This window comes from Rhinolophus ferrumequinum, chromosome 3 (assembly GCF_004115265.2).
Source record: "Rhinolophus ferrumequinum isolate MPI-CBG mRhiFer1 chromosome 3, mRhiFer1_v1.p, whole genome shotgun sequence".
In the NCBI taxonomy this organism is placed as follows: Eukaryota; Metazoa; Chordata; class Mammalia; order Chiroptera; family Rhinolophidae; genus Rhinolophus; species Rhinolophus ferrumequinum.
The window spans coordinates 91,042,169-91,302,977 of NC_046286.1; the positions used below are offsets into that span (position 1 = coordinate 91,042,169).

General features: G+C 35.0%; 1 protein-coding gene across 4 annotated transcripts; it reads left to right on the forward strand.

Annotated features, from left to right (window-relative positions):
* Nucleotides 1-34,162: 34,162 nt before the first annotated feature.
* Nucleotides 34,163-197,840, forward strand: STXBP5 (syntaxin binding protein 5). Of its 4 annotated transcripts, XM_033098940.1 has the most exons (29): nt 34,163-34,665; nt 35,935-36,032; nt 63,241-63,322; nt 66,351-66,451; nt 84,653-84,787; nt 86,305-86,368; nt 91,405-91,488; nt 99,952-100,075; nt 114,542-114,620; nt 129,394-129,548; nt 130,748-130,820; nt 133,380-133,527; nt 133,742-133,809; nt 134,063-134,103; nt 134,961-135,181; nt 135,687-135,738; nt 135,775-135,865; nt 139,519-139,644; nt 141,758-141,909; nt 148,843-148,908; nt 153,622-153,681; nt 153,784-153,831; nt 166,583-166,633; nt 172,884-173,123; nt 176,381-176,750; nt 177,040-177,205; nt 185,763-185,874; nt 193,317-193,537; nt 195,253-197,840. In XM_033098940.1, exons 1-29 carry the CDS (start codon nt 34,513-34,515, stop codon nt 195,292-195,294), a joined length of 3,423 nt encoding a protein of 1,140 aa, XP_032954831.1. In that variant the 5' UTR covers nt 34,163-34,512; the 3' UTR covers nt 195,295-197,840. The 4 variants fall into 4 exon arrangements, with proteins under 4 accessions (XP_032954831.1, XP_032954822.1, XP_032954842.1 ...); XM_033098931.1 differs by having other exon boundaries at nt 34,164-34,665; nt 135,687-135,865; XM_033098951.1 differs by lacking the exons at nt 153,622-153,681; nt 153,784-153,831 and having other exon boundaries at nt 34,165-34,665; nt 135,687-135,865.
* Nucleotides 197,841-260,809: the final 62,969 nt, after the last annotated feature.

A 260,809-nucleotide genomic window follows, 5' to 3' on the forward strand; every position in this document is an offset into this window, starting at 1 on the left:
AGCTCAATTTTTGCATATTGTCTATGGCTGCTTTCATATTATAACTGTGTAATTGAGTATTTGTGACCAAAACCACATGGCTTACAAAGCCTAAAATATTTACAATCTGACTCTCTTTATAGAAAAAATTTACTGAAACAGATCCAAGATGGTGGAGTAGATAAACACTCTGCCTGCTTTGTTCCATGAACACATGAAAATTACTACTACATTACAGAACAATCAACCTGGAGAACCATATGAAGTCTGCCTGAACAGAAGTTTTATAACTAAGGATATAAATAAGCCACAGTGAGACTGGTAGGAGCGGCAGAGATGCGAAATGGCAGGCCCCAAATCTCCATGTGGTGCTAGAGAATCAGAAGGGATATCACAGCTGTGGAGGTTCCCCATGAAGGAGCGAGTGACCCCAGCCCCCCACACCAGGCTCCCCAGCCCAGAGTTCTGGTGCTGGGAAGCAGAGCTCCCACAACATCTGGCTGTGAAAAACAGTGGGGATTCCAACCGTCAGGGTGGGACGGAAGGCTGCGGGATAACCAAGTGTCCTCTTAAAGGGCCTGCACACAGACTCTCTCACTCCCAGGCACTCACCTTGGGGTCCAGTGGAGGGTCAGTAACTCGGATGTGTCAGAGACATATAGGGGGCAGACAGAGTTGTTTTGCCTCAGGTTGAAGGCTGGAAGATAGTTGCCATTTCCCTGTGAGGAGGTTCTCCTCCCATACAGCTGGCAGGCAGGCACCATCTTTCCAGTGTTGAGCCTGCCCCCACAGGCCAAATCTGAATCTGATTGGTCTGGTGAGCTCTGTAGCTTCACCCTGCTGACTCACTGGGACCCCACCCCACCTAACTACCCCAAGCTGAAGGCACTTATTCCAAGAGCATCCAGCCCTGCCCACATTGCATTCTTAATTGGAAAACTATCAGAGTTTAACAGATGCCAGGTGGGAGGTGACTGACCTCAATGTGCTCTGAGACTTTTGCTCAGTAGCCTCAGGCTCAGCACTGGCACCAAACCAGAATTTACATTAACCTGGTGACCACAACTCTTCCTACTCTAGTGACTCCCTGATACCCTGCCTCACAAAACTTGTGTACTACACAAGGCTTTACCAGTGGCTGAACCTTAAGGGAGCTGGAAGGTGGCAGCAGGCTTCGGGGCGTCCTGGCATTTTGTGGAGCTACCTTAGGCCTGATACTGGTGGCAGACATCCACAGTTCGCAGTGTAGCCTCTTCCAGATGCCTCCAGTGTTACCACAGGCAGTGTACAACCACAGATCACTTTGTAGCTCTTACCAAGCAATTGATGGCCAGTCACAGGCAGTGGTTGACCAGGGCCTGCACTCGAACCCCTCAAAAGAGGCCCCAGAACCAACATATTGGAGGAGACCACAGCAGAGCACCACCCAGTTAGTCTCACAAGTGGGACACACAAAGGGAGGTCTCAACAGGCACCAGAGCCCACTGAGATGAATCCCACTCAGTGGGTTAAGCCCCCACACAGCAGCCTATAAGCTGTGGATGTGGCCAAACCCCACAGCCAATCAGCCTGAGGGCCAATCTCATCAACTGATGTGACAATAGCAACCAAGGCTCAACTATACTAGGAGGGCACACACAACACACACAAGTGATGCTCCTGGAACACTCAAAGCAGCTGACCAGGGAGACTATGCCACTGGGCCCCACAGGGCTCCTATTATATAGGGCCACCTAGCCAAGATTGGGGGACACAGCAGATCTAGCTAATACATAAAAACAATGAGAGAGGGAGCCAAAATGAGGAAGCCATGAAATACATCCCAAACAAAAGAACAGGAGAAGACTCCAGAAAAAGAACTAAATGAAATGGAGGCAAGCAACCTACCGGAGAGAGTTCAAAACAATGGTCATAAGGATGCTCAAGGAACTTAGTGAAAACTTCAATAAAGAGATAGCAAGCATAAAAAAGGCCATAAAAACCATAAAACAGAACCAGTCAGAAGTGAAAAACCAATAACTGAAAGGAAGAATGCACTAGAAGGAATCACCAGCAGACTAGATGAAGCAGATTATCAAAACAGCCATTTGGAAAACAAGGAAACAGTAAACACCCAGTTCCATCAACAAAAAGAAAAAAGAATTAAAAAAAAAAAAAAAGAATAGTTTAAGAGACTTCTGGGACAACATCAAGTGTACCAACATTAATATTATACGGCTACCAGAAGGAGAAGAGAGAAAACAAGGGATTGAGAACTTATTTGAAGAAATAATGACAGCAAACTTTCCTAATCTGGCAAAGGAAATAAACATATAAGTCCAGAAGGCACAGAGAGTCCTAAACAAGAAGAACCCAAACAGGCCTACACCAAGACAAATTATAATTAAAATAACAAAGGTTAAAGACAAAGAAAGAATCTTAAAAGCAGCAAGAGAAAGGCAACTAGTAACTTATATGGAGCCCCCATAAGATTGTCAGCTGACTTCTCAACAGAAACTTTGTAGGCCAGAAGGGATTGGCACAAAATATTCAACACGATAAAAAGCAAGGACAGAAAACCAAGACTATCATTTAGATTTAAAATCGAAAGACAGATAAAAAGCTTCCCAAACAAGAAAAAGCTAAAGGTCATCATCACCAAACCAGTATTACAAGGAATGGTATAGGGACTTCTTTAAGACCAAAAAAAAAAAAAAGTCAAAATTATGAATAATAAAATGGTAATAACTACATATCTATCAACAATTACTTTAATGTAAATGGATTAAATGCCCCAATCAAAACACAGGAGGGCTGAATGGATAAGAAAACAAGACCCTTACATATGCTGTCTACCAAAGACTTCAGATCAAAAGAAATACACAGACTGAAAGCAAAGGGAAGGACAAATATATTTCATTAAAATGGAATTTTTTTTAAAAAAAGCTGAGATAGCAATACTCATACTAGACAAAAAAGACTTTAAAACAAAAGCTATAGCAAGCGGCAAAGCAGGACCCAGTAATCCTACTTCTGGGTTTTTATTTGAAGAAACCCAAAATGCTACACCCAGGGGACATGTGCATCCATATGTTCACTGCAGCATTGTTTACAATGGCCAAGATGTGGAGGCGTCCTGGGTGTCCGTCAATGGATGAATGGATAAAGAGGAGGTGGTACCTATATCTAATAGAATATTGCTCAGCCAAGGAAGAGAATGGGTTCTTGCCATCTGCAGAGACATGAATGGACCTGGAGGGTATTACGCCAAGTAGAGTGTCAGACAGAGACAGAAGCAACGTGATTTCACTCATATATGGAATCTAAAGAACAAAACAAACAAACAAATAAACAGAAAACAGAAACAAACTCATAGATACCAAACCATTTTGATAGTTGCCAGATGGAAGGAGGATGGGGATGTGGGTGAATAAAGGGGAAGGGATTAAGAAGTACAAATTGGTTGTTACACAGTAGTCATGGGGATGTAGGGTATTGAATAAAGAATATAGTCGATGATATTGTAATAATTATGTATGGTGTCAGATGGGTACTATATTTATCAGGATATAGATGGGAGAGGGGTTGGGGGCAGGCTGGAAAAGATGAAAGGATTAAGAAATACAAATTGGTAGTTACAAAATAGTCATGGGGATGTAAAGTAAAGCATAGGGAATATAGTAAATGATATGATAATAACTATGTATAATGCAACATGGGTACAAGATTTATCAGGGTGATCATTTCATACGTTATACAAATGTATAGTAACTATTCTTTATACCTGAAACTAATATAATATTGTATCTTAACTGTAACTGGAAAAGGGGGGGAAGGTGAAGGGAAATAAGAGGTCCAAATTTCCAGGTATAAAACAAATAAGTCATATAGATATATTATACAGCATAGGGAATAGGTATAGTCAATAATATTGTGATAGCTTCGTACAATGTCAGATGGTTGCTGGACTTATGGTGATCACTTCTTCAGGTATATAAATTTTGAATAATTATTGTGTACCCCTAAAACTAATATAATATTGTATGTTACCTATATTTTTAATAAAAATCTTTAAAAGAAAGAGACTATATAAAAAATAAAATAAAGTAGGTAAATAAAAGCCAAGGAACTCTAAGGACTGCCAGCAACAATCAGAAGCTAAGAAGAGGCAAGGAAGTTTCCTCCATCAGAGGCTTCAGAGGGAGCATGGCCCTGCCATCACCTTGATTTTGGACTTCTAGCCTCCGTAACTGTGAGAGAATAAATTTCTGTTTTATTTATTAAAAAAAAGGAAGAAAACGTGTACTGACCCCTGTTCTAAAGCAATTAGTTGAGGTAATGCAAAGAGCCTCAGGTAGAGGATTAATCCAGGTAGTCTGGCCAAAGGAAATAATCAGATGCTTAGTAGAGAAATCGGGAGGAAAGAAATTAAATGTGTTTTCTCCTCCTAGGACTTTCTTCCATTCTTTCTAATAGTCGTCATTCTTCTGGTTTAACATTAGGCCATAGAGTATTAAGCATCAGCACATTTAAATTGTTAATACTTCTCCATGGAACTTTCCATCTCAGCTTCCTATTCCACCTCTCCTATATCGTTAATGTCTATACCACTTACCATTATATCTTTAATTATCTGCATATGCACATGATCTATTCCTCAAATAAATTGTAAGCTCCTGATGGTTTGAGAGAGAGAGAGAGAGAGAGAGAGAGAGAGAGAGAGAGAGAGAGAGAGAATGCCTTCCACTCCCCTGTATTCTGGTATTTCCAAAACCTAGAACAATATCCTCATCCCAGGTGTTCACAAATGTTGAAGATGGTGTTAAACTGCTGCAGTGTTCTTTCTTAGGGAAAAGAAAACAAAATCCTTACAAAAAAATCCTTACAAAAATATATTTCTACATACTAAGACTTCCAACAAGATAGACTTTGTATCGTTAAACTTATTAAACGGATAGCACAGTCGGGAGTCTGGAAAGTACCCTATAAAACATGGCGTTCTTTGGTTGAACGGCTGACGAAAGAGACCTTTAGAGCTCTCTTGATTTTCTTCTTTCCAGGACTCCATAACTCCCCTTCCCTCCCCGCCCCCACACATCAATCATTTCTCTTTTATATTCAGAATCCTAGGAGAAATTCTTGACAGTGAAATAAAAGTAGAGAAGAAATTTCAAAGTTAGCATGTGCTAAGCCATAAAGTGCAAAGAACACACACAAAATCCCAAAATACTTCTAGCCAATGTAGATTGTATTTCTTAATTTCACCCAGGATTCTGAGGAAAGAGTGAAATGCAGTTTTCATTTAATTCGATAAGACACCTATTTGGCAGGGTTAACCTTTTCCCTCTTGTGTCTTCACAGTGACTTAGTTGATACAAATTGCATTCATTAGGGCAATAATGAGCTTCTGGCTGGTAGTGTCAACTGGAACCTGTTGCAATAGTTCAGTGTACAAATGGTCAAGATACTGTTAACTTTGGCTTAACGTTAGAAAGGAAAAGAAGCAGGCTTATAAATAATTACTTACAGGCTCTGTCTGAATGGAACTTTTGGAACCTTAAAAGATCTAAATAGAATCACAGATTACACACCTTTTTAATCTAAAATGAAAGAATTGAAGCTTTTCTTGAACCTTACTCACTGACATCATCTATATGTTGTATGAAGGAAGCTTTGGTATATTTGATTTTAAAATACTTCTCTAAACTGACCAAGGAAGGGTAACGGAAAAAAGAGAAAAGAAGCCTTCGACATGGGCTGAAGGCCTGGGCAAACGGAATGCAACAGAGTGCCAGAGGCTCTGAGACACACTTTGAGGAATGATACGAGGAGGAAAAACAAACTGGCAATTTTTCACAAAGAATACTAATGAGTACTTTAAAGTCTCATCATCCTTTCCCCTACAATGCCAGCTGACTGGTGGTACAGAGATACTAAACTTCTGTGCAGACACTTCTAGCTTAAGTCAGAAACAATTTCGAGAACAATGTACGCTTACGTATATCTAGGATGTTTACTACTTTGCTACTAATTTTGGAATTCAAATGTGAGGAAATGTCCCTTCAGTAACATCAGTAACCCCATCCAAACCACAAACTATAACAATGAGCACATTGATTATCCTTCATTTCCATAATAATTTTGAATATCCCTCATTGTTCCACGTCTCAGGTTGTGAATTAAAATAACAAAGTTGAGAACCTGGCATATAGTGGACACTTGGTAAATGACTTCCGAATGAATATATCGATGAAACAAGAGCTTAATAATTGAAGGTTTGAGTGTATGGCTGCAAAATCCTGACAGTGCAGGAAAAACAACAACAAAGTATAAAGGAGTTTGTATGTATCATGGTTAAAAGTAAACATTTTAAAGACTTAGTTCAAAGCAGAATTGGTTACAGAATTCTGTATGGGAGAGTTCTTGGTGAACACATTTCTAACCTTGAGAATAATATCAGCAGTACATTAGAGAAACACATTTGTTCATTTCTTATTCAGCAGACATGACCAAATTAGTGTCTGTTCTTGTGGTTACTCTGATAGATCTTGCTTATTAAAGAATCAATGATTTCATCCTCAGAGAGAGAGAGGGATTTGCGATATTGCCTTAGTACCTTCTTTCTATTTATTTTGCTAACATTTTGATCCTCTCTGGAATAGTACATATTGACCATGGTATGAAAATATTTCTTCTTGTTATTTTATACTGTGAATAGCACCCAGAATTTGTAGAATATGCTGTTCTACATGCAAGTTGAGGAACTTGCTTGAGGGCACATAGACAATTAGGGAATGGCCAGAATTATGTCGCCCGAGGTTTTAATCTGTCCCTTTGTTCTTTTGCTCAGAATAGTGCTCTGCATTCATCCTTTAACTCCTCATAGTTATGCACCAGGAATAAATTTCCTCCTGAGCTAAAAGCCATTGTTCTGAAATTCCCTTTTACAAGTTTCAATAATGATTTTTGTTTCCATTACTCTTTGAAAACAATGTTTTTTTTCAAGTGTCACAAAATCAAATGTGTACAGGTGGCAGGCAGGTAAAACACATAAAAGACGTAGAATGAGTGAGATGTGACAAAAGGTAAGTGACCCTCAGCTTCAGTTTCTAGGGGACATGGATGATGGGGCTGTGGGAAACTGGAGACACAAACCCAAAATAGAAGCTCCAATTCAGATTTGTATATAAGCCTTTTAAATTACATTGTGTTTGTTTTGGTAACTAATTAAAATGTAAAATACTGTCCAGGCCAAAACCACAGATCAAACCAAGCAGGTTCTGTGGGCCAGAGGGACAGCTTACTTCCTTTTTATACAGCCAGATTGAGCTGCTGGGGTGTATTTCACTCTGTTTGGATAGGCTTCTAATGGATCAGCAATCAATCGCATTAAGAAAAATCCAAGAATGTTTTCGGTAATGCCAACATAGATGGACTGTACAGCCCCTCAGGATGGCTACTCAGCAGAACAACTAATTTAAGTTGAGCTATATGTTGTACCCTAGTTAAAAACACAGGCTCTGGAGCCAGGTTGCCTGGGTTCAAATCCTGCTTTTTCACTTACCAGCTCTGTAACCTTGGTCAAGAAATGTAACTTCTTCATTGCTCAGTTTCACATCTGTAAAGTGGAGATCATGACAGTTATCATGACAGTTACATGAATATATTGTTCAAGTGTTAAATACATATATATAGCACTTAAAATAATATCTAAGCTAATGTTATCTAATTATTTGCTATTATTATTCACACAGCATCGTGTTGGTGAAAAGTAATAAACTTTTATACGTCTATCTCACATTAGACAGCTATAGATACCACAAATGGCCTCAGAAAAGTTTCTTCTTCAGACAGAGCAGGTGGGAGAATCAGGCTCTCTGTGGTAAATTCCCACTATTTTGTCCCTAGGACCAGATGCCATCACTTCTTGGAAATGTCATAATTGCATATTTTAATAAGTGGAGTATATACAGCAAAATTTTGAAATACTAAAAATACTAGCAGTTAATAGTATGCCAGTCTACCTTCTCATTTGCCCCTTTTTGGAGATCATCCATTATAAAAGTCAGGAACATTCTGTTCCAGAGTTGAAAGGCAGAAAAATCAAAGGGCTTTTACTTTCCTCTTTTATGTGTTAGTGAAGCATGAAACTTATTGACAGATGCTCAAGCTAGATATAAGTTGCCATGCTATTTCACTCATTTGTTTTCATACTAAATGATTCTGGAGGTTTTATTTTTTTAAATGTGCCCCCAAATTGTTTTTGAATGTCTAAAAATAAACAGAAGATCACATGACATGTATTTTACTGAAATAATCATGTGTTTTGTGAATAGTCAATGATGACATGAAATTTATTTTCTGTGACACAAGCATATTTGCTCACCAGTGAAATTCAAGACACACGCTGCCCTTTAAAGATTTCATGGCTTTCTTTTTTATTTCCTGTATGCTTACAAATAAGTAAAATTGTCAGACCCACCATGCTTTCATTCTACCAAATTCTCCCTTCCCAAAGCAGGAGAAGACAGACAATCATGAATTCTCAATAATCATGCTGGTTGGATTTATTAAGATTGAGAAGAACATCTACTTCCACTCCAATCTCAACAAGTGCTGCTGGGTAGTGGCCTTATGCTCATATGAAACCCAACCCAGGAGCCAAGAAAAGCGGAAGCACAGAAGCACATAAGATGAAAGAGGCACATTAGAAATAATGGAGTCCACACACCACCACCACCACCCTTTACTTAACAACAAAGGACCAAATCTCAGAGAGAGAAGTGATATACAAAATGTGCAACTGGGGACACAGGGGCCGGAAGCTAAGCCTATGTTGTCAGTTGTTTCAAATATTTTTTCTCTCCCAAACTGTGTGTCTAGAAGATTCTAGAAGTATGTTAAAATTAGAGATGCGTAACTTACAACATTAACTGCTTTTTCTCTCACAACTATTTCAAAACTCTCAGTTTTCCTCAAATATGATGGGTGGGCCACCTGCATCAAAATCACCTGAGGTCTATGAAAATTACAAATTCCCAAGTTCACCCCAGACCCACTGGATGGAGAGGGGATTTAGAATTTGGGTACATGCGGTTTTAATATGGAACTCAGGATTGTTATAAACAAGAAAGTTTGAGAATCACTGACATCTAGGATCTGTTATGTAGGTTAATACAAGTGGAATTATTGGAAAAAAGAAAAACATTCCCACTTAATTTATTTAAAAATTCATATATTTTAAAATCTCAAACTTGGGTGAGATGAATCTGCTTTAAGAAATAGTTGCTTTATAAATACTAAATGTGCTTTTGCATATGTTCACCCAGTGATTTTTCACAGTCCCTTTCTCATCTGGCTTTGAATCCTGGGGAGTGACCCAAGAATGAGTCTTACTCAAAAGTTAATGAAAGCACTTAGCTTATATTAGGTGTAAGGTGTTGCATTTTGCTGCACTTAAAACAGAAGTAGAGCTAGCATTTAATCTTGTGTCATTGCAAGGAGACTATACTTACAGGCCTAAGGCATTTCAAACCCAATAAATGGCGTATCCGAAGATAATGTTTTTGTTTCACACCATTTTTCCTTTTAAATTATTCTTTAACCTAAAAAGAAAGATCATAATTAAAATTAAACACTATTACAGGTTAGGGTTTAAATTGTATATTAAATTTAGAAACACGAAAATTTAAGAAATGGATTAAACCAGGAAATGGCATTTCAAATATGAGAGATCTACAGATAAACTTCTGGAATTCCAACTTAAGTTTGGCTCTGTTCCTTGTCCTGCAGCCACGATTTCCCATCAGCATCGTTCAGTACAAATCTGGCATTCTGTGTACTATGTGGGTGAATTGGGCTTTTTTGAGATTCTATTTTAAGATGAAGAGTTCTGTTTTAATTTAAAACAATAATGATTGGCAAATTCGCAAGGATGCATGCCCCATGTTTCATTACGAAGGAGCTATTTACCTTTGTTTTCTGAAAATAAATATAATATTACATTGTTGGTATATTGTTATTATGGTAAAACATCTCTGCTTGTTACATTTCTATATTCACTATAACTATTGCCACATTAAACTGAAGTTGTTCTTTCAGTGACAGCTGTTCCTTTCAGTCAACTAGATACCCTGCACTCATCTACTCATAGGTACATCTTATAATAGGAAATTATGAATGTATTATGAACAATAGTCAAAATTAATGTAACAATAATCTAGAAAGATGAAGTTAAAATTATCCTTTTGAACTATTGTCACCAGTCCAGTTAAGATAATGAATATCCAGAGTGTTCATTGGCATAAAACTTTCTTTACTTTTTTCATGCATTCATTGTACATTGTCATATAAAGCCATATCCAAATTTAATATTGTTATACATTTTATTCACCATTATATTAGGACATACGTTGGGTTTCAATGACAGCTTTCTGCAAATAGTCATGAAAAGACCTTAAATAAACTAGGTAGTGCTGGTTAAATGTTTCCTAAATTTGTACTACAATTGTTCTACAATGATTCATCAAGACATTGGTTAAAAATAATTATACCTAAAATTTTGTTGTGAAATTAGAGCAGAGAAATGCCATCTGATTGGCTGACATTTAGCAGGAATTAGTGACCAATAATAACTCATTTCTCAGGAGACAATTGCAAGGAACGAGATCCTTCTATATCTGGAGAGTTAGAGGAATGCAAAGAGATGACTTGCTGTGAAATTCTACACCTGGGACCACATTTTTACACCTGGTCAGCTTCACACTTCTTATCAGTAATCTCTTTCTCTAGAGTCCATTCTAGGTCAAGGATCAGAGTTAACATTTACTTCTACACTTAACATTCTGGACCCTTATTTTACAGTTGAAAAAAGTAAGAGCCTGTGCTCTTAATAACTGTAGCATGTTATTGGAAGCGTCTTTCTTTTTCTTTCTTTCTTTCTTTCTTTCTTTCTTTCTTTCTTTCTTTCTTTCTTTCTTTCTTTCTTTCTTTCTTTCTTTCTTTCTTTCTGGTAAATATTTTGATTTATTAAATTTTTGCATTAGGCTGCAATTTTTTTTTTGGCCAAAAATATTAGTTAGATGTATATACAAAGATATATGCTACCATATTGTAGGTAAATAATTTAGTATGTCTCTCTTAAGTTCCAAACGTAGACATTTGCATTTTTCTGGGAATAGGAAGCACCTTTTCTTATGTGGACAAAACTAGTGACTAGTGGTGTGATATCTTGGATTTAGAAATCACTCCAGTCAATCCTAGCCTATATGCTACTGTAGAATATTAATAAAGCTTTGTTATATATAAACCCTTAACATTTTCAAAGTGAACATTTGATTATTCCAACTCCAAGGTAAGCAAGAGATTATGATCCTTACTTTAGAGACAAGAAAACTAAAGGGAGGGGAATTTTAGTGAACTGAGTTACACAAGATTATACAAATAAAGGCAGAGCTTTGTCGAGAACCTTGGCCTTCTGATGATTCATTCAATGACTTTCTAGTAGAATGACCCTCAACACTTAACTTTCTGGCATTCAATCTTTATACATAGCAACTTTGATGAATTTTTTAATTTTTCCAGAAATAAACAACTTTATGGAATACAAAACTGAACAGAAAGAAAAAAAAATATGGAGGTACAAAGCAAAGATGTATTAAATTTGAAACCACATCATAAACAATCATAAATATTTTTCCCCTGGAATATTGAGCTTGAGTCCTCAGAAAAATGATAAGACTGACCTTCAGAAGGCTAATTCTTTCATGTATAATTTGCCTAAAAACTGCATTTAAAACACAGAACACCTTTACAGCTACTTTATTTTGTTATTCTAAGCTGGCTATAGAAAGAATTGATTTGTGTTAGACCAGCAGTTTTTGTCATTGCCATTCTGGAGGGAATAACTATAAGAAAACCTTAGTCTCAGTCAAAAATGACATCAGTTACAGCTATTTTTAATTTTTCAAGATGAACATATGTAAAAGAAAGACCAGCACCACAATTCCTATAGAGTTACTTTATTAATCAGTGCCATTTGTGTTTTTATTACTTGTTATAAATTCATATAGTCAAAAAGTAAGTCAAAGTACTATGGAAACATGGTTCTTTCCTCCGTCATTTACAAAGATTTTCTGTAAATGCAATTTACAGAGATTTTTGAGTAAATGAATCCAAGCTCAAATTCATGAGACAGCTCCTCTCTTCTTTGGTCAGGTAGAATGGTTTCTCTTCCATTTCTTTCCAAGCATCACTTCTATTCTCCTCTCTGAAGACTCATTTTCTCTGCTTATTCGTTTTCTTTGTTTTTCTATATTCTGCCTATAGTTTTGTATCTGTAGGCTTTTTTGCTCCATTTTTCCTTTCTAAGGCACAGACTCTGGTCCTAATTTTTCATGCTTTATAGTCTCGCATGTATATTAACCAGCCATAGTTTTATCTCTTAATTCAAATTTTCAGTAGATATAACAAATTGACTCAGTCGGTCTTTGGGCATGTCTCAATCAAATATGATAAACAGGGTAAAAAGTCATTCATAAATAATGCCACTAGAGTCCACCCAGTCAAGACGGGAAGTCCATCAAGAAACAAGAAAGGGACAGGCTAACACCCAAAGCATCTCTACCATTAATAAACATTTATAGAACATTATCCTACTTGCCACAATGAAGGAAAACACAGGGTGTTATGGATGCATATAGAACATGCACTTAAACTAGACTAGAAAGTATCAAGGAAAGGATATATATAAATATATATGTGTGTGTGTGTGTGTGTGTGTGTATATATATATATGTAGTGTCAAAATAATGTATACACATTTTAAGAAAGGTAAACTATATTAGAATTGTAATACTCAATATATACCAATAACAAAAGCTAAATACAAGTCACTTTTGACTTCTGCAATTACCAGAGGTGCTCAAACTTTTTACCATCAGTGTCCAGACATTTCTGATTATGACAAACTATTGCTTGAGCAACGTTGACCAAAGTGCCCACTTGTATACATTTTTTTGGCATCCCCAGTGTGTGTGTGCATGTGTGTGTGTGTGTGTGTGTGTGTGTGTGTGTGTGAAATTTGAAGAATAAATGAATAATAATGAGTGGATAATAGGAATTAGTGAAAAACAATGAGGTAGAGTGCTTAAAGCAATGGAATTAACATGTACAAAGATACATAAAACAGTTTGGCATCTTCAGGGAATTGTAGGCATTTCAATATAAATAAAGCACAGGGTTTGAAGAGGGGAACTAATGGCTCCCTAATGGATGTGCTTTTTATTCTAAAGGCAATTGCAATCTTAAAATTTAAGAAATTTTAAGAAAAGTTATGATATGATAATGCTAACAGTGGTATTAGCAATAGCTAACTTTTTTTTTAGTACTGCTATTAATAGCTAACTTTTTTTTTTTTTTTTTTTTTTTTTTTTAGTACAGGAACCACGCTGAATGTTTGGCATACATTATCTCAACTAATTCTCACAAAAACTTCGTAAGTTAGACACTGTTAGGATTCCTATTTTTTCATTGAGACCATTGAACTAGTAAGTAATGAATTTGAAGAATGAATTTGAGGGGAGCAAGATTGGAAACAGAAAAAACAGTTGTTGGGCTGTTACACTGATCCTTGCCTGAGATGAGGCAAGGAAAGGAAGAGCTGGATAGGTGAACAATAAAGCAGGCAGAACTAAGACGTTGTTGTTCAGATTGGATATGAGCAAAAGGGAAAGAAAGTAGTCAATAACAACTCCAAATGGTCTGTACAGGTCATCTAGGAAGATAAGAATTCCTAAAAGGTCAAGCAAAGTTTGAAGGGGTTTAAGGCATCTGTGAGATAGAGCCGTAGAAATATTTAGTGAGAGTTGAATATATGAGTAAGGTAGTCAGGAGAGACATAAAAAATGTAATTGTTCAGACCCTTGGAAGGTATTTCTCAATCACATGAAATTCCAGAACAGGTATCTAAGGTTAGTCGGTGACTCTCCCTCATACTGTTTTTCAGGAGCCCAGGTTGATAGTAGCTTTTCCATGTTCAACATGTGGTTTCTCTAGTCTTTCTGCTTAGAGAAAAGAGTGAAAGTGTGAGGCCAGATTTAAGCAAAGTAAGGAGGAAGTTGCATATATCACTTCTAATCATATTCCCTATGCTAGAACCAACATGTGTCCATATCTATTGCAATGGGGCTAGACAATGCAATCCTTGGCTGTGTTGGGAAAAAACAGCTAAAATTCCATTATTATGGTAGAAGGAACAGCTATAGCATAGTAGTTGGAGCGTTCAGAGCCATGGAAGTGAATTAGATTACCTAGGAAGAATGTTTAAAGTGAGAAGAAAAGAAAGCCAAGAATGGAACTGACATAGTAATAGTCTTTTTCAGGCTACATAAGAGCCATCAGGGAGATTTCCTTATTTTTTTGTAAACCTTGAGTCACATTTCTTATCTTGTGCCTTTCTACTGTTTTTTGTTTTGTTTTGTTTTTTGTTTTTTTAAGTATTTGGTACCCTAACTTTTGGCTGCCTACTTCATAACATAAAATACTATGGTAAGAAATGACCCCATTTCCAGTTACAATTCTAGGATTATCACCCCACTACCAACAGCATGCTGTTATCTTGACCTTCTGTTTTATCTGCGGAGGAGATCAGCCAAAGCACATCAAAAGCATATTATAAAACCTTTGTGTAACAGATAATTTGGAGGGACAATTAATATGTTAGCTAAACCAGGGTTAAAAACTTTTAAAGAGGATGAATGATGGTCCAATACTAACGAGATACAATTTCACAGGAATACACGCAGTATAATTTCAAAAATTAAATTCATAAGAAAAGAGGTAGGAAACCTAGGTGAACAACAGTTGATGTCACAAAACCTTAAGTTTTATTTGACTACAAAATCAATATGCAGGAACACCATGATATATCTGCTAAAAAAGAGATGCAAACTTAGCCTTTTTAGTAGGTTTGGCACACACAACAAAAAACATTTTACACTGAATGCTTGGGAATGCCATACTAGCATTTACACCTTAGAGTCACCTTGAATTCTTCCTCTCCCTTCCCTACCTCCAATTGATATCAAGTCCCATCTATTCTACCTTTTAAATAGTCTGTGACCCTTGTGCTATTTAATTGGAATTGGAAATATTAGTATGAAGTCATTATATTTATATATACACATATGTGTACATATTACATGATATTACATGATACATATATGTGTATATAATACACATAATACATGTCTAATTTCACAGATAGAGGTATACAACATGTATGTGTGTGTACATTTCTTAGGTGTGTCAAATAAATGGGCCTAGACATAAAGACACCGTAAGAGCACTGAGCCCAGCCCTCACTTTCTTTGTGGGAATGATCAGACGCCATAGGAGTTGAGACTAATAAGATAAAAAGAAGGAGGGCATGTTCCAAACATGAGGAAAAGCAGAATTGTGGAAGAGAAAATAGTATTCCATGTTTCTGGAAAGTAAAATGTAATGTGAGTAGTGACAAAAAATAAAGGGGGGAATTAGGCAGGGAACAGTTAGTGAGGATGTGGAGAGTCAAAATTTTATACTGGAGACAGGGAGTGAAGTGACACGAAGAGATTTGAATAAAGACATTATATGTTTATTTAAAAAAATAACTTGTGGATAGCAAGGAAAGATTCCATGTGAAAGACAGGAAGACAGCAAACTTCATACTGCAGTAATCTGAGTGAAAATTAAAAGGGTCCAAACTAGAGAGAGTGATGTGATAGAGAGGGGAGACCGAAGACACAGACCAAGAGCTATCGAGAAAGTGGAATCCTGGGAGCTGGTGTCTAATTGAATGTTGTAACGAGAGAGAAGAAAAACTCTCAAACGACTACTCGGACCACCTGGCTTGGTCTTTCCGAAAGAGAGAATGCAGCAGGTCATTTCCTTCAGTGTTGTCTTGTTATAATAGTGATGAAAAAAGAAACTGATTGGAAAAGAATAACCTTCCTTATTTTTTATTAATCTTTCTTAAATGTATGGTCACCTCACATTTATTTCACTGTTTAATATTAGAGGTGTTTTGTGTCTTTATTTAGAAGTTTGGTGATGTTTTTGTGACCAGGAATAGGCAGTAGAAACTTAACTCTTGTTTATTCCAATTGGTCTGTTGGCAAAATAGGTTTTGTTATAGATTATTTCACTTAGAGTTGCAGTTTTCAAGAATGATATTAAATGAAGACTTATATATAAGAGAAAGATCATGTTCCAAGAAAAAGAAGAGCAGCTTCGTTTTAGACACGTTGAATAAGGAGTGCCTGTGTTGGGCATCCACATGAAAACGTTCAGATGACAGCTGGAGATCTGAATTGTTTCCTTCTCACCGGCGTGTAATTAATGCCTTCAAGATTCCTAGCTCCCCTCTATTTGTTATGTGGACACACATCAGAGGACCATGCCACTTGCAGAGGGAAGAGGGCCTGTCAGCTCAGAATGGACTTTCTCCCCGAGAGAAGGAAAAGACTGACATTGGCCCTGAACCAAGGTGAGAAGTTCCCTCTCTCCCTCCCTTTGCTGTCACCCTGCTTTCCTGGAAAATGCTGGCAGGCTAGAGCATGTGTCTTCTCTCTGGTCAGGAGGGTGCTTAGCTAGTGTCTTCGTACATGCAAGAGACACAAATGAAGTTGAATATACTCATACACACATTCAATTAAAAACATTCAGTTAAAAAAAAACAAATAAACCACTAGCTATCTTGTGATAATGGCATCAGAAAAAAATATTAATAATATAACTGATGCAGCTATCTGGTAGGCATTCCATAAAAATCACTAAACTCTATCATCTAAGAGATTTTTAAAAAATAGCAGTTCAACTATCAAATGTCCAACAGACATAACAACCACTCTCAGGACTAAAGTGATTTAATATGAACAAATATATAAATATCAAAGTTAATATAGTTTGAGGAATGGTAAGATCAGAGAGTTTGCACATGGAGCCGAATGAAAATACAGAGAAACAGTCATCTCCCTTTCAAACCATCAAGAAAACTTCATTGTGGACAAAAAATGTTAGCTATGTGTAGAATAATGAGCTTGGATGTTTGGGAATACGAAAAATTTCCACATCAAAGAAACAGCTCAGAATGGTTTGTAGGATAATCTGATGAAAGGAGAACTGTGTCATTTTTCTTGGGGAGAGATATCATGTTGGATCTTAAAGGTAGAGAGTGGTAATAATAGCTAAAACTTTAAATGGAAAGCCATTTTGATTACTACTATTGACATAATGTCTGCACTCAATAATAGTAACTACTATATTGAACTATTTAAGTTATGACTACATGTAAAACTACCCTTTATGTATCATATTAGATAGAAGTAAATTTTGATTACATGATAATTGTATTATGTATTCTTCCCAGGCTTAATTTGAGTGTTTTTATTAATACTTATATTGTTGTAAATTTCAGTTTTCAACTACAATGCGAATGTGCTTAAACATACATATTTTATAATTAAAACTATATTTCTATTTCAAGTGAGAGAAATAAGCTACATGAGAAGAGGAACTCTTGAACAACAAAGAAATTATTTTCACCCAAATATCCTTAGTGATTAACAAATAGAATGGACTGAAAAGAATCCAGAACATTTTCAATACTACAGTATTTCTGCCACAAAATGTTGGTACATTAAGCACATTTATAACTGCAACCAAACAACCTTCACCACTGTAGGTTGTAACTATAGAGGCTGAACAGGTTTAGCCAATATGGCTTCTAAACAGAAATTTACCAGGCTAGAATTCTTTTATTACTTGTAAAAATTAATAATAATGTTTACTTTAAAAGAACATCCAAATAAAATCAGTGATTTAAATTTTTATGTGCAAGTTAGAAGGACAACATACAACTGCCATTTAGAATTGAGTACATTTTTAAATTTTCTTCAATCTGACATGAGATGGGGTCATTTCTCATACTCCATTATATGTCAAATAATAATAATAACAATAATGATAATAATGGCAACAACAAAACAATTTTACTGAGCAAATTCTATGTGTAAGGCATGGTTGTACGTGTTTTTCATAAGCTGAATAATCTAAACTCCACAATTCCCCATGACAAGGTACTTTACATGATTAAGGAAGTCAGCACTACCCACAGTTTTAGGCTCTGAAACTTTTCTGGTAAAGATTATTTAATCTGTTTTGAGTATTAACATAGACTAGGACACAGTATAAAAAATTCAATTCTTGAATGTAGATATTAAAAAAGAAATTTAAGAGTATACTAAAGGATAGTCTTATTAATTGGCCTTTAGCAATTTTTAATAAGAAAAGAAAATTTGGCAGATGGAGAGTAAGAAAATTTTAGAGCTGAGTTAGTTTTGGCCTAGAAGGAGTCACAGGAAAAGGGATTTTGAGGGGAATGGGCAAAATCTGGTAGAGGATAAGGAATAATTTTTAAAATAAAGCTAAAACAAAACATGCTCCCCTTACTCCAGTGGTTTGTTATTTTATAACTTGGGTTATTCACAAGTGTGATGTAAAAGAAAAGATTCTGGATAGGGGCTCCAATGAGCTGAGTTTTCACCTTTGCGGCGATTTATTGGCTGTGTGACTTTACAAGTCATTCTTCTTCCTTGAGCTTTATTTCCTCAATCCTAAAATAGGGCCAATAATATGCACTCATATGTTGGTGTGTGAATATTAAGTAGATAATATGTTTTTAAAAGTATAAAATGGTATACAAATGAAAGATTTTCAGGTTCAGTCACTGAACATTATTCCTTCTTTTCTTGATCCTTTTTCTTGTTGGCATAACCAAATCTTGGCATCAGCTTAGAATTCAGTTATGCTGAGCTTTTGAAATTCTTAAGTAGAAATGCAGTTAGATAACAGTAGGAGAAAGTATTTCTGAGCCTGAGGCAGAACTGAATTCCTGAACCTACACTTCATCAACCAGGTTACCAAGTCCTAAGTCAATAGAACCTTTCAGTTAACACAGACTATCTCTGCCAGTCCTAGAATCTCTCCTTGCTATGGGCCCAGGGAAGGGATATAAGCCTGAACTTGAAATCAGATACAGCCTAACAACAGATAGTGCCAATGACCAGCTTAATAAAGCTATATTGTGGTAAGAGATTATTTTCTGATCCAAGTATATAAATCTTGGAGGAGTTGAGTTATGCTGTAGTTAACTGAATGTTACTCTATATATCATAGAGTCTAATCCCCCTCCTCACCAACATACCCCAGTGAACTCAGCTATATCAGTGTCCCAGAGGTTTGGTATGGCACAATGACAAGTGGGGGAAGTAGAAGTGGCCAATCTGTGTCTCTTAGTTATAGTGGTAATGTCTGGAGTCAATTGAAAAATATTGTTTAAGTTGTACCCAAGACCAGAGCCAGTAGTAACTATAAAAAGGTGCCAGGGACATACAAAAAGAAACTTAATTGTATGGATTCAGAGCGAGAAGTAGAGGGGCAGCTTCTTCCAGACAGAAGTGTTGGCAGAAGTCATCATTCCTCTGTTGAGCCCTACCCTACCCAACCTGTGTGCACAGGTAAGAGCCATATCTGAATCTCCATTGGCCCCACCATGGTGATTTCTTCAGACCCTCTCCCACCCAAATTGTGGGCCCACCCAAGCCACTTCCAGCAGCTTTTCCCTACAAATGGCCTGTCTTGGGTCATGCTGCAGACTTTCTTAAAATCTCTCAGTTTCACAAACCCCAAGCAAACAGCATCTGGCCACAGCATACCCTGTACCACTTGCTAAGCAGCCCCAAGCCCAACACTAGTGGCAACAGGCCTCTGTTGGCAGCTTAGCCTCTCACAGCCACCTCCAAGTACAGTACAAAAAGAAATCATCTGCAGATCACTTTGTAGCTCATACCAAGGGACCCCAAGCAGGGCATAGGCAGCAGCTGGCCTTGGCCTGAAACAGAGCCCCTCCCAAAAGACCCCAGAACGAACACACCTGGTGGCCAGATTCAGACCACACCAGAGCACTACCTAACCATCTCCACAAACAACACACCCACAGGCCACACTGGGCAGGCACCACAGCCCTGCTAAAGTGAATCCTTCTCCATAGGGTTAGGCCCTACACAACAGGTCCTTGATTGTAGTCATGGCCAGTCTTCACTACCAATCAGCCTGAGAGTCAATATCTCCCACTGGCATGCCAATGGCAACCAATGCTCAACTACAACAAGAGGGCACACACAACCCACACAAGGGACTCACCTAGAGTATCCAGCTCTGGTGAACACGGAGACTTTGCCACTGGGTCCCACGGGACACCTACTACATAAGGCCACTTTACTAAGAAAAGGAGGCATAGCAGCCCTACCTAACACATAGAAACAAACATAGGGAGGCAGCCAAAATGGGGAGACAAAGAAATGTCCCAAATAAAAAAATTCAGAAAAAGAGCTAAATAAAATGGAGACAAGCAATCTTTCAGCCACAGAGTTCAAAACACTGGTTATAAGGATGCTCCATGATCTCAGGGAGAACTTCAACAAAAAGCAAACATAAAAATAGAGATAGAAAACATAAAAAAGAACCAGTCGGAAATAAAGAACATAATAACTGAAATGAAGAACATATTAGAGGGAATCAAGAGTAGATTACATTAAGCACAGGATCAAATCAGTAATTTAGAAGAGAAGGTACTAGGAAACACCCAAATAGAACAGCAAAGAGAAAAAAAAATTAAAAAAAAAAAGACGATAGTTTAAGGGGCTCCTGGGACAACATCAAGTGTACGAATATTTGCATCATGGGTAACAGAGGACATAGAGAGCAAGGAATTGAAAACTTATTTGAAGAAATAATGACTGAAAACTTCCCTAATCTGTTGATGGAAATAGACAGGAAGCACAGAGAGTCCCAAACAAGTTGAACCCAAGAGGCCCACACCAAGACACATCATAATTAAAACACCAAAGATTAAAGACAAAGAAAGAATCTTAAAAGCAGCAAGAGAAAAGCAGTTGTTTACCTACAAGCAAGCTCCCATAAGGCTTTCAGCTGTTTTCTCAACAGAAACTTTGCAGGCAAGAAGGGAGTGGCAAGAAATATTCAAAGTGATGAAAAGCAAGGAACTACAAGCAAGAATTACTCTACCCAGCAAGGCTATCATTTAGAATCGAAGGAGAAATAAAGAGCTTCCCAGACAGGAAGAACTAAAGGAGTTCGTCACCACCAAACTAGGAATCTTAGAAGGATGTCTTTAAGACAAAAAAAAAAAAAAAAAAAAAAAAAAAAAAAAAAAAAAATTATGAACAATAAAATAGCAATAACTACATATCTATCAACAATTGCTTCAGTGTAAATGGATTAAATGCTCCAATCAAAAGAGTGTGTGGCTGAATGGATAAGAAAACAAAACATTAACATATGCTGTCTACAAGAGACTCACTTCAGATCAAAAGACACACACAGACTGAAAGTAAAGGGATAGTAAAAGATATTTCATGAAAATGGAAATTGAAAAAAAAAAAAAGCTGAGGTAGTAATACTTATACCAGACAAAACAGACTTTGAAACAAAGGCTATAACAAGAAACAAAGCAGGACCAATAATCTCACTTCTGGGTATTTATTTGAAGAAACCCAAAATTCTACTTTGAGAGGATGTGTGCAGCCATATGGTCCTTGCAGCTTTATTTACAATGGACAAGATGTGGAGGCAGCTTGGCTGTCAATGGATGAATGGATAAAGAAGAAACGGTACATACATACAATGGAATATTATTCAGCCATAAAAAAGACTGAAATCTTGACATCTACAAGAACATGGATGCACCTAGAGGGTATTATGCTGAATGGAGTAAGTCAGACAGAGAAAGACAAATGCCATATGATTTTACTTGTATGTGGAACTTAAAGAAAACAATAAACAAACAAACAAAACAGAAATGGACTCAGAGAACATATAGAGAACAAACAGAAACATACAGGGAATATTTTGATGGTTGCCAGATGGAAGGTGGTTTGGGGTGATGGGTGAAGAGTAGAAGGGTTTTAAGAAGTACAATTGGTAGTTACAAAGTAGTCGTGGGATGTAAAGATTAGCATAGGAAATACAGTCAATAATATTGTAATAACTATATACGGTGTCACGTGGTACTAGATTTATCGGGGTAATCACTTCGTAAGTTATATAAATGTATAGTCACTAGGTTTTACATCTGAAACTAATATAACATTGTATGTCAACCGTAATTGAAAAATTATTTTTAAAAATGCAATGGGAGACAGAAATCGAATAGTCTATTAAAAATAATGCTCATTTTCATAAATTCTGAGATTTATTCCTATCTACCCCTTTCTAGGTAAAATGAGAAGGGAAGAATAAAGGCCTGGAGAGGTGGATAATTTAAACTCGAGTTGTTATGTGGAGAAGCTGGGCTCAGATACAAAAGTGACTGCACTGTCAATAAAGGGGGTGGTTTTGATTACTTATGTCAGAGAGGGTCTTGGTCTGTTATCACAAAGGAGTGGGATGTCATGCAGCTGACAGCAGCCCTTGCCTACCTTGAATCCATGACTTTAGATAATTCAGATATCAACATATTTTCCCCCAAAGGGATAAAAACAATGTGACACTTTTCAAAGTAGGGCAAAAAGAAGTACGGTGAAAGTGAGAGTTTTATGATAATATTTTGAAATATAATTAATGACTTTCTTCTTTCTAGAGTTTATAACAAATTATGCCATCATCATCATCATCATCATCATAAAGGAAGTGGAATGTAATATAATATGGCAGGATACGAGAACAGGCATTAACCAGTATGATTTTTCTCTCTCTAAGCATTCACCCCTCCAACCACCCTCCTGCCTTTAGGCTCAGAGAGGCTGTCCCTGTTTGGCTCATTTGGAGATTATGAAAACTTTGCTTGCTGGTGATCAAATGAGACATCTTAATCTTTAGGCTTAAATTTTAAATAGATGTAAGAAGCCGATAAAAATAGTCAGGAAAAAAATAATTCTCCCTGCTCTTTCTGCCCTCCCCATACAGATAGGAGAAGGTACGAAAGGAAAAGTTAAAGAATTAGGTATAAATGTGGGGAGTCTTCCAGCTTGCATTTACTTCCTCAGGTGAAGTGGACAGTTTGGGAAGAGCACCCCACGTCTTCAAGTATCTTCTTTATCTCTTCGCTCTGTTTAAGGTTGATAACCCACAAGGGCAGACCCTGTGCCTTCTGCTCCAGGAGAGGCCCAGGGAAACTGCAAGCTTCCCAGAAAAGACAGTGAAATTCCCCATTTGGTTGGTGCAATCAGTCAAGCATAAACCTAGCACCACAGTAGGTGTGAGAAGGCTGGAGAAAGGGCCCCTACCCTGGTTTGGGTCTTACATGTGGACGAAGGGATGTCATATTGGAAGGACAGGGCATGGCCATTCCCCATTAGAAACCTGTTGAGTCTATGGGTACATCTCAGCCGACTATGACCTGCAGGAAGTTGAGTCAGCTTCCCAGGATATCTCTTTGTCTTTTGAAGGACTGTATGATTTAGTACCTGTGCCGAGGACCTGGCAAGTCAAACCAAGGCTGAGAAGTCAAGACTTCTTCATTTCCCACTTTGGTAGTATTGTGAGAGGGGGTGCAGAAAACATCTTGAAATGAGTGAGTTTAAAACCTGAAATGAGTGAAAAGCCCTTAACCTACCCGATGTGACGAGACCAATTTTCTACATCGGGTTAAAAAATAAAAAATTAAAAAAAAAAAAAAAAAAAGGAGAGTGGGCTTCAATTCAGAAAATAATTTTAATATTTGAAGATGAAGAAAGTTTTATTTCTTGCTTACTGTGAATGTTGTGAGGCTGCTATAATAATATTGTTTCAAATAAGCTCTTTCGGGGATATCTGTCCCTCTCCTAAATAAGCTCTTGGATAATTATTTGGCTGCCACTAAAGCAGTAATCTGAGTTGTACAGCAGCCAAGAAAATCTCAGATCCTATGTTTGTTAATTGGACATAACAATTCATGCTCGGGGCAACAGGCAAAATAGGCTTTATGCTGCCAGAATTGTTTTGGCATTCATTTTGTGGTTAGCCCCACTCCCTCATTCCAGCCCTAAAGCTCCTCTTCTGGCAAATAGCACCCCAATTCTCTTATTCCATGTTGTCTGGAGAGACCACTGCTTTCTGTGGGAGAAGATGACACTTTGCAGTTGAACAGAGCTTCAACTGTGATTCTCTGAAACTTGATCATTTTAGAATTACTAGGAGCAAATATTAGATTTAATTCACAAGGAACTAGAAGTCATAAACATTAGATAGTAATATTCTGGCATCTACTCTTTCTATTGTACATGTTCTATAAATATAAATCATAGCTTGCAAATCAAATTACTGAAACAGGTGGGTGAGTGGTACAATAGGTTTAATTAATTAAAATTTAATAACTTTTAGTGTTTAAATTATAAAATAAAGGCCCAAATGATGGCCTCTGCCTGATATCTGCAGTGAATGCATAGGATATTAAGGAATGATTGGGACAAGGGGAAATCAATTAGATTGATTCTTCAAAAGATTCCTGAACATTTCAGGTTTTCCCCTCTGTATACAAAGTTTGAAACAGAGAAAAAGACCATGAAGGGGAAATCACTTACGTCATTTAAAACTTTGAATAAGTCAAAGTTCTTTGATTTATGAAGTACTTATATTTTTCCTAAAAGAGATCAGGGTGCAACAACTAAAACAAAATTTACATTTTTATTTTTACAAGCTTTCTTGGTTTTTGGGTTTTTTGCTTTTACAATTTGATTTGATCTCTACAACTTGTCTTATTTTTCTGCATTTCATAAAGGGACAGTTTACAGCCCGAGTGGTTAAGTGACATGCTAAAGGGTTATACTGGCTTTTACTAAGACCCAGGAGGAACTCTTACCTTCTGGTGCAGACCCCCTTGATTCATTCTCTCTCAATTAACTGTTCTATGCCCCAGGAACACACCAGAGAAGAAAACAAAGTTCCTTACAAATAAATATATAGTGTGCCAGGTAGTACTGTTATGGAGAAAAATAAGGCTGAGTAAGGGGACTGAGGTGGGGATGGGAAGTGCCTGATTGTCAGTGTGTGTGTGTGTGTGTGTGTGTGTGTGTGTGTGTGTGTGTGTGTGTTGAAAATGGTAGGGGAGTGGGTAGTACAAGTTAAATAATGCGGGCCTAGACATCTAGAGAATAGAATCACCATTAACAGAAAAAAAGGAAGATTACGGTAGATGTAAGGTATAGTTTACAGGGAAATGAGAATTTAGTTTGGGCCTTAAATATTAGATGCTTTTTGGATATCCAAGAGGAGATGTCAAAGAGGCATATACCAATCAAACCTGAAGTTCAGGGGAAAGGTCTGAAATAGACATACAAATATGGGATTCATCAATGTTTAGATAACTTTCAAGACACAAGAACAGAATAAAATCATCTAGAGAGCGGCTATAGATATCAGAGAGAATGGTCTGAATAGCTACCATTCAATTTCACTATATATTATAGGTTTTGAGCTAGAAACTTTATACTCTTTGTGCTCTTACAACACTCTACTTAAGGTATTTGTACACCTATTTTACACCTATTTCACACATAAGGAAATAAAAACTTAGGTGTTAAATGACTTGTCTGACGCTACTTAGCTAGTAACAGAATCCAGGTATGCTTGCCTCAGTGGTCTGCAGCCTCAGTGTTCCACCATGACATAAGAAATAGAAATACAAAGGAGTGAACGACAGCTCTACGTAAGTGAATAGTTAAAGAGGCAACAGAATTATCCAAGTAGATTGTACATGAACACTAACATGTTCACCAGATGGGTACCTCTGCTCTAAGTTTCTTCAGTGAGACGTCTCTTTAAGGAACTAGGCTGGTGAACCATGATAATGCTATCATGGAACTTCCTCCTCAATTTCCTGAATTTAACAAACTCTCTCATCGTGAATAAGCAGAACATTTCTAGTTTAAGAACAGATTAAGAAGCAGCCACTGCAGAGGAATTTATGCATCAATGTCATGCACTACATTTTAGGCAAACTAAGGTTAGATGCTCTTACAGGACACTGGACAAACCCTTCATTAAATCAGATGGAAAAACCTTGTGACTGAAAACTGCATATGAATCATTTGAAACAGCACAGAAACAGAGACTATTACTCAGCAATAGATGTGACCCGCAATGTCACTAAAATCCTCATAGTGTCGCATTTCCCTTCACAAATGTATTGGTTCTAAGTAAAAGACTTTTTACTTGGTTGACTGATAGTCTCAAATTACCTTGTTTCCAGTGGCTTCTCAAAAGTGCAGTCATTCCAACTGCTAAAAAATAGTGTAGAATAAAGAAAAGCTTAGTACCGTCCTTCACTTTCTTCCTACAGGCCTGGACTGATAGGAATCACCACTTATTTTTTCACTAGGAAATCAAAAGGGGGACATCACTCCATGCTGTAAGGTGAATAGGAACGAACCTGTATGCAAATGTGAGAACCTCCATTTACCCCAGTTTTGAAGCCACACCTTGACGTTCCATCCTCCTTACGGCTATGAGGAAACCAAGGAAGGGAAGTTGTATTTGGGGCCTGTTGAACAAGATTGTCTTGGTGGAAATAGTTGGGTCATGCTGGTCTGGATGAAACCAGCATGGGAGTAGGAGTGGTCAGAGGTTTTGGATGCATAACAGGGAATTGAGTGATTCCAAGGTCTTGCCTCCTCCTCCCTCCATATTTTCCAACCCCAGGTGTTCCCTACATGGAAGCCCATCCTCTGGGACGAGGTACCATGACGATGAGTACATACCCAATGGGAGAGCATTGCTATGGAGCATTGGAAATAAAATATGGTAATAATCCTCACGAGAGTAAAAAGATGCAGTTGGCATTGGTTGTTGTCATTCTTTTTAGGGACTTTGCTTCCTTATCACTATACTGCCATCTTATTAAGTGCCACAACCAAGTTGTATCAAGTTTGTATTCCCCACAGCATCCAGCAAAGTACCTGTCACACAGTGTGCCCGGAGCAAGTGTTTGTGAATAGCAAGTGTTTGTGAAATAGAAGTGTTTGTGCCTGGAGAAGTGTTTGTCATTACCTTGCTGGCAGATAAACGCAAGCACCAGGATACAGATTCTTGATCCTCTGTTTTGGATATGGCACTAGTCTTTCACTCTTCTTCTGTTTCTTCCTTGATAGACTTGAGTCATTTTGCGTCCCCTACATCCTGATTATTATCTTTCTGGATGTATTTATGGGCCAGGGACAAACTGGAACTAAACTACTAAAGTGCACATAGTCATATTCTTGGTCCATTCCTTATGAAGAATATCTTTTGTGCTTCTGGGTGATTCACTCCCTTTTTTTATCTTATTGACTGAGTGTCAGATAGAAGGAAGTACATGGTGTTATATAAGAAAGTATGTACGTAGATAAGAAAATGTCTGGGAGGCTTGAGGAGTGGGGATTTGGAGAGAGTGATGGGCTTTCTAAGGAGAAAGGGATGGGGATATTGGAATAATTGCTACGAAGAGTGGGATTTACAAATAGGGGAAAAGGGGATTTACAAATAGGGGAAAAGAATTCTGGGGAAGTGTTCCTATGCTAAGTGTTTTCTCTTTCTTCAAAGGTTACCTTATGAAATTATTCAGAAAAGATCTAAATTGTTCTACAAGGCTTTGGGATCTAGGTGCATGTGTGTTCGTGTGTGTGGTATGTGTGTGTGTGTTATCGTGCTGAGAATACAAAGGCGCAGTTTTATTTGGGACATAGTCAATCTTTTACACTGATTTTACTAACGTTTTGGTTTACTATTCTGTTAGTAGGTGACTTAATAGAGATTTTATCCTTAAAAATTACATACCCAAAGGAATTCAGTCTATGCCATTGGTCATAGAACCAGGAACAGGGCATTGGCCACTGTGGGTAGAATTAAGACTGTGGCTGTGTGAAAAATAGAATAAGAGAGCAACAGAAAAATGGCAGGGTTTACCTAAAAGTTGAACATGTTTGACCCAGAGCAGGGGGGATGTAGATACTATAATTATAACAGGGTTGCAGGCATATTGTTATTGGACTAAGTGATGTTTGCTAAAAACACAGTCAAAGTAATCCATTTTTATTTTAAAGCTAAATACCTGGTCCTATTTTGAGAAACTGCATCCCTTGTCTTGAGACTACACTTAGCACACGCTATCTAAAACCCAGGAGAGTTCATTAGTATCCCTGGCATGATTTCATTGTTAGTACTGTTATCTTGGCTCTGAAGGGTCCTCGGAGGGAGGATTGCTCCCACTCTCCTTACATTAAGGTTTTTATTTTGATCCTTTTCGATTTCTCAGGTGGTAGTCTTTAAGGTTGACCAGAAAAAAAGGAGAGTTGGCATCTAAAAGTTCTACAGCCAAATGACTAAGAGATGTGACACAGCTCAGTCTAACCTCAGAGCTTGAGACAGAAGGCCCTGTCACATTAGTCAGACACAGTTGACACTATCCCACTGGGCTCCCATGTCAAGTAAGTCTTTCTGAGGGGGAAAAAAAAACATTCAGTCTTCTATTAGCATGCTAACACTTAATGACTTGTGTGCTAGGTAGTGTTTAATTTAAAAAAAAAAGGGGGGGAGGGCTTTGCAATTCACTCAGAATTAAACTTGGAATGCTTGACCTGCCCTAATGGAATACTTTTTTGAAGTATTATGGTATACAATTTGTTCTTTTTCTTTTTTTTTTTGAGGGTTGGGGAGGGTAGTTGAAGGCCAGGGACAGCAGGGTGGCAGGGTAGAGTAGAAGTGGGAAGGGCCAGGCCAGGTAGAGTAGAAGGAAGCAGTGGGGGTGGGGGAGTGAAACAAAATAGTAACTTTAACTTCTTTTCAAAACTTATTCAGTTACCACAGTATATTAACTGCAATTGCATAAAGTACAATAAAGTACAAACTTTGTCACTAGCTCTTCAGTCCATAGATCAAATTATAAGCAGTTATTTGAAAAGAAAAGCTATACTTCTGGTAAAAGTTTAGCAAAATTCTCAAATTACTTACAATAATATTTAAATACTAAAATATGATACCGGCATTAAAAATACTGGGAACATAGTTCCTTACCTCAAATATTGTTCCCATTGTAGAAGTAGCACTTGAAATACTTGAGAATTTATTGAGGAACTTCCGATTGCCCAGTTTTTATGTTTTAAGAATTTGACAATTATTTTTCACCTATATTACATGACTGCCTCATATTTTACATTTAAGTGTTGCTTTGTTTCACTTAGTTTTGTTAAGCACTTCTGGAATTTTCTATTCACTTGAACGTACTGACCTTTGTCTGGACATTTTTGTATATAGTTTAATAATACTCTAACCAATCATATTAAATAGTGACAGAGTTAATCTATGGAATAATGAAGGCTCACTAATATCTGCCTAATCTGTTTTTCTAGAAAGGCCAGAGCTTGACAAATATCACAACCTAGTGGATCCTGCTTGTTCCCAGACAAGGCTTGTTTATTTAGCTGATGATATTTGTTAAGTCCACTCAGGTACAAATGGTAACTGGAAATTATCCAGGAGTTATAAACGTGAAAAGTAAATTGCAACACCACCCTTTGAAGTGCTCAGGCCAAAAACTGAGGCATCTTCCTTGCCTCTTCTCTTTCCCTGATAACCTCCATATAGTCAGCAAATCATCTTGGCTTCAAATTAAAATATAATCCAGAATTTGACCCTTTTTCACTACAACCACTACTTTTAACTATTCCAGATTAAACCACCAACTCCTTACTAGATTATTGCAGTAGTCTCTTAACCTTGGGGGAGAATTGTAAGTAGAAGATCAATATCGCAATGAAAGATAGCTACAAAATCTCTACATTCCTTTACATTTGGCGGAGGGTTGCATCTAAATTTGTCAGAATGTGTAATTATAAGAACATGAAACTCATTCGAACTTGTTTACAAAACTAAGGAAAGACAGTTTAGCCAGTTTTCACAAGGAATAAGGATTGGGAACTGGAAAGTCAGAAATGGAGACTTTACTGTTCACCTGAGTCACTTCTCTGTAATTTGTGTGTCTGTACCATTCTCCCATGTTCCATCTAAATATGGGTTCTCTCAGCTTCAGTCCCAGCTCTACATGATTTCCTAGTTCAGACATATTAGCATCTTTATGATTCAATTCCAAATTCCCAGAAGAAGATGATCTCTTACTTGGCTTACTTCAGGTGTCTGCCTCTAATCAGTTTAGACCAGGACCCATGGTCACCTCACCAAAACATGGTTGCCCAGGCCCAGCATTTCAGCAGGACCTAGGGGACCCATCTAGAAAAGGGGGGCAAACTAATTAATATCACTCCTGAAATTTATGAATAATTTAAATTCCATAGTCTGTTAAATGGTGTAGTGTATCAATTATTGTCATGCACATATCCTTTGGGACTCAATAAACAGCAATTAATTCTATATAAATGAATACTAGCAAGTGAGATAGATGTGGTCTACATTCCAGAAAGTTTTTGCCAATAACATAATTTCTCACTAAAATATTTATTTTCAGTTTCTACTTTATTCCCCTCAATCAGCATCTAGCTGTCCCTATGAGACCAATAACAGAGCCTTAGTTAGCTTGGTAGCCTTTAAACAAGATAATGAGGATTGGCAGATTCAGGAACATTACGAATTCTCTGACTTTGGTCTTTGGCCTTCCATGCTGAATAATTTAATGAGCTGCCTTTCTTTTTGTATGTTGATTCTTTTTTTTTCCCCTTTTAATTTTCAGTGTATTAACTGAATTAACTGAGTATTGCTTAGAGCTGTCCTGACTCAGCTAAATGTAATATAGCTATATAAATTGTCAGTGGTATATATTTTACACTTCATCTCTTGGTCCAGTCTTCAATAAGCGGGTAAGAAAGAATTCCATCCGGGAGATTATCACCTATCCAAAGGCAGAAAGCTATTGAATTGCTTGGAATCAACAGAGTGATTCATTCATTAAAAAGAACAAGCAGAAAAAAATAAAACTCTGTTGAGAGATTATTATGGGTAAAACTCTCTGCTATGTGTTAAATTTTAAAATGAATAATATGAATTATTAAATTTTAATTTTATTCTAAACTTAAAATTAAATTCTTAAATTTTGAATCTTAATTTAAAAATCAATTGAAACTGACTTACAAGAGAGATGAATTTGAAGATCCATTACTTTATCTTTGCTATCATAAAGGCAGATATTTTGGGGCATTGTTGTTGTTTTTTTTTTACCTAATAGAATTCTGGATATGTCCTGGTCTCCCTGAGCTTGGAGAGGATGGATTGCAAATTCACAAAGCTAATTTTCATTAGCAGATATGCTCCAAATTCATCTTAAATTCCATATGTCCTCTATGAACCAAAGTTTTGGGAATGTCAGGATGAGTTCATAATCTGATTAAAGAGATGAAATATGGAAATCCAAACAAAAATTCTAAAGTAAAAAATAAAAAAAAACTGGCTTAAATTAGAGATTTCTTGAGTATCAACAAAAAGATACTGATAGAATGGAAAAATTGACATTTTTGAGTATCTACTGCATGCTAACCAATGTAGTAACCAGTGCCAACCAATTTTACATTGTTTTTTCCAGTTTATCCTCACAAAATTCTAGGAAGAAGGTAGTATTAATCTCATTTTACACATGAGGAACCTGGCCCTTAGGAAAAATAAAGAATTTGCCCAAGGTTGTACATATAACCAAAGCCTGGATTGAAATTCATGTCTGGCAGACAACAGAGTCCAGGATTTTTCCACTACACCACAAGGCCTCTCAGCAAGATGTTGTCCCATCTCCAAAGAGTTTTATAATCCAATGACGACAAATTATCCAACAAATTTATTTTCAACCTAGATGAAAAAGTGGATCATAAAATTCCTTGAGGAAATGATCTGTTTTGCAATCCCCCCATAGGAGGGCATTAATATTAAAAAACAAACAAACAAACAAACAAACAAAGACCTCTCAGGTACTTCTGATTACGTCCCGCCTGCCTTCCAATGCTCTATCTCCCTCCTCTTCACCTGGTCAACTTCTACTCATCTGGACTCAACTATGGTGAATATCACCATTTCCAGGCCTTCTCTGGCTGGTTAAATTTCTCTCTCTTATCCAACTTGTGCATGATTCCATCAATGAACTCATTACATTGTTTTATAATTACTTATTTATGTGAGGTTCCCCCCCTGTGGTGAGCTTCTTGAAAGCAAGCATTTCATTTTTTGCATCTTCAGTACTAGCACAATATCTTATACTCAATAAAATGTTTCAGAGAACTAAATTAGTAAACAAAAAATTCAGAAGCACTTGGAAATAGCTTAAGAAAATCTTCAAATTTGTTTTACTTCTTGCACCTACTGAATTAACTGAGTAATTCAATAAATACTAAACCACAACACAGTTTTATAGGTTCAAAATGTGATACATCGTCCTTCGATGCGGAAGCTCCACAGAAAACTACATTTCCCGAAATCCCTGAACCCCAATCGTAGTTGGTTTGCTGACTGTTCTTGAAGGCCTTTCTCATCAACCAATAATGTGACGAGAATTTCCTTGAATGGGCAGAAAGCGACCAATCACAAAGAAGAGGGCGGGCACTTCTGATTTCGGTTCTGAAAACGCTTTACAGCTCTCTTCAGTGGCTCCTCGCCCGACCATCAGGGGCGGGAAGTCGTTAACCTGGGAGAGTGTCTTTCCTCTCCACCGCACCGGACCCCACCCTACCAATTCGAATTAGTCTTTGTGCGCTTCCATCCTCCCTTTCGTTTTTCTAGTTTCCACATTTTCCCACATTCTTCCAAATCTAATACCTCTCTGTTTCTAACCCACCTTTCCTTGTAGAACGCACTCTCAGGCAGGTACCTACAGCGTGAATCTCCGCCTTTTCAAACTTGAACCAGACGTTTGTATCTCTAAGCATCCAAACAAGGTTGTGTCAAGGAAGTAGCGGAAATGTCTGAGTAAAATCTTCATCCTTCCCTCCTTTCCCCTTGCAAGAGTGGAGAAGCTACTGGGGGATTACTTAATGGATAATCAGCATTAAAAGCAGATTGAAGGTTCTGAAATGAGTGACAACCGATGTGTTTACTTCCACTCGCGCTCCCGGCCTCGTCCCCACCTACCCTAGCGTGCAGACTGAATCCAGGAGTGGCGTGTCAGTAGTTGGGGCAGACACCCAGCCCTGAAGCGGTTCCCCTTTGGCTGCCTATTCAATTCTAGCACCGAACTGCCATGGCCACGCTTTAGTCCTACGTACCAACAGTTTAAGGAATGAATTCATTTTTCCCCCTCTAAGTTCATCTCCTTACCCAGTACCTTTCTAGGTCTGCTATCCTCTTGCCACAGGCATACTCGTTGTCTAGACGCTGTTTTCAAAAATCCAAATCCAAATCTATCAAAAACAAAGCACATCAATAAAGCAACAACAATAATATCGCAGCCAGCAGGCGGGAATGTGTTCCTCATTAAAGGGTAGGAAATAACCCCCCGCTATAAAGACCGAATTTGAAAGGTTTCCTGCTGCTTGTCAGTCGTCAACATTTTTTACTATCCCAGCTGCAAGAGAAGCAGCTGCACGCTCTAGTAGGGTGATTGGGGTGGGAGAGATTTAGCCATGGTCTGGGATTTTCGCAGGAGATAATTTAAAACCCAGCTCCACTTCGGCGAAGGAGGGGGTTGCGGTGCGCGTGCGCATGCCCAGCAGCCCCGCTCCGCGGAGGCCCAGATGCCGCCACCGCCGCGGCCGGCGCTGTAACCGCGGCTGCCGCTGGTGCTCCGGGCGGGCGTTGGTGCCGTGTGCCGAGGCGCCCTGTCAGGAGAGAGGGAGCGGCCGGGCGGGACCGCGGGCGGCGCCGGCGCCTAAGGAAGGCAGCGGGGCCTCTGAAGAAGCGAGGGCGGGCCGATCCACCGGCTGACGAGCGAGGCGGAGAGCGCCGGGACCCACCCCGGGCACCCTGCGTGCGATGCCGGCCGGGCAGCGGCGCTGAGCGGCGGAGAAGCCGAACGGCGGCCGCGGACGGAGAGCCCGCGACCCCCGAGAGGAGAAGAGAAGCAGGAGCAGGAGCGGAGGAAGCGCCGAGGGACTGCGGGGCCGGGGCGGGCGAGGAGCGGCGGGGCCGCGGGCCATGTACGCGGCGGCGGCGGCGGCGGGGGCGAGCCGGGGCGGCGGCGCGGCGCAGAGTCAGCCCGCGGCCAGGTGAGGCTGGGCAGAGCGGGCTCAGAGCGCCGCCGCCACTGCTGTGCCGCCGGGCCGCGGAGCGAGGCGGCGGCGGCGGCGGCTGAAGCGGCGCCACAGCAGCCGCGACGAGCAGCGGCGGCCTCGGAGGAAGAGGGGTCCCCGCCCGAGGTGCTGGTGGCCGCTGCTCTCTAGTCGTCGCAGTATTTCCTGTTTGGATTATCTTTTGCTTCTCCCCGGCTGCCTCCTTCCCCTCATACTCCCACTCTCTCCCACTCCTCGGTGGAAGCTGCCCTCGGCCCGGGCTCGTTGCCCCCGCCCGGGGACGCCGCTTGCCGCCCCTCCCGGGCTGCGGGGGAGCCCCGCCGAGACCATGAGGAAATTCAACATCAGGAAGGTGCTGGATGGCCTGACCGCGGGCTCGTCCTCGGCCTCGCAGCAGCAGCAGCCGCAGCAGCACCCGTCTGGGAACCGGGAGCCGGAGATCCAGGAAACGCTCCAGTCCGAGCACTTTCAGCTCTGCAAGGTGAGCGGAGCGCGCAGCCCGCGAAAACGGGGGTCATTTCAGGGGGTAGCTCGGGCTTTACGGGGGAGTACGAGGGAAGAGAGCGCCAATAATAAGCATCCCGTGAATAAAGGGCTCGCTCCTCCTCTAGCAAACATTTGCTTGGTGGGTTATTTTGGAGATTGACAGCAGCATCTTACTCCTTTTTGTTGATTTTTATTTTCCCTCCCCTTCACATGCAGCTATCCTTCAGGGTTGCTGCCAACGTATTATACTGCTCCTTAATTCGTATTCTTAATAATCTTACACTTTTATATTAAAGCGTTTTAATGTAATTCGCCAACTTCGAAGTTTCCCTTGGAAAGTGTCTAATGAATATTGTTTATCAAAAAAGCCAAACCTGTTCAACTAGATCTTGGCTCATCACCTTTTCCTTAGGATGTGGTAGGAGGCTTGAAATATGAAATCACAGGGTCCTCTTATTATGTTTGGTTAAAAAGTTAGTCCTGTGATTTTTGCCTATTAATGGCGTGACAATTGCCATAGCGGTCTGTAATTCAGAAAGAATGATGCAGCGAATTAATTCACCAGCTGCTCAATGAGAAATACAAACTTGTCTTGGTATTAAAAACTACCTGCCTCATAAATACCGTGCGTTCACATGTTAGAGTTACTTAAAAGTGTGTACGTACACTTTACTGTGCTAATGCCCTAAGATCATTAAGGATTTAAAAGCAAAATGCAAACATATATACTGTACTCATTCTGTTACAAATGAAAAATGTTGCGATAGATGTTTGAGAATTGCTTTACCGAATCCTTGACTAGTTTATATGACAGCATTTCCTTAGAAGTACTTGCATTAACATCCAAATAAATGGAAGTTATCACACTTGAAATAAAGCATGAATTGCGTTTTTAAGTGAATTTACAGAATTTTTGACCACTGTGAACATAGTAATTTATTCTTAGACATGATGGTCTAGCTAGAATATTGATAAGAAATTTTGTTTTATAGAATACCAGTACTATGGAAAAGCTGAAATTAAAGTGTAACACTGGGATAGATTTTGTTTCGTTTTGTTTTAGGTTCTATGTGACTAAGTTCTGTTAATGTAGATTTCATAGTTGTGTTGTTTGTTTGTTTGTTTGTTTTTAAGCAGTAAGTACATATATATGTGTTTTGCATCGGTTATAATTGGTTCCAGATTCTAATGCCTTTATTGACTTTTCTGTTTTTAAATTTCGCTTGCTGCCTTGGTTGGTGTGATGTCACTTGCCCATCCCTAGACTGTTCGCCATGGATTTCCTTACCAACCCTCAGCCCTGGCCTTTGATCCTGTGCAGAAGATCCTGGCAGTGGGAACTCAGACTGGTGCTTTAAGGCTGTATCCTTTCATTTAATTAATTAATTTTTTTAACCTTTGACTGTATTTCCTTAGTTCTGTGTTGCTGATTAGTTGCTCTTCTTGTTTAATTCCAAAAAAATGTATGATCAGATAGATATGTGAAATCATGTGGTGTTGGCTTTTGTCTTGATTATACATATGTTCATGTTATATATGGCTGTGATGTTTCTCAGATCTCAGTTTATAGTAGCTAAACATGTATCCACATAGAGTTCTAAAGTTTTGCTGTATGTAATAACTAACGTTTGCAAGGAGCTAGAAGTTTCTAAGGGAAATATATCTGCTTATACTAGTAGTTTATTGCGTGGAATAAGTCAAGGATGAGGTTTAAAGAAAGTTGCACAGGGCACATTTTAATTGCTTTTTAAAAATATTGTGCATGATTAATGTTGAACTTATTACTAAGTTATTTATTATTTATTATTACTAAGTTTATTATTCTAATGAATTAGAGGTTGAATTTGAATTTGGCTGTCTATGACTTGTCCAGCTAGAAAAATCATTGGAAGACAAGTGTCTTAATTTTATATAAGTAGTTATGAAAGGTTGCTCTTTGTAGAAGTTTTAGAGCATTCTCTTAGCATAATGTAAATGGATAAGTGTACTCTTCTTGATGTTTTCCCTTTTGTAGTCTGCGTTTGTTATGTACATTTAAAAACGGTTAGGTTAGCTGTACTCCGAAATATTAGTAGAGAATTATTCCTGGTTATGCATGAACTATAGAAGTTTTGTCATAGCATATTTTTCAGATACCTACTCAGTCTTCAAGATAATTTTTTTTAGTGCGAACAATGCAGAATACTTCTCATTTACTCTTTTAAACTATTTAACTTAAAATTGTGTTTGCTTTTACTATGATATTTAATCATCTTAACCTAAACCCTTAATTTTAAACTTAAACGTAAGGTTTTTAAAAGAAAATGCTTTGTTCAGTTATCTGTAGGATATCTGCTTCCTGTATTATTGAAGTAATGTGTTCATAATAAATAGAAAAAAAATGACTAGATGATCACAATAGACATAACTATTGTAAAAAATAAATAAATGAAAAACGGAGAAGGTGGGAATTTTAACCCTCACATTTTATATTTATCTGGCTTCTGATAAGGGCGAGGGGAGCCTGCATTTGAGTTAAACATGTGCCTTCCAAAATTTTTCCTTATATTTTAAAAATTCTTCATTCAAAGAAGGACTATATATATAGTATCAAGATATGCCTCATTTCAGTTGATATTAGTATGCAAGCTTCAAAATGATCATAAAAGTTTTTTCAGATGGGCCATTGAACTGTGTTACTATGTGAAGTCTATCATTCAATAGTAAATAACAGTAGTGCACTCATACCTGTTAAAGTGGTAGAAACTGACCAGCCTAGATCTGAGTCTGTGAATTGCTAACTTGTTTGTCTAAACGGCTATTGCCCAAATATCTGGATAGTTGAGAATAGAATATTTTTGGCTGCAATTGTTTAGATATTTTTATTCCTAAACCTAATGATCAATACCTTCTAGTTTAGGGTTCCTATTTTAGTCTTGTGAAGATAGGAATAAAGTTAATTTCTGTCAGTGTGGGTACTGAAGTGTTCAGTAAAACTCTGTAGTGACTGACGAGTGGTATGTATTATTAGGTCTAGATGGACTGTTTGGAACTGAAAGCAGATTTGTTGTTGTTCCCAACAAAAGAATTCATCACTAGACTAAAAGAAAAAAAGAATTTAATCAATCAGTTATTTTTAGATTATTTTGATTTTTTTAAAAATAGGTTGAATTTTTACTATTTTCCCAACGTAGTCTCAATTTTCTTATGATAAGTAACTTTTATTTTTATTTTAACAGTCAATCTGCCTCTTTTATAATTTAATGTAATTATAAGTAAGTACCACTAGCAAGCCTGACTTTATAAAAAAACCAAAATTTTTCTTAGACAAGACTTTTGCCCTTAATGTATTTGAGCAATTAGCAAGTTGACATAAAGGGAGAAGTAAAAATGTTAAGCCTGATGCTACTTGCCAAATAAAAGCAAGGATCAAGTGTCCAAAATTATCACATGTATATGATTTTTGCTTATACATATTTAATAGTTAAATACTATATGAATGTAAGTAAATCTGTAACTAGAGTTTACAATTATACTGTAATTTTTGTTTTATTTTTTAGGACCTGTCTTACTATGTTTAGAATGAAATCAGGAAAACTATTTACCAAAAATATTTCTACTATTCCTTTTTTTGAGATTTATATGAACATTCCAGAGTGATGAATTGGTTTACCTACCAGTAATACCACTTAGTCATTCCTACTGTTAGGTTTAAGGAGCAGATCAGTTTATGAGCTTTCATTATTATGTATTTGATTTATAGAAAGTGCCTAAGACCTTTTTATTTTTATCTAATTTCCACATATGTGATGTAAGATGAATGTTCTTCTGTTCTTTATTTTCAAAGCTAGACAACTAAAATTACAGTTTCTAATTTTACAGTTCCATATTGATATAACATGCAGACTGTATTCTAAGTCAGTTCTGTTGCCCTTGCTGTTTTAGATGTTTCATTATTGCAATCGTTTTGTTTTAGTACATTTTTAAAATTTTCTTCTCATGTTAGACTCTGGTAGCCTATAATACATTTGTCTTAAAAGGTGCCTTTAAAGCAGAAATGTACTTCTAGATAAAGTCTTTTCTTTCCTTTAATTGTGGAGCAGAAAGTAGGAGATGTATTCAGAAGTAGAATTGGGCTATTGAAATTTGAAATGCATATCTGACTTGAATAATAGAAGGTCTTCCTTCTATTATTCCAAATATTCTAAATGTTGGAAGACTAAATTATATTAATCTACTCTGAGGTTAAAAAAAAAGAAAACTAGATGAAGAGTTACATCTTATAGCTCTTATTTGTAGATACGGATTGGTGAAAATCTGAATCCTTAAGTAATATCTAATAATAAGACAAGATAAATTTAATGCATTTGCTGCATTAATATTAGATATAGCATATGACTGATGATATCATTATAAACATGTTTTATGTTCAACCTTCTTGGCTTCTGGAGAGAATATGAGGTTTGAATTTACTTATTGATAAGTAGGAAAGTATATTTTATATAACAGTCGTATAGTAGTGATGTGATTTAATTATTCTCTTTTTGCCATGTAGAAGTAGGTTCAGTTTGATTCTCATGACTAATCTAGGGATCAAAACTATTGGGGTAATAGGTAATATTGTCAATAATATTCTAATAACTATGTGTGGGGTCAGGTGGGTACTAGATTTATCGGGAGATCACTTTGTAAGTAATATAAATGTCTAATCACTATGCTGTACACCTCAAACTAATATAATAGTGTATGTCAACTATAATTTAAATCTTTTGTTTTTAATTTAAAGAAAACTATTGGGATAAATATTCTAGTTATTCCCATATAGATAAGTAAGGGGGGGAGAGTTTTAACTGAAGAATGAAGGCATTTCTAGTAATGCTGCTGTTGTCCTTATCTAGATTCCTGGTTCACTAGTACAATTCGAATTGCTTCATACTCTTGTAACCAGGGGCTTACCTTGATCATCTTTTTAAGGTATTTATGTCTAAACACACTGAGGTCATTTTATGTGTGAATATTTCAAGGACTAAGCAAAAAAATAGAATTTCAAATTTACTGAATTTCTGTAAAAAATTATTAATTTTTATTATAATTATCAAAATTATTATCAAAGAACCTGATTTATTGTCTTGACCTGTAGAAAATACATTGTAATAGTCAATCTCTATTTTGATAAGGCACAGACTGTCTTTTAAAGTGTGGTGTAATGTTGCTGAATGCAGGTTTACAAAGCAATTTTGTACCTTGGAGTTCATTTAACAAGCATTTAGTAAGTGTTAATATTAGATTATAAATTGTGGCCTGAATTCTGGTTCTTTTCTTGCCACTAAAGAATTATGTGTCCTCGAGTTAGTTTTTTTCTTACTTTTAAAATGAAAGTGCTGTATTAGATGATTTCTCTCAAGAAACAATTCTGTGATTCCGAGTAGCTATACTATATTGTTCTATGTGAGTATTCAAAAGCAATGAAAATATGATTTTTACCTTCAAAAAATTTCCATTCCTACCTAAAGAACTAGAACTAGATAAACATAATTGAAATTAAAGAAGTATTTAGGGGTGTACTGACATTGCACAATGTCAGATTACAGGTAAATTCATTGCATTTGATGACATTTCTACACATTAGTAGATAAGGATTCTGAACGGCAGAGAAGAGGTGGGAAAATTATTCTAGGCCAACAATGTGGGCAAAAGTAGAGAAAAGGGAATCATCATGGTAATTCAGAGTAATACTAAAGAGACTCCTAGCAATAGTGATTCTAATAGAGTTGGGTGGAGAAATAAGGACAAGGACCCAGTTGGTAGAGAACCATGAATGTTAGTTTGCATTATTTGGGTATTGTTCAGTGAGGAATCATTATAGTTATATAAGGAGATGCTGATAGGAAGAGAGTATGATTTTAGGATGATTAACGGGGCATTGGTATCATGGATGAAAAGAACAGACCAAGTAAAACTTCAAATGTAAGTATTAATCCATGTAGGTAGTAAAATGTATCTAAAACGGGTATAGGAGAAGAATGGAGGGGTATAGAAGTAGAATGGGAATAGGAGAAGAACTTGATGACTCTTGTATAACATCTTAGAGGGAGTAACTAAAGACGATAGTTTTGCAAATATTGCACGGAGGCAATTACAAGACAGGAATGGAAAACTTGGTGAAAAAGTGGCAGGGTAATTTTGTGTTTGGAATTATGTCATCTTTTACTTTTGTCGTATTGCCATTTGAGAAGGTAGGTAGTCTAGAATACTTAGACTAGCATAAGAGTTTGATCCGCTTTTACACTTGATTTCCTTTTGAGTGGTCGTTGGTTATTTCCAGGATTTTGTTACTGAATTGAACTACTTTAAAGTCACTGTTAGCTGCTTGGCTGTGTCCGTTTATCCTCAGTCAGCATCTCTCAATAATGATAGCATTTTGGGCTGGATAATTCTGTGGGTTTGTCCAGCACATCGCAGGCTATTTAATGTCGCTGGCTCCCACCTACTAAATGCCATGGTTGCCTTTGCTGTCAATGTAGTGACCCCAACTCCCCCATGCCCTTCCAGGAGCTCCTGGTTGACAACCACTGCACTTAGGCCAAGTTCTTCATCACTATTCCTTAAGAAGGCATAATAAGCCTACCTAGCTCATGAAGTTAGCGTCAGGATTAAATGCAATAATGTGTATGTGTAGCTTTTAAGACCATGTAGGGACTGTTTTGGTGAATATTCAATATATAGTATTACTAATATGAACTTTTTCTGTGGTTTTAATTTTTAGGTCCTTCATTCATTTGTTTCAGCAAATAATTAGTATTTAGACTAATTTTGGATAAGCCAACTAAAATCTCTGGGCATTAGTTGTAAAACAAGGAAATTGGGATGAGTGATTTCCAAGAGTTCTTCCAGCTCTAGGATCTTAGGATTTCTTTCTTTGTGAAGGACTTGGGAATACTTGGACCATCTCTGTCTACAGTGGTCTTCTGATTGGTTGTTCTGAGTACTTATTAAAGAGGATGAAGTACCGTGTTTCCCCAAAAATAAGACCTAGCTGGCCAATCAGCTCTAATGCGTCTTTTGGAGCAAAAATTAATATAAGACCCGGTCTTATTTTACTATATAGTAAAATAAGACCGGGTCTTATATAATATAATATAATATAATATAATATATAATATAATATAGGCTGGGTCTTATATTAATTTTTGCTCCAAAAGACTCATTAGAGCTGATGGTCTGGCTAGGTCTTATTTTCGGTGAAACAGGTATTGGTCTCCTTCCCACTGTGGGTCCCTTTACTTTGTGTTTCTTGACCGCATTCATAATCCAAATCAGTAGATGCACAAATGTAAACCTTTGTTTACAACAGGGAACAGGAGAAAGCATGTGAAAAATACATTTTCTGTTATTGAAACAGCTCACATTGAGTACTAAGGTGGTAGGTTGTTGTATTTTCTTAGTACAGTAGTCCACCCTTATCTATGGGAAATACGTTCCAAGACTCCCAGTGGATGCCTGAAACTGCAGACCCTGTATATACTATGTTTTTTCCTATCCATACATACCTTTGATAACGTTTAATTTATAAATTAGGTGCAGTAAGAGATTAACACTAATAATTAATAATCAAATAGAATAATTATAAAAATATGCTTTAATGTAAGATATGTGAATGTGGTCTGTCTCAAAATATCTGATTGTACCATATTCACCCTTCTTGTGATGATGTGTGATGCTACAGTGCCTACATGGTGGGATGAAGTGAGGTGAGTGATGTAGGCATTGTGACTTAGCATTAGGTGCCAGATTTTATCATGCACCTCAGAATGGTGCACTATTTAAAATTTATGAATTATTTCTAGAATTTTCCATTTAGTATTTTCAGACCACAATTGACCATGGGTAATTGAAACTGCGGAAAGTGAAGCCACGGATGAGGGGGTACTACTATCTATTAGATGAGGTCTCATTATGACAGGAAACTTGGGACATTTTAAAATACTATGAAGTTTACCTTCCTTTCTTGGGGATTAATGGTCAGGATGTCAAATTAAAATAAAATTACTTAAAAACAATATGGGGGTCCTAACCACATGATTTTACTAATTTTTATGTAAGAGATTTAGTATAGAGACTGTCTTCCTTGAATTGCTGGTATGTAATTTGATTGCTACATTTGGTAATTGTATAGTAACTTGGAATAGTAATAACTGGCAAGGTACATGTAAATAATTGGACTATAAGAGTAATCACTAAATAAAAGATAAATGCAACCAAAGCTTTACTTCAAGATTTGGAAGTGACACGTTATTTACAAGAAGAGAATTAGTAATCAGAGTGTCAGTATTGATTTGTTTTGTAATGTTTACATGAGAATTTCCTGTCCTGACTTGGCGTATCATGAGAAGGTGGTATGCTCAGTATTTTTAGTATACTGAGTATACCTTGGAGATTAATGAAATGTTTTTGGTTTGACCTAAACAGATGTGCATCTGTTTAAGAATATAGCACAATGATAAATAGAAAAGAGCATTTTCTATGTTCTACCTTTTATTAAAATAGGTTTTAAACATAATCTAGTACTACAAAACTTCTTGGGAAACAAAACAAAGTGATTGTTAACTGTATTTTTATGAAATAAAGAGTTTATAAAACTATAATCATAAAGACTCTTTATTAAAAGGTACTTGATACCTCTCTCTTCCCTTAATCACATATGAAGTAAATCATTCTAAGGAGAAGAAATGGTACCTTCCAATTTATTTACTCAGACTTCTTTCTATAAAGATGTTCAGGCCTCTATATAATTACTTGTATATTAATTTGACCCCATTTTAAATTTTTATTTGCAGCAATCTAGAAGAAAGTTAGTGACTTTCCATGTATCAATATTATTTTAACATTTTTGCAGAATTTTAATACCTAGCAGTCATCTATTTTCAGATTAGCAATCTCAATTGCTTTAACCTCTCATTTTCTTGTGTTTCATTTTAAAGATATTTTGGACACTAGCTCTTCACTTTGTAACTTTTTTTAAATTTCTTTTTGTTTTGGGGCTGTGGATGGGAGGTAGACAGAGGGAGGAGGTAGGGCAAAGACTTGTGGACACAGTTTACTCCTCACAACTTGGTGTTCCACAACCGGCCATGTGTTTAGTAATTCCTTACGTCTAGAATACTTTTTTCCCTGTTAAAATAATTCTTATCTTTAAAGCCCAGTGCCTTTGTCTTTGATGCATTTTTATTTTAATTCCATCCCCACTTCTACCCATGTAGCCATCTTTTCCTAGTTCAGCATTTAAAAATCTACATTTCTACATTACCATTCTTTATAAGTAATATCATGTAGACATTGAATGTGGAAAATTAAACCTTTTAGAAATTGTAGCTATAATATTGATTGGTATTTTAAGATAAACTATCAGCATACAACAAACATTACAGCATATGAGAAGATGCAGAGGGGTCCATGGCAATGCAAATCAGAATCAACCAGTACCCTCTACCTTACCAAGAGCCATAAATTGGACTATAGTCAGTATACAATGAGAAAATAAAAACAGAAGGAACATACAGATTCTTGAATGATCAACTCAGTATGTTCTCTACTAAAGATTACATAGAAGAAGGGTGGGTGTTAGCATACATTTAAAGTAAGGATCTAAATCTTTAGTAGCCAGCAACTTTTTTTGTAAAGGGCCAGATAGTAAGCATTTTGACTTTATATTCTGACACAACTATGCCAATGTACCACAAAGGCAGCCATTGACTGCTTTTGTGAAGAAAGACATGTAGATGTTTCAACAAAACTTTATAAAATCAGGCAGTGGGATGGATTTGGCCCACAAATAAAAGTTTGCCAATCCCTGCTGTAGTTTCTCAGGCTGCCTAGTTTTTCAATTCTGTGTGGGAAGGAATGCTCAGAAAGTAATTGCTACTGATATTTTTATAGTTATTTCATAAATTACACTTATATAACAATTAAAAACAGTTTAAATTTAACATTTAGTGATAAATATTTTAAGAAAGAATCAGTAATTCTTAATGATACACAGTACCACTGTATACTATGTTATTTTCATAGGAATTTTTTGATCCTGTGAAACAGGGATTTTTCTGGTAAATTGTAAAGATAATAAAGTTGCTTAACTAAGTATTCTTTGGGGACAGTTCAGTTATCAATTCTATTGTAATGTTCAGCTTGTTTGAGACCTTTACATCCTAATTTTAATTAAAAATATATTTACATTTGTAGCTTCCCCCAATATTTTATTACTATTACATAGAAATATGTTGATACAGTTAGAAGCATTCCCTTTTTAAAAGTAAGCATTTTACTAAAAATATTATGGTTTCTTAGATGTCTGCAAATGTTGATAAAAATCATTTTTACTTGTGGAATAAAACAACCTGAAATAAAAATAATAATAATAATAATAATATAATAATAATAATAATAATAATAATAATAATAATCCACTCATAAAGCTCTTACAAGCAAATTCGGGTGCATGGTTACCTTCTTTAGGGTCAGATATATTGCATGCCACCTTTTGGAAAGAATGTATATGGTACTTTAATTGCAAACTGAAATTACATCCACTATTTGAAAAAAATTTATAGTTGCTCATTGCATCATTTTCCAGTAGCAGTAAATATAGATATACTTTTATTCAGTAAATAAGGCTAATTTCTGCTTGATTCCATTTCTCCAACTGGTGTTAATCCTTTTGGAAGTTGTTATATAAGACAAATAAATGAAAGATGACATGCTGAGCATATCTCTTTATGTTTATTGTTATGATTTAAAAATAAGCATTGATTTACCAATAACTTAGATTCCCTTTAAATGGAAAGTAATGTAAAGATTTTTAACTAAAAATAGCTGATATTTTGTTTTCATAATCATCTTGAAAATTAAGGTTTGCTTAACACATGTTATTTGCAAAATATATAGTCTCTAATTATATTGTAGTTATTGTTAAATAAGGTTTTGTTTTTTAAACTTGAGATATTTTTATAATAGTTTTTGCTCGTGTTTTCCTTTCAGTAAGTGCTATCTAGAACTTTGATGCTTTTCCTGGTGAGGTTGCCTATTGAAGAGTGATTAATCCTACCCTTTCTTGAAAGTATATAATCTTTTCTTGTAATAGCAGTACCTCTGATTTTTTTACAGCAGTACTCTGTGAAACGTGACTATAAATCTAGTGGCATCAGCTATTGCAGTACTTTCTGCTAAATTGCTTTCCTTTTGTGTACTTTTCCTTTTTTGAAATGGAGAAAAAGTATTGAAACAGATTTTTCCAAATATTCTATCTTTGTACTGTATTTTTCATGAAATGTTGTATTTTTCTTTTAAAATTCACTTTTTCATACTTGAGCGAAGAGCTTAGCCTTTAAGCATCTGAGTAGGGATGCTAGGATAACAGATTATTTTTTTCGTGACATGTGAGAATGTATGTTCCTTCTTGTATCTTTAACCCAGACCACTGTTATTTATGACTATATTTCATAGTAGCTGAGCCACTGGTTCATTTGAAAGTATATTTATATATCAAAAGCCAATCTAAGGAAATGCCTGTGATAATAAATATGATTCATTTTGATCCCTTTAGAGACAGTCCTAACTCCAAAACAATAAATAAGAATGGATATTTTTCAGTCACTCTAATTTGTTTATAAATAATAAAAAATTCTTATTCAAAGTAATAGTGGAAGAAGTAACTACAAGCTTATTTCAACCCAGTTAATACTATATATTAGTCTAAATGCTGCAGTTTTTTGTTTTGATGTTCGTTTCATTCATATGAAAAGAAAGCAGTTGACTGTCATAATTTTTCAAATACCATTGAACATTTAGTGTACAATGTTACAGTTGTGTTGAGAAAGTATTAAATGTTGACCTATGCATTCTTCAGAGTTAATTTTAACATTTTGTTAAATTTTTTTTTATTGCAGAAAAAAATGCAAGTTGTAGTCTTGCTTAAATAGCAAATTAGCAGAATGTTAGAATTGTGAGTCAGCAGTAAAAATTAAATATGTCCACCCTTATAATCATGAGGATGTGGCTGGCTTTATTTCTTAATATATTAATTTTAATGGACTTAATTTTTAGAGCAGTTTTGAGTTCATAGGAAAATTGAGCAGAAGCTACAGAAATTTCCTTTGTACCTCTGTCCCCATTTGGCACAGCATAATCTAGTACTACAAAACTTCTTGGGAAGCAAAACAAAGTGATTGTTAACTGTATTTTTATGAAATAAAGAGTTTATAAAACTATAATCATAAAGACTCTTTATTAAAAGGTACTTGATACATCTCTCTTCCCTTAATCAAATATGAAGTAAATCATTCTAAGGAGAAGAAATGGTACCTTCCAATTTATTTACTCAGACTTCTTTCTATAAAGATGTTCAGGCCTCTATATAATTACTTCATCACCATCATCCCCACCTCATGGCCTCATCACCATCCCCACCAGAATGGTACATTTGTTATAATTGATGAACCTACAGTGCCCATCATAAGCATTCAAATCCCATAGTTTCCGTTAGGGCTCACTATTGGTGTACATTCTGTGGATTTTCACAAATGTATAATGACGTGTATCCACATTGTAGTATCATACAGAATACTTTCACTGCTATAAAAAAAAACCTCTGTGTTCCACCTGTTTATCTCTTTCTCCTCCCTAACTGGTAGTAACCAGTGATCTTTTTACTGTCTCTATAATTTTGTCTTTTCTACAATGTAATATAGTTGGAATGATAATAGGATATAGCCTTTCCAGATTGGTTTCTTTCACTTACATGTATTTAAGTTTCCTCTGTTTTTTCATGGCTGATAGCACATTTCTTTTTAGTGCTAAATAATATTCCATTGTTTGGATGTACTACGTACAGTTTTTTATCCACTCACCTGCTGAAGGACATCTGAGTTGCCTCCAAGTTTTGACAATTATGAAACATGTGGCTATAAACATCCACACGTATGTTCCTGTGTGGATACGAGTTTTCATCTTTGGGTAAATACAAGGAGTGTGATTACTAGTTCATATGGTGAGAGTATGTTTAGTTTTGTAAGAAACTGCTAAACTGTCTGCCAGAGGAGCCATATCATTTTGCATTCCCACTAGCAATGAATAGGAGATTCTGTTGCCCCACAGATTCATGAGCATTTGGTGTTGCCAGTGTTCTGGATTTTGGTTGTTATAATAGGTTTGTACCAGTATGTCCTTGTTTTAACTTACGTTTTCCGAGTGCCATATGATGTAGAGCATGTCTTCATATGCGTATTTGACATCTGTACAGCTTCTTTGGTGAGGTGTCTGTTAAAGTCTGTGACCCATTTCTTTAACTGGGTTGCTCGTTTTCTTACTCAGTATTAAGAGTTCTTTATATGAGTATATTTTGGATAGCAGTTGTTTATCAGGTGTGTCTTTTGCAAATATTTTCTCAAAGTCTGTGGCTTGTGTTGTTCTCTTGACATTGTGTTTTGCAGAGCAGAAGTTTTTAACTTGAATGAAGTCCAGCTTATAAATTATTTCTTTCATGGATGGAGTGCCTTTGGTGTTTTAAAAGTCATTGCCATACACAAGGTCATCTAGATCTTCTTCTGCTATCTTCTAGTAGTTCTGTAGATTTGTGTTTTACATTTACTTCTATGAACCAATTTTGATTGAATTTTTTCAAGGGTGTAAGGTCTGTGTCCAGATTCATTTTTGGTGGTAAGATGTGGGGGGAAGGGAAACATTCTGAAGTTTTGTGATTAGGTCTTATACTTTTCATGAGCCTGTGCTAGAGTGGGTTTGAAGTGAGTATTTCCTTTCCCCCAGGTCAGTTAGGCTCTGATAAACCACCAGCAGTTTAGGCCTTGGTTATTTCTCTAGAGGGCAGACCATGTTAAGCAGGGATTGCTCCAGTGTATTTAAAATTGTTCCTTTTCCCCTCCTGATGGAAGCAGGAGGGAAGTTTTCTCAGATACTCACTGAGAACCTGGAGCTAAAACTCACTAAAGTGTGGGGGACCTCTTCCCCCATTACTGGGTCTGCCTGGAATTTCTGACTCTCAGACTTGTCTATTTTAAGCCTATAGGGGCTCATCAATTTACAGTTTAGATTTTCCTACCCTGGCACTGATTCCTGTGGAGGTGTCAGCTGGTTGGTTTGTTTTGGTAAATTGTGGTTCTCTGTATTGGCCTGCCTCTGCAGTTTTGGTGGGCAACGATTTGTCCTGTGACCTCACTTGTCTTATGGATTTAAGATGAGTTGTTGGTTTTTAGTTCATTCAGCTTTTTACTTATTATTAGAACGGAATGACAACTTCCAAATTTCTTATGTGCTGGTCCAGAAAGTTGAAGTCTGTATTTTTATAGGTGAAAAAAAATCTTCAGAAAGATCTTCAAAAACAGAATTTCAAATTAAAAAAAAATAAAATATAATGACCAGTCCTCTGGAAAGAAAAAGATTTTAAAATTGATGATTGTCAAATAGGTGAAATGATAGAACAGGGGTACTCAGTGTAAATAAATAATTGTTATTTGACAGAGGCTTTGCATTGCAAATACATTCATGGGTCATAAAATAAAAATGAAATGTTCTTCTCTATATTAAACTTTGGTAAAGACTTATTAAGTTCTTGTTTTTAGCATATTTCTCTCAAGTTGATTAGAAACTAGTTCAGATAGAAGTAGCAGATTATTAGAAGTTTGAAAAATAAGATATGATGAGATATTAAGGAGATTAATGATTCCATTTGAAGAAAGGAAGTGTGAGAAATTATTTAATGAATCATTCATATATATATATGTATATATATATATAAATTTTATGGAAGATAATGCTTAATTATTCTTATACCACAAGGTTTTCCTGTTTTTAACATCTATGGCTATATGTTAGAATAATTCATGGAGCTGAAAAAAAACCAAACGAACAAACAGTGCCCAAACATATGCTTGGATTTCTTCTCTAGATATTCTGATTCAGTGAGTCTGGAATGGGGCTTGACATCTGTAGTTTTTGTGTGTGTGTTTTTTTTTTTTATCTTAAATCTCCATGGATACTTAATAATGTAAAACCAGAATTGAGAAATACTGGTTAAATGTTTGACAGGCAGGGTAGCAGTGTTCTTAGTGTGGCAGATGGTAGATAATAAACATGTTCAATACAACGTCTATAGAGAGGATACTGTTCTAAGGTAATCATAACATCTTGAGATTTGTGGTATAAGCATGAGGAAATAAGCTGACACTTGGCTCTACCATTACATTTGGAGACAGGGCCGTGACACTATGATGTACGAGATGTACATGAAGATGGAAAGGAACTGGAGTTCAGGTTTGAGTTATGGGGTTTCCCCTTCCTAGCAGTGTGTGTACCACTAGACACGAGAACCAGCAGTAGAAAATGCCCATGTTGTAGTTAGTCTAATTATGAGGCTGAAAAGTTTAGTCTAAAACTTGCAGGTGGTCTTCACAATGATCAGCTAGCTGAAGGAGGCAGGTGAAGCATTTCACAGGTGATAAAACTATAGCACACGTTACTATCTTAGTTATGACAGATATTTTACATATCTCCATTTTTTCCTGGTAATCTGCTACTTTACAATTTTTTTAAACAGGTTGTGTTATCTTGAGTAGGATAAATGAATTGGTCTGATGCTAAATCTCATCCTCTATTCATTGTAACAATGCTTTCAACAGTATTCTTCTTTTTCCCATTATCTTTTTTAAAAAATTTAAGTGTAGTTTGTATACAGTATTAGTTGTATTAGTTTCAGGTGTACAGTATAGTGATTTGATATTTTTATACCTTACGTGCCATCACCCCACTAATTTGAAAAGACATATGCACCCCTATGTTTATTACAGCATTATTTGCAGTAGCCAAGATGTGGAAGCAATGTAGATGTCCACTGATAGATGAATGGTAAGTTTGCATGGTGACACATCAGTATTCTTTGACCACATTATGATACCATTTAGATTTTAACTTTGTTATTGCAAAAAAATCATCTTATGGTTAAATCTCTTCAAGACTTACACCATTAAAAATAAAAATCATCTAGTGACCTTTTATTCACAAGGCCGTAAGTCAGTTCAGCGTTGAAACACCTTGAAAGCTAATTAGAATACTTAAAGAGATGTGAATTACCCTGTTTGCTGAAAGTATAAGACTGTACTAAAAGAAATAGTGACAACAGTCTCAGGGTTTCTGATGGATTAAAATTATGCTCTCTTGGGTTTGCTTTTTCTTTTTTTTAATGCAGCAGGAAGGAACACTTTACCCTTAAAAGTTTTTTCTTGGTTTGTCATCAGAGTATCTGTTCAATGAAAGTTACATTCACAGAATGTTATATAATTAAATGTATAATACTGTCAGATACTTTATTAGTCACTTAGCCCTATTCCCATCTTTAAACTTTGAAGGATATAAAAGTATTTTCAGAAACTGCACAGGATATCAACAAAGTTCTCTAGTTGTTTTCCATTATGTATTTACTCTATTTTTCCATTCCTAGGTTGGGAAATTAAATATGTAACTTCTGTAGAGATTGGAATAGTGTCAGTATTTTGCCTTTTTCCTCATTGACAGAAATTGATGAACAGTTTCTCTGAGAAGATATATAATCTTTAAAAATCTTAATTACTAAGTATCTACCAGTCTTGATATTATCACATTTTTCATGAAAGTGAGATTGTCAAAATATGTGTGTAATATACAGTGGTAGTGACAGCAGTAAAAACTTGCCTGGGAGCTATACTTTCAGAACTTATTCCTGGCTAGGGTCCCATTGCCTGCTTCTTTTACTATTTTTTTTTTTAATTCTACTTTGCTGACAATACAGTAGAAATCCCAGAAGGAAGAATAAACAATAAGAGGAAATATTGCTATGATTGTAATACCGACCTAACAAATGACTGGAAGGTAGAATGAACAGGCTGGAAATGTAGATTCATGGAATTTTAAGAGATGTAATGGATGCTAGAGACACTCTAGACCCGTCCCCGATCAAGATAGAACTAGGGCATCTTTCTACTACCAGATACTTTTTATTGGCTTTCTGAAAATCGCACTAATTTTACCTAAGAAGATATGACTGGACATAAACATGTTTCTTAGATTTTAAAGTTCATTTGTTCATTGTTTCTCATTCATGAGTATTTATCGAGTGCCTACTGTGTGCCAAACAATGTACGAAGCTCTGATGGTGAAGAGAGAAGATCCCCTTCATCCTATTACCTGAGACCCTTAAAAGTCTAGATAGCCTATATGGAAAGCTTTCAAAAGGAATCACGTAATTCAGTAGCACATGATCCCTGTTGAAGGAAACAAGTATCTACAGAATCCAATATGACCATATAATAAGGAATACAAAAGAACAGCATGACATAGAATAGGGTAAGACAGCCCAAAGCCCAAATGAACTGATGACTGTGAAAATAATTGGAAAGTTTTTTCTTTCCAAGCTAAGTTCTTATCTGCAAAATGAACACTGTTTGGGGGTATCTGTGTACCTACCTGCTATATTGCTTTTATATTTCTATTTTTAGACTTTAAGACTTTTGAGGATTCATACTGATTTACACCCCCAATGTCCATTAAAGTTCTCAACAATTAAATGAATGGGTTAAGCAAACATGGTTGAGAAATACTCTTTTGCTTGCAATTTTTACCTTTTAGGAGCTACACGATAGGAAAACACAGAGATAAAGTAGGATCTTTAGTACAAGAAGCTCTGCTTTTTTCCCCCCTTAATTTGCCCATTATTATTGCCACCCAAATCTGTAAAATAGTGAATGAACAAAGGTATAGTTGGAAAGAAACCCGTGGTTGTGGAAAAGGGAGATATATTCTGGGACAATAAACCACCTGCCTAATCTGAAAACAGGGTTCACCTACCTATGGTGTGGATCTAGCCAGAGGCTCTTGATTCAGTGTTTCTAGTAGTACTGAGGCATAAGTCAGTTAGATGAATATAGTAACATAAAGAAGTAAACCTGATGACAGTTTTCTAATGGTCTGTCTAATTCTGTGCTGATATTTTTCTCTGCTTTAAAAATTCATTAAAAGAAACTAAATTTGTAAAGATACTTCCATGGTTTAAAGGTTAAATAGTCCAGAGAGGGTTATGATGAAAGTAACAGTATGTGCCCTGCTGTGTCCTCCTTGCCTACCCTGCTCCCCAGAGGGAATCATTTAACTCTTTGCTGACTCTATAAATAAAATGTTTCTTAATTTATCAACTTTAGAAATTATCTGTTGATTTCCTGTCTTGATAAATGAGTATTTGATTCATAGCTCTCCTCCCAATATAGTCATGTCACTATTTTGACTTTCTCTCTTGGTTGCTTTTGTAACTTTCACTAATTATTACAGTTAATTCTTTATTTCTTGCTCCATAAATTAACTATACATACTAGCTCTTGGCTCTCCACTTTGTAAAATAAAAATACTAACCCATCACTCTTCTTTCCTCCTTTCCTTTCCAACCAGCTGTCATCTCCATTAATAGAAACTTTTTGTTTGATTCTAAAATTTGAAAATGTATTAGGACGTACTTCTTTTTTTCTATTATGACTCTTTCATTCCATAGCCAAGGAGTATCCTATATGAGTGCATTTCCTGTCTTGTACATCTGGCTTCCTCTGTCCACCTCTCCCCACCCGGACACATTGGCTGCTTTCATCCCCTGCTGAAATTCCTCAGGCTTCTCTAGGAGAGACGCACATCTCTGGAGCCCTCTTGCTCTCCTGTACCTGTCCTTCCTCACATCCCCCACTGTGCTTTTCCATTCTGGACCAGTGCTGTGTAGCGCCTTACATCAGCCACATCCCTATTCTGGACTTTTTCCTTCATCTCCTTCTGGGTTGAATTCATTATTTCCTAGATCCCATGTCGTTGCTTTTTTTTTGTTTGTTTCCTCCTTTCATTTATTGGAACACAGTCTTAAATGGCCTCCTAAGGAAGTGATAAGATATCTGAGGCCTTGCAAATCTAAAGGTCTTTCTTCTATTAAACTCTGTTAGTGGTTTGATTGAATGTAGAGTTCTAAGCTGAAAACTGCTGTGCTCCAGCTCTGAGGGCCTTGGTTGCTTCATTGTCTACTAGCAACTGGTGTTAGAAGTTTGTCAGTTTGATGGTCTTTACTTTGCAAGTGACTTCTTGTTTGTTTTTTTTCTCTGACAGTCAATAGCATCTTCTTTTGAAGTGTTCATGTGGTAAGATTTTAGAGTGGCATATTTAGGTGTGGGTCTTACTTCATTTTATCATTCTGGGTACTTCATCTGAAGACTGAGTCTTCAGAAACTAAGTAAAATACATGTTCTCTTATTTCTTTGATAACTTTGCTTATGTTTTCTCTTGTTAAATGTCAGCCTCTAAAACAATCCTTCATATGGTGTATTTTTTTTTTTTTTTAATCTTTCGGCTGTACTTTTTAAAATAGGTCCTTGGGACAGAGTGACAGCAAACATACTTGTTCAGCTTACTGTCTGGAATCAAAACCTCTTTTCCCTACTTTTCAATTGTTATAATTTAAAGTGGGAATTTCCTGAATTTTCATCAGTATACTTTAAGGATTAATGTGTATTTTAAATTAGTAGATGGAAATACAAATTTCTAAAAAAGCTATATTTTTCTTGAGATTTTTATGTATTTCTAAATTCTAAAAAAGCTATATTTTTCTTGAGATTTTTATGTATTTCTAAAACAATACTATTTTTTTATATTATTGAAGGTTTTATTTCTTTAAGAGAGTACTTCATTTTCTTTGTTGTTTCTCATCTGTTAAATATTTCTGTGTTTAAATCTTGAATAAAGTAAAAATCTCTAAATAGTGAATGCAGGGCAAAAGGAAATAAGGAGCTTAATTGTGAAACTGCTCTACTGTAGTCTTATTCTTTTATTATCTGTGGTTCATTTAGGATGCTAATTAAATTCATTCATTGCTTATGAAAAATACTTTAAAATCCCAGATAAAAGGGAGTACACTTAAGAATAGAGTATGTTTAACTTGTTTCATTAATAATTGCAATCATTTTTTGCCTTAAATTCTGTCTTTTTATTTTTGCCTATTTATATGTTATTATTTATCATTCATACAATCTGATTCTTTGTTTTTTACATGACAGCTTTACTGAAATGTTTATATACCATTAAATTCACTCTTTCAAAGTGTACAATACAGTGCTTTTCATTAAGTTCAGAGTTATGCAATCATCGCCACTTTTTAATTTCAGAACTTTTTCATTATCTCAGTAAGAAATCCCATAACCCGTAGCAGTCACCCTCTCCACCTATCACAACCACTTAACTACTTTCTATTTCTATGGATTTGTCTATTCTGGACATTTCATATAAATGCAGTCATGTAATATGTGGTCTTTTATGACGGTTTTTACTTAGCATGATTTTTGAAGGTTCATCCATATCTTAGCATGTATTAGTAGTTTATTTTTATGGCCGAATATTCCACTGTATAAATACACTGCATATTATTTATTCAGTCATCACTTGATTGATTTGGACTTTCCTCTTTTTTGGATATTATGCATAATGCTGCTGTGAACATTTGCTGTTTTGTGTATGTATGTTATCATTCCTCTTCTTAATTCCTAGGAGTGGAATTGCTAAGTCATATGGTAACTCTCTTTACTAAAGAGAAATTGCCAATCTATTTTCCAAAGTCGTTGCACCATTTTACAGTTCTACCAACAATAATTGAGGGTTCTAATTTCTCTACATTGTCACCAACTGTTGTTATTGTCTGTCTTTTTTGTTATAGCCATACTAGAGGGTGTGAAGTGGTATTTCATTATGGTTTTGATTTGCATTTCTCTGATGACTAACGATGTTGAGCATCTTTTCATTGATTTTTTTTGCTATTTGCATATCTTCTTTTGAGAAATGTCTATTCATATATACTTTCCCCATTTTTAAAGTGGATTGTCTTTTTGTTTAGTTGTAAAAGCCCTTTACATATACTAAATATATTCCTATCAGGTATATGATTCACAAGTATTTTCTCCCATTCCATGAATTGTCTTCACTTCTTTGATGATGGTATCCTTTGAAGCGCAAATGTTTTTAATTTTGATGAAGTCTAATTTATCTATTTTTTCTTTTGTTGCTTATGCTTGTGGCATTTTATCTAAGAAACCATGGCCTTATCTGAGGTCACGAAGACTTACTCTTATGTTTTCTTCTAAGAGTTTTATAGTTTTAGCTCTTAGGTCTCTGTTACATTTTGAGCTAATATTTGTATAGAATGTGAGAAAGGGGTCCACATTTATTCTTTTTCATGTGGATATCCAGTTGTCCCAGCACCATTTGTTGAAAAGACTATTCTTTCTCCATTGAATGGTCTTGGTAGCATTGTCAAAGTCAATTGATCATAAATGTTTACTTCTGGCCTCTCAGTTCATTCCATTGATCTATCTATCTATCTATCTATCTATCTATCTATCTATCTATCTATCTATCTATCTATCTATCTCCTAATGCTAATACCACACTGTCTTGATTAAATTTTGCAATTGAGGAAGTTTGGGTCCTCCAAATTTGTTCTTGTTTGTCAATATCATTTTAGTTGTTTTGGGTCACTTGCATTTCCATATGAATTTCAGGATCATCTTGTCAGTTTCTACAAACAACTGGGATTCTGATAGAGATTACATTAATTTTATAGCTCAGTTTGGTGAATATTGCCAATCTTCACAATATTAAGTCTTATGTTTCATGAACATGGGATGTCTTTCCATTTAGGTCTTCTTTCAATAGTGTTTTGTAGTTTTCAGTGTACAAGTCTTGCATTTCTTTGGATACATTTATCCCTAAGTATTTTATTTTTTGTGATGTTATTGTAAATTCAGTTGTTTTCTTAATTTCACTTTTCAGATTGTTTATTGCCAATGTAAAGAAGTACAATTGATTTTTATGTATTGATCTTGTGTTGTACAAACCTTGCTAAATTCATTTACTCATTCTAATAGTTTTTAAGTGGATTCCTTAGAATTTTCAATATATAAGATCATGTCATCTATGCATAGAGGTAGTTTTGCTTCTTCCTTCTCAATCTGGACTCTTTGTATTTCTTTTTCTTGCCTGGTTTCCCTGGCTAGAATATCCTGTATAATGTTGAATAGAAATGGAGATAGTGTGTATCCTTTGTTTTTCCTGAGCTTGGCAGGAAAGCATTCAGTCTTTCAGCATTAAGTACTGTGTTTCCCCGAAAAAAGTCCTAACAGGAAAATAAGCCCTAGCATGATTTTTCAGGATGACATCCCCTGAACATAAGCCCTAATGCGTCTTTTGGAGCAAAAATTAATATAAGACCCGGTCTTATTTTCAGGGAAACATGGTATGATGTTAGCTGTGGGTTTTTCATAGATGCCCTTTGTAAAGTTGAAGTTCCCTTCTTGTTGAGTATTTATCATGAAAAGGTGTTAGATTTTTGTCAAAGATTTTTTCTATGTCCATTGAGATGATCATATGGTTTTTATCCTTTATTCTAATAATATAGTATTTGATTCTGTGAGCTTTTAGAGGATAAGATTATTTACTCATTTTAATGTATTATTTAATGTTGTTAAGAACTGTTCCTCTCACATAGTTGTAGTCTCTAAAATGTTTATTGGCTGATCATTTTACATATGGAAAGAGTTGTAAGGATGCCATCTCAAAATTTCAACTAGAATTAGAATGCTTATGCTGCTAGGCCAAAGTGCTTCATTATTAAAATTAATAGGTATGTGTTATCATGAACTAACATGAAAAATGAGTCTGGAAGAAAATTTTTTCCTTGGCATATTGTTTATGCCTAATTGGTTTTATGGTGTGTACTTGCTACTAAAGGTTACATTTGTCTAGTTTTATAATGTTAGACTAGTCTGACTTTATTATGTACTCAGGTGCAAAATATTGATTATAAAGGTTTCCTCTATGTTCATTCTCCAGTTTTAAAATGACTTAAAATAAGTTAGGAAGTAACATTTACATGTGAAAATAGGCTTTTTCTCATTTTATGTGTGCAGTAAGGCTTAGTGATACATGTTTTGGAGTTGGGCTGCCTGGGTTCAAACCTCATCTTCCTTTCTAATTAGCTGTACAACCTTGGGCAAGTTATTGAACCTCATTGTACCTGAGTTTCCTCATTTGTAAAAACAGTTTATAATAGAGGTACTCTTGTGAGGTAATACATATATAGTGCTTGACACTATGTATTCAATAAATTTTAACTGCTATGATGATACACTTAAAGGCCGCCTCATTCCTTCTTTCTCCCTTCGCTTTCTAGCCTTTCTCCCCCCCCCCAAAAAAAAAATAGATAACCATAAGTGTAGCTGTGCAGGAAGTACCTGGTAGGTGCCATGGGTCAGATAAATTAATTTGTTTACTCTAGAGACAAAGATGACTAGTAGGATTAGGTAGATATCATAGCTTTTGATAGGTAAGCAGTAGAAGAAATCAGAGTCAAGGTATCTACAATAGGAAGATTGCACCATTTTTGAAAAAATGTACTGGAGTTCAGAATTGGAAGATAAGATATACGGACATCAAGAAATATTCAGTGTACCCTTACAATTTTAGCTTTGCCTTGTAATTGATTAATGCATATATAAAAGTGCAGACACCAGAATAATAAATGAATATTTTTGCATTTAACAAAATCTTGGCAGAATTGTTCAATATGTAATCTTTTCTTTTGGGTTTTCTTCACTTTATTTTCAGATGTTTTGTTTTCTCATTTAATTTTGAAATAGCCACAATAAATGGGAATAACTTACAAAGAAGATCTTTGTTATAGTGTTTGTTTATTGTCTAATAAAACTGTTGACTTAGTAATGACAATATTAGGAAGAACCATGTCTGCAAGAAGCAATAATCATTATAGGCATGAAAAGCTATTAATATTTGCATCTGTGACAATCTGTTTTGTGAACTAATACATTCAAAATTGATTTTTCTTACATTATGATATATCCATTGTAAGGTAATTTTAGTTTTTGTTAAAGTAATGAATACATTGTGTTAAATAATGATAATATTCATCGTTGTTTAACGATAAATTATTATCATTAAATAACGATAATGATTTATCGTTATTTAATGATAAATCCTTTGGTGAGTACACTATGTGATTTTAATTCTCACCACAGTTCTGCAAGCTAAACTAGATAGGTATCTGCATTTTATAAAGAAGAAAGTTGAGAGGTGTAATAATTCTCCCCAGGTCACAGCAAATAGGGCGGAGCTCACATATGAACTGACTGGAAAGTAGAGGTCTTAATTCTCGCTGCACCTCAGATGTGCCTGTGGCACTTACACAACAATAGCAAAACAAAAGATACCTATCCAGGCTTCTTCTCAGGTAATTTGGGCTTAGTAAATTTGCAGTAGAACTGGAATTCTCATATACTGCCAGGATTGAGAACCACTTGTTCTGCAATTAGTGTTCTTTCCACACTAACATCTCTTGATTATGTATAAACAATATTTGTTCTTTAAAATTTAATTTAAAATTTTTTTTTATTATGAAGATATGATTTATTATGAAATGACTTTCTTCCCTAATCCATAGAGCTTCTTTAGTATTAAGACCTTTCAGGGCTGGTTACAGCATGTAGTACCCTGTTCAAAGGAAAAGGGAAACAAACCAGTAGTAACCTTGAAAATAATCACTTCTTTGAGCATCAGAATTATTACCTGTAAAATATGGTGATAACTACTTTTCAGAATTACTCTGAGGATTAAGTACAATTATGTATTTAAGACACAGTGAATGAAACTTAGTAGATACTCAGTAAGTAGTTTTTATTATTTTATTAAGAAAACATCATCTTAGCTGGAAATAAACTGTATTAATATTAATGTCATAGAAAAGTACAGATTGGCCTGGAATAATGCCATACATAGAGTAAGAATAAAACCTTTCTTGACCTCCATGTAACTTACTTCCTGGATTTACAGACACTTTTCATTTTCTATGAATAAAATATTGATTGATGTCCACAGTGTACTGAAGTTTCAAGACCAGCAGGCTATTTCCCAAGAGACCCAAATTAGGAAACCTGTTTGCTGATTCTTTTTTTAGCAAGAATCAGTTTTGTGTATTCCCAAATCTGTTTGTGTCTGTTATATTTGATATTATAATCAAGGAATTCACTTTAATATTATATCAACTGATGAAATATAAATGCATAAAGAAAGGTTTTTTAATATGTAAAAATCTAAGATGAATACTTTGGAAAAACTTCATGAAGGTCCATCACCTAAAATTTCCTATCTGATGCTATCTGGATAAGAGTAGACAATTGAAAAAAAAAATAAGACTATATGGATACTGCACTTAGATTTCTTGCCAGTATCTTTGAAGTTCCATTTAAAAAATTAAATTAAAATCTTGTACCTGGATAGTTATGGTTATGTTTCATTCAAGAGAAACTACCCTGAACTCTAGTTAATAGAGACACATTTAAAGAAAATGTCTTTGGCTAATATCACAAGATTAGCAAAATTATGTTTTATGTAAAAATAATATGTAAGGTAGATAGAATTTTTATGATTCTTCACAATAGATCACACTTTTTATTAACTTAGTTATCAGTCCTGATCTGGTCATATAAGAGAAGTTTTACTCCGTTTATATAAAATGGGAACTACAGAATATGCTAATTGGTATCAGAAAGAATAATTTATCTGGGAAAATTTGAATTAGACTTACTTTTCCAGTTAACAGGGCAAGGTATTTGCTGTCATCTGAGAAAAGAAATGGATGAACAGAGATGTACACAGTTCTTTCCTTGGCTGACCCTGTGTGAGTTGGCACAACCAAGTGCCAGTAGTACCAGTTTGAAATCTAGTGTCCTAAAGTTGCATTTGGGCAATTGGTGTAGCAAAAATACTACTGCTGATAATAATGATAATAATAATAAGAATAACAATAATAAAAAATTCAAGGTGTTTGAAGAGGAGAGTACTATCGGCTAAACATGCTCAATTAGTCTTACTTTATAAAATAATAGAAGAGATAATTGTTAGTAATAAAATGAAAATATATCTTGAATATAAATATCACCTAGAAATATTTCTACAAATCAAAAGGATAAAGTGGATAGAAAATAGAAATTTAACCTTTGGTGCAATTATTTTTAATTAAGAAAAACCCTAGCACGTGTTAATAGAATGTAGAAATAGTTTTTATACCTGAATGTGAATTTGTATACAAAGTGCTATAGTTTTATTAAATCCTATGAAATTTTATTTTTAGATTTTGCTTTGTATTTATTATTATTCATTAAGTAGTGAAGCATGTAGCTTAGTATAGCAGCCTGTTAAAATGGCTAACTTCTCATTTCAAGTTTATGAAGGTAACAGGCATATAACAGTGCCTGACAGTAAGGTCTGTAAGTATTTGGGTTTTTTCGTTTTGTTTTGTTCTTTAGTAAACTCTGGAGCCAGAATATTTATACAGATTTCATTCCTGCTACTTTCTAATTGTGTGACTTGGGGCAAGTTACTTAATTTATCTATGCTACAGTTTCCTTATTCTTCATAGGTTATGAGGATTAAATGAGTAATATATAAAACATGTTTAATGCCCAGCACAGAAAAACGCCATGTGTTTGCTGTGTAATTATATGCAGAATCATAGAAAATTGCATTCTAATCTGTATTTAAGCTTATTGTAAAAGATGAATACATTCATTAGTGACATAACATCATTCCACAATTAGAACCATAGTTATGTGGCTCTTCAATATATATATTTTTTATTTCAGTATGTAAGTATAGTTGGTATACAGCCTTATACTGGTTATATTAGTTTAAGGTGTACAATCTAGCGATCTAGTGTTTCTATACCTTACAATGTGGTCGGTCACCTCACTAATTCTAGTAATTTCCTGTCACCATGCAAACTTATCACAATATTATTGACTATATTGCCCTTCTCCTTTTCACCCATCCCCCTACCCCCTACCCTTTGATCTGTATCTATGAGTCTGTTTTTGTTTTGTCTTTAGATTCCATATATAAGTGAAACTATATGGTATTTGTCTTTCTTTGCCTGATTTATTTCACTTAGCATGCATAATACTGTCTAAATCCATCCATGTTGTCACAAATGGCAAGCTTTTATTCTTTTTTCTTGCTGCATAATATTCCATTGTGTAGGTGTATCTATGTGTGTATATATATATATGTATATATATATATGACATGTATATACATATGAATACACACACACACAAATATATATCATCTTTATTCATTCATCTGTCAGTGAATACACGGGTTGCTTCCGTATCTTGCTTATGTTAATACTGCAGTGAACATAGGGATGCATATATCTTTTCGAATTAGTGTTTTTGTTTTCTTTGGATAAATAATAATGGAGTAATGACAGTATCTTCAAGTGGTGTTGGGAAAACTGCATACATACATGCAAAAAAAGTAAAACTGGAAAACTGTGTTATACCATATACCAAAGTAAACTCAAAATGGAATAAATGTAAGGCCTGGAACTGTAAAACTCCTAGAAGAAACCATAGGAAGTAAACTATCTGACATACCTTTTTGGACATACTCCCTTGAGCAGGAGAAACAAAAGGAAAGATGAACACTTGGAACTACATCAAACTAAAAAGCTTCTGTGCAGCAAAGGAAACCATTAACAAAACAAAAAGGCAACTCAATGAATGGAAGAATATATTTGTAAATGATGCATTCGATAAGGGGTTCACATCCAAAATATATAAGAAAAACATACAACTCAATAACAAAAAAAAATAAACAATCTGATTGAAAAATGTCATGAAAAGACATTTCTCCAAAGAACACATATCAGATATATGAAAAGATGCTCACCATCACTAACAATCAGGGAAATGCAAATCAAAACCACAGTGAGATACCACTTCACGAAACCTGTCAGAATGGCTGTTACCAAAAAGTCAACAACATGTTGACAGGGATATGGAAAAAAAGGGAATCCCTATGCACTATTGGTGGAATTGCAAATTGGTGCAGCTCCTATGGAAAATAATATGGAGGTTCCTCAAAAAACTAAAAATGGTTATACCATACAACTCAGCAGTTCTTCTTCATTATATATTTTTAGCCTAAACTAATTTAAAAATGAGACTACTGGAATAAAAAATGCCAGTAAAAAGATTATTGTTTCTAAAAGCAGTATTCAAAAATGGCATTTTTCTAGTTTTTCACATTTGTTTGCCGACTTGGGCAAAATTGGATGCTCTGCCTTTTTTCCGTTTTTTATTTTAAGTGAGAGAAAAACAACTTGGCCAGAGTAAAGTATATTAAATGCATATTATCTTGATTCTGAATATTGCTGTTTTTAATACTTTTTTTCCCATAAAAGGAGCAGTTTTCTTATTTCTTTTAGACCTCTAATCATTCAGTGTTCCAATTTTCAACAGAAACCAGCTGATTAGCTTGATGTCTAATAAACCTACCGAAATCTCGACCTCAAATAGCATGTACTGAATATCAGGTCATTGGAATATTTATTAGTCTATTATATAATTTACTAATTTCTATCAATAGCCTACACATACCGTAAACTCCTTAATGAACTTAATGACAGCTTTGGTCGTCCAGGAGTAGAATGTTATTGCCAGCACGACAGTGGAGCTGCGGTAATCCAGCTCCAGTTCCTGATTAACGAGGTTAGTGAATTGCTTTAATCTCTCATATTTACATACGAAATAGGGCCAAATCTTGTCTTTCAGATTTCTTTCATGCATTCACATTTAAATGTTTGAACAAAAACGAATTTCTTACAGATCAGCGATTATAGTAATTCACTTTAAGACATCATCATGGACAGCTGCGTAAATAATGTAAGATGTTTCTCAAAACGGTGTTGCAAATACAGGGGTATAAGGTAAATATTTTTGGTACAGGGTACTCTATTTAAATTTTATTTCAGGGATCTTCAAAGTTATTAACATATAAAAATCTATATTAAGATAGTTTTTAAAGAGGAAGCTTATAAATTATAAAATGTACTTCTCTGATGAGTTTTGAAATACAACCAGGAAACCAAAATCCATTAGAAACTGGTTATTGTCCAAAGTTCTTGTTGTATCACTTATTTGGTGAAGTAATTGATGACGCCTTTCTTTTTGGAAAGAGCTCGAGAAGCCCCATTTTATCAGCACAATACACCGTGTGTTTGCAGGTTTTAAAAAAGTACAAGCAGCTCTGAGAATAGGTGTTTACTGCAAGTAGTGACAGGCAGGAAAAGCTGGTCATAGAAGGAAGAAAGAAATCACTCTAGAAAAGTCTCTGCTGTCCTTAGATGTGAGGCTAGTTTGTGGACATTCTTTTTGCCCTTAAGCCCTTGGGTTCCATGGAGTAGATTCTTAAACGTGTGTGAGAGAAAAAAATGACTCAATACCTCTGGGTTTTGATAAATGTTTTGTTCATGTCAGATTTAAGAGAGGCATCGTGGGTGTAAAGAGCTAAAGATGATAATAGAAAACATTCAGCAAAAGTATGATGCCAATAATACATAATTGTGCAGGTTTTTCAGGGTCAAAGGGAGCATTTAAAAAAAAAAGCTTCAGTGTTCTCTGTAGAACTGTTTAATAGGCATGTTTAAAAAATCAAAATATAGAAAGTTGTTGAACCCATATATGAGAACTCGAGATTATTTTTACTGATTTAATTTTTTTAAAATTATGAAATAATTAGACTGGCAGTTAGTTTCAAAATAAAGAAGTCCTGTGTACCCTTCCCTCCTTTTCCCCCATAGTAACATTTTATGTAATAATAGTACAATGTCATACCAGGAGAATGACATAAGCACAGTACTATTAACTAGACTGCAGACCTTATTTAAATTTCACCACCTGTTTCTACATTCATTCACTGTGCGTGTGTGTGTGTGTGTGTGTATGTGTAGTTTCCTGCAATTCTATCACATATATAGATTCACGTAATGACCACCACTAACAAGATACAGCTTAGTTGCACCACTGGAAATGAATGTCCTCAGGCTACCCCTTTATAATCACACTCCCTGCTCTCAGTCCCTAATCCCTGGCAACCACTAATCTAGTCTCCGTCTTTATTCTTGTGTTAAGATTATTTTTTAAAGGAGTACATGAGCCAAGGTAAATAACATTGCAAATTGATTACCTATATACCTAAATTTAGAAATCTTGTAGTTTATGCTGCCGTTATTCATATTATAGGACTCTCTTCTCATCAATAGGATTTATTACAGAGTTCTTTGAAATGACTATTTTACATGCTTGAGTTACATTTAAGTACTTAAAAATAACATTACTGTTTGAAAAAATTCTTAGTAAAATATGAATATTAAATGGACAGCTATGGAAATCTGACAGGTGGAGGTAGCTGTTTGTGTTCAGTTTAGGAAATCTACGTATATACAGCTGAAGGCACCACCAGAGCAGGAGGTCAGCAGTTACTGCCATTTTGGATCTCCATCTTCTCTTCTTCCTTGAGATTTTAATATGGGGCAAACATCTTCAGAAAGAAGATGACGTGATTTGAAATTACAGTGGAAATAAGAATGAAGAGTACAAATCTTTGATAATCTAAATCCTCTGACTTTCTCTGCTTCAAAGTGATATAGATAAGAGTATGCTTTCTAGTGAAAGGGAGGATATGTGGACTTCATGTATATCTGCTTTCATTAGTCATTTTGTAGGAATAAGAGTTATACAGCAGAGTAGCCATCAGAATTTTGAAGGTAGAAAGGACTTGGAGAGATCATTTAGTGTAAATTTTGCCTTCAGAGTGGTTTTAATTTTCTTGGATAAATGAGAAGCTCTCTTATTTTAAGAGGGAGATTTTAAGATTTCTTATAATAATCTAAACTGAAATTAATATAAAGTCTCATATTGCATCTTTTGTCTTGTTCTCTCAGTGTAGAAGAATATCTTACTCTTTTGAGGAAAAACATTCATGTGTCTTAATAAATTAACCTTAGTCTAGAGATTTTTAATTCTGTTTGCATATCAGAATCGCTTCTGGAAATTTTTAAAATACACCTGCATAGGTTCTCGCCCTGAAAATTCTGATTTGTCAAGTTAGGGATGTAGCTGAGACCCTGCATGATTCTCACAAACTGCTAGAGATTATCTTCTCCATACTTAATTGTATTTAATATCAGATGTTTTAACTTTCTAAATTAATCATATTAATCAACCCTTTGGACATTGAAGTTATAGTGTGCTGAATGCTGTCTTTATTTTCCATGTATTTTAGTAGTAGAATTTTGATCTAGGCATAGTACACCCATAAGGATTTGTCTTAAGCCAAATAAAATGGGAAGGTTACTTCATATCATATTTTGCTCTTTTAGTGAAAGTGAAGGAAGTATGTACAATAGTGACCAAGTAACTTATAGTCTGACCTCTAATTTTACATTACTAGTAATCAACCATAATATCCAACTGACCCTAGTATACTTTTAGTTTATAAGATATTAAGTTATACTTTAAATTACTGAAGAATTTAAAACATTTTTTATACATGCATATGCACACAAACACTTTTATATCTACTGTTTAGAATTTGGGTTTGATAAATGTTTCTCAGTACTAAATCTATTGGCATAAAGTTTCAAAATTTAGGAAGGACATTTTTTGGCAGGTCCTTACCAGCTTTAATGTTTGTAAACTATGTTCTGTATAAAATATATGACACTTTATTTTTAAGGGAGCTCTTGTGAGTGCCTTGGCTGATGACACCTTACATTTATGGAATTTACGTCAGAAGAGACCTGCCATACTACATTCACTTAAATTTTGCAGAGAAAGGTAAGAATCTCTTATTTATCTTATATATATATGATGTTTGCTATTCTGTTTTGAAACATTTTCTTTGAATTTTATTCTTTGATTTTATTTTTTTTGTAATGGACTTTATGCACAATCTGAAAAATAATTAAAATGTTAAAGGATATCCAGTGAAAAACAAATTTCCTTCCTTTCCAGACATATCTTCCATTCCAGAGGCAACCACATTAATTTCTTTTGTGTCCTTTGAGTAATCCTTGCAGTCTGTGTACACAAGCAAAAATCTCCGTATAGTTCCTTTTTTGTATTAAAGGGAAGGCATTGTATATTCTTTGTGTTGTTTAAATGGCTTTAGTTGAATCACAATTCTAGGAGAGGGGCAAAGGGGAAGAGGCGTTCATGGAAGGAGGGAGAGGTGAAACAGGGGAGGAATAGGAAGCCAAAAGTCAAGGTTCAGTTATTTTCTACCTGCTGGGAATAGGGCCAGCCTCTCAACTTACTGGGAGAGTTCCTCAGTGTACTTGCCAGTAGGATCTCAGGGGGAGCCCTGCATCAGCCTCAAATGCAAGTAGAGCAGGTGGAGATGGTGTCTGGCATCTGAGGACCAGGGCACATCCTCTTGTTGTCAGTCTCACACCACCTGCTGGAAATGTAAGTATAGGTGTTGCCAGAGTAGTTTTCAACTTGGCTTGATTTTGCGTGCCCCACCCCAGAGGGCGTTTGACAATGTCTGGAGACAGTTTTTGTTGTCACAATTGGGGGTGAGGGGTAAGCAGTGCTCCTGGCATCTAGTGGATAAAGGCCAGGGATTCTGTGAACATGTTACAATGCAAAAGACAGTGCCCATAACGAAGAATTACGTGGTCTAAAATATCAAGTGTCAAAGTTATGAAACCCTGGGCTCTAGCACATCAAAATGATGTTATTTGGTCAGTGTAGTGGTATAGAAGTTCTCCTAAAACCACCACCCACTACAGGGATTCTGCCAGGAGGTAAAATTCTGGCAGAAGAATACCTCTGGTACTTTGTTTGCCTGTGGCATGTCCATATTCCTCACTGGGACACAGGAATGTGGCAGAATGTAGTCCAAGTGCACAAACATACACTGCAGGTTATCATGGCAGATCTTCACAGAGAGAGGATCCAACCTCAAAGAGTTCCAGATTCAGGAGCTGATGATGGTGGTCAGGTATAGAAGAAGTTGCATCTATGGTATCTGTAAGGATGGTCTCCAAGAAATCCTGGTATAACTGTAAATCAGAGTGTTAGAATAAAGAAAAACTGTTTATTTCTGTGATTCACAGCTCTTTCATTTGATGATAGATATGTCTAGGTTTAGAGAATAAAATAAGCATGCATGGATCCTATACTAATGATTAAGAAAATACAATTATCTCATGGGATACATTAATAATCAAAATTTCATATTAACAGTTATCAATGAAGCATTAATGTCCAAAGTCCTCTTAAGAAAAAAACTGTTTGACAAATAAAATAATTCATTCAGATATCAGCACAGCAGTGACAGAACAGTTTTGTTGCCTATAAGGTGCTTCAGGAACTAACTGCTTTCCTGGCATCATATTTTTTCAGTAGCATATATAAATTAATGTAGAAACAAATTTATTCCATTATATTCTTATTATAATATTACATAAATAGTGTGCTTTGCTTATAATTTGCTCAGTATGCACATGAATAGGGCATAGCTGTAAGAGAGTATTTGGCTAGATGCCAGCACTCAAACAATCTATACAGGTCCTCTTTTGAATTAATTCACTGTACATATTTAACAAGAAAAAAATTAATCATAATATTGAAATAACTCATAGACCTAGGATTACAGGGTTGTAGTAATTGCATCATATCAGCAAAAATTTTTCTTTGAAAGCAGCTTAATGAAAAGTGTATAAGCATTAGACATGAGAGCAATTTGGTGGGATGAATTTCAGGACTAGAACACAGAAATGGAATATCAGGCCTATTATGAAGACAGACAAAGGGATCTACTACTCTGCACTTAATTCTAAATTACAAAGAGAACTGGTTGGTGATATGGAAATGATGAGTCACCTTGGAAATTCTAAGTATAGAGAACCATGTACTGAGACAAAATTTAAAAAGAAAAAGGAAAAAAAAAGATTCTGTATTTGAGGAAAGACTGTTGCAATTTGTTGACCTTCAGATTAAAAGGAAAAATGGTCGAGAAATGTTGGATAACTTTCTTGAATAAAATTATCCATAATGACTGAGAAATTCTGGCAGGGAAATTGGGAGAGACATTCAAAGAAAGTGGTCTGGTTGCACAAAGACCTTAAAATGTACTCAGGTATAAAAGTTATGTGGAAGGAGGGATTACATCAACAAAGGTAACTGTAAGAGCAATTTAGCTGTACCAGTGAGCAACATGAGCTAAGACTTGTGAAAAATAATAAAGAAAAATAATGAAAACACTTTATTTTTTCATGCTTAGGGCTAGAAAGTTAAGTAGATTTATGGTAGGTAGAGTTAGGGCATATCTTATCCCTCTAACTGTATTAGTGCAATACTGTTTCAGACAAATTATGTCTTAGACTGCTGAAAGTACTGTACCATTAGTGGTTGGCCTAGGAGTGGGAGTAGTGCTTCAAATTTGGAAATGAAAAAAATACATTTTTAGAACGTAAATTAAGTTTAGTTCACCAAACATTGGGTGCCTTCTGTGTGTCAGGAATTATGTGAAATGTTGAGATAACAAAGATGAATAAATTGCTTGAATAGCTTATGTTAAAGCAGAGACCCAGACGTATAACCATAATACAGTATGGATGAATGACATTTTAGAAGTTTGTGTTAAAAATACATGATAGAATAATTAATACAATCTTTTAAAACTTTTTTTGTTTGTTTTGTTTTTAATATTCTGACTTCCTTTAAAAGAAGACAAAAACTAGTAATCAGGAAAATGCAAACTAAACCCACAACCAGATACCATTTTTCATCCATCAGCATGGCTAAAATATTGGCTTGAATGTAACACAGTTGTAACTTCTCATAATTTACTGGTGGGAGATTTAAATATTTAATCACTTAGGAAAAATTTTTGGTAGTAACCACATCCATCATGACTCAATACTTCTTCCACTCCTACCCATATACCTGTGGTAGGCAGAATTCTAAGATGGGTCCCAAAATTTCTCCCTGGTGTACACACGTCTACTCCTCGTTATTCAAACAAACACTCATCTAGGTGAAGACATTTTGTATGTGTAATTGAGGTCAGATTAGTTGACTTTAAGATTAGGTTATCTTCAGTGGGCCTGACTTAATTAATTAAACGGGCCTTTAAAAGGGACTGGACCCTTCCTGACAAAAGGTTCGGAGCGTGAGAGGGATTCAACAAAGGGAGATTCAGTCCTACAATAATGAGAAGCCTGGATGAGTTTGAGAGCTGATTCTTCCCCCAGAGCCTCCTAAAAGGAATGCAGCAATGCAGCCTTGCTGATACCTGGATTTCAGCCTTGTGAGACTGTGAGTAGAGAACCCAGTCTTGCAGTGCCTGGAATTCTGACCTGCAGAAACAGAGAGAATAAGGGATGTTGTCTTAAGCCATGACATTTGTAGTAATTTGTTACACAGCAATAAAAAACCAATACAGATTTTTGTACCTAGAAGTGGGATGCTGCTGTAATAAATACCTAAAAATGTGGAAATCTCTTTGCAACATGGCTGTGGGTAGAGGTTGGAAGAATTTTGAGGAACATGATAGAAAAGCCTGAATTGCCTTGAACTTGAACAGACTGTCACCAGAGGCTCATAGGGACCTCTAAGAGAGGACTCAACCCAGAGCAGTGGTGACTGGGTTTTTGTCTCCATGCAAGAAAGAATTCAAGACCACAAAACAAGACAGATGCAGGAAAGAGAAGGTTATTTATTGAAAATGAAAGCATACACTTGAGACAAAAGTATGGGCGAACTCGAAGAATTGCCCCAAGGAAGTCACAATGGGGAGTATTTATCCCCCCAAGGGCAAGAATTGTTAATGTCCTATTGACATGGTTCTTATCTCCTCCCCTGGATGGGAACCTCCCTTTCCTACTTTTTCTTCCTTATTTGGTTGCTTCAGAGCTGTCATGGTGTCAGATGCATGATGTAAGTCATAGTAACTGCAATGCAAATTATAATATAATGACATTAGAATTAGCTAAAGGTCAGGGCCAGGTCATAGGGATCAGCCTAGCTGCAAGAAACTGGTTCTTGGTTTTCTTCAGCTGCAGGTACTGGATACATTCACTTTGTCACTGGTGTAACCAGTGAAGCACCTCACCTTGTACCTTGGAGGGAGTTGTCAATTTCCCTAGGCCACATATCCTCTATCCGACACTTGACTTAGAGATTGAAGCCAGTGAGAACTTAGCAGGAGAGACGAACATGCTTTTCGAAACTGGAGGAAATGGTTCCTCATTATGTAGTGGCAGAAAGCTTACCAGAAATGTCGCCTACACCATATATAAGTAACTACCTTGGATCATTTGACAAGCTGAGGAGATTTCCAAGGAAAGTGTTGAAGGTGCAACCTGACTTCTTGTGGCTTCATAGTAAAATGCAAGAAGAAAAAATTGGGGGAAGAATTATTAAAGGAGCCAGGACTTGATGATTTGGGGAATTCTCACCTTGATCCAGCTGGCAAAAAGGAGATTGCTTCTGAAAATGTGACAGAAAAACATGAGAGTGTGACTGTATAGTGAGTGTTTTACTAAAAACCCAAAGACCAAAAGAGTATTTAAGTGGTACAAAGAGCTTTATTAAAAGGTCATGGGTGTTCCCCACAGATATTCTCAACCAAACCAGAGAGCTGAAGAGTGGCAGCTCTCAGGCCTCTCAGTAGGAGTCAAGATGAGAAAGGATTACCCCAAAAAGATTTGTGGGTGTAGCTTTTGTCTAATAGAGTAAAACCCAATGAAATTTATTTAAGACCCACAAGTTTCTTCAGAAAAGTGTATAGCAGGAACATTGCTAACTGGGATGAAAGAGCCAGAGAGAGTAGAAAATGAAAGGAGGCTGATAAAAGTATTCAGCTGCAAACACGCGCTGCCTTTCATGAAAAAGGAAGGGTCATTAAAAGGGTGGAGCTGAGAGCCACAGAGGATTCCTAAGTCTTGAAACCTAATTAAGATAAAGGCACATTTGCTCAACTTGATTTCAAAATTGTCATGGACCAGTGACTGCTTTTTACCTTTCACTTTTTCCCATTTCACTTTTTCCCATTTTACAGGAATTTCTATGACTGTTACCCTATGCCTAGCATACCACTGAATGCTGGGAGTGTTGGGGACAGATAATTTGTCTCTAGTTTTATAGATGGAGTTGAATTGTGCCCCAGAGCTATACTTAAGGGTTACACTCAGGACCCTCATTTGCAACAAATTTGGATGATGAGATTTGGGTTTTTTGAGCTGACGACATTTTGAAGAGATTTTGGACTTGAGTTGACTTAATTGGTTGAGTCTGGGGATGATGGGATGGGTGGATGTATTTCCCATTTAGAAGGAATGTGAATCTTTAGAGGCTGTCGGGCTAACCATTAGAGGCAGAATTGTAAGAATGGTCCTCAAGATGTCTGCCCCCCCATACACACACCTCCTAATTATGCAATCAGTTCTAATCAAGGTACTACTGTGAAGGGATTTTGCAGATGTAATTGAGATCCCAAATCATTTGACCTTCATTTAGGGAGTTTTTCTGATTAGTTTTATGCTTGGATTAACTGATTCAAAATGGCAACAAGTGAGTGAAATATCCATGGTTGGTTTGGCTCAATCTCTGGGATTCAGTTTGGTTTAAGCTTCTCCCGAAGTGTATGGGTAACTTGAGAGGAAGATATGGGCACTCTAATGAATATCTGAGTAATGTTTGGAATGAGTGGACTTAGGAATGGATGATATGATAAACAACTAGTGTCCACTACACTTTTCAGTGCCCTCAAAATGAAGGAGAAACTCTTCAATATTTAGCATTCCCTAAAAGGTCTTGCAAGATCTGTGACTCAGTTTCTTATCACCACAATATCATTTCACTATATTTCTCCCTCTCTTTGTGTATTATATTCCAGCCACCCTGTCTTTTCAGTTTTTGAATGAACTATGCTCTCTGCTGCCTGTTTGTATTAGCTGATCTCCCTGCTCAGAAACACTTATGATTCACTTTCCATGGCTAACTTCTGTTCATCTTTAAAGTCTCCTTGTCATTTCTTTTATAGGTTTTTCTATGAATTCCCGAGTCTGTGTTTTGTGCCTATTTTGTATAATCCCAAAGTAGGATGGTCTTTTCCTAAAATAACACATACTATGCTTACTGTAATTGCCTTTGTTACTGTGATTGTGTTCTCAATTAGAATGTAAACCGTATGTATTTTCTTTATTATTTTATTCTCAGCAGCAGTCTTAGTGTCTGACATCTAGTAAAAAAATGTTTGCTAGATTGGTACATAACTGTCTTTGAAGAAACAAGGGAATCTGTCGTCTCTAGAAGAATCCCTGTATGGACTGTGTTGATTATCTGGGAGATCTATTCTAAGAAGGAGAATCTTCAAACGGAAAAACATGAGAGTATTTGCTCCAGGCTGATTTTATATATAATCTTTATTCCTCCCAATAATATGGCCAAAACTAGCTTAGTTGTCTGATTATCCTTGGAGTGCTATTTGGTCTTTCGTCCATAGCGAAGCTTTTAATTTTTTTCAAAAAAGAGTGAGATAGGAGTAAAGAGCTTTGAGTGGTGGATTTTTTTTTTTTTTTTTTAATTAAACTAACATGCCTGGGAGGTATGGCTGACTTCTGTCTGTAATAACTTTACAGTGATTTTTAAGATGGAGGTTAAGGTTTTATTTTTCTTCTTGTCTTACTGTATTAGCAAAAATTTCCAGGACAGTGTTGAATGATACTGCTGATGGCAAGTATCTTTCCTTTAGTTCTGATTTTAATATTGCTTCTAGGGTTTAACTGTTAAGCATAATGTGGGATATTGGTTTTAGATAGAATTTTTTTTCCTGTAAGAGTTGGTTGTTAATTATGGAAGTTAATTTAAATTGAATGCCTTTTTAACATCTATTTAGATTATGTGATTTTTTTCACCTTTTTCCTATTTAATATATGACACTGATAGTTTTCCTAATTTTAAGCATTTTTATTTGCCTGTGAAATTTTTTTGAATAAAGTTGAAAATTGTTAAATGTAAATGTTAATATATTGAGTTCATAAGTGAGATTAGACTATAACTCTTTTATTCTGTTACTGTTAATTTTGGTAACACGGCATGCTTTCTTATAATGAATTGAGTAACCTTTCTGTCTTTCTCTTTCTCCCCGCCTTCCTTCTCTCCCTCCTTCCCTTCCCTTCTTCTTTCCTGTTCTAGGACAAATAGAGAAATTAGTAGAGGAATTATCTTTTTTCTGAATGTTTTCAGAGTATACTTAAACTTTTTAAGACTAGAAATTTTTTCGTACATAATTCTTAAATATGTTCACTTTTATTCATGTTTATTGATCTTTTAGGATTTCCCCTTGAGTAAATTTTATGCTTCAGAACATCATCAATTTCATTAGATTACAAGCTTGTATCCCTCTATATTCTTGTATGCTTACATTTATTTTTATACTATCCAAATTTCCTTTTTCACTTTATTTTATTTACCATATTTCTTACCATATTAATGGTAGATTTCTTACCATATTAATATGATTTGTTAGAAGTTGGTCTATAGAATTGTATTTTAAATGAAATAGTTTGTGAATTTTACTCTTATCTATTATTGACGTCTAATTTATTAATATTGATGTTTATCTCTACTTTTATCAGCTATTTTTGTTTTGACTTTTTGACTTATTAAAGTTAAATTTCATTTAATTTAATTTGCTTAAAAATAAAAACACTTTAGGGCAGTAGGATGAATATGATAAGAGAGACAGTGATAAGGTAAAGCCAGAGGGTGGAGATCTCAGCTTACTAATTATAGAGAGTTTTTTGATGGAGAAGACAGGGGAAAATAAAGCAAAAGAGAGAGAAATAATGATCAAAGGCATAACTGAAGAAAATTTTGTGGCGCTAAAATATCTTAGATTGAAAGGGCTAACTAATACTCAAAGAACTTCTGATATAATTAATACAATTAAATGTAAGTTATATTCTGACATTATCAGTTGTGAAAGGACTCAGAAAATACAACACTTATCTGACATTTGCTTGTCTCAAATACTCATTCTTTCAGACATTTTTAGAAAGCTATTAAATATATGTTTTAGAAGTGTAAAGATAACTATTAGAACGATAGGAAAATATGTACTATTAAAACCTTTAGAGGAGGAAAAGAAGAAATTAAGAAAATAAATGGAAGTCAAGAAAAGAGGTAAAATGATAGAAAAAGGGTGGCTAAATAAGATGGAAAAACCAAGTTTATATCAATAGTCAAAAGTATTATAAATATACTAAATTTACTAAAATTTTGACATATTTCAATTTGAATTAAAAACAAAATACAACCTTGAACTGTTTATAAACTGTTGAACTGTTTATAAAAGATACACTAAAGCATAAATACACAGAGTTTGAAAGGAAAAAGTGGAACAAAACATGGAATATAATTTATAATGTTCCTAGAATAATACTAACAAAATATTTAAGATCTGTGTCGAGAAAATATTAAAACTTTATTGAAGGAATAAAAGAAGACTTAAACAAACGGAGAAGCTCATCGGAAGGAATACTCTAGTTGTAAAATAATCTGTCTCCCTAAAATCTCTCTAAAATAATCTATAAATTCAATACTATTCCAATCAAAATTTTAACAGGATTGTTCATGGAACTGAATAAGCTGAACCTAAAATTTATATGGAAAAAAGAAAGGCCAAGACAGTTTTGAAAAAGAAATATGAAACGGTGGGACATATTTTATTAGTTATCAAAATTATTTGCAAAGCTGTGGAAATTAGAATGGTGTAGTAATTACAAGGGGATAACAAATGGATAAAAAAACAATAATTGGACTCCAGAAACATAAATATGAAGAGAAAGACATTTAATGTGACAAAGGTGACATTACAAACAAACAAATGCAGCAAGTAAAAGATGCTGTGACAACTCTTGTAAACACGGGGAAAAGTGGTCCCTACCTCACAACTAAAATAAATTGCAAACCGGTTAAAGACTTAAATGTGAAAAGCCATGGAAAAATTAAAACTTAGAAGAAAGTGATATAGGTAGTATCTGTAAGACCTGGGCAATGTGTGCTTAAAATAGCATACACACAAAAGCCCAAGCTACATAGGAAAGGAGTAAAAGTTTTGTACAACACACTTACCAAACAGTTAAAAGACAAACCCCATCCACCAGGTGCTGATGGGTAATAATACAAGATTCAGAATAATTTTTATAGTGTCTTTCTTTTTAAAAACAGTGACTCCCTTCGCACCCCAAATTCCTTATGTCTTACAGGTGTATTTTATGAACATAAAGAAAAAATATGGAAAAATACGTTGTTCCAGGCTTTTTGTATGACTTATGAAGAGAGTAAATTTTTGAAGAAAGACAAACATAATAAAAAACTAATAAAAACATTTGAGATAGCAAATGTGCATAAATGCATAAATTATGTCATTTGTGTATGTATATATGTATCTGTGTGTGGGTGTGTGTATACACACACCCATACACACAACACAGACACCTACACATATATGGGGAGAGAGATTAAAAGTTCTTAAATAATAAAAGAGACATAAGCCATAGACTGGAAGCTATTTAGAGTACACCTATTCAGTAAAGTACAATAAATGACAATCTATTATAAAAATGGAAAAATGTAGTTAATAGTTGCTAATAAGTATCAGGTTACTTTTTTCCCCCATAATATTTGTTATAGAAAAAACGCTGGCATCTTCATTACTCAAAGTAAGATCATTAAAAACAGAACTTTAAGAAATCTCCCATACAACAGGGAACAGTTTTTTCAGATGTTATTATTTCTGTAGTTGATATTCCTGTTTGATATTCACTATTTCACGTATTGATACTTAGTTGGTATTTAGTTTTTTTGATAGTCATTGATGTTATATTAAGGTCTCATTTCACAAGAAAGGTGAACATGATTTATTTGGACACATTTCCAAACGTTTTTAAATGTTTTATATTAATTGAGTAATAATTAATAAAAATATAATAAATCAATACAAATCTAAAATGACCTTCAAAGATCTGTGAAGCTTATTTTTTGAAACATTTATTACATTTTACTGCTGGGTTATATTAATAGATATGATGAAGATTTTTCTAAAGTAGCTGTGACAGTTTATTAGAAAGAGATGTGGGACTACAAACAGGAAATCTTTTGAACAGATTTATAAATTGCTTTTATCTGACTGCTGTTAGTACCAAATAATATCTACTTCATTTTCATTTTCTTGTGCATTAATTTGTTAGATAAATATTGATTGAGCTTCTGGTCCATGAAAATACTGTGATAAATTCTGGAGAGACAGAAATTATAATGGTCTAAGGGAAATGAAATGGCATCAGGGTTCTAAAGCATAAAAATAGAGGGTAAGCCCCAAGTGTGCAAGTGCTTTTCAAATCTATGCTTGTGGCACAATGCTAATGTTTCATTGGCCAATGCAAATCACATGATCAATCCTAGAGTCAGTGTGGGGGAACTATACAAGGGTGGTTGCAGGGAAGAGAGGAGAACTGTTGGGGTTCATGACTGTAGTAATTTTCCACATGTGATATTTAGTTCATAGTTGAAGCTTTCTATTTATTTTCAATGTATTTTCTTTCACAACTGTTGATTGAACTCTTAATTTTGAAATATCGTTGTTGCAAAGCTCCTCAGTGTCGTTTGTTTCATGACTCCTTTTACTGCAAAATATTAGGGTTCTGTCATGGATCGCTTTCTTAGAGTCATTAAACAAATTTATCTTCTCTCTCTCTACATATATACACACACATGTTTACATACACACATATATATGTATGTACACACATGCACACATATATATATCGTGTTTCCCCGAAAATAAGACTTAGCCAGACAATCAGCTCTAATGCGTCTTTTGGAGCAAAAATTAATATAAGACCCAGTATTACATTGTATTTATGTTATATTATATATATTATATTATATGGGTCTTATATTAATTTTTGCTCCAGAAGACGCATTAAAGTTGATTGTCCGGCTCGGTGTTATTTTTGGGGAAACACAGTATGTACACACATAATATGTATGTATAGTTTTAAGTGCTCTAATTGCATTACTTCTTTTAAGTAATTAATATTACTTTTTCATCATTTATATTAAAAGGTATCATAGTTATTCATTAATTATTTTATTCTTTAAACTTTCAGCAAAAAAGGCTAAGATTCTTGTTTTGTAAATGAGGAAATAAGGTCATGTTTATATAACAAATTGAAAGAACACTGTTAAATAGGAGGTCTGACAATTAAGTTCGCAAACTTGCCACTGTGTGCTTACATTGGCAGCACTGTACAACCAGCTCGGTAAGGTTTCATAACCTTAGTATATCAGTGTCTCACAGCTGCGTTTGTGTCAATGTGTGGTCGTGTCCTGAGTCATTATTGTTGTTGGGTGTTTTTGTGTGCTGTCGCAAGAATGTCTGAGCTTGAATTAGAGCAACAAACAAACATTAAATTTCTTATTAAACTTGGCAAGAGTGGAAGGGAAATCAGGGACATGTTAGTCCAAATTTATGGGGATAATGCCATAAAGAAAAGGGCAGTGTACAAATGGATTAAACGTTCTGAGGGGAGAGAACACGCGTTACTGATGAAGAGAGGTCAGGGTGGCCAGTAACAAGCAGAACTAATGAAAACATTGCAAACATTTGTCGAATTGTGCATCAAAATCATCGACTGACTGTGAGAAGCGTAGCAGACCAAGTAAACATCAATAGAAAAACAGGAAAATCTTAAAACTGAAAATCATGACGTGAGAAATGTGCGTGCCAAAATGGTCCCAAAGGAGCTCAAGGATGAACAAAAGCGAGGAGAGTCAAAGTTTGCCAAGACCGTTTGGAAAGGCAAAACAATGTTTTGGGCCCTGTTATCACTGGTGATGGTTTGGGCTGTGTTATATGAAACATGGATGTACAAATACAACCCTGAAACAAAGTGTCAAAGTGCACAATAGAAGTCAGCCAATTCTCCATGACCAAAACAGTTCTGTCAGTCCAAATCACGAGTTAAATCAATGTTGCTAACCTTTTTTGATATCAGAGGGATTATTCATTATGAACTTGTACCAACTGGACAAACAGTTAACCAAGTTTACTATTTGGAAGTGCTGAAAAGGCTGCATAGTTAGACAAAAACGTCCTGAACTTTTCGCCAATTCTTGGCTCTTGCATCACGACAATGCACTGGCTCACACGGCACTGTCTATAAGGGAGTTTATAGCCAGTAAACAAATAACTGTATTGGAACACCTTCCCTACTCACTGATCTGGCCCCCAATGTCTTCCTTCTTTACCCAAAGATAAAGAAAATATTGAAAGGAAGACATTTTGATGACATTCAGGACATCAAGGGTAATACAATGACAGCTCTGATGGCCATTCCAGCAAAAGAGTTCCAAAATTGCTTTGAAGGGTGGACTAGGTGCTGGCGGCGTTGCATAGCTTCCTAAGGGGGGTACTTTGAAGGTGACCATAGTGATATTCAGCAATAAGTTATGTAGCACTTTTTCTAGAATGAATTCGTGAACTTAAATGTCAGACCTCTGTGTAATAAGTCCTGTTTGTCTCAATTATCAGTTTTACACTCGTTTTAGTTAGTTTCCTAGTAGTATGTTTTGGGGAATTACAATTTCTTGTCCTTTCCTAAATCACTGGTATGGTGTTATTTTATTTGATTGCGACATGGAATTTGTTTCATCACTATTCCTATTGCCATATGTTCAGAGCCATTAAAATTTGCTAGTTAAGAAATTGTCAAGTTAATTGTGCTACATAATGATGTGTTAGGGATTTTTAAACTTGGTGGTACATTGCACCAATACAGTCCTATGATTTGTACTTTTTAAAGAAGTGTATAAGACTATTCTAGGGATAATATTAAAGTTATGGTATCAAAATAATTAAGTGAATATTTTAAGTTCTTAAAATATTGTTCTCACTTATGAAAAATATAAAGATGCTTAAAATTTCTGAGCATGCTAGTTGGTTTTATAGTTAGTTGACTGAGAAAAAATAATCATAGAATGGAGGCTAATGTTGAGAAAATGAGGCGGGGAAACATTTTATAAATTTTTCTGACAGTGAAAATTTTATTCTTGCTCTGTTTCTTTAAATATTTGAGAAATGGTTGCCATATGCTGTTCCTGTGCTGGAACAGAAAATGTATGGTATATATCTAAAATTTCTGCCTTTAAGTAGTTAAATAAAAAATTTTTAAGCGTATCATTAAAATAATTTTGTTAGTGTTGACATCCAAGAGGGATCCTGCAATTATATTAAGCACGTCAGTAGCTCCTGCTTTTATAGAGTGAAGAATAATGGAGAACTGCAAAATAGCAGAACAGAGTAGGAAGTTGGATATTTTTGGGTTTGGGGTTTTTTTTTTTTTTGGCTTATTTAGAAAATTTTTTTGAATTTTCCAAACTTTTAGAAATATTCAAGTTTTAGTTTAAGGCACATTTGAAATGAAATACTTGCTTTTATTATATTTATTGCATTGTTTATTATATATTTGGTATGCTATTTCTTTTATTTTTGTATTTTAGATTCCACATATAAGCAAGAGATCATACAATAATTGTTTTTCTCTGCCTGACTTATTAGCATAATTCCCTCTAGATATAGCCATGTTGTTGCAAGTAAGATTTCATTCTTTTTTATGGCTCAGTAATACACATACCATATCTTTTTTATTTGTCCATCTATGGACACAGGTTGTTTCCACGTCTTGGCTATTGTAAGTAATGCTGCAATGAACATGGGGGGTGCATATATCTTTTTGAGTCATTGTTTTCATTTCCTTCAGATAATTACCCAGAAGTGGAATTGCTAGACCATATAGTAGATCTTTTTAATTTTTTGAGGAACCTCCATACTGTTTTTCATTGTGGCTGCACCAATTTATTAGGTTGGTGCAATAGTAATTGCGGTTTTTGCAACCTTTTAAACTACAATTACTTTTGCACCAACCTAATACATTCCCACCAATGGGGCACAATTGTTCCCTTTTCTCTACTACTTTTATTTACTTCATGTAGTTTAAATTTGCTTATAACTTGTAATTAGTAGACTGTCACTTAGTTTTAATAATAATTAGCTAACATTTATTGAACACTTACCTATGTTGGCCCCATTTTTAAGCATCTACCGGGCTTTGTCGTATTTGATCCTTAGGTAAACACTGTGAGGTAGGTGTGCTTTACTTCTTAGAAACTCAGCCTCTGAAAGATTGAGTGATTTAAGTAAAGTCATATGCTAGTGAATGACAGAGCTGGAAATTAAATCCAGGCAGTCTAACTCCAGAGCTTGTTAGATTAATCTGTTTTCACAATTCCTAAATCTACAATTCTCTGAAGACAAAAAAATTTACAGCAGTTTTATTGAGGTATAATTGACAAATAATAAACTGCATAAATTTAAATGTACAATTTGGTAAGTTTTAACACATGTACATACACCTGTGAAACTGTCACCATAATCAAGATAAGGAACCCACCCGTCACGTCAAAATGTTTCCTTGTAATCCCTTCTGTCTCTGTTACTAGCTTCTGCACCCATAATTTCCAGGCAACCATTGATCTGCTTTCTGTTATAGTAGATTAGTTTGCCCTTTCTATTGTATATAAATTGTTTATAAATGGAATCATACTACCATAGTTTCTGGCTCTGGCTCTGTGACCTTTGGGAAGTCTGTTAACATTTCTGAACTTCAGCATACTCTTCTCTTTATAGAGATAATAACTAAAGTCCTGGAAATTGTGATGTGCTATATATACATATGTGATTATAGTAAATATAAATCTGGGAATGTTATTTAATTGGTATGGTAGAACAGAAAGAATTTTAGATTAGAGTAGTATTCCCCAACATATATTTCACAAATACTAATTTTTTAATGAGTTGTTTGGTGGAAAAGTATGTTATAGTCAAAGAAGTTTTAGAAATACTGAATTAAAGTTGAACATTTTCTTCACTGCAAGACTTCTTAACCTTTATCTTAACCTTTAGTGTATGTTATGGATCTCTAAGAGGAAGGAACACACACACACACACACACACACACACACACACACACACAAAACAGTGTCCTTTTTTTCTGGTTTCTTTCTCCTGTAAGGATTTTGAGATTCATCAGTGTTGTTGCATGTTTCAATAGTCTGTTTTTTGTTTTGTTTTGTCTTGTTTTTACTTCTGAATAGTATTCTAAGTGTGTAACAATTTGTTCATCCATTTACTTGTTGATGGACATGGTCATTTGGATTGTTTCTGGTTTTTGGCTATTACAAAGCTGCTATCGACATTTGTGTACAAGTCTTTTTATAGGCATGTGCTTTTCTTTCTTTGGGTAAATACAAAGCAATGGAGTGGGTTGATCATATGGTGCGTGTATGTTTAACTTTTTAAGAAATTATTAGTGACTGTAGTTAATAATACTGTGTTGTATATTTGAAAGTTGCTAAGAGAGTAAATCTTCAAAGTTCTCATCCCAAGAAAAAAATTTCTAACTACGTGTGCTGATGGATGTTAACTAGACTTATTGTGGTGATCATTTCACCATATATTCATATATGGAATCATTATGTTCACTTAAAACTAATACAGTGTTACATAGCAATTATATCTGAATTTAAAAAATAAACTGCCAAAATTTATACCTCAAAAATACTGTTTATGAGATGCTCCCCCTATATTAAGTAATATAAAAAACATGAATTACGTACCTTTCTAAAATCTAGAAAATTCTGAATTCTGAAACCTCTATGGCCCTGAAGTTTTTCAGAAAAGTACTATAAACTTACTGCCTTATGAAACAATAAGGTACTATAAAATTTTTTTTTGATTCAGTAGACATTTCTGTGCTTTGTTAAATTTACATAAATCCTTTTGAAAGGTGACATGTTATAAAACATTCAACAGAAAATACAGGCAGTGAATCTTAAGTAATTGTTTAAATGAACATTACCTCTAGGAAATAATGAGACTATGAGTTGCATGTACATTTATTTGATAAATGTTTTCATCTTGAAAATTCCCTTTAACGAAATTGTGTGTTGATGGGAATAACAAATGTTCTGTATGCTATATCTTGCCTAATACCCAGTGTTAGTACTGAGAGTTTAACAGTGATTATTATCAGTGTATTATTTGAAGTGGTATTCCATTGAAATTTAAATAGTCTATTTTGAGAAACACAATTGGAGTCTGTGAAAAAAATGAATATTATATTGTTTCATAACATACTATCGTTTTTTCTCCTAAGTCACTGCTACTAAAAAGACAGTTTCCATTTTTTATCTCGAAATCAAATGAGCTGATATAGAAAATGTTTGAAATTGTTGGAATGGTAATAAAATTTAATGCATGCATGTAAATTATTATAATTTCTCAATGAAGGCCTCTCATATCATCAGGACATAGGAGGAGATAGTTCAGTTATATTTCAGTAGGCCTGAAAGCAGAGAGTCTCTACCCTTCCGGAGGCTTACAAATTAGTGAGAAGGATAGATCCTAACCCCTTTAAAGGCCAAGCCTGATAGAGATACAGAAATATTGGGATATCAATTTGAATGAAGGTGGTATTTGAACTTAATCTTGAACAGAATATGAGTCGTAAGAGCATTTTGTCTGGAAGAAATAGTATGTACAGGTATTGAGAGGTATTAGTGTTTAATAACTCCTGAGAAATACATTAGTATGTGGAGGTGATGTGGGTATTGGATTCCTAGTTTGTGGCTGAAAGGTTAAATTTGTGATGTGCCCAAAGTAACACAGTTAGGGGATGACATGGTCAAATTTAAAACATTAGTTGGCCCTCTGGATCCATAGGTTTTGTGTCTGCGGGTTTCACATCTGCAGATTCACAATAGCAGATCGAACATACTCGGGGGAAAATAAAAGACCTACAATGGTTGTGTCAGTACTGAACACGTACAGACTTCTTTTTCCTTGTTATTATTCCCTAAACAATACAATGTAACAACTACCGTATTTTGCCTGGTATAATGCGCTTCCATGTATAATGCGCACCCACGTTTTCAAACTTTCAGGGAAAAATCTTTCGTTTTAACTTTTTAATTCAAATTTTTATTTGTTTGCATTTAGGTACTTGTTTTTTATATTATAAAGGAATTTAGTGTTTATTGAAAATATTATGGCACAAGAAATTTTATGTAACAATTGCAAAACACAAGAATAGACACAAGATACAAGAAATTTTATGTATTGGTAATAAATTTACGATATTTACGCATAATAGAAGAAGGCCAAGAACTCTTCATGGTTGCAAGTTTGTCATAAGTTCAACAAAACCGATTATTGTATTCCAGGGTATTTTGCATATGGATATTGTTATTGGTTTCTACAGTTACACTTGTAACTCATAAACATAAATAAAAGAATTAAAAACGTTTACATAAACATAGAATTAGTACTACCTGTGTATAATACACATTCTTATTTTTCCCTCACAAATTTGGGCAAAAAAGTGTGCATTATACATGGAAAAGTACGGTATTTAAATAACATTTACATTGCATTAGGTATCATAAGTAATCTAGATATAATTTGAAATATACAAGCAGATGTGCGTAGGTTATGTGCAAATACCACATGCCATATTATATAAGGGACTTGATGAACATCCATGGATTTTGGTATCCTTGGGGGATTAGTTCCAGGATCCCCCAAGGATACTGAGAGACAACTGCACTAACTTCAAAACTCAACTTCTTTCTATCATGCCATGTTATTTATTATACATCCTTATGTTTGAATAAGCATAAGTTGAATTAGCGTAATTAAATATTAATCACAATTAATAGATAAATATGGTGGTTGCATATCATAATTAGCAGAATTAAATATTAATCCCAATAAATAGGTAAATTTGATGGTTGTGTGTAATTTTTCCATTTCCTAAATAACATATATCATGATTAACCCTCTAAAACAATAAAATTTACCAGACATTTTTTCTAAGTTTTTAAATATATTTTCTCTTGCAGGGTTACATTTTGCCATCTGCCTTTCCAGAGTAAGTGGCTCTATGTGGGCACTGAACGAGGTAATATACATATTGTCAATGTGGAGTCCTTCTCACTCTCAGGCTACGTCATTATGTGGAATAAAGCCATTGAACTGTGAGTTTAAGCAAATATTCCATCTCTGAAAGTATCATTACCATATATGACAATATCATTATACAAGTATAATAACTAATCATTAAACCCATATTGAATTACCTGTGTCAGACATTCTTGATATTAAATACAGATTTATTAGTCTTTTGTGAGTATTATCCTATTGGCAGTTCATGAATTTAAATGCTTCATATATGTATATAGATAGATACACAGGTATGCATATATTCACATATATATATAAACTGTGGCACAAGTTTAATGAAACAATTACTCTTATTAGGTGAAGAACACCCTTTTCTTTATCTTCAAATTATTTTTCTTTCAAATGCTTGTTATACCTCACTAAATTTCATGACCTAGTGTTTGGAAAATGTGGATCTGCACCACTACTTATATGTTTTAATAATTAACAAATATAATGTAAATGTTTGCAGTGTAACATCACAAAATTAATTTGCCAATTACTTTTCCTTAATTTTGATCAAGTTTTCATTTTACAATAACAACAAAAACTTGGTTGAGCTATAGGGCCCTAAGTATCTTTAGCACTAACTTTTCATTCTGTCTGATCTTTGTATCTTACCTCTTTCTCTTTTTTCTTATATAGACATAAAAGTAAAAATTGAAGGATATTGGCAAGATTTATTTTCATCGTTTTCTTTTGTTTTTAAACAAATAGTTCTGTCTTGTTGCATTCAACAGATTTTAACATCACTTTGATGTAATGATAAATTTGTGACATATTTCTTAAGTAATTTGTTGGTGCAGCTATAATCGTGTATTAAGCCTTTTTTTCCTTCCTGTGGCAAGGATGTTATTATTATATTTTAGTCCCTTGGTACAAAGTCTGGGTTTTCGTGGTCTGTTGTTGAGTTGATCACAGCATCTAGTGGGTAGGTAGGTCTGCTGTAGGTGTGTGTGTGGTTTCACAAATGGCTCTCATGAAGTGGCTGGTCTCTCAAACCTTGGAGTTTATGAATAGGGAAGTGCTTATTTGTACTGTATGGCATCAGTTCAGCACATTCTTATCTGCATGACTTCTTTTTCTCTAAGCAGGTATAGGTAGCATTACTTTTGTTGTTTTTATTAAAAAAAAACAATGGAGTTTTCCTATTTTTGGTGTGAACTGTGAAACTGGAGGAGATGCCCCAATTAGAGGCCAGAATTGGTAAAATGAGATAGGAATATTTTAGATACTACTTTATTTAAAAATATTAACTCTTAGAATTCTACTGTGGGAATAAATTTTCTGTGCGAAAATAGTGAATTGAAGATTCCTATCAGAAAGTGTACTTCGTTGTAAATTTTGCTGACTTGTATCAGTGCAAGAATCACTATTTTTCCTCTGATTCCTATTTGGATCCATATTAAGAACTATACATCTGTTATTGATTACTTGCTGAAATGTTTGCATAAATGTTTATTTCCCATTCATTATTCTTACTGTAATGAATATGTAGTAGTATTGAAAATTTTACTTGAGAAAAAAATCTTACTAACTTTTTCTTTTCTAGGTCGTCTAAATCTCATCCAGGACCTATTGTCCATATAAGTGATAATCCAATGGATGAAGGAAAGGTAGAATTTTTTCTAAAAAATATATTTACTACCTGAATGTGGGAATTTTGATATTTTTTAAAATATGCAAACTATTGCAGAACCACACTTGAAAAGTTGAGATTACTAACAAAGGTTTTATGACTTGTTTATATATTATGAAAAACAAATGAAAGAATTAGAATTATTTGCAATTTTAAAGAAAAAAGACCCTAAAACAAGTAAAGTTTAATAGAAACAATTAAAGGTTATTAATTTGTTGGCTTATTCATAATATTTTCCTGGATTTTCTGATAATCGTAACAAAAACTTTTTGTTTTGAATTCTTTTTAGCACTTTAGTTATATGATTTTTGTAGCAGTTATTTTAAAATGCCATCTGTTAGTTTTTTCTCTGTATCTCATCTCCCCTAAATTTTTTCTTTGTAAATAGCTCAGATGAATAATGTAGAGATTTTTTTAAATTTTACTTAATTTTTTTATACTCTGAAACCAGTTTCATACAGTTCTAGCTATTGTTAATTTAGTTTTGTTAAATGCATTTAAAAATAATAAAATTTCCTTTTCCCTGAATTCTATTTCCTAATCCAAACTAATCTTTCAGGTAGTTCTATTTAATGGTATTTTTCTACATATGTAATTTTATATGTTAGCCTATGTAAATATCAGGAAGTTTATCACTATCAGAAATCAGTGAAGGGAAACTTGTGAATATTGTGAACAAGTTTACCAGGGTTTTCTTGTCCTCACTCAGTGGGAGTGGTCAAGCCTTTATGTTGCTTAACTGTTCTCTTATTTTCCACTGGGAAAACAAAAGGACAGCTGTACTGTTTGGAGTTAGCTTATAATTATACAATTGTGTATTTTGAGAGAAATTTTACATGAAGCAATTTACAGTCACCTATGTCTTCATTTTATTTTCTTTGGTATAGATATTTGTGTAAAAGTTATGTCTTTGGTATGGTAACAGCTATATACGATGTCAGAGGGATAATAGATTGGGAGGGGGCGTTATCCCTTTCTGAGGGGGGTAAATGTCTAACTATTATATTGCTTTGTACATCTGAAACTAAAAATAATAATATGATAATAATAATAATAAAAAGTTAAGCCTTTGGGTGGGAAGGATGGTGGGAGAATTGAAAACTCTTCTTCCTTCTACCTTGAATCAGTCACTAAAGCATTTCAGTCCTTCCTTTGCAATGTCTCTTTTCTGTTTAATCTCATTACGACCACTGTAGTTCAAGGCATTCTTTCATTTCCAGATCGATCTTCCTAGAGTGCCATTTTAATCTTATTGCTCTCCTGTTCAAAAGCTTTCAGTGATTCTGGGGTATCTAACAAATAAAATAACGTTTCCTTAAAGGTAGCCCTAGGTTTCATTATCTTTTAAAACAAAGTGTCTTTACCTGAATGCTATGCTGAAGCAAACAGTTGTTTACCAAATGTGAGCTGCTCTTTGCTGCCTCCATGCCTGTTTATGTGAGTTCCTCTTTTCCAACATTTTCTCTCTCTCCAGTGAATTCCTGCCCACATTTTAAGATTAAATATATATACGTATGTGTGTGTATGCATGTGCGTGTGTGTATATGTATATTCATAATATCTTTCCTGATAATTCAGATAGAAAATGCTTTTTCCCACTTCCAAATTCGTTAGCATCTTATTTGTGTAAGTTTTATGGTATTTACCAGATTGCATTGTATTAGAAATGTGTGCATATGTCAACTCCTTTGAACTTGAAAAACTCTTTGAACACAGAGATAATATTTATGCAGGTTTACATTTCCCTTAACACCTGACATTCAAAGTAGATAGTAACTGCTCAATATATACTTAATTTATTGAATAAATACATCATATATAATTGTTTATGTTTATATCATCCTCATTTTTTGAAACCTGTCATTATATTACTCTTCTTAGTTCCCAGAGTTAATCTCATGCAAACATTTTTGAAATAGGATGCTAGAATAGATTATGTTGTCTAACCTTTAATTTCTAATAGAAAAATCCACTTTAACTACATCAGTGATTCCTATTACCAAAGAGTTGTGTGACAAGAAAGATGTAAGGTGATAGGACAAATTCCTCCAAAGCTGACCTCACGGGTGATGCCACCAAATTAAGCAAAAGTGTTAGCTAAGGACGGTTAGGCATTACTGTAAAATTACTTATGATAGTAATAGTACTAGCAACTATTTATTGAATTCTACTTTGTCAGGTATTGTGCTGACCACTTTACATATACTATTTCATTTGATCCTCCCAAAAAATTTAAATTAGATGTTTTCCCTGTTTTACAGATGATGAGGCAGACATAATATACAACATAATATTGGTTGTATTATGTGGTCCAGAGGTACAAAGCTAGATATTGGTGGAGATGGGATTTTGAACACTGATTTCTCTGATTTGAACCCCAGAGTACTCTTAATTATGGTACATTTCCTCTGTAAGGTATATGAGATGTGATAAAAAAAATACAGTGAATGTTTAAATTTAAAAAATTTATTACAGGAAAAGACACATTGCCATTAATCCTCCTCATAATACTCACCCTTGCTTCAAAAACACTTATCCCATCATTCTTTCCACTTTCTGAAGCAGTTCTGGAAGTCCTCTTTCATGAGTGTCTTTAGTTGCGCTGTCATGGCTGCCTCGATGTCCTAAATCGATTCAAAACGTTTACTTTTTCTGATCATTTTAACTTTGGGGAAGAGCCAGAAGTCGCATGGTGCTAGATCCAGTGCATAAGGTGGATAAGGACACACCGTAATGTTTTTATTTGACAGAACTTGCTATACCAGAAGTGATGTGTGACACAGAGCATTGTCATGATGGAAGATGATTTACAGCACACTTTAAAACACACCTTCTCTCATCTGTAGCTCACACCTAACTTACTGCACCGAACAAGTTGAAACTTGTCACACACTGTTCACACTGTTACTAAGGTTCGATGTGCTTCTTCCCGTACTGACAATCCCTGCCTTTCAGATCGAAGGCATGTGCCAGCAGCTTCGCCATATTTTTTGATCACACCTCGTAGATCAGTTATTGATGTTTTAGAGAGCTGTATTCATATTCAGTGTACTCACTGATGCTTTTTATGACAGAAAATTAAAAGGAAACTAGTCAACACTACATAAATAACTAGAGTTACAAAAGATTGTAGTAAGACTAAGCATTGAAAGAATCTTCGGAATTTAAGTACTATATCTTTAAGTTATTATAACTTCCATTTTTTAATATTTAGGAGATTATGGGGGTTAAAGTCTAACCTGTTGGCACAGATTTCTAACAGTCTTAGGATGTTAGAGCTGGCCTGAAGTTTGCTATAACCCTTTTATGTTATTGAGAGCTGGACGGGTAAAATTATTTCCTTAAAATTACATAGCTACTAAGTGGCAGATCTAAGACCAGAGCTTAGGTTACCTGTGTCCTGAGCAATCCAGTGCTGTTTATACTGTACATCAGTTCTTAAATTTTATACTTTTTCATCTCTTTTTGTATTCCTGGAGTTCTTCTCTTACTTTCCCCATCAGAAAATAACATATCTAAGATATTTGGAAAGAGTAGGTAAAGATGAAGGAAACAAATACCAATTTTCCCCAGGATTATAGTTTATGTAAGAGTGCCTTGGAAAGAAGAGTTTGGGTGAGGGAAATTAACTATGCGTCATGCCAAGGTGGGAAAACCTATTTGTTAGCTTCAGTGACTGGCCCTCCAAATGCACAATAGTCTGAAATCTATTAAATTGCTATTACATTGGAATTACTGGGTCTGCCCCAAACTTTGCTCATATCACAGATTATATGAATGATTATTGACATTCAAATGAGTGACCCAGGTAGGAAGACAGCATGTGCAAAGGCTCAAAGGTAAGAGAGAGCATGAACTGAAATATATACTGGACTGTATTGGATACAAAGTGTGTGGTAAGGGATGAAGCTGGAGAGGGAAGCAGAAGTCAGACAATAATGAATCTTGTAAGTCGTATTACTGAGTTTGGACTTTATCATATAAATAATGGTAAGGTATCAAAAAATTTTAAATAAAAGCATACATTACATGATGAGGTTTGCATTATAGAACTGTTACTCTAGCTACAATATGGAGGAATGTGTTTAAAGGAGCAAGGCTTGGAATCACAGAGACTAGCAGACTAGAAAAGAGATCTTTGTCTTTTTTTTTCAATTATAGTTGACATAATATTACATTAGTTTAGTTTCAGGTGTATAACATAGTGGTTAGATGTGTATATACCTTATAAAGGTATATACACACAAAAAGAGAGCTTTTTGTCTTGAACCAAGAGCAAGGTATTGGTGGTGGAGGAAAGTAAATTAGAGAGATAATAGAATGTAATTTTAAAATTAGTTGATGATTTTACCCGATGGGGGAGAAACTAGAGTTAAGATGACCCCATGTTTTTGCCTGAGCAATTTAATGAATGTTGAGATAAGGAACAGCGAGAGAGACATTGCAATAGAGAATCCCAGAGAAGGAGGGTAGGGAAGAAAATAATGAATTCACTTTTATACGCATGTACTTTGAGGTCCTTGTAGAGTAGGTAATTGGAGATCTGGCCACTGGAATTATGAGCCTGAATCTAATGAGAGGGATCTAGGCTGAATGTAATTTGGCACTAATCAATATGTAGATGAATAAATGAGATTATGTGGTAATGTGTTGAGTTAGGCAGGTTTGTAAACTTTAAAACACATACAAATGTGAATTTGTATTGGTAATTTATTATGTTGTATTAATAAAAATGCACACTCAGGACTTCAAAATGGTACTGTTCCCTTTTTCAAAAAACAGTTGTTAGATGTTGAGTCCCGATCATCAAAGCATATACATATGTAATGCAGTATTTTCATTTGTCATCCATGTGATTAGTAATTAGCAGCACAAATATTTAAGGGTGTATTATAATTTTGTACTTGAACCATATTACTGATAATAGTTACCTTTATTTTTAGCAAATAAATGTTTCATATGATTAATAGTATTCCTAAGTAATGAAGCCTTTTTTTTCATTTTTAATTACAGCTTTTGGTTGGCTATGAATCTGGAACAGTAGTGTTATGGGACCTCAAATCAAAGAAAGCCGACTACCGATACACGTATGATGAGGTAATAACATTTATTTTTGCTAATCAAAAGATGTTATTATTTCTCTAGTTCAGAGCAGCTTCTCTAAGAATTGAATTAGCTTTAGTTTAGGCAACCTATGTAACTGCAATAAAACACACAACTTTTTTTCCCTATAATAGATAATATATAATACCTCAAAAGACACAAAAAATCTTTTTCCCACCCAGGCATTTGGCCATCCAGTTCCCTTACCCCAGGTACCATACCAGTGTTAGCAGTTTTTCATGTATTTGTCCAGAAATATTCTGTAGTTTTACAAGCAAATGAATAAATGTGTTCAATCTTTCATACAAATGTTTTTTAGTATACTGTAGACTTTTATAGTTTGCTTGCTTTAAAATCCAAAAATACATTGATTTTGATTGATTGGTAAGTCTTTTAAGTCTCTTTTAATATGAAGCCCTCTCCTTTCACTCTTTGGACTTTCTTACCTTACCTTATTTTTTGCCATTTATTTGTTGAAGATAGGAGAGTCTCCCAAAGAATCGATCTTTCTGGCTGCATCCCTATTGGGTTTAACATCTTTTTTTGCCCTTATATTTCGTATAATTTGGGTAGTTTACTGAGGCTCAATCAAATTCAGGTTCATTTGTCATGTTCAGCAAGATTGCTTCATAGGTGATGCTGATGCTCTTTTATCAGGTGGATGTTAGAGTCGGTGATATTAACAGTCAGTGACGTTTATAGCCTAGATCAGTTAGTGCAGAGTGGTTGCAAAATGGGGATGTTCTAATTCTATTAATTCCTTCTCTATTTTTATTAGCTAGGATATTTTAGTGAAAAGAAAGATTCCCAATTATCTACTATTTGATTAACAGTAGTACAGTTCATATAGGAAAGGTAGGATAAATGCTTTATTCTTTCCTTTTATTTTAGTATTTAAAGAGGTTGTTTTGTAGTAATCTCAAAGGAGACCAATTTGTTCTTGTTTTTAGTTTTACTGTGTACTCAAAAATTTAAACCTATTTGATGTGCTTCAATACATTGAAATTATCTTTATTGATTTTCAAATTGTTTCATCTTTGGTCAGTGAACCTCCTTTAGTCAGTTCCTGAGTCCTTTGGTTATAATAGTTTTGGATAGCTTCCTTACTACCTGTTATAACAAAGTATACCTATTAATCTTGTATATTTCTGTCCCAAACTTAGACTAAGATCTTTTCCTATGAAACTATGGCTTCTCTCGGTGTATAATGGTATATGGTAACATACTTTGGATACGAAGAGTATTCATGATTTCCAGTTCAATGAAAAGAGCCAAGACATCTTGTAGCTTATAAGGCGAGGTACCAGACAGTAGAGGACTGCCTAGGGAAAGAGTTTTCATAGTCTGTAGGGAGCTCCCCACCCCTGTCTTCAGTAGAATACTGATTAGTGCATGGGTGTGAGGCTTACAAAAAATCTTCTGAAAAGAAGTAGGTAGGTGAAACAATTCCCATAGTACACACAGGGCTAAGAATAGTTCACATTCCCAACAGAATGGAGAAAACTTATAATGCACAGTGTATCAGGAAAAGCATTCACAAAAGTATTGCCTCTGTAGTGGGCCCAAACTAGCCCTACAGTAAAGACTGGCCTATCAAGCCTAACAAAGCTAAAAAAGAGACCTTGAAAAGTACAAACTATTTCCAATTAATATAACTACATTCCAGAAAAAAGGTTCAAAAATATTTAACAGAATGTAGTAATCCACCATAAATTTCACAATGGCTGGCATCCAAATAAAAATTTGTGAGGCATGCACAGAAGCCAGAAAATATTCAAAATGAGGAGGAAATGTACTCAATAGAAACAGACTCGGAAATGATACACATGATAGAATTAGTAAAAAAGGATATTGAAACAAATACAGTCATGCGTCACATAATGATGTTTTGGTCAATGAACGATGGCATATGCAATTGCCATATACCGTATAGCCTAGGTATGTAGTAGGCTGTGCCATGTAGATTTGTATAAGGACACGGAAGAACACGTTTACAGTACTGAAAGAAAAAATTGTCAACCTAGAATTTTATATCTAGCAAAATATTTTCTTCAAAAACAAGGGCAAAATACTTTTACACACATAGGAAACTCAAAAAACTCATCACTTGCAGACCTTCACTACAAGACATGTTAAAAGAAGTCCTTTATACAGAAGGCAAAGGATATGAGGTGGAAATTTGGATTTACTCAATGGAATGAAGAATGCCAAAAATGGTAGATGAGTAGATACACACAAAAGTTTTTCTTTTTTTCTTACATATTTTAATTCTCTTTAAGTGATAATTAAATTGTGCAAACCAAACGTAATAAAATGCATTGTAGGATTCATGGCATGTAGAATTAAAATGTATACAATAATAGCACAACAGTCAGGGGAGAGAGATGTTGTAAGGTTATTATATTGTCCCTGAAGTGGCATAATAGTACTTGAAGGTAGAGTATAATAAGATAATGATGTATATTGCAAATCCTAAAGGAGACACCAGAATAATAATAGTATCCCAAATAGTTGAGACAATATGGAAATAAAATGAAATTTAAACAATATTCAATCCAAAAGGAGGCAGAAGAGGAAAAAAGGAACAAAGAATAGATGGGAGAAATAGGAAAAAAAAAAATCAAGATTGTAATTTAAACCCTACTCTGTCAATAATCATATTAAATGTAAATGGTTTAAACACCCCAATTAAAAGGCAAAGATTGAAAATATGGATTAAAAAGCAAGGTCCAACTATACGAGTATGCTATCTAAGAAATGCACTTTAAATAAAAGACACAGTTATGTTAGGAAAAAACAGGTGAGAAAAGAAAAAGTAATGTTAGCACTAATCAAACAAATAGCTGAAATGGCTTCGTTAATATCAGCAAAGTAAATATCAGAGCACTCCACTTAAGAACAGAATACACATCCTTTTCAAGTACCCATGGAGCATGCACCAAGACAGACCATATATTGTGCCATAAAATCAATCTCAATAAGTTTTAAGAAATTGAAATCATAAAAAAATTATTATAATAGAATTAAATTAGAAATCAATAAAATGATAGATGAAAAATCTATGAACATTTGAAAGTAAAAAAAACATACTTTTAAATGACCCATGGGTCGAAGAAGAAATATAAGAAACAAAGTATTTTGAATGGAAAAATAGTATTAAAATATGACATATTGAAGTATATGGAATGTTGTTGAAGCATCCATGATAGCATTTAATGCTTATATTAGAAAACAAGAGATGTCTCAAATCAATGGGCTCAGCTTCCAGCGTGAGAAACAAGAAGAGCAAATTAAATCCAGAGTAAGCTGAAGAATTGAAATAATAACAGAAATCAATGAAACAAATAACAGAAAAACATTTGAAAAAGTTGGAAAAATTAAAAGCTTAACTTTGTGAAGTTTAATAAAATTGATAATCACATAACCAGAGTGATGCGAAAGAAAGAAAGATATAAATTACCCATATCAGGCATGGGAAATGAGATACCACTTCAATTTCTGCAGAAATACAAAGGGACTGATAAGGAAATATGTACTACTTAATGCCGGTAAATTCAACAACTTCGATGAAATGGAAAATTCGTTCGAAGACATTAAATTCCTTGAAAGTACCAAAGCTCACTCTAGAAGAAATAGCTTACCTGAGTAGCTGTATATTTACTAAAGTAATCGAATTTTTAATGAAAAAATTTCCCACAAAGAAAATTCCCGGCGCAGAGGGCTCACTGGTGAATTTTACCAAATACAACCCATGTACCCAAACTCTTCCCAAAAATAGAAGCGGAGGGCATACTTCTCAACTCATCCTATGAGGCCAGTATTATCTTGATACTAAAACCAGACAAAGAAATTATAGGACAACTACAGACTAATGAATAAAATGCATCAGAGATGCAAAGTCATAAAATGTATTCTTAATAAATATTAATATGCATAATGACTAGATATTATGTTTAATGGTGCTGTAAATGTAAGATCTAACTTCTAAATTGACTTGTAAACTGAGTAAAAGTTTCTGGCTCTATTTCAATGAGTTCATGCTGTTTTATAATATCATGCTTTTGGTTCATATATAAATGTTTTATATTTGAATCTTAATGCATATTTTACCAAGTGTACAATTTTAGACATTCAAGAAATTATTATAGGAATAATTCTCACTCAATAGTAAGAGTTAAAAAATTTAAGGCCTGTTATAATATAAAAGATTATTCCTGTTTCTCCCACTTCAATATTTACATTCTGTTCAGTGGTTTATTACTCCAGCCAAATTCAGTTTTATTACACTTACACAAACATATTAAGTGGCATTATAATATCAATTCAGAACATTTCTAATATAGTAAAAGTTCTGCTTGCTACAGCTTTAATTGTTCACTTGGTCTCTAGAGGGTGATTCGGATGGATGGGAGTAATGGGAACAAAAGTTCATCTTAACCCTTAAGCTTTTGTTGCTTTGTAACCAGAGTTAGTACTTCTCTTATTGAAAAACTTTTTTTCTCATGCTGTCATGTCTAAATGATAGCTTTTGAGTGTTCTTGGGTAGGATTCCTAATTTTCTACAGATATTTTCTGCATATGCTATTTCAATCTACAAAAGTTATGTTTTTTCAATAGACAAAATTTCATTTAGGCTATAATCAGTATTAAAACATCAGTATTCTTTTAATAGTAACCAAAGTGTTGGAAGAAATGAAATACAGCATTGTTGATGTTTTAAGACAAAAATTTAATACTTATGAACCTCTTTATTTTAATGGTTACTCTTTGTCATATGTCTGGACTTATTTTCAGTGACTTTTGTATTTTGGTATCATGTTGGTTTTTCCTAGTAGACTGAGAAGCAACTGATAGAAATATATATAGTAAAATACAAAGAAATAATATTTGTGTATTGCTAGCTCAGTGAGAACATTTGTATCTCAAGACTCTCAGAAGTCTTTTTAAAAACTATTGAAATATTTGTAACTCAACATTCAAATCAGTAATAACTTGAAAGAAATTATATTTTTACAGATATTAATTGAAACGTTCCTTATAGGTCTTTTTCTTCATTGTTTAGACAGGTGCTTTTAAGATAGCTTATTTTCTGCTGCTCTCTCTCTCTCTTTCTCTCTTTCTTCTCTTACACACACACACACACACACACACACACACACACAAACTCACAAAGATAAAATACTATGTAAAAGAGTAAATGATTTAGTCACATTTTTAAACATATGTAAGAAAGTTTTACTTGGGTTTCATTTTTAATGGAAATGATGGTGTTTCCAATTTGTGCCTGTTTAAATCTTTTAGAGAAATTAACTGTAAATCATTTAATGTCCAATCTGTAATAATTTTATCAACTGTCTTACAAACTGTATTTTGCAATAATTGTTTAATTCTACAATATTACTCTGGTCTCCCTTCTCTGGTGGAACTAACATTGAAATGTTCACAAGTGAAGATACTAGGGCCAAAGCTACACAATTTAATCAATTCATATGTACAAGAAATAATTCATTCAGTGTGCTAAACATTCAATACCTTATTGTTTGATTACATGAGAATAATAAAACATAGTATTTTCAATATTTCTTTTCCATGTATTTGCAAGATTATTGTTTAAAATCAAAGCCCACATTATAATTTTTTTTGTTATCATTTTCACATTTTTAAAGGGTTTTAGCAACAGTATATAATTAACTAAGAATCAATGTTGCTTTTGAATAGAATATTAAGATAAATCTCATTTTCTGGGAGAACAGAAAGTTTTGGTGTAAGTTTTCTAAAAAATATTAATCAGTATATGTATAATGCAAGAGCACTTGACTAAGATATGTGTATGTATGTGTGTATGTATATATGTATGTATGTATACCATATTTTGCCATGTATAATGCACACTGCTTTGCCCAAATTCATGAGGGAAAACTAAAGGTGCACATTATACATGGGTAGTACTAAATCCATATCTATATAAATGTTTTTAATTCTTTTATTTATGCTTATGAATTAAAAGTGTAACTCTAGAAATCAGTGAAGATATCCATATGCAAAATAATACCTGGTAATACATTAACCGGTTTTGTGGTACTTACGAGGAACTTGCAGCAATGAAGAGTTCTTGGCCTTCTATGATGTGTTAATACCGTAAATTTGTTACTGGTACATAAAATTTCTTGTATCTTGTATATGTTCTGGTGTTTTGTAATTATTTGTTACATAAAATTTATTGTACCATAATATGTTAAAAAATAAATGCTAAAATTCCTTTATAATTCAAAAACAAGTACCTAAATGTAAACAAATGAAAAATTTGAATTAAAAAGTTAAAACGAAAGTTTTTCCCTGAAAGTTTGGGCCAAATACATGGGTGTGCATTATACATGGGAGCACATTATACACGGCAAAACATGGTATACACAACTTTTAGTGTTAAGTGATTCTAATAATATTAATTTGCTAAACCAGCAAATGGGAAATTAATTTTGCCATTAGTTTGAGTTAGTGAGTGTAAAATTTGATAAATAGCTAGCGTGTTCTCTTTCCAAAAAAATTATTCCTCAAGATGCCCTCTTATTTGATAAGAATAGCAGACAGCATCACATGTACTACTTTTGTCAAAGCCTATTAATTAGATAATATTCTTTTTAAAAAATATATCAGAGTAGACAGTGCTTTGCTTGTTTTAATTTTATCAAGGATAAAAATACTGTTAGACTCTTAATCCATTAACTGCCTCATGAGCTTTTCTATAGATAAGAATTTTTGTCAGACACTGCATCTTTTAAAAGAACTTCTAGAATTGTATATACTGCTCCCTTGTGGCTTATGCCAGTAACTATACCATTTCCCCACTTGTCTCTCCACTTTTTTCCTCTGCCCAGAATTCATCTTCCTCCACCACTTTTGTAAATCACTAATTTATTATGTTCTTCTGCTTTCCATGTCTTCTACTCTCGAGCTCTCTCCTTACCTATTTCTCTTATTCATCTCTATAGTTTTCCTTTTTTTTTTTTTTTTTAACTCGGGTTAAAACAAGACAGTTTACACACAAAATTCCTCAACCCCGATTTATGCTTTCTACTTTGTATTTCATGTCTTCTCCCATGAATTTTTCAGGTTTGCTCCTAACCCACCTTTTGATTTTGAGCATTTGACAGATTTGGTTACTGAGATTTGCTGTTTCCACTTTGTTTACATAAATTCTATTTAATTTTCCTGAGAAGACTAAAAAGAAAGTATAATTGTATGTTTTATGCATGTGTAATTTATATGTGGCATATATTATAAACATATACTTTGTGTATATATTCATATAATACTCTATATATACTGCATAAGCATATATAATAAATTCTTACACATATACTATACTTACGTAGGCTGTATATACACTCATATTTATGTAATATGTAGTATTACATGTAATAGTATTAGAGAAGGACTTTTATAAAAAATGAGAACTTGTATCAAGTTGGGTTGTATTTCGAAAATTGAAGAAATAGCAAAAATTTGTTGATCTTTATTGCGTGTAAAAGTTCATTTCAGTTATTTCTTTAGTTGGGTGTTTTCTTACTGTTATCCAGAACAATTGTGAATCACTGGTTCCTACAATTAGTATTTATTTTTGAATGTTTAGTTAATATAATAAATAAAAGATGTATACATCTTTAAATAAAGATCTATATTGTTTTCTTTAGCACAATATAAATATTTGTTTTCCGTTTGTATATAATATACATGCATATAATAATAAATTTATATGTGTAAGATTAGACTTTTTATTTATAGGTTTCAGATAACACTAGACCATTCTTGTATAACCCTTATCACTTAAAAAATATATTAAATAGCTTTGTGAATAGCTTCTTATCACTATTCATATTTGCAGAAATAATTCATCTGTTAAGGCTACTAAGGGATTGCTTATTTTAAGATGGAGTTTGTGGAATGTCATATGTATTTTGGAATAAGTTTATTACTGTTTTAAGATTTTATTTAGAATTTTGTTAGAGATACTTTGAACCAAAAACATTGTGTTAAACATTGGCATTTAGAAAAATTCTTATTGTCTCTATCCATCGTCATTTAAATTTTAAAATCTGATTCATAATATTAAATTGTTTCATTTAACTTAAATTTATAAGCCTATGAGGAACCCATATAAATGGACATTGAATGAAATAATAATAATTGTTGACTTTGTACATACATGGAACTATTATGTCTTATGCTGGCTTAGAGAGTAAATAAAGTAAAAAGAATTAAAATAGTGTCAATATTAAATTAAATCTCAATTTGTATTGCAAGGGGGCTAAATTATGAGAATGTAGCTAACATATTGTCTTGGGAAATAGAAAAAAATTTTAAATAAAAATTAATTACAATACCAATTATAGATAGCTTGGTGTTTAAATAAATTTTTGTTTTAGTTAAAGAATGGAATTCTTTACCCCTCTTCTATAGGCTATCCACTCTGTGGCTTGGCATCATGAAGGAAAACAATTTATTTGCAGTCATTCAGATGGTACCTTGACCATATGGAATGTGAGATCCCCTGCTAAACCTGTACAGACAATCACCCCACATGGTAAGACTGGATCACTTTTAAACATTACCTAAATTTGATGGATAGTAAACTGTTTTGAGTTTGCGTTTGGATTTGTTTCTCTGTTTGCCTTGAGGATAAGGATGGGTCTTTCATTTTGAGGGAATTAAAAATAATTACACATACAGACATAATATGTAATAAATATGTAACCATGTAATAAAATCTCAAATTTACTGTACTTACAGTTGAAATAGCAAATTTGAACTTTGAGAAAATGTTAATTTCTGAATATTTCACTAGTTGTCCAAAAAGTAAATAATTTTTCAAGTGATATAGGACTTACTTTAAGCTTTTCTTATTTTAAAGGTATCAATTGCAAGTTGCTAATGTACATATAAATTTATTGAAACACTTGGAGCTTTATAGAAGGTAATTTTATACATTAAAGTGTTGTGTTGAGGAATCCCAAGATCACCCCTAGTTTGATGATTCACTAGGAACAGGACTCAGCAAAAGGATGCAAAGCAAAATCAGTAAATGGAAAGGGAACATGGGGTGAAGTCTGAGGGAACCAGGCTCAAGCTTCCAAGAGTCCGCTCCCAGTAGGATCACACAGGACATGCTTAATTCCCCTAGCCGTGAGTTATTACCACATGGGTGAAATGTTTTCTATCAGAGACGCTCACCTGAGCCCAGTTGGCAGAGTTTTTATTGTAGTCATTTTGGAGGCACCTTCTGCTTTAGCACTTAAAAAATTTCAGACTCCCAGAAGGAAAGCAGGGGTTCATCATAAACCGCAGTGTTTGTACAGACAGCTGGGGTACAGTGTGCCACCCTTATGAGTGTGGGGCTAGTGGGAACCATCTCAAAAGCCAAGTTACCAGATGCATATCTATGGCTAAGCTTCTTGGAAGCTGACTTTTCTAGAGATAGCACTCTCAGGCCTGCTATGTTAGTTCCTTTCTGCACAACTAGTATAATATTTACAAAATGTAAAAGAATATTTTATTAAGGGATTTATTAAAAACAGATTATGAAGACCTTCTTTGAGTTTTGGATGGAGCCCAGGAAATTTGTATGTCTTTATTAATCTGCAGTCTCCACCCCCACCCTAGGAAATTCTTACCCAGCAAATTTAGGGAACTCATATTAAAGAATCTGTTAATATGGTAGTATATTGAAAAATGTCCTTGTAGCTATTACTAATATTCCGTTGCTTGCTTTAAAATATGAATGCCTACTTTAAAAAAATGATACATTCTGAAATATTGCAATGAGAAAATGAAAGCAACAGTAAAACTTAACACTTATTTTATCTATGGCAGAATGGGCTTTTAGACTTGTCTGTTTTCTGGTAAAAATAACAATTCTTAAAGTCACACATTGTGGTATACTTTACCACTGCCGTGTGGTAGCAGGCAATTTTCTGGAAAATCACTTATTTTAAATTTGCTACAGATCTATGTGTGCATGTATCCAGAGGATAGCCCTATGACAGTAGGTTCCAGTTTTTCTTACTACATTTTCTTTCTTCCTTCTGTTAGTGCCTTGTTCCCTAATCTTGGTAATACTCCTGAGAATTCCCATAAATCTTAGGCTTTCCCAACCCCATTTGAACCTAGGAATCCATAAGAAACAAAAAAGTAGATGATTAGTTTAAGAACTTGTCAAATCCAGAAGAAAATGAAACTAATATTGAAGATGGTAAAAATAAATATTAGTTTTTAATTTTTAAGTTTATTTAATTTTCAGTAAGAATAGTATAAAAATAATTTTTTGTTTTGCGCCATTTGAGAGTAAGTTGTCAAAATACTGCCCAATCACCCCCAATATTCTAGTATCTATTTCTTACAAACAAGGATGTCCTCTTATATCACCAAGGTTTGCCTTTTATCAGAAGAATCTATATGTAAATTTGATTTAGTTGTCATGTTTCTTCAGTCTTCTTCAATCTGGAACAGTTTTTGAGCCTTTACTTTTCATAACTGACAAATTTTGAGTATTATAGGTCAGTTATTTTATAGAATGTACCTCAATTTGGTTTTGTCTGATGTTTTTCTTCGTGATTAGATTCAGGTTGCACATTTTCAGCAGGAATATCCCAGAAGGACTGATGTCCTTTTTTGCGTCCTCTCAAGTGGAACTTGTGCTTGACTTGTCCCATATTGGTGTGATCCCTTGATTAAGCTTCTGTCTGCTAGATCTCTCCATTATAAAATTATTATTTATCCCTTTGAAATTAATAAGCACTTTTGATTTGTATTTGTAATCATAAATATATTGATTTGAAGGAGCAGTTTGAGACTATAAACATACTGTTCCTCATCAAACTTTACCCTCTGATTTTAGCATCTGTTGTTCCTTGGCTAAATTGTTACTATGTTTGCCAAATGGTGATTTTTCTCTTTAATCTTGATCCTATTTTTATACTAAAAACGTATGTCCTTGAAAGCAGACTTTTAGAAGTGGCATAAATAAGTTTCTGCAGTTTGTAGTATCTTAGCAAAAGAGGTTCACTAGCTAAAACTATTTTTAAACAAGACAGAATATTTGATTGAATGTTTTTTGTTCTTTTTTTTTCAAAATTAGAATCCAAACAAAATGTAAGTAAAGTAAAATTTTTCTGTGGCAGGTGTTATGAAGTAGGATGGCATGTGTTAATAGTATTGCAGTCTGAAATGTAGATGATCAGAAGTATTCTTTATTTATAAAATATGAATTATTTTTAGTAGTAGTATTTACTGCTTATTGCTAGTAGTAGGTAGCATAGCAAAGTTAAATTTATGTTGATAGCTGAATTCAGAGGCAAAAGAAAGTACATTTTTATACATTAAAATAAAAAAATACATTTTTCATACCATAGCAAGTTAGCATATATTCTACATATACCATATTTGTCGTATATAATTTTCAGTACACTAAATGTCTGCTTTGATGGATTGAAATTTAGGTTTTTTTCCTCATTACTATTGTCTGTTTGTTCTCTTGCTCTTACTTTCTAGCAAACAGTTATGGTAAATTGCTTTAAATATACTAGACTTTTAAAATTTTGTTCCATTTGGGTTTTTTCATGTTTAAGCCCATTTAATGATTAAGTATCTTATTCTTAAAAAAAAAACATTCATAAGCATTATTTTGATAGCCAGAAACTGATTGTACTTTAAGACTCTTACCCGTACTTTACTGTGATACTTAGTGTTAAGAATATCTTCAGATGTCCTGAAGAATCTTTTCAACAGACATAATATTACATCAGCCTAACATGGGGTTTTGAAGCCAGTAGATCTGTGGTCAAGCCTTGGTTCCATAATTTCTGGCTCTGTGACTTTAGGAAGTCAGTTAACATTTCTGAACCTCTGCATTCTCATCTCTATATAGAGATAATAAGTAAAGTGAAAGTACCTGGACTTTGTGATATGCTATACGTAGGTAATTATAGTAAATATAAACTGGATGTGTTATTTACTTGGTAGGATAGAACCAAAAGAATGTTAGATTAGTTATCCCCAAAATACTGGGGGTGCCAAAAAAATGTATACACATTACTTGTATTCATCTTTTGTTATTGGTATATATCGAGTATTACAATTTTAATACAGTTTTTTTCCTTTCTTAAAATGTGTATATATATTTTTTGGACCTTCTGTGTATACATTTATTTATTGTTTATATTGGTTTATATATTCATTTATTTTATGTGGCTTTTCCCAAACTTACTTGATTTTAGCATCTTTTATTCACAGAACATCTGTGGTTCTCGTGTTCCATGAAGTACACTTTGAGAAATGATGGCCTAGTGCTGGAACTATAATTGAATAAAACAGTTCTCCAGATTTGCTAGTTATGTTCAGTCGTTAACCTCGGAGGGCATCTTTCATTGCTAAAGTTGTTTGATAGTGGACTCTTATTCTGAGGAACATAGCAGTTGTCTAGATAGTGAGGATAAAAATGGCCAGCAAAGGAGAATAACTTAAATTCATTTAAGAATTTTCTGATATAACACAGAATAATTTTACTATGTCTATCAAGATGGTTGATAGTAATAGTTTTTTCAGAAAGTCTTTATTTGTGTGTCTGACATTATACAACGTGTGATTTTTGACTAAAACAGAGTGATAGTTCCATTTAATCTAGTTTTTAAGACTATCAAAGAACATTTCCCTGGCAATCAGACAACCTGGAATGCAATTCTAGCTTTGTTTTATATGAAATACCTTGTGGAGATCATTACTGTTTTCTGGGACTTAGTTTCATCATATATAAAACAGCAGGATTAAATGATGTGTGAAATTTTGTGCATATGTGGAAATTAAGCCAGATTTGGTTCCATCTATTGACTCTGCAAAGTCATCCTGGTCGGCTCTAAATCTGTCCCTCTCTCTTTTGGCCTCTCTCACTCCTATGACAGATGGGCTTTCGTTATTTAGTAGGGAAGAAATTTGATAGCCCTAGAATGGTTCACGTACATACCCTGAAGTAGTCATCATGGCTAAGTGATTTGCTGGCCAAGGACCCCAGGGGATCTCTCCAGTATTGTGCGTGTGTGTGCATGCGCGTGTGCGCAGAGTGAGATTTTCTGTGGTTGTTACCTTTACCGGAATCAGAAATGAAGATGCAGGATGGTCAAAATTGATAGGTGTCCACTATAGGCAATGTTGTTTTTAAATTTAGTTTCTGGAGTTTTTTCATCAGTGCAATCAATCCACTTATCAAGGAATAAACCAAGATAGGTTTAGTCTATTGTATTAAGGGTCATTGAAGAAAAAAGAAAATCAAAGTTCACATAAATAAAAGTAATTTTAATATTTCATGCATGTGACATACAAAGAATTTTATTTATCTACTTTTAATATTCACCCATAGCATAAAAATTCAATAAATAATAAAACCATACCTCAGTTCCTTATATAGCTCATTGCAGAGTTTACCTGTTTATATATTTGAAAGGCCTTACAGACTCCACAGAGCATATTCAAATAAGGCTTTCATTTAAAAGCAAAGGAGGTGGTGCAGGAGGAGAAAGAGCGCAGACAGGCATGCTGCGGGATGCCCCATGTGCAGGCGTCCATGGGCACGTGTCTACATAGGATTGTGCCGAGTTTCCTCACTCCAACCACCGGGATCTGACTTCTAGGAACGCGAAAAGAAACCCAAGAAGGCCCTGTAAATTATAAAGTTACTCTTGCCAAACCTCCTAGGCAGATTGCCAACCTTCAGTGAACTACTATACTGGGGTCACCAGGGGAGTTTGGGGATTTTTGGACCTTGAACAAGCACATTATAAATCCCACTGCTTTTAGCTAAGAGTCAAAAACTAGGTATTTAGTTGTCTCCAGCCCACTCCAGCTATAAATTAATTCTATCTGTACTCTCATTAAGGAAAGAATACCCTCCCCATTTCGGACTAGTATTATTAACAATGTAATTCTCCAGTTTGAATCATTCTATTTTCTAGAACATCACTAGAAATACAATTTTTAAATTACATGTGTAATTTTTAAATTTACTATCGTGTTTCCCCTGAAAATAAGACCTAGCCAGACAATCAGCTCTAATGCATCTTTTGGAGCAAAAATTAATGAGACCCGATCTTATTTTACTATAAGACCAGGTATAATATAATATTATATAATAATACAATATAATACCGGGTCTTATATTAATATTTGCTCCAAAAGACCCATTAAAGCTGATTGTATGGCTAGGTCCTATTTTCCAGGAAACATGGTAGTAGCCATGCTAATAATAGTAAAAAGAAACTGGTAAAATTAATTTTAATGATAAATTTTATTTAACCCAGAATATACAAAATATTGTCATTTCAATAATGTAATCAACATACAAAATTGAGATATTTCAAAATTTCTTTTTAACTCTTTGAAACCTAGTGTGTATTTTACACTTAAAACACACCTTAACTTGGACTAGCTACATTTGAAGTGCTCAATAGTCACATGTGAGTGGTGGCTACCATACTGGATAGCCAGCTCTAGCTTGAGAATACAACTGCTGTTGTCATGAGCAGGACACAGCTATCAAAGGAACAGTTTCACACACATTTGTGTCTTTCCACAGTGTCAGACTTCATTAGAATAAAGCCATGGATCTAGTCCTACTGACTCAGTTTACCACCAGCATTAACGAAGACTCCAGTCAGAGAATAGCCTCCTATAGTCAAGGTAGAGAGGTTTCACACAAGAAGGTAACACAGGTTTACAAGCAATGGGGTTGGCAAGGCGAACAGAGTCTTATGAAAGAAGGATGAGAGAGTCCAGTGTTCAGCGACAGTCCCTTTGGTCGGCGCCTCAGGCCGGGCTGGTGAGACTGTCAGGAGGCAAGGCTTCAAGCGCTCCATCTGGGACAAGTGCAGGTGCGGCTGTCAGCTCATGAGGTGAGGCCTGAGTGATGGATGAGCCATCAGAGGGCTCTAATTTTATGCTTAAGACTGGGTGCAGTGCACCTATCTGCAGTCCGATCGATAAAGCCATCTAGGTGGTCACACGCCACCCTGCGTCTGGAGTTACCTGGTTAGGGCATTCACTGGGTACGCCTTTCATGTGATGCTCTGGCATAACTGTCACTTTGTGACTGACATAGCTATCAAAATTACTGAGTCCATTTTGTGTTCATAATTAATGCTGTATACATGCTGTGTGACAGTTGTATCAGTTAGAAAATGTGTTCTGGATTCTAAATGCAAAATTAAAAATTTAGAAAGCACTTGTTTTTGTCCATAATCTTTACTCATTTTTTACAATTAACATTTTTTTAATTTTTTAAATTTTTATTACATTTATTGGGGTGACATTGGTTAGTAAAATTATATAGGTTTCAAGTGTACAATCCTATAATACATCATCTATGTATCGCATTGTGTGTTCACCACCCAGAGCCAGTTCTCCTTCCATTACCACATATTTGACCCCCTTATCCCTCTTTTACCTCCCTCCTTCCCCTTTACCCTCTGGTAACCACTAAACTGTTATCTGTGTCTATGATTTTTTTTGTTTGTTTGTTTGTCTTGTTTGTTGCTTTCAATTTTATATCCCATATGTGAGTGAAGTCATATGGTTTTTGACATTTTCTGTCTGACTTATTTCACTTGGCATGATAACCTCAGGATCCATCCATGTTGTCGTAAATGGCAGTATTTCATTAATGGCCAAGTAACAGTCCATTGTATACATGTACTACCGTATTTTGCCGCGTATAATGTGCACTTTTTTGCCCAAATTTGTGAGGGAAAAATACGAATGTGCATTATACATGGGTACTGCTAATTCCATATATATAAATGTTTTTAATTATTTATGCTTATAAGTTAAAAGTGTAACTCTGGAAATCAATAACAATATCCGTATGCAAAGTAATACCCTGGAATACAATAATCAGTTTTGTTGAACTTAACGATGAACTTTCAACACGAAGAGTTCTTGGCCTTCTATGATGGGTAAATATCGTAAATTTGTTACCGATACATAAAATTTCTTGTACCTTGTATCTGTTCTTGTGTTTTGTAATTATTTGTTACATAAAATTTCTTGTACCATAATATGTTAAAAAAATAAATGCTAAAATTCCTTTATAATAGAAAAAACAACCACTTAATGTAAACAAATAAAAATTTTGAATTAAAAAATCAAAGCAAAAGACTTTCTCCTGAAAGTTTAGTCCAAAAACGTGTGCATTATACACTGGAGCGCATTATACACGGCAATATACGGTGCATGTTCTTTATTCAGTCATCTATTAAAGGACACTTTGGTTGTTTCCATGTGTTGGCCATTGTGAATAATGCTGCAGTCAACATGGGGGTATGTAGATATATCTTTACAGATAAATGTTTTCAGGTATTTTTGAGATAGATACCCAGAAGAGGGATTGATGACTCATATGGTAATTCTATTCTTATTTTTTTTGAAGACCCTTTGTACTGTTTCCCACAGTGGCTGTACCAATTTACATTCCCACCAGCAGTGCATAAAGGTTCCTTTTTCTCTACAACCTTTTTTTTTTTTTTAATTTATTGGGGTGACAATTGTTAGTAAAATTACATAGATTTGAAGTGTACAATTCTGTATTACATCATCTATAAATCCCATTGTGTGTTTACCACCCGGAGTCAGTTCTCTACAACCTTTTTAACATTGTTATCACTTGTCTTGTTGATGATAGCCATTGCAACAGGTGTGAGATGGGATCTCATTGTGGTTTTGGTTTGCATTTCCCTAATACCTAGTGAAGTTCAGTATATTTTCATATGTCTGTTGGTCGTTTGTCTTCTTATGAGATGTGTCTTCAGGCCCTCTGCTCATTTTTTAATTAGATTGTTTTTTATTGTTGAGTGTGTGAGTTCCTTTATATTTTGGATAATAGCCCCTTATCAGAGGTGTTGTTTACAAATATCTTCTCCCATTCAGTTGGTTGCCTCTGTTTTATTGATGGTTTCTTTTGCTGTGCAGAAGCTTTTTAGTTTGATATAGTCCCATTCCTTTATTTTTTGCTTTTACTTCCATTGCCTTCGAGGTCAAGTTCATAAAATCCTCTCTGAACCCAAGATCCATGAGTTTAGTACCTATGCTTTCTTTTATGCAATTTATGGTTTCAGGTCTTATATTTAGGTCTTTGATTCATTTTGAGTTGATTTTTGGTATGTGGTGATAGATTGCAATCTAGTTTCATTCTTTTGCATATGGTTTTCCAATTTTCCCAGGACTAGTTATTAAAGAGGCCTTATTTTCTCCATTATTTGTTTTTGGCATCTTTGTTGAAAATTATCTGCCCATATATATGTGGGTTTTTTTGCCCCTGGATTCTCAATTCTATTCCATTGGTCTATCTGTTTTTCTTCTAATACCGTGCTGTTTTGATTACTGTCACTTTGTGGTATGAAGTGAAGTCAGAGTGTGATACCTTCAGCCTTGTTCTTCTTTGAATTGATTTGGCTATTCTGTGTCCTTGTGATTTCTATGATTCTTCACTCACTTTTAATGCCTCTTCATTCATTTACTCAACAGGCATTTATTGATCACCTCCTATATACTAGAAATTAAGTACTAGAAATATACTGTCATTGATGAACTCATAGTCCAGTGAATGAAAATGATCTATAAACTGACAACTATAATACATTATGATAAGTGCTGATAAAAGCATGCATAGTATGATGTGGAAACAGAACTAGTATGTTTTTGGATAAAGGGCGTAGGAAGATTTCACAAATTCAAGTTATATGAGCTTGATCATAAATGGTGAGTGGCGTGTTATGAGATAACAAAAGTGCATAAAAGGTCATTTTAATGAGAAGGTACATAATCAAAAGCACAGTGTTCTTGTAAAACTGTGAATGGTTTAATGTGATCAGAGTTTAGAATTCCTATGGGCAAGTGCAGTAAACAAAGACATAAAAGCATACAGAGACATGAGTGTACATCATAGTACACTAAAGATTTTGGACTTCGTGATGGACACCTGGTAAATGATTTTACCATGAGAAACATTTACATTTTGGAAATATTGTTTTGATGGTAGTGTATCAGGTGAGCTGGGCATAGAAGAGGGAGGCCAATTAGGGAGCCATTGCATTGTTAAACAATAAATCATGAAGATTTCAATTGTGACAGGAAACAGGAAGAAATGGATATACATTAATTAAATTCTGGACTTGGACCAATTAATTCATTGCAGCCAGTTTTTTTATGGGAATGGGAAGCATATAAGGCATATAAGAGAGAAGAAGAAATCAGATATGATGTAGAGGTTTATGTGATTAATCAAGTGAAGTTTTATGATTAACCAGATCTTTTCAACAACTTACCAAGGTAGTTCACAGATAGTTGAAACAAAAAGCACAGATTTTTGCTACTCTAGTGGCATAGCAAGTAAGAAATAAAATGATACCCAGTGGTGAAATCTAGTGATTTCTCTAAACATCCTTTCAGTTATATGGCTTTAGAAAATCTTAGCTAGTGCCTTATTACTTGATTTCATTTAGAAAATGCTTAGTCTTGGATTACAGATGAATAAATTAACCTTTCTGGAATGTAAGCAATAATCCGTGGTATAATTTTAAAAACCTGAGTTGAAAAAATCTGAATATGCAGATGAAAAGGACTAATTTTCAAGCAAGATTAATGAAGAAAGATCACTATACAAACTGCAACATTTTTGATTTACGGAGATAATGAAACTACACTTTTAGCATCCTTGCAGAGGTGGAAAAAGTGTACATATAAATAAATAAAAATTAGACTGCTTTAAATTTTATTATAACCATAAATGCTAGACACATAGAGCAATTTTAAAAGACTATTGAGCAACAAAAAGTTAAGATTTTTGTACCTAGCCAGGTTTTATGGAAAAGGTTCAGCAGGTATAACACCCAATGCCCTTCTTTAAAAATTGTTTCAGCCACTGAAGGATTGCTGGTGAATATTGAAATAGTTTAAATTGAGTTGTATGTGAATCATTGTTTTACTTCATCAAAAAATATGTAATACAATAATTTTTGAAAATAAATGTAAAATTCAGATCTATAATTCTAAATTCTATCAGTTGGACACTTCCATTAGAGCTTTGGGTAGTAGAAGATAAAGACTTGAGGTTGGCTTTCTTCAGAGCCAACATTTGATTCTTTACTGAAAGGTTGTATGTCCCTGAATAGATTAAAATAGATGTTGAAATTCTGAACTTTGTTCCTTGTACTGCACAAGGGACTGCTTTTCAGATTTAAACCTTCTTTTCCGTGCTTTTTTTTTTTCCTTCCCTTAATTCCTTCTCCCACCTCAACAATCTAGTCTTCTCCCCCGGCAGTCCTTCCCAATCCCTTATTCTGTTACCTCTATAACTAATCACTTCTTGGTTGTTATACCGAGGGTGTCAAAAAAGTGTATACAAGTGGACACTTTAGTCAGTGTTGCTCAAGCAGTAGTTCACTGTAATCAGAAGTGTCTGGATGCTGATGGGAACCACTTTGAGCACCTGTTGTAATTGCAGAAGTCAAACGTGACTTGCATTCATCTTTTGTTATTGGTACATATTGAATATTACAATTTTAATAGTTTTTTCCTTTCTTAAAATCTGTATACATTTTTTCGACACCCTCTGTATATTGGGATGGCAGAGGTTCAAGTTTCTACTACACCATCATTTCTGTATGAAGAGGTGAAGAAGTCATCCCCTAGGATCTTAGGTTAAGGCACGGTTTGATGTTCCAATACCAGCTGATATGTGTGTATTCATAAAAATTTAATATAATAAAGGTGGCATTTCTTATTAGTGGGAAAAGCTATGATGGTTCAATAAAGAGTGCTGACAGGTACATACCTATATCACAACTTGTCAAATTGTACACTTTAAATATGTGCACTTTATTCTCTGGCAGTTACAGCTCAAAAGCACTATAAAAGTTGCACTGAAATAACTGATAATTTATTCATTATTAGAGGAAAAAATACCTTCCCTATACCAAAATATTCTTCAGAAAATAAATAAATATAATAAATGAAACTATAAAACAATTACCAGAAATGGGGGGAAAAATTACGATTTTTGTGTAGAGAACTTCCTAAGCATGAAACCAGAAAGAGGAAAGACAAAAAAAGACTGATAGTTTTTACACACACACACACACACACACACACACACACACACACACACACACACACACACACCATCATTATACACAAATGGGATCGTATCATACAAGTCCCTTCTCCCTCAACCTTCCACCGACATTAGCAGCCCAATCCCTTTTCCTGTTCCACCAGCTAAGTTATGTCAAAAATCTTACAGGTGTTCTTCTAAAATACATATATTTCTATAATCATATATGTTAACACACACATATATAAACGCATGAGATTTGGTTTTGGTTATTGTTTTACGTAAAATAGAATTATATTAGCCTTTTTTGCATCTTGCTTTTCTCAATCCACTCTTCTTTAGGAAAATCCCCCATGTCATCTGGCATAGCTCTAATTCCTTCATTTTAATGGCTGTGTAACAGCCAATTGTTTGTGTCACAATTTTTACAATTTATTTAGCCATCCCAAATTAGTGAGCATTTCCTAATTTTCATTTCTTAATCACTACAAATTTCCTGCCATTACCATCCTGTACATATTATATTGGAATTGGTTCTTTCGTACTTCTGTTTTTAATAAATGTTCTCAAATTGCTTACCAAGAAGACTGCCTTCTTCACATTTCTACCAACCATGTATGACCTTTTTTCCAATGTTCCTGCCAGCAGAAGGTTTTATAGCTCATTTTACTTTCTGCCATTTAATTTTTCCCCCCGTTTGCACAAGGTCTCAAAGTCAGCCAGAATGAGTGAATAGGACCTTGACTTGCATCTTTTCTAGGTCTTTCCTGGGCATGCACACAGCCTTACATATGCGTGCAGCCTTTTAGGTCCCCAGGAATATGTCTAGTTCTTCAGGATTTTCTTTTAAATTCCTGGTCAGGCTCTTGTCTCAGCTGAAACCATAGCCTTAGGCAGCAACTAGATATTGCTAGCAGATTGCTGTTATTTCTATGATGTCCTCGAGGGTAGGACCTTTTGTCTCCCCAGGTGATGTCTGTGTCCATTGAATTGCTACAATACCTTTACAATACCTGGAATATAGTTTTCCAGGGAACTGCAAGTTGGGACAAAATATTGATTGTGCTCTAGGGAAGCTGCTTTTGATAGAACTTTCAATCTTCTGTATTGGCTGATAGTACTGGCTTTTCTTGTCTCTACCTGGCCGTGAGCTGGGGAGCAAGGGCTGTGGGAATTAACCGTCCATCAAAATGTCACAGCCCACCTTGTCTTACTGAGGTGCAGTTGTTCCTATTGGGTACACAGTGTTCTCCTCGTTTTGTGGCTTTGGTTAATTTCCCTAGTTTTGAAGTTTTTAAATTTAGTTGTTTTGCTAGTATTTCAATTTTTGTGGGAAAGCCAGTTCACTGATGTTCTTATTCTGTCATTTTGGAAGTTAATCTCCTTTCATAGTTTCCTTAGCTATTCATAGGCATCGAGTCCGGTGTGAACTTTTAAGGTCATTTTGTCCCAATCCAAGAAAAGCTGTTGGATTACCTAAAATTTGTAAATTAATTGTGGAAGAATTGACATTTTGGGATTTTAAGTTTTCGTAACTGGAAACATGGTAAGACTGATAGAATTGATTATTTAAATGTATACTTCTGTGCATTTAAAAAAAATTCTAAGAATTTAATCACAGCTGACACTCGGGAAAATATTTGTAATGCATGAGATAGGTACAGTGTTAATGACCTTTTGATATTAAATTTATTTTCAAATATAGAGATGACATACAAGCATGGGTAAAGGATATAAGCTATTTTTAAAAGAAGAAATATAGATGACCAGGAAGCCTAAGAATATTTAGTTAAAAATTCAAACAATACAAATTAAAATGAATTTCCACTTATCAAATCAGAAAATAAAATAGCATTGTTTGTGTAAAGTGTGTCATAATACTCATTTACACTGCTGATGGATATATAAATTGGTAAAATCTTTCTGGAATATAGTTCTACCCAGATATCCCTTTTGTAGGAATTAATCATAAGGAAAAATGATTAATTTATTCACTCATTAAATAGTTATTGAGTACCCACTGTACTGTGTGCCAAACAATGTTTGTCAGCAGGTGTATACATCAACAGAAAACACATACACATGTAAACATTTTGCTTTTATGGAAACTACATTCTTGTTGATGAGGCAAACAACAAACAAAACATAAAGTGTATTAGAATGAGCCAGGGACTGTGGAGTGGGGAAGCTGGGAAGGAAGATAAGTGTTGGGGTAGGGTTGTGTGTTTGGGATCTCTAAGAATAATACTGTTTAGAATGATTAATCTCCAAGAAATGGGAATAGATGTCTTATTTACTTTATATTTTTCTGAGTTGTTTCTATAATGAACGTGTAGAAGTAGATAACAAATCAACAAACAGTTTTCAAAATAATCAAAATTATTTGACAATATGAGTCCCTGACATATAGAGGTTGGTGTATTTTAGCAGTCTTCCAGATATTATAATGGATGGATTTTGCTTTAGGAAAATAAATATAAATGAATTTATTAGCATAGGGTTTAATTTTGTAGCTTGTCACACTTGGGTGGAAATCTGATTTAGATTTATTTTTCTCAAATCTAGGCATTTTAAAACTTGAATTCATTTAGCAAATTGAAATTCTATTTTGCTTATTTGTAATTAAGAACATTGGGAAGACTATCAGTGTCTCTCACTAGAATTACTAGTGTATCACATAAAAGTTGTTACTAAGTTATTCATTTTATTTACGTTTCAGCACTGAATTTCAAACTTAATCATTTAAAATATCGTATTTTGTATTCAGTACTTCTTTCAAAATCACTTTAAAATGTTTCATGGTGGATTTCATTATATTTCACTTTCATTTTATAAACTATCAATGTAAGAAATTAGGGTAACTTAGAATTTTAGAATTTAATGCAGGAAAATATATTTTAGGAAAACAGTTAAAGGATGGAAAGAAGCCAGAACCATGCAAACCTATCCTCAAGGTGGAATTCAAAACGACTAGATCTGGGTAAGATTTTACTTCATTGCCTATATTCACTGTATATAATTGCTCAAATAGCACTGAAGGCTAGTCTATCATTATTTTTGAAGGCTTACTTTAGAATGGTCTAGCTTAATCTTAAATTGTGTTTTCTTTACAAATTAACTAAAATTGCAAAATTTACAATAAAATCATTCTTTGTATTGTCCCTGTCTAGCAGTTTTACTATATATCTTGGAAAGTTTGAATTGCTTTTCTCATCAAACTTCATACATTCTGTTAGATTAGTCTTCAGTTAACATAGTGTTTATTCACTAGTGACAACTGTGGAATAGCAATGAAGAAAAAAAGGTTTAAAATTTAACCTATTTATAGTATATATGTTAATTACAAAAGTTTATATGTATTCTTCAAAAATTAAATCTCATAGGAATATTTAGCAATTATAAAAATAAATAGAGTTTAATATTAAAGGAAATTAGTTGTATTTGAAGACATCGATTGCCACTATGTATGAATTAGGTATAAGAATTATATGGTTTTTTTACAATTTTACTTATATTTTTCATATGCATCAAATGTTATATTACACATGTAATTTAGGGAAAAATTTTTAATGTTTTTTTTGAAAATTCCCCATCTCTTTAAACTCTAAAGTAGCCCTTTTATTTATATTCTAATCCCACACTGTGTGGTTTTATTTACTAGAGCTATGTAAGAGTAAATTTCTGTACTATATGTATATAGGCCAATGGTTCTCAAATTGTGGTTCCCGGACCCAGCAGCATTAGCTGAGAACTTGTTAGAGATGCAAATTCTCAGACTCCACCCCAGACCTACTGAATCAGAAAGTCTGTGGATGGAGCCCAGCAGTCTGTGTTTTAGCTAGACTCAACAAGAGATTCGGATGCACACTAAAGTTTAGAACAGCTGGTGTATTTCTTTGAATGAATCTCATTAAACTCAATCCTATTCACATTTAGGAAAAGACAGTAGGCTGAACAATCATAAGATTGCTGTTTTTTTCTCCTGATCCTGTTTAACCTTCCCCTGGGATCCACCAGATAGACTGTGCTCAGACAATAGGTTGAATGAATTCCAAGAGGAATAGCATTGATTTAATGGACTATGGCATCCCTCACTAGGTGACCTTTGGCACAGAGTTATTTGACTTCTTTGTGTTTCAATTTCCTCATTGATGACACAAATGTGATAATAGGTCAAAAGGTTGTGATGAATTGAGATGATTATGTATTCAAAACATTTCACAGAGTGCCTGATACATAATAAACTTTCTATAAATGGTTACCCATGTTTTTATTAGAAAACCTCCTACCACCAATTGTTTTTTTTTGTTTGTTTGTTTTTTCAATTTGCTTTATTTGTCCTATGGCAAACAAATGTAATAAAAGCATGGCAGAAAAAAAAAGAAAAAAATGCAGGATGGGATGAAACCAAAAAACCCTGTATTTATAATACAACAGAAAATAATACAACAGAAAATAAATAAACAGAAAGTAAACATTTAAACTAACAATACTAATTGTCTTCTGAGTTATCTATTCATTTTAACAAATATTGATGGTCAACAAAGAAAAAGTGCAGGAAAGATTTTTTTTCCCCTCTCTTTGCTCTACCTGTTCTCATTTTCACTCCTGTATGAAAGTAATATTTATGAGTTGCTGGTTTCTTCCAGGATGGCAGCAATACTTTTCCTTTGGTAGAATTAGAAATAAGAAGAAAAAAAGAAGTCTGGCTGTTTTATGTGCATTTGTAGATACTATAAAATAGATCAATAGGATCACCTTCTTGTAAAGCTAGTCTTTTCTAGCTTTCCAATTTCTTTTTTTTACCTTGGATAGGATATTCAGTAAATTAAACGGGTTCTTTTTTCTCACTCCATGGCCTCTTTCCTTGCGATAGCTCCCCAGAATTCTAATGTGTAGCCAAGGTGAGAAGTACTGTACTACCCCTCCCACCTGGAGCTGAATCACCCTCAGTTAAGTAAGCTGGAACTCTCACCTTTTTCCTGTTCCTAGCAAGTGTCTTGGACGCATGCCACCAGAAGGTGTTCTATCAGTTCCTGTTGACAAATTTCCAAAGTTTATTAGAGGAGCCATCCTTCCCACCTCAGTATCTTCTACATTTTCTTCTCTTTACCTAGAAATCATTCTAGGCAGAAGGAGTCCCTCTTGTCCTTTATAGCTCATCATAAATGTCACACTTTAAGGATGTCTTGGCCACACTGACTAGATTGGGTCTCCCCCAATAGTATACTCCCAAAGCACGGTGTGTTTTTCCTTTGTAGAGCGTATAGTTGTCATTAATAATGAAATTATTTGTTTAATGCACATCTCCCCCGTTAAATATTGAGCTCAATGAAAGAAAGCATGGGACATAACTGTTTCACTTCTAATTGTCCTGCTCCTAGCCTAGTGTTGTGAGGAAGAGAATGATAGGCTGGTGTATAGAAAAGCATAGCCATAATGAATTAGCTGTTATCTGTTAATGATAAAAGCATAGTTTAACTCTGAGACACAGGTAAACTCTGACACAAAAAAAATGGAATCAAGATGTTGTGTAACTTTTATTTTCTAATAAAATGCAGCATATAAAGATCAGACATAGGGAACAGTGACAGTATCATTACTATGGCATTTTAACAGCACTTTTATTAAAGATATGGCACTATTCTTTACATGGCCAGTTGTTTTTTTAAAAAAATCAAGTTAAAAGTTAAGTCAATTCTGTTGAAGTTGTCTCTTTGAAAACCGAATGTGACCCAGGTGTGACGTCCTGCAGCAAATGGTGCTGGAGTGAAGTGATTAAGACTGACCTCTGGAGCCAGACCCCGGGTCTGCATCCTGCCTCAGCTGCTCACTCATTGTGCAACCTGGGCAAATCAACTCAGCTTCCTGTGCCTGTCTCTTCTGTCAGATGAGGATATTATTATCTACCTCAGAATTGAACAGATACATGTAAAGCACTTGGAGCGTACTCTTTAAACCAGTCTCTCATATCAGTTGTCTCCAAGCAGTATTTGGTAATCTCTAACAAAACATCTAAAATGTAGTTATTCTATGATTTTGCTTTCACAAAGCAGGGGAATCTCACTAAAATTATTCCCTAGATTGAGAAACACTACGATTTAAGGCAGTTAATTTTTTTTATTTAAGACATCAGGTAATGAATGGCGATCTATTAGTGGGTTGGGAAAGCAACTTTTTTGGTTGCGACCATTGATTTTTTAACTGACAGACTAGAGTAGGAAATAGCAGAATGCACTGCACATTTTAAGGGTAAGTATTGGTTCATGAAATTTTTGTTCAGTTGTATGTATTTACATATTTTTATATTGTATCATGAAGTTAAATGCACTTCTGACGATAAGTCATAATCATAATATTTGAAACTTTCTGATTTAGTAACTTTAAATAACTGAGGCTTTCGATTGCCAGGTTTGGGTTCAGCTCCCTGTTCTGCCACTTACTGTATTATCTTCAACAAGTTGCTTCACCTCACTGCCCCTCTCTCCTTACCTCAGTGAAATAGGGATAGTAATTCCAACTTCATAAAATTATTGTGAATAACTGGAAGAAATAATGTGTTTGGCACATGATAAGTGATTAAATTCTAGTTCTTTTTCTGTACTTCTGTACTTTTTTTTCACTAGTGGACTACATAAGAAGTTGTAGGCAGGGTCAATTTTTCAACAAGAAGCAACTCTGAATGGGTTCAAGTTTTCAAACAGGTCTTCACTCCATTGAACTCCTTAGAGTTCTGCACTACAGAGTATTAGAAGAGTTAGTTTCTCTTAAGAAATGGACCACCGTTCCAAAAATCACCAGTTTGGGGAGAAGCATCTCTGTTAGGGAACCTAAAAGTGAGTATTATCACAATTCAATTTGGCAATTTAGTCATATTTGGAGAGATTAATTTACGCCCTTTCATTATAACATATGCTGTGGTAAATCTTTTCTGTTTGGAGCCAGAGAGTAGATATTTTCGGTCTTGCAGGACATACATGTCAGAGGTCAGTTGTAACTATTCACCTCTGCCACTGTAGCCCAATAGCTATCATACACAATTCATAAGTGAATGAACGCAGCTGAGTTCCAATAAAACTTTATTTATAAACACTGAAATTTGTAACTTTCATGTGTCATGAAATACTATTGTGTATATTTTCAACTATTTAAAAATGTAAAAATTATTCTTAGTTTGCAGGCCATACAGAAATGGGCAGTACACCATAGTCTGCTGAACCTTGATATTCACACACTACAAACATGATATATTTAAGTTTATCTTTAAGGAACAGATTTTGGGTTTTTAGGTTTATTTATCTTCCCCACCTCCTCTGATGCTAGAATGTATTTTAGAAGGAAAGGTGATTTCTTAAATTTTAATTTTATATATGGACTAAAAGTTGTAGGTGGATTACCTATATAAGAATATGAAAACACGGACTATAGCAAAAACTCAGGGCACATTTGTGATACTCTAGTTCTGAAAATATCTAAACGTCTATTTCAGTCATACCCCTGCAGACTTGTTACCACAAAGTTTTCTCTTCTGTTCCCAGGGCCTTGTTTCCAATGAAAGAATCCCAACTTTCCGAAGCCCCAAAGCAAACACCCTTCTGCACAAAGCTTGTTTCCCCAGAACACGGGCTCACTCTCATATTATTTTTTTCTCCTTCACTGTAGATTGTTCTTTAATAGCCACATCTGTTAACACTCACATTGTGCTTAACAGACACTGTTCTCTGTGCTGTACACATATTAATTTATGTAACCTTAGCAACAACCCTATGAGGCAGGTATCACTGTTATCTCTGTCTTACAGGTGAGGAAACTAAAGCAGAAAGCTTGAGTAACTTGTCTTAGGTCATACAGCTCATAAGTGGCAGAGCCCAGATTTAATTAAGTCTGTACTCTTAACTACACTGCACTTCCCTTTTTAATGAAACCTACTCTCTGTTCACATTAAGCACCAATCCCCAAGATCATACTCATACCGACAGAACCCCCAGCAACAATTGCTCTGCTAAATTGTCTGCTACAAAACTGCAGAGGAAGAAACTTCTTCAGCTCATTCACAGATATGTTGATTGTTGACAATGATGTTTTGGATTCACAGGTTTAGTAATAGTCTTTACATTAGTAAATATGTTTGTATTGCCTTCCTTTTATCATACATGGAGCCTCTGCTCTCCTCATTCTCTTACCACCAATAAATTAGTCAGAAAATGTTTCATATTCATTCTGTCTTCCATCCCAACTCTTGCTAAGCCATAGCAACAAGAGGAGAAACTCATTTGAACAGTATGCCTGCTTTCAGAGACAAAAGCAGTTTCCTTTTGTATTATCTTAGCAGTTTTCATATCCTTACTTGAGACAAAAATAGTATCTTATATCTTTACCTCAAAACCCTCACCTCAATAGTTTGGCTTCCAAGCACCAAGAAGAAAAATATTAGTAGATTAAGTGAATATCCGTTATTCGCTTACCATATGCCATATATTCTCCTATGCATTTTGAAGGTGTTGACTTTCATAATTCTCATAACAGCCCTGTGGAATGGGGACTTTTATTGACTCTGTTTTGGGATATAGAGTCATAGAAAGCTTCAATTAACTTGTCCCAAGAAGTCACAGAATTGGAATTGGAGTCCAGGTTGACTCTGGAGCTGGAGCTTTTAATCAGTACACGGAACATTGTCACAGGTAGCGTGGGCTAGGACAGAATCATCCTAATGATTTACAAGTCACTCAGTATGCCAAGAAGAGAACTCACCTTTAAGTTTCCTACTTACCAGATCACCTTCAATTTAACATTAAATCACGCTCAATGTGAGTTACTCACTAATGTGAACTGTGAGCTGTCTGTGCCTCTAACAGGGTGTCCACACAAGGCACCCCAGCTACTCAGACGACCAGAGAGCTTCACAGATCACTTCCAGGCTACAAATTCAATTCTGAATTCATTAAGTCCAGCTTAGATTTTATGATATCCCAATTTGGTCATAGTACTGGGTCTTATACCTGTTTAGGAAATATCCACGGGCAGATTTATGTTTTATTTCCCCTAATGGGTGTAGACCTCTGAGTCCATGGACTCGTAAAATTTCAAATTCTTCATCACATAACCTTCCCTGTTTTCGTGTTATTTTTTATTATGTCGGATCAGAAAGTTTCAGTCTTACATTGGCTAATTCTCATTTTATGACTATCTTCAGAGGGAGTCTTTCTTAAGACTTACCTCAGATTTATCTTTATTATCTTCATTCTCTCAAAACTAGAACATTTTCTCCCAATCTTATTCTTCAAACCTTTTACTTAACGAGGATAAATTCTCATTCACTTTCTTAATTTTAAGATAACATTTGACTTAACATGCCGTAACACTTTTATGGTATAATCCCATATATCTAGAAAACTAAGAATACTAGATTGAGAGCTCTGCCTTCTGACATTAGAATACCTCATTTAGTAGCTATATGAGTGTATGCTATATATTGAGTTTTGTCTATGGTTTCTATCAATTTAAAGTGCTAAGATTCCTCTATTTCTAAGCTTTTACCTGTATTCGTTTTTAATTTATTACCGCTAAAGTAAAACTAATATCACATTTTTAAGTCTACTGATACAAAAATCCGTTTTGATATCATTTGCAAGTTTTACTTGTTAACTTTGACAGTGAACACGTATGGAGCTCTTGAACTACATTCAACCAATGGCAGTTGCTAAAATGGAGGTGATGTAGCTTGAATCTAAGAAAAAGGAGCACAAACAGAATGGTTCCCTGATAATTCAGAACGCTTTAGAGCCAAGACTCCCAGCGCTGGTATTTTATCCTGAAAGAGACCAAAAATGAAGAAATAAAAAGCAGGACTAGTCGATTCTAAACAGTAGATTCTTTTCTAAAAAGGAAAAAAATAGGAACACAGAATATCACGTCCTTGAAGTGTTTATAAGGAGAGAGTATGTTAAGTTTTGCTTGCTGCTCGAGAAAGATTGATTAGAATAACAAGAAAGATTAGGAGATTTATATTGTAGGAAGGATTCATTTGTAAGAATACTTTATTAGCATCATTTCAAACATGTGCCAATGTAGGGACATTAAAAGAAGAAAAGAAATGGTGGATTCACAATAGAAAGTACTGGTGTAGAACATGTATTCAGTGAATTCAGCAGTAAATATAAGTAGCAATTATGTGTCACAGGAAGAATAAGACACAGTTTTTTGTTTTTACTTTAAACAAACGAAGATCTCGTATGATTAATGGCAGAAAAGAATGAGCTGTTGGCATTGGAGACACTGAACATGAAAAGGGAATAATTTTGGAAGAAAGTTTTCGAGCAAATTTCTTATGATGAGTACAAAGTATAGATAGAGAAGATAACTTTCTTTTTTAAATACTAACGGCATTATCATGTGATTATATGATCCAGATACATTCTTTTAGAAATGATTTTTGGCCACAGAACCAAAAGTCTTAGGATTAAGATAAGTTTTGGGTCCTGAAATGGAACATTGAACTAGGTGAAGTAGATGACAAGAATAAAAAGTGCAGTACAAGGGAATATGCTGGCTAAAGGATGAATGGCGCGGGAGAATTAAATGACGGAAAAGGAGACTTCTTGGCCCCTGCTGCAATGAGCAGCACACATTAAGCACTTAGTAAATGCTTGTTGAGTGGATGAGTCATAAGAATATTCTGACTTAATTTGTATAGTTTTTTTGCGTAGCCTGGGAAGCAGAAAATTCTTCAGCATAAAGTACATTTTAGCAGTACTTGAATACAGAGTGTAGTGACAAATATGGTAATATCAGATTGGCAAACTGTTTTCATGGTATTTCAAAGGAAAAATTCTTTTAAAGATGTATATTTAATTAGTCCACAATTATATTAATCTCATTTTATCCACTGTGAATATCTTATTCTCTGAAGTGGTTTTAAAAAGTATCTAGATTTTTTGTTTTTTAAGTTATAACATTTAATAAAATCCTCACAAGAGAAGTGTATTACCTGTAATTCCACCATTCTCAAACAATTTTTTTTTTATTTGTTCATTTTCCCTAAGTCTCTTTTCAGATATATATCCATTTTCACTTGATTCTTAGAGCACATTCAGTTTGGTATTTTTTTTTAACATAACATGTCTAAAGTGTTACTAGTTTTTATCAGTTTTTTAAATAGTCTTAAGGGCTGTGTAGTTTATTCATACATTCTTCCCTTTTGTTGAACATTTAGCTTTTTTGATATAGATAATCAGATTTTAAATATTACTGATAAAAATGTAGGAGTGCACATATCCTTTCTTATATTATACATAGTACAATAGTAAAATCTGTTGAATTGTTTCTTTACAATTTCAAGTTGTGAAATTTTGAAGATGAAAGATTTTTATGAATCTTGACAAATTGGCACATTACTTTTTGAAAATATCTGTGTATGCTTAAAACTGAGTATAAAATATAACAGTTTCACTTGTCCTATGAATGTGGGATTATTTTTGTTTTATTAATTCACTAACCTTAAACAATCAGCACTTTTTCTGTAAAATTATCTTAAATTCTGTAACCACATTGTGAACACCTAAATGACTGCTGTTACTGGAAAGGCAACCTGCTGTGATAATAAGGGGTTGAAGTTAAATTTGTTTGTATCTGCATGCAAAGCAGCAGTGACTCATAGAAACTTTCCAATTTAATTTTTTGTACACAGTCATCCAGCTAAGCGTTGATGTTTTGGAGGGACCAGAAATTACTCTTATGCTTGTCTGTGCCCCTCTATCTAGAAACTACCTTATGAGTTTAACAAGATAAATATGTTAGTGGTTGATACTTACTTGGTAGCAATTCTTCCATTTTTAAATCCTAAAACAGAATTAAAAACCTTGTAGTTTTTTAATGTGTATTATTTGTAAAAGGGCACAGTTTCATTTCAAATCTAATTGTTTTCAAAATTGTTACTTATTTGTTAAGGCTATTCAGGTGTGCCCTTCTGATACTGCCTCTAGTTTGTTCTTCCTATTTTCCTACTACTAAAGTTCATTCTGAGCTTTCCTACAATTTCATCTTTTAGAGCCATGCCTTATTCAGCATCTAAATTAGTTCTCTGGTGCATCCTTAAAGCTTTATGGATTGTTCAAGCTAATTTAAGGATAGATTTCTCATCATTATTCATCCTACTTTACATTTTTTCCCATTCCTAAAGATGATTTCACGTAAGATCTGTTCATAAATTGAATATCTTTGTTGTGGTTTACATACTGTTCTAGTACCTTTACTTGGCTGCTTATATATAGATATCAGCTTGTATGATTTAAATTATGTCTTTCTAGAGGATAGTGATCAAGTCCCTGGATTAGTAGACATTTGGTCTTGTCCAAAACATCCACAGAGACATTTGGTCCACCCCAAAAGGTCGTTGATATTTGGTCATATTTCGTCCTGTCTAAAACATGCATTGAGATATTTGGTCCATGATTCATTAAGAAAGGTTATTATTGGCAGGACAGCCACAACACAATTGATGGACCGATAGAATATGGTAGTATTTTTAATGTATTAATCCTATAAGCCAAAAGTATGAATAAACATTATGGGCTGTTTGAACACAAGGACATTTTTTAAGTATGGACATTTTTGACAGGACCAGATATCAAGGACCGTTTGGCATGGACCACATATGCTTATGGATATTTCGATAGGTCCAAAATTTCAGTGACCTTTTGGCATGTACCAGATGTCTCCATGGACATTTTTAACAGGACTGAAGTTCAATGACCTTTGGTTTGGGTATGGACCAAATGTCTCCATGGATGTGTTAGACAGGACCAAATATCCTGCAAGGCCTTGTCTTCAGTAAATAGTTTGAAAACTATGCAACGTTCTCTCATAGGTAAACTTTGAAATCATACTTGTATGCAGTCCGTTGAATGAAAATTAATTCCACACGACAAAGAGTACATTAAGTACTTTAGATTTCTTTTTGAAAATATGTCTAATTGTTGCATAAATTGTCTTATTCGTATAGATTCTAGAGAGAACCCAAAGTAATGGACTAATATGAATTACTGTTGTGTCCTTATAAATCTCATGCATACTAAACAACCTGCATATTAACACTATAATACATCGAAATCCAAAAGCATAATTTTTGTGCAATTTTTATCATTAGGATAGATCTACCTAACTCACTTTATCTTAAACACTGAGCAGTAGGTCTGTGGTATTTAAAATGTATATTTGACCAACGATTTTTGGGATACCTAGCTAAAGCAGGGGAGTACAGAGGTAAAATATACTTTCTGTGTCATGAAGAAGCTCACAATACAAAGGGTATCTAAATAAACAATGACAACTCAGTGTGGTAAATGTTGAAAAGAGGTACGCTAAGGGTGCTTAGGAACTTAGGAAGGACATCCACTCATTCGTGGTGGATGGGTCAGAAAGGGTTTTCTGAGGAGATAATGATTGGACTGAGTTTTATAGGAGAAACGGCAATTACCCAAACAAAATGAGGGGGACTATATCTCAGGCAGTGAGCAACTATACAGGTGCTATTGTACTAATAAAAGCTGCAGGTTATTAGGGCCTGCACTAAAGTAATCGTGGAGATAAAATGGAGGAGACAGGTTCTTAGAGCAAACAGGAGGTGTCTACAAGATCTGGGATTGTGTCATATATTACTATGTATTACTTTATTCATTGTGTTGTAGCCACACTGGCCTTTTGAGGTCCTCAGATACACCAGACTCGTTCCGGACTTGAGGCCTTGGCAGGGGTTATTCCTGCTGCCTAGAAGGTGCATCCTTCTCCTACTCCAGTATCTTTGAATGGCTGGCCCCTCTTCATTCGGATCCGACCACTGTCTTACAGTTAATCCCTCAAGTCCCACCCTCACAGTCAGCCCATCACTCTATCTCATTTTATTTTCTTCATAACACTATCATAATGTGTTTACTGTTTGTCTAGACTAAACATGAGAATACTGTTTTATTCTCAGGGTTATAGGTGCTCAAAAAATATTTGAGAGAAGGAACGGGTAGTGTATGGAACCGAGTTGAACAAATTGGTTATACAAATGGGTTTTTGGGTAGAAGTAAAGAGTGCTTCTTATAGAAACACAACTTTAGCCAAAGCTACTGCCAAGGTCAAGCTAGGGAGGTTAATCAGAAGCAGGAAGCATATGTACTTCCCTGAAGTGTCTAGCCTATTAAAAAGTCCAATCAAAATTATAAAATGTCCAAATTAACACCTTCCTAACTGTCTTAAAAATGAGGGTCTTGGGGAACATCCACCATCATTAAAAGGTATTCTGCTTAAAGTAATGGAATAAAAAGTATATTACTTCTAGACCTTTTTATAACTTAAAAAAAGGCTAACCTTTTATTTAAAAAAAAATAGATTATCTACCTGTATAATTCACACGTTATCTAGAAATAGTTTAGATCCCTAGAACTTTTAATGTAATTCCAAATGCCAACAAAGACTTTGCATTTTATAATTTCACTGTCTAGTGTTAAAATATTTAACTTTATTTTATTATTTTATTTATGATTAATTTCTTCTTGTAAGATATTCATTTCATTAATGTTTATTCATCAAGTCTGGGGCATTAGAATGAAAAAAATAAAACCTGTCGGGGTTCATAGGTCAGGTGATTTCCTGCCTGGCAAACATAGATGATTTTTTAACAACAGTACATAAAATAAGAAAAGTTAAAAAAATATATGTGCATGCATTTATTGCTGGGTTTGGGAAACTTATTTTTATGAAAAATAATGTTTCCTTGGTTTTCCTTTCAAACGATTTCTTACCCATATTTTTAATTGTATATTTTTTTTCTCCTGTTACAAGACTACAGAACACTTAGCTGCCTTTTGAAAATAAATCTACCTAATTGCCATGGTGTTATTTAATACCATGTTAACAGTTTGTCTAATAACTGGTCATCTACCTGGCAATCCTTTCCCAGTATCTCCATGGAAATATGATTTTGTAATGTTTAGCTCAGCATCTTCCTGTTCATGGTCCTTATAGTAATAATACTTGTTTTTTTAAGTTGAATATATGTAAAAGCACACTTATCAGACTGTTCTTGAAATATTTTATATAAAATATCGCGCCCAGGCATCCCACTCTCTAAAAGTTTAAGTTTGGACTCCACGCTTCTTCCTAGTCTGTTATATTTAGTTGTATGCTGTTATTTCAAAATACAGAAGAGAGGAGATATAGTCTATTTATTCATTATATGTAACAAAAAGTGGAATAAAATTAAATTTTCTTTCCTGACACAGTCATAATAATCACAGTATGCTAAGAGATTGAAACAAGGAATGTATGGGTGTAGTTCTATTCAGGACAAAATTTTAAGCTCTGGTTACTGTCATTTAGCTGAATTAGTTTGGTGGTGAAAAATCTAAATGATAGTAAGCTAGACAATGATTAGGGTAACATACATTACTGTTAATTCATCCATTTACCTACTTCGTGCTGTTTTGGATGCAGAAATGAACAAAACGAACAAAACCCCTTGCCCTTGTGGAGCTTACATTTTCATGAGAAAAACACTAAGCAAAATAATTACATTAATTGTAGCAATAAATGCTATGAAAAAATAATAAAGCAAAGAGGGAAAACTGGGATACACGAGGGTGTAGTTTTAAATAAGAAAATACTATACACACAAACACATATATACATATGTTATTTTAATTATTTTGAATGAGTAAAATCTTTATAAAAAACAATTGTGTTATTTAATGTCATATTGATATATTACGTATAAATTACATACCAGTACTACTACTACTCTAAGTAAATTTTAGTTGAGTTTATTGTTTTAGGTAAGAATAAATATAATTTAGAAGTTTTCATTTTTTTCCCCACAAATCACAAGAAGGGAACCTTTTACAAGGGGTACTAGTGATTTTTTTTTTAATAATAATAATAGGTCATTCTTACTAAGGCTGTACTGTGCTTTGCATAATTTGTGCTTTGCATATATTAATTCAATAATTGTCTGAGGGTAGGTACTTGTCACTCGATCTCCATTTTATAGATGCAGAAGCTACGCACAAAGAGGTTACTTACGTGCCTTGTCCAAGATCACACAGAAAGTCAAACCAGAACTGACTTCAAAAATGCAGGCAGTGTAGTTCCAGAACTAGCACTTTTATCTATTGCATATTATTGCTTACTGTTTGTACTAAATGTGAAGGGGGGAAGATAGATATACCGGCCATAGAGTAAACATTAAAAAACTACCAAAAAATCATAAATGAAGAGATTTAAGAAAACCGTATGTGGAACATTTTAAATCATCTGTATAATGTACCATAAAAATCTTCCCCACCAACGAACGAGAAGATACATATGGCAGATCAAGAACTAATTTCCTTACAATGCGAAGAACTCTTACAAACCAATTAGAAAAGGATAACTAATCTAATAAAAACATGGCAAAAAACGTGAATAAGCAAGTCAATGATAAAGAAATATACACAGACCAAAACATGAAAAGATACTTGTTTTTTTTCCTCTTTTGCTTATTTAGATATGCAGTTTTAAAAAGTGGGTCTATCCATATCATGAATATAAACATTACATTTAAACTTCATGGGGATTGGGGAAAAACTTTGTAAGCATAAACGTGTGTGGGAGGAATCACAAAATATCAATAGACTTCACTTTTTAAGAATTTAATACTTCTCTATGGCAAGAAAATCTATAAATAAAATCAAAAGTCAAATGACAAAAGGAAAGATATAACATATGTAACAGGCAAGGATTAATATGCTTTGTTGATAAGGAATTCTTACATAGCAATAGGAAAAAAATTCCTAACATCCCATTGTAAAAATGGGCAAATAAAACAATCTTGAAGAACAAACTGAAGGTCTTACACTATCAGATATAGTAGCTAAAACATTATGATATTGGTGCAAGAATACACAAACCAGCCAACTAACCAATAAGACAGAATGGAGAAAGAGAACCATATATATAGTCACCTGATTAATGACATAGGTATAAATTTTGTAAGGCAGTGGGTAAAAGATGGTCTTTCTATTAAATGGTGCTAGTGAATTGACTATCTGCATGAAAAAAAAAGTGGGTCTAGATAAATCATTTGATTTGATAATGACTAATAGAGAGACAGAGTTGTAGGACTAATCAGAAGTGGCAGGCTGGCAACTGATAAATGTGCATGGTAGCTGTGGTGTGAGAGCATACCAGCCAAGGTTCCAGGAGAGAATGAAGCACTACAGAAAATGATTCGAGTGACTATTTTCTCACTTTTGTTAGGGGTGATTTGTAGCTAGTACATTTCTGATGCATCAGTGAGAAGTTAATTCGTTAGGTACAATGAATGCCTTAAGCCATTAACATTTTCTCTTGGAACTTCTCTTGAGAAGGCCTGGTTTTTAGGGTTGGAAATAAAGGCAGTCCATTCAAGAGACTTCTCAGCAGAAACCCAGGGAGAATTTTTTGACAACTGTGTAAAGAAGATAAAGGGAAAAAAATTAGGGACCAGCAGGAGGTGTGAAATTCAAATGTGGTCAGTGTCCATTCTTATTAATAGGTTAATTTTCAGGAATTCACCTGGGTGTTACCTAATACAGTTTAAAAATCCACATGCAAATATTCAATTAAATAATGCATCAAAATATTAGAATTTAAGGTTTGATTATTTCACTAAATAAAAAAATTTAAGATATAGCAAGAAAAAACTTAGTCTCCACCATGCTATTTATAATCCTAACTATGCATTTTATTTCCAGGGAACCTTTTATTATTTTATCAGGAGGTTTGTCATATGATACTGTAGGAAGAAGACCTTGTTTAACAGTTATGCATGGGAAAAGTACTGCTGTGCTAGAAATGGACTATTCAATTGTTGATTTTCTAACGCTATGTGAAACACCGTACCCCAATGGTAAGCTTTGCATCTGTAAAACTCACTTTCCATAAATATCTATTATTCAACGCAAAGACCTATATATTATCTAAGTAGTTTTCCTTATTGTATTGTGCTCATTCTTCTGGGAAGAGATGCTGCCTTCATAACTTTGTAAATTTTATTTCAGAAGTTAATTTTGTTTAATAAACTTAATCTGTTTAGTATTACATATTAACAGTAAGTACCTTTAAAGGATAAACGAAACAATCCACATTAAGAAATGTTTTAAAATTCTGTTATATACTAGTGTATCAGTCCAAGTTCTCCAGAAAAACACAACCATTAAGAGATAGAGATAGAGATGGAGAGAATTTAAGGAACTGGTTCATGAAGTTGTGGAAGCTGATACGTATAAGATGTATAGAACAAGCCTGTAGGCTGAAAATTTAGGAAAGAGTAGATGTTGCGTTCTTGGGTCCCAATTCTGAAGGTAGGAAACTCGGGCAGGTTTCTATGTTGCCACCTTGCAAGAATTGCTTCATTTTCAGAAAATTGCAGTTTTTGCTCTTCAGGCAATGATGGGTTGATTGGATGAGCCCCACCCACATTATCTAGGATAATCTGCTTTACTCAGTCTACTGATTTAAATGTTAATCGCATCTAAAGCATTTAGACTAGTGTTTGACCAAACACCCGGGCACCATGCTCTAACCAAGTTGACATAAAATTAACCATCACAACTAGCATTTCAAGAGGAATTTAAGTCTGGATCTTTCTTCATTTGAAGCTAATTGAGATGTAAAGATGCAATGCATTTTATAGGTAGCTGGCACATATAAATATATCCAAGAAAAAGATTATAATATAATAATAGTACTCCATTGAGTTCCTGTCAGATTCAATAATGAGAGTTGTTCTTATGGGTATTCAGATTTAAATTTTGTGTTTCTCATACATGGCCTGCCTTGTAATTTGTAATACCATAGAAGTTACTGTGAGCTTCTTGTCTTACTCATCTTTACAAAACTGAAATAATCGCATACAGGTTATTATATAGACTTACCTCATTTGAAACGTAGTATCTTTAAATTATATGCAGTACAAGATGAGAATGTTACGTACTTGAAAGAATGGGGCAAAATAAAATGCAAACCAAGCAGAAACTGTTTATTATATAATTTGCTGTCCTCTTGCGTATTTAAAACTATTGTTCATGCATTGTTTTCCTATTCCAGATTTTCAGGAACCGTATGCTGTGGTTGTTCTTCTAGAAAAGGATTTAGTACTTATAGATCTAGCACAAAATGGGTAAGAAAAAAATTTGGTGAGCGATTATTTTAGTATGTTGAGAAAAAATGTTCTTTTTTAGCATAGGCTGGGCTGTTTCATTTCTTTGAAAACACTACATTTATATTCATAACCTTGACCTCTGTTTAGAGATCCAGGTGCACATTTCTAATTACCTGCAAAATTCCTCTTATTATGTTGATGAAATAGAATTTCCATTCTTTAAGTCAAAATTTGTTAAATTTCTGAAATTTTATGATTCAGCCTAATACTTGGGTACACAGGGGACACACAACATCAGCATGTCCAAAGTTGATCCCTTCACAGTTTACCTCCAGAATAAGCTCTTGCAGCTGTATTCACTCTCCGGCAGTGTGTCATGAAAACTATTAGGTTAATTTCACATGCAGCAACAATCTTGCTGTTCTTCTCCTTAAACCACTGTGGTTCTCTGTTGTTTTTTGATTTAAAAACACCTCAGCCTGCTACTGTTCACAGTAGGAATTCAGGGTACCTGTTTTATCACTGCCTTCCTGCAGGTGCCTGATTTCCTAGAAAAACTGAACTGGGTGTTAAACAAACATCACACTTCCATATGCTTTCTTACATAGTTTCCATCAGCTCAAACACTCCAGTTCTTTCACTGCCATCAAAAGTCCATCTTTCAAAGTCAGCTGCCTTTTCCTCTTTAAGTTTTTCCTATTTTTTCTTAACCATTTTCTCGTTGCAAATTCCCACCATCACTCCTTTATAACTTTTTTTGGTATTTGCCATATTTTGCTTTTTCTAACATAGATGATGCTATGTTTACTTATAAATTCGTTGAATGGAAGAACATTGTACTATCTATTTGTATCTCCTGAGAGATAGTCATTAAATAGGGTTTTAATTGAGTTTATCCATTCAATATTTCAGTATTTCTCAACTGGGGGCAATTTTGCCCCCCAGGAGATATTTGGCATTGTCTGTGTAGACACTTTTATTGAGAGGAGGTTGTGCTACTGCCATCTAGTGGTGAAGAACAGGGATGCTACTAAACATCACTGGATAGTCCCCTCACAATAGTTATATGACCCAGTATGTGAATAGTACTCAGATTGGAAAATCCTGAGGTATGAGTGAACAGTATTATTTCCCTATTTTAAGGCATTCCTAAATTCAAATCAACTTAGTACACGCTACCTGTAATAATCAGTTGTTTTTTTTGAAAATAACAATACCATTGTGGAACAAAGGAATTTAAAACATTATTTCTAAAAGACAGCCCTAGAATAACATATTCGTAATATGATTATATATATTTTTACTTAGGTAAATTTTCAAATAGTGAGACTTTTCACATGCACTCTGTACTGACATATATTTAAGTTAAAGAAAATACTGTGCAAGTAACTTGTGACTAGGCATTTTATTTAGCAAAGGTATCAGTTAAATGTGTAGTCGTAGTAGAATAATTGAGCTAAGGATTATAAAGTGTGTTTTTAAAGAGAAAAAGTTGCCTGCCATTTTTTAATGCACGTTTTTGTTTGTTTTAAGTTTGACTTCTGTTTTCTTATGTATTGTTGAGGAGGGAGCAATGGCAGTTGGGTTCATTTTGAAAGGACTTTTCTGACATTTTCTCCTATAACTTTTTAGTTATTGTCAGTAGTAGGCTGATCAATATATATCTAATTTTTGCCGTTTAGCCACTCTGAACTTTTTAGACTTTTGAAGCCAGTTTCTGGTTTTACACATATTTTTCAGTAACCATTCTCCATTCCACGGACTTTAAAACCAGAAAAGAAATATAATTGTATTTCTGGTTAGGATTTTAATTAATTTTATGATTTTTGAAAGCATTTTTTGCTTTATTTAACATAATTTCATATCTAAAAAACATTTAAGATAGAATTTTATTCAGATTATCACTAAAACAAGATAGCATTTCTAGATTAAATATTGCACTAGGAATTACCCTAATGGAAAAAGAGGATAATTAAAAATCTGTATTCACTTTACTGATACAGGAATGAGGTATCTGTCTGTTGTTTGAGAATCTTTTAGCTTAATGATTAAGAGCACAGTTTAATTTCTGCTTCTCCTTGCTAGCTGGCATGCCTTTGGAACATTACTCTCTGAGCTTTTGTTCTTCAGTAAAATGCATGTATCATAAGTTTGGTGCATGAAGTAAATAAGATATATGTATATAAAGCACTTAGTCCGGTGTGTTGGCACATGGTATGTAGTTCCAACTGCAGCTTTTCTATTTACTCTTCTAATTGAGCAGCGGTCATTATATAAGATGTCATGTTTTTCATATTTGCATAAATTAAATCTATTAAATCTCTGGGGTGGAATGTTTGTAATTTCTAAAGTTTCATAGAGCAGAACATACTATCCTAAAAGTTTTAAAATATAAATTCAGGTAGTATGTTAATATGTTAGGTGGACCTTCAAAGGATGTTAACTTTAAATTAATCAAGCTTTAAATTATTTTTCCATTCCAAAACTATAAATATTTTTAAGAAGTTTTCATTGTTGTATTATCGTAGGTAATAATTTGTTAATTTAATAAATATTTTTCTATTCCTGTTGTTAAAGATATCCTATATTTGAAAATCCCTACCCTTTGAGTATACATGAATCTCCTGTTACATGTTGCGAATATTTTGCTGATTGTCCTGTGGATCTTATTCCTGCACTTTATTCAGTTGGAGCTAGACAGAAACGTCAAGGTTACAGCAAAAAGGTATTGAACACGAGTTTTAGTATATAATTTTACATTAATACATTAGTATTTTATATTCATCACCTTGGAGTGTTTCATAACATTGCATACCTTTTCTACGGAAAATATAGAGAAGATTCTTTTTGGAAGCAAAATATATTGTTTCCTGTTGTCATATGTATGAAGACGTGTGGAATGCCTGGACATTGCTTTATGTAATCATCTTTTCTTATAGGAATGGCCCATCAATGGAGGTAATTGGGGCTTGGGTGCTCAGAGTTACCCAGAAATAATTATTACGGGGTAAGTAAAAGTCTGTTTTCACCAAATAAATGAATAGTAGCTAAATATAATTAAGAATACATGAATTGGGCAAATAGTGCTTTCCTTTATGCTATAACATAATAAGAAATAAGTTACTGCCTAGAAGCTGCGAATTTACCGTGAATTTTATCTTTTCCTCATTTTGATGACTGTCTTTTTAAATAACAATGTACTTCAAAGAATGAAAAACTATTTTTTTTCATCACATTCTTAACTCATTTGCTTTTGATAGGCATGCTGATGGGTCAGTTAAGTTCTGGGATGCTTCTGCAAGTAAGTATATTGAATATTATTGTTATATGTTATACAGTCATTGCTTTTGTACAACCTTTATTGTAATAATTGCATAACTAACATTTAGTTTGACATTTGGAGGCTATACACTTAATACCTATTAATCATGTATTAGGATTTTTAATAGATTAAAGATATTTTCAGGATATTAATTAGTAAATCAAGAGTAGTTCTCAACAGAAGTCCTCAAATTCTTTCTTCAAAATTTCTTCAAAACTTCTCTTCTTCCTAAGTCAGAGGTAGGAGAAGCGGGAATGTGTTTCAAATCGACATGAATTTGTAGAATAATTTAAATATGTGATTCTAAACTTATGTCACAAAATTTGTGTTGTCTTTTTGAAATATATCCGGTTATATAATAGCAAAAAAGGAAAAAATGCTTTGAATGGCTGATTTTTGCAAAACATACATAGCAAGCCCGTAGAATCCAGTTAACTCAGGATAAATTATGTTTCATCCTGTAGAAGTATTAGATAATATTGGTTCCTTTTGTAGATAAAATATTAGAAAATAATTTTAGAAAGCAAAATATATTCTTTATTATTTTTATTTTATACGTTTTTTTCACAAAGTCCTTTTGTTACTCATTTGTTTTAGGTTATCCAAATTCATCATGATGGTGAATTTTTTTTAATGAGTACAATGAGTGCACTTTTTTTGGTCAGTGAGTACACTGAGAACATAGCTAAAAGTATAGTAGAGAAAGGTAGACCTAGGAATAAAACATGCTTCAAATAAATCTAGGTTATTTCTTTACATAATGTGACTGATTAAATATTACCTTATATTTGTTCTTTTTGTATTAAATTATCTAACACATATTATCTTTTTTCTAGTAACTCTACAAGTATTATATAAGCTAAAGACAGCTAAAGTATTTGAAAAGTCAAGAAATAAAGAGGACAGGCCAAACACAGACATTGTTGATGAAGATCCGTATGCCATTCAGATCATCTCCTGGTGTCCAGAAAGTAGAATGCTGTGCATAGCCGGGGTTTCAGCTCATGTCATTATTTATAGATTTAGCAAACAAGAAGTGATTACAGAAGTCATTCCGGTAACAGTCTCCTAGTTATTTTCAATGTCAGATGTTTGATGTTTTCAAGTTTTTGACTTAGGAGAAGATTATTTGCAGTCAGTTGTGTCTAGAATTTTTGAAGAGACTTCAGTATTTATATTACCATCTATATTTTGTGAAAAATTGCGTATTTTTATGCATATCTTCTTACTGAACATGAAGTCCGTAAATACATCATTTTCTTCATTTGAAGAAAGCTAATTTGAGTATGAGCATACCCTCATTTGGTGTTAACAGGGGTGCCATAAATTTAAAATCATAATGCGTGTGTGTGTGTGACTAGCACACATACGCATTGTCATTTTTTAAAAAGCTGAGTCAGAAACAACATTCTTTGCTTTGCCAAATCCTTTCTTTAGAAATCTTGCTGAATTTTTACCTTTAAAAATGTTCTTGCCACTGAAGTGTACGTGTGTGTGTATAAACTGTAATAAAATGTCCAGTCATTATTGGGAGTAGGTAAGCTGTCTTACTTTTACGACAGATGCTTGAAGTTCGACTGTTATATGAGATAAATGACATGGAATCCCCAGAGGGTGAACAGGCACCCCCTCTGCCAACACCAGTGGGGGGTGCCAATCCTCAACCCATTCCTCCTCAGTCTCATCCTTCCACCAGTAGCAGTTCTTCCGACGGGCTTCGTGATAATGTCCCTTGTTTAAAGTAAGTTATAAAAAAAAATACAGATGTTTTGAAAATTATCTTTTAATTTAGATAAATTGTAAGCACTAGTAAAGCTACCGTAACATTTTTCTGTGATAGAGTAAAATGGCATAAGAGCATCTCTTTCTGTGTTGCACTGTGATTGATTCCACTTATTTTTCTGTGATGTCAAGAAGAATATGATTGCATTGCATGACTTTATTCTTGAAGTACTAAGATTTGGTCTTTAAACATACTACTTGGACCAGCATGAATCTTTCTCTGTATGTATAGCTCAGTCCTCTAAAGCCATGACGTTTTTCAGTCTGAATTTATATATGGATGAAATGGATATTTAGACTGCTTTCTACCATTCTGAAAATTCTATTTTTTCAGTCTTTAGAGATTTACTTTTTTGTAATCATTTTGTCTTTTTCTGAATCTTCTCTAGCACCACAGCATTATTAATTAAATGCCTTTGCTGTCGTATTCTGGATCTGAATACATTTTGTTTTTATATGGGAATAAATTGGATCAAGTTCTCTTTCCTTTTTTCTGTCTAATTGTATTGTGTGGTTTAATTTTTCAAAGCGTGTGAGTCTTAAATATGGCAGAGAAATAAAACAACGAGGAACGAGTTAAAAATCATTGAAGAATTTTATAAAGACTGTGATTAAAATGTTACATTTACAGAGAAGCCAATTAGGGTAATGATTGAAAAATGGTTATGGAAAATGTCACAAAGATTCAGTACAAGAGTGGGGGCCAAAAGCCAGACTGTAGTAGATTCAAGGTAGGAAGGGTGGTAGGAGAGACAGTGTATTTGCAGGCTTTGTACCGCTTTGCTTTAGATCTGCTAGTAGAATCTCTTCTGTTGGTGAATAGTTCAGCAATTGCTGTGGAGACTGTCCGTGTAATCAAAAACGCATTTATCCCAAAGATAAGGCAGATTTTACTATGTCAAAATTATTTAAAATGTGTAAATTTTAAAAAATCTTCTGTATATGTTCACATAAATTTGAGATGGTGTATTCTACGCCAGTGTTTGTCCAATGGGGATGATTTAGCTCCTCAGGATGCATTTGGCAGTGTGTGGAGATACTATTATTTATCACACTAGGGAAAATGGGGGGTACTCCTGGCATCTAGTACATTAGAGGCTAAGGGTGAGGCTAAACATCCTCCAGTGCACAGGGCAATGCCCCACAACAAATAATGACCCAGTTCACAATGACGGGGGTGCCAAGGATGAAAGGCTCTGATCAGATCTAAAAATTATAAGCATCTGTGTTTCTCAGAAAGATCTCAGATTTCTCTCCTCCTTCTCTCTCTCTCTCTCTCTCTCTGTCTCTCTCTCTCTCTCTCTCTCTGTCTCTCTCTCTCTCTGTCTCTCTCTCTCTCTCTCTCTCTCTCCTCTCTTTTTCTCTCTTGTACATACATACACACCTCCTTTTTTCTCTAGTTCTGAGAAAAGGCACATGTTTAGCTAGAATGAGACTTATAAAGACAGAATTCTACATTCTTCTCTTTTGTGACTTATTCGGTACTACTATACTTTAAACTTAAATTTGTAAAATTTCCATGAATGCCCTTTCTTCTGATGTTAATGTGTATTTCTCCAGTTTTTTGTTTGATTTTTATAAGCATGTGAAGTACATTTTGTCTTTGAGGTATATTTTAGTAACATATTTTTATTAACAAGTTTTTGAGATTTTGGTCCAGAATGCACATACTTATATTCACTAGTGACTTTTATTAATCACAGGTAATTTGAGTTATACCTTATTTTTTTCCTTTTAATCTTCAGGTAAAGACAGTTATTTACTAACTTCACATTATTTTACTCCACAATCTCAAAAGCCAATTTTTTTTAAAGTAAGAAATACGACTGAATACATTTTGAAAATAATTAGTACTGAAATTCTTTTGTTTTTTATACAAAAAGCCTTGGTAAATAATTGTTTTTTTGAAGAAAACATTTTAAAAGCAACTATTTGGTTTACTCTTTTTACCAATAAAATTTTGTTTTTATTTAAATATTTTAATAGTGCTTTTGCAGGGTATGTCTAAATGGAGAATCCTTTTAAAACTGCAAAGCCTCCAAACATTATTTTGACATTTAAAAATACGTTTGTACACATTTCTATAAAGGTTCAACCCCTTGTCTTTAAAAAGTAAACAATTTGATTTACATATAAAAAAGATAAAAGTTAAAATGGTAACTTTTTTGTAACTATTGTAGACATAAAACATGATACCCACCCACTCCCCATTTTATATTTTTTAAATCTTAACATATTCTGTCATTTATTGATCTGGTTTCTAATTTTTTAACAATTGGGGATTGCGCTGCACGTTTAGCTGGCTTATTTTTTGTTTAAGAGCTTTTTTCTTTTCTTCATGCTGGGTAAGGTAAGAATTCCAGGAGTTCTGTGTCTTCGTCACTTAAGTATTTAAATGTGCCATATATGCACTTCTGAAATTACCCCTGAATGGCTATTCCTCCTCTTGAGAATCAATTCTAATGTGCACCTTAAATATGCCAGAGGGAAGGTGGATACTTTCTTGAACTTCACCTAATTCCTACAAGGAGCAAATGACACAGTAGACTCTTCGGCTTATGCTTATGTCCACAGAGACTGTCTCTGGTGGAGATGAAGTGCTATTCAGTCTTTGTTTCTAGCTGTTTAGATTGACAGCTGCAGCTGAATAGTGGGTATTTCCCTGAGAAAAATCAGAACTTCTGCCTCAGCCTGTGTACAGTTCTGAGTGTATTGCCTTGCAGACTGCACAGGCAGAAGTGCCTGTAACCTTGTTCATATTAGGGGTACCCTCAGTGTTCACATTTAGCTGAAATTTAAACAACATACTGACCCTTTTATTACCTAGGGTGAGTCTACCAAAGATCACAGCAAAAGGTCAGCTGTCGCAGTCCTCTTCACCACAAGGACCAACTAAATGATGATTCAGACAGGTTCTTACCTTTGAGATTCATGTTAGGAGATTTAACACTGAGTAGTCTCCCTGCTATCCTTTTACACACTATCACTCCAAAGTAGAATCTTCAAGAATTGTTGAGGTAACCAAGCTTCGCATGTTTTACAAGAGCAGTTACTGGAGAAAGAGTCAGCAATCAAAAATGTTCTCACCTTAAAGTCAAAGTAGATTTTTTCATATTAATAGTAAAAGTAATCACACACAAAAATAAATGGCTCACAATTTTTTACTTCATTCTTTCACTAGTTATGTTTTTGGCTAGTTTTCATTTAGTTAAACCGTATTTTTAAATTTTAAGTCTACTTTTCTAACACACATTTTTTTTCTTCTTCTTAATTCCTGGGCTGCTTCTTCTCCTCATTGTTCTCCCCAACCCTTCCTGCCCTTGTTTTATCCCTCCCTCCCCTTCTCACCCACTTCTTCACCCTTATTCCCTCTCCCTATTTTATATGTGGAACTTACATATGACTTTTTTTTTTAACTATGTACATGTTTGATCTCCAACTAGATTAAATGCTCCTAGAGGACAGGATTCTGATTTTTATATTTTTAAATATCTAGTACAATTTCATATATGAAGTTGTTTTTTGTATATGTATTTATGCATGACTATAATTACATAGGCTAATGAGATACTGAAGATAGGTTAAATGGTAACATATTTTCCTTTGTTACAGAGTTAAAAATTCACCACTTAAACAGTCCCCAGGTTATCAGACAGAACTAGTTATTCAGTTGGTGTGGGTGGGTGGAGAACCACCACAACAAATAACCAGCCTCGCAGTCAATTCTTCCTATGGATTGTAAGTATACCTGTGTTTCTCATTCTCTGCATAGTATTCCATACATGTTTTTATTTTCAAAAATGGAAAGGATTATCTTTATTATAGTATCACTTAAAAAGTTGTTATGTAACTTTAATTTCAGACCAAATCCAGTGTTTATTTGGGACATAATTCTGTTCTGAATAATTTACTCTGCGTATGCTTATACTGTTTTCTGATATAAAGTTAAATGCCTCATGGATCTGTTAATTATTTGAGATAAAGGTTTAAAGTCACTAATATCCTCCCCTGGATATATCCTCAGGAATAATTTGTATAATGGAGGTCTAACAACATTAATCCAGTAGACTGTGTTCTAAGCTGATTCTGTACATGGTTCACCATCGCTATGTAATTTGTTCTTTCTCCTCCCAAAGTTAACTTACATAAATTGTAAAGGCATGGTAATAGTTCAATAAAGCATTCCTCTGTGCTACAGCTGCATTTATTAATTCATGCCTTCAAGAATATAGTGTTAATTATACATACTTTTTATTATAGTATGATAGACTTCCAAAGTATATGTTTGTTTGTTTGAAAATCAACATTGTGGAATAAGAGAAACTACATAGTAACTGTTCAGTCCCAGGGCTGTTTATCATGTGTAGGTCACTGTTTCTTTTCTTGATGCTAGCCTAGGGACTCGTTTATCTTTCTTCTTCCTCCTTGTAGCTACTACCATGTACTCTGTCTCTTGCAGTTGTGTACCCAGCTAAGACTGGCTAGAGTCTGAGATAGTCTTCTTTGACATCTTTTATTTGCTGCCCTACGATGTAAGAACACAGACCTCTTTTTTAATATTTTACTGTCCACGACCATAAAGGAAACAGATGGAATAAGATCACAGCCTCATTTGGCTCACAGTTGTAATTTGTTTAGCCAAAAGTATATTGAGTATTTTTAAAATTTGAATTAGTGGCCAAGATTATTTACTGTGGAAATCCATATTTAGAGTTTCAAGTAAATAACCTGATTATCCGGACCATGTCTCCATTCCTGCTTGGCAATACTCAGCAAGAACCCAGTTGAAGTTTTTCCTCTTTAGATGAGTCATAGGTGATCCAGTTCTCCACCATCCTATCTGCCTGTTTGACTTTCTTACTGTATTTCGCCACATATAATGTGCACTTTTTTGCCCAAATTTGTGAGGGAAAAATAAGGATGCGCATTATACATGGATAGTATTAATTCCGTATCTATAGAAATGGTTTTAATTCTTTGATTTATGCTTATGAGTTAAAAGTGTAACTCGAGGAATCAGTAATGATATCTGTATGCAAAATAATACGCTGGAATATGATAATTGGTTTTGTTGAACTTACAACTAGCTTGCAACCATCAAGAGTTCTTGGTCTTCTCTGATGTGTAAATATCATAAATTTGTTATCAGTACATGAAACTTTCTGTACCTTGTATCTGTTCTTGTGTTTTGTAATTATTTATTACATAAAATTTCTTGTACCATCGTATGTTGAAAAATAAATGCTAAAACTCCTTTGTAATTACAAAAAAACTGCGTAGTACCTAAATGTAAACAAACAAATAAAAATCTGAATTAAAAAATTAAAACAAAAGATTTTTTTTCCCTGAAGGATTGGGCCAAGAATGTGGGTGAGCATTCTACATGGCAAAATACAGTATATAGCCCCTCTATATATTTAGTTTTCAACTCTTGGCCTAAACGATCTTAAAGGAATAAAATTACTTTATTCGTAGTTGATTACCAAACTTACCAAACTGTAGTCTCCTGCTTCCCTAGGGGAAGGGAATGTCTTCCCTTGGGCTCAAAATTCCTCTGAGTCTGAAAGGTAGACGCACGTTACCTAGCCTGGGGCTTGATGTCTCTAATCAAGTTGCAACGCCTGTGTTAAATTGTTTTTAATGGTATTGATTTGTAATCATTAATGTCTTCAGAAGATCTACACGGTTTCATGAGAAGACATATGCAACCTGTATTTTTGTGTCTGTGATAGTCTTGTTTCAAAGAAGAATTTTCTCTAAGAGCCATCCTGCTGCTTTTTTAGCCTTACAGACTACGTTTTCTTGTAATTACTTACTTGTGCTGAAATGTTTGCTCTTTGCCTACTCCCAGGGTAGTTTTTGGCAATTGTAACGGCATTGCGATGGTTGACTATCTCCAGAAAGCAGTACTTCTTAACCTGGGCACTATTGAATTATATGGCTCCAGTGATCCCTATCGGAGAGAACCCCGGTCTCCTCGTAAATCTCGACAACCTTCAGGAGGTAAAACAGGAAAAAATCCTGAGCTTTAGGATTTCTTTAAATGCTGAGTTACTTCTGTGAATATAAGTACTTCAGTTAAATAAATAGCTTGCCTGATTTAGTCTGTATATATAAACTACCAAACTAGTGAAAGGTTTAACCCTCTATTTGTTTTGTGTTATTATTAGATTTGGCTTTTGTTCTTAATATTTTAGGATTTTGTTTAACGTTGAGAAAGAACCACAGTGTCATATTTCTTTAGCTAAATTATAATGACAAGAAAATGTGTCTTACTATCATAGAAAAAGTTAATTTTAAAGTTTTGCCCCTTTTATTATTTGGTATCGTGAGACCAACAATTCATTGTTTCAGCTATTGAATTCAAAGGAATCATTTCCCATGTGAAAAAGTTGATGCAAAAGTGAATTTAGATTGTATGAAAATAATATTGTTCTCAAATAACCTTGATTCAGTGCAAACCCAGATCCGTTAAGAATTCTCTTTATATTTTTAAATGTTTTAATACTAATACTTCATAGAACACATGTATAGTTAACTGTCTTTACCAGTACACCTCACTTTTTTTTTTTTAACCTCATGGTGCACACAGAAAGTGGCATTGGATCTCTGGCACATAGGGGTATATAAACGAGGCCTCCAGCAGTAACTGCCTGCAGGCTTCCGTTTCCACAGCACCTGCCTTGCTGGACCTGTCTCGGGCAGATTTACCACATTTGCAGAATGCCATTGTGCAGTGGGACACTGGGAAGATCTGGTCTATACTTCCTAACTCAATGCCTCAGAATTTAAATTCTCTCTGAGGTTCATTTCTCAATTGCTGTCATGACATTATTGGCTAATACTACCTGTGTTACACTTCACGAGAGAAGAAAAAAACAACACAACACGGTGATGAGATATAGACCTTATTATCACTTATGCTTGATGCTTACTTTTTGTTTGTATGTGATCGTTTTGTCATGTGTTGTCTTCAGCAGAAATTGTCCCAGCCATACCATTCTACTATCTTTGTCTCCTTTTCTTTTTTCTTCTGCTTTTCATTGCTTCGCTAATGTATGCTGATTGTGACTTCTTACATGTGCGGCCTTTCCAGCTTATATTCTTTTTAAATAAGTTATTTATTCCATGTTGATAAAGTCATGGCATGTTTGTTTTTGTCTGTAAAATCATTGGGGTTTTTTCCATTTATTTTTAAAAGAGCTTATTAAAACACTATGTCGAAAATAATATACTTATTACTTAATCTTATAATATGTATATGAAAACAGCTATTGAAATGTTTGTGTCCCTATCCAGTTTCTTTATAAAGCAAAGAAACTAGTATTTAGTGTTAGAAGGTTAGAACATTATGATAGAGAAGAAAGTATTGGGGGGAGACATACACTTTTAACAATTTTACTACAAACCTGTAGTAAAAATTTTATTACTCTTAAATTAGTTAGTTTCTTTGATCCTTGATACCTCATCATAATTTACATAAAATTTCTAGAAATTAAATACTTAAATTTATCCAAGGATAAAGACCAATTTCACAATGTAATTTTTAAAATAGTTTTTCTTAAATTTCACTGCATCCTACTTTATTTTGTAATAAACCTTATATTATTCAATTATTATTTGTTTTATTTTTTTATTGAGCAGTTAATTGTCCTGTGCCTAAACATTTCCTTTATCAGTTTAATATATTTACTTATTGTTACTATGCTCACTTTAATAATGCTTAGAATTATATTTTAAATTTAAATTTTTAAGAAGTTATTTGAAAATATACCTTATCATATTGATATTTTTGCCTTAATTCTAAAACATAATTATTTATATTTCAAATAAAATTCAATGTAGAATAATTGGCTCTAAAATTCTTTAATCACATTACTGTAAAAATGATATTCTTGCTAAAGTGTATATTTTATAATATATTCTTGACGTATAGTTCAAATACCGTCAAACTGTTCTTTTGTCTTTTTTAATCAGTTTGAGTGGAGAATTTTTTCCTACCTATAGATGCTAATATATTTTCATAAAGAATAAGATGTCACTTTTTACATTATTTTATAAGATAGAACATTACTACGTATTTAAATGTTTTATAGCTTATTAAAATACAATTGAACTATTGAGTAAAATATGTACAATGTTTTCATAGTAAAAATTATGAATCTATCATAGGGACAAGTAGTGATGAAGTAGTTCATTAACTTATATATCTGTTAAAAGTCTTAGTTCTACTAAAAGTAAAACATGTTTGTCTTGTTTTGCTGGCCATTTTTTCACTCAATGAAGGATATAAAAGGAAAATTTCTAATCTGAGTATAATTCTAAACCCTAAATAAGATCTAATTAGTGATGTGAAAGAGATAAACGCATGAAAAAGTACTTAGTCTTGAAAATTGATAATTATAAAGAAGGTAATTGAGGCACAAAGCTGTATCTAGACTTTAGGAAAGATATTTTCAGAAGGTATGGAGAGGAAGCTCTAAAAATGAAGTTTTTGACTATACAATTGCTAATACTTTCAAGTCTTCAGTATTTTCAGTAAGATAGAAGAAAAGAAATAGCTATGGAGTTCAGTAGTACTAGTTGAAGTTGTGTGTGTGTGTGTGTGTGTGTGTGTGTGTGCGTGCGTGCGTGCGTGTTACAGGAAAAAAAGATACTATGTAGAAATAAGCAGTACAATCAAGGATGAATAAAAATGTTGCATAGTTCAATAAGTACTTTTTTGAAATAAGGCTGATTTCCAAAAAATGTGAAATATGTATAGCAAAATGTTTGTTTACCATGAAAATATAGTTAAGAAAGCATTAGAACCTTAATTCGGGGATGATTTGAAATGATAGTTAAAAAACAGAATGTAGAACTAAATAACTTTTGTTTCTCAATTCTCCATTAAGAAGAATGAGTTTTCTTTCTGGAAAATATGTAGTATAGTAGAGAAATTAAACTAAGCTATATTATGTAAGTTAGGCAGACCAAGCAGTGATAAAAAGATATCAAGGGAATTTGTGAAGAGAATTTGTAAATGGCACCCCAATGTGATGAAGGTCAAATATTTTATAAATCAGTAAACTTGATGTACAAATCAGTCAAAATTCTAGGATGATTTGCTAAGTAGCTGATCCTTGTGTGTATATTGAGAATAGATATCAATAGGAGTCAACAGGCATTTACTAAAAGTAAGTTGTACCAAAATTGACATTACTTTTTAAATCTGGTAACTACCTTGATGGCTCGTGGCAGACTGTTGACATATGTTTCCTTAAGTTAATCAGTATTTGATAAAGAAATCCGTGATACCTTTATGACCCAAACAGGTGGAAGTGACCTAAATACTTAGCTCAGTTTGATGAAGTCAAGATTGATTAAAGCAGGAGTTAGCAAACTACTTTCCTTGGGCCAAATCTGGCTCGTTCCCTATTTTTGCAAATAAGTTTTATTAGAACAGCACCATGCTTATTTGCTTATGTTTTATCTATGTCTGCTTTTATGCTACAACATTAAAGATGAGTAGTTGCTACAGATTGGCTCCAAAAAGCAGCCTGGACCTTCACAGAAAGTGTTTGCCAATCCTTGGATTAAGTCATAGGACCTAGTGGGTCAACTCGTGGCCTGAGACTAACTTTGATGTAGGGTGCCTCAGTTAGTGAATGTATTATGGTGAATAACATATGATTGTGGTTTTTTGAACATTTTTAGTAGTAAATTAAGCCTCCTACTTACACATTTGAAAGAGAAAGTATATATCTCTGACAATGACAATGAAGTTGACTGTCTCTAGAAGTAATTTGGTTTTATCACTGAATAAGATAGTTAAAACACTTAGTGCCTTAGTTTCTCCTGCAAAATGAGTATAATAATGTCTACCTCATTGGCTGAGGTGAGAGTTCAATGAGTCACTTAGAACAGTATCTGACACATAAGAAGCACTTAGTGTATGTTGGTGATCACCAGCCAGCTAATTGGATGGGGATTCATTTGGGTAAAGCTAAGGTAATTGTATTGTTAGGAATGTTTGCAGAAGAAAATCTGGCAGTAACATAGGAGACAGATTAGATGAGATACTATGCAATTCTCTCAGTTATTCAACACATATTTACGGAGCACTACTATGTGCTATGCACTGTTATGGGCAATAAAACAGACAGAAATCTCTGTCCTTGTAGAACTCACATTCAACTGGAAAAGACAGTTAAAAAAATAAGTGATATATAATAAGGTGCATAATAGTGCTAAAGGGGAAAAATAAATGAGGGGGGATATGAAATATCTGTGACAGGGGTGTTAAATTTTACATACAATATTCAGGTAAAGATTTAAAGGAAGTGAGAGAACTGTTATTCATGAGGATATCTGTGGAAAGAACATTTTCAGCAGAGAAGAGCAAGTATAGTGGCTCTGAAGGAGTATACCTGGCAAGTTCAAGGTACAATGAGGAGTAATTGTGGCTGGAGTCGAAACAGTAAGGGAGTTTGGGGAAGCAGGTGGAAGGAGAGCAAATATAGCCAGAGAGGTAACGGGATGTACTATAATCACGTAGTATATACCACAATCATACCATGGGGTCATATACATCAGCCAGTCATGGCCAGTGGGACTCTCACTCTTACCCTGAATCAGAGGGAAGGTGTTGAGGGGGGTTTAGTTTACCCAGTAATTTAATACCTAAATTAAAGAGTCTATATCCCATTATTTAATTTAGCTTCCTAAATGGTTCTTTGTAGGCTATTTTAGGAATGAGAATCATATCACTTAGAACATTTTATAGTCTTTAATAGCAGTTGGCAAAATACCAAAGGCTTAAATTTTCAAAATTGATTATTTTTATTCATTACTAGGCTCATTGTAATACTGGAGTGTATTATCACTGCTATTTATTTTTTTATTGAGGTATAATGGACATATAGCATTATATGAGTTTCAGGTATACAACATAATGCTTGGATATTTGTATACAAGTAAAATGATCACAGTAAGTGTAGTTCACGTTACATAGTTACAAATAATTGTTTTTTTTCTTGTGATGAGAATTTTTAAGATCTCTCTTAGCAACTTTCAGATATTCAATACAGTATTATTAACTGTAGTCACCAGGCTGTGCTTATATCCCCATGACTTATTTATTTTGTAACTGGAAATTTGATCTTCTTCACCCATTTCTCCCATCTCCTCACCCCCTCGCCTCTGGCAACTGCCAACCTGTTCTCTGTATCTATGAGTTTAGTTTTTTTCTTTATTTTATTTTACTGTTATTATTTTTAGAGTCCACATGAGTATATGTGAGATCATAAATTTGTCTTTCTCTGTTTGACTTAACTTCATGTAGCATAATGCCCCTGAAGTCTATCCACATACTTGAAAATGGCAACATTTCATTCTTTTTAATGAAAAGAATGTATGCTAACACACACCCCATATTTTGTTTATCCAAACATCCATTGATGGATACTTAGGTTGTTACCATATACCACTACTATTTAAAGACCTGCTGCCATTTATATAAAAAAAAAATTTGTCAAAGATTAAATGCATACCTAAAATTACATCTTTCCGTCTTAGAACTATATAAAAACAATTTTTTCCCAGAATCACTAGTTTGATGAAAGTTAACAAGAAAATAAAACTACTAGTTGTCATTCAAAACTTTCTATGCAGTAAAGACAAATAATATATAGTTCAAAATAGAAAACCCTTCTTACAAACCCAACTCAGTACTCAGTGTTCTTGGACAATATTCCTGTAAAAGCTTTCTTGGTGACTGTCAAGATGGTGATACCATGTCTTTTACTAAAGGAATGGCAGAGCAGATACAGGTCATATGTGTACATATGTTGATGTGATACATTACTTTAAGAAGCCCGGACATGCAGCCCCTTGTCTGTGGCCTAGCTATTTCAAACTTTTAATGTGCATTTGTTTATTTGTAATTTATAAAAATTTTGCAGGAATTCTTTTCAATCACCAAGCAGATTAATATCCATACTAACTATTTACTTCGCACTTACCATGTCTTTTAGTTCTTGTCTGCAGCATGAAATACCTTGGTATTTTCTCCTGAGAATATAGCCCATCCTCTAAGATAGATTCATTGTATATCATTCATATATATCTGTAAAAACAAAGTATTTCTTTAGAGTTGTTTTTCTAATGTGATGGTATAGTTTTTAAGAGGTATAGCCCTACAAGATAAGTAATGTGCAGTATTTTAAAATTGCACACTTGGAAGTACAAAATACGTTCTTAATTATTATTCAAAAATATTTAAGGGCAGTATTTGAGGGGAAAACACTTTGAAGTTTGTGTCAAGGGTTCCTATGATGTAAAAATCACCAAATTTGTTACCAGTATTTATTTTCCCTCAAAAGAAATCCAATAGGGACGGCCAGATGGCTCAATTGGTTAAAGCGCGAGCTCTCAACAAGGTTGCCAGTTCAATTCCTGCATGGGATGGTGGGCTGCGCCCCCTGCAGCTAAGATTGAACACGGCGACTGGACTTGCAGTTGAGCCGCGCCCTCCACAACTAGATTGAAGGACAATGACATGGAGCCCTGGAGAAACACACTGTTCCCCAATATTCTCCAATTAAAATTTATTTAAAAAAAAAATCCAATAATAATTATATCATGTTCACTTCAAATCACTAATTTTAAACATAGTCCTGCATTATGTCTAATGTCCTTGAATAGTAAATTATCTCTTAAAAATTTAGTTTTTTATTTGTTTAACTGATGACCACTGTATTAGTTTGAGGTATTTTAATATCAAAAGTTTCCTATATTCCTATCTCACAACTAATGAGCGTAGTGTCAATGCCAGCAGTCTGTTAATATTCTGGGTATTTTTATATGGATAGTCATTAAATGTGTACTCTAAATAGGAGAGAAAACTGTACTTATATAAATTTGTGGTGTCATTTGGTTTTTGGTTTTGTTTTTTAGCAGGCCTGTGTGATATTACTGAAGGGACTGTCATCCCAGAGGATCGCTGCAAATCTCCGACTTCAGGTAATTTGGTTTTTATTTCATTAATAATTACAATTCTACAGAAACCACTATAACATATCAATATTCCTTGTTATAGATAAGCATTTAAAATACACCTACAAAGACCTTTAGAATCACATATTCATTCTTAAAATCATAACTGTTTTTCTACGCGAAAAGAAATGTTCTAGATAAAAATCCACATCTGTTATCTGTTAGGAGTCATATAACTGTTTACTTAGATTTCTAATATGTATAGTTTCTTAGGGAAAATGTATTTTACTTTTTACCAAGTGGTTTAGTTGTCTTCAATCTTGTCTTTATTCTAGGCATACCTGTCGTCATCTGGTAGAGTGTACTCTAATGCTTGAATAATGTCCATTTAAATATGGAAAAATTTTAATACTTACACTCCAGTGGTGACTGTAGACGGTGTAATTGTAGACTAGTTATATTCTTGTTTTTGATCAAAGTAATATCTGATATAATTTTGTAGCTATATTAAAGAAGTCCTTTCTTATTTATATGTAGATCTTTATATAACCTATTTACATATTAATATTTTAGAGAGAGGAACATTATTTTCAGTATCTTTTGAATCTCCTTAAGATTAAGAAGATCATGAATTTATTATATTTTTAGTGGATTGAAACTTTGCTAATTTTTAATAAGGTTGACTTCAGAATTTTAACTACCATATTTATCAAATCATTCTGGCTGGGAATTTTCATCAACTTTCTATTGGAAAGATTTTTCTTATCATTAAGTAACATTGTTCTTAGACAGACTCTGATTCTTCTATAGCTGGATATACTACATCAGAAAGAATTTTTAAAATGGGAAATATGGAGAAGTGCATTTTACTTTACTCCCTGATATTTCAGTTTAGCATTTTCTTAGATTTAGGACTGTAAAAGCTTTTGTGATTTTTTTTTAATTGTATTTTTCTGATATCATACAACTTAATAATTTCTTAAAATATATCCACCTTCTGGTTTTCTTAATCTTTAAATTTTGTATTTAAATTTACTCATTAAACTAATAAAACATATCGAGCCATAAGAATCACTCACTTAATTAGCACCTAATATTAAGTTTGAACATTGGTAGAATAAAGTTTGAATGAATAATATGGAGCAAGTAGCTGTATTTCCTATCTCATAGGACTAGAGTTATTTCTGATTTTGGAATTTAGAATTATAGTATCTTTTAATTATTGCTGTTCTTCCTGTGATTACATACAATACACTTCTGATTGTCTCACCTTCTCAAAAGGTTATGTGAATGCGTTTGTCAATATGTTAAGGCTATAAGCCAAATTGAATAACATGCAACTTATTATCTTTTAATATATTAAATGACCATGAAAGGTATTTTAACAAGATTCAAGCCAAATAAATTAATACTCCTTTTTATCCTAAGCCAAACTTTGAATAGGTGTGTACATCTAGCAATTTGGAATAACCCAAAAAGAGGTAATTGTGTATATTTAAATCTAAGTATATAAATATAAAAAGTACATAAAGGTTAAAACCTTCCAAATTCTCTCTTCTTTGTACCAGAGAAACTGAAACACCTTAAAAGTAAAAATTGTGACTTCAAAAATCATTGTTACATGTCAAATTCTCATCTTTAGATATAAAACTTAGTTTATTTAGTTTAGTCTTTGATTATGCTCTGAAAGATATAAGCGTTCTCTGGAGAATTATATCTGTTCCTGCGCATCAGGAAAGACTTCCTTTACAAAAACAAATCGAACTACAGTAGACAGTAGTTGTGCCTGAAACGTTTCATATAGTAGGAGATAGATGTCAGTCACACATAAGTACCAGGAAGTACAATAAAGACTAGAATAAAATTCTGGAAAGCTATCCCCTTGACACTATATTGTTACAGCTTGTGTCTCACTACTTGTCTATTTTTAAATAGTTCACAGTAATTTTTGCTACCTATCATGGGCCAGTTGTGTTTCTCTGTACACATTTGTAACATTTTTGCCTTCATTCCTGTTAGCATTCTAATAAGGAAATAAAGGAATGACTTATTATTCTTCTCACCAACACACGCAAATTCTTCTAATTTAGAATGGTCAAAAAGAGAAAAATGGATGGGGTGAGTTGGAGGTGAATCTGAACAAGGGTAACATGTTATTAAAACCATGGAAAGTAGTAATCACATTACTAGCCTCAAATACTTTCTGCAGTGCCATGGGAAATAAATAAGACAAAGACATATGACAAGTAAGTAGTTAAATGATACAATATAGATTTTAAAACCAATATATTTCATAGAAAACTGTATTAATGAGCAAGAGGAAATGGATAACTGGGTTGGAAATTGGAGTTCTTCATAAATCCCAAGAGGAGGACCACTATTATAATGAAAAGAAGCCAGATGCCCTTTATCAAAATCAATGTGTTTACTCAAAATAATACATACAAATGAAGAGACTTTTTTGGAAAGCTTTTAAATCTCATAATCAAGATTTGTGATCTCAATACTAACAGTTGAGTCAGTATCAAAGCTCTATTAAAAAATAGTTTGCCTTTCCCACTTATTTTTAAATAAACCAACATAAAAATAGAAAAGTAATTCTGCCATCCTGAATTAATATAGAAAATTATCCCTGCCATCTCTGTTTGATCTTTATTTCGAAGAACTAAGATTGCTTTACTGAGCACGTTAGTAGAGTTGGAATTTTTTACTACTGCATCCAAAATGTGTGTGTGTGTGTGTGTGTGTGTGTGTGTGTGTGTGTGTGTGTGTGTTAAAATGATAAAAACATTTGTTAGGTTATTTCAAATTGAAGAAAACCCAGAGCCACACAGACCATGATATACATGGTACCTTCAGGAGTTGACATGTACCCTAGAAAAACAAAAAGCTGTAAATATTTTCTGTTTATTTAATCATAGTAATTTGGCAAATATATTCAAGTAGGATATGCTGGAAATATTTCTGGAACTTTTTCATGAGCTATCACAGAAGTATGACCACTTAGTGGTGGGCATATTCACTTAGGGGAAAATAAATCTATGAATCTGCTGGTATTTTCATTTACAGATTATGTTGCCTGTTTTTAAGTTAGAAATACTAAACTTTTTTATAATTTTATCTTTATGTTTAGATATGTTATCTTTCTATTGCTCTAATATCAAATATATCCAATAAAGCAAATATTAATAAATTTTGTACTTTCATGTAGCTAAGTTAGTATCAGAGATGACAATGATGTTTTAAAATATATATATATAGCATCTTACCATTACCATTATCTTCTTTAAATCTGAATTATATTTATATGAAAAATAAGTATAGCTGTTTCCATTCCTGAAAATGTTACTGAGGTCAATGTTACTTATGTGATTTTTTTAATAGGATTTATGAGGATCTATAAATGTTATTTATCAAAACTTAGATGGTTTTTAAAGAGTAATCTTTTAAGACTATTATAAAAGTAGTTGGATCCTGCCGATGTTGGCAGGTTTTACTTGGTCTGAAGAGACCTCAAGGATATTCTCCACGTGGTCAAAGAAAGTACGATTTAGTTGCGGAAGGGGAGGTCAAATTTGACCTTATTTATTAAGGTTCAGTACTTTCACTGGGATGAGAAAAAGAAACAACACGAAGAAATCTTTTTATTTGCTGCCAGTTACGTCCTAGGTATTTTCTTTAGCAGAAAAGTTTTATACATTTGGCAAATGTTTACTTAGAGATTTCTACAGGTAAAGTACTGCACTGAGTGCAAAGGGAATGCAATCAAATGGGGGCCCAGCTTTTCAGAAGTTCAGTCTAGTGGGAAAGGTCAGATGTGTGGAAACTTAAAATATAGGGTATTAAGTGATTAACATCATAAGATAAATATACAGATAAAGTGTTAGGGAATTCAAGGGACATGGAGTGATTTATTTACAGTTGGGGTGATTAAAAAATTTAATGGATGAGATGTTTTAACTATTATAAAGAATAAATAGTTTAACTATAATAAAATTCAACTAGAATGCTACTTAGGATTGCATTTATTTAAAAGATATATGTTAGAAATTAAAGAAATACTGTGAAAAATTAGAAACACCTTTTTAAAGGAAAATGGCAAAATCGTATAAAAATATTAGATAAACTTACTGGAAGTCATAGCTGAGATAAAATTAAATATTTAAATAAATATTTGAACATATCTATAATTTTAAGTATTATCCTCAGTACTTTAAAAGTCTCTGTAGTAATAGTAGAATTTACATACTATTTTGAAGTTTGTATCTAGAAAGCTAACTCTGAAATAAATTTTGCCAGTATAGTACTTGTACAGGATTCTTAGTTCTACTAGATAAACCTTATTCAGTTAACTAATTTCAAGACTTTTTACATTTTCTTTCAGAATTAGTTAATTAGCCTCTACTTATATTTTTCTTTATCTGTTCTCCAGCATATAATTTATACCAAGCTTTGGCCACATGGTTGTACCTTAAGAGAAAAATTATTATATATTAGAGTTCATATTTATTTATTCTAAGGGATTGGTCTACCGGAAAGGATAGTGCATTACTGACTGTTGTTCTTACTGTAATATTACAAGAATGTTAGTAACTATACCCATGACATTTCCTTGTGGCCAGTAGTGTGGCAACTTCTTGTAGAGGTTACCAGATTATTTTGTTTGTACTTTTCCCTGTGATTTCTCAGTGTTTGTGACTGACCTTGTGCCTGTTCCTTCCATTGTCTTCATTTGTGTAGGTTCTTCATCACCACACAATTCAGATGATGAACAAAAAATGAATAATTTTATAGAAAAGGGTATAGTATCTTTATTTTAAAGTATTTTATTTTAATTTTGTTTACTTTATTTAGTTTTCTTTGAATAGATTTTGACATTTTATATCAAAATATTATTTTCAGTGAAGACCAAAAGCAGAAAGTTTTCCAAGATGGTAGCCAGTGATATAGGTAGGAAATAGAAATTTCTGTTTTGTTTCTAATCCTTGCTATATGCAATGCTAACTCAGCACCAAAAAATGATCTAATGCATTGCATTTTGAATATATTAATTTATTTCTATATTTCTGTGCTAAACAATCTCTTGGGCTGGGTTTCTTCTAAACTCATTGGGGCAATAATTATTAAAAATCAGTTAAATTGGGGTTGCAGTTCTTTCTCTGACTTTACGGTGTGAATTGTTCTATTAATTTTTATGTTTGCTTTAAAATAAAGCAGGGTTCAATTTATGCCATAAATAGTATGATTTTATACTCCCAAGTTTTTAAATGTTTCTTTCCTTTAGAGTTTTATTTGTATTTTTTTCTACCTTTATTCCATCCTCCTCTCATTTTCAAGACCCCAAATTTCAAGAAAATGTTTCTCTAAAAGATTGACTCTTTTAATCTGTAATCTGCACTATCCTTGGGTGAAATGGGAGTTTTTTACAACCCACCCTCCAAGTAGAAATGAGTGATGGAGAATATATTACTCCTTTTGATTGCTTTTATGAATATACTTGGAAATAAATTACTTAATCTAAGGTTTTCAAAGTTTTAAAATGTTGTATAAACTATATAACCAAACTTTGGGGACATAATGAAACTAGGATTTTTTGGTCATAAAATTTGAATATTTTCTAGAGATTTTTAAATGCTGGACAAACACCATTTTATAAAAAGAATAAATTTAATCTTTGATTTAAATCCAAAATTTTTAATATATTGTTATTTCCCCCAAAACTCCCATCAGATGTTTCTTGAATTGTATTAAATGAATATCTAGGTGGGTAGAATAGATTTACTTTATTTTAATTGATAATTTTTAACATACAGTCAAATTAAATTTCAAAAATTCTTAAAAATAGTATCCATACTGTCTGCATGTTGTAAATTGGACCCTGTTTAGTCGTATTAACTTTGGCTGACTGTTAACACTTCTTGTCATTTTTTAAATGAGGCGGTTTATTCTTGGGCAAAGGGCTCTTCATTTATGGAGAATCAATTATTTACCTCTGTGTTTGTGGGGTTTTAGTTAATCAGTTGGTAGTACTTAAGTCACTTTAATTATGTACTAGCACTATAGCATAATACTTTTCCAACAAATTTTCTTTGTAGTATATTCTAACTTAATAGTGCATTCTATCTTAATAGTACTTCAGAGGTTATTTTACTGTTATATAATATAAAAAAAATTAGAAGGGACTTTCCTACATATAGTTTACTGAAGAACTTCTAGAATTTAGTTACCTAGGAATTTTACCTTGAAAGGGACTTTGTACATAATTAAATTTGTTGAATTTATGTCTGATTTTTGATCCTGGGGTTATAGTTCCTTTGTTAAATGTATTGACTAGTTTCCCATTTTTTCTGTGTTTTCAATATAATACGTAGCATGGAATATCTGAGCTTGAATATTTGAAAGACGTCAATTAACAAATTTCTTAGGACTGAGAACTTTATTGGAAGAATAGTTCTTTGACAACATTCTTGCTTTTTATGTTATTGGCAAGTTTTTCTTTTTGTCATGCCAGTTTTTATAGTTACATTTATTGGGCAATATATTAACTTTGTTCAACTTTAGAAACTTTGTTACACAGTTGTACACAATTATTTTTCATCTTCAGAAACCACTGTTATATCTTCTATTTTATATATAATTTTGTTTGTTTTTGTTTGGAATCTTTCAGTGTGTTTTAGTCCCAAGGTATATAGAAGGAAAGTTCACTTCTAAATTTTTTCTTCATTTAAATGGAAATTGCTGCATTTTAGACTGTAAAGTTTTTGCAGTTAAAAAAAAAATGACACAGTTTATCTCCATGCATTAATGTCTAGTTTTGTAATAAGACTTAGCATAAAATATGCCATTGAAAAACATAAAATGACAATGCAGTATTGGGGGAAAAATATCATAGGATTTCCTGATGAGCTCTCTGTTGAGATGTTATTTTCCATATGAAGCTTATAGTGTCAAAAGCTTCCATATGAAGCTTATAGGAATCCTTGAGTATTCTGAACTCACTGTTTTCTATCATCCAATCCCATACGTGATCTGAAGTATCCTGAACCTTATAAAATTATTACCTCTATCTTCCTCAGTCTGCAAACATCTATAACTTCAACCTTAGGCAATTATGCAGTGGCCTAATAAGGGAAAGCATAAGAATTAAGCCTTGGCTCTGATAAAAGTACCACCATGTGTGAAAGGCTGACAGAATGTCTTGGCTTTGAAACTTTGTCCCTTAGTTTCACCTACTCTTTGAAAGTAACTGCAATTGGTGTCATATTGGAGAGGGCGGGGAGAGGAAGAGGTGTGGGTTGCAGGATGCTGTTCTTACTTTTAACAGCCGTACCCATGCATGGAAAACCAACAATACAGTTGAGCTTGCTGAAATGATAACGGTATTTTTTTAAATATATAATTATATTTAATAATTATAATTTTCCTGGCAGTTTACCAGCCCTTTATAAATAATTTTTCTTAATCCACTCAGTAACCTCAATGATCTACTTACTGTTATTTCCCTGTATTACAGAAACTTGAGAGTTAGAGTGTAAAGTAATGTATCTATTGGTTACCAAGCTAGCAAATGACAGAGCCAGCATTTATTTACCCAGGTAGCCTGACTCCACTCTTTGTCCTCTTTAACACTGTACAATATTACCTCTTAAGACAATTTACTGAAGGCTGTAAGGTCTCAGAAACAAATCCATTGTGTGATTTGTAACTAGATAATCTGGTTATGACCCTATTCTATCTGCATGGTAACCTGCAAAAAGATGGCTCGTAATTAAGTTCTGTCCTAACACCAGATCATGGATGTCATTTTGGTACCTATTATCACCCAAACATAATATAGAGTGCCTAGAAGTCTACCTTGCTCAAAAGACCAGACTCAAGGTAAAGTAACTAGAGCAAACAGTAGAGTCCCCTAACCCTACCCACATCCTGCCTTCATTGTTTCCTGACTGGTAACTAACTCAGGTAAATAACACTGACAATGACTACCTTGTTTGTACATAAGAACAGCAGCCTAAAAAGACATAACTTTTGGGAGTTTAACAGCAAAATAGCAGACTATAATGCAATTGCAGCATCCCTAAAGAAAGGTACATGCACGTAATGCATATATAATGATTTTTTTTGCTTATTCATACCTTATGATTAATTTTTGTTTATAAAATTTTAATGACCGATATTTCCAAAATCAATTACTTTCTTGTAGTGTTAGCAATTTCTGTAAATCATTTAGAAAATAAGATTGGTTATCAATTTTTTTTCTGCTCATTATTTATATTTTATAAAACTTTGGAAGTATAAAAGTCTGTAAAACTTTTTATTGTTTAAATTTATGTAAAGATAACCCTAAAATATATGTCTTTATGAAACTTAATCTAATTTTTTATGATATCCTTATGAATAAAATATGGTCCAGATTCTAGCATTGTTTGGTAGATTTTTATCACTACATGGTTAACCTTTTCTAAAATGTGTTCTATTTCATTATGATTCTGTTTCCTTCTGAAAGTAGATTTCTATCTGGATTCTATAGTCCACAACACTGTTCATGTCCAGTTTAATTGCTAATTTTCATGTAGAAGGAATGATTATGAAATTGATTACATGACACTGTGAGAGAGAAATAGTAATAGAGATTAAAGAATAAAGATTCAAAAGTACAGTGACAGTGAGTGTTGTGATAAAACAGAAATAATAGCTCCATTTAATGAATGCCTCCTAAGTTCTAGACACCATACTAGATATTTTGCATGGTAGTTGTTAATATAGGCAGTATTATACCTCCAAGGCCCTCTTTATCTTTCAAAGTCCGAGTTTGCAGTTACTTGGGTAATGATTAATTATCTTTCTTAGCAAAAATTGAAGTAATTTTTAAAATCACTTTAAAGATAATGTTCATTATTCCAGTGCTCTTTTTATTGAGTCCAAATGATTTCTTTTTAAAATTAAAATGTTCTAACACAACTTAAATCTGTTCTTAGTCATTGTATTCTCAGTCACTATTTCATTAATACTACAGTTTTAAAGCAGTGCAAGCCTCTTTAGTTTTCAAGGGAAGAAATTGAATGTCAAAGAAGTTAAGTGACATATCCAGAGCAATGTCCCGTGGTAATCACTTAGCACCAGAATCCAGGTCTCTTGACACTTGTTTTGTTGTACCATGTCCCCATTTTCATGTTATGTGGTCTCTTTTTTTTGTGCTGTCTTCTCATTTCTTTTATGTTTACAAGTTGAAAAATAAATTCTTAGAAGCCCATTTCGAGTTTGCTATATGAATGAAAGGTATGTATCAAATGAAGTAAAATTTTAAGTTATAAAATTATATCAATTCATTATAAAACTCAAATTAGTACTGATAATTTTACTTTATATTCTCCCAATATTCAACACAAAATATGGTTCTTACATCTATAGAAGTTCATCTTTGTATTTAATTCACAATATGGCATTAAAAATAGGAGCTCATCTTGAAAGAGAAGATGAGTCAAGTGCAGTAATGTCGTTTTTACAGGTAACTAGTATTTTCTACTTTGAAAGATTATTACTTACCTTTCATTGGTCAAGAATTAAATTTCACAGGCAGATAGTTTAAAACCATTACACAAACCTGAGTTCCTCTAATGAATTCTTCTTCTTTTTCAGGATGACTAAAATCTGAAGAGTATGGCATATTTTGTATTCAAATTTTAATTATATTTCTGATGTATTTTCTATTAAGTTTCATAATAAAATCTCAGTAAAGTCTCTGTGTTTTGTATCCCAGTACTTAATTTTATATGCATTTATCTCTCTGTAGAATCATCCTTTTCTTACATTAGAAGAATGTACAATGATCTTTCTAAATATAACGTGCTGTTTGTTCTCTAACATAAAATTCATCCAGATTAAAGTTATAGGACTGAAATAATCTCTTTGTCTACTATTGTTTGAGCAGAACTATTAATGTGGCAATTTAAGTTCTGCCATTACTTATGGTATTAGCTACTAGGACTGCCATACCACATATGAGATGGCTTAAAAAACAGAAATTTATTTTCTTTAGAACAGTTCTAGAGGCTAGAAGTCCAAGAAACCAACAGATTTGGTTTCTTCTGAGACCTCTCTCTTGGGCTTGACGATAGCTGCCTTCTCACTGTGTCTTCACATAGTCTTTCTTCTGCTTACATGCATCTCTGGTGTTTGTGTGTGTCCAAATTTCCTCTTATAAGTACCAGGCAGATTGGATTAGGGCCCACCCCTAATTGCCTTATTTCAACGTAATCAATCACCTTTTTAAAGGCCCCATCTCCTAATAAGGCTACATTCTGAGGTCCTGGCAATTAGGGCTTCAACATAAGAATTTTCAGGGAACAGTTGAGCCCATAACACTATGTTAAGTTTATGTAATACCTTTTATTCTGCAGAAAATGGACTTTGAGGTGTTGCAGAGTTTAATTATGGTGATATCCTAGACATTACATTTTATGAATTGATGGAAAGCAAATAGAGACAGGCAAAATGTTGAAGACAAAAGCTCTAGAAATTCAAGAATTAAAAGAACTTGTTACCATCAAATCTTTACCAGACAGGTATTAGTATCTCTTTATAGGTTTTCCTTCATTTCAGGTAATAGATATGTTTTCTGTATTTCCAAACTCATCTTTTGATTAATAGGCCTGTATTTAATTTAGCCCCTCTTTCTCTTTATTTCACTTATGAAGAAATTTAGCTTCTTTCCATAGAAGTTCCAGTGACAGTTTTTGTTTATTTAAATAATTTATTCATTCATCATGTTTATTGAGCACATATTAAATGCTAGACACATACATAAATTCCATATTTTGCAACATAACTTCTATTCCCAAACTCATGGAATTTAGATATTAAATTCAATAATTTGAATGACTATTGAAATGTGTGATAAATGATAGGAAAATTTCTATTTCTTGGTCCCACTTTCCCTCTTGGATTTTTACCATATCCTACAAGCTGATTTTTAGTCTTCTACTATTCTGATTGTTTTATTTAATATCATGCATTTCAACATTACCCCTGTAAAGAGTGGCATTGGATCTCTGCAGGTGGTGAAAGAAGTGATAAAGTGATTGTCACTTTATTCTAATTATTGAACATCTCTCAGTATAAACAAAGATCTTTATTTTTGTTTTGCATCTTCTTCATACTGTCATAATAAGTCCTTTACCTTTTATTGTTGGTATGCCATTTACTATGAAAGTCGTATTCTAAAAAGCTGAGGTTATAGTTCTTTGTTCCTTTCTTTTAAGAAACCTTCCTTAAAAAAATAAGATGTGGAACATAGTGGGTAGAAAAATTAAAAGGAAATTACAAAGCATTTGTTTAATTTCAAAGAAGCAATACGAATCTCCATAATTGAGAAACTTTACAAAGATTTCTACAGTTGCAAAGAACTAAAAAGTATCAATAATGATGAAACTGTCATCTCTGGTATAATGGTCCAAGCAGGCCTCTTTCCTTGAGATTTGCTTCTCTTGAACGTCATGCATCTTTCCTTGGTATTGAAACTACCATTGCAAACATGATTGTTGTGATCAGGTATAACTTTATTATTCCTGCCAGGCAAATGCAGCTCTTTACTGCTGACTCAGCCAGCCTGCATGATATCCTCATTCAGGTTTATAAGAAGAGAGAACAAAGACTGAAGTTAACAGCCTGCTGAGACATATCTGTGATAACAGTTTTCCTCAGATTGGAAAAACTTCTTTACTGTCATTCCCATTGTTTCTCCTGTGGATAAAGGCATAGAAAAAGAGAGCAGTTTATTTTCTCTAGTGACAACGGATTTTAATGCAAGGAAGATACTGAATTTAAGGGACAAGAGTTGAAGAATACAGTCAAAGAGGAAAATACAGTTAAAGAATACAGTTAAAGAGTTGTCTTCCGAGAACTCATTCAAAGCACGTGTTTTCAGTTTGAAAGCCTCAATGCAAGTTGAATAACTTCAAAGTATGAGCAGAAGTTTTACAAGTACAATGAAATCAGCTGACAAGGTCACTGAGTTGGCAAGTGCTTGTGATACTCCTGAGAAGTAAATATATGAGCATCAGAAAATTGCTGGATAAAGTCTGTAACCACTTCATCATAAAATTATATCAAAGTACAGAGTATAAGCCAGGACTGACAGGAGCTTCCCCGGGGTGGACCTGCCCTCAAGGAAGTTGACTAAACAGACTTGAAAACAACTACATTCCCCAGAAGTAGTCACAAAAAAATTGAAAAATACAAACATGTAGCCTGAATTTCAGCTTTCAACCTTTGGTTTGTGACTTAGCCTCCCACTTTAAAAATAGTCAGAATATCTAAGGCTCTTCTTTCCAGGCACTGAACAACAGGCAGTCCCTGACCGTCATCCTTGAGAGAAAGGAAAAACATGAGGTGAACCCAACAGCCTCCCCCGCTTTTTGCCACAGAACACTTTCCTGTTGCAGTTCAGGGTGGGGAGAATCCAAGTGGAGTTGCAGTCTCTTATGCTAAGGAGACAGAGTGGAGTTCTAGGCTGCTAAATGGACTGGAATTTGTGAGGCAGAGTACTAGAGAGAAAGGAACTGCTCTGAGAAAACTTCCTAGATGTCTGGGGATTCAGTGAAGGTCCTTGCCTCAGAGTTGGGCTGCACATGAGCTGAGCAAGACCACAAAACCTAGCAGCACCCACCTGCTGTGAGGCTGCAAACTGACCAGTGATACCAGTTGTCATTCAGGAGTGCTAGGAGTTGTTACAGTTAGACCTTGCCAAAACCTCAGTCATTCTGTTCATGTCCCAAAAAGGCCACTCTGAGCATTAAAGCCATAACCTAGAACTAAATTTAAACTGAAATAGACTCATCCTAACAAAGACTAAAACTGAGCCTGATAAAACCTAAAGAATCTGCTGGTAATTTGACTGTATGGCAGAATAAAACTCAACATCTATTGGTTGACAATGTAATCCAGATTCCCTTCAACATATTATCCACTATGTTTAGCATTTAATCAGAAGTTCCTAGGCATACGAAATAAAGATTTACAATCGAAAGTAGGGAGATACGACCCATAATCAAGAATTTAAAAATGAATCAGTAGAAACAGACCTCAAGATGACCTAAAAGTTGAAATTAGCAGTCAAGGATTTTTTTAATAAACATAGCTACGATATGTTCAAGTACTGAAAGGGAAAAAAGTCATAATGAACAAACGGAAAATATCACTGCAAATAGAAACTTTATAATGAATAAAATGAAAATTTTAGTACTGAAAACTTCAATATCTGAAATGGGTTTAGTATCACTGGATTGAAACTACAGAAGAAAGGGTATGGAACCTGAAGACCAATATATACAAATTATATAATGTGGAATGCCAAGGATTTAAACCCCTCCCCCTCCTTCAGTCCTTTCATTTCCATCTCTCCAGAAGCATTCATAAAAAAAAAATAGATGTTGTTTTCAAAGGTTTGTGATTACATGGCTTCAGATTTCTCAGTTATACTTAATATGATAAAAATATGGAACAACTTGAGTTTTGGGGGGGTGTAATTGTGAGCTGGGACTTTCACATATTGCCAGAGTTTCTCTGATGCATGGTTTTCTTTGTATTTAGCTGAGCAGAAGTTTGTGGAATATTATGCTTATATACCTTTCTTTAAAACTTAAAAAGAAGTGCAAATACTTCTTGAAGACTTACTTTAGAAGACATTGGTGGTTGGGGGAGTTGTACTGGCAATGATTGTGCCCTATGAAACTCTCTCCTAAGAAAGTAATCCAAAATATATGGAAATATTTATGTACATTTTTATTAACATATATGTTAGAAAATACCTTACTGCTCAATAAGTGTTTATATAAATAAATATGTAGTCATTAAAATATACTAATAGTTGATATAAGAAAAAATGCTTGTTTTAATAGTGAAAAAGAGCAGGATACAGATTTGTATATTATAGTTCATCTCAACTGTATAAATAAAAATGGGTTTTACAAAGCAGCGAGCAGGAGATACCAAAAATGTTGCCTCTTGATTATCGGCATTCATGAGGATCTTGTTTTCTGTTTTTCTATATTTTTCCAAATTTTCTATAGAAAACACGTAATTCAAAAAGCTTAAAGATAAAATGCATGAGTATGGGATAACAGTAAGAAAATGTTAATCTGATCCTGCCTGTGAATCTGTTAATTGAGACTTTTTTTTTCATCTAAAAATTCTCATTCTGTGCATTGAAAAATAAGCTTTAAAATATTTTGGAAAAAAAATTAAAACATCCTAAATGAAAGATGCCTTACACAAGAGTTTATGCCATGATTTCATGTATATGACGTTCTAGAATAGACGAACTAATCAATGGTGGAAAAAGCATTGGAACAGTGTTTTTTCCTGTGGATGAGGGCAGGAATTGATTGGGAAGGAATATATGTGACCTTTGTGGAGTGGTAATAAAGTTCTATATCTTGTAAAGGGTTTAAGTTACATGGGTGTGTACGTCGTCAAAACTCAGTGAATATAATTTAAGATTTGTGCATTTGTATGCAAATTTTAGGTCAAAAGAAAAATACTGTCAACCAAAAAATGTTTGGGGAACATACTGTTCTGTGAAGATGTAGAAAGTCGAAACTATTCCTTGCTGGCTTTGTCTTCATATCCCATAGTCTTAGATAGGTATTCCAGACTGAGATAGGTACAAGTCTAGTGTACTCTGATTAGTACATTGTGCTTACCTCTGTTGGTAGTACTTGCTAGGTTGCATTGGAGTTGTTTGTTTCCACCAATGGACTGTGAACTCCTGGAGGGCAGGAAATGCCTGCCGCCTGGCAAATTGCTGTCATGTGCCCAATAAATATTTAATAGATTAATTAAAGTTTCCCTCTTCCCCTGTCCCCACCTATAAATGTTTCTCAGCTCATCAAAATTCTTCTCTATCTTTTTTTAAATAATATTGATAGCTAGAATAAACACAAAATAACAAAGGGTAATCTTTTAACATTTGTCATTTCAAATTCTGTATTCAAGGAGATTGCTTAAATTTATAACCAAATATAACAGCAGCGTGGCTTAAATATGACTGTCTTTTGATTAAACACTATGATTGAGTTGGTCGTGTTGTCAGTCTCCAATTGTAGTGTTTCAGGAGGAAATGATAGACTCCGTAATTAATTCATTTTGTGACATTTATTGTAAAGTTACTATATTCAGGAAATCTACCTAGTCATTTTAGTGTGTGGTTTTAACCTCTGAAAAAAATGTCAAAATTAGACCAACTGAAGAATTATTTGAAAGCTGATTAGTTATATTCCTTTTTTTTTCACATGATCAAGAAATTCAGTTAGTGCTAGACCAAAAATAAATAAATAAATATTTTATGGGAAGGATTAACTTAAATCTTTAAAACATTTGAAAAGTTAATATGAAAGTATTTCTAGTAGAACCCCCTAAGGAAGATTAAAAAGCATACACTTAGCTACTTGGAATTTTACCATAGAATTAAAGTGACATTGGGTTGTTTATATGAATAGCTCATCTGTATAGCATTTTAAAGTTTATAAAAAAATCACTTTATTTGCTTATTATTAAAAAATAATCACTAACATTTATCAAATCCATACTATGTATCAGGTAGTATGCTCAGTGCTTTGCTTGCATCATCTTATATAATCCTCACAACTGTGAAATTGGCCTTATTACTATCCTGATTTTACAGATGAGGAAATTTAAGGTTTAGAAAGGCAAAGTAATTGGCCGAAGGTCACACACACCTAGTAGTTGGTAGAAGTGGATTCAAACTCAGATTTGATCTGATTTCCAAATCCAGTCCCAATCACTATATGCTTTCTCCTTTTATACACTAGCTATTGAAACTTGTTCAAGAAATGTTTGTGGGAGACTTAATGTCTACGCATACTGGTTTGATGAGTTAGTCTTAGCTCCTGTTGGGAAGGTGCTTTTAGTTGAGGGACCTTGCTGCTCTGAGTGTGGTCCATAGACCAGCAGCATCAGCATCTTCTGGGAGCTTGTTATAGAAGTGCAGAATCCCAGGCCCTCATCCAGGAGTACATGCAGAATCTGATTTAACATCCGCGGGTAATTGATGTGCCCATTCAGTTTGATAAGCACTGGTCCTAAAGACTTAGAATAACTTGACCAAGTCATAGTAGTGGAGGCAAGAGAGGCATCTGCATCATCAGATGCTAAAAGTATCTTGAGACTACCAGACTGATTTTTCTACTTTAAATAACAAGTACATTGTACCTATAATATTTGGTGAAAAGCTCTGGATTCTTTCAAAAGTGTTTTAAGATTGCATTTTAGAAGACGGTTTTGGAGGTATAATATCTTCTGATTTTAATGGAATAAAATCAATAAAATTTAATGGACATTAAATACAATAGCAACCATTTCTATGAGATCAAGTAACCATAGATTTCATTTGGCTACTTTAGTTTTGTATTACGTTTTATCTTTTAACTGAGATTGATTAAGACTGGGTGAAAATGGGAAAAAAACTGATTCACATATTTGATCCATTGACCCACTAATTAGATTAATGAAGTTTAGAAGTGAAAACTTGATTTCCCTCCCATCCCTTCCCAGTTTGCCGAATGCCTCTTTCCTAATACTGGATTTGTCATTTTTTTAGATATGGAAGTTATGTACTATGACTGGATTTCTCTTTGTGTACATGGCGCCCTTATGGACTAGCAGGGTCTGTGCTTTAAGTATCTCCTAACAGTCCAAAATTTAACCCAATATACACATTCATATATTAACAAACAAATGCTTTCTCAGAATTTCACATAGGAAGCACTATTCTCTTTTGCATGCACTGCCACTAACATAGCATAGTTAAACAACTCCTAACTTTAAATCATTTCCTAGATTACAGCAATAACTGATTTTGAGGATGGAAAGTGAATTCCAGTAAATTTACATATAGGCTTTTTTCTTATTCTAATACCTTGTTTCCCCGAAAATAAGACCAGGTCTTATATTAAGTTTTGCTCCAAAAGACACATTAGGGCTTATGTTCAGGGAATGTCATCCTGAAAAATCATGCTAGGGCTTATTTTCTGGTTAGATCTTGTTTTCGGGGAAACTCGGTACTAAGTAGAGATCAAAACATCTGTAGCTTACAGTTTGTAAATACTATAATTTTAGTTTGAGCATGGCTTTGGTTTTTTTTTTCCACTGAAATATAAAAAGAGATGTAAACATCAAGAAATGGTTGAGCCAAATATTTTATAATGTAATCAAATAATTTGATTGTAGACATAGGTTTGTCCTGTATTCTAGAAATGAATTGAAAAATAATAAGTCCAATGAAGATGAAGAGCTAGAAAGATTTTACTATATCACCAACCCAAACTCAGTCTTATGCCTTTGTCTTTATCTGAAACATCTTCCTTCTGAGAATTGACCTTCCTTCTCTTAGAAAAATCTAATCCTTTCCTGTGAACCTAAGAAATAATTAGAAGTTAGAATTTAAAAGGTTTCCTTGTTGAAGTAAGGGCTTCAACCTCAGAAAGATATTACATCAAGTAAGTATAAACTTTTTAAAAAGTTGAAAATAAGATTTACTTTCCACCCATAATATTATTAATCATTTTAATTATCTTAGCATCTAGATTTAGTAATAAACATATTCGCTTCTTACGAATGCCAGTTGGTATTAAGTATGAATCAAAGATTGTTCAGAACTTTAAAAATGCATTTTATTTTTCAGCAAAGATGTCAAGGAAGTTAAGCTTGCCTACTGACCTAAAGCCTGACATAGGTAAGTAAAAGAAATAAATATCCATAGCAAACTCCCTTTAATGGGCATACAAGGAAACCAGAAGATTTAACATTACCATAGACTCGATTTTCATCGGAAATCAAGTTTAAAATGACAAAGATGTTGAAGGATTAGTATAGCTTTTAGAATGCCATGTGTAAATTATGAAAGATAATTATAAAATCAAGTAAAGCAAAATAATATATTTCCTCGCCCTTCTCGTACTTTAGATCTAAACAAAATTTAATATAAGATTAAGATTTTTGCAATTTCAGATTAATTTCTATTAAAAATTGTTATATCCCACTTAACCATCTCAAAACTTATTTTGAACTCTGCAGTTTATAAATTTATAAGAATTTAATATTTTCAAGATAAATTACTAGTTTTCTGTATTACAGTGATTCTCGTATCAAGAATCATACTTTTTGTTGATAATAAGTTAGGAAATATTTCTTTCTCTATAGGACTTTATGCAGCTAGTCCATTAGGAAAGCACAGTGACTATATTCATACATTTCCTTTTGTTTTATAACCATCTCAAAAACACCTCCCTGATATCCCAGGATAGGGGAAAATGATATTTCAATAAAGATAAAAATAAAATTTCATGTAATGTAAAGTATGGTTTCTTTTTAAACTCATTTTTTTTAATTCCAGAAATTTCTATTGCCTTTAATGGAATAAGTATAACTGTGTAAGGATTATTTTACCCATTTCTGTCTTAGCTATAGCTATATTTTCTCCTTTGCATTTGCTCATCCACCTCATCTTCTCACTATTCTCTGTATTCCTTGACTATCTTTTTATACATACTGCAAACTTAGGTATTGGTTAATTTCACCATACTAATTTTGGCATTTCTAAATCATACACTTACATCAGTTGTACTGATAGAAAGCATGTGATTACAAGTAGGCATCTTCTGCTGGCATCAATAAAAGGTTACATTCCTGAACACAGGAAAAATAATTTAGTAGAAACCTGTAGTATCACTGGTATCAAGGGAATAAGAATTACTCCTATAATGTAGGATAACATGTTTTGAAAAGGGCATAGTTCCTTTCACTATAAAAATGAAAGACATAATTTAAACCCCAGTGTATTTTTTTTTTCTGAGAGGATCCAGAGTTTTCATCTGACTCTCAAAGAGGCCCATGATTTCAATAACATTAAATATGACTAGTTAAAATAGTTTTGTATCTTTTAGTGTCTTAAAAATCTGAGAAAATACATGTGGAAATACTTTTAAAATTAGTAGAAATATCATAATCACGTATTTTTAAGAAGAATAGTTATAAATTGCGTAATTAAAGTGTGTATTCTATGTTTTTATAGATCATCTTTAGTTTATGTTTTAGCTTGTGTGCTCATGTATTTCAGTGTCCTAAGCCAGTTATAACTTTGATATATGCCTTGAAACAGTCTCCGTGTTGCCTAAGTAATTTCCCTTCAAGTCATTGTGACGCTGAACTATTTTTTGGTAAAGATTCTTTGCTGGTAATTGTTTACGTTGGTGTATCGATAAGTATTATCGATTGCTGTGCACAGACTTATTTTCAAGGCCCGATACGCAAGACACACCACCACAAGCCCGGATGAAGGGGTTAAAGAGTTTTATTACAAAGTGAAAGTAAGTAAGACAAGACAGAGATTAGGGGAGTCTGTCATCATACCACTAACAAGCAAGGAGGCAATTCATCATACCACCAGGGCCCAGTCAATTAGACCCGTAGAAACAGCAGCGGCCTTTCATCAGCACGGGCAAAACGTCATGCGCAGAAACAGCACCGGTAGTTTATCAACACGGGCAAAACATCATGTGCAGAAACAGCACCGGCCCTTCATCAGTGAAGGCAAAATCTCAGTCAAGTGAAATCATCAACCCGGGCGGAATATCCTGTAGCAGCCCAGGCGGCTGGGGAACAACATCTACTGCTACGCCCTACTCGGCTTTCTGGGGTTTTGAGGACTTCACTAACAACAGCGGCAAGGAGCCAATAAGCATACGTGTTAACAACACAAGGAACTGGTCTCGGATCTGGCTAGGAGCCGGGGCCAGTCCTTGGTACGAGATTGGATGTGTCGGAGCTCGGCCCACCTGCGCCAAGGCGAAGGCCAGGCTCCACATCCTGTAAATATTTTCTTGGTCCCTGGGAGGGTAGCCAATCCTTCCAAGGCCAAGCACGTACCCAAGCCACTGTGAGAGTTTCCATCCCCAAATGTTCCCATGCAGACCTTCATATTTTCTATTCCTTACAATTTGTGGGGGAGGCAATGGGGAAAACAACTATATTGATAGGCTCAAACTGCCAGATGTTGCTGAAGCAGCTGAGGTTGTAGGATTGTCCTGCAGCTCTGGAAGCTTCTATGAGTAGAATTGACTTTTGCTTATGGAGACATTGTGCAACACTACACTTTGACTATATAGCCTTACCATTCCAAATCCCATGGTCCACAACTCAGGAACCATAGGTGATATTGTTAAACTTCTGATGTCACTTTTCAAGTGTCAACCACAGGAGGCAAAACATCTAACTGTTATATACCTTGATGGGAGTTAGTTTTTGTCCTTATTTTGCCCTGACCACATTCACCTCTTAGCATTTAGTTTTAATTGGGGGGATATAGAATTTTTGTGCATTAGACTCTGTAGGAAGGAGAGAATGCTATATACAATGTTCTAGGAATCCAGAGAGTAACATGAGGGTAATGATTTTATGACATGCTTGTATCAGCTAGACATCGATGGAGGTATTAATGACAAATTTTATCTGAATTTTAGATGTACCAGAAGACCACATGTTCAAGGTTCTGTGTGTGTGTGTGTGTGTGTGTGTGTGTGTGTGTAAGTACTGAACTTTAATATTCAATAATAATAAAAACCCTTCACTTGGATGCTATGGGTGTTATACCTAACCCCAGGTTTATCTGGAGTTGTCTAACCGAAAGTTTTAGACTTGGACATGGGCACAAATCCCAACTCTTCTTTAACCAGGTTTGTCATCGGGGCAAGTCATTTAACCTGTCTGAGCCTCTGTTTTATTATTTGTTAAATTGTAATGATAATAGTTTTCAGGGTTGTTAATGTGGATTCACAGAATGATAATGGGAAGTGTGACAACAGTGAGCAGCACGTGATAGGCTTTGTTTAGTGGTAGCTATTTTCATTTCTGCTTTTGTACTAGAATTAAAATTAAAATTTTGATTACATGTGTTCAACTTGACCAATTTCTAAAATTTAAGCCACAGACACCCACAACATCTAACTTAGTAGCAGTCAGTGGAAGTTGTAGCTCATGAACTGCTGGAAATTCTAACTTGTTTCCAAACAGTTGTAGGCAGATAAAATAAACAGTCTAAGTCAAAGTTCGAAGTCGGTTCTGATTCACTTCATTTTCCCATATTGATTAGCATTAGCAGTTTCTTTGGTAATCTAATTTTTATAAGGAAGTCATATAATAAAAATGCAGTTGTAGTTTATGAATTTTATATAATTAAATTAGCCCATTAAATTAAAACACTTTATTTGGCCTGTAAATTAACACTGGAAGTATAGTTGTTGTGAGTCACCTATTTTAATTTTAACAGATACCAGTACAAGTTTTTACACAGGTCAATTTACATTGAAGTTTATTTCGTACTATAAACTTACCAAACTTTCTTGAATCATTGAGTTTTATTTTAATTACTAGGGCACAACTGAAGATATATGTTCATTCATGTTGTATGTATATGTTTTATTAAAATATAAATTAAATATTTTTATCATTGGATAATAAATTTAAAATTTCTGTTACTTCATAAAAATAACTTTGGAAACTATAAAGAGTTAACATTTGGCTCAGTATCCTGTGACAGACTCATCCAGTAATGAGCTATTATTGATGAAAAGTTGTTTAATTTACATATCCTTTTATACTGTGTCAGGAAGTGCAATCTCAGGGGGGAAAAAAAGAAGAAGAAAAAGAAAAACTCTTTGTAGAGAAAACAAAAACATACATACATATATATATATATATATATATATGTTTTTCTTTGTGTTTTATATATATATCCATATATATATATATATATATGGATATATATATATATCTTTTTTCTGCGTTTTTGCCTGAGATTGCATTTCCTGACACAGTATAAATATATGCATATTTAATTTTTAGAAACTAGTCAGAGATGACTTCATGCTATTGTCATAGCTAGTAGATTTATTGTTTTCAGAGGCTAACTGTAATCAAAATTACATTGTATATAATTATTTGGGGGAATAATTTTTAATCTACAAATCTTAATTTGATTATATAAAGCTTTGGAGGTGTATGAGTAGGATCCAATTATACCTTTTTTATTTAATAAAATACAACTTAAAAAACTGTAACATGTTTTTTTATTTTTCACATTGTGAAGTCATTTCTTTCATGATAGCATTGAAAGAAAGCATGTGATCTGAGGAATGACTTATTAGATGTGAACAGTAGAAGCTACTAGAAATTTTAATATACCCCAGTAGTACAGCAGAAACCCATTGATTTAGAATCTTTCAACTGTAGGTGGCTCTTCAGCAAGTATTTGTTGCATGCTTTTTTATATGCAAGGCACTATGCTAAATTTGGCAGGGCATCAAAACGTCACAGCCATTTGTTCTCAAGAAACTTACAGTCACTTTGAAGCCAGGCCTAAGAAAGTCAGAGAGAACTACAGAACAAATGTACTATTAGTGTCATGGGAGAGAGAAAACTATATCGAGATTCAAAAGAGAGAAAAACTATGTATGTGTGGTTTTAGGAATCAGGTTAAACTTCATGAAGATGATGTACCTGAGAATAAGCACAGACTTGATAGGCAGAGAAAAGGGTGAGGCGATGGCACCAATCAAAAATAAAACATAAGCAAAAGTGTAAACGTAGGTAAGGACAGAGTATGTTTGGAAGACATTGAATGGTTCAGTTTTTCCCATGATGAACAGGGTAGCATTGGAAGACTGGGCCAGGAGAATAGGTTGGAGATATTTTGTGGAGAGTCTAAAATATTTAGCTAAGACTGTAGGCATGATCAAATGAAGAGGAACCACGGAGCATTTTTAAAATAGAAACAATAGAATTGTAACTGTACCTTATGTTATTTAATTGACTTGTGTTAGAACAGTGACAGACTGAAAGTGGGAAGATCACTTGGGAATTATGTAGTCATCTAGAGGAATGGTGGTGGAGGTGTGAACTCAGGGTGCTGGGAGTTGATTGGAAATGGAAAGAAAAAAGCAATCCTGGAATAAGCATAGGACATTGTGCCCCATCAGAAGTATAGGTAAAGTGAAGGGGAAGAACCAAAACTGTGACTCATTTAGGGGACAGGTGTGTCATTAATATAAATAGTATCATTAGAAGAATTTAGAGCTTTGGGGAAATAATGAGTTTTGATTTTGCCTAGTGAGACATAACAGGAAAATTTCCCATAATCATTTGGAAATGCAGTTACAAGAGATTAGAGGCCAAGGCTTGAGACACACTTGAAATTGGCCACAAAGAAGGTAGCTGAAGACAAGAGAGTGTTTCTTAGTATAATTTATAAGTATCTGTGTTATTACAGACAGAGCTGGGTAAAGGGAATATGCCTGGTATCAAGTCAAGTGTGAACCAGACACCATTTATACAGTGTGATGAAAAATATTTTAGGTGAATGTGGATTACAGTTAAAATGGCATTCAAGAAAAGTGAAAGCTAAATTTTTATGGATTAAAGACTTTCATATGGACAGATTTGGGGTGGGGTGACATCCATCATACAGTAAATTTGAAGGTAGAATCACAGTACTTCTAAATGCATTTTTTTAAATGTAGAAAATTGAAATTACCCACACTTTTTAAATTCTACTGTATCATAAAATTGTATTACCAAAGGAAGAAACAGCACCATGAGAAAAGAAGGTGGTGTGAGGGCTAAGATTAGAAACACAGCCAGGATATCAACAGAGAGCTGCACTACAAACCATAAAGATCACACATCCAGAAATTTACTGGGATGCACCCAGCTCAGTTCTGACAAATATGGATTTGATCATTTGCATTTTATGCTTAAGCAAAGGAAAAGTTATTATCATACAAGTAAATTGTTTTTCTTTTCAATTAAGAGATTGAAATTAAATGTGCTGTATAGATTTTTGTCTTTTTGCAGGTTAACCATTTGGCCAAATTTATACCGAACAAAAAAAGCGTATAACTTGAACAATCTCACACTTTAAATCATTTCAGATGTAAAAGATAATTCCTTCAGCCGATCCCGGAGTTCAAGTGTAACCAGCATTGATAAAGAATCCCGAGAAGCGATCTCTGCTCTTCATTTCTGTGAAACTTTTACTCGAAAGGCAGACTCATCTCCTTCTCCGTGCTTATGGGTTGGCACGACCTTGGGAACGGTGCTTGTCATTGCACTGAACCTTCCCCCAGGAGGAGAGCAAAGACTTCTTCAGCCGGTAATCGTGTCTCCAAGTGGTATGTATGCTCTGGTACTGCACTCACAGTGAAGTTTTGATTTGCTGTAATGTAATAGAAGCCTTTGCTTTTCATTTTGGAATCAATCTAAGAATCCTAAAATGTAATCTAAATGGGGATAGTTATAGTGTTATATTTTTAATAAAGGAATATATGGAATAAGATTCCAGAATATCATTTATTTATACAGCCATTCAAGTTTTACAATTTTTAAAGCTTTAGGATCATGTCTAAAATGATTATTATGTAGGAAAATGGAAAAAAAATGTTATTTTAATGCATTCCAGGGTAGTTCAAAATATTATGTTCTATACGCAAAGGATGGTATATATTTAAGAGAAAAACAATGTATTTTTAAACATTATACACTTGGTTATTTTCAATCTGTAAGTGTGAAGTCTTAAAATAGATTATTTTTCTTCTTTGAGGTATTAGGGAAAGGTAGCTTAATAGCAAATTTAAGAAGAAAAACTTATGGTCTTCATATATTGAAAATGAGATTGAATTTTATCAAATACATGTAGAGTCTGATAGGTCTGGAAATAGCTGAGTATTCTGGTTTCCATTACTATTTTATGCTGATCTAGATAGAAAAAAATGTGATTTTGCTCATTAGTGTACCTCTTGTTTACATAGTAGACTTTAACAATATTTGGAATTTAGAATTAAAATGCAATTACATATTAATGTTCATTTCTGAACTATCTTTACATGAAAGGAACTTTGATTTATTCATTCAGCTCAATAAATATTTGAGTATATACTGCATTACCTAGTTGATAGAAAAGGTTACATAATGATGATATTCTTATGAATCTCATTTCTTATTAGTAAGCAGCAATTATTTGTGTAGAAAAAAACTAGAAAGATGACAATCAAAATGTTAATACCGTGTTTCCCCGAAAATAAGATCTACTCAGACCATCAGCTCTAATGCATCTTTTGGAGCAAAAATTAATATAAGACCCAGTCTGATACTATATTATATAAGACCCGGTCTTATATTATAGTAAAATAAGACCAGCTCTGATATTAATTTTTATTCCAAAAGACGCATTAGAGCTGATGGTCCAGCTAGGTCTTATTTTCAGGGAAACACAGTAGTAATTATAACTGAGTAATGGGATTGTGGGTAATTTTTATTTTCTTTTTACTGATTTATAGTTTCAAAATTTTCTATAATACACCTGTATCAGTTTGTAATAAGTAAATAAATGTTTCCAGTAAATAAAAATGAGAGAATGATTAAATATAATTTATTATCTACATAAAGTATTCAACATATTTTCCCACTTGCAATACAATCAAATTAGCTATGAATTTACTCTGATATAAACATAATTTTCATATGTAAAAGCAAACTTTTGAGTTCCTTCTCAGTGGTGGAACCTTTGAGATTTATTTTCTTAAATAAGGTACCTATTTTAAAATATCACAGTGACATTCATATCATGTTATCTGTATTATAACTATGAGGAGGAGGAGAAAGCTGTTTTTCAAGCAGATGGGTTTCTATGCTTACGAACCTGAAGTGGTCTACTTTGTCCCCACTTTTTTTGTTTTTTCCTTCAAGAGGAGAACCCAACAGTTAACCACTGCTCTGCTGGAAAACATACAAAAGCCTGGTAACTATAGGACAGGCATATATTTAAATATTATCTTAGTACATTTTTAGAAAATCCACTGTATCTCACATATGTTCATACATATAGTTCTCAAATTAGCAAACTGTTTAAAATAAATTGTCTATTGCAAAACCTGAACTATAGACTAAGGTTACCAGATTTACCAAGTAGAATACAGGATATTCAGTTAAATTTGAATTTCAGGTAGCAAATACTTTTTGATTTAAGTATGTCCTGTGCAGTATTTGGAAAGCTAATGTAGTATTTACTTATACTGAAAACATACCTATACTTAAAAAAGTATTCATTATGTATCTGAAATTCAAATTGAACTGGGAGTCTTTTATTTTATCTGGCAAATTTGCCATAGAAAAAATATATAAATGCAAAGAAGAAAGGAAACAACATTTTGTCTTCTAAGAAGAATTTTGAGAATTCTTCTCAAAGAGAATTTAGGAACTCTTCCTCTTAGAAATAAAAGAAAATCAGGTATGGTAAAATTTTTGCAAACTATAAAATGTTATGTAAGTATAAAGCAATAAAATATGAAAAATCTTTTAAAATAAGAACTGGAAGGCTAAATCAAGTCTGTATTCTCCTTTTCATTGGTTTCCAAACCCTTAATATTAATACTGTCATTTACCTTACTTAGAAATGAGCATAAAGCATATTTACATTTTCAAGAATGTGGGGGAAAGGAAGTCCCAAAGCAAGTCAAAAAATATCACCCCTAAATGAAGACTACAACTTGACCAAAATAATACCTTGAATGTATTTGACATTTACTAGTAAATACTGTGTTTCCCTGAAAATAAGACCTAACCGGAAAATAAGCCCTAGCATGAGTTTTTAGGATGACATCCCCTGAACATAAGCCCTAATGTGTCTTTTGGAGCAAAAATTAATATAAGACTTGGTCTTATTTTCAGGGAAACATGATCATTTAAAGAGAAATCTTGATTTTCTGAAGTAATGTTTAGAAATATGTGGAAAATTTTTTTTCTCATCAGCCCTGTAGCTCACTACTGTCCATTCAAAATGCAATGTGAGCCACACATAGAATTTTCATTTTCTAGTAGCCATATTAAAAAATTAAAAAACAAAAAAATTAATTTTAAAAGCATTTTATTTCACCCCGTAAATATAAAATAATTTTATTTTAGCATATAATCAGTATTTTCATTGAGATGATTTATTTTTAAATATTTTTTTGTAATGAGTCTTCAAATCAGCATGTATTTTACTCTCGTAGCATGCCACGATTTGGACAAACCACATTTGAAGTGCCATATAGCCATACATGGCTAGTGGCTGCCATGTTGGACAGCGCAGCCCTAGATGCCATCTACTTGCTCTCATACTCGTTGGTAGTACACTTGCCAGGAATGAGAGAAGACATAATTCCGAAATGCCAGCATTTGTCTGTTTGGTGGTCCTTATCTATTTGGGGCATGTAATATTGATATATTTTTCCAGATTCAAATATCATCTGAAGTATGAATCCTGCCAGTAAGCCAGTGTACCATTTCAGTTTAATATACATTTGATACATTTTTGAGTGTCAGAATTGGAATAAACATATTTACCGTGTGGATTAAAATATTTGTTATCTACTGAACTCACATATTTTAGGTACAATCTTGAGGTTGAAAGGAGCGATCCTGAGAATGGCATTCCTGGACACCACAGGCTGCTTAGTGCCCCCTGCATATGAAGCCTGGAGAGAACACAATGTTCCTGAAGAAAAAGATGAAAAGGAGAAACTGAAGAAAAGACGGCCAGTCTCTGTATCCCCTTCCTCTTCTCAGGAAATTAGTGAAAACCAGTATGCAGTGATATGTTCTGAAAAGCAAGCAAAAGTAATCTCACTGCCAACTCAGAACTGTGCTTACAAGCAAAACATTACAGAGACCTCATTTGTGCTTCGTGGTGATATCGTAGCTTTGAGTAACAGTATCTGCCTTGCCTGTTTCTGTGCCAACGGACACATTATGACTTTTAGGTAAGAATTTGATAGTATTTAAAGCACAGATATAGCAAAACATAATATTACAAAATTATATTCAGTTTGAAAGATAAGCGTTTGTTTACAGTCTTATAAACAGAATTTAATTTCATTGAGTTAATAGTGAACAAGTATATGAGGAATACAAATTATTTTTATCTCCCACTCGAGTATACTAAATCCTAAGGTTTATAAGTTCCCCTGTAATTTTTACCTTCTATAATAGTTTGTTCATGACTAAACCTACCTTTTTTATTATTAACAAGTTTTTAATTTTTTTCTCAAGTTTGCCAAGTTTAAGGCCTCTATTGGATGTGTATTACTTGCCCCTTACCAATATGCGGATAGCCAGAACATTCTGCTTCACCAACAATGGACAAGCATTGTATCTTGTTTCACCTACAGAAATCCAGAGACTCACTTACAGTCAAGAGACCTGTGAAAATCTTCAGGTAAATAACAAAAATATTACTATGGTTTCTTCAGAGGTAAAATATTCTCTAAGTCCCTGATAATGTCCATCCCTTACACACAGGAGTGTACAAATGTGCATACGTGGGAAAATCCAAACCCTTTATTGAGACTTTCAGAGTACATGCTTTGAGACTTAAGTATCTTCATCAGACTCTTATAAAGGGACTTCATCTCATTGTCTCATTGACCCATATTTTTTTCTCTCCGGTGATGGCAAAGATACATGAAATGGTACATACATTTTATACCCACTGTCCACATCGAATCAATATCCATTACACACACACATCCAAAATGTCCTTTTTAAAGAAGTATGTTAATGTGAAAATAATTATATTTACATGTATTTTAGGGCAAATTATGTCATCCCTTCTCTGTGATCACAAGGATGTATATGCATATAAGGAAAAAGTAAGGTTTTATAGCTTTCTTCTATTTTTGTTGATCTCTTGGTGAGAGACTACAAACAAATTCTTTAAATATAAAACTGCCTTTTTCAAATATTTGAGTTCTTTATGTGCTTACTTATATATTAGAAATGATCATTTTAGCTTCAACAGTTAAGATAGAATTGCTCTGGAAATAGTGAGCTAAAATATTAATTGGATATTTGATGTTTGGAAGAAACCATATCTAAGGGAACTTTATCATGAAAGTTTTTGCAGTTAATTAGCCCTATTTCATTTGTTTGTAAATATGAATCGTGGCTTATTTTTAGAACACGAGCTTTAGAGTCAAGAACACTGAATCTAAATCCCAGCCTTGCTAATTACAGAATTATGAGCCCTTAGACAAGTTACTTACTGGCTCTGAGCTTTATCATCTTTAAAATTAGGAAAAAATAATATCTATGTCATAGTTTATGGTGTGGATTAGGGGAGACAATGCACATAAAGTGCTCAGCATAGCATGTGCTCCATGTCAGATGTTAGTAGTAGTATTTAAGTAAGCTAGACTGTACTGGAAATGTATTCCTAATGATGATATATATATTCACCTTGAGAGAGAAACAGAGTGACATAGGTGATATTTTAGATTGAAGTTCTCATTTACATTTGGGTGGAAGAGTTTTTCAAAGACTTCTAAGTTTTTTATTTAAAACTGCTCATTATGGGGAAGGTAAAATTTTCCTTTAGTGTTCCTTCAATAGTAAAATGTTACTATATTAAGAAATATAAATGGACAATTGACTGTATTTTTAATTCACTTCAATCTGTAACGTAGTCTTAATTCAACTATTCAAAATTTTAAACTTCATCACTTTTCTGAGATCAATTAATTCTATCCTTTGATCAGTGTTTTCTCTTACTACTTTAATAAAAATCAAGCAGATTTAGTAAACTTTACCAATTTACATTTAAATTAAATGATCATTTAGTAGTACAGTCAATTTATTTTAATCACTGTCTGCTATGTACCTTCATGATATGAAGATAAATGAAAAATGGACTCTGTTCAAAGAGTTTGTGATAAAATATTTTTTTTGGACAATATTGACACTTTATTTACCTCTATATTTTCGTTGCCTAAAAATAATGCCTTGCTAAAAGTCTGTTGAATAAAGAATACCATGAACTTTATTTATAAACGGTGTTCCTTGGTTCCCAGAGTGCCATGTTACATTGTGCATTCATTTAACTTTAAACAAAAAGAAAAAGTACGCATCTTCTTAGATGCCTACGAACATTAACGGAGTTTCCAGCCGAGGTGAAATAATAGGGACCAGATTAACCTCCCTGCCTGAAACAACCCAAAACACACAAAAACATGAAACAAGGGTTTTCAAGATCCTGGACATCAGGCAATGAAGGAAAGTAATCCCTGAGAGATAAGAAACAAAGGAAATACCTAGTTTTAATGCCTTGATAGAGTTTCCAGAACATGGCACACAAAGAAGGTACTGAGGCAAAGTATTGCCTACTTTCCAAGTTGAGGAGACAGAACCAAGAGTCTGGGAAGACCAAGTAAGGGAGAATTCTTAGAAAAGAGTAACAGAGAAGAGATTGCTATACAGAGAGAGAACTCTGGAAATCTGCAGAGGGTCCCCTAAGAGTGTTCACTAAAGTACTGTTCAACACATGCATGTAGATAAAATCTCTGGCCAGGGAAAGAAGCATCTGGAAGGAGTAGAGGGAATTGTGCTCTGGTGTCAGAGCCAGAAACAGTGCCTATTCCTAACAGCCAGACTGAAAAATATTAATGCTTATAATTCATGAGTGTATCCATTTCCTGAGGCTGATGTAACAGATAAACTTAAACTATAAACTTAAACCATAACCTAACCATAACCATAAACTTAGTGGCCAAAACAATATCAATTTATTCTCTCAAACTTCTGAAAGCCAGAAGTGTGAAATAAGTTTCACTGAGCCAAAATCAAGGTGTTGGTAGGGTCATGCTCCCTCCAGAGGCACTAGAGGAGAATCTGTTTCTTGCCTCTTCCATCTTGTAGCTGCCGGTATTCCTTGACTTGTGGCTGCATTACTTCAAGCTCTGCTTCCTTGGTCACATTGCCTCCTTCTCTTCTGCATGTGTCAAATCTTTCTGCCTCTGTCTTTTAAAAGGGAGCTTGTAATTGGATTTAGTACTCATCCATTCAAAATAATCCAGGATAATTTCCCAATGGTAAAATACTTAATCACATCTGCATAGACCATTTTTTCCTTGTAAGGTAATATTTGTAGGTTCCAGGGATTAGGACCTGATATCCTTAGATGGCCATTGTTCAGCCTACTTCAGTTGGGAATTGGGTGAAGTACTCAAGCGGTCTTGGCTCTTGAGTGAGGAATAATTACCTTTAATCTGAACAGTGATCCATACCTGCCTAACAAATCATGAAAGTAAGATCCAAAAGGATCGAAATGTTTTCTAGTATCCCAGAATAAAGCTAAAGACAACTTAGAGGAAGTCAAAAACATCCAGCAGCCAACAAGGAAAATACCACAGTATCTGGCATCCAGTTAGATTAGCAGGCATGCAAAAAGATAGGAAAACGTGCTCATTACTGAGAAGAATAATCAGTCAATAGAAACCAAATCAGAACTGACCCAGACATTGGAATTAGCACAGAAGGACATTTAAAACAGATACAAATGTATTCCATATGTTCAAAAATTTGAGTGAAGACATGGAAGATATAAAAGGCCAAAATTGAATATCTAGGGATGAAAAACAGTGTTTGAGATGAAGAATATACTGGCTAGGATTAACAACAGACTACAATGTAAAAGAAAAGATTATGTAACTTGAAATTATAGCAAAAGGAAAAAAAAAAACACTGGGTGTTTAAACTTGGCAAATTTATAGCACTAAAACACCTATATTAGAAAAGAAGTTTTCATCAAATCACTGATCTCAGCTTCCACCTTAAGAAATTGAAAAAGAAGAGCAAATTAAATCCAAAGGAAGCGGAAGAAAGAAAAATAATATTGAAGTGGAATCAATGAAATTTAAACAGGGAAACAATAGGAAAACATTACTGAAACCAAAAGCTTGATCTCTGCAACCAATAAAACTGATCTCAAGCCAGACTCATTAGGAAGAGAAGTTACAAATTACCAGTATCAAGAATGAAAGAAGTGAAATTACTATAGGTTCTACAAATGTTAAAATGGAAAAGGAGATATTATAAACAACTTTATGCCAAAAGATTAAAAAACTGGATCTTAAATGCAAATGGACAAATTCCTTCTGAAACACAAGTTACCAAAGCTCAATCAAGAAAAGATAGATAACCTGAAGAGCCCTATATCAATTAGAGTGATTGAAATTGAGGTTAGAAACCTTGGACTAAGAAGATTCCAAGCCCATATCACTGGTGAATTCTATCAGCACTCAGGAAAAAATAATACCAGTTCTACACAAAACTCTTCCAAAAATTAATGCAGGAAATGCTTCCCAATTTACTCCATCAAACAACCATTAACATGATACCAAAACCAGACAAAGACATTAAACAAAATTACATATAGACCAATATGCTTCAAAAATATAGGTGTAAAAATTCTAATCAAAATTTTAGTAAATTTAGCAAAGGATAGTTCTGGTCATGATACTTTATGATGACCAAATGAGATTTATACCAGGAATGCAGGATTGACTTAACATTTGTTAATCAATATAATTCACATATTAATAAACTAAAAAAAAAAAAAGAAAGCAGTTGACAAAGTCTAACATCCATTCCCGATTTTTAAAAAAATATCTCAGCAAACAAGGGATAAAAGGTAACTCAAAGGACATCCGAGAAAAATCTATACCTAACATAATACTTAATGATGACATACTGAATGATTTTTCCATAAAATCAAGTCACTCTCAACACCTCTTCTATTCAATGTTGTATTTCAGGTTTTAGCCACTTCCTTTAGGGAAGAAAAAGAAAGGAAAGGCATTCTGATTAGAAAAGAAAAAAGAAACCTGTTATTATTCACAGATGACATGATCATCTATATAGGAAATACAATGAAATATACCCCAAAAGCTACTAGAAATAAGTGAATTTGACAAGGTTGCAGGATATGAGATCGATACGTAGAAGAAAAAATTATTTCTATAAGAGCAGTAGACATTTGGAAATCAAGATTTAAAGAACACTGTTTACAATAGCAACAAAAAAATGAAATATTTTGGGATAAATCTAACAAAAATATGAAAGACTTTTACAGTGAAAGGCACGAAATGTTGAAAGAAAATTTTAATAACCTGAATAAATTGAAATATGTAGCCTGTTCATGGGTCAAAAAACTCAGTGTTCTCTCAAAATTGATTTGTAGATTCAAGGCAATCCCAAATGAAATCCCAGTGGGATTTTTCTGTATAGAAATTGACAAGTTTATTCTAAAATTCATTTGCAAATGCATCAGACCTAAAATAATAGGCAGAACAACTCTGAAAAAGAAGAAAATTGAAGGACTAACACTACCTGAGTTTAAGAGTTATTGTAAAGCTACAGTGATCAAAAGGGCATGATTTAAAAAGAAATACACACACACACACACAAATGAAGTGGAACATTAGCCTAATAAAGAAGGAAATCCTTACATATGTGAAAACATGAATGACCTGGGGGGATTATGCTAAAGGAAATAAGCTAGACACAGAAAATCAAATACTGTATGATATCACTTATGTGTGAAATCTAGAAAAGTTAAACTAATAGAAACAGTCGAAGGGTGGTTACCACGCGTGGATCAAGGAATGAGTGAGGGAAATGCGGAGTTGTTGGCCAAACAGTATAAGCTTTCAGTTTTAAGACAAATAAGTTCCAGAGACTTAATGTACAACATGATGACTATAGTTAATAATAATGTATATTTGAAAATTTCTGAATAGATCTGAAGTATTCTTAACCACACACACACAAAAGTAACCTTATGAGGTGATGGAGATATATATATATATATATTTTAGCTTGGTTGTGGTAATCATTTCACAGTGTGTACATAATATCAGAACATCATGTTGCATATCTTAAATATGTAGTTTTTATTTGTCAATTATAGCTCAATAAAAATGGAAAATAAAATATTGGGAATAAAAAAAGTTAATGGACTTTTTATTATCAATGAGAGGTAGTTAGTCAAAAGTGTATGTCTATGGATTGAAATACTTAAATTTCTTTCCACACCATTAGTCTAACCATATCTTGAATAAAAACAAAGGAAGAAAATTAACAAGTTATCTTTTCAAATTGATGGTCTATTTTAATTTATTTTTGAACCTTAAAGCCATAATCACAAAGAGGTGGAACATACCAATTAATTAGTTTAAACAATTAAGTTAATAACTGTTCTAACCACCTCAAGATTATAATCTATAAACAAAAGCCAAAGTACTCACTGTAAAAAGTTGATGACAGTTGAACTATTTAACTTCTTTTAAAATATTACACATTCCGTGTTGTAATTTTTTGCTGTGCTCGTCTTAAAAGATATTTATTTGGACTATTCTTATAGGGTTTTCTTAATCAAAATTATTAAAATTGATCATTTTATGTATTAAAAAGAGTTTGGTAATAATTAAAGCACATACACTGACCCATTCATGAAATTAGTCCTAAATTTTACCACATAAGACTGATAATACATATGACAGATGAGATCCAGGAGTCTAACATCAGACAAGTATATTTGTTTCTGTATATTTATATTTTGTAGTAGTTTAAAAATCTCAGATATTGTTTCAGACAGGTAGTTGCCTGTTACTGATACATAGAGAGATATCACAGAAAATACAAATCTGTTTTAGATTCCACCAACATTTACTAATTGTTAAAATTAATCATTCTAAATAGTAAATTTAATTATGGTTAAAGTCCTTATTTAAATACGGAAGATGCCAAAAAAATGTATACACATGTTAGGAAGGGAAAAAACTGTATTAAAATTACACTGATGGTAACCTCTCTGAGCACCTCTTGTAATTGCAGAAGTCAAACGTGACTTGTAGTCATCTTTTGTTATCGGTATATATTGAGTATTACAATTTTAATACAGTTTTCTTTTCTTACAATGTGTATACATTTTTTGGCACCCTCTGTATATGTGAAAAATACCTATAGATACTATTTAATACTGTTGTAATACATTTTTAATATCAATGTTTCTCCCCAAATCCTAAGACTGTGGACATTGCAGACTCTTAAAAGAAACACTAAATTTTAAACTTCCTTAAAGATATCTGTTCATATTGTTAATCTATTGATAAATGACTTGCATATTTTCTAATTTGTTTTATCTCTAATTATATGAACGGAGATTTTTCTATTTTAGTGTATAAATCATCATTGAGTGTCTAGTCTTGGTGCTTTATATGTTTCATTATCTTTAACCCTGAAAACATTCCTGAGAGGTAGGTATTATCTCTTCTTTTTAAAGTAGAGGAAACCAGTTCTCTGAGAGATTGATTTGCTTAAGATTCCTCCGCAAGTAAAAGGCAGAGGTGACAATCAAACCCAGATCCATATGGTTCCCAAGTTTATACTCATTTCATTACACTATAGTGACTCTTGGTGGATACTGTTATATCTGTTTTTTTTTTTCTTTTTAAAATATCTCTTAACATTTGTAAAATTGTATGCCCATTAAACATTAAATCAATTAATAGTTGTAAACCATAATTCTAAAGTGAGGTTAATTTTAAAATGCTTATCTTTATGCTATCACTGTTTATATGTCATACTACTCTTGTTTTAGCATAAAACACACTCAACTGGTAGCTGTTTGCCATTTTTGTTGTATCAATTTAACAGATATAGTTTAAGTTAGAATCTGTGAAATACAGTAAAAAAAGGTTGGAAATATATCTAAAAACACCTTTGATAAAGTCCAATATTAATTTGAATGAAATAAAGATATCAGTATATTCTATGGTAGGTTTTAACAAGTTTGATTTATTGATGTCAGGAAGTTTTCATTCTAGTTTTACTCCACTTTATAGAAATCCAGAGGAAAGAAAATTAAAATGTAAAGGCTTCAATCCCACTTCAACATTATAAATAAAACTATGTTGTATAGTGTTAATAACTATCTTCTCTCATTTATAATCTGGTTGGAGAGACAAAATTAATACAGATTTCTCGAAAAGTAAATCCTTTGGATATTCTTAATAACTTTCTTAACCCAGCCCTCAGGAAGAAACCCTAAAAATAGTACAAACATCAGCTCCAACTATAATAATGTAATACCACAGTACAGCAGAACTAATACCACTAGTATATTTATTGTTTGTGAAATAGCTACTTCTATTCATTGGGCACAAATGCAATCCGAAAGCCTCACTATGATTCTGTTCATTCTAAAGCTCCCAAAGCTGCCTCGTAAATAATATTGTCCTTATAGAAATTCCTCTCTTTATGTGTTGTCTACAAAGTCAGTAACGTGTCAGTAACCTTCCTTGTCTCCTGACTTGCATCATTTCTGTGCCTGGAGGAACATTGACAGTAATTCAAAAAACTTGTTGATAATATAGGAAGAAGCCATCCCATCTCCCTGCCAGATTTCTAAAATTCCAGCTCTATGTTGGCATAATTCTCTTCGTAGCATACGTTTATGAAAAAATGAGTTGGTGTGTCTTTCTAAATTACTAATGTTTTGACTCAGTGAAGGTGCTAATTCCAAAACTGTGTTTCGTCATCATTACACTAGATTTTTCAACTTGTTAGTAGTTTTTCTTCTTTCTAATGTAGGAAGACCTAATTATTAATCCAGTTACCAATTCTTGATAATAAGAGTTATGTGAAAATTTTGTCAAAGATTGGAATCTCCTTCCAGCTTAAGCAGGAATATTATCTAGAAATGTAAGAAAAGTAATCAAGCCATAACAAGCAGCAAGTTAGTCTTAGCCAATTAGTTTTAATAACTTACTGTGTGACTCAGTATGTCCTGAATCTGATCATTTGAAATGTACTCTGAATTGTGTATCTCAACAGATAATATTATAAGCTTAAGTTAAAGAGTCTACAGTGATGGTTTTGCTAATTATAGTTTAGTTTCCCTGAAACGTTAGCAATTACAATATGTTTTGATTTTAAAGGAAATGTTGGGTGAACTCTTCACTCCTGTAGAAACACCTGAAGCACCAAACAGGGGATTCTTCAAAGGCTTATTTGGAGGCGGTGCACAATCTCTTGATAGAGAAGAACTATGTAAGTTGATTAATTTAATTTGGATAATATAAAACAGAAACATTCAAACCATATAAATTTTTCTTACACGTATATATATGTTCACCTTTTTTCTTCTTTGTCACCACAATTAATATACCCATGTTGTAACCAAATAAATGAAATTATTTTCTGTCATTCTAATCTAAATTGGGAATGTTTTACTCAGGGAACGAATATCAGAATAGCTTCAGGTAGGTAAAACGGAGTATTCACAACTTGAATTTAGAAAGTATTTTCATTAAATGTGATCATTATTATTTTAATACTCTAATTGACTTTAATTGATGAACTTAATCTTGAAAACCTTTTTACTTAAATATTTATTTTATCTTACAAAATCTCCAAAACTATTCTCATTGCATTAGGTTATTTAAAATAGCAAATCTGAATCATGTACTACCTTCCAGAAATGGGAACAAATTAGAAATTGGTTCTTGAATGAACTAATGTATCAATGAATGTTTGACTTGTCAAGTAGGAACTACTATCTATCCTTATTTTTTTTCCTTTATTCTCTTTTTTCCTAAAATATTTTAGAATTTTCCTTTTGTGTTTGACTAATTAGAAAATCAGTAAGATTAAATACCAGTAAGTAGCAGTGCAGTGCAATTTTATTTTAAAAACTTACCCAGATGATTACCATCTGCGTAATGAGGATTGGTCAGTTTTAATTCATTTAAGAAAAATGAAGACTGTTCTTCAAGTCGTGGGGGACTGATAATTTGAAATAACGTTCTCACTGAGGATAATTACACAAAATTTAAGAATGTTTTATCTTAATTCTTAGAACCATGAAAGGACTAACAGTGTAGTAAAGACAATATCCTGGGGAAGGCTGGGAGCCCAGCGTGGTGAGCCTGGCAGCCTGAGGCCACTGGCAGCCTGAAGTTCTTTGATTATCTGAAGCAGAGACTGAGACACTAAACTGTTAGGACTAGCAAGGTGGGATTCCAGAACTGACAAGGGGGAGGACGCTGATAAACAAACCCTCCTCTTTGCAAGGAGCTCAGAATCCTGCAGCTGAAGAGTAAAGTTGAACTGGAAGTAAGTCAAACCTCACACACACACACACAGATTTGTCACTTCAAATTATCTGATTGGCCAAAAACTGTCGACCTTAATTAAGATTTTTGCTGACTGCTGACGTCCACAGCACCTGACAGAAGCAAATGAAAATGTTCTCCAAAGGAGCATGACATATTCCAAGTTATTCTGAAATTATTTCTAGAAACAATTTTTCAAAAATGTATTCATAGACAACCAAGAACCCTAGGAATCAATACCATAATCAATAAAACAGGAAAAAACAGAAGCCAAATCACATGTACTTCAAATATTGAAATTCTCAGACACACACTATAAAACAATAATGCATATTATGTTCAAGAGGGTAAGTACCATGCCTGAACATTGTATAGGGTAACTGAAAACTATAAAAATCAATACAGCAAATGTGTAAGAAACTGAAATGAAATTGGAGAACTTAAAGATTCAAAAACTAAAATTAAAAACTTAGTGGATGAATTTAACCACAAATTAGACAAAACCAAAGAGAGAATTACAACATAAACTAGAGATAGGCCAAAATAAACCATCTAGAACGCAGCACAGAAAAACAAAAAGATATTTAAAAAAAACAGAAGATAAAAGAAATAAAAATGACAGTGAGAAAATCTAACACGTTTCAACCTGCTCAAGAAGGAAACTTTTCAGAATTGATAAAAGATATCAGTTCAAACATTAAAGAACCTTAATGAATTCCAAGAAGGATATTTTTTAAAAAAAATTCAAGGCTAGATGTATCATATGAAAATATACTGTATCAAAGACAAGGAAAACCTTTTAAGTGTGTGGGAGGAAATAATAGATACCTTTTACCAAGTTAGAGACTGACTTCTCAACAGCCAAACATAGTAGCATGATCTTCTGTACAGTGACAGAAGATCGTACTTAATCTAGGGCTCTGTACTCAAAATATCCTTCAAGAATGAGACATTTTTAGACAAATGAACAAATAAATAAAATAAGGCTGACCACCACACTCAGGGGAATTCTAAAGAATGTACTTCAGATAGAGGAAAAAGAATCCTTGATGGAATGTCAGAGATGTAGGAAATAATGCTTTGGAAGATAAGTAATAAATACATACATAAGTGTAATTAATATAATCTTTATAAACTAAAGCAAAGTCTTGTGTTATACACATACAAACGTAAATAAACAATATGACCCCAAAAATTGCATAAAATCAAGGGAGTTGGAAAGGGTAAGTGGATTTCAGATAATCTGAAATCCCTGCATTTTTTCAGAGACTTGTAAAAATTATCCATTCGCATTAATTGGTTCAGTATATGTTATGATTTATAGTTTATAATTGTTATAATTTCTAAGGTGACCTTTATAACCTAGCAAAGTAGTAAATAACTTCCATATGCATGACAGGATAATCACAATCCTTCCAAACAGGAGAGAAAGGAGGGGAGGAAGCACAAAACAGGTGGGATAAAATAGCAGGCACATAAATAATGGTAGATGTAATTTAAATAACAATAGCAAATGTAGGTAGAATGAATATTCCAATTGAAACACAAACGTGATCATATTGAATTTAAAAAGAAATGTACATTGTTTACAAAGGACACATCTAAAACATAAGGGCACAGAAAGCTTGAAATTTATAAGGTAGAAAAGCATGAACATAAATGAAGAATCAACTGGTACAGTCATATTAATATCTGAAAGAGTAAACATTAAGGCATCGTTAATGCCTTAAGGTAGCAAAACAGCAAAATAAACCAAAGATAATAAGATAGTAATTAAATAGTAAATAAATACACAACAAAAACAAAATTTGATTCTCTAAAAATCTAATAAAATTAATAAAGCTCTGGTGAACTGAGCAAGATGAAAAGAAGGCACAAGTAAACACTCAGGGATGAAAAAAGATGTCACTAAATGTACTGCTGCCAGTTAAAACAGTAAGAATATAATTTATAACTTCTTGGTAAATTTTTTGAAACTTTCAGTGAAATAAACAAATGCTAGAAAAGTACAATATATCAAAATGGACAAAAAGAGAAGTAAAATCTGAATAGTCCTGTAAGTATTAGATATTGAAGCCATCATTTCAAACTTTCCCACAAGTACATTCCTGGCTTAAATTGGGCTTCACTAGAACATGCTACAAAATTTAAGGGAAAAAAATATTTAAGGGAAAAAAATAATTTCACTCTGAAATAATTTCACAAATTCTTCAGAAAAAACAAAAAGAAGGTACACTCATCAGGTCATTTTGTAAACTTAACACAACCTTGATACTAAAAATGAACATAGTATGAGAAAGGAAAAATAAAGGTATTTATCACTCATGATTATAGATACAAAATATAAAATGAAATATTAATATAGCATACCCAGCAATATGTAATAAAGATGATTTGCCATGGCCAAGTTTGGGTTGTTCCAGGAATTCAAAGCTGGTTTGTTGTTTAAAAATAAATAAATAAATAAATAATAATAATAATAATAATAATAATAAGTAGTAGTTCACCACATTAACAGGTTAAGGACAAAAATCATATGACCACCCCAACAAGTGCAAAAAAGACTTGTTAAATTCAATATCCATTTCGGATAAAGATTCCTAGAAGGTAAGTTGATAAATTATAACTGCAAAATATTATACAATGTTTAACTAGCAAAATTCTACAGTAAATATCACAATGCAGAAACATTAAAAGTTATTAAAAACTTTCTCTTTGAGACAAGGAATGACACAATGCCTAGTGTTATACCACATACATTCAACATTGTATTGAAGTCCCTAGAGAGTATGGAAAGGGAAGGAAAAATAAAAGAATAGGAAAGGGAGAACAAAATAATCATTTGTAATGACTGATACAATGACATATTCAGAAGGCATAAAAGAATATATAGCTAAGCCGTTAGAAATAATAGAGTTTAGCAAATTTACTGAAAATAATCCACATACAAAAATAAAATTCAATTTATTCATATCATATTAACAACAGTGAAAAATGAAGTTTTTAAAATCACTATTTGAATTAATTTTTTTCTTGCTGCTATAACAAATTATCACATAGTGACTGGAAACAATACAAACCTATTATCTTACAGTTCTGTAGCTTAAATATCAACACAGGTTTTATGGTGTTGTAGGGCTGTGTTCCTTGTTGGAGGGCTTAAGGGGGAGAATGTTTGGGGGTTTTTTTTGCCTTTTTTCAGCTTCTGGAGGCCATCCACATGCCTTAGTTGGAGGTCCCTTCCTCAGCCTTCAAAGCCAGCAACTTTCTGCATCTCTCTTGATTATTTTTCTGAAGCCAAATCTTTCCCTGGGAAAAGTTTTAAGTCCATGTGATTACATTGGGTTTATTTTAGGTGAATAATGTCGCTATCTCAAGGCCCTTCACTTAATCACATCTGCAAGTCCTTTTTCCTATGTACAGTAACATATTTACAGGTTCCAGGAATAAGAGAGTGGTCATCTTTGGGTGGGTGGGTGGGAGTCTAATATTCTGCCTACCACAATGGTATTAAAAAAAATACCTAGAAATATTAATAAATCTTAACAGATGTTCAGGACCTCGATGGGGAAAATAGAAAATTATAAAACTGTGAAGAAGTGAAAGACCCAAATAAGTAGAGAGATATATCATGCAGTAAAAGATTAAATAAAAGACATGAGTTCTCCCAAAACTGATGTATGCATATACACACATATTTGCACACCCTCCCCCCAAAAATTATAAATTATTCTAAACTTTATATAGAAATTCAAAAGATCTTACCACTTCCATTTAACATTGTACTAGAGGCTTTAACCAGAGCAATTAGGCAAAAAAAGAAAAAAAAAGGCATGAAGATTGGAATGGAAGAAGTAAAACTACATTTGCAAATGACATTCTTGAATATACAAGATCTTAAGGAATACACACACACACACACTCACACACCATTATAGTTAATAAACAAAATTGCAGAATGCATATCAATAGAAATATAAATTGCATTTATATACACTTGTAATGAACAAACTGAAAATTAAATTAAGAAAGCAGTTCCATTTTAATAGCATTAAAAGATAAAATACTTAAAAATGATTTAACAAGAGAAGTTTAAAATATATAATATAAACTTCAAAATATTTAAAGAAATTAAAACATAAATGAATTCCTATGTCCATGTATTGGAATATGTAATATTGCTAAGATGGCAGTATTCCCCAAGTTAATCTATACATTCAACACAATCCCTGTCAAAATCCCAGCTGGTTTTTTGAAGAAAGAAACAAGCTGTTCCTAAGATTCACATGGAAATGAAAAGGATTCAAAATAGCCACACACACAAATCTTGAAGAAGTAAAAAAATGGAGGACTAACACATTTCAATTTCCAAAGTTATTACAAATCTGTAATCATCAAGATAGTGTGCTACTGGCATAATGATAGATACATAGACTAATGAAATTGATTTAAGAGTCCAGAAATAAGCTTTTACATGTATGGTCAATTGATTTCCTACAAGGCTGCCAAGAAAATTCACTGGTGAAAAAATGGTCTTTTCAATAGATGGTGTTAGGGCTATTGAATACCCACACGCACAGGAATGAGGTTGGACGCTGACCTCACACCATACAGAAAAATTAACTCAAAATGGATTAAAGACCTCCACAGAAAGAAACTAAAATTCTTAAAAGAAAACATAGGTATAAATCTTTGTGGCCTTAGATTAGGCGATAATTTCTCAAATATGACACCAAAATCACAAGCAACCAAAGAAAAACAAATAGATAAATTAAATCTCCTCAAAATTAAAAGTCTAAGAACACTATCAAGAAAGAGAAAAGAAAACCCACAGAATGTGATATTTGTAAATTATATATCTGATATATCTGATAAGAGTCTAGTGTCCAGAATACTAGATAAGGAACTCTTATCCAGAATAAGAAATTCTTACAAATCAACAATAAAAAGACACATAGCCCAAATTATAAATGGGCAAAGGGTTTGAATAGATATCTCTCCAAAAAAAAAATATATATATACTGATGGCCAATAAACACATGAAAAGATGCTGAACATCATTTGTCATTAGGGAAATGCAAATCAAAACCACAATGAAGTACACGTATTAAGATGGCTGTAATCAAAAAGACATACAATAACAAATGTTTGCAAGAATGTGAAAAAATTGAAACCGTCACACATTGCCAGTGGAAATGTAAGATGCTGTAACCTATTTGGAAAATTCTGGCAGTTCATCAAAAAGTTAAACATAAAGTTATCATGACGCAACAATTACACTGCGAGGTATATACCCAAGAGAGCTGAGAACACATGTCCACCCAAAAACTTGTACAAATGTTCGTAGCAGTGTTATTTATAAGTGGAAGCAACTCAAAATGTCCATCATCTGATGAGTGGATAAAGGAAATGTCATCTCTTCCATAACACAATGGAATATTGTTCAGTCATTACAAAAGCTGAAAGTACTGATAGATGGTTGAACCTTGACAACATTATTTTAGTGAAAGAAGCCAGACACAAAAGGCCACCCACATATTGTATAAATACATTTAAATGCAACATTAGGGATAGGAAAATTTATAGACACAGAGTGGATTGTTGATTGCCAAGGGCTGAGAAGAGGGGGAAATGGAAAATGGCAGCTAATAAAATTGTTTTTTGTGTTTTGTTTTTTTTGTAGCGATGAAAATGCTTGGGAATAGATAGTGATACTGGTTGCACAACTTTTGAATAAACTGGAAATTACTGAATTGTTGAGGGGAAAATTTTATGGCAGGTGAATTATATTTCTAAAGAAAAATATATGCTGAGGGAGAGGAAATATAACAGCAGATTGAACAGATTTAAGACGTTTGCAGGAATCTAGATGTTAAGATAATCAGGGTCTGGACTACAAAGGGAAAGGAAGCAATGAATTCCTGAGATCTTTTGAAGGAAAAAAATGTGATCTGTTTGGTAAGTGACAACAAAAATGGAGAGAAAAAGGGAATAGAGCATATCTATAACTTGGAGCCTGAAATAGAATACTGAATAAATTCTTTATTTTTCTTTTCTTCTAAGCCTGAATATAGTATTTTAAGTAAGACAAAGTGTGGAGTGAGTAAACTAAATTAAATCTGTGTGTTTAAATTTAAATCTTTGTATTTAAATATTTTTAAGTTACTGTATCTTCAGTATTTTGCACACTTTTTACTATCATATAAATTGGTGTCGGTTTATCCATTATTCATTTCAACAAATAATTACCAATCCCTTTTTTGTACAAGTCCCGCTACATATGAACTAGGAGAGAATACGGTATTTATCAATGTACATTGTGTAAGTGAACAACATAAATATTTCTAAGTTACCCTTTTGTTTATCTCATTCGTGCAGTTGGGGAATCAGCCTCAGGAAAGGCTTCGAGAAGTCTTGCACAACATATCCCGGGTCCAGGTGGCATTGAAGGTGTGAAAGGAGCAGCGTCTGGTGTGGTCGGTGAATTAGCTCGCGCCAGGCTGGCACTGGACGAACGTGGCCAGAAACTCGGAGACCTGGAGGAAAGAACCGCAGCCATGTTGTCCAGTGCAGATTCGTTTTCGAAACATGCTCATGAGGTACGTCTAGCAAACAAATACTTAAACAAAAAGCAAAACAACTTGGGTAAAACAAGTATGAGAATCACTGTATTTTTATAGCTATAGTATATCTACTCATGAATTTTCATGTATCCTCTGTACAGTTGCCAGACCCTGACTTGCCACCAGAGGGAACTATTACAAGAACATGTATCAGTAACATTTGATCTTTTCCTGAAGTTTGTAAATCCCAGGGAACCTGCTCAAGTTCGGGTTTTCTGTAAACAAAGCTCTGCAGGCCGTTTCTTCGGGAACGCAGTAACAAAACTAACTTCCGAAATGCCTCTGATTCTACTACTGGTCTCTCCTACAAAAGGAAATAATTTCCCTCACTTGACTCCTTAGGGAGATCTGAATAACACTGGCAAACACTTTTATTCAACTAAACAATATCAGATCTGTCTGAGGACCCCTTCATACAGAGGAGTAGCAGGGTGCATTTTTGCAATGAATTCATCTTGATCCAGGAAATCATGGTGGAGCTTAGAAACATTCTGTAAAGTAGGGCTCCCTAACTGGCCCTCATACAAATATGCTTTCTTGGCCAGCATGATATGCCCAAATCACTGAACGTAAAGGCCTGTAGGTAGAATGCACGTTCTTCATTTTGATACACAGGTCTGCCACTCAGTGATGCTTTACACATGCCCTTGACGACATTTCAAATTTGTTATCTGAAAATACCATATTAAGGTTATTTTATGTTCGAGTACCCAATCTGCCAGCAATAGATCTTTAAATTTTTCAATCAAAAGTCATTTCTTCCTGGCTTAAGAATGCTGACACCAAGAATGCATAAAGGAGGTAACTTGACCTGGAAGAGATTTGTCCAGGGCTTCAAAGAGATTTCGAGGTCACTTGTTAACCCTTGTACCAGGCTGACACACACCTCAGACCAGGCTAGCAGCCTTCGGTCTAGGTCAAGAATTTTATTGGCATAACCCTGCACCTGACTGTGATCTCCAAGGCATATGACACTTCAGTCAATTTCAGAGTATATCCACACGCTAAATATTTAGCAAAGAGCTCAGTCTCAAACTGGTAACTTTTCCCTTCTACCAGATATTCTTGAGCCATATTTGTGAGTCAAAGGAAGACAATACATTGAGGTATTTAAGATCATGGGTTCTTGAATCAGACTATGTGGGCTCAAATCCCAGTTTCACCCTTTTGTTACATTGGGTCATCCCCATAAGCTTCAGTTTCTCATTTATAAAATGAGGAGAATAATAATGGCTAACTCATAGAGTTGTTTTGAAGACCAAATGAATTCCTGTAGGGAAAGTGAGCCATACAGTGCTGGCTCAGAGAAAGTTCTCAGCAAATTTTAGATGGCAGTAGTAGTAGTATTTCTAACCTTACATGCCCCAGGTTTTATAAACATTATTTTTATTTCAAATTAGAAAACTGAAATTACCATATTTATAAGTTACTAGCTTAGGTCACGAAAGAATGCACTCGCCCAAATTTAATTATGTTACGCATCTTAATTCTTAATCATTAGAGTCTTTTTTCCCACTAAATGGAACAATTCTTACTGCTTTCAATATGAATTGATTTGAAATAAGCAATATAGTAACACGATAGAATGTTTTAGAATCATACAGTGTTTTGAAAACATAGAGAAATCAGTTGTAACTTACAAGTATTGTTCTGGCATGTTTAAAACATCTTTTCATGTTTTCTCCCTTTAGATGATGTTGAAATACAAAGATAAGAAGTGGTACCAGTTCTGACAACCGGAAATCCAACTAAGTCCAACTTCAGCCAAAAGGAAAAAGAATTTTCCTTTTTTACTTTATTGATTTTACTTTAGGAAAGTTAACATAAAAGGGATGTTCATCACTGGATACTGTTCTTTCCTAAGTCATGCACTGTTTTACGTCAGTCACGTGGCTTTAACCAAGGACTGTTCACCCACTCCAAAGGGGCTCACATGCTGTGTGCCAGCTAGGAGTTGACAGTGTGGGAACTGAGCAGGTCACACAATACAGATGAAGAAACAAAGGGGGATGTTGAGACATGGCAGGGACCATTCCTGGCTCATTCCTGCATTAAACTTTCATATGCCAAAAGATTTGTGCTGTTATCTGCCATCAGTGTTTGACCTCTGAGGGAGAGGCAATAAGTTCGAAGTTCTGAAGCTGAAATCGTTAACGTTTGTCTCATTGACTGAATTATAAAGATCTGTCTTGGACCTTCCCTCCCTTAAACTGACTGGTCATCAGTATCATTAGTGAAAACGCAACAAACTGTTTGTTACCATATCTTTAGACAGATAAGCTGAATGGTGGGCTTTCAATAATAAAAACATACACACGATTGACTTGTGTATGGGCTACTCTTGGATTCTTGTTATTGTATACTTGTGTTTAGTCCATATTTTGTCAAAAGCAAAACAAGGTGATACATCACTTTTCATTGAAAAGAAAAGTGTAGAGCATGACTGAACTGCTCATCATTCTGGGAGTTTCCATGTCGTGGCTATGCAGTGTGGAAAGTGAGAAAAAAACCTCCGTTGTGGTGAGGAGAATACTTCAGTGTCCCTTGTCTTGTTCTCATTAATTCAGCTGAAGGTGGATTTGACTAAAATAGTTTCTGGTTAAATTGGTAGAAATGTTGAAATTGGCTAAGTTTTTAATTTTGCTTGAATTTTTATAAAATGTTTAACCAAATGTACCTTTGCATTATTTAATTAAAATTGCTAAAAAAAATTGTTTCATTATTTCAGTAAAGTGCTCAGCTCCCTTTTTAAAATGCCCTTGATTTGCTAACAGTTCCAGTACACTCAGGTGATGAGCCAGTTAAATCTTAGTGCACATGCTGTCGCATGGAAAATTACAAGCATTTGTTGTCAATAATTATCTATATAAGAGTCTAGTCTGATGACCTACAAAATATTTTCTGTAGAAATATACTATAAATCTGTACATGTCCTTTCAAGGTTTCAGAAAGCCAAAAGGAAAGGAAAATATGTGCATTTTGGTAACTAAATTATTTCTGTATTGGAGTATAATGCAAATGAGACCATCAGTGTACAATAATAAATGATTGGTTCCTAAAATAGCATTGCAGACAGGAAAGAGATGGCTTGGTAGACCTTGGCAGTAAGTAAGCTTGTAATGCAGGCTCATCTGAGTTTGTATCGATTGTTATTAAAGCAACGGAGGAAGAGCAAAATAGAAGCATTACAATTAATATTAATGAAATTTGAATATTTTCTTCTATAAAAAATTGTTTAAAACCATTTTCTTTTTGCATTGAGATAATCAGAGCACAACTTGATAGCAAAAATGGTGGTTTTTCTATTCCATATGATCATTAAAGGTATATGTAGAACACTTCAATTTCATGTAGTCTGTTATGCATCTTTTCCTCTTTACTCTTTTTATTAAAAAAGCCTTTTGTTTACATTTTATAACATGCACTATGGGACACAAAGGTTTACATTACAATTTACTTTCACTATCTTTAGAGAGGGACTAAATACATGCGACAGAGATAATTGATCAAGCCAAAAGAAATATTTTAAAAACACAGTACCTTTCAAAAGTTTTTGAATTTGTAGAAAGTATCTATTAATAGCATATTTCTGTTTAGTTAATGTCAGCTGTAGGACGATCATTCAGCAGTTTACAAATTGCTCAATCTGTATCCTATATTATCTAATAAACCCATTGTTCCATGATATGTCACAGAAAGTATTAGGCCATTTCTTAAAAGAACAATTTTGTGAATGTCATCTATAAAATCAACAGTTACGGATTGGAAGTTGAGAAGCACTAAATAAAGTAATATACTGGTTGATTAGCCATTCACGTGGAAGGACATATTGGCTCCAGGTGTTTAATTTGCTGTGTTATTTTGTTAATTGTCTATCAACTTCATTTTTACTGTCATTTTTCCTGTTGTATATAAAATAAACCAATCTTGTAATTATTTTCAAATAGAGAAGTAGATACGTCTGAGATGGCTTTTATAAAAAAAAATCCGAATATTTTGGGTTATTTTATTTCATCTTTAAATTAATCTACAAATTATACACAGCACACTAGAAACTTAGTTAGGATTAGAAAGCTTGAAGTATTTTTGAAAATAGGGCCTGAGCTTCTCAAAGTTATACTTGATTCAGTCTGTAGATAAGAGACAGTCTGCAGTAATGACTAACCCAGGGAATTTATTGTAATTTGAGAGATAACATCTCTATTTTTTTCTTTTAAATGCAGAAATAGTCACCAGCAAGCAAAGATTTCAGGAAAAACAAACCAAAAAAAAAAAAAAAGTCAAAATAAAAAATGATAGAATAATGAAAGATTTCATGTGCTTCCTCCATACCCTGAAACATTCTTCATTGCATTTGTCCTTGGCTCTAAAATCACTGAAGTATTCATTGATTAGCAGTTGTCGACCGGAAGTGGCTTCCCTATGTGTAGCACATACCTAGTTCATTAAATTTTTCAGACCAAAGTCCATTATGTATTTGCTTAGAAAGTTATTTGGAATCTTACATTCTGACAAATTCTGTATATTATCTCCATTTGAAGTTTTGCATCATCTTAATCCCCTTGGTTTGCATTCAACTGTACAGAGTGTTCCAAAAATGGCTATAGATATAACTGAGCTATTGCTAAGTTAATTTGACTTTATGGATGTGAAAAAAATGCTGCTACTTGTCTGTGTTGTGTGTAGTATATTGCAATTTAATTAAGTACAGTACTTTAAAGAAAGAAGCATTTCTTTTGCTTAGACCTTCTAAATTGTAGGTACCTCTGAAGTTATTTCATGTAGATGTGTTGAGTGTTTTAAACAAGTCTGAAGTGTTACATACTTTTAGGTTACAAGGGGTGGTGGGGAAACAGCTGAGGAAAGGAAAAATATGTGGAAGCCAACGCGGAGTTAAAAGTTTTACCCTGAGTTCTATATTCCATATACATTTTGCTTAAGGCATTTTCTCATGTGACATTAGAAAAGCTATATCCAAAGGTAAAATTTTTGTGGCAAAGATTTACTTTACATTTTAACTTTTGGGATTTTGGCTTTTTTTCTTTTCTTTTTTTCTTTTTTTTCAAAATAAAAGAGCACTGAACTTTAAACTTGAATTTTTCTGCACTTTTTTAGGTAATGAAAACTTTTTATTATTTAATCCACATTTCTCAGTTCAAATCAAGTGGTACATATGTATAAAGCACCAAAATCATAAATATGCTGCTAGCTACACCTTAAACAATTAAACTGATCATAATTTTAAAACCTTTAATAGGGTTTTATATAGTTTTCAAGGATAAAATACAGTAAAATCATCTGCTGTGTGTTTCAGTGTTCTAGGTCTTAAATTATTGCAACACTTTCAGATTTGTTTTAAGATCATACAGTAACATGTTATATTTATACATACTGCTAGAGAATTAACTTTTAGTTTTAAAATGGAATTTTTATAAATGTACTCTTTAATTTTAAAAATGGTGAACTTGTTAAGTTTAAGTCAAAGTACTTAAAAAGTATGTATATTATCCATACAAAAAAATTATGTTTTACGCTTATAATAAGAAATACTGATATCTCATATCGAGATACAATTAATTTTAAAGAATCATACATCCTTCAAAAGTCACACATGACAGGAAAGATATCATTACTATGGTTTAAAAACCCTCTATTGAGCATTTTCAAATATTATTTTATTTTGGGACAATGCCCACACAATAGTTGCAAGATCTTTCTCAAAATCTGCAGCTTGCTGTTGGATGCCTACCTTCACTATTGTTTTAAAATATATATATATATATATATATTTAAAATAGTTTTCCAGGTATTTTCTTCTACCTTTTTTAAAAATAAATTTCCAAAAATGAAAACAGAGTTTATGTATTTTTGTCAAGGAAGGTTTTTATTTGTAGTTTATAGAATTTGTTCCTTATCAGTTTGATACTTGATCAATATTCCTAGACTTTTTAATCCGTATTTAGTTTGAAAAAGAGCACTCTTCTATCTTAAGTGTCCTCCTTTTTTTTCTTTTCCCTTTCAAGCTGTTTGTTCTCTTCGGTTGAAATTTATGCCCATAATTTTTTTTTTCATTTGAAAATGAATGTGAAGATACTGTTTACAGCTTTTGTTAATTACACTTTTCATCACTGATCAATTTCTTCTAAAGTGCTATGGGGATTATTTTTTCCAATGAATATTAATCTTACTACTGCCACAGAAGTTTTAAAGGTTCTGTGGGCAGAAAATAGTTGTAACAACAACAAAAATTAAAGGGAAAACTTTAGCTTACCTTTCTCAGCTGAATCAAATGATTTTAATAACTTCCCAATTATCAGGGTTATAACATTGCTTTCTTCAGTTAAGACACAGCCTTAAATTATTAGGCACAATTCATTTACAATTAAGTACAGTAGTCCAGGGCTACATATAATTGCTCTTTTTCTTACACTCTTTACATCAGAAAAATCATGAATGTCAGTTTTGCCAGTGTTTCACATGAGGTTCATAGTTCAAATTAAAGTTTATAGTGTATGAGATGTAAATAAATCAGTATTCATTTATTGTAGGTTGTTTGGCTTAGGCGTTAAAATGGATATAGGCTAATGGCAAGGAATCCTATTTATTTGGAAGTTGCATTTTTTAAAATACTTTTGCTATGTATTTCATGTTGTATAAACTTTGCTTCCACTGAAGACAGTGTAAGGAGACTGACGACAGACTCACCTCAACAGAAAGCAATGCAAAGAGGGTTCATCATGTTTTAAAATTTTAATTACTTCTCTTTTTTTGGTAAATAAATGGTACTGTGATGCTTTAGGTGTGACCTCTGCTTAACATGGTAGTTAGAACCAGAAAAAACGTTTTGCTTTCTAGTTATACTGTTGGTTCATTGTGAATGCATCACCAAAAACAATATTAAAAAGAGCAAGATGAAGTTTTTCTAAGATTCAGGGGCAAGCATGCTTGGTATAGAGCTCTAACTCGTGTACCTTAAACTGTACATGCAGGCAGTGTTCAGTTGCTGCAATTTATTTATTTTATATCTTGCTCTGTCCAGTAACTATCTCAAAGGTAAATGCTGGAATATGCATTTTAAATACAGTAAAATCCCATCTCTGTGTACTGTTTCATTTAACACAAATCAAACAAACACTATTGCAAACACTGAAAATGTGTTAAACTTTGTAGTTATTTTGCATTCCTGTACTTTACAAACTGTCATCAGAGCAAAGGTTTAAAATTAGGTAATGAAATATTTTTGTAAATAAATACCGTTAAGTTGGTATTTTAAAAAAATGTATTATAAATTAATGTTCTTCTGGAAAATGTTCATATATATGTATATGAATGTCTCTTATGCTGAAGGGCTCTGATTGGGCAAAATAAAATACTCTAATCTCTCCTGAAGCTAAACAAGCCCTTTTCTATGGAAAATTTGTTGTAATTTTCTTTTCTATGAATTGTGGGAATTAACCCATTCGTTTAGCCTAAGCAAATAATAGATAAAATAGATTCCTACATTTGCAAAGAGAAAGGTTAAGTTAATCAAGGAACTTAAGTAAGGCAAGCTACATTTTTCTTAACTATGTGGACTTTTAGGTAAAAATCACCTGCCCCAGCATTGGGCAGGAGGTACAGCAGGAATGAGAGTCAAGATGGAGATGCTAGCTGCTAGAGCACTTCCCCGGGCTCTGGTGTGTACAGGTATCTCCTGGACATCTTGTTAAAATACAGATTCGAATTCAGGGCGTCCAAGGTGGGCGTCTAACTGCATCTCTAACAACCTTCCAGGTAATAACGTGGATCCTGCTGGTCTGGGGGAACATACTTTGAGTAGCAAGGTGGTAGATAATTGGCATTTTGCTAGTTAATACTGCTAGTATCAGTGTCCAACTACTTGTACCAAAAATGAACATCACATTAATGTGTCTAGAATAATGTAACTCAAAGCAGATCTAACAGCATTTATTATCATTTCCATTGCATTTCAGAATAAAGAATATGATAATTATCTTACTAAGTTGAAGATTGTGTAAAGCTTATAAAATATACTATGAACAAAGTTCTTGTTGGATTGAGGTTTGAAAAACAAGTTGTTTACTTCTTAGGTGATAACCAAAAGTTGTTTTGGAGAATGTGTTTACCACTCAATTTTGTTATGCTCAGTTTCACACATAAAAATAAACATGTTTGCTTTCATGTATATGCTCTACACATAAACATGTTTACTTTTAATTCACTCTCATCAGTCTCACACCTACTAGTAAACAACTTGTTCTGCAAAGCTCAATCCAACAACCTTGTTTATAGTATATTTTACATACTTTGTACAAAGGTTTATTTGGTTTTGAAATCTATATAACATTACTGCCCACACGGTGGCAGTCATGTCTCACTCTCTGAGCCTTTAACAAGAAGAGCCTCCAGCACCTGCAACAAGGGAAAACCAGACTTTACAAAGGTTAATTTTCATAATAGCTACTTTTTATCTAGAAAGTTATTAAAGTCTTAGATATGGAACAAAATGTCTTCCTAAGTTATTTGTTATAAGGTAATGTAGATCATTTGGTACACTTATCTGGTTTATTAACCACAAGTTTTAGTATTTTTCCAGAAAATATAGGCAGAACGTGATAAAATTTTAAAAGCTAAAAGATTGCCTTCATGCCTCTGTTCATGGCTTTTTAAAGAAACTTATTAGAGTGTGTCCTGTGTAAATGGAACAGTGCCATCCACTTTTGCAGATAAAAATATACTTGTCATTGTAACTTCACATTTATAGGAAAAAAATTATTTTCTTCCATTACTCTAAAAAATGTATAATGATTGCTATGTCATTATACATTTTTTTCACTTTGTAAGTGGGATCTTTTAAAGAACAGACTTATTCTAAGTCATTTTTTTCCAATTTTATTTGTTTAACATCAATACTGTAGTGTATATTCTATTCACTCAAAACAATGGAAAGTTTCTAACCTTTCATTTTAGTCACATTGTCTAATTTTACACTATTTTAAAAAAAACAAAACCTATCGTCTTTCATAACTCCCTTTAAAAACAACATAAAAAAGATACACATTTAATAAAAACAAAGTGTCAGATAATACAGAATATGTTGTTGCTAGCAAAAGAAGGAAGTCTAGGCTTAATTTTAATATCAAACTCAAGTTCTTAATTCGCTTCTTTGTTGCAAATTTGTCATCGTGGAAGATCTAAAGTCTGGTGCTCTAGGGCTATTCTGAGGAACAGTAAACCAATAGTATTACTATTTCAAAATGAGTGTGTATGTGCCTCTTCCCAAACAGGAGACCCATTTCTGCATCTCTCCTTGACTGAGTTTATCTCTGAATCTTTCTTCCTCACCCTGTCTCTCGCACTTCCTCTGTCCTCCCCCCATTTTGGTTCTGTCTCTGTCGCTGATGTCTCTCACCCCAAATCGCTATACTCTTTAATAATGTTTATTTTAACCAAGCTCATTTCTTTGCAAATTTAGTGGCAGGGAGAATACTATCATTCTTAACGTTTCTCAGGGTACCCCCTAAATGTTGGGTGGATTTCTAAATTTTATAAATTTAATAAATAAAAACAGTGTCAGATAATTCCATCCCTACTTGTAAACTCCACTCAAAATCTCAGCAGATAAAGCAACACCAGTTTAGCACACAGAGGACCTGCGCTGAGGCAGAGATTTTTAAAGTGTAAGCACTGATGTTTTAGAAAGTACTGTACTGGCAGCCCTCAAGCTCAGTCCTAGCCGCTTCGCTATGTTGTTTAACCAGATGATTTCACTTGCGAGATCCAAGATTCCGAGAAATCATTAGCAGTGTATAGGTGTAAAAGAAGACCAAGATTCAGAAAAAGTAACCCGCCATGTACCTTTAACAAAAACGTGACTGCAGATATCACTAGTCTAAGAAGGGGGTCTCAAACGTGAGCACGGAATCCCCTGGAAACCTTGTTAAAACACACCCTGCTGGGCCAGGGTTTCTTATTCAGTAAGTCTGGAGTGGGGCCCAAGAATCTGTGTTTTTAACAAGTTCCCCAGGTGGTCCACAAACCACATTTTGAGAACCCTGAACCAAGGCCCCAGAACCAATTTCCCCTTTATATCACACACACTTTGGATGTTTTCTTTACTATCCTCTAATGAACTTCATAAGTAATATATTTCCATACATGCAATTTTTAAAACTGTATAATGTCTTAATGCACCAGAGTTCTGAAATGAATGTGATTTATAATTTTTTTGTGTGTGATTTATAATTTTAAAAATTGGATTTCAGTATGTAAATCTTAAGGTTACTCAGTAGAAGCACAACAAAGAAAATCCCCACAAATTTCCAGAACACTCCCAAGAGAGTGATCCCTCCCTCTGACCTTCCTCCCTTTCTAGCACTCACCTCCACCCTCTACCATGGGAACCAGTGGCCCAGACAGTAAGACCAGTAATAGGACATAATCCTTTTTCATATCTGTTCACATCCAGAAGGACTGTCAAAAATATGCTCATAAATGCTATGCCATGATGTAAGTAAGAAAGTAAGGAAAAGAAATCTAGACTGCTCAAATGCTAGGTTGGTTTTTTTCAGTGTATTTGCATTAATTTATAAGTTCATGTTTTCTTTATTTAATCCATGCTTTTAAACTAGTCAGGGTGGATGAGATAGCCAGGACTTCTTTGTATATTTCTTCTGCCTGATGCTCATGAACCTTCTTCATACCTGGTGTGGTTCTCCTAACAAATACTCTTGATAAGACAGAGCAATGAATCCTTTTATAAATTCTATTACATAACCTTACTAATGGTAAGTCTACTGGAAACTTTATTTAGTCCTTCTGATAACCAAAACTCAATGAATGACTACTGGTTAATTGTTAGACAAGTGGATTTGCCATGCATTTTTAATTTCATTAAAAGTGGGCATTATGTGTTTGTGTGTAATACACACACACACACACACACACACACACACACACAGTGCCAAAAAATGTATACACATTTTAAGAAAGGAAAAAAACTGTATTAAAATTATAATACTCAATATATACTGATAACAAAAGATGAATACAAGTCATTGACTTCTGCAATTACAAAAGGTGCTCAAAGTGGTTACCATAAGCGTAATTATTATAGTTTTTTCCCTTTCTTAAAAGGTGTATACATTTTTTAGTTATATATAAATCTCCTTTCAAATGCCAAGCACGCTGGCCTGAGTGTGAAGGACAGTAGGTCAATATCCCATCCCTAAATTTAGTGTGAGCTATGCCATGACCTTTTCCAAGCCACTCAACCTCTATTTGCCTTTTTCCTTATGCTTAAAACTAGGATCTAAATATTGGCCTTACTTATCTCACAGTGTTAGTAGGGATATAATAAAATAACCTCTGAAAATCATTAGAAAACAAAATTAACATACAAATACAAGGTTTTATGATCTTAATAATGTTAGTCCCTTAGAGGCTCTGTGAGTCAGAAATAGAATAGAGAACAAGTAGCAAATCTTGTATCATGATCAGCAAATCAGGTAGTGGGAAGATTGCTAATATCAGGATGAAGGCCATTGATACATTGTCTTTAGTAGAATAATTAATGGAAATCAATGAGTTAAAATGTATTTGAATTTAACAAGCACCTTTGGTTTCAACTGAATTTCATCTTTGTGATGTATTACTCCAGGAAGCCAATTCCGGATGCATTTATTGCCAACTACCATCAAAATATAAGATCTTATTAAAATTAATAGGTAGTTGCCTTTCAAAACACAATAACCAGAATCCCAGTGCCTGGCAATTGTTTTTAAATAAATACATTCAGATGTATAACTGTTAATGTTTTCTATCTGGTGACAAGAGTAAACACTTTTTGGTGTTCAGTCATAGCGTAGTTCACGTATTTTTCACAGATCATTTATAAAATATCTCTATAAATAAATATAGAAATTGTCTGAACCTAGGATGTTGCTTTCCTGTTCTTTTACGGAGCAGCTGACCTCTCAAAGACTTTTGTTTTCTATTTAGACAGTAAAAGAGAGACTGGATCAGGCCAGGGTCCAAGTCTGTTTTTTCTGTTTACTATCAGTGTGACCTTAACCATTTTTAAACACTTCCGTCCTTCAAATATTAAATAGGAATAAAAGCAGTACCAATTATATTCGACTTTTTTAGGACTCCATGTAATAACGTAGGTAACGAAACTCAACAGTGGGCCTCGCCGTTAGGGCCCCTCTGCTCTGCAACCTGAGAGATGGCAGTGTACCAGCGAGCTTGGTCTCTGAGGGGACACTCCTTTAAAGCTGAGGTCCATGATACGCGTGGCCTCGAGCAGGTTATTAAACTTGTTGGTAAGATGGTAGTGATTATTACATCAAGGACATGTAAAATGCTCAGGATAATAGCTGATGCGTACAGCATTTCCTTAAACTAGGAGGCTCCATTATCGGTATTACTAACAAAAATGCTGATAATTATATTTTTAAGACATATCCTGATTTTCAACATGCAAACTATGTGAGAGTGGCTCTAGCATTGATGAGATGTGGTGGTAAGCACTCGAATGGTTACCATTAGTAGGAGAACTTGGAAATGAATTCCCTCTGCCTCCTGGCAATCACATATAGTCCTAGATTAACCACCTTGGGGTGCAGGAAAGAACTTCTAAAAATTCCTTTCCTCTGTATTTTCCGAGGCATGGTTCCTATTATGAGAAGTTACTGAACATGTGACTCACACACCTGCATCTTAGGTAACGGGGTGCTTCGGGAAGCACCACACAACAGATGAAAAACAATTTTGCAGGAATCCCATTTTTTCTTCAGTCTTTCAGAAGATGAGAAAATACTTCTCAGAGCCCTTGGCTTTTGAATTTTTCATTGCTGCAGACTCTAGGAAGACTTTCAGATGCCAGAACTTTCAATATGCTCTCTCCCTCTCTTTCCTCAGACTCTGGCTCCCAGATATGTGTTCAGAAGAATGAATGATCTAACCCTCCCTGTCCCGAGTCTCAGGTAAGATGCTATCCTGTGTCCCTCTGGTTTGCTGGACACTTGGGGAGTGCTCTTAGGCCCTCTGCCCAGTCATGCCACCTGGGCATCTCTGCTCTCATGCCCTCGCGTTGTGGGGAACCCTCCTGGACTGCAAAGGGAAATGAGGCCTCACTCTCCCTACTCTAGGCCCTCACACTCCTCAGTGAGTTCCATCATTCCTCTACCCTCCTGGGAGCTACTCCCTGAAGGTGTCCGGCTCTGAGCCCTGGCAGCTTTCCCCACCCCAGCCTGTTAGATTATCATCTAGTCCAGACAGACAGGACAAAAATCATTTTGTCTGCTTCCTGTTTAGGCCAGAAACTCAGCAGCTCTCGATGTTTAAACCTAACCTGCCAATTTACTCAAAAACCTTTTGTTTTTTTTGCCTCAGAGCTATTGTCTATGTCATGAGCTCCAAAATTCCGTTTTGAAATGCAAATGTCAGCTTGTTTTTTATTCAACTGATCTTTGCTGAACACCAGGATGTGTCAGATTCTGTTCTGAATATTGGAAACAGAAAAGTGAACAAGACAGGAAACAGCCCTGGAGTTTATATCCAGTGACAGTGACATTTGTCTTTCTGTCTGTTTCTTCACTAGTAACACTAACTTGAGGACAAGGAGAGTGAAGTGCCTTTGCTACCTGAGCAGGAGAGAGCAAGGGATTTTGTATGCGGGGTGAGGAAATGCATCATTGAAAACATCACAGCATTTTCCCACCGTACATATCTATGAAGCACCTCTCTTCTCTCTTTCTTAATGCCCACATTTAATCCATCACCGATGCGTCCTTTTTACCTCACAAATGATTCTCAAATTTATCCTTCCTTTCTTTCCTGCTCAGTGACTGCCTGTGCTTCACCATCTTATTACTGACTTTACTCCTGTCTCCATTTTCAGTCACCCCTCTTCCAGTACATTCTATCCCAGCTCCAATTAAGCTATTCTCCTTTTAAACTTTTCGAAGGCTCCGCCAATAACCTGTAGTGAAATTCAGTGCTTTAATTCGGCAATATGGCTCTTTAACAATCGACCTTTTACATGCCGTTATTCTGGTACCATATACCATGCCAAATTTCCCTCATTTCCCCGCTGCCCTAACAAGACATGCTCTCAGTTCTCTGTGCTCTTGTTCATGTTTAGAATACCCTTCATTGCTTTCTCAGTCTGGGAATATCCCCCTAATCCTTTCTGGCCAAACTGAAATGTCGTTTTCTCTTGAAAGACTTCCATGCCTCCAGGAATGATTAATTGCTCTCCCTTCTTTGCTACAACTATTTCCTTATACCACTTTTTGGGTCCTTGTCACAGTGTGGGCCAGCTAGTTGTTCATCCGTGCATCTCCTCTCTAGATTATGAATTTCCTGAGAAAAGAAACTTCTTATCCATCCTTGTAACTCCAGTGTCTGGCATAATACCTGTCAAGTAGGGGTTGTCAATACAAGTATTTGTTGCTAAATTGATAAAACTCAAGATATATATATATATGTGTGTATATATATATATATATATATACACACATATATATATATCTGAAAGCTTATGCATACGTGTAAATATGTAATACATATTTTTTAACATATTTTGAAAAAGGCAGACCAGTTTGGAGAATAATATATACATTACATATTTACACATATGCCTAAGCTTTCATATATACCCACATGTATATATATATTTAATATATTTCATATTTTGTCTAAATTTTAATATGTCTATATTTTGTCACAAATTTTCAGTAGCTGCTGATATTTCCTTTGAAATTTCTCCATAAATATAAAATATAAAAGTGTCCTTTATTTTAAATGGACTAATATTTTATTTGAAGGCTTTTATAGTTCTGACAGTCCTAAAAACTCAACTGGTTTCTGAAAACTTATTAACTCTATGACATTTTATATTCTGTACTGTGTATCTATATTTGAAACTCTGTTTAATTTAAATAAGATTGCCTGTATGGTAAATAAGACACAAGTCAAATGTATGAGTCAGAGGCAGGAATGGAAGCCATGCCAAGTTATATGATGGTTTGAAGTAAGCAATCAGATTCTCATTGTATTTCACGATCACTACTTAATTACTCAGAGAAGAACATTGAAATTCAGCGTTTTAGATGAAAAGAGAGAATACTGTAATCCACAGGAGATCATTTTAATCTTCTGTCTCTTATTGTCTTTTTTTCTCATTAACCTGTGAAATAGCTTCACATGGAAAGACTTGAAAACTTCATTTGAAACTATAGTCTAAAGAAAGGTAGAAATTGCAATTGAGTAAACTAATAAGAAGAAATGGGTGCCGTGTGTGGGTTAAACACCTAAATACCTCTATTTCGTCTTTAAGGAACCATAACTTCGCAAGTGACTAAACTCAGCTGTGTTTGTTGGGTTAGGGAGAAGGTTGGGGTCATAATATAACGTAACGCTGGCGACTAGAAGACTCTCCATAGTCCTCGGTGTCTAAAAAATCTAGGTAGGAAATCAGTTCCCTCAGGAAGTCCTGCTTTGATAACATGGGGACCTATCCAAAACCGGCCCCATCGGCCTCCCGCTGAGGCTAGAGCTGTGTGGTGATCTCTGATATTGGCCAGATGCTAGCATCACCCTGGATCGGTGCAGTGGTGGGGGCTCCTTCTTTTGTTGCCTCCATTGGTACTAGATGCTGAAATGGGGGCCAAATGCTGCTTGTGCCCCAGAGCCACAGAATGTGTGGTAATAAGGGCTCCTTTCCTTTCTTCGTGCAGCCCCAAAGTGTGGGTTCCAGCATAGTCCTCAGGGCCAGGATGAGTCAGACTTTGGTTTCAACATCACATTGGCCTCCCTTGCTTTCTTCTATCAGCACACATGTCCTTTCTTCCACCGAAATCTTACTCTTGCCTCCCGTGTTATGCACTTCCCCAAGTGTTTCATGATCAACCATTTGACATGAGGCTTGGGCTTTATTTTGAAGCTGTCACTACATATGTGTAAAAGTTCTGATGCTTTCCTTGGGTTCTGAAGCCCAGATGGGGAGAGATGTGTCCTGGCGGCCTCCCACTGTGTGCAAGAGAAGGGAAGTGACACGTTATGTGGGCAGGTTAGCTATCTTTTCCTCAAAGTGATCCTTTTCCTAAAAGCACAAAACTACAGCATGCGTCTTCTCACCAAGAATTCCCGACTGGTGTTCCCCATGGAGGCCCCTGAGCTTATCCAAGGCCTTGAGGGCCTGAGCTTATCCTGGTTCCTTAATCGGTCAGGTTCCCGGTTCCAGCAGTTATCCCCCAATAGCTGGTGACAACTGTCTTCCATCTGCTGGCACCTGCGCTGCACAACCCCGTGCGTTCTCGGATGCAGAGCCTGTGGTCACCGAGGGTCTGCTCTACTTCATGCTTTCCAAGGTGGGGTGGGAACAAAGCCTCCACAAGGTGTGCTCTCCTATTTTGAGCTCCTTAACTCTGACAACAGCATATCATGCAGTTCTGACCGGGAAAATTCCAAGAGCAACAGTGATCAGGCTTTCTCTCTCCTTGTTTTTCTTTAAAGAGAAAGTAGAAATACTGCTCCAATCCTAATATTCAGATCAGTTACTAATACATTTAATTAGGTTTAGATGACACCGTAAATTCATTATAGCAATTCCGTTGGAACCCACTTAAAGCTCCCTTGCCTTTCTTTCATCTGACTGTGGAGTCACATATCTTCAGACACGTCTGGGAGTTCTGCTGTCAGCCTCCCTCCTAATTCTCCCTGCTTGCAGGGGTCACTCTGACTTTGAACTCAAGTGTCCGTCCTGATCGGCCGTTTCTGATCGGCTCTCCTTTTCTCGCATGGGTCACTCCAGCTTTAATACCTTGTGTGGGCCCTGCTTCCATTTCACTCTCCCAAATGAATTGCCCTGGTTTGAAATAGATGTGTATGTTTAGCATCCTCTGCACAATTACCTCTCCGATGCCTCTTCCTTCATGCTTCCCTGGGCCTATTACTCATCCTCCCACCTCTGTCCTGCCAGGGGCCCCGAGTGCTCCACTTTCAAACACATTTCAGAATATTCCAATGGCTTCTATTTTTTTTTTTTAAGTTATTCCTGCTGCATGACCTGTTCCTTATTCCTTTCCTGCTTTTAGGAAATATTTCTTGAGATTTCCATGTTCAGAACAGAGAAGAAAAGCCAACTCATCTTTATTATGTGCCAGGAGCTTTCCAAGGTCCTCATTTCATACTTTTGACTCTTTTACACAAGAGAAATTATGGAAGGGATGAGGAGGCTTGAGGTTTAAGGAAAGAGATTTAGTAACTTGTCCAGGATTGCTTAGCTACGAAGGGAAGGAATTTCGAATTAAACACAGAATCTGTATGATTCCACAACTCCTGTGGTCTTTCTGTCATACAACCCTGCCTCCATAACATTTTCTTTTATATTAACAAAATTGAATTTTGAGTAATAGGATCCCAAGACACGAATATGTTCAAATTCTATTGGTAAGCCCCCTAAAAGGCTCCACGCAACATTTCAAACTGCACATAGGTGATCCCTTAGCAAACAATTTTTAGAATCCGGAATTCTAGACGTGGAAAGGACCTGAGAGGGCATTCAATCGCATTACAGTTAGACCCCCAGACATCCCAGGAAACTACCCTGTGAGGTCCAGGAGGCCAAGCATCCTGAGAAAGACAATCATTCTGGGCTCTGTGAGTGCCAGCGTGGCTGCTCCTCTGGGGGAGAATTTTGCTCCGTGGCCCCACACATGGAGTGGAGCTGAGCTGGTGGTCTCTCTTCCCAAGACTCTCTCAAGGCTAATCTGTCAGCCTTCTCCTTTGACCTCTGTGGCCACACAGTGACAGAGCTGAGGCTTCATCATCACCAGGAGTCTACTCCCACACTTCTTCCTCATTCCTTCCACATGCATCCCCCACCCCCTGCACACACGTCTTCCCAACCTCTTCCTCTGTGTCCCTAAAACTTACAATCATTAGCAAATGTTCCTACTCTTCAAAGGGTTCACACCCTTCACTTTGTTGCCCTAACTGCACCCTAACGACACTTCTCACTATAACCTTCTACTTTTTTTCCCTCATATTCCAAATCCCTAAGGCCCCTACTTGCTCTCCTTACTGCCTTGAAAATAAGAAACAACTAGATGAGAATTCCCTCATTGTCCCACCACCACATTGACCAGCCTTCCTGCATCTCACACATATTCCCTGCCATCCCCTCTATCATCTCAGTAGGAGTATTCAGGCTGTAACTGGGCCACCTCCCCCCTTGTGTGCCAGATTTTCCATTGCACCTCCTCAATGATTTGCCCGCAATGCTCCCCTCTCCCTCCTGCATCAATCTCTCTCTCCCTTCTGGATCATTATCAGTAGCACATAAACGTTCTCTCACGTCTTCCATATTTAAAACACTCCTTCACCCCATGTCACACCTCCCCGGTTGTAGCTCCATTTTACAGCAACGAGATCAAACTAGTCTACACTCACAGTCTCCACACCTCATTTCTCTTTCACTCTCCCCAGTCAAGCGTCTCTCATTTTCATTCTCCTAAACTGGCTCTTGTCAAGGTCACCGGTAACTTCCATGTTGTCACAACCATGGGGCCTGCTCTGCTCTTAGCAGCATTCAATGTACTTTCTTCTGAAACACTGCTTGCTCCTGGTTTTCTTCCTTGTACAGGGGATGCTTTTCCTCCATGCCCTTCATTAGTTCTTTCTCTACCAAACATAGGACACCTTCTGTATTTACACCCACTCCCTAAGTCATCCCATTTGGTCCCATGGCCCTGAATACCATGACTCCAAACTTTATATCTTCAGCCAAGGTCTCTCCATGAACAACAGGGTCACAGATGTCTGTTTGACATCACGTCTGTTCAGAATGGAACTTCTATGTTTTGCAACTAGATAGAGGCAGTTGTACAACACTGTGGATGTACTAAATGTCACTAAATTTTTGACTTGAAAATGGTTAATTTTATGTATGTGAATTTAATCTCATTGTTTTAAAAACCTAGAAAGCCCAGAACTTTTGAGTTCCTTCTCCACCAAAACTTAGTCTTCCCCCAGGATTCCCCATCTCAATAAACTGTACAATTATCTTCCTCAGCTTCCTACTTTCCCTTCCATTCAAGTCATGACCAAGTGCTCTCACTTCTACTTCCCCACTTTCTCTGCCCTTGTCTACTTCTCTCCTTCGCCACAGAGGCCACCCTGGCCCAGGCCTCTACCCTCCGTCCCCTACAACGCTGGTCGGCCTCCTTGCCTGCCCATCACCTCTCCACAGTTTGTTCTTCATACAGCAGTTTATGTGACATTTATAAAAGGAAATCAACTATTTTACTCCCTGAGTGAAGCCTCTAAAGGATTCTTCTGATACTTAAAATAAGAGCCAAACTCCATACTGAGGCTGCCAAGGCTGTTCACAGTCTGACCCCTGCCTATCACTTCTTTGCTGGAAGCTCTGACCCCTTTGTTCTTCACTCACTGTGATGGAGTTCCACTGGTCTTCTTTCCTTTCCTTGAAAACGCCAAGTTCATTCTGCTTCTTTTGTTAACTTGTTCACCTTTCTTTCTCCTGCTACTAGAAGGTAAGTAGCTGAGCCCTCTGGGGCTGCTATGACAACACATTACAGACAGGGTGGCTTATAAAGAGCAGACATTTATTTCTTATCGTTCTGGAGGCTAGGTTGGAGACCGCCTTCTCACCTTGAACTCACAGGATGGAATGGGGTAGGGAGCAATGTGGAGTCTCTTTATGAAACGTTCATAGTGGCTTCACCCTCGTGCCCTATGGCCCCGTTTCCTAATACTGGCACGTTGAGCATTAGGATTTCAACATGTGAATTTGCGGGGAGCACATTCAGATCATAGCAGTAAACTATAGAAGCAGGACTTTCATAGAAGAGGTGTTTCAGGTGGCCAATCACGACGTAAAAAGATGTTCATTGTGATCTGTACTCAACGGAAGTATAAAAGCAACAATGACTTGCCAATTTTTACTTGTCAAATTAACAAAATGTTTCAAGAGTGATAAGATCCAGGCTGAGAAAGATTCCGAGACAAGTACTATGTTCATTGCCATGAGGTGTGTGGATGATTTGCTCCTCCTGCTCTTCACTGGGCTAAACTTCAGTGAATTGCTTGACAAATAGAATAGGGAAGAAGTGATTGAAAGGGATCCCAAACGCTAGGTTATGAAGAACCTTGCAGTTTCCACCTGAGCCCTGAGACAATCATGTTGGAGGGACCTCTATTTGAGAGATGACATGGAGAGGCCCTGAGAATCTCTGGAAAAAGAGAGAGAGGTCTGGCTAGCCCTCAGCTGTTTAGACCTAAGAAATGGAAATTGTCTCAGCTATGATCCCAGACACAGGGAGAGTGAAAAACCAAACCATCCCCCCACCGAATCTCACTCACACTTCAGATTCATGGATAAAGTCAGTGATTGGTGTTGGTTTTAGCCACTAAGACGTGGGATGATTTGTTATGAAGCAACGAATAACAAGAACAGGAGTATACTGCTACTACCATATTATGTAAAGTAACCTGATAACACTACTAAAATAAAAAATATAACACCCTTCAAACTAGAAACACCACTCCTTGGAATCTATCCCGGGGAAATAAAAGCACCAGTACACAGGGGAGATGAACAAGAATGTTTATTGCAGTATTTTTGCTGCAGGATTAAAAAGAAATACTAGGAGAAAGACAGAGACCCATCCCTGGAGGAATATGGAATCTATTATAAGATATATTTTAAAAGGATGATGGTTATGCCACTTTTCTTAGAGGGATTTCCACAAAGTAAAAGAGAAAGAAAAATGTAGAAAAGTATGTGAAAGATGATCTTGTTTGTTTTTTGTGAAGTAGAGTGAGGAAAAGGTTCATATATATATATATATATGTTAACATATATATGTCACATTTTATTAAATCTATGATTTAATTTAAGACATATTACAATTTCACAATTTTATTACAATTTCAGAGATGTTAAATTGTGGGGGGAAAAGAGTGTACCTCACATCTGATGTGATACCATGTGTGTACATGGTACATGGACTGAATAAAAGCATAAAGAGACATGCCAGGTAACACAGCTTGGGGGCCTTGTGTTTGGAGTAAAGGAGGAGAAAAGGAATAGGGAGACAAGCAAAAAAAAAAAAAAAAAAGCTTCACTTTAAACACACACACACACACACACACAAGATAATATTCTATTTATATAAAATATGTGTTTACAAAGAAACTAGACTGAAAAAGAGATCTATGTCTAAGATTAACTTGTGGGAATGACCATGGAAATTGTTCTAATAAAAAAAGCAAATTATAGAATGATGAACATAGCATTTTCTGTTTTAGCAAAAACAAACAAAACACACAAAACGCCTGCATATGCTCCTATCTTTATGAGCCTGGAGAAGGTTGTGGGTACTCCAGATTGGATTTGGATGTCATCATTCTTTACATTGTTCCACTTGTGACAAGCATTATTACTTTATAATTTTAAAATAGTCAATAAAATGAAAATGGACAGATATTGGGGGGAAGTACATCGTGATGCCATATTAGCTAAAAACAAATTTGGTACTTTCATTTACATTTCAAGCATCCTTATCAATAACCATCATTAACATCTCTGGGTCATAAGAAATGAGCAGGTGATCTGCTGAGTCCTCGGTTATTGATTACAAAATTTAACCAGGCAGTCACATGCTTTGAGTACCTCAGTCTACTTTCAACATTTTGTCACCATTACTTAGTTCAAATATTTAAAAAACTACCATTGAGCATACAAAAAAATCAAAGGCTTTATTCATAGCTTAACACTGAAAAAAAATTAACGCATGTTACCATTAAGAAGAGAGAAAGTAAAAGTAAATCTGTCCCCAAGTGCAACTTAATTTTTTTCTTTCTTTCTTGGCAGGTCACCAAAAGACCACGAGGAGTACAGTTAAGAGAACTGACTGAATCTTAGTTGAGTATCTTCCTAGCTGTGTGTACCCATGAAGAAATTATTTCTCTCTCTAGCGCTCAGTTTTGCTCACTTATAAAAGGAGATTGAAAATCCTAACCACACCTGAATTTCAAGGATTGTTTTAAAGACAAATGAAAATAATGTGTGTGAAAACATCTAGGTTATGTCTGCCACATGAGAGTACTTGCTAGATTCCAATGTCTTATTAAACAGTGGAAAGAGAAAAGGAGTGAGAATCAGAAACTAAGGGTTTTTTCTCAGTCACTGTCTAGCTGGGTGACTGACCATTTCAGGTCACCGCTCATGGACTCAATTTCTTCAGCTATCAGATAAGCTGATGGTAAGGTCTGGTGATCTGTGCTAGTGCTTTATTTCTAATATTTATACAAAACATCCAATTCTCAAATCGCTACATTTAGAAAAAAATTTTACAAATTTATAGATTTGTATTTCTTTGGGGGAAGAGAATAATTCTTGAATTCTTTATCCCCATAAAGCCAGTGTCATTTTAACTCACTGTACTTCACACACATTCAGGCACCAAGACGATTTCTTTAGTATTAAATGATAATGAAAAGTATTTCACAAGGTCCAGATAACGAATGAAGACAAATGTTTCTATAATCCTCTTTCCATAAAAGTACACAATCTTCATTTATCTTCAGGCGTGACATCTGTTCCTTTAAAAATATTTCCTTTATTAGATGCATTTTAGTGTCTGACTGTGCCTCTTCACGATTCTTACATCTATTATAAACTGTCAAGCTCTCGAATCTCTCAGCCGACACTTGGTTCTGCTGACTTCCTGCTTTCTTCCTGCTGATTGATGGGCCTCTTTCCAATGGAGCTGCCCAAAGAACAAACTGCACAAACTGTACTTTGCTCCTATTATGCACAGGGTCCAATAGAATTCTTGTCAAATACTATATTTCACTTCTGCCTCTGCTCAAAGAAATGGCACGATTTTTATAATTAATAGAGTGTTTTTAAATTAATGTACATATACTTGCATTCAAACTAGCTTTTGAGTTTTTTGTTTCGTTTTTAACTAACTCAACATCTTTCTTGACACAGGTTTCTATATATCACTCACCTCACTCAGGTCAGATACCTCTGTGAGGCTTAATTTTAGGTGTGAATTTCTATGGTCCACAGGGAACCCAGCTTTTTGGTCAAACATTATTGTGGGTGAGTCTGTGAGGGTGTTTCTGGATGAGACTAACACGTGCACTGGTAGGCTGAGTAAAGCAGATTGCTCTCCCCAGCGTGGATGGGCCTCATTTAGTCAATTGAAGACCCGAGCAGAACAAACAAAATGGCTGAGTAAGAGGAAACTTCAGTCGCCCGGCTCTGTGAGCCAGACATCAGTCTTCTCCGGCCCCGGGCTAGAATTTAAACCATCAGCTGTCCTGGTTCTCAGGCTTTCAGATTTGGACTAGAACTTACACCATCAACTCTCCTGGGTTTTGGGTCTTCTGATTTGGACGGACACTGTATGTATCACCTCAGCTCTCCTGAGTCTCCAGCGGCCAACTTCAAATCTTGGGACTTCTCAGCCTCCATAATCAATCATGTGAGCCAATTCTTTATAATATAATCTCTTTATATATGTTTATATATATTTATATTTATATAAAAATATATCCTATTGGTTCTGTTGTTCTAGAGAACCCTGACTAAAACAACCTCCATCTAGCTTTCAAGGTCTGTCTCAATTTGACCCCACCCTAGTGTCCAGTCTCATTTCAAAAGAATATTATGTGACTTTAGTAACTAACAGTCAGCATTACAGTATGCCAAGCACTGTGCTAGCAGCTTTATATACATTATCTCAATGTTTATAACAGTGCCTTGAGGTAGGCCTATTTTTATTTTCGTTTTAGAGATAAGGACACTTAGATTCAGAGTAATTCTGGGAATTCAGCCCCAGTCTGTCTCCTAAATATGTATTCTTAGACTGGGTCTATGCTATCTCCAGAACTTGCTCAATGAGCCCTTCTATAATCTGGCACACTTTTCCATTCTTTTTGGCCTCATTGTCTTAGAAGGATGATGATTGTTAAACTTTGATGCATAACAGAATCACCTGGTAAATATTTTTAAAATCTGAATTGCTCGGCCCTAAACCTTCAGAGCTGCAGATGCTCTGTGGTGTCATTCAGGAATCTGCCTTCTAAAGTTTCCAGGAGATTCTAGTAGGTCAAACCACAGACCAATCTTTGGGAATAAGGGCCTTAGGCTGTGCCAGTGGTTCTCAAACTTTAGCACACATCAGAATCACCTGGAGGGCATGTTAAGACCCGGGCTGCTGGGCCCTATCCCCAGTGTTTCTAATTCAGTGGATTTGGGGTAGGGTCCAATAATCTGCATTTTGAGCAAGTTCCCAGGTGATGCTTCGGCTGCTAGTCTCAGGACCACACTTTGCAAACCACTGGGTTAAGCTGTTCTTCTTGCTTTGAATATTCTCCTTGGTACCTTCCTCTAATCCAAATTTCTACTTATTCCTCAACGCCATCTTCTTCACAACACCTGCCTGCTTCAGTTCTTAACTTCCTTCCTCTTCTCTTTCCTGTGTCATCCAAGCTTAGCAGGTCCTGGCAGCTCTGGAAAACACTGGGATAAGAAAAACGCATTCTTTGCCTGTTTCTGTCCTTTCTTGCAATTGTGGGACTTCTAACCTCCCTTTCAAAAAAGCCCAATAGATATGCTTAGGGTTCATCTAGAGTGTCCACCTGTGCACATGCGCTCTGCCACTGACCACACCCATTCCACCCTCTACTTCCCCCCGTCATTCATCTGCTGCAGTTCCCTTGGTAAGTGCCTGATGACGCTTACCGATGGGCTTTCACTGTGAGTCTGTCCACGGAAACTCAAGACGCTGGTGTGACGTTATCAGAGGCCACTGGGCTGTGCCAGGCCTTCCTCTCGGCTGGCCACACCTCGTACTCAGCATTTCGCAGAAGTTTCCCTAAGACAGCCTTCAGTTGTCATTCCCATACTCTGACCAAGCCCCCTGGCCTTGAAGTGAATCCTGTACACCTGAGGGACAGAAAATTGTGTACCCTGACCCTCAACCCCTAGTTTTTAGGCTGTGACGGATCATTCAGGATGAATTCATTCTTACAATGCACCTTGCGGTCCCTCTTGCTAACAGAATCCCTGACAGAAATACCCACTTCATCTTCCAAATACCTACCATATTTCCCCGAAAATAAGACCTAGCCGGACCATCAGCTCTAATGCATCTTTTGGAACAAAAATTAATATAAGACCCAGTCTTATTTTAATATAAGACCCGGTCTTATATAATAATATATAATATAATAATATAATAGTCTTATTTTAGTATACGGCCAGGTATAATATAATATAATATAATATAATATAATATAATATAATACCAGGTCTTATACTAATTTTTGTTCCAAAAAACGCATTAGAGCTGATGGTCTGGCTAGGTCTCATTTTCGGGGAAACACAGTAACTATTCTGAAGCTGAGGATGAGACCACACATTTAACACTTAATGGTGAGTATTTTAAAAGAAAGAAGTCAAGGATTATTCCTTACAGTATAAACTTTTCACTGCTGATACTTACTTAGCGCACAATGCCTAGAATAGAACAAAACACATGCGGTCACCTCGTAATGCATCCCCAATTTATCCCCCCAGCACCTCCCATCCAGGTCCCTCCTCCGCTCCCACAACACCCTTGGCACTTTTCCACTCCTCCTCTTCCAAGGCCAGTTCCAATGCCTTTTCTTTTTTGAGCCCAGTTTGCCCATCCTTACCCTACCCCCGATAGGTTTCCTTGCTCCTTAGTTATAAGTTTCTCTTTCTTCCCATCAGGAACCACCAGAGGGGAGTTTAGAGGCCTCTTCTAGTACTTGGACTTCCCCCACCCCCTGAAGCTCCATTTGGGAGCAGACCTCTCCTGGGCAGTTGGCCCCATGCCCCTCACTCTGCACCCAATTGAAGCTGCACTGGGCTGCCAGCTGGCTGGGGGACAACCCCCCGCCTCTCCTCCTCCCCCACCCCTCACCTTTCCACCCCCACCTCTCTCTCACACACACACACACACACACACACACACACACACACGCACCACACACCTTGGGGATTGAGCCTGAAGCACAGAGACTCCAGGGTGCAGTCTGAACAGAAGCAGAGGAGACTCTCCACTCTTTCACTTTACCACTACCTCAGGAAATCTCTCTCTTTTTTAAGTCTCCGTGTCCTTTAATGGCCAACTCAACCCCGTGGCTCAAAGCTGGGGGACAAGAGCATGGTTAACCTGTCTTGACTCAGCACCTCAGGAAATCTCTCGAGATCCCCTCCATACATTGCCAGCCCCTGGAGACAGAACCTTCACGCTGGATCCAATAGATATTTTGCCATCTATGCACCCTGCAGACCTTTCTTTTGTCTAATGACTACTGGGACTTTCATTTCTCTTGGGTCAGAATCCCCGATTCCCCAAAGGTCCGCTCTGCCAGCTCTGTGCCCCTCGCCACTGACTACAAAAACGTTTCTATAACTTACATTTTGTTTCATAATTCAAATAGTTTTGCATTAATCTTACCAACACAGTCCAATCCAGATTTTGTGTGTGTATACATACAATACATACAGATATGTAAATGTATATGTATAGTCAACAGCCATATTAGCAGTATATAGAATATGGTCATTCTTTTTTTCAAATTGAATTGGATTTGCTTCACTTAACTTGTGAACTTCTTTCCTTTACCATTCTTCTCGACATATTATTGCCATTGTGTTTGGGGGCTAGTAATGATATTTGGTCACTATATTTAAGTGTGTATTTTTCTGTTGTCTTTCCTGCTTTATTATCAAGCTTGGATGTCGCTTCAAACTTTAGACCTCTATGTGTTTTGTAATTATTTTTAATTCACAGTTCCATTATTTGCAATATGACTCAAAACTTAAAAAGTACCATAATGCTCAGGACTCTGAACGTGTACCCAAACACTTACCACCAAAGAAGACTTAAAACATGCACATCCAGGGGCGGCCGGTTGGCTCAGTTGGTTAGAGCACGGTGCTCTTAACAACCAGGTTGCCGGTTCGATCCCCACATGGGCCACTGTGAACTACACCCTCCACAACTAGATTGAAGCAACTACTTGACTTGGAATTGATGGGTCCTGGAAAAACACACTCAAACGAATAAAAATATTAAAAAAAAAAAAACAAAACAAAAAAACATGCACATCCAAAAAGTTCTTTGTTTTTCTCTACCCTGATTTCACTTGACTGTATCTGAGGTGGGATGAAGGATGACAGCAGGTCTGCCTCGTAGAACAGGCTGGAAATTCACAGACTGTGAATTCTGACTATGGCTTTAATGTTCGTATATTTATAACCCCAGGGAAATGATTTAAGCTTTTTCTCTGGTCTCTGACACACTTGTCAAATCATGTAGGATTTATGATCAATGTCATGTGTGATCCATGCTAGATGCTGAACACTAAACATAGGCTTATCTGTTTAGCAAGATAGAAAAATTAGCAAATTCATTTCCAGGGGTTTCCAAGCCCTAAAGAGGAACAGACGGAATCACCTTTTGGACTTTTAAGAAATTCAGATATTGGGTCCCACCCCAAACCTCCTGGCTGCATCTGATTTTTAAGTAGGTCTCCTGATGCACGGCCAGGCTGGAGGACGTCTTAGGCAATGGGCTCTTACCATCCATCTTTCGGAGAAATTAGTTCAAACTTTTGCCATCCTGCCTAATTTATCAGTAACTAATGAAAGATGACCATGTTTGAATAATTGCAGACTGGCCAAATTTTGAACCCATGCTGTTCACAGCAAGACGTAGGCTGCCAGTATGCTCGTTCACATTTTTATGAACACAGACATGGGGATTTTACTTAAACCAATTAATAATTAGTCTCTATTTAAAACAAAACTCTGAATAAATGGAAAGAGGAAGATGGAGTCAGTATTTTCTATTGTATTAGTTTCCGTTGCATATTTCAAGACCTCAAAAATGTTGGATAATGTGAAATGTAGCCAAATTATTGTACCTCCCACAAGAAAAATCTTTAAGGAAGACTATTCAAATGTGTAAGTGTGCCTCTGGGTATTAGGACATAATGAGGCTCCTGAACAAATTCACCATCTCTTAGATAACTCTGCTAGAAAAAAAAGTCACCCCCCAAAAACAAAATGCCCCCCAATAGATGTGTTCTTAAAATTTTCTCCAGAAGTTGTGCCCCCGATCCTGCCCTTTTGTATGCCTTTTTTTCTGCCACTTCAAAATGATACTCTGAGTTAGTGGCATAAAGATCACCAGGAATTTCATCTCTTCTGATACAACAGAATTATGGGTTATAAAGCATACTTAAAATAGGCAAGTATAACTGAGTCAACCTCGCAGTCCTTCTAAGCCCCCTGCCCAAATCAAGGGTTTATCTTGCAGAAACTGTTTCTCTAATAACTCTGTCAGTTAGGACTGGAACTTCAGCTTATCTGTCGGCTGGCTTATAGGCAAAAGAGTTTCTTGGAGTTATAGGAATTTCAATTGCAGTGTTTCTTTGGGTTCGATACTTCCTAAATATCCCTAGAATTCACCCTTCCGCTCCTTTCCCAAAGTGCCTGCTTTGCTTCAGACACCCCACCTGGCTTCTAACAGCAGCTTTCTAATATCTCACTGTCTCTAGCCATCCTGTAGACAACAGCCTAAGTGATCTAGTAGCGTCCATGCAAATCTAGGGCTAGTCTTTCCTTAAGACAGTCTCAAAAAATGAACTCCCAATAGACACAATGACGATTTTCAATAGGTTTTATGTCCCAACACTCCTAAGGGAATATCATGTACGCTTGCTAATCACAGTAGCATATTTTCAGAGATACTGATGAGACAGAGGTGTCCCAAGTCCCTGCCTCCCACGGCAAAGCATGTGGAGTTTGAACAGCTCCACCTCGTCTCAAGCATTCGGAACAACAGGATCCTGTGTTTTCATCCTGTTTTATTTATCCTCTACTCTTCCCCGTAGCCTCATCTCCTCAACAAGCGGTACTTACACAGTCAGCATTTACTAGGAATTCCCTGGCAAAAGGCAGGCCCTCCCACACCTCTGTGCCTCTGATCCTGAAGGGTACTGTGTTCCATGGAACACCCCATGGAGCTCTGTGGTCACTAGCGCAGGGCACAGTTTTCATGCTGTCACTGGACCGCTCCCCATTCTCACAGCCCTCCTTTCCAGTTCTCTGTGGGACTGATTTCGCCACAGTTCTGCCAGATTTCAGGCTCTGGGGATGGGCTTGCTGCTCTAGGAATGGACTCACAGAAACAGTACTTGGGTGGGAGGCTGGGAGTCTTTCCCATGGAGACTTCTTTAAGGTCAACAGAATAATTCAGAACGGGGTTGGAAGATTTATTTTGGGATTCAGAAAGGAAGTTGGTGGAAGGGGAACCTAGAAGGAGGACATAAGACTTTATTTGGGGATTGTTCCTTTTATATCAACGTGCCATTAAAATAAAGGATTTCAAAATAAGATGAAAATACAAAGATACATTAAATAAAATAGTTTATACATGAGTCTATATATCAGAGATGATGCCAAGCATATCCTTAAGCTGATTAAAATAGCTTAAAGTCACTGATAACTGCTCTGAGGAATACCAAGTTGGGTCGATATTTTCCAGGGAGAGGTTGTTTAGTCTGGAAAGGGTGTGTTTCTTGTTCCCTTTGGGTGTGTTTTCTTATTTAGTGTCCCTGGGAATCATTTACATTTGAATAGAACAAGCAGCTAGACCTGGCTGGTTCTGCGCTAAGCAAACTACTCTGAGAGGATAAACTTGGACTCTCTGTTTTCCCAGCTCACCCAGACACATCTGGAAGTGAGGACCCAGTGCTTTCGGAAAGAATGCAAAGCAGGTCAGCAGCAGGCAGTGGAGAATCAGTTTAATTCATTAAATTAAATGAGAGTAATTGAATCCAAACTTTAGCCTAAAACTGTGAGCCACGGGGCTCGTTGAAAGTTGATGTCAATCATCCTTTTTCTTTGCATCAATAAACCGAGAGCCTTTCTTTCTATATTGAAGCAAAACGTGTAAAACCCTAAAGAGATATGTGCTATGATCCTGATAGCTACACGCCACATTACCGTTAAAAAACAAGACAACAGGTTCAAAATGGTGACTCTTATGCTAAGCTCTATGTCACCAAACCGGGACTTAATTACAGTTAACTGTACCTTAATTATGATTTCGGCTCTCTCAAAAATGGAATCTGATTTTTTTTAAGCTTTATAATTTTTACTTTTATTTTTCAACTGCAGATGACATACAATATTATATTAGTTTCAGGTATACAACATAGGAATTAGACATTTATATACCTTACGATATAAATGACCCCTGGTAAGTCTAGTATCCATCTGACACCATTATTAGTTATAACAATATTATTGACTATATTCCCTATGTTGTATTTTATACATCCCTATGACTATTATTGTATATATTATTATAGCTGGAAATTTGAAATGGAATCTTAAACCAATCAGCAATCACCTGATCAACACCAGTGAGGTCATCTGCCTGATGCCCTCGCCATCCCCCGAAGGAAAGTAGCCTTGCAATAACCAGCTGATTTTTTGCCTAGTATAACTTCCTTGTTCCTGCTCCCGTCTGCCTATAAAAGGCTCATTTTCTATGGCTCCTCATTTCCTTTCTTTCTGCTAAATTGCAGGCTGCCCAAGTCGTGAATCATTGGATAAAGCCAATAAGAACTTTAAAATGTACTCGGTTGATTTTTGTTTTTTAACATTACATATTCTCATCTGGTATTAATGCATTTAATGAAATTATTTCACAATACAACCACTCATTGTTATCAGATTACAATCTCACAAACAGAAAAGCATAGCAAGGGCATTTCTGCTTTCATCCCCAAACCTGTGCCCAGCGTTTCAAAACTGTAAACTTGGGGACTCTGTAGTTCAGAGATATACTGTAGCATTTCTCTGTTTGTGGAGCCCAAGACAGTGCACCCAATGACACATCTCCTGCTGGAATCAAATTTAACATCTTAAGTCAAGAAATGACCCTATCCATTGAGACTTTCTTCCATAAAATCTTAAAAATCATAACTACATTTTGGAAATAAATTCTTCCCCACAACTCTCATGCTGAAAGTATTCACTAATGAGTCAGCAGAACCAAAAAAGGTTGCATTGATGGGAACTTGAGAAAAATTTTCTTTTAGACCTGAAATGCAAGCATGGCTTGGTATTCAGTATAATGTTTTTGAAGGACTGGTGATTATTAAAGAAAAAATTCCACAGCCTTTCCAACACTTCATATTACTTGTCTTGTTGATGATAATCATTCTAACAGGTGTGAGGTGGTATGTCATTGTAGTTTTGATTTGCATTTCCCTAATAGCTAGTGAAGTTGAGCATCTTTTCATATATCTGTTGGTTGTTTGTGAGTCTTCTTGGGAGAAGTGTCTGTTCAGGTCCACTGCCCATTTTTTAATTGTTTTTTTTGTTTGTTTTATTGTTGTTGAGTTGAACAAGTTCTTTATGTATTTTTAATATTAGCCTCTTATGGGAAGTGTTGTTTGCAAATATCTTCTTCTCCCATTTGGTTGGTTGCCTTTTTGTTTTGTTGATAGTTTCTTTTGCTGTGCAGAAGCTTTTTAATTTGATAATCAAGAACCATATGACTTCACTCATTTGTGGGACATAAAAGTGAAAGCAACGAATGAACAAGATAAAATAAACAAAGTAACAAAAACTCATAGCTACAGACAACAGTTTGGTGGTTATCAGAGGGTAAGGGGGTGGAAAAGTGGTAGGAGAGGGGAAAGGGGGTGAAATATATGCTGATGGAAAGAGAACTGATTGGGTGGTGAACACACAATGCAATATACAAGTGATGTATTACAGAAATGTACATTTGAAACCTATATAATTTTACTAACTGGTGTCACGCCACTAAGTTGGAAGTTTTATAAATAAAAAAAGAAACTTTGTCTTAAAACTGAAAAAACAAAATTCATGACAATTGCTAAAAATGGCAAAGAAGACTTTCTTCAATAAGGGACAACTGTAAGGGGGTTTTGCAGCAGGGGAGAGACGGGACAAGATCCGGGCTAAATTCCAAACAGAACAAGGACAAGTGCGGCTTTGTAGCCAAGGAGCAGGGTGGGGTCAGAGGATGGAAAATCACTAAGAGGAACATTATTGATAGGGGGATTCTGGCTAAACAAACTCAGTAGGATTCTGGTTGAAGGCAGGCCAAGGTGATACGACATGGAAGGTGGGAGATTTTCATTAAACTTGCCTGGCAGGATTCTTGCTGAAACTGGGCTAAGAGTCCAAGGACAGAACCTGAGGTCAGGGCTAGTGAAGGCTCAGAGGAGCCTGACTTAAGTTGTGTCAAGGAGAAAGTCTTTGCCATGGTTTACTAGGTACTTGTATGTAGCACCGGTGTGGGGCTGCTCTCAATGAGAATACCTAACTAGTCTCAGAAAAGGGGGCTTTATGGCCATACGCTCCCTCCCTCTGCCCAGGGCAGCTAGAGGGAGCAGGATGAGCACAGGTGGGCATTGAGACTGCTACTGGGAGCCAATGAGGGATTCCTGGGCCTTCCTAGACCAGACTCAGAGAAACTCAGCTTCTTGAGCCCCCCAGGCTCCTGAAAGGGCTCCGATGTTACCACTGTCAATGTGTGTCGTGCCAGCCTGAGTGGTGAGAAATACAGCTTTCACTCCCCCGCTACCCCACCCCACTTAGGGAGGGTGGGAGACAGCCTTCAGGGTCATGTTGGCTTTGTGTGTGCCTTCTGCGTGTTGGTTTTTTAAAAACATACTCAAACATTTTTGTTGCCAACCTTCTCACTGTAAAGGCCCATTATTTATGATTTAAATAAAAAATGGTCTGTGCTTACTTCTGCTTTTGGAACTAGAAAATGAATCTTTAATCAGACTGAAAATAAAGCTGCAAGGTCTGATGTTATAGAGGCTTACTAACAACAATTATAAGGGAAGTGACATTTTCACTTAAAATTGGATTAATTAGACCAAAAGGTAAAAGAAAAATCTGAATCATCTGGGATCTGACAACGTTCTTCCACGCCCCAGAAAGGCCCCAGTTGGCCTGTATTTGTGTAATGACTTTCTTTTTGTTCCTCTCTTTCTCCCCAACTAATTACTTTAGTTCTTTTATTCTGCCCTTTATAATTCCAGGTAACCTTGATAGAGCCCAGTCCTTTGATATGTAAAATGGGATCTTCAAAGGTTGTTCTGTAGAAAGTGAACCAGGCCTGGTAGTGGAGTGAGAGAGGGCCAGAGACTGGAGGAGAAGACTAGGTAGATCCCTGGAGTTTTCCCTTTACAGCTTTCTGGTTAAGATCATAACGGACGGAGTTGGTCTGGGATTTAAAGAGAATACACACTCAAACGTTTTCTTTCTCTCTATGCACGTGTTCTGTTCCTCATCAAACTTTCACCTATTTTTAACATCCACTTATGCTTTTTACCCAAATCTGTTTTTTATTTACTGTGGTGGGGGTCAAATGGTGAGCCTCACTCCTCTCCACGACATTCACTAGAAAATTTATGGTTCTAAGAGAAAGCAAAGGGTGATCCAAGAATATTACATACAGTCAACTTGCCATAAAGCAAAAAGACAGTAGATGTTCCTCAATATGAAAGAGGTCTGGAATTATGACATGAATGGGTTCTTTGTAAAAACAAAAAAAGCAAAATAAAACAAACCAAAACCAAAAACCTGACCACATTCAACTTACTTATATTTTCATCCTCCTGCTGTTTGGGGTTCCCGGGCTGTCTGTGCTGTCAGCGTGAACCCCCAGCGCTGCGCCCCTCCCCACGTATCCAGTACACAGTAGATGGGCCCCCAGGAGCAGAAGCTGCTCCAAAGCCCTGACACAGCCTTGTGGTTTCAGGATCATTAAGAAATCATTAGCGAGGAGGGATTGCTGGATTACATTGGAAAGACACTGATAGACCTGTCATTAGTGCAAATAAAAATGGTTAATTAAAGCTGTAGCTTATTTCTCCCTGGTGTGATCTCTGTTTACCACTTGGTTTTAATCAAAATCAAACCGTCTGATAGAATTTGTCAACCCAAAACAAACATTAAAAAAGTAGAAAAGAAATTCAAAAGCCTCACTTTCTCAGGCTGACAAACTACCTCATTCAGAGCTCATGTTTAAATTAGATTGCAGGGTGTTGGCTTTTTAAAAACATACTCAAACTTTTTTGTTGCCAATTTGTGTGGTCTGAATGGTGTTCACTAAACATTCATATGTTGAAATTCTAACCCTAATACTTCAGGAGTAGAACTTGAGATAGGGTCTTTAACGAGGTAATGTGAAATATGGTCATTTGGGGGGGCCTTTACCCAGTACAATCGGTATCCTTATAAGAAGAGGAGAGTAAGACATAAACACAGAGAAAAGACCTCGTGAAGACATAGAGAGAAGGTGGCCATCTATAAGCCAAAGAGAGAGGTCTGGCACAGTTCCTTCCTTCATGGCCCTCAGCAGGAAACAACCCTGCCAACAACTTGATCTCGGACTTCCAGCTTCTAGAAATGTGAGAAAATACATTTCTGTTTAAGGTAGCAGGTCTGTGATACTTTGGCAGCCCTAGCAAACAAATACACCCATCAATAAACACGTAAATTTTAGAAACACTAATTTCTTTCCTTACTGGGTTAACCTCCAGAATTATCAGAACTCGATAATCTATACATTAATTACGCCTGGGAAAAGTTGCTCTCTATTAGTATTTAACATGAGTTAAGATAGACTATTGAACATGTTACTGTGTTTCCCCGAAAATTAGACCGGGTCTTATATTAAGCTGTGCTTCAAAAGACGCATTAGGACTTATGTTCAGGGAATGTCATCCTGAAAAATCTGTTAGGGCTTATTTTCCAGTTAGGTCTTATGTTTGGGGAAACACGGCAATAAACATGGAACATGTTACTTGTTGAAAATTTTTATTCATCAAATTATCATCTGTTGTTCTGATAGTGTATACATCTTATCATAAACATCTTCCTCTTGGGCCGGCCCGGTGGCTCAGGCGGTTAGAGCTCCGTGCTCCTAACTTCGAAGGCTGCGGGTTTGATTCCCACATGGGCCAGTGGGCTCTCAACCACAAGGTTGCCAGTTCAATTCCTCGAGTCCCGCAAGGGATGGTGAGCTGTGCCCCCCACAACTAAGATTGAACACGGCACCTTGAGCTGAGCTGCCACTGAGCTCCCGGATGGCTCAGTTGGTTGGAGCGCGTCCTCTCAACCACAAGGTTGCCGGTTCGATTCCTCGATTCCCGCAAGGGATGGTGGGCTGCGCCCCCTGCAACTAGCAATGGCAACTGGACCTGGAGCTGAGCTGCGCCCTCCACAACTAAGACTGAAAGGACAACAACTTGACTTGGAAAAAAGTCCTGGAAGTACACACTGTTCCCCTGTTCCCCTTCCCCAATAAAATCTTAAAAAAAAAAAAAAAAAAAATCTTCTTCTTAAAAAAATAATTTGGAACAAACTCTTTTTGCTATAGTGAAAACATTGTAACGTGAATTACGTCATTGGAAGGAAACCGCTCCCTACATGTGGTATGTTGTCCAAATAGTTCTTCAGGAGATTTGAAAGCTTTCACATATATTTGAAAGCTTTCCCATGTATTTTCAGTACTTTAGATGTAAATTCACTGATGAAATGAACTGACAGCTCTTCACAACTGCAGATATAACTTCTGTACTATAAAGTTATTAATTGCCCTCCACCACCTCCTGGAATTTTGGACGTTTTCCACAAATAAGTAGAGAATACAGTGAACTGTTGACGTCTACCATAGATACACCATATCTTCATTAGGGGGAAGTGCATAGCACTGACGTACAGAACGTGATTTGGAACCATACCAGTTGGCTCCTGATATGTGTTGTGTACTGATGGCTGTGCCTACGTAGATATACACCATGACTCATGTTGTCACAACCAAAAGGCAAACAAGCACAAGAGCACCTGTTACAGACCTAGGGAATGAGAAGCACATTGTGCACCCGTCATATTCTGAAACGACCCAGGGTTGACTTGCCGTCTTGATGGAGAAGGAAATTAATTGATTCACATAATTAAACATCCAGCATTGGAGTATACTACAGAGGTCAAATTCACCCAGTGGTTCCAGCTCCATGTCTCCATAATTTCTTTGGCTTTCTCCAATTCCATGTAGTGGTCATCTAGCTAGAAGCCAGATGACTGTATCATTTCCCAGTCTCATTTCTGTTCACAAGCACGCCCAGGGCCTTCAGTAGACCTTCTCAGAAGAGTGAAGAACTCTCCTCACCTCAGCCAACAGCTCCTTATATCTCATTGGCTCATTCCTAGTCCTGAACTCAACACTTTAATGAGAGATGGATTCTTCTTAGACCAAGTAGGTCCATCCCCGTGGATGAAGTCAGCCTTCCCTAAGAAAACATTGTATGAGATAATCATGAAACATCCAAGACAACTGAGGCTCTGGTAGGGAGAAGGAAATAAAGGAGTGTTATAGGGTTAGCAAATAGCTTCTTACACTACACTACCTCTCTTCTCCATAGAGGCAGCAGAAAGAGGTGGTTGAGGTACCCACCTTTGGAGCTATACTGGCTGGATTTAAATCTCAACTCCTCTACTTACTAGTTATTGACTATTGGCAAGTCACTTAAACTGTGTATAGGTCAGTTTTTTATTTTTTTTTAAAAAAAGCCCCCAAACAGAAGCAATACTGCCTATCTCATAGGATTGTTGAAGAACTGAATTAGTCAATGTACCTGAAGTACTTAAAACACAACCTAGCACATCAGAAGCAATTGGTTTCTAGGCTATAAAGTTCAAATGTAATCATGTTTTATTAAAAAACCAAACATATGAAAACCTTGTGTCATCCAGGGATCACCTGAAGTTACTATTCAACTCATGTTTCTTGAAGAAGTACCTGAATCCAAGGAAACTCATTTCCCCATCCAGTCATTTGATGAGTCATTATGAATTAGAAAGGGACAATCACATCAGAAGAGCCCTAAAAGTGTCGTTACAAAAATGATACAATTATCAGGAATCTGCTTATGACAGTCTCCAAAACAGAGAAGTATTGGAAATATGACCTTAGTTGTAATTCAGCCATGACTTCTTAGGGACTATCTCTGATTGTGTCTAGTTGAAATTCCTACCAAACTAGGTAGTTAGAAGGGTAGGAGTTGTCAGGAAGATACCAAGTGTCTGAACCCCATGTAACAGAAGCATCCTTAATTTGGGCAGTGGCAATTTTTTAAAAACAGGGGAACACTTTGATTCTAACATAAAACCCTAAATAAAATAGGCAGCACATAGAACAAATATGACTGAGGTTCTCTGGTAAAATGAGAAGTGGAAGATCGTAGCACCCTTCTAAGCCCTCATAAGCCTACAAGGGCTGGAGAAGTAGTTCTAAACTACTTACATAAAACACACACACACACACACACACACACACACGCACACACACACACCCCATAACATCCTATTCCAGATGAACAAATTATTTTAACCAAGGTTTGGAGATATGTACTAGGATAATTTTCCTATATCGGCCTTCTGACTTCCTATGAAGACTTCCAGCTGAAGTCAGAAGACTTCCTGCTGAATGCTTTGAATGTGCATACTACTGAGAGTTGGTGTGGGTTCTTATGAAGATCTAACCTGTTATCAAGTTGCTTTGGGGCACTGTTGAAGGCTTGTGTCATAAAAGCTAGAGACCCCCTTGAAAGAGTCATACTGGGCCAGGCACGAGGAGTGAAAGGACCGCAAGTGGACAAATTCAGCACTTGCATTGATCACACCAGGAAAAGTAAACTCACAATTTTCATTTGACCTATCACTCAAGTGAGCTATAATTTATTGCAATATCGAGGGTGCTTCTGAGATTGAAAGGGGTTCAATTACTAATTATGCCAGGAAACAGGTGTAACTTGAAATACCCTATCCATCACCAACCCGGGCTTCAAGCACACCCTTATACACACCCACATCTGTTTATGACTCCCTTGATTTTTTTTCACTTGATATGAACACCTTTGCATCTTGTTATGTTGATATTGAAATTGGGCTCTGTACCACTAGAATGTTTATATATTTTGGTAGTTAATACTGTGGGGAATTGTCAAGAGTTTACTCCATGAATCCTAAATCAAAATCCTTTACCTCAATGATAAAAATGATGGTCAAACAATATATTCAATGATAGCTATAAAAAGCTTCAGAAAATTAAGACATTCTGAGGTCATATAGAAGCTGTGTTCTCCAGAATAAACACTTAGAAATCCCAGCACTGAGATGCAGCCTTCCTGAGAAAAGTGACTGGATGTTGGACCATCTACTAAATTCATTAAATTATACCCAAGGCTCTTTGGCTCAGTGGACTCTGAAAGCTTGGCTTTGTTTGATTGCTTTTCAGAAACTCTTGTCACTTAGTTGTATAATAAGTGTGATTTTTTTTTTCAGACTGCCTTTCATATTACTTCCGAGAGAAATTTTCAATTCTTATCCCCAAACAACCACCAAAATCCATTTCTTGAGAGTTCTCATTTTACCTACTCTAATGTTTGCTGCCTAAAATCTCACGTTTCTGTGAAGCAAAAGCCTTGTAAGTTCTAGAACTTCTAATTTCAAGTTTCAGTGTTCCTTTTGCCATACTTACACAGAAATATCAATTATTTTATCTGGGGGTAAACTGCAAATTACTTTGTAAAAGTAATGATTCCCAAATTTTGATAAAGCTCAAATTTTACAATGAATTTTTACACGTTATCTCGCTTAATTTTTTCAACAAATCCATAATATGAGTCACTATTATGGCATTTTAGGGCTGAGAAAAATGAAACGCAGACTTGAGCAGCTTGCCCCAGATTATTTATTCTGGAAATGTCAGAGCTAGATTTGTGCCCAATGGCTTCGTATCCATTCCACTTCTCACATCACCATTGCCTCCTACCCTGTTTCCCCGAAAATAAGACCTAGCCCCACAATCAAGTCTAATGCGTCTTTTGGAGCAAAAGTTAACATAAGACCCGGTATTATGTTATGTTGTGTTATGTTATGTTATGTTATGTTATGTTATGTTATGTTATGTTATATTAAGACTGGGTCTTATAGTAAAATAAGACAAGGTCTTATATCAATTTTTGCTCCAAAAGATGCATTAGAGCTGATTGTCCGGCTAGGTCTTATTTTCGGGAAAACATGGTAACACTTCATCTGAAGATCGGTGACAGCACTCCAGTTCAGAATGAACTGATCCACTGTGACTCACAGAATGGGAACTTTTTCTAATCTCTGAATAGGCTCAAATGACAATCCATCATCTTTTGCTTAATTCCTTCTGTCTCAGCTTTCCTTTGAATCATGTCATTTTCTACGGCATTTTCATGACTACCCCTATTTTTCAGCTCATCTCCACTGCAATAAAAGTGAATTACCTCTGGATCTCATCAAGTAGAGCAGTAGACATAATTTAGGAAATTTCCTTGTGATGCATATTTTCTGGTTTGAGGAACACCTCACAGAAAGTTAAACAAGCTCAGGAAAATCTATTTCGGGAGAAGACACTTTTCTCTACCTAACCGCTTCCTCTGAAACTCCTTTTGTAAAGGAATTTAACATACTCAAAGATTCTTGCATTAAGGTTTGTTTTTCTTGTTTGTTTGTTTGTTTCCAAAACAAAGGGCAAGGTGCAGTGATACAGTGGCTTTTCAGTAATATGCATTAATAGTCAATTTGTGGTATTGTTAAACTTGATAGTTTAGTGTATTTCAAATAGATCATCTGCCTCAGAATTACTTGGCATGGTTAACTGCAATTCTTGGGCTCAATTCAAGACTTAGAGAATCAAAATATTCTCTGGAGAGGAGCTGTGGAATCTGAATTTTAAACATGGACCTGGTTGATTCTTTGGTAAAAGTCTAAAAACTGCTCTCCAAGGAGCCAAGTTCACCTGGGCACACTGTGCAGCCACCACAGAGTTCTTGTAGAGCTTGGAAGTCATGTCACTGAGATTCAGACCTTCTGAGAAAGATGACTGAGATGTTAGATGTTATAATTAAGCTCATTATAGGTACAGGGATCTCACGTGGATTATAGTTCAAATCCAACAGGCAGATGAAGAAACAGGCCAGGGAACATAAGTAATTAAGGAAACGCCCTTTTTGATGTTATTCACACTACCAAGCAAAACAGCAAATCAACTGTTTCCGCTGTTTTTCAATCTCTGTGGGCCCTAGGTGCTCCTCCAAGCAGGTCTGCCTCACATTCATATTACATATTTATTACTTGTGTCTTTACAAGTGTTGAGTTTAGATGCAGATGATTAGTTGACACAGTTTTATGTTCTACCAATATGTAGCCACACATTTGTTAACATTTATTAATTTGATTCAGCAGTTGTCATTTAAAATATGAAATCTCTCTTTTTAAAATCAGAAACATTTCATGATACACTAAAATGTTCAAAGGCCTCAGACACTATGCTTATAGTGTCCAATGGATTAAAGAGCCCAGACATCCAGAGTGACCCTGCAGAACAATGATTTAGTACGATATAAATGGCTATCAGACTATGTCTTACAGACCAGTTCTCAAATTTTCAGTTTCAGAAATGGCTTAATCGGTTCGCCCAAAAGTGATCAGAAAAACAGTACTGACAAGTGATGGAGTGGTAAACTGAAAACATGACGGGATGATTCACAATGAAAAGCACAATAATCAATAATTTCCAATACTCATGTCATCACTGGGGCATATAATCATCTCTGAGGGGCCAATGACTCAATGAAATCAAGCTGGGAAGTCAGCCTCCAAGTCATTCCTATACATCTGACACTGAAGCAGATTCATGTCTTTGATTACTTTTCTTTACTAGAGAACATCTGGCTGTTTGATTGCATATTTCTATTGTCTATTGGTCGGCAGGGCAGTGCTTTCCACTATTTCGCTTGGCATTGCTGGATTGTATGATAAGTGTATGTTTAACTGTCTAAAAACCTACTAAACTCTTTCCAAAGTAGCTGTAAAATTTTGCACTACTCTCAGCGATGGGAGAGTTCCAGTGTCTCCACATCCCTGTCAGCACTTGCTATTGTCAGTTACCTTAAATAAGAGCCATTCTAGCAGGTGTGTGATGGTATCTCATTTTTATTTGAATGCGCATGTCCCTAATCACTAATGAGGCTGGATCTTTTTATGTGCTTATTTGCCATTTGTATCGCTTCTACAATGAAGTCAAATCTGTTTGCCCATATCTGCCCAGTGTTTTGTGGTGTTCAGCTCACAGATTCTACAAAAAGTTTTCAGTACATTGCTACTATATAGAAATATGATTCAATTGTGAGTGTTGACCTTGTAGCCCATCCCGTGACTTGCTATTCTCCCATATTAATATTACAAGTGTATTTGTACATTCCTTGGGATATTTTTTATGTAGATAATAATACTTTCTGAAAATAAGGGCAGTTTTATTTCTTTACAACAAGTATCCATTCTATCTATCTATCTATCTATCTATCTATCTATCTATCTATCTATCTATCTATGTATCTATCTTGCTTTATTGCACTAGCTAAGACTTCCAATACTATGGTCAATAGGAATTAGAAGAGTGGACATCTTTGCCTTCTTCTTGATCTTATTTATTTCAGTTTATACTTTCTGCTTGGTTCTTTTTTATAGCTTCTGCTTTTTTGCTGAGGCTTTCTATTTTTCCATTTGTTTCCAGAATGTTCACAATTGCTGGCCGGAATATTTGTATAGAAGCAGCTCAAGTCTTCATCAGATCCTTCCAACATCTGTGTCATTTCAGCATTGGCGTGTGTTGATTTTCCTTTCCTGTGAAAGTTGAAATTGTCTTGGTTCTTCATTTTAGGTTGTATCCTGGACATTTTTGATATTATATCATGAGAATTTTGGTCTCACTTAAATCCAATGGAGAATGTTGACATTTTTGTTTTAGAAGGCAATTGACCTGGTTAGGTTCAGGGCACAAGCACCAACCTGCCCTCTGTGCGATGGTTTCCAGTGTCAGTTCTATTTTTAAAGACTGCACTTTTATGCATGTCAATCTCATATGCATGCCGCCTGATTGTCAGTGTGGGACATGAACATGATTGAATTAACTGAACAAAAATAGGTATTGCTGCACTCCTGCTCCTCGAGGCAGAAGTAGAAAGCTTCTCCAGAAGCTTCTCTGTGGGATTCTCAGTTCCCAATCTGGGTTTCATGCCGCACTGCATTCAGAGTGGAAGACACCAGACAGAAAAAATGGTAAACTTACTGCCAGTTTGGTAGTACCTTGAATTCTGGTCTTCTTCTCCAATCTCCCTGGTACTATTTACTTTGGGTCCTCATATAGATTCCATATGCATTTATCCAGTTTTTCAGTTGTAATTAATTAGGGGGAGAGAGTGGCATGTGCTTACTCCATCTTGCCTGCACCTGAATCCTCTGCCTTTCCACATCCATTGAATTTTTGGGACAGCTTTATTGATCTATAAGTTGCATATCATGAAATTCACCTACTTAAAGTATCCAGTTCAATGGTTTTGTTGTTGTTGTTTGTATGTTCAGGGAGTTGTGCAACCAGCACCTACATGCCACTCTAAATCTACTTTCTTATCATTTTTGCTGTTCTTATTATTTGTACTTTTCTGCCAGCTCAACCATGCATTATAAGAAACTTAAAACAAAATTATACAGGAATTTTCCTTACTTCTGAATATTTAGTCTGCAGTGTTGCCTGCAATGGGACCTAATTAATGTCTTTTTAAATTCACCCCAGTTGAACTTACAAAGTATAGAATTTGATTCTGGTTCTAGCAGCATGACCTTTGGTGAGTTTTGGATTCTTTCTGTGCCTCAGTAACTCCATCTGTGAAAAAATGAGATTGGACTAAACTATCTTTCAGCTGTAAATGCTCATGACTCTTAGATGCAATAATTCCTAATAACTTTGATAGTTATTAATCACATTCAGGGAGTTATTTTATATTGCCAAGGATGAGATAGTTCTACTCAACAGTATAGCTTTTCTCTGACCTGAGTGGCTCATTTATTTTCTCTCAGATAGTGGCAGTTCTTCTTATTCTAGACCTGTATACCTGATTGATGGCTATTATAATTCCACTTTAAAATACTGTAAGAGTAACACAAAATATACCAAGGTAAAAGTTCATTTTTTCCCTTCACATGGATTTTGATAGCACCCAAAAAAAGATAAAATAACAATGTTATATCATTGAAAGATATTTTACAACTACTACTAATGCCTTTTATTGTCTTTAAGATATGGTTTGGATTTCTTTAAGTTATTGGTCATAGAAATTCTTCTAAAATTTCTGATGACATTCAGCGATAACTATATTTTTAGCAGATTCAACACTTTCAAAGCCCTTCAAAAAACAAACCATAAATCGGCAGCAGGCATTGAAAAGGAAAAATCCTCTTGAAGCAAATACTCTGTTCACTGCTGAGAACCCATGAATCATAAAGAACACTATAACCCAAAATTGTATTTTCCTTCTGTTATTTAAAGTTGCAGGAGCAAATCTGTGGCCTTGAAGTAATGAAATGCACTGAGATGTACAAAAATACATTATTCAGTTGCTTGCTACATAATGTGATTTAAATTGCTTTTCGTTTGATTATCCTCAGCTCGTGGGCACTAAAGTTGAGGCAGATGTATGAGTATTTCATAATTAACAAGTGTTCCTCTTTGACAAAGGAAGTAGCCTAATTTGGGGGGCAGATGGGAGCCTTTGCTTTCTGGCCTCATGAGTCCCCTTCTCCACCTTTGTTTCCCACTGTCTATGACTCCATGAGCTTTAAAAGCAAATGAGAATCTAGCCTCTTTAACTGTTCTCACTTTGCTCAAATCCAAAGGCACTCGATTTGAAGTTTGCTTTTGGGATAGATTAGTGCAATAACAGTGTCTAATATAAACAGTATAACACCGTGGTCTAAGACCATGTGGGTTTAGGAAAAAAAAAAATTGGACATGAATTATGGCCAATGCCTAAAGGACATCCTGGGCAACTTCTGTGACTCTATCCTACATTCATAAGATTGTCACCCCTATTTAAAGACTTAAATGACCCATTTTGCCATGTTTGATATGGTAATGGGTCCCCTGACAAAAGGAAAAGTTTGAAAGTTCTTTTGTCTATAGTGATTTTGGCCGAGATTGTTTGTTCTAAACAAATGTGAGGGGCTCTGGAAGGGAAGCGATTTCTCTATTTCTTATGTCCTGCCTGTCACATGCCCTCAGCCGGCATGCTGGGTCCTGGGGCCCCTTGTTGCTTCTGACGGGGCCACACTCTGGTTCACTGAGCTACTCAGGAGCTGGCACAACCTTCAGAATGTGAGAATGAGACTGGGAGTCTTCTGCCTTTCATCTTGTTGATGTGCAAGTTCCTACACCACGTGATCCCTTGTGGGGAAGCTGTGGGCATTTCTTAAATTCTATCCTTCTTTGCACTGATTTAGAAAGCAGGATATAGTCCTGCTTTGTCTTTCCCAGGATGGTTCAGTGATAAGAAACCAAGAAAACAAAGTGTTTCCAGAGAAGAGAGTGGTTAACTGTATTGAATGCTGCTGAGAGAACAGACAAGAGCTTTTAGATTTGAAACACGAAAGTCATTGGTGACATTTCAAGAGAGTAGGGAGGAAAGAGGTTTGACTGGGAGAAGCTAAGGAGAGGGGAGGAACAGGAGACCATGGATAAGGATAACCAGTAATTTTGCTATAAAGAATAACAGGAATTAGTGATGTAGCTAGAGAGAGTCGTGGGGGTCCAGGAAGTGTCCTTAAGAAGGGAACTATCAAAGAAGTTTGTGCGCAGGTAATAATAAAGTGGAGATGGAGAAACTGTTACAGGAGGGAGAAGGGGAAATTGCAGGAGCAAAGTCATGGAGAAAGTGGAGGAGAGAGACTCCACTGAGCTGGTGGAGAGGTGGGTGGAGTTTATATTTTCACAAGGACTTAAGGAGCGCAAGCCCGACACCTACTCTCTTTCTAAGCTTTAGTACTTGAGGGAAAGAAGCTTCTACTTAAGAAGTGTGCAGTGAGACAGAACGAACTGGAAGAATAAAAATATTAAGTAATATGGTTACTATAATTCAAAAGAACTTCTTTATATGCAAATGATTGGGGGAAACAAAGACATGAATGAATTTGAGATAAAAATCATAAGATACATTAAAGAAAGAAATGGCATGAAACCTTGCAAAGAGTAGGTCTTCCATAATTATTTTAGTTAAAAAAAAGTTTGAGATGCAGAAAGTAAACTAATGGTCAATGTCAAAATCAAAAGAAATGTGAAAATAAAGTAAAAACTGGAGACCTCACAGAGAGACATGAAGATGGTAAGAGTGGAGATAAATGGCCTCTCTGTGTAACTGTCTGCATTTCTGTGGAGCCTCCATGAACAGGGAGTTCTGTTGGGCAAAGAACCTCCTGAACACTCAAAAAGTGATGGCAATTATTGTGAAAGGCATAAGAAGGAGCTTAAAGTTCAATGAGACCCTCTATGTGGTTGGTTGTTAAGCATTGTTAGTAATGTCACAAGCTAGTGTGTAATTTATAGCAGTCTTATAAAATATTTCTTTTTTTTACATTATAAAGATATTTGCTTGGTTTTTGACTACCATGACTCAAAATCAATGCTCAGAAAAATAATAGACACGTTATAAATTTGGTCATAACCAGAATTTTTAAAAAATGAAGCCTCTGCTTTGAAGATATGAAAAATATTCCATTAATGAATTGAATGTCTTGTGAATTTTTGAAAGTACAAGAGAATAAATATTTTATAAAAAATAAAGTAGCAGATCCTGCTGTTGTAATAAGTTATACACTCAATATGATATCTTTCTTCTCTAATATTTCAAGAGAAAAAAATAGTAGTTCTAGAAGATAATAAAGAAAATTAAATTATAAAATCATTGTGTTGTTTGTGAAATCACTTATAATAGAAATACATTTTTGAGAACTATTGGGCTTTCAAAGCAAAGTATATCATAAATTAATTAATTTATGCAAAGCAAAGTATATCATAAATTAATTAATACAAGGATAATTTACATATTTATATTCTAGGCATCTATTTTGTTATCCATTTGACTAGATTGTAATTATGAGTTTTAAGCTGGACAAACTGCATATGGTAGAACTGTTACACTTAAGATACTAAAAGAAGTATTTTTTTTTCTTTATGCCCCTCCCAACTTTATTGAGGAATAATGGACAGATATAATTGTATATATTTAAAGTGTACAACACGATGATTTGATATTGTGGAATGATGCCCAAAATCAAGATAATTAACAAACATATCCATTATTTCACATAATTAACCTTTTTAAAAAAAATTGTATGAATGCTACTTAAGATCTACTCTCAGCAACTTTCACCTATTCCATCCCGACCGTACAATTAACTATAGTCACTATGCTTCACATTAGTTTGTACCCTTTGACCTTCGTATCCCATTTCTCTTCTCTCCCCCCGGCCCCTGGCAACCACTATTTTACTCTCTGTTTCTGTGAAATATGAAATCTGCCTTTTTTCTTTTCTTTTTTTTTTTTGGTTTTTGGTTTGTTTTTTAGATAAAGAAGTATTTCTTAAACATTTGGTTCACACACTTAACTTACCACAAGGCATTTTATTGGATCATAATTCATTCATCTAATGCAATTTTTGTAAATGTACATAAATCTATTTGATTGAATTGTGTGTTCATATGTACTGTTTATAGGTCTAACAATAAGGTAAACAATTCCTTTTTCATTTTTTAAAAATAAATATGGCCTGCAAATTTTATTTTTCAACCTTTAAAATTATACACTAGGTTTTGAAATAAACTTGCCTTAAAATGGTGAATCTAAAAAATTGAAATGGTTTTTCACGGATGCCTTTGGAATGTTTTTTTAAAAATCAGCTTATTTCAGGTGCTTTGATCATTTTTGATCAAGGATCAATTAGTATGTTAACCTACCGCAGTAAAAAGAACATATAATTTAGAACTGTGAGACAGGGGCTGATAATCCTTTTGTCATTCACTTAATAGTTATGTGACTGTAAATGACCCACAGCCTCTCTGAGCCTGGCTGCCACGTCTTTAAAGCGATAAAAATGCTTATTTCAAACTTATAGTGAATGAGGTGCACAAAAGATAAATTTCTCAAAAGTGCTTTGTACAGTGAAATATTAACACTAATATTATTTTAAGACGGTAACATTTCTGACTTTGTCTTCCCTTCCTTCTAGTGTCTCTAAGGTTTTCCACATCTATAATTAAATCTGCTATTTTCTCTTTGTTAATACTCTAAGTTTATGCTAAAACCCAAATGCCACCATGCTCGGTAGCTCACACATTAGTGCCTTATTCTTTCCCAGGTTATCTATAGGGTACAGGCACTTTGCTAGGCAGAGGAGCGCGCAATGTAGCACACTAAATTTTAAACAATGAAATGACAGAGATAACTTAGGAAAGTGTTAGGAAGAGCTGGTAAGAATGAGAGCGATTTTCATTTTATTCCCAAATTCTCTGAGGCTGCATAATCCTTCTGCTATCAATCTATAAACACAATAGACACTGAGTGTTACAAAGTAAGACAGAGGAATAGGCCAAAAGAGCCACATAACTTAAGGCCTTTAAAAATCCTAATAAGTGTCTTTGAATCCTACTATGCATGTGTTTCAAAATAATATAATTGGAGTAATGTACATTACTCTAATAATATACATTATTCCAATTAATGCATATAATGAAAGTATTTTCTTTACCAATAATTTGCAGAAATTATGCAAACTCTTTAACACAAGCTTGCTAGGTCTAGAACTGCCTTGTGGATTTTTCCACCAAGCATGTCTTCACTGATCTTTTTAAGAACACTCACCACTGTCACTCATTCCAAAAATATTCACTAAACACCTATCATATGCTAAGCAGCATTCTAGTCAATGAGTATGAGTAGTACACAAAACAACCACTACCTCTCCCTGCAAATCTCTGCTGTCATTGTACCTATATTAAATATCTAAATATCAGGAAGGAGACCAGTGTCCCTGGAGTGGAATAAGGAAGTGGGAAGGTTGTCGGAGCTGTGGATATGGTGGTATTCTGTAGGGCTTATAGAACATTGTAAGGCTATTAGCTCTCCTCCAAGAGAAAGGATGAGCGAAAATGGAAGGCACTGAGCAAAGGAGTGACATGGCGTGACTTCCATCTTTTCAGGATCCCTCTGGCTGCTGTATGGGAATAGATGCTAAAGGAACAAGGACAGAAGCAAGGAGACCAGTTACAACGCTACTGCAGTCATCCTGGTAAGATATGATTGAAAGACAGCTGTGATTCTGAGGTTAGTTGAAAGTGTTCAAAACTGTACTTAAGGTATTATCACCATGATCATCTGAAATGATGGACAGAGAGGTTGGTAAACATGCAACTCAGAAATGCCTATATGTACAAGATAAGAAGAGGAAGAGAAATCTGTAAACAAAACAAAACTTAATTTCAGATTTCTAGAAGGTCTAGATCTCTGGTAGATTTCTAAAGCAAGAAAAAGGACCAAAAAGTTGTTATATTCTCATGAGGCAGCAAGGCAAGGATATTTGATCTTATCACATATGTTCAACATTGTACTGGATGCCCTACCCAGAGAATAACACTAGAAAAAGAAACAAAATACATATGATTTGGAAAAGAAAGAGTAAAGCTTTGTTCTCAAATAACATGATCATATGTGTGAAAAATCCTTGAGAACTTACGAAAAAGCCTACTAGAACTAAGTGAGTTTAGCAAGGTTATAGGATACAAAGTCAATGTAAAAACAATCAATTATATTTCTTTATAATATTAATGAATGATTCGAAATTAGAATTTTAAAAGTAACATTTACAATAGCAACATAAATGTGGAATACTTAGGAACAACTTTTTATAAAAAATTGTAAATTTTTGTACATTGAAAACCACAAAGACATTAATAATAAAGTTCTTTTTTTTAAAAGTTAAATATCCTTCTCACGGATTGAAAAACTCAAAATTGTTAAAATGTCAACTTTCCCCTTATTTAATCTATCAATTCATAGCGATCCAGCAAACTTTATTATTATTATTATTTAGAAATTAACAAGCTTATTCTAATATTTAAATAGAATTGCAAAGGATCTAGAATAGTCCTATCAACTTTGAAACCTAACAAAATTGGGAGATTTACACTATCTGATTTCAAGACTTTCCATAAATCAATAGTAATCAAGACAGTTTGGAACTGGCCCAGATATAGACATATAAATTGAAGGAATAGAATAGATGATTCAGAACTAGAACCATATATACATGGCTGATTGATTTTCAACAAACATGTCTTGACAATTCAATGGGGAAAGGACAATCTTTTTAATAAACTGTATTGGAAAAATTGGACATCGCTGTGTAAAAAAAGAACATTGACTTTTACTTCATACCATATACAAAAATTAATTTAAAATGGATCATAGATCTAAATGTAAAAAAAAAAAATGTAAACTACAAAACCTCTAGAAGAAAACAGAGGAGAAAACTTTAGTGACCCTGAATTTTACAAAAGTTTCTTAAATAAGACACAAAAAGATATGAACCCTAAAAGAATAAATTGATAAATGGGACAAAATTTAAGAATCTGTCTTTCTAAAAATAATGTGAAGAAAATGAAAAGGTAAGGTATTATGGAACTACAGATTAAGAGGGGTTCCCTCTTGTGGCTACTCTGAAAAAGCCAGAGGGATACCCCCCACCCTAATTTTGGCTCAGATGTCAAGACTGATAATGCTATTCCCGACCCCTAAGAGGGTTTGAAAAAGTTTCTTACTTACATAATTTAGATCTGTGGAAGAGTAGGGCAGGCTCTTCCAGCAGATCCGGAAATGACTTCAGAGAACAAGGACAGGAGACAGGCTCTGGGTTTTTAGTGGATTGAGGGGTGGGGCCGTGGCTGGAATTTCTGGAGGTGGGCAGGGCCTGGTACAGTTTGAATCTCGGTCTGGATCCCAAGGAGGGAGCACGTGTTTTGTTGTTGTTGTTGTTGCTTATCAGCTTGCTCAGATGTGGCACACAAGGAGAGGAGGGGTGAGGCTTAAAAGCTGTCAGCAATGCAACATCAAAAATGGAGTCCGACTCTTTATTTTATAGTCTGTAATCCAGTTTTAGAGGCATAGAGTCCTTCAAAGGTGAGGAAGTTTTCCTGGAGAAGGTAATAATACCAGAGATAATATGATTATTAAGAAAGGAATATTTACTTATTCTTTTGTTATTTATTGTCTGTGCTGCTTATAAATATAATTGTCAACAATTGAAAATACGGAAAAGTATAAAACAGAAATTAAAATTCACTTATAATCTCACCATCCTAAAATAATTATGGTGAATTTTTTTGTGTAGTTCCTTTCTGTCTAGATCTGTTTGATAATTAGAAAAAATAAATTATCAAAACAATGACATAACATTTTTTTCTGCCGTATTTTTCAGTTTATTTTATTTCTCCATGAAATTTTAGTATAATTGTTACCTGCAAACTTTTTATATAGGAAAGTTAACATTTCTATGCAGTTTTGCTTATTGTCCCTGGTGATGTTTCAGCATATTCGGTTGTGTCTTTTTTTTTCAAAATGGTAGAACCAAAACTACTATACTTTTTAAAAGCTTGCAAATCTATATTTCTTTGTTAGGGAAGTGTTATTTTTGCCATGCCTATTTTTATTTTGCTGTCACGAAATTGCTAGAATTCAAACTTGACCTTTCCCTTTCAATGCCTCTAGCAGAGCTAAGAATCGCTAAAGGACCAAACAGTTCTACTCCGCTCCACAAACAACACAACGTACGTTTGGAAATCCACATTCTTTTACCATTTCATCATTCAGGTGCTTAAAGAACTTGTCAAATTCAAAGGGACAAGCACAACCTTCACGTTTTAAAAAATATCAAGGAGAGTTGGTGGTAATGCTTCTAAAGACTGATAAAGTGGGTTTTCTTTATCCCTGTAACTCTTACCTTTCCAAATTTCCTAGGCTACCTGTCCTGCCTCATTTCCACTTCATTTACAGCAGACATTTGTCTGAAGTATGTAATACAAGGGTATACAGATTGACAGTTTTTTTTTGTTGTTTTTTTTTTTTAAAAGAGAAATCCATTTTGGACTCAATTTGGAACGACTGAACATTTTCAGATGTTTATGCAGAACACAAAGCTTAAAGCATAATTATTTGGAAACCCCTGCCTCAGTTGTCCATGTTCATACAGAGAGAACTGTTTATTTATGCCAAAATCTGTTAAAACTTGGTAGTTAATATGGCATGATAAGTAACATGGATTAATTTAAAAGTAAATTATAGACAGTTACTAACTCATAAAATAATGAGGTTATGCCCATTCTAAAAATGCCTAGGAACAGGAATATCATGCCAGGACAGGACTGGAATCACATAGTGTTTTAAAAAAACAAAGCAAGTGGTTGGAAGAAAGCATGTGTCCTGCTGTTGAACTTATACCTAAGGCCTCGTTAACTTCCTACATTTAAAATATATTGTGAGAAAAATAAGCATAAAACCTATATGCCACTGAGATAATACACAAATCAATTTCAACTTTAGCAACTGATATTAAGTGAATTTGGCTTAGTGTTATGTATGAAAAGCTATAAAAGTCTAGTTTGTCTCTCAAGAAGCTTAACAACAAAACAATAATAATAATATTCATCAAGATGTATGGAGCTCTTACTCTGTGCCAAACGCTATTCTAAGCATTTGACATTTATCTAATTTAATTCTCCGAGCCTTAGGAAGTAGGTACCGCAAGCATCATGTCATCTTAAAGAGGAAATCCCATGGCCCTGAGAGGTTCAATAACTTGGCCAAGACCATGCAACTGTAGGGATTCAGAGTCGGACAGTAAACTAAGCAGTGTCACTAAAAGGTCAGGCACTTAACCATTTGGTACACCATCTCCCCAAAGATTCCAGTCGTCTGTGATAGGTGGTCTGATGAAGGGTCCACAGTAAAATGCTGTGGGAGGGGAGGGTTACTGGAGAGAGCTCCCCCGAGAGCTGAGTCTGAAATGAAAAGATTTGGTGGTGGTAGTGGGAGAATATATTTCAACCGTCCCAAGTAATTCTCAGCTGCAGACCCTAATGATATTGGGCCCTCAGGCTTATCTCTACCTAGTCCCTGAAGAAATCTTGTTCAAGTTGGAGGGTAAATCAGGAGTGTAGCAGCTTTCACCTCGTCACCCCTTCTGTCCTAAGGCCCTGCTAGAGATGCCAAGTTTCCTCTGCCTCCTGCCTCCTCCCTCCGTGATTCTCATGGGTGTTCTCCATTCAGAATGGAAGGGCTGCACCCCTACTTCCTTGTTTTGTGTTCTCTCCATCATACATTCCAACTGCTGGATGCTACTCCGTGCTGTGTACCTGCCATAGTTTTACCTATCCTCCCTCCCAGTGATGAAAAGCAGGTTGCCTCCAAGGGCCTATCACTACAAATAACATTGCAATGAATATCCTTATGGACCTTTGTGAGAAGTTTTTAGGATAAGTACACTGGAGTGGAATTACTGAATTTTTGAACCAGTCTTTATTCTGCCTGCCAGTAATGCATGAACTCATATATATACATATATGGTACCAATATAGTGTATAGCTATTATACTTGGCATTTTAACACACTCGGGAAGGTTTAAAACCACAAGTCAGGTATCTCATCACTACCTATATGCTGCAGGCCCAGCTGCTCAGCATGAAAATGACCAGGCACCCACTAATCTTCGTCTTATAACCAGTCGAGCTCTTATTTATGGGGTTACACAGTGTTTGGGACTCTGTGCTTCCTGTTGTGCAGATGGGCCTCCAGGACAAGGAGTGAGTGTCTGTTACATCCAGGGCCTTTCACAATGCCTGGCAGAGGTGCACTACGGACAAGGTTGTTGACTCAAATAAACAGAAAACAGAGGACAAAGAACCAGTTTGGGAAGAAAGAGGACTCTATTTGGGGCAGATGGACAGCAACGATCAATTTAATTGGTGGTGAGACATTCAGGTACATGTGTCCTTCAGGAAATCAAGAACTTGGGGTTTAAAGCAAAAGAGAGTTTAGAGACTGAGCTGCAGCTGTAGCTTTTGGGTCATAACAAGTAAATCAGTGACTTGTAGGGGGAAGAAGTATGTGCAAGGAAAGGACTGTGCAAACAGGCTTATCGAGCAATCAGAGGACAGTGGTCGTCTGCCAGATTGGGGCCAGCGGAGGCACAACGAAAAAGGTCCAGCAGAGGAAGGAAATCAGTGAGGTGTTACCCAGGCCACATGGTGTACACCCAGGCCACATGGTGTAGGTCACAGGAGGGACGGGTGTCCCATACTGCAAGGGGCAGTAGGGTCAGAAGGAGACTAAGCCGGGGCTGCTGGACCTGAACATTTATATTTCAATGGTGTCTTTGATAGAGCCCATTAATTTGACTTGATATTAAGAAATGAATGACTTTTTTTCTACTTATTTACAGTGAATATTTTGAACTTCCATTATGTCTGAACTTGACTGTAGGACATTTGAAATATCTATCTGACAGGGAAATTCAGAATGCGATACTATTTACGGGAAAAAATGGAATTTTACTAAAAGAAGTCATGTTAAATATTTTGCTTATAGATTACACTGGACTGTATAAGGCACTTTGTTTTTTAACCATTAGTTAATTCCTTTGCCCCATAATATCAATAGAAGTTCCTTTGAATGTATAGGAGCTCTGTGTATTTTAAAGAAAGGTATAACCCTCTATCTTTCCACCATACACTAACACTGACACAATTTATGTCAAAGAAATCCACCCTTATCTAGAAATTCCATAAGAAACTAAAAGATACATGGACATAAGTTCCGGTAAGGCTACATAATTTATCATTGTAGTCTTGTTCATTATCTAGTATGTTCCTCATAGAATTTCCACTTTAATGGACACCTTAACATTTTTGTAAATAAAATTCAAGCTCTTTCTCCCTTAATCTGATAGAACTTCGTGGAAAACATAGGTTTTTCAAAGATCTTAAATTTAGACCTTTTCGGAAACAGTCTATAGCTTTTATATTTCATAAATATTTCATGGTGATTCTTCTAAGTTATATCCAGCTTCCTTCGACTGATCCAAAACATATTTCAGAATTTTCTGGAGAGAAAAAAATTGCCAGAAGTCATTTTCCATTATTTCTAGGTATGGAATTAATGGAATAAAATCTAAAGAAGAAACTCTTCCTTTCATGTAGCTTTTGTGTCCATTTTTTTTCTTTGTACCTGAAATTTATGCCTCTCTGTCCTCACAGTAACTTGTAAATCATCTTTTACCATCGATACCACTGATCTCAGGCCCTGAAAAAGATTTTTGAGTCCTGTGATTTCCTTTCCGGCAGCATTTTCAGGGTAGTAGGTTATATTAGGGTGATTTCAATTAGAATATAAGTTGGATTATCTGGAATTATATCAATTATGGTCATCCTTTCCTTGTCTCTCTAATATCAAGACTAGTACTTCTTTCACTAGTATAGAAATTGAGGATCATAATTTCAAGCCCAAGGTACCGTGTTGTCTTCTGAATCAAGAAAGTCGCCCGTATGGTTTTAATAGGTGTTTTGTTTATACTAATCCTTTAAAAAAAATATAATCCTATATAACAAAGTTATTATTAGTGAGGTTATTTGATTAACTATATCAATTGTTTCTTTGGTAAATGCTGGCTAACATACAGACTGTTAAACTTCTAAGATTGTCTGATTGTTTCAGGTTTTCATTTCATATGTGTCAATCCTCTCCTGCATTTTATTCCGGCTTGTTTTCTAAGTCAAGTTTCAGTTAAAGTAAACCCTCAGCCAGCTCTACCTCTGCACCTGAGCATCTGAATGTGACTGAAGGAGAACACAGTCCTGCTGACTGGTCTTCATAAATTTATGACCATAAGCCTCAAATATGATTCCTGGTGTCCCTGATCTATTTCTCTAGTCAAGTCCCTCTCCCACACTCCAGGATGATTGTTTCTACACCATCTAACGTCACCCTGGCCCTCCTCCTCTTTTCTCAGCAGATGACCTTGCTTTTGGCTATCAATCAAAGGGAACGTCCACATCCTTCCATCACCAAATCTACCTGCATCTGTCCCTACCGACTCCACTTTCCCACTTGTCACAAATGAAGTGTAACAGCTGGGCTTCTCCGCAAGGCCAGACCCTCCACTCATGCCTGGATTCCATCCCCTTCCAGTGCCCAAGGGCTCTATTCCCGCGTTACCTGTTTCCGGCTCCTCCTGGATCATTCCCTCCTATAGCCCCACAGGCAGTAATTTCTGCCATCACTAAAAAAGACCCTTCCTTTACCACTTATCCTTCTCTAGCCCTTGCCCCATTTTTCTGATTCCTTATAGTTACACTTTTTAAAGCAATTTCTTATATTGTCACCTTCACTTTCCCCCCTCATTCTCTCCTGAGCCCGCCTCTGCTGCTATTTTTTCTGGCAAGGCCAGAAACTGACTTCCCTGTTACCAGGCCAAAGTGAGTTTCTGTCCTCATCTCTCTGGACTCCTCAGCAGTGATGGACAGTTGCTTATTCCCTTCCTGAAACAGATGTAGCCTCACTTTCCAGATTGCTCCTCACCGGCTGCTCCTTCTCCTTTTCTCCCGTGGCTCCTCAGACTTGCTTTCAGGTTTCTCCATGTTGGGGTGCCCTAAGGTTTTACCCTTGTCCTTTAATCTAATCTCATTTCATCGTATGACTTTGACACCAACTATGTGCAGAAATGGCCCAAATTTACATTTCTGACCTACTTCTCTCCCCTAGCAACAGACTCATCTTGACAACCCACTGATATCTGTTAGGCATCTGGAACATGACGCGTCCAAATGAAGGCTCGTGCTTCCTCCCTATCCTCACTCCTCTTCTGCCTTTTCCAGTTTAGAATGTGGCAACTCATTCACTCATGCTCATGCTAAAAAAATTAGGAGTCAACCTTGGTTCCTCTTTTCTCAGTCCACGTCCTGCAAGTGTTACCAGTGTATCATAAATTCTGAACGCTTCTCACCACTTTTGCCAAAACAGTGCCCAAGTCCAAGGTCTTGTTGAAGTAGCTTCCAAAGTTGTCTCAATGCTTTGGCTCTTGGTCCCTGTGATCTCTGCTCCCTGGAGCAGCCAGCGTAGTCCTCTGAAATTACGAATTGGCTCACGTTCCCTATTCAGACCCCTCCAGTATCTTTCTGCCACATTTGGAAAAGCTCCGATGTCCTTATGGCCATTTGGCCCTGCTTCTCTCACTAACTCCAATTACCACCACTCTTCCCCACGCTCACTTTGCACCAACACACAGGCCTTCGTGCTTCTCCCAAACACAGCATACTTGGTGCTGCCTCAGTACCTTTGTATGTGCTGTTCCCTCTTCACAAAACACTCCTTCTCCCATGTATTTCATGACATTTTTAAAATTACTTTCTACATTTTCTTTTTCTTCTTATTTTTTATCTTCCCCTGAAATGATATAATTATTTATTTAAGTTCCATGAGGACAGAAACTTTGTCTCTCTGGGGCACTGCTATAGCTCAGTGCTTTGAACAGAGCCTGAAACATGACAGGTACTCAACCAAAAAAAAAAAAAAAAAAAAAAAAGTAATAGTCAATGACATAAGGTATTTCCCAATTTCTCAATTCCAGTTCCACCCTACCATGCACTGGACACTGATCATGTTCTTTGATCTAGAGATCTTTTCACAGTTCTAGCTGAAGCCCTCTGTGACCTCTACATAATATCTCTGATCTTTGTCATTGTCCATTGTATTCCCTGACACATGGTAAGTGTTCGGTTTTAATTACAACAGGCCATCTTGTACCCATTTAATGGGTTGCAAGTCATCCCATAGAAAAAAAATGTGGTGTTTGCATGACCTATATAATTGTTTAACTTATTATTGTGGAAATTTGAAAACATACTAACTAGTAAGAATAGTATAATAAACCAATTTAATATCTCTCAGCTTCAACAATTAACTGATGGATAGTCTTGTTTTATGTATTGCCACCTCTTCACAGATTATTTGGAAGCAAATTTCAGGCATTATATTATTTCATCTGTAAAAATTTTATCTCTGAAGTATAGAATATCAATATTTAAAAAAAGGAGAACATTTATAACTACAATACCATATCAAACCTAAAAATTATCGATAATCTTGTAATATCAACAAATTTTTAGTCATTATTCATATTTTTCTCATTTGTTTAAAACAGAGTTTAATGTCTCCATGAATCAGGTTCCAGAAAAGGTCTACATTTTAAAATTGGTTGATCTGTCTTTTATGTCTCTTGGCAAAGTTCCCTCTCTCTCTCTCCACGCTCCACCATTTTTGTTTATGAAACTAGGTCATTTTTTTCTGCATTATCTCCTTCAGTCTGGATTTTGCTGACACATGTACATCTGTTGAAATTCCTATGAATTGGGAATTCTATGTAGTGCTTTAATCAGATTCAGGCTCAATATAATTTTTGGCAGAACTACTTTATAAGTGGTGTCTACTTTCAAAAGGAAGTAATAACGTCTGAGTCTCTTTTTTGTGTTGCAGTCAGTCGTTGATATTACCTAGATCAGTATTTAACAAATTTTTTGTCTTATGAGTGCATTACACTCTTAAAAATTATTGAGGATCCTGCAGAGCTTTTGTTTTTGTGGATTTTATTTACTGATATTTATTATATTAGATATTAAAACTGAGAAAACTTTAAAATATTTATTTGTTTAAAATAACAACAAACTCAAATGTTGACATAAATAACATAGTTCATGGAAAATAACTATAGTTTTCAAAATACATAATACATAAGAAGAGAAGCATTGTTTTACATTTTTACAAATCTCTTTAATGTCTGGTTTGATAGAATATAAGACATCTAGATTTTCTGTCTGCTTCTATAATCAATAAGTTGCTTTAGTTGAAGTACATCAAGAAATCCAATATCACAAAGGTATGTAGTTGGAGGTGGAAGAATTATTCTGGTACCCTTTTTAAATAATTGTAGATAAACTTCTTTGATACTATATCAAAACTTGACATGCTATTTTCTTAAAGGTTAGTTGCAGTGTGAAATCTGAAACCACACCAACCAAATTTTCCTATTGTTACATTAAAATCCATTGGCTTACCTTGCTCTTTTAATGAGATCTCCTACCTATGCATGATCTTGTGATATTGTTTGCAAAATTGAGTCACTGGTATATGTAGATCTTTCAAATGTGGACACATTTCATTATTTAATACCAATATCAAATTTTATAAACATTCATTAATAACCATTGATCTTATTTTTTAAATATTTATTTCCTATACATCTTTAAGCATATTTTTAGTTCTGATGAAATCCAGGAGTATATGTAAATCTATTTGATTTTTTTTTTTTTAAGTGTAGTTTTCCAGGACCCATCAGCTCCAAGTCAAGTAGTTGTTTCAATCTAGTTGTGGAGGTTGCAGCTCACAATGGCCCATGTGGGCATCAAACTGGCAACCTTGTTGTTAGGAGCACCACACTTTAACCAACTGAGCTAACCGGCTGCCCGATCTTATTTTTTAAAAGTCTATTAATACTAGGAAGTTGTCAAGCTCATGGTGGCAAGTTCAAATTTTCAAAAATCAAATTTTTATTTGAAAGCTTGAAGCTTACCACTGGCAACAGGTACTATCATTTGTTTACTTGAAGTGTCAAGTTCACTTCGTTCACTTTCAAGAAAATACCTGCCAAATACCCAAATCTGAATAACCAAAATTTTTCTGTCAGCCATTACTTGAAGTGAAAATTGTGCTCCAAGAAAAAGTAGCTAGTTTAGCTGGCAACTCAATTAGATGAATGGTTATCAAGATGACCACAGAAGTTAGTATTAAGCATAAGTGCTATTTTGTTACATAGAATATTTTTTAAATACTCAAAGGTCAACATTTAATATAATTTATAATTTTTACTGCTTTATTAGGAAATTATGAGGTAAAACTGGCTTATTTTTTTCTTACAATATGTAGTGGTAGAGAATGTATTGAGCAATACAATTGACGCCATCGTCTTGATTGGTGTTGAAGTATCAGACAGTTTTGCCCACTTTTGTACCATCAGTGTGAATGTTAACACAGTGGAAAAGGCCAATAATATATTAGTATTGCCATGAAAATAATGTTGAACTTGTGGTACCCTTAAAAGAGTCTTATGAAATCTTACTTTGAGATCTACTGATAGATTGATCCATCACTCTATTAGGAGTTGCATTCATTTTTTTTTAGCTGGGATGCTTCTATTAGGAAATTTTGATTTCCTCATCATTGATTTTCTTTCCTGAGATTCAAATCATATAAGAAAATTAGTAAAAGAGCTTGATTCCTTCCCTTAATGTACCAGTTTTTAAAATAATGAAGTGGTTCTCTCAGATTCTCTAAAGGTTACCAATTAGCGTTTTGTTAAAATATCATAGGAATTTATGGGTATAAACACTGTTGATCAGTTCAATTAATTACAGTGATACTCCTTATAAGTAATGCTCAAGTTATTCCATCTTTGCCTGGTCGGAACTAGTTCAAGTTGGCTCCTGAATCCTTTTGGCATATCTGTCGTCTTAGATAGATACCTTGCCTTCTGGCATGACAAAAGTGTCCTGATTAATCTTATTCATTTCCTTCAACATTTCTAGAATCAGGCATTTCTTAAGGATCCATTTAGTGAGAAATAACATTAGAGAACACAATTTGGGTGCTAGAGGTCTTATTTCTTTGGGTCAATCATTTTTTTCTAAATCTTTTTGTAGACAAAGCTAAGAAAATGTTTTCTTTTTTTAAAAAAAGATATAATAATAATAAATTCATATTGACATTTCAAATTAAAATTTGGGACTACAGTTTTCTTTTTAAAACTCATTGATTTCACAATTTTATCTCCTTGCAATTTTGCCAAAAATTTTGGATCTCAATAACACCAACAATTATTCATTTGATTTATACCACATTATACACATTACAGTGTCTGCGTAATAATTCAATATGACCAACAACATTCTCATTTCTGAAAACAGTTCACTATTTGTTGTTGTGGTTGTATACATCTATTAACACCTCTTCTTCCTCCTTAAGTAAAGAGTAGTACTTTTCTCCATTTTGCTCTTTTTTTTTTTTTCAAATAGTGATATATCCTGGAGATCATTCCATGCTAGTATGTAGAGATAGTCTTCATTCCTTTTAACAGTTGTTGAGTATTTCATTATGGTGATTAATCATAGCTTAATCCATCAGTCCCTGATTGATAGATATTTAGGCTGGTTTCAATATTTAGCTATTAGAAAGAATGCTATGAGGAATAGTCTGCATACTTAAAAATTAAAACAAAAAATTTGTTAGTATATCTTTGGGATTTACATTCCTAGAAGTGGGATTGCTAAATAAATCAAAGGGAAATGAACCTCCATAGGGGTTGGATTATTCATCTATTTTTTCTTATCTCTCCAGACCCATCATTTCCTCCTCCACTTTGCGATGCTGGCACGAGGACTCAGCACATCACATTTCTGCTTTACCAGCTGGCTCCTGGATAAATTTTGGCAAAAGTGTGGTAGAAGTTGACTGCAAGGCAGGAAAAGAAGAGGTTGCTTCTTTCTACTTTGCTTCCTCTTCCTATCAGGGTCACCCCAACAAAAATGTCATGCAGTAAGGGTAGGTTACAGTTTCCAATTTCCTGCTCTCCTAGAACCCTCTCTGAGGTATCAGCCCCAGATAGTGAGCAAAGCTCCTTAGAAACTTCTGCTCTGCATGGCCTCCGGAATTCCTCAGGTACCTGTACCAGTCACAGGTGCCCTTTCCTCCTCAGGTGCCCTTTCCTCAGAAATCTCATCCCATCTCCTTGGTTTCTTTCTCCTAACCAACCAGGTAGCATTCTTTGCTCTGAATTCTGGTCCTGCGCAGCAGGGCTCCTCCTCCAATTTTCTATATTCTAATAATCCCAACCATTTTTTTTTTTTTTTTGGTCCCTCTCTTTGATTCCTTTTTTTAAGGATAACAGCTACTTGCTGATGTTACTTCATCTGGAGTACTGTGCAGTTTACTTTTTGTCTTTTAGAGATTCTGTAATACCTGGTTAACAATTCTCTTTCAATTAAATAATGTGAACTTTACCTTTCTGACTGAGTCTGATAATACTGAGTTTGTGCCATTTTGCATTTTTACTTTTAATCTATGAGAATGTTTCTCAACAGCCTTGTCAACAGAGTTTGCTGCTTAGTTTTTGGATGGTTTGCTAATCTAATAAGTAAGAAATGGTCTCTCAGTCTAGTTTAAAATGTGTATTTCCATTAGTTTGAGGAGGGTAGAGAATGGTTTTAAATTAACATCCATTTGTATTTTTACTGGGAACTCTGGCCCACTTTCCCATAGGGTTGTGGCCTATTTCCTTCTCTATTTTAGATGCTTTCTTTTGGGTATTATTACGTTGGTGCAAAAGTAATTGCAGTTTGAAAGGCTGAAAATAGTTGCACTAACCGCAATTACTTTTGCACCAACCTCATAGCTATACCAATCCTTGATTGTCATATAAGTTCTAAAAATGTTCCCACAGGGTGTCATTTGTCTTTTTTCTTTGCTAATGGCAGTTTATTTTTAAATTTTTATTTTATTTGTTTGCCATGTAAGGTTTTTTTTTTTTTTTTTTTTTTTTGTATTTCTTTAATGAAAGGCATCAATCTTTTTTTCCCATTGCTTCTGGAAATTGAATCAAAATTAGGAAATTCTTCCTCACTCCCAGATTATAGAGGGATATACTTATGTTTTCTTTTAATAAGTATATTGTTTCATCTTTATCTTTAAATTTCTGATCCATTTGGGATTTATCCTGTTGTACACTATAAAAAAAAGTATTGTTTATATTTTTTCTGGGCAGGGCCCTGAAGATCTCCTCTCCTGGGTCCATGACTAGCAAGTCCTCTGAGGTCAGCACGTGCTGGCTGAGAGCATGTCTGAGCCCGTGGCCATGGTCCAAGCTGTGGAGTCTGGGCTCACTCAACTATGACAGCTGAACAGCCCCAAGAAAAAGTCTAAAATTTGCCTTTGGTGAAGCTGATAGATTGACAAGTTTTAAAGATGGATTCAAAACATTTTCTCTTCCCGGGGTTATCAACCAGGCTTCTACTAGTAACGGGGCTTTGTTGGTCTAAGGATCTGATGCTCCACTCAGGTCTGTGCTGACATCCATAAAGAATGTCTGAGATTTCATACATATATCAAAAGTGACTTCAAAGGTCAGAGATAGTTTCGAAACTGTGATGCACTCCACCTGCCTCTTTCTAAAGCTGGAGAAAGGACAAAGACTTTAGGTTTCCATAGGAGCTCTAATTATGTGCAGGTTTTTATCAGTTAAGAGTTCAAGAATTATAGAGTAAATATTTCAATAGCAAATTTAAATCAAATACATAAAATTACTTTGCCTCAAAAGAAAAAAACCTTCAACCTTTCAGTCGTCGGGAGACAAATAGATCTCCAGAAGTAGCCTCCATCAAATCATTCGTCCTAAGACCTGAATGGAAACAAACTGTTAGGTGGGAACAAGCAGTATTTATTCAATTTGGATACTTGGTTATAAATTGAGTGATTTCATGGTTATGATTATGTAAATAAGTTACACTTGTCTGAAATAGCTTTTATCAGTATCATTTCACTTGTGTAAAGTTATATAACCTAACTTTTGGATGCTAAGTTAACTTCGTTGATTTAGATTTTTTTTTTTAAAAAAGATATTCCTAAGAACTGCTTATTACTGTTTAACAAAATACTCCACGTATTATTTTTACCTTAGGAAACACCACACTAATCCTTACCTCCTCTTTGTGAGTGCATTTTAAAATACAGAATGTTCGGGAGTTACCAGAAACAAGAAGATAAGAATTCTTTGTTTAAATGGATTTCATTTTATTTTCTATCACAGTTAGTCTCTTGCCTCCAGGTCTCTGATTTTTTGAACACTTTTTTTTTCCACCCTTCTTTCCTTCCTTTCTTAAAGAAGGAATGGTCTGCTATAACAGCAGTGAATTATCTGTTGGCACCCTGCTGCTATCCCCTACTGTTCCTTGTCTTTCCTTCTTTCATATACGTGTTGTCACACACAAGTATAATGTATACAGCTCAGACATATTAACAGATGCCCCACGCAGCCTGCCCCTAATTAAGTTGCCAACCTAACACCTCTCTCCCAGTCACTGTAGAACGGACTGCCTGTTACATCACTCAAGTCCATTATTCTCACGTCTCCCTATGGCTCAAGTTCCTTCTAGATGCTTTTTAGCTCATGGTTTAAACAGAAGCAACACATATTCTGCATTTTAAGGTTGATTTTTATATATCTTTAAATTTTACAAGGCTAGACACTCCGGAAACTGATGTTTAATAATCGTTAATGAAATTTAATTTTTATACACCCCATGTGTGAACATTTATCTTTGAAATATAATGGTGTGAACCTTTATATGGTACCAAGAAAATCTCAAAACAAATTATTTTTCACTCTGTACCCTTAAATCAAGTTTCAGAATCTGAGCAAAGTGGAAAAGCATGTTTATTTTTTGATATTTAGGATTTAAAATCTGAATATAATTATTATTAATTTATTACACTGAGAGTATCAACAGGCATTTTGTCAGAGTTATTTACGATTAGAAAATAGTTCTAAAATGGTGCCTAAAAAGAAACTTTCTCCACAAGTATTTTACCATTGATTTTCATTAGGCAAAAAGTCCTCTTTGGAAAAACAAAAATTGGTCCCAAACATATTAAACAATAATCAGTAGGATAAATGTTTTGAAAACTTTTATGAAGAGAAAACTCTACTAAAGCGATACCACTCAAAAATACTTTAGTATTATATGTACTAGACAATGTATGTTGAGTAAATTAATTTCTGTTCTAAGGCTATGCCTAGGAGCATAAGAGCAACTTGGTTTTTTTTAAAGTACACTTTGGATATAAAATATAATCTAATTACAAATTTAGGCAGATGTTATGGTTCACTGAATTTGGATAATTAATTAAAGATAGAAGAAAATACCACCTTTTTAATCTTCCTAATTCATGAACTAACATATAAAACAAACTTATCAACTTATTCTCTACATATTTAGAATGCTAAAATTTCTCCAGTTCAAATTAATGAAGAAAAATTCTTTTTTTGCTTCAGTGCCTGGAACTGAAGTGCCTACTTAATAAACATTTGATGTGTAAATGAATGATTTTGACAGTAGCCAGGCACTTACAGCAAAAATGAGGTAATGCAGGGCAGTGTGAAGAACATATAAGGAAACAGATCTGGGTTCTTGACCCAATTCTGTCATGAACTAGCTATGTGACCCAAGGTAAATAACTTGACCTTCCTGAGCCTCTACTTCCTCCATACAATGAGAATGCTTGAGATGAGCCTGAATGGCCTTCTAGCTCTAACACTAGTTCTAAATCTTAAAATTAGCCACTTGTTCTTGCCAGTTTTACTTTGAACTTTCACCGTGGCTAGAGACCCATTTAGGCTATAAAACTTCTGCATTTGTGATTACCTCTAGAACTATTATCTATTCAAAGGCAAGCAGTAGAAAGACAGGAGCCTCAGGGTTTGAACAAGTGTAGGAGACAGAGAAGTAGAAGGGATGTCTGGAAAAAAGTGTCTCTGTAGTTCAGACTAGTGATGTCTCCCAAAGCAGGTTTTCTCTCGATGTTGCAGTAAGTTTTATTTATGACTGATTAACAACTGATGAATTTATAAAAGGCGTCCCTTCCAAAGAGAGTGTCAGGATGCTTTATTTCCTAATTGGATAGTGACACCACACATAAATAAAGGAGAATCACTGCCGCCTGTTGGTGAGATACACCGGATTTGTTCTAGTCTGTGTTCTGATTTACTATATGACCTTGGGCAGGTCATTCATCTTCCCCCAAACCAGTCCCCCTAATTATAAAATGGAAATAAAAATACTTGCTGCCTTCGCTGAGGATTAATGAGACAAGGTACTAAATGTCTCAGCTCCCAGAGGGGTAAAGACTGTATATAAGCAAACAAAGAACTACTAAGTACTACTGTTGGATTTTGCACACAACTTGGGAAAGAAAACAATACAATAATAAAACCTGGAGCTTTAAAGTTCCACAGTCTAAAAAATAAAAGAGTTCCCTCTTATAACCAGCCCAATTTGTCTTGCATGTTACACAGCACACACTGGAAGATGGGAAGGTTACTAGTTTGTAAGGCAGGCACTAAATTTGTTTCAGGGTTCTAACCCTTATTCCACTGTGAACAGTGACATCTTGGGGGCTAAATTACTGTTTTGGTGCCTCCGTTTCTTCTTTTGTAATCATACTACATCCTATATGGAAAGAGACACAGACGCCTGGCATTTAAGTTCCAAATAAATACATGCTACAACTTCTGTTTTTATCAGCATAATTCGAGCTGCTGGAATATTTTCCTTGTAAAAAATCAAAGGTCCTTAAGAAAGAACTTTGGGGTACAAAGGTAAAGTGATGTAAACATTCGTATTTTAAAAGGGAGGTGGAAAACTGATTAATGTAAAGCCTTGAAGCTCATTTCCTTGGGCTGAATGAAAACAGTTTGGGAGGTCTTGGACAACGCCTTAACATTCGCGCGCATGAGCGCGAGGGGGCACTGTGAGTCTGCTTTCGTGAGTGAGAGAGGCGGCTAACAGCCTGGGGCGGAGAGGCTGGATGCTTCCAGGGTCCGAGCGCTCGGGAGAAACAACCTACCAAGGCCGGAGACCCTAGCTCTAGTTCCGGAAGGGGTGGCCTGGGTGACTGGGGGAGGGGGAAAAGTGCAGGTTACACGTGGCTCCACAGCTCTTTGCACCTCCCCGCCCCCAAACACACACACACTCACTCGGTTCCTTCTGGCAAGTCCTTCCTGGCAGCTGTTCTTAATTTGGTATCCGCGAATCCCGGGGTTTGGGAACCCAAGTAGTCCTCCCCGCCACACACACACACACACACACACACACACACACACACCCCGGAACTATAGGGGATATTTTGAGTGCACCTACATCGGGTGTCTTTCTGGGCAAAAGGACCAAAGCTATCAACTGATTCTCTAAGGGGTCTGTGTCCCCAAAAGAGGTTAAGCTCTTCTGATTCAGGGAAAGATGGACATGTCCGCCTAAGGCGCAGGTCTGGAAAAGACTCTGAAATCATCATTTGTCCACCTCCAAGGTCGGGGCTAACGGCTGGCACACCCCACCCGTTCTCCTTCAGGAAAACGTCCAGTTCAGGTCTGGAAATAGCTCAGGTGAGAAGTTGAATGACCCTTCTGCGAAAAGGAAGGACAGTGAACCTGCCTCACTCAGTGTCGCGACCAAAATTCTCTTCACCCCAAGAAGAGGTCAGATACTGAAGGAAATTGAGCGGAGATACTGGGTCTCTTCCATCTGTTGCCCGAGTCCCCACCCTCAGGTGCTTGCTCAGGCATTGGACACTATGGGAAAATTCGGTTGATTTTGTTATTCCCTAGAAAGTACCGAGGGCTGAAATGTCGGAGCGTCCCCTCTAACGCCAGCTGGGTGGTAAGGTATCCATATCCACCGATTCTGGGGCGGGAGGAGAGAAATCTGCTCCCTGCGCTCCAGGACTGAACGCTTTGAAGTGTCCCTGCGGGCAGAGCTACCCGGGGCGCTGGGGCAGAATGCAGGGTGGGGTGACCGGAGAGAAAGCACAGTGGAGCCGAGGGTGAGAGGACCCGGCAGAAAGTAGGGTGGGGGACCGGGCGGAATGCCAACCAGGGCATAGTACCACCCATCCCAAACTTTTGCAGACCCGGGGGCATAGGAAGGGCGAACCAGGCAGAAGCACCAGCCACTCCCGCCGCCCCGCGCGCCCAGCTGCAGCGAAGGAGGGCGGGGGTGCCCGCCGCGCGGGCTGGACGCGGGCAGTCCCCGCATCGCGCCCACCCGCGAGGCCAAAGCGCCACTGCTCCGGGCACTGAGCGGCTCTCCACGGAAACAGCCAGGCTGGGAAAGGAGAAGGGAAACTTGACCTCACAGTCTCGCCTCGCCAGGGCGGACGGGCGGGACGTGCGCCTGGGCAGCCCACAGCGCTCAGGTTGGAGTCAGGGAGGCTGGGGAAGAAGTGAGCGCAGAGATTTCCACGGGATAGCGAAAT

What these genes read in the sequence shown, in the direction of transcription:
- STXBP5 (XM_033098931.1), top strand. Translation starts at nt 34,513, where the DNA reads ATGAGGAAATTCAACATCAGGAAGGTGCTGGATGGCCTGACCGCGGGC. An exon ending in TCCAGTTCCTGATTAACGAG is followed by an intron (nt 63,323 to 66,350) that starts GTTAGTGAATTG and finishes TTTATTTTTAAG; the next exon opens with GGAGCTCTTGTGAGTGCCTT. An exon ending in ATCTCGACAACCTTCAGGAG is followed by an intron (nt 141,910 to 148,842) that starts GTAAAACAGGAA and finishes TTTGTTTTTTAG; the next exon opens with CAGGCCTGTGTGATATTACT.